At 44.7% G+C, this 215,623-nt stretch overlaps 5 protein-coding genes and 1 long non-coding RNA gene across 9 annotated transcripts; 5 read left to right on the forward strand and 1 right to left on the reverse strand.

The window, feature by feature from the left end:
* Positions 1–9,390: 9,390 nt before the first annotated feature.
* Positions 9,391–15,440, forward strand: ngrn (neugrin, neurite outgrowth associated). The gene is made up of 3 exons (XM_059945934.1): positions 9,391–9,739; positions 11,620–11,730; positions 13,712–15,440. Exons 1-3 carry the CDS (start codon positions 9,555–9,557, stop codon positions 14,340–14,342), a joined length of 927 nt encoding a protein of 308 aa, XP_059801917.1. The 5' UTR covers positions 9,391–9,554; the 3' UTR covers positions 14,343–15,440.
* Positions 15,441–16,620: 1,180 nt separating this feature from the next.
* Positions 16,621–27,436, forward strand: hddc3 (HD domain containing 3). Its single transcript, XM_059945933.1, has 4 exons — positions 16,621–18,286; positions 25,305–25,360; positions 26,111–26,351; positions 27,082–27,436. The coding sequence occupies exons 1-4, from the start codon at positions 18,175–18,177 to the stop codon at positions 27,213–27,215; spliced, it is 543 nt and encodes a 180-aa protein (XP_059801916.1). The 5' UTR covers positions 16,621–18,174; the 3' UTR covers positions 27,216–27,436.
* On the reverse strand, positions 25,371–29,768 carry LOC132378779 (uncharacterized). Its single transcript, XR_009507176.1, has 3 exons — positions 29,632–29,768; positions 27,056–27,182; positions 25,371–25,928 (listed from the first exon to the last, which is right to left on the reverse strand). It is a non-coding gene; the product is annotated as an uncharacterized LOC132378779 (long non-coding RNA).
* On the forward strand, positions 29,671–82,952 carry vps33b (VPS33B late endosome and lysosome associated). The gene is made up of 23 exons (XM_059945927.1): positions 29,671–29,897; positions 30,376–30,456; positions 37,352–37,413; positions 39,580–39,629; positions 41,558–41,625; positions 50,747–50,792; positions 53,077–53,171; positions 53,751–53,855; positions 55,229–55,325; positions 56,913–56,990; positions 58,791–58,864; positions 60,362–60,448; positions 60,976–61,066; positions 62,390–62,464; positions 64,061–64,125; positions 65,660–65,714; positions 66,303–66,349; positions 69,794–69,926; positions 77,120–77,193; positions 77,776–77,877; positions 78,452–78,527; positions 79,909–80,025; positions 81,600–82,952. The coding sequence occupies exons 1-23, from the start codon at positions 29,808–29,810 to the stop codon at positions 81,677–81,679; spliced, it is 1,848 nt and encodes a 615-aa protein (XP_059801910.1). The 5' UTR covers positions 29,671–29,807; the 3' UTR covers positions 81,680–82,952.
* Positions 82,953–84,252: 1,300 nt separating this feature from the next.
* prc1b (protein regulator of cytokinesis 1b) lies at positions 84,253–109,097 on the forward strand. Of its 4 annotated transcripts, none has more exons than XM_059945928.1 (14): positions 84,253–84,539; positions 92,353–92,485; positions 93,107–93,229; positions 93,344–93,577; positions 94,142–94,312; positions 97,962–98,111; positions 98,507–98,654; positions 99,276–99,412; positions 99,842–99,937; positions 100,801–100,947; positions 101,332–101,442; positions 101,785–101,895; positions 102,781–102,969; positions 106,662–109,097. In XM_059945928.1, the coding sequence occupies exons 1-14, from the start codon at positions 84,526–84,528 to the stop codon at positions 106,737–106,739; spliced, it is 1,842 nt and encodes a 613-aa protein (XP_059801911.1). In that variant the 5' UTR covers positions 84,253–84,525; the 3' UTR covers positions 106,740–109,097. The 4 variants fall into 4 exon arrangements, with proteins under 4 accessions (XP_059801911.1, XP_059801912.1, XP_059801915.1 ...); XM_059945929.1 differs by having other exon boundaries at positions 102,781–102,933; XM_059945932.1 differs by having other exon boundaries at positions 102,781–102,892.
* A 13,002-nt stretch (positions 109,098–122,099) lies between these two features.
* On the forward strand, positions 122,100–215,266 carry LOC132379218 (stereocilin). The gene is made up of 28 exons (XM_059946928.1): positions 122,100–122,160; positions 129,433–130,482; positions 131,184–131,208; positions 132,145–133,915; positions 134,463–134,525; positions 138,828–138,953; positions 141,450–141,616; positions 145,579–145,759; positions 150,061–150,176; positions 150,998–151,130; positions 155,599–155,781; positions 157,169–157,207; positions 160,572–160,739; positions 164,036–164,176; positions 168,715–168,911; positions 169,235–169,358; positions 171,397–171,488; positions 174,390–174,525; positions 175,027–175,226; positions 180,528–180,618; positions 183,030–183,207; positions 184,051–184,220; positions 190,450–190,605; positions 202,561–202,703; positions 205,299–205,447; positions 208,233–208,330; positions 208,821–208,968; positions 215,045–215,266. Exons 1-28 carry the CDS (start codon positions 122,100–122,102, stop codon positions 215,119–215,121), a joined length of 6,183 nt encoding a protein of 2,060 aa, XP_059802911.1. The 3' UTR covers positions 215,122–215,266.
* The last annotated feature ends 357 nt before the right edge of the window (positions 215,267–215,623 follow it).

Below are 215,623 nucleotides of genomic sequence, written 5' to 3' on the forward strand. Positions count from 1 at the left end.
ATAGACGATAGACTAGGCATAGAATTAGAGTAAATAATATTATCCAGTAAACGAACTGTGAATCTCTGAAATACCTTAAAAAGAGAGAATAACATGACAGGTAAATAAAAATGAGATCACAAAAACTTCAGAAAAATGGGAAAAAAGAACCAAAAACCTGGTCACAAAATGGCCAAGAGAAGGAATGTTTGATGTAAGCTTGTGCGAAGAAATGGAGGCACTAATTAAAAATTACAAACTAAAAGATAAATCTAAGAGGGCAAAAAAGAGAACGAGAAATGGAAGTGCTAAAACTCTTCAGAACGGAGGGAGAAAGGCTGAGGAGGACAGGTAGAATATTGATTACAAGCGAGGAAGACACTAAGGTGCTGGAGAAACAGCCTGTTAGAGAGGAAGGTACAGTGAGAAACTGGCTTCAGCTCCATACCCGGATGCGAAAGAAACAGAAAAGCCCCCTCCCTATAATGAGGAAGGAACCCCTAAGCAGTGCCCCCTGCTGACGGGGACAGTAAACATGCAGGAAGAAGTACAAGTTTGGGATAATGAAAAAAAACAATATGAGAAGGAAAAAGGGGCGATATGGAAGGAGATACAGGCAGAAAGGATAAAGGTGGAACAGGCACAGAGAGAAATGGAAGAAGGGATTGAACAGATGAAATACTTGAGAGAGGAAAAGGAGTATGAGGAGGATCGGTACTATAGAAATAAACAGACTAGAAAAGAAGGTGACTCATTGGAGGAGCAAGAGTTAAGTGGAGAGAGAGAGGATGTGAGAATTTGTGGGGAAGAGGTAGGAGGCAGAAGCCCAGAAGAGCAGAAGGAGGCAGTAGGGGAGTGACTTGTGGAAGTAGAGAGAGAGCCAGATAAGTTACTGAGAGGGGATTGCCAGAGGAGATGCGAAAAATACTCCAGGGGCCAACCAAGTATTGAATCAGGACAGAAAGGAAGGACTCCGCAGGGAGACCGAAGGAAGAAGAGGACCCCGGAGACATTTGTGTGGGGGGCAGTAAAGACATACCCTGAGACAGATGGGGAGTCAGGTGAGGAGGAGAGCCAGGGCAGGTGGGAAGAATGAGGAAGAATGATGCCGTTGTTAGTAAAAGGATCAGGACAAGTGCAGTATATCCCTTGGGGATCCCAGGACCTAGAAGGGCTGAAAAACACTGCCCAATCTACATGAAGGAGCAGGGAAATGGATTAGAGCCTTTGAAGAAGAAACGGTGGGATGATTATTGGCTATGGGAGATTTGAAGGCACTATTGATAAGGTTGATGGGAACCTCCAAATTTAACGAACTAATGGAAATGGCTGGCATAGTAAACTCGAACGACCCAAGAACTGATGGAGACGGGTTTGACAGAGTGAGGCAGAGGGTATGGCAGGCCCTCAGGAAGCTTTATCCACCCAAAGTGGACCCCAAAGTCTTAAAGGGGGATCCACTGGGAGACACTGAAAACCCAGCAGCCTACGTAGAAAACCAGTTGAAAAGGTGGAGACTGGGGACTGAGCAAGAGGTGGAGAATAGCTTATTTATGACCTCACTGTTCCGACATAGCATTTTGGATGCAATGCTTCCGCAAGTAAAATCCAAACTGGAGGAAATGGTTGGGCTAACGTCAAAGACCCCACAAGAATTTAGAGACCACGTAGTCCATGCGGTTGAGAAATACCGGAAAGACAAACAAAGGTTGGCTGAGCGGCAGGAAAAGGTGCAAAGAAAGTTAATACAAATGCAGCTCGAAGAACTCAAAAAGAAGGAAAAAGAGAAAAACAAAAAGATGCTGCCAGCAACCACCGGTTCGAACACAGCCATCGAACTGGACAAAGCACTGCTATATGGAGGAACCAATCATACTGTAAGACAAGGGCTGGAAAACCCCATGCCAATTATCGTCTTTGGAGGAGTGTTCCCACAAATGCCCTATCAGGAACAGACTAAATTCAAACAGCCCAGATAGGACTGGAAGTCCCAAGGAGGGGACAGAGGAGCTATGGGCAGTGGGGACCAGTGAGGAGACAGGGGGAAAGAGAGGTAGAGAGATTGTGCTGGGGATGTAATCAGCCTGGTCACATGAGAAGAGATTGTCCGTTTACACTATGGCCTGTCACACACCAGCAGGAACCGATAAGAAGGGAACTAAAGTTTAACCAAGGACCAGCTCCCACAGGCCCAAGCGGACCTGTGAACCCCTATGCGAGGTATTAGGGGTGCCCCGAGAACTCGAGTGGGAAGGGACATTACCCAATGATAACAAGGGAGGCAGAAGAGGAACCCATTGTTCAGGTTATGTTAGAAGGGCAACTGACACCAATGATGATAGATACTGGAGCCACGTACACTTGTGTACAGCCACAGTATGCCCTTCACCTTCCCATGTCAGGAAAGTTTATTAAGACGGTAGGGTTCTCGGGGAAAACACAGTTGACACAGTGCACGGCTCCAGTGCGGTTGAGAATGGGAAATAAAGGAATTGTTTTGCTGGTGCTAGTATTTAAAGGAATTCTGATTAATTTGTTAGGCAGAGATGCTTTATTGAAACTGGAATTAAAACTAGAATGCACCAGAAATGGGCTGAGTGTGGAAAGAGCAGGGGCTCAATTGATAGTGCGAGAAGACAAGAAGGCTAATGTCTTTTGGATAGGAGACATCACAGATCAGATTCAGGAAACCTGGGAAAAATGGAAAAAGGGTGTGCAGGCTTTATTACCCAGGGATGTAATGCCCAAATCTGAGCTACATTGTACAGTGATTTTTGACAAGACTCAGAACAGGGAGTTAGAGGAGAGTTAGAGGAGTTAGAGGCACCTGGAGGTATGTACCCAACAGTACCTGGAAGGGGAGGCTGTGATAATTGGAAAGCAAGGGGCAGCTTTACAAGTTAAGTGGAACACCTTTTTAGAAAAATGGTACAGGATACCAGAGGCTGCGCCCCACGTAACATTGTTGGTAAACAAGGAATATCAGTCTAAAGACTTAGGACCCTTAGTTAAGAGTGCTGAAACCATAACAGTGTGGAGGAAAATCACGCCAGAGGTGTGGATATCAGAAGACAACAATTGCATTAAAATAGTGGTAAGTGTAGATATGTTAGGGACAGTGAGAGAGGTCGAAATAACTCCCCAACCACACCTGCCCTTGCTGGGAAAGGAAAGAGGCCAGCAGAAAGATAGAAGGTTAGATGAGTTGCCATCTATTCTGTGGTCACAGCATGACACGGACATAGGGAAAATAAAAACAGCTAATCCGGTGGAAATAAGGCTGAAAAGGGGAGCAATTCCACCCAGGAGACCACAATACCCTCTAAGACCAGAAGCAGAAGAGGGAATAGCATCGACAGTGCAAGGGTTGCTTGAAATAGGAGTGTTTAAAAGAACAAACAGTCCATGCAATACCCCGTTGCTGCCGGTCTTAAAAGCAGATAAATCTAAGTGGAGATTGGCGCATGATTTGCAAGCGGTAAATGATGTGGTAGAGGACCGGCCAGCGGTAGTCCCCAACCCACACACGCTTTTGACTAATGTTCCACCAGAAGCAAGTTACTTTTCAGTGATTGATTTGTGTTCGGCTTTCTTCAGCATTCCTCTAGCTGACCAGTGTCAGTATCTGTTTGCATTTACTTACAGAGGTGCTCAGTATACCTATACCAGAATGTCGCAAGGATTTAAACATTCACCACACGTTTTTAATCAGGTGTTGAAGGCAGACCTAGAGGGCATACCATTGGAAAGTACATTGTTACAGTATGTGGATGACCTGTTGATTTGCTCCCACAGTAAGGAACAGTGTGAGCAGGACACTATAACTCTGTTAGAGAAGCTGGCGCACGGACATAAAGTATCCAAAAAGAAACTGCAATTTTGCAAGCAGCAAGTGGAATACTTAGGCAGGGTAATATCCAAGGGAGTGAAGGCGATAGCACCAGATCAGATTGAGGCAATAACTAAGCCCCCAAACCCCAGATGACGTCGTTTTTGGGAATGGCAGGGTACGGCTCAGATTGGATAGAACATGCTGAGATTTTGGCACCTTTGAGAAAGATAATGAAAGAAGCAGTACTTACAAATTTGAAGAACGGCTTACAGTGGAATGGAGAGGCGGAGATAGCTTTCAACACTATTAAGCAGGAATTGGAGTCAGCACCAGCATTAGCTTTGCCTGACTACGAGAAGGTTTTTCATTTGTATGTATCCAACCGACAGGAGGGTTATGTCACAGCGGTTCTAACACAAGAGACAGGTACAGGAAAAGCAAAGCAGCCGATAGCATACTACAGTACGAGACTAGATGAGGTGGCTCAGGGGTATCCACCCTGTTTTCAGGGATTGGCGGCGTTGTATTATGCATATGGAAAGGCATCATCTGTAACCCTGGGCTATCCTGTGACTCTGTGCACACACCACAAAGTAGCAGAATTGCTGGAAAGAGGGAAATTTGTGCTGACGCCAGCCAGGATAGCAGTGTATCAGATGCTATTGACATTTCCAGATATAACTATACAGAGATGCACTACCAGTAATATAGCCGATTTTGTCCCTTTGGGCTATGAAGGAGAACCCCATGATTGTGTAGGGAAGATGATGGCATTTGCCAAATTGAGAGCAGATTTACGGTCAGAGCCACTAGACTCAGAGGATGCAGATAAAAAGGTTCTGTTCGTAGATGGCTCTTGTTATAGGGATTATGATGGAAATCATGCAGGGTTCTCAGTAGTGCAGCAGGATCAGTCGAGCTATAAGATTATTAGGATGGAGTCCTGTCCCCAACCGTGTTCCGCCCAACTAGCGGAAATTAAAGCCCTGACAGCTGCGTGTGAAATGATGGAAGATGAGAAAGTAGACATCTATACTGATTCGGCATATGCTCATGAAGTATGCCATTTGTTTGGGGCAGTGTGGGAGCAGACAGGTTTTTAAAAGAGTAATGGAGATCCCATACAACATTGTCAGCAAATTCCAGGCTTAATAAGCCATAATGAAACCTAAAGCATTGGCTATAGTAAAATGCCAAGCACATAAAAAGGGAAATGATGTAATATAAAAAGGGAAATCAAGCTGCGAACGAGGCAGCCAGAAAAGTGTCTGGGTGTACGTCAGCTGTCATTGCCCCCCAGGTAAGCCTAACTCCAGAACCTGAGGTAGAGGACCTGATTGAAATACAAGGTAAGGCAACTTTGGCAGAACAGACAATGTGGAGACGACAGGGGGCCAAGCAGAACCCGGAAGGCTTGTGGAGCACGGAAGACGGTTTGTTGGTAGAGCCCACCCTTCTACTGAGTGATGAAGAAAATAAAGAAGGATGGTTTTTGGTCACCTTATTTACAGGCTTCAGTGGACTTTGTCTTGTCACAGTGCAAGGTATGTGCACAGAATAATGTTCGAAAGGGAATTACAACCCCAATAGGTCACATTCCTGTACCTGAAGGACCATTTAAACATCTAGTGATCGATTACGTAGCCATGATAAAGACAGTGAGAGGGAAAAGATACATGCTGGTAGTAATTGATCGATTTAGCAGATAGGTGGAGGCAGTACCTTCGAGAGATCAAGGGGCAAAGACAGTGGTAAAATTTCTGACAAATGAAGTGATCCCAGGGTTTGGAATACCTACAGAAGTTAGCTCAATGGTTCAGCTTTTATCCAGAAAGTGGTCAAACTGGTACTACAGGCGCTGAGGATAAAGCAAAGATTTGGATGTGTATACTGTTAGGAAATCCCGTAACTGGATCACTTAACAGCAAAGATAGAGAGGTCCGCTTAAGTCTGATGGTACTATTTTTAAAAGTATTTATTGATAAAGGGCACAAAAATAAAATTAATGCAAACATACAGATAATATACGTTGTCAATACTAAATCTAAAGCGCGGGTATAATAACCAATAAGAAATAGCTCTATCGTTGTCTAGGGGATAATGTATTGTCCGATGGAAAGATAACAGTCACTATCAGTTCGTTCAAGCTGCAGCGTTGTTGGGTTTAAGAGCGATGCGGTTTAGACTTGCCCGGGTCTTTTGTGATGCCAATCCTTTGAGTCAGGGGAGCGGATTCCCCCGTTGGTAGCTACAAGCCGTTTTCCGTGGTTCCAGCCACCAGTTCCAGCAACAGAACTGAACGCACGTGGCCTCCTTCAGATGACTTCCTGCTGTTACGTGGTCGCTTAACGTTTCTTCTGGTGCGTCTGAGGGACTGTTCCTACAGACCCTCTTTTATCCTGACTCGCAGGGTCGTAGATGTCAGTCAGGTTGGGGGTGATGCAATCTCTCCCTCAACCAGCCCACTTTGCCTGAGGGCGTTCACGTAGCTAGTATCTCAATCCACAAATTTGTCTCCAAGAGACAATGGCCACGTCCTGTAGCTTTACATTGCCGGGGAAATGAGCCAGCCTGCACGTCTCCTTTCCCCTTTCCTGGGCCCCTTGACCCAACCCAACAGTGCCATTCTCACAATGGAGGGGGCTACGGACGTAACAATACCACCCTCAGTCGCAGGGCATGGTAGAGAGAATTACTGGAACCCCGAAAGCCAAACTAAACAAAATTTGTGCAGACACTAAACTTAATTGGGTCGATGCTTTACCGTTAGCATTGATGAGTTACCGCATGCAAACTAATCCAATGACATGCCTGACACCGCATGAGATGCTCACTGGGAAGCTATCATACCTGTGATAGGGGTAAGCAAAAATGTTGAATGGATAAACTATATATACTACAATCAACAGAGATTCATCAACTACACCGATGATGCACTGGAGGCCTTAGGGCAACAGCTAGATGCAACTAGCAGGATGGCGTGGCAAAACAGACAGGTACTGGATTGGCTTTTGGCAGAAAAAGGGTGTGTGTGTGTAATGTTTGGAGAACAATGCTGCACTTTCATACCGAACAATACTAGCCCAGAAGGTTCTTTCACCAGAGCAATGAATAAATTAAAGAATCTGTGGACGGAGGTCAAACAGAATGCAGGATTTGAACATCAGTTCTTTGATTGGTTGGAAAATAGACTTGGAGGATGGGGAGCATGGCTGACTAAAATAGCAATAACTGTCAGTATTATATTGTTGAGCTGTGCGCTTGTGCTGTGCTGTTTTCTTCCTTGTCTCAAATCTCTTGTAGTGCTGCAACCACTAAAAAATGTGTCGAATGTACGGTAGGTTTTTTCTCGGTTCGCAGTAATCTTGGAACTTTTTCTTCAACACTTCAGTTTTATCTCGCTCACCCTCTTAGAAGACAAACGTGTTGCAAACATTTATTGCCTCTGCTCCTGCTACATGCAGAAATGCAGCACATTGCACCTTCTCCGTCTTGTCATCTACGCCAGTAGCGGTGCAAAACAGCTCAAACTGCTGGAGCCATACCTTCCAATTCTCAGCAATATTACCTCGTAGGCTTAAACTCGACGGTGGCTGTAACTGTGACATCTTTTTATGCGTCTTCTCTTCCTTTCCTTTGCGCTTTCTACTGACACCATGTAGTATATTAAACACACACGTTTATTCACCAGACTTCCATTTTACAAACCCCCCGCGTTCTGACGTCATACGCACTCTGACCTACGAATACTCACATAATACCCACTGAACTGAGAAATCACATGGAAAAACAGTGCTGATGATGGTCTCAGCCTGAAATGTTGACTCTTTATTCCTCTCCATAGATGCTGCCTGACTTGCTCAGTTCCCCAGCATTTTGTGTGAGTGTTGCTCAAGATTTCCAGCATTTGCAGAATATTGTGTTTGGGGTTCTGTGCTCAGTGTAAATATTGTCAGCTAGCTGCCAAATGAACTTGAACTTGGGAGCAACATCCAATCTACTGGAGCAACTCAGCAGGTCAAGCAGCATCTGTGGGTGAAATATACCTGATGCAAGGGATTTTAATTCAAAACATCAACAATTCCTCCACTGCCACCCCCACAGATGCTGCACAGCCTGATGATTTCCCACAGCAGATTGTTGCTCCAGATTCCAGCATCTGCAGTCTATGCGTCTCTGGTTTAAACCTGGAGTGATCTCTTAATCAGCAGTGTTTAGGAAAGGGGTGACTTCCCGATAAATAAAACATCTCATCTTTGTTTCTGAACACGTTGACCAGAGCATTTGCTACAATGAAAGTCAGAATGGGTGGGTTGAGGGCAATCAGCCAGCTATCTGCTGATAAATGCAAATGTCTAATGGCAGCAGGCCAGTGTCTGTCTGTTGTTTAACTGCAACAACATTCCGCATTCATGCTTTTTTTTTGCCCTACTTATGTATCGCACGATCGGTATGGATGGCACACAAACAAAAGCTTTTTCCTGTATTGTTAATACATGTAACAATACCAAACAAGTCAGTAAGGGGATTTGGGTCAAATTGGACCCAAAAAAGTTGAGAGAAGGTATGAAATACTTCCCGCCAAAACTTTTCAATTGTAAGGCAAAACCAAAACATATTAATTAAAGAGGCATCAGCAGAGTTGCATTTATTACAAAGTGGAGAAACATTCAGGTAAAAACTGGAGAGCTTCTGTTTAGAAATGTAAGCTCTATGAACCACTTTAAATTGTAGAAGAGAATGATGAGCACAGAAAGATGATTTATTAACCCATTTAAGAATTTTATTCCATCTATCATCAGAAATCTCACAATTTAGGTCATCCTCCCAAGCTTTTTTTATTTTATTTAAAAAGTCTTGTCTAGATTCAATCAACAAGTTATAGATACCGGTAATAGAACCATTAACAAAAGGTTTTAAATTTAAAAGATCATCCAGTAAATTTTTATCTGGACCTTTAGGACTTTAAATACTCTTAACCTACAGGTTTTAGTTTTTACCTCTCTTTTAGCAAGAAGAGCAATCTTGCTTAAATGGAAGGAGTCTACCCCTCCTACTCATCTTCAATGGCTACGTGATATTATGTCGTATTTAAATTTAGAAAAGATCCGCTGCTCAGTCTTAAATTCGAAACAATCTTTTTATGATATCTGGGGACCTTTCCTAAATTACTTTTCCAATTTATAAAGTTTAACAGTGCACAGACTTTTATGTATATTTTTATCTTCACTTCTTATGTGAAAATGTTTTTTTTCTAATTATCCATTGTCATCCATCAGCTTTTTTCCTTGGTAGTTGGTAGGGGGTTGACTTTTTTATATATAAAAAATTTATTTTATGATGTATGACCTATCTTTAAATTTTTGATTACAGAGTGGTACACCTTTATGTGTTATGCTGTAACAATTTGATCAGTTTTATTACAATATATGAATGTACACAAGTTATGTTGAGATGTATCTATGTGTTGCATTCTGTAAATCTTTTTTTTCTGAATAAAAATATTGTAAAAAGAAAGAAAGAATACATGTAACAATAACAAACTGCGATCCCTCCCACCCCTAAATCCAGCTAATGAAGAGTGGCTACCTGGGGGACTAGAACCTCAGCCCGGTGGAGTGCCACGGCAGTGGAGCTGGGACCAATTGAGCAGCGGAACGAATGTGCTTGGAGATTTGTTTCCCTTCTCTCGGCGGCTCAGTTCGAGGATCGGACCAGACCCGGCCAGGGACCGCTGTTGGTCATGTTGGTCTGGGCTGCGGTCCGGTGCGGAGTCCGGGCGGGTGTCCCTGTTCCGATTGCCCGGCTCCGGCCCCGGCCCCAGGCGCAGTCTTCCCCCTTCCTGCGGGGTCTGGGGCCGAACCGGGCGTTTAACGACGGGGAAAGAGAGGCCGAGCCTGCGGAGCAGGAACTGGAGGAGTTAATCAGGTTACAGTTGTCCCCAGTGCTGAACCCACTAACTACCTAACTAACCCATAACCAAGTTTAAAAATATCTGCAACCATTGTTGACAGTAATTAATAGTTACTGATATGAACTAATGGTGCATCCACTAATTAACCAGTACAATTGACTAATTAATAAAAATAATAATTAATCATTGATTCTGATGTTTTGATGTCGTTGAAAGGAGAACATTTAAAGAAAAACTTAATCACTAATAAACTTTTCTCGGGATTCCAGCCGGGTACTCGAAAAGACTTTCTTCGTCATTTACGCCGGGAAAACACTAGATCGTTTTTCGAAAAGACTTATACTCCTGTTTTGATGTCAAAAATTAAGCAGTGTATTAGTCTCCGGGGTTTTTTACCTGTGCGTTCTGGATGTGGATGAACTGCAGACACGGTTAAGGGTCAGAGATATTGTTAAGGGGCAGGATCAGATGGATTCAGACTGTCCCCAAGAACTGCCGCCCCTTGAACGATTAACATTTTCTCCTTCTCTCTTGTATATGTGTGTATATTGCAGAGAACACTTTCCAACAACGTGGTTAATTGTTTGCTGTAGATTGCCCTGTATGTGGACTAAAAGGCAAAAGGAAAGAGAGGGGAGTTGATATGTGGGAGGGAGGGAATAAGTGACAGGGATATAGAGAGATGAATTGGATTATATGTTTGTTGTAGGAAGCCAGCAAGACCTAATGGCTCCAATTGTTTCTATTGGATTAAACTGTAGAATTGGTATTTTACTTGTAGTTTCTTTCTTATGTTTGATTTTTTTATATAATCACCTATATACATGTCATTGTTCAGTGAATTTTCCAGTAATCCTAGTATAGCTGTTTTTGTACTTCCCTGGAAGCTTCTTAAGTTTTGTTTTCTGTAGCAGGTGTCACCTCAGTTGATTCTGGCTATTTCATAGGTTAATTCATTGAGGCCTCTCTTGGTCAGGGTCGACCATGGATGTTGCGTCCTGGCTGTCTAGCTACGCAAGCCTGGCAGTAGGATATGGAGAGCAAGCTGTTGTCCATATCTCCATGCATCTGATGAACCCAGTGGAACAACAGTCTGGCACTAGCAGCATCATAGGCGTTGCCAGTCGGCATTGAACTCAATGTAGGACTGCCTGAGGGACTCCAGCTCCGGATTTTTCCCTCGGGGTTTACTCCCTAAGCCTTCCCTCGCGAGTGAGTATAGCTGCAAGGCAGCGGAGGTTTGAGAGTTTTCCTCCTCCTAGATGAGCTGCCAACCATGGTTGATGAGCCCCATGGGCCCGAAGCAACTGGTTTTAAGGTGCAAGTAACCCACCTTTGCCCCTCCTCCTGTCAGTCGAAATGGTTCTGCCAGGCTTAGTAGCTAAGCCACACGTGGAGGCCAGGAGATGGACTTGGTTGCCAGAGGCTATTTGAGGCGTACACCATTGGGAGCATTTAATAGGTCTTTTAAGCATTTAATAGAGCTTGTCACTATTACCACCCTCCTGGCTATAACAATCTTAAGGAACTGGTTAATTGTTATCACAAATTACTTGTGGTAATTTATACTATACTTCATGCATTGTAAAACAAATTTCATGACATACATCAGTGATAATAAGCCTGATTCTGACCTTTGAAGGGCAGTAATGCACCAGATATGGTTTTAATGACACTCTAGTAGTTTCAAGGTCATTCTCGGAGACTGGATTTAAACTCTTTCATAAACCCAATAGGCTCCTCTGAACTGCCAAAGTGTAAGCAGTGGTAACCATGTTAGGAGAATCATCCAAATGCATTCACTTAATTGCTTGTATAATTTATAACATTTGCAAAAGATGTGTAAGTGTACCTTTGAAAATATCACGCTGAGCATTTCTCCCTCAACTTGCAGGGCTGAGAAGAATAAACAGAAAGCTATAAAATTCCGCCGGATTCAGGCGGAGTTTGGGAGTCGTGGAGCTCCGCCGAGAACTCTAACGACAGAAGCCCTGCAGCAAATCAGGTAAAACATGACTTGGCCAGTGCCTCTCAGTCAGGTTCTTGGATCTGGTGCAAATGAAAAGAGGTTAGGTTTATTTGTCACATATCCATCGAAACATACAATGAAACACATCATTTGTGTCAACAACCAGCACAAAGGATTTGTGTATGGTACGCGCAGTATGGTAGCCTAGCAGTGTGACGCTAAAGTAAGTACGTGTTTGGCACAGCATTGTGGGCCGAAGGGCCTGTATTGTGCTGTAGGTTTTCTATGCTATGGGCTTGGGTTCATTTCCTGCCGCTGTCTGTGAGGAGTTTGTACCTTCTCCCTATGACTGCACAGTTTCCTCTGGGTGCTCTGGTTTCCTCCCCATTCCAAAGATGTACAGGTTAGCAGGACAATTGGTCACATGGGTGTAACTGGGCAGCATAGGCTCGCTGGGCTGGAAGGGCCTGTCACTGAGCTATATCTCCAAATAAATAAATAAGTGGTCCGGGCAGTCTGCAAGTGTTGGCCATACTCCCAGCACCAACACACTAGTCCTAACCTGCACGTATTGGAATATGGGAGGAAAGCAGAGCACCTGGAGGTAACCCACACAGTCACAAGGAAAACATACTAACCCATTACAGACAGTGGCGGAAATCATCGGGGTCGCTAGTGCTGTGCTAACTGTGACTTGGCCAGTGTCTCTCAGTCAGATCTTCAGAAAAGTGCAAGTGATATTTTGAGGCTTATTGACTAAGGTGAGGAAATATCCTGCTTGTTATTTTAGTGCATTATGTCTGATCAATTTTGAGGGGTTTTTTTTTAGGTCTAAATGGAAAGGACTAACTAATGGAGAGAGGAAAACAGTAAAGATTTGCAAGGAGAATGGCTAGGTTCAATTCTGACCTCAGGTGCTGTCCGTGTGGAGTTTGCAGGTTCTCCCTGTGACTCAGTGGGTTTTCCCCAGGCCCCATAACCCATCAACTTGTGAGTTGGTGGGGTAATTGGTTGCTGTAGATTGTCCCATTATATGGATTAAAAGGCAATAGGAAAGAGAGGGGAGTTGATGGGTATGTGAGAGGGAATAAGTGACGGGGATACAGAGAGATGTTTGTTGCCAGCAAGACTCAATGGCTGCAATCTCCCCCTTTTGTGTGGTAGTAAGTGGGAAGAATGGGCAGTAATAGAACGTTGCTGATGATACATCTGCCCTCTTAATCAATCCCTACCACTTAATCCCTTTATTTACACGAGACCATTCAATCCATCGTGTTCATGCTTGCTCCCAGCACAGCTGTCCATTGTCCCGTTCCTACTGTCCCTACTGCCTTTCATGTGCCTATCAACTCCTCTCATTCTTTTTGCCACTTGTTTAGGGGTTAATTTACAGCAAGAAATTAATCTACCTCTAACATGCCTTCAGGATGTGGAGGAAACCAAAGCACCTGTGGAAAATCCTTGCAGTCACGGGGATAACCTGCAGCACAGTGCACAGAAGATCACGTTTGAACTGTGGCTGCTGGAGGGAACAGCCCTGCCTGCCACATTACCACAGGGTCCCATATTGGTTTTTTACTCACCAGGTAACAGAGGCAGCAGACGGCATGTTAGCGTAGCGGTTAGTGCAGTTGCTTTATAGCATCAATGATCAGGGTTCGGTTCCCACTGCTGTCTACAAGGAGTTTGTATGTTCTCCCCATGACTGTGAGGGTTTCTTCCAGATGCTCTGGTTTCCTCACACATTTCAAAGGTGTACGGTTAAAATTAGTAAGTTGTAAGCATGTTATGTTGGTGCCACTTGCATGGCATGGCAACACTTGCAGGCTGCCCCCAGCAAATCCTCAGGCTGTGTTGGTCGTTGACAGAATTAACACATTTTGATGTATATGACAAATACAGCTAATATTTTATAATCTTTACCAGTGTGATTAACCGATGGACTGATTCTCATGCATGCTGTCTGTGAACAGTGTTAGTTTTCAGCCAGTGTAGATTACCTTCTGATGTATTTCAGGTTTTTGAAGGCGAGGTTTCCAGAGGAGTGGACTGTGTCTCAGCTGGCCGAGGGGTTCTCGGTGAGCGAGGATGTTATCCGTAGAATACTGAGGAGCAAGTTTATCCCTTCGCCGGAAAGAAGAATGAAACAAGATGCAAAAGTAGCAGCAGCGATGCTGCCCCTCTCTCACAGAACAGAACAACCCCCTGTCAGGTTACCGGGCCCATCAGACCCAGGCAGATCCAAACTAGTCACGGATCAGCCACCTGTGCCCAGACTCTCTCAGGGGGCAGTCACACTTCCCGTACTCCCTGACACCAGAACCAGGGAGGAGGAGGTGGGAGAAAGCAAACCCATTCAGCAGAGATTTAGTACAGACATTGCTGGTCAGGGTGTAATGAAGGTCAAAACGCAGAGGAAGGAAGCTGCTAGCAAGGAGAGGTACGGGTGCGAGAAAACCAGTGACACATCTGATGTGGAGCAGCTTCCAGCTGGTGGAATCGTGGATGAAGAATTGGAGAAATTCACAGCTGGAAGGCGGGAAAATCAAATGAACATTATACAGAGGGGCCGTGAATTTTATGACCAGGAAGGCAATTTCCTTTACAGAATTGATGAGCACCTGACTAATCCCAAACAGGAATCCTGACTTGTGCACTTGGTGTGCATCTGAAAGGGAAAGACCTGCCTGCCCATGGGGGTGTTCCCAAGTGGTTTACGACCAGTCGTGTGATTTTTAACAATCATGCTGTTCTGTAGGAAACAAAGCCACCAATCTGCATTCAGCAAGATCCCACCGCAGCAGCAGCATGGTAATAAGCAGGTTATTTGTTAGTGATATTGTGTAAGGGGTAGAATTTCTGGACTCCAATGAAAACCTCTGTGGGATTATAACGATGGAGCTTTATTTAAGTCTCATTAGACTGTGGGCCATAGACGTTTGGACCCACGGCAGCCTTGATTTGGAGGTAGGAGTTCTAATGCACAAAGGAATCATCGAGTGACTGCTGTTTCTTCCTGATTTCCCCACCTGAGCAGCTGTCCACTTGATTGTGACCAACTCCATAGTCGTGTTGAACGGACAGCTATTTTGTCACAGGTGTCTGGTCAGGACAGACCCAATCCGAAGGGTGGCCTCCAACGGGATGAAACTGTGGGGTCAGCCTTTTTCTGGGAATGACTGCACTGATTAAGATGGTGGGAGTTTGAACTGGCAATGCAACAAATATGCTGGGTATAAGGTGTGGAGACTGGGTAATGATATTGTGTGCTGTTTTCATTGCGAATAACTGCTTCACCCTGCACGCACCTGTAAACAAGATCATCTGCAATAAAAGTCCTTGAAATGTTTCTGCTAATGTTCTCTGGTGAGTGTAATAAACTGAAATGAAAACCAATTCTTTATAAGCATGGGCTCATATTGAACAGGTTCCGTCAGAGTCTGTAGTGAAAAAAAGTTGTACTATCTTGTCCAGTTCTCCGAAGTAGGCAGGTCCACAGACTGCCAGAGCAAACTGAAAGATACATGGAGTTGGTGTTCGAAATACCAGGCGATTTATTAAAAACTGGTGTGCAGCAGGAGGCCAGTCAAACCTGATCAACTTTAGTATGAATTTGGTACAGCTTTTACATTCTCAATTGACAAATAAAATTACATTTTGATAACAATGTGGCTACAGGAAGACTTAATTCAGTAATGGACTAGATCCTGATTGCAGAATAAAATGATTGTCTACAAATCTAACAGTAAATCCAGTTTTCTCATAGAATGGGTGCACTTTATTACAAAATTAACAAGCCCCCCCCCCCCCCCCCCGAGCCTTGGAAGCCATCACTGCCACATTCCATGCCTATATCTCCAGGCTTTATCTGCAGTTCCCTGTTACCACATTAGCACAACTCACATTTACTGGTTACTAACCCTCACTATTCTTTCCTCTACAACAGGCTCCCACACTTCCTGCATTTTTTGTGTCTTGGATGGGATGGCATGAGCCTGCAACTGCAGTTTGGATATTTGCTCCTAATCAGTGCAGATGGGGGCAAGTCAGTCCTGTGACCTCCATATTGGTATTCTCCTGGGTCTGGTCCAAGACAAGTTTCTGTTCCGGTCCAGGTGTCCCTGGAGAGGGAGAAGGTGGGCTCATTGGATTCCTTCCATGCCCAATGCACTTGGATAGTTGGGTTAGCATAAACAATAAAAAAAAGATTCTACAGATGAAATTACAGAGCAACACACACAAAATGCTGGAGGAACTCAGCAAGTCAGGCAGTATCTATGGAGAGGAATTAACAATTGATATTTCAGGCCAAGACCCTCCATTTTGTGGAATATGCATTCAAGATGGCAATGGCACTTGCAGTAGTTGAACAGGATGGTTGAGTTGGAACAGGGACACTAGGATGTCGGATATTCAGTTTATGGAGTGCAGAATGAGTGAGGGTAACCAGGAATGTGCTGGAGCTGCCAGGTTTGCAGTAAATGAGGTGCGGGCTGTGTTGGGGTTGTCAGTATTAATGTTAGTATGCTTTTTGTGTTATGCATTGACATATGGAGTATCTTTGCAGGTACAAAATAGCAGATTCAAGTTGCTTGGGAGCAGTACATTGCATAACAGTTAACACAAGACTTTACAGCACTAGAGATCACCAATCAGGGTTCCATTGCCGCTAATGTCTGTAAGGAGTTTGTACACTCTTCCCCTGACCAGGTTGGTTTCCTCCCAGAGCTCCGGTTTCCTCCCAAATTCCAAATGTAATTCTTGGTTCGGCTAGCTGCTTAATTTAGGGGAGGACAACCCTCGGCCTGGCCAAACTTAAGAAATCTTGTTTGGGTGGATGCTGTGCAATGTGTCCCATTACAAATTAATACCATGAAATAACAAACAGTACACAATATGATTAAATGATTGAGCTTTATAACTCTTAATTTGACTATATGGTTAGTAAAGAAACAAAAAAAGGGCCCGTTCTCATGAAACAGTCTAATGAGCAATGTTGGAGCTCACGGATCAGTCCACTGGTTTCCTGTCGACCTCCTCAGAGCGTAGCCGACTCTTGGACCCTCGCTCCAAGTCCACTCCGTCAGGCAGTCCACTAACTCTCAATTTGCATCTTCTCATCTCTCCCCGGCAAAAGACCGCAAAATCCTGCCGCCCAGACCCACAAGAAAGAACAACATCTGTCTCATTGGATAGCCCACATTCCAAAGTCCTGTTGTCTCTAGTCATAACCCAAACACTGCTACTACAGAGAAACCATTACATTAGCAATGAAACCTTACAGTGCGTTACATAAAGATGTACAGTCAAGATCAGAGTTGTGGGCATCCTATTTTGGCGCAGGAAGCATGGCAACATTTGCAAGCTGCCTTCAGCACAATCCTCACTGATAAGATTTGAGGCAAACAATGCATTTCACTGTATGTTTCAATGTACATATGATAAAGCTAACCTTTAATGCTGGCCTGGCATTCAGCAAGTCCATTCCTAATCTGGTTTTGGCCACAACTCAATTTTCCTGCCTGCTTCTGTAACTCACCAAAAGAATAAACACAACATGCTGGGAATCTGGAGTGCCACACAAAATGCTGGAGGAACTCAGCAGGGCAGGACTTGATGAAGGGTCTTGCCCCTCTCCATAGATGCTGCATGACCTGTTGAATTCCTCCAGCATTTTGTGTGTGTCACTCTGAAACAGAGAATGTGGGAGATCCTCAGCAGGTCAGACAACATAAATGGATAGAGATAAAATTTTAGGTTGACTTTTCATCTGAACTAGAAAGTCAGAAATGTTTAAGTTGTAGAGGATCAGAGAGAACAATGGGAATTCATCTATGAGGGTTCTTGAAATGTTAATATCCTTTCTCTCCAAAGACACTACCTGCTCTGCAGAATGGAGCATCTGCATCTTTTGAACTAACCACCCCGGTTTCTCAGCTCTTTGGAGAATCGCAGTGATTCACGACCCTCACAGCAGAACTATCACCACATCCACGTTTTGAGTAGCTGAAACCTTACTCTAAAATTTTCAAGTTTATAGTCACGGGCACACAGGCGCTAGGTATAAATGCCAATGAAAAGTACCTTCTCGCCGCAAATTAAGCACAATGTACATGGCAAAATGAACGATTTAAAATCATAATATGGACTAAGTTGCCAGCTACACCCGCGGGGAACATCGGCCTGTTTCAGAAACATTATTTAGCACGGAAACAGGCCAGCAGCCCAAACGGTCCATGTTAACCCGTCCTGTTATGTTTAAACAGAACCACTCTTCTAATCGGTGAGTATTTGTCTTTGCGACTGCCCAATTTGCCATCTCCCACAAATGCCCTAGCAGACGCTGAATTGGCCGGTGTGCCGGTTAGGGAACAGAATGGAAATGCCCCGAAACGCTGGTACGGGAGTGACCCTGTGATTCCCCGCACCGGATATCGGATACCACCAGCTCTCTGCTCCTCCCCTGATGCTGGGCTCGACATGGCCTCGGACGTACATCGAATCCTCGATGCCGCCGATTTCGCAGCGAGAAAACACAGAAAACAGCGGCGCAAAGACCCGGAACAAACTCCATACATCAATCACCCCCTGGGTAAGGAAAGCGGGGCGGGTTCTGGCCCTTTGCAGACTCGCCGCCCTCGGCCAATCCCTAGTCGCCGTTCACTCACCGTGGCTACAATTCATTTCCTCTTCCCCAAACGTAGAGGAGGCCCCCGTCCTGAGCTGTGTACTTGTTCAAATTTTCGTTTAAATGTAATTGTACCTGCTTCAACCACTTCCTCTGGCAGCTCATTCCAGATTCTCACCACGCAACACCTAATAAAAAATTTTAAAAACAATAAAAGGTGGACTTTGGGTCCCATTTAACAATTTCTCCTTTAACTTTTAACCCTGTGCCATCTAGTTTTAGACTCCCCTACCAGGGATAAACACAGCAATCCTTCACCGTATCTACTCCCGTCATGATTTTAAAAACCTCTAAAGTTATCCCCCAGCTTACAACGCTCCAAGGAAAAATAGTCTCAGCCTAGGGAAATTGCTGGAGAAAATTCTTAGGGAGAGGATAGGTGAGCATTTGGAAACCCATAGTTTAATTAGGGAGAGCCAGCATGGCAGGTCGTGCCTTACCAACTTGATTGAGTTTTTTGTTAAGGCAACAAGAGAGATTACCTAGCCCTTGCTTCCCTAACTTTGGGGAAAAGTTTGTGTGCATTTATCCTGTTTATATCTCTCATAATTGTACGCACTTGAGATCACCTCTCAGTCTCCTATGCTCCAAGCAATAAAGTCATAGCTGTCCCAATCTCTCCTTTGACCTAATTCCCCAAGACTTGGCAACATCCGTGTAGGTATTTTCTGCATTCTTTCCAGCTTAATGGCATCTTTCCTATAGCGGGGTGACCAAAACTGAACACAAGCCTCACTAACATCTTGAACACTTGCACTATAACATCCTAACTTCTCTACTCAGTGTCCTGACCAATGAAGAACAGTGTGCCAAAAATAGCGGGTAGTGAAGTTTCTCTAGAAATATCCTTTTTTCTTCTTAAAAATAATGAACTGGGAACTGAAAAGATAAAGAGGGGTTCCGTATAAACAGTGTAGCCTTTCCACATTATTATTCTTCGAAGAGGACCTTGAACCTATAACCCTTGCTTCAAGAGGTTAGCACCAGTGACCTACTTTAGAAGAGCTGTTGTTGTCTTAAGAGATGCAGTAAAGTTGTGCAGATCCCAGAGACAGTGAAAGCCAGGTGATCTATTTTGGCCACAGGGGTGATAAGCTGAGGGGCTCTCAGCAGTAACTCCTGCTAGAGAGGGAGCTTAACATGTCTGGTTCAAGCACCTTTACAGCATTGGGCTAGAACTGTGATAGCTCTCCTGGTTGGAAAAAAAACAATTATTGCTAGCTCTTTAGACTCCAGCTGTCAGAGTGACAATTGGAGGGAAATTCCCAGAAAATACATGTGATTGTGAAATGATACACAAACTTTTTCTATCAGGAAGTTTTGATGAAGGGTTTTGGCCCAAAATGTCAACTGTTTTTTCCTTGTCATAGATGCTGCTGGACTTGCTGTGTGTTACTCTGGATTTCTGGCATCTGCAGAATATCTTGTGTTTAAGGGATTGTGAGTTTTTGTAACTCCCTATTTCAAAAGGCAATGGAAACAGAGTCTTTACATAATTTTAAGACTGAGGTAGATACCTGGTGTGGAAAATTACTGAAGGTAGGTGGAATTCAGTGCTGATGTTAGTCAGATCAGCCATGATCTTATTAAATGGTGGAGCAGGTTTGAAGGACCAGTTGTATTTTGGAATAAGTTTGGAGCTGCAGCAGATGAGATGGAGACTTGCTGAAGTGGTATGCAGTTAAATTTTCCCTACTGTATAGATTAGAGATAAAGGTTAGCTTTGTTTGCCACATGTACACAGAAACTTACAGTGAAATGTGTCATTTATGTCAATGACCAACACAGTCTGAGGATGAGCTGGAGTCATGTAAGTGTCACCATGTTTCCTGTGCCAACATAGTGAGACCACAATTTTTAACCCTTACCAATCCATATGTGGGAGGAAATACACGCAATCACTAGCAGAACGTAGAAACTCCTTACATTGAGCAGCAGAATCTTTCAGCTGGTGCTGTAAAGCATTAGCACTATGTTAACCACCACACTACTGTGCTGCCAACACATTTGTTATATACTGTACATACAGAATGTTTACTTCAAGCAGTGAGATGTTAGCCCAGGCAGCGAGGTGTTAGCCCAGGCAGTGAGGTGTTAGCCCAGGCAGTGAGGTGTTAGCCCAGGCAGTGCAGGTCCCTTAGACAGACATGCTCATTTAGCTCATGAAATGAATCCCAGCTCACTGAAAAACTTCTCCAATCAAAGGATTTCAAAGTACATTTAACCATATAACAATCACAGCACGGAAACAGGCCATCTTGGCCCTCCTAGTCCGTGCCGAACCCTTAATCTCACCTAGTCCCACCTACCCGCACTCAGCCCATAACCCTCCACTCCTTTCCTGTCCATATACCTATCCAATTTTACCTTAAATGACACAACTGAACTGGCCTCTACTACTTCTACAGGAAGCTCATTCCACACAGCTATCACTCTTTGAGTAAAGAAATACCCCCTCGTGTTTCCCTTAAACTTCTGCCCCCTAACTCTCAAATCATGTCCTCTAGTTTGAATCTCCCCTACTCTCAATGGAAACAGCCTGTTCACGTCAACTCTATCTATCCCTCTCAAAATTTTAAATACCTCGATCAAATCCCCCCTCAACCTTCTACGCTCCAATGAATAGAGACCTAACTTGTTCAATCTTTCTCTGTAACTTAATTGCTGAAACCCAGGTAACATCCTAGTAAATCGTCTCTGCACTCTCTCTAATTTATTGATATCTTTCCTATAATTTGGTGACCAGAACTGCACACAATATTCCAAATTTGGCCTTACCAATGCCTTGTACAACTTTAGCATTACATCCCAACTTCTGTACTCAATGCTTTGATTTATAAAGGCCAGCGTTCCAAAAGCCCTCTTCACCACCCTATCTACATGAGACTCCACTTTCAGGGAACTATGCCCAGTTATTCCTAGATCTCTCTGTTCCTCTGCATTCCTCAATGCCCTACCATTTACTCTGTATGTTCTATTTGGATTATTCCTGCCAAAATGTAGAACCTCACACTTCTCAGCATTAAACTCCATCTGCCAACGTTCAGCCCATTCTTCTAACCGGCATAAATCTCCCTGCAAGCTTTGAAAATCCACCTCATTATCCACAACACCTCCTACCTTGAATTGTCTAAGGTGTGGGAAACAAGTAAGGAAGTTATGGAACCTATGACAATTAAAGAGGTGGAGGTACTGGCACTTTTAAGAAATTTAAAAGTGGATAAGTCTCCGGGTCCTGACAGGATATTCCCCAGGACCTTGAGGGAAGTTTGTGTAGAAATAGCAGGAGCTCTGACGGAGATCTTTAATATGTCATTAGAAACGGGGATTGTGCCGGAGGATTGGCGTATTGCTCATGTGGTTCCATTGTTTAAAAAGGGTTCTAGAAGGAAGCCTAGCAATTATAGACCTGTCAGTTTGACATCATCCAATTTACCACCCCATCATCCAGATCATTTAAGTATATTACAAACAACATTGGGCCCAAAACAGATCCCTGAGGCACCCCGCTAGTCACCGGCCTCCATCCCGATAAACAATTATCCACCACTACTCTCTGGCATCTCCCATCTAGCCACTGTTGAATCCATTTTATTACTCCAGCATTAATACCTAACGACTGAACCTTCTTAACTAACCTTCCATGTGGAACTTTGTCAAAGGCTTTGCTGAAGTCCATATAGACTACATCCACTGCCTTACCCTCGTCAAATTCCTCGTAACTTCTTCAAAAAATTCAATAAGGTTTGTCAAACATGATCTTCCACGCACAAATCCATGCTGGCTACTTCTAATCAGATCCCGTCTATCCAGATAATTATAAATACTATCTCTAAGAATACTTTCCATTAATTTACCCACCACTGATGTCAAACTGACAGGTCTATAATTGCTAGGCTTCCTTCTAGAACCCTTTTTAAACAATGGAACCACATGAGCAATACGCCAATCCTCCGGCACAATCCCCGTTTCTAATGACATATTAAAGATCTCTGTCAGAGCTCCTGCTATTTCTACACAAACTTCCCTCAAGGTCCTGGGGAATATCCTGTCAGGACCCGGAGATTTATCCACTTTTAAATTTCTTAAAAGTGCCAGTACCTCCACCTCTTTTATTGTCATAGGTTCCATAACTTCCTTACTTGTTTCCCACACCTTAGACAATTCAATATCCTTCTCCTTAGTGAATACCGAAGAGAAGAAATCATTCAAAATCTCTCCCATCTCCTTCGGTTCCACACATAGCTGACCACTCTGATTCTCTAAGGGGCCAATTTTATCCCTCACTATCCTCTTGCTTTTAATATAACTGTAGAAACCTTTCGGATTTACTTTCACCTTATTTGCCAAACCAACCTCGTATCTTCTTTTAGCTTTTCTAATCTCTTTCTTAAGATTCCTTTTACATTCTTTATATTCCTCGAGCAATTCCTTTACTCCATGCTGCCTATATCTATTGTAGACATCCCTCTTTTTCTGAACCAAATTTCTAATATCCCTTGAAAACCATGGTGCTCTCTAACCTTTCCTTTCACCCTAACAGGAACATAAAGATTCTGTACCCTCATAATTTCACCCTTAAATGACCTCCATTTCTCTATTACATCCTTCCCATAAAACAACTTGACCCAATCCACTCTCTCTAAATCCCTTTGCATCCCCTCAAAGTTAGCCTTTCTCCAATCAAAAATCTCAACTCTAGGTCCAGTCCTGTCCTTCTCCATAATTATATTGAAGCTAATGCTATTGTGATCACTGGACCCGAAGTGCTCCCCAACACATACATCTGTCAGCTGACCTATCACATTCCCTAACAGGAGATCCAACACTGCCCCATCTCTAGTCGGTACTTCTATGTATTGTTGCAAAAAACTATCCTGCACACATTTCACAAACACTAAACCATCCAGCCCTTTTACAGAATGAGCTTCCCAGTCTACGTGTGGAAAATTAAAATCTCCCACAATCACCACCTTGTGTTTACTACAAATATCTGCTATCTCCTTACACATTTGCTCTTCCAACTCACGCGCCCCATTAGGTGGCCTATAATACACTCCTATCAGCGTTACTGCACCTTTCCCATTCTTCAATTCCACCCAAATGGCCTCCCTAGAGGAGCTCTCTAATCTATCCTTCCAAAGCACCGCCATAAGATTTCCTCGGACAAGCAATGCAACACCTCCTCCTCTGGCCCCTCCTACTCTATCACACCTGAAGCAACTAAATCCAGGAATATTTAGTTGCCAATCACACCCTTCCTGCAACCATGTTTCACTAATAGCTACAACATCATAATTCCAGGTATCAATCATTTATTATCAAAGAATGTATAAATCATACGATTTCAAGTGTAACCCCCTGGGTCGCCTCAGGCTCGCTCAGCTCGTTCTCGTCTAGGGGGAGCAGCCTTCGGTCCCGCCAAACTGGGTAACCAGCTGGTGTGGATGCTGTGTGATGTCCCCGCCTCGCCCAAAAACAGACAGTACACCATATGCGATTAAATGAGTACAATTTATAAAGGTTACTATAACTAAGTGCTTAATAACGATACAGTATATATGAAGAGAAAATTAAAGAAAAGGCGCCAAACTTATCAAAGTCCAAACCACTTCGTGCACAGCCGTTGGAGCTCAATTACTGAAGTCTTCTGGCCACCATTCGATCCCCTCCGAACTCCTCGACTCGCAGCTCAGGACCCTCCGAACTCCTTGACTCTCCAAACAGCTCAGGACCCTCCGAGTGGTCAACCAAGCACATCTAGCTTCATCCCCCACCTCCTCCTCGGAGAATCTCCCGGCCTCGGACCCCCCTTTGGGGTCCGATCCTCGCCCAGCTTAGAGCATTCCGTCCTCTCTCTCGACCCCCTCGCGCCGATCTCCCCAAAAGCCCGTCAACAAAAGCTTACAGACTCAGAAGAAAGAACATTAATCCCCATTTGGTTTACAAAGGAATACCATTCTCGTTATCAGTAAATTAACATTCCTGCTAGTTAACAAAAGGAAACCCTTTCCCAACAGTAACAAAGAAAAAAAACCCTTTACACAAGATTTGTTTGCTTACAGGCAGCCACAAAGCCCTCCATATTTGCAATTCTTTCTCCTTCACACATCCAGACTGATCATGTCAAAGATTCGGCATGCCATCTAAAACTTCGACAAAGTTCTATGGATATGTGGTGGAGAGTATATTGTCTGGGTGCACCACAGCCTGGTAGTAGAAGCACCAATACCCTTGTATGGAAAAGTTTACCAACAGTAATGGATACAGTCCAGTCCATCATGGGTAAAGCCCTCCCCACCATGCATCCACCATCAAGAAACCCCACTATTCAGGCCATGCACTCTTTCTGCTGCCATCAGGAAGAAGGTCCAGGAGCCTCCGGACCCACGCCACCAGGTTCAGGAATATATATTACCCTTCAACCATTAGGCTCTTGAACCAGAGGGTATAACTTCACTCACCCCAACACTGAACTGTTCCCACAACCTATGTTCTCACTTTCAATGACTCTCCACCTTGTTATCTTGATATTTATTGCTAATTTTTAAAATTATTTCTTTTTTACTTTTTATATTTACAGAATGTTGTCTTTTACTCATTGGTTGTTTGTTTGTTTCATTGATCCTTTGTGTTCCTTGTATTTACTGTAAATGCCCACAAGAGAATGAATGTCAGAGTTGTGTATGGTGAAATATATGTACTTTGATAATAAATTTACTTTGAATTTTGGATTTTTGAATGATCCTTGCTTCCATTGCTCTTTCTGAGTCCTAACCCACAATCTCAGTGTACTTCACAACTGCATGTTGAATAGAAGATGTCTTCTACAATGATACTTTAACATTTTTATACCCTTCTCATTGTAATTTGAATGCCTGCCAGTGAGATTGCTGAGATTTATTTTTATATCTGTTTAAAGGTGTTTCCCGAATCCTGTCACATGAAGCTGGAGTTACAGATGTGGTCATCTTGCAGGTAAATGTATTGCAGGTGTTTTTTTACTCCCACTGAGCCCATCTTGGCTGCTTAAAGAATTTTGGAAGACTGTTGTCCAGCATTGACAAACAGCTCCCCTTATAAATTACAGAGACATTTTGGCAGAGTAACAGGCCATTCACTCCAGAAGTCTCTGCTGTGCACTTGCAAGTTGTGCCTCACACAAACTTCCCCTCTGAGCCTAAAGATTTGTGATTATCCTGATAGAAACTACTTTATGTATTTCAAGCTGCTGAATTGTTTGGTAACATTTTATTGTAAGACTCAATCCTGGGAAGTTACAGTCAATCGTATCACAATCGTCTCTAACTTCAGTATCATGATATAGTAGCAGTTGGTGTAGCACAGTTACAGCGCCAGCGACCCAGGATCAACTCAGCTGCTGCTTGTAAGGAGTTTGTATGTTCTCTCCATGACCACATGGGATTCCTCTGGGTGCTTTGGTTTCCTCCCACATTCCAAAATGTACGGATTAGGAGGATCAGGCGGGTGTAATTGGGTGATGTGGGCTCATTGGGCCGAAAAGGCCTGTTACTTTGCTGTATCTCTAAATAAAATAAAAATAATGCAAGACATTACAGGATAAATAAATGACAGTGCTTGAAGCAATGAACCTCTCATCAGAGCTGAATGTGTCACCAACCATGCGTTAACCGGGTTGGGACGGGGTTGCCTGTCATTGACTGAAGATAATTCAGCTGGCAGGACCTTCTTGTGCTCTTTCTCAAGGCGGCACTTCTCCATGACACTGTTGAGGATACTGACACCACACTTGAGGAGATCGAGGAGCAGTTTGGAGAGAAGGTTCGGAGTATCGTTGCTGAGGTGACGGATGATAAATCACTTCCGAAGGCGGCACGGAAGAAGCTTCAGATCCAGCATGCACCTCACTGCAGCCGTGAAGCCAAGCTGGTGAAACTGGCGGACAAACTGTACAATCTGCGGGATCTCAAACGCTGCACACCCAAAGGTCAGTGCCATTCTAACTCCGACACGGTCTGGGTATAAGTCTGGATCACTGTCTCTGAGCATGTCTCAAATGAGGCCACTCTCAGTTTGGAGGACCAACACCTCATATTCCATCTGGGTAGCGTCCAACCTCACAGCATGAACATTGATTTCTCTAACTTCCAGCAATTTCTCCCCCATCCTCCTTTTTCCACTCCCCATTCCGGCTCCCCTCTTAGCCCTTCTCCTCACCTGCCCATCAACTCTGGTTCCTTTTCTCCCATGTGCCACTCTCCTTTCCTATCAGTCCTCTTCTTCAGTCCTTTACCTCTTTCACCCATCAGCTTCCAGGCTCTCATTTCAACCCCTCCCCATGCACCTACCTTCCCCCTTGCCTGGTCTCATTTATCACCTTCTAGCTTGTACTCCATTCCAGCCCCCACCTTCTTATTCTTCCCCCTTCTTTTCCAGTCCCAGTGAAGGATCTTGGCCCGAAACATCGACTGTTTATTCCTCTCCATAGATGCTGCCTCACCTGCTGAATTCCTCCAGCATTTTGTGTGTGTGTTGCTCTGGAATCTCTTGTGTTTAAGCAAAACAGGTTGGATTTGTCCACAGAAGTGTCCCTGCAGCAAAATGTCTAACACAAAGCAGTGTGATAATATGGCAGGGGGCCATTCTGAAAGGAATGGATTGTACCAGAGGGTTAAGGAACCTCTATCTCACCTGACTTCTGTTGAATCATCATTCAGGGTGGACAGAGGAAAGAGTTGAAGAATATTTCACCTGGGCTTCCAAAGTAGTTGCTGGACTCCGAGGAACCAGTCAAGCCTTAGAAAACAGCTTGGATGCACTGTTCAAAGAAAGAAACATTTTTACTCGGTAATGGGCCCTGCTGTCTTTTTCAGTGAACATACAATAAGGATTGTTAACTGTAAGATGAACAAATTAAAATATCTATCTTGTCCTGAGGTAAAACTAAATATTGAGGAATGTGCATGGTCTCAATTTTTCTTCCTGATGTTTGTCCTTAGACTGAGTAAACTGGTACTGTGAATTCTTCTCTGCTAAAATCTATTTGAAATAAATGTTGGTTATTTAGTTTGACTCACTGAGTTGTGTCGTTTCACTGAAATGATTCTTCATGATTTGACTGTAAAGAGTGAATAAGTGGACCCTCTTAAAAGTTTATCTTTCATTTTTCACCATCAAAGATCTCGGTAGGTAGGTGTTATTTGACTGGAGGGCTTTTCAGAAACAATTTCTGTAAAGCTTTAAAACCTCTCCAGGTTTGATCTTCCTGTGGTAAACTACGTATACCTGTCTGGACTGCTGACTGACTGCTCCTGTGGCTCCTCCCGCAGACCCCCGTATAAAGGCGATTGGAGGCACTGCTCCTCCCTCAGTCTCCAGGATGTTGTGTGGTGGTCTCTTGCAGCTAATAAAAACCTATTGTTCACCTCCCGTCTCCAAGAGTTATTGATGGTGCATCACTTCCACACAGTCAATTTTCACACATAAAAAATCAAAACACTGAAGTTTCTTAACAGTTTTTTTTTGCTTTATGTGGAATGCGTTGTCTGCTTACACCCACATACAGTTGGCTGTGCTTCCTGATGCTCCTGTCTGCCCAGATGACATAGATTGGTGGAATGTAGTTCAACAAGGTTAGAGTGGTAGTTATCATCTTTGTCAACTTTGGCAAGGTGCCACGTGGTAGGTTAGATCATGTGGGATAAAAATTAGCTTGGCGGTGAGAGTTAGAGTGGTGGGGAAGGACTGTGCTACAGACTGGAGATCTGTGAGCAGTAGTGTGTTGTAGGAACTGGTGATGGGCCCACTGTTGTTTGTCATCCACATTAATGATTTGATTGGAAATGTAGCTGACATGGTTAGTAAGTTTTGCAGATGACACCAAAATTGGTGTTATAGTGAAGAAGGTTTGCTAAGATTCCAACAGGATATAGATCAATTATGAAAATGGGCTAAGGAAGAGCAGATGTCCTTCTTTTCTGAGGCTGACTCTCCAACAATTGGAAATAAATAGATTTACAGTGCAAATTAATAAAATCATTCTAGGCATTCTTAGAGTAGGTTACATGGTTGGCACAACATTGTGGGCTGAAGAGCCTGTAATGTGCTGTAGATTTCTAAGTTCTATGTGCATTGGAACATTAACTGTGTGTACGTGTCTGTTTCTCTCTCTCTCTTGCCTCAGTTGCTGCCGCGCCCACTCAGCTTTTTGGCATTTTCAAATTTTATGATTTCCAGCATCTGCAGTTTTTCTGAGAAATGTTGGTGACAGGGTGGAAAAAAATCAGTAAAATTAAAGATCTGGATTCTATGGCATCATTCCCACCCCCTTTTAGACATAACAAAGCCTTTACATCCAATTAAGTAGTTCTAACATGTAATCACTGACATGTGGGAACCTTAGAGATTAATTCAATTCTTGTGAAGAATTAACTGAAATGACAAGGTTTCAGGGTGATTTGAGAGATAAATACTGGCAGTTCACACAGATATCTCTGTGAGAGATTAATTGGAAGTGTTGACTGTGCTCCTCTTTTGCAGTTGCTGCCTGACCTGTTGAGCATTTCCAGTGGGGTTTTTTCAGAGTTCCAGTACTTGCAACACACACAAAATGCTGGAGGAACTCAGCAAGTCAGGAAGCATCTATGGAGGGAAATGGGTCAGTCGATGTTTTGGGCCAAAGCTTTCTTAATGATTGGAGGAGGAAAACTTTCCTTAGGGAAGGCAGACCTTGAAGAGTCTTTGCATTTGAGCAGCAAAACTCCTGTCCAGTGCTGATGAAGGGTCTAAATCTGACATGTTGACTGTCAATTTGCTGTCATAGATGCTGCCTGACCTGCTGAGTTCAAGAGTGCATGGTAACATTGTGGTTTGCATAATGCTTTGCTGTGCCAGCAACTCATGTCCAATTACCACCACTGTCTGTAAGGAGTTTGTACTTTCCTCTTGTGACTGTGTGGGCTTACTCTGAGTGCTCTGGTTTCCTCACATTACAAAGATATATGAGTTAAGGTTAGTACATTGAGGGCATGCTACGCTGGCGACACTTGCAGGCTGCCCCCAGCACATCCCAGGCATGAGTTGGGCGTTGATGCAATGACACGTTTCAACCTACATGTGACATATGCAGCGAATCTCTTCTCGTTCTCCAGCATTGTGTGTGTGTTGCTCAGGAGTTTCGGATTTGCAGTTTTTTGCTCAAAACCTGAATGTACTGCGTTCAGTGGTGGCGTGGTAATTTTGTTCCTCCTCCACAGAGGCTGCCTGACCTGCTGAATGTGAAGGGTGGCTTTGACGGCGGGAGAGCAATCACTGAAGATGAGGCTGAGCACCAGGTGAACGTGCAGCGGGAGCAGTCCTTTACACCGGGCCTAGGAGAAGCCTGTTGCTAGGAGATGGGCGGCCGGAAGCGACTGCCGTTACCCGGAAGCGCTTTTGCGGAAAGATGGCGAGCCGCCGCGATGCCCCAGACCTGCCGAACTTTGACTTCTTGAAACGTCTCGCCCGGGACCAGTTGGTCTACTTGTTGGAGCAGGTGGGTGGAGGGGAGAGGGCAGCCGTCTCAGTGGCCTCGTCCGGTCATCTGATTAAGTGTATCAGGAGAGGGGGAGTGTTGACGGGCAAAGGAGGGAGAGTGACAGGTACCAATCGGTCTGCGGTTAACGGAGGAGAGGTGTAACGGTGCGAGACGGGGTGATGGGAGAGAGTGGCAGTTTGGGGAAGCCGGGGATGACGCGTTGGTGTAATGGAGGGAAATGGATGAAGGGAGATTAACGTGGGATGTAGATTACGGGGCATTACGGCAGCGAGATGGGCGAAGGGCTTGGTGATTGAAGGGAGATGGGTTGACTGGGAAAGAAAGGCGGGCTGGTGTAATGAAGGGAGGGAGAGTAACGGGTACTGATTTGAGCAGACTCATGAAATCGTTCACAGAGATAGAACTTTGGTTTCTTTGTCTGAATATCTGAATCACTCAGTGAGTTTCTTTTCTCATGGGATCTGCTTACTGTCAGTTACCGGGAAAGAAGGATTTGTTCATTGAATCTGATCTGATGAGCCCACTGGACCGGATTGCAAATGTCTCCATCCTGAAGGTAGGATGAAATCAAGTCTGAGACCCATCTGTCATCTCTGTAAAAGAACATTGTTTGTGACTATGACGCCATTCCTTTCATGACCCATTACAACCAATTGCACCATCGTCTTCCCCTGGGATCCATCTATTTCAGCTTCATATCTTCTCCATTCCTCTCCACCATTGCTATGCATTTGGCTGCCTCCAGTACACCACTGGGACAATAATCTTTCCCTCTGTTGCTCTGTTGTCTGAGCTGGTCACCTGGTAAGTTGTGTATTAAAGACTGAAAGCATCCAGTGTAATGACAGCATGGAACAAATAGATCATCTGGTAATTGAATCCTCAGAAACATGTAGATATTACTGCTTAACATTTGCCTCCCCATCAACAGTTACAATTTATTTATTTAGTTAGAACTGTGCGGAACGAGCACTTCTGGCCCAATGATCAGCACTGTTCAGCAACCCACTTATTTAACCCAAGCCTAATCACAGGAGAATTTACAATGACCAGTTAACCTACTAATCGGCCAGTGGTGTAGTAGCATCTGCACTGGATTTTGAGGCGAGTGGTCCCAGGTTTGAATCCGGTCAGCTCCTTGAACGCTTTCCATCCCTGCTGGGTTGAGTGTCAAGCTGGCAACTTGGCCTTGTAAAAACAGACAAAATTGCTAAAGAAATGGCAAAGTTGTTGCCCGATGCGCCACAAGGCACAGAAAAGGACAACAATTAACTTACTAACTGGTATGATTTTGGACTGTGGGAGGAAACCTTAGTACTTGGAGGAAAACGACAGGGTTCTCAGGGAGAACATACAAACCCCCTACAGGACACATTGGAATTGAACTCCGAACTCTGACGCTCGAGTTGTAATAGCTTTACACTAACCACTACTCTTCCATGGCTAATCCATGGTAAGAGACATATTGAGTGCTGCTGACCTGACAAGGTGCTAGCTGAATGCACAAATTGATTTGTTGGTTTGATTTAATTTTTCAGACATCAGAAAATGTCTGTGATCATTGTTGAATCATTCCTTGCGTTTATTTCCAGGGTTTTCTAAAAGCAAAATATCATAGGTGCTGAAAATGTCAAATAAAATCAAAGTGTTAGAATTACTCAATGTTTTAGAGTGTTACGTACCTCGTAACTGGGTGTCTGACCAGCAGAGGAAGAAGAATCCGTTGGAGTCTGGTGGTACTATATTCAAAAGTGTTTATTAGTAAAATAAGCAAATCAATACCAATAATGCAAATATATAGATAACGCACATTAGCAATAATAAACCTAAAAGTGTGGGTATAATAATAAGCAATAATAAACAAGCTCTATCGATGTCTAGGGGATAATGAATTGTCAAAGAAAAGTATAAAGTTCAGTTCAGTTCACGCGTGCTGAGGTAGAAATGGTTGTTGTGTTGTAATCGTTGGAGAGAGAGAGAGAGAGAGAGCAAGCGAGATGTAACAGCTACAGTCAGGCAAACCTTCCTTTGCGTTCTTGATCCGTCGTGTTGTTGTGGCCATTCAGTTATGATCCCTCTGTCCTTCAGCTAGACCATTCTTCTGTGGTGGACTCGTCACTCTGGCATGAGTGGACACACACACAAGTCCCCACCAGCCCTGCTTTAACACTGTGAGTTTAACTGACCGGTCTCCAATGCCCCACACCTTCCCGTGGGTTCCAACACTCAATCAGTGTCCACTAGCGTGTCTCCTGGTGTGTCTGAAGGGTGTCTCTCCAGACCTGACTTTTATCCCTACTCACAGGGTCTCAGCTATCAATCAATTTTGAATGGCTGTGTCCATCAAACCAGCCCACTCTGGCTGTCCACTGAGGAATGTTAATGAACAGAATGGTATAAGATAAATAACCCTCTCAGAAGTCATAATACGGTGAATCAACAAGACTCTCTCCCCTCTCGTATCTGTAGCAGATGTTCTTGCATGTTTCCTCCTCATCTCTCTCTCTCTCATGAGCAGCATAGCAACAGTAATGGTTTGTGATTCTCCTGGGGGAGGGGGGAATATGGGCAACTCTGCACCCTTCTGCCCATCAGAGCTATTCATCCTTCATAACAAGAGGCAGAAAGAATTAATGTTTCAGGATGATGCTTTTTCATTTGATCTGGGTAAGACCATTTGACCTAGGAGTAGAATTAGACCATTTGGCCAATCGAGTCTGCTCTGCCATTCCATCATGGCTGATTTATTATCCCTCTCAACTCCATTCTTCTGCCTTTTCCCTGTAGCCTTTGATGTCCTGATTAACCAAGAACCTGTTGGCCTCTGCTTTAAAGATACTCAGTGACTTAACCTGCTCAGCTGTCTGTGGCAAAGAATTTTGCAGATTCACCACCCTCTGCCTAAAGAATTTTTCCCTCATTTCTGTTCTAAATGGACATTCTTCCATTCTGAGGCTATGCTCTCTGGTCTTAAACACCCCACTATAGGAGACATCAGGAGACATCGTCTCCACATGCACTCTGTCCGGACCTTTCAATAGAGATTCCCCCCCCCCCCCCCCCGACTTTTCTAATGTTCCTGTGAGTACAGGCACAGAGCCATCAAATGCTCCTCATTCAATAACCCTTACTTTCCTGGGATATCTGTTCCTACATGTTATTCCTGAGATAATTCTCGAGAACCTCCTCTGGACTCTCCAATATTAGCACATCCTTGCTTAGATAAAGTGCTCAAAGCTTCACAGTACTCCAAGTGTGGTCTGAGTAATGCCTTATAAAGCTTCAGCATTATATCCTTCCTTTTGTATTCTAGTCCTTTAGAAAAGAATACTAACATTGCATTTTCTTTCCTTACCACCAGCTTAACCTACAAATTAACAATTAGGGAATCCTACATGATAGCTCCCAAGTCCCTCTGCCCCTCTGATTTTTAAATTTTCTTCCCGTTAATAAAGTAATCCATGCCTTTGTTCCTTCTACCAAAGTGCATGACCATGCAAACTTGGCCACAAAAGCCATCAATTCCTTCATCCAAATCATTGACGTACAACGTGAAAAGAAGTAGTCCCAACACTGAGTTGTTCAGCACATCACTAGTGACTGGCAGCCAACCAGAAAAGGCCGTTCATTCCCACTCTTTGCCTCCTGTCCATCAGCCAATCCTCCAATCAAGCTAATATCTTTCCTGTAATACCATGGGCTCTTATCTTGTCACAGGCCTTCTGAAAATCTAAAAAAAATCCAAATGAGTCTCCTCTATCCTGCCTGTTATTTCCTCAAAGAATTCCAACAGATCTGTAAGGCAAGATGTCCCCTTTAGAAAACCATGCTGACCTTGGCCTATTTTATCATGTGCCTTTATGTACCTCAAAACCTCATCCTTAATAATAGACTCCAACATCTTTCCAATCACTGAAGTCAGACTAACAGGCCTATAATTTTCTTTCTCATGCTCCCCCCACTTTAAGAAGTGGAGTGGCATTTGCAGTTTACCAGTCCTTAGGAACAATTCCAGAATCTAGTGATTCTCGAAAGATCATTACTAATGCCTCCACAATCTCTTCAGCTACCCCTTTCAGAACACTGGGGTGCAGTACATCTGGTTCAGATTAGTCAGTCTATTTGCTTCAGACTATTCAGCTTCCCTAGCACTTTCTCTTTAGTAATAACAGTGGTACGCATTTCTGTCCCCTGACCCTGTTGCATTTCTGGCGTTCTGCTGTTGTCTTCCACAGTGAAGGCTAATGTAAAGTACTTATTTAATTCGCCTGCCATTTTTAGTTCCCCATTGCTCCATTATCATTTTCCAGCAGTCTGATATCCACTGTCATCTCTCTTTTATTCCTTGTATATCAGAAAAAAAACTTTTTGTATCTTCTTTTATATAATTGGCTAGCTTACCTTTTTATTTCATCTTTTCTCTCTTTAAGGTTTTTTAGTTGCCTTCTTTTGGTTTTTAAAAGCTCCCCAATCCTCTACCTTTCCACTAATTTTTGCTATATTATATGCCCTTTCTTTTGCTTTTATGCTGTCTTTGACTTCCCTAGTCAGGCTTGGTTGCTCCATAGTCCATTTAGGATACTTCTACATCTTTAGGATGTATCTCTCCTGCACCTTCTGAATTCACCCCAGGAACACCAGCCATTGTTGTTCTGCCATCATCCCTGCCAATTTCCCCTTCCAATCAACTTTGGCCAGCTCCTCTCTCATGCCTCTGTAATTTCCTTTACTCCACTGTAAACCTGACTTCAGCTTCTCCCTCTCAAATTGCAGTGTGAATTCTATCTAAGGGTTCCTTTACCTTAAGCTTCCTAATCAAATCTGGATCATTATTTAATACACAATCTAGAATTGCTCAAACACAAACTGCTCTAAAAAGCCATCATGTAGACCTTCTTCAAATGCCATCTCTTGGCATCCAGCTCTAGTTTGGATTTTCCCAATCTATCTGCGCAGTGAAATCCCCCATGATTATCATTATATTGCCTTTTATACGTGACTTCTCTATCTCTTGTTTTAACTTGTACATCAAGTGCTGGCTACTGGTCAGGGGCCTATATATTATAACTTCCAGCTTTTTACCCTTGTAGTTTGTTAATTCTACCCACAAGGATTCTACATCTTCCGAATCTTACTCACTTTCCGAGGATTTGATTTCATTTTTTACCAGCAGAGCTAATCCACCCCCTCTACTTATTTGCCTGACTTTTTGATACAATGTGTGTTCTTCCCAGTTACGATCTTCTTTAAGCCACAAATCAACGACGCCCGCAATATCTTTCGTGCCAATCTCTAGCTGTGCTACAAAAATCATCTACCTTATTCTAAAAGGAATTAAAAATGTTTTAAGTGGGGGAGGACAGAAAGGAGTAAAAAGGAAGGTGTAGTTAGAAGAGTGTGTGTGAATGATACAAGTGATTTAATGCCAATGAAAGAGGGAGCAATATGTGGTGAATAAAAGAGCATTGATTTCTCTAACTTCCATGAATTTCTCTGCCCTCTCCCATCTCTTTTTCCATTTTCCATTCCTGCTCCTTTTCTCACTCCTTTCCTCACTCCTTCCCTGCCCATAACCTCACTTTAGTGCCACTTCTTCCCTTTCTCCCACCAACCACTCTTCTATCAAACTGCTCCTTCTTCAGCCGTTTGCCTTTTGCACCTATCACCTCCCAGCTTCTTTCTTTATTTCCACCCACTTTCACCTTCACCTGATTTCATCTATTAACTTGCCAGCTTGTACAACCCCACCACATTACTCTGGCTCTGCCCCCTTCCTTTCCAGTGCTGATGAAGGGTCTCGACCTGAAATGTTAACACTTATTCCCTCTCCATAGATGCTGCCTGACTTACTGAGCTCCTCCAGCATTGTGTGTGTTGCTGAGGTGTGTGGGAGGAGGCGCGAATAAGAAGATGAATACAGTTCAAAGTGAATGGGAGGAAAAAGCCTGCACGCTGGTGAATTATGATACAAGACTGGAGTAATGATATCTGCAGATTCATAAACATGAGATTCTGCAAATGCTGGAAATCCAGAGCAACACACACAGAATGCTGGAGGAACTCAGAAGGTAATCTGGGGACCACAGTGTTAGCTGTGGTAATAGTATTACAGCTTAGGGCATTTTGGAGTTCAGTTCATGTGCTGTTCTGTAAGGAGGCTCTCTGCGTCCTTGCTATGGAATGCTTAGGTGTTCCCAGATGCTCCGGTTTCCTCCCATAGTCCAAAGACATACTGCACAGGCTAACTGGGTCATTGTAATTGTCCGGTTAGAGTTAACGGGGTTGTGTTGCAGGAGTGGTGTGCTGTGTCTCTAAATAAATAAATAACCTTAGGTCAGGCAGCATCCATGGAAATGGGTAAACAGTCGATGTTTTGAGCTGAGACCCTTCATCAAGGCTGAAAAGGAAGGGGGAATATATCAGAATAAAAAAGTGAGAGGAGGGGAAGGGGAACAAGCTAGAGGGTGATTGGTGAAGCCAGGTGGGTGGGGGAGGGGGTGAAGTAAGAAGCTGGGAGGTGATGGGTGGGAAAGGTGAAGGGCTGGAGAAGAAAGAATCTGTTAGTGGACCATGGGAGAGGGGGAAGGAGGAGGGGCACAAAGGGGAGTTGATAGGTGGGTGAGGAGAAGAGGTAAAGAGGCCAGAGTGGGAAATAACAGAAAGGAGGGGGGAAAAATTACTGGTACAAATTAATATTTGTAACATCAGGTTGGAGGCTATCTAGACGGAATATCAGTTGTTGCTCCTTCATCCTGAGAGTGCCCTCCTCATGGCAGAAGAGGAGGCCATGTCGGAACTGGAATGGGCATTGGAATTGAAATGGTCGACCACTGGGAAATTCCTCCTTTTATGGATGGAGCAGAGGTGCTCCACAAAGCAATCCCCCAATTTATGTCAGGACTCAGCGATATCTGGAGTGGTGGGGTTTAGCATTGAGTCTCAGGGACTGTAATGACCCAGTTAGAAGATGAGGTGCTGTTTCTCGAGTTCTTTTCAAAACATTTAGGTAGCTAAAGACAGAATGGCTGATGCCTTGATGGCAGAATGTTCATCAAGGACCCTCAGCATCCAGGTCATGCTCTCTTCTTCACTGCTGCCACAGGAAGCAGGTACAGGAGCCTCAGGACCCACACCAGCAGCTTCAGGAACAGTTAGTACTCTTGAACCAGAGGGGATAACTTCACTCACCCCATCACTGAACTGTTCCCAAAACCTATGGACTCACTTTCAAGAACTCTTCATCTCATGTTCTCAATATTTATTGCTTATCTATTTATTGTTAATATTTTCTTTTTGTATTTGCTTGGATGCAGTCTTTCATTGATTCTATTGTGTTTCTTGTGTTTACTGTGAATGCCCACAAGACAATGAATCTCAGGGTTGTATACGGTGGCATATATGCACTTTGATAATAAACTTACTTGGAACTTTACGGTTTTTCTGTTTTGCAGCAACACGATGTGGAGAAGCTGTACAAACTGGAAAATAAGGTGGTTCAGGCAGTCAGTGACCAGTGAGTACTGGGTCAGTAGGAGGTGGACGGGGTAGTTGGGAAGGGGATGGTGAAGGGGTGGCTGTCAGTGATGAGACAATGCCTTTCACTTCTCCCTAATGATGTGAAATTGATCAACAGTGAAGCTTCACAGCAAATGTTCTTTCAGGGACTCGCTTCCAAAGAATGGCAGATGCAGTTTAACACAGATAAAGGGCGTTACGGTGGTGTAGTGGTTAGCATGACACTATTACAGCTCTGGGAGTCGGGGTTCAGAATTCAACACTCTGTAATTCCCTGTGAACGTGTGGCTTTCCTCCGGGTGTTCCGGTTTCCTCCCACAGTCCAAAAGGGATACTGGTTATTAGATTAATTGGTCATTGTAAATTCTCCCGTGATTAAGCTGAGGTTAAATCGGCGGGTTGCCATTGGTGCAACTCAAAGACCTGAAAGAGCCTGTTGTGTGCTGTATCTGTAAATAAATAATTGTGAGGTGTTGTATTTTGGGAAATTAAAACAGGACAGGAATTGCACTGTAAGTGGTAGGACCCTAGAGAGGTAGAACTGAGAGACCAAGTGCATAGTTCCCTGAAAGTGGCCATTCAGGTAGATAGAGTGCTGGACGACTCACTTGATTATGGCCATAGATAGTGTGTCCTGTTACAACTGTACAGGTTCTTGGTGAAACCATGCTCGGAGTATTTTGCGCAGTTCTGGTTTCCCAGCTGTAGGAAGGATGTAATTTAGCTGGAAAGAGTGCCGAAAAGATTTCAAGAGGATGTTTCTGGGAGTGGAGGGCCTGAGTTATAAGGAGTGGCTGGATAGGCTGGGACTTTTTTCCCTGGAGTTGAAAGAGGCTGAGGGGTGACTGTATAGAGGTTTATAAAATCATGAGGGGAGTAGATAAGGTGAAAGATCAGTCTTTTTCCTGGGATAGGCGAGTCTAAAACTAGTGGGCAAAAGTTTAAGCTTAGAGGGGAAAAGTTGAAAAGGTCATTTGAAGAACTTATTTTCACATAGAGGTGATGGGTGTATGGAACAAGTTGCCAGAGGAAGCGGTGGAGGTGGGTGCAGTTACAATTAGACATTTTGATAAATTACAGGGAAGGAAAGTAGTGGGTAGGCTGCAGGATGGGGTGCAAGCTGATGTTTGGCTCCATTTTGCTGATTAAAGCTCCTATCGTTCGACAATTAAAGGGAGATTCAAGCATCAAAGCGAAAGCAGAGGGGGAATGCCAGCTGCCTGTCTTTTGATTGGTTGCTCTGTACTGGAGAGGGGGGAGCCTGCTGCTACGCCTGGAGAGTGTGCCCAGGTTTTTTTCTGTGTTTTGGATGTGGACTTTGGACTGTAGGCTCTATTTTTCAGTCTTATAGTTTTTATATTCTGTGTTTTTTGTACTTTTGTGTGGGGAGGGGTATTTGCAGGTCAGTGTGCCTGCTTCATTTTTGTTTTTTTTTCGGGAGGAGAGATTTGGGAGTTGATGTGCCTTGATCTGTTATTGCTTGTTTTCTCTTGCTGGGAAGGTGGGATTTGGAGTTGCTGATTGTGCTGCCTTTCTTTTCTTTCTTGGTTTCATGGCTACCCAGAGAATTGAAGAATTTCAGAGTTGTATGCTTTTTTTAAATTAGTTTTTTTATACATTTTACAGATTAAAAAACCCCAAATCACAAGGAGGAACATTAATACAGTGCAAAATTAAGCCTACAATGACAATATGATACAGAGAAAGAGAATTTAAAAAAAAAGCACCTACATTGAAGTCAAGTAAACTTAGTGACCTCCCCAAGCCCCACAACACAAAAAAAAACTCCAGACCAACCACAACACAATATAGAGAATATAAATCAGGACAATCAAACTCCCAGACTGTGAATACACTTAGCAACAGAGGATAGTGATGCCTACTACCAGAAAAAAAAAGGAGCTGAAAGCAAGGGACCGAAAAGAAAAAAAACCCTAATCAAGAGGAAGGTTATGAAAGAGTTGTATGCTTTGATAATAAATGAAACTTTAAACCTTGTGAGACCTGGGCCAAATGCAAGCAAATGGGAGTAGCTCAGGTTGACATCTTGGTCAGCATGGATGCGCTAGACCAAAGGACCTGTTTTGTTTAACATACTACATAACTCTGTCGCTCAAATCCTGAATGTTTAATTAATATATTGTATCCACCTTTTCTTTTGCAGATTATGTTTTCTTGTCCGTCCTCGGATTTCCAGTGTAAAGCATATAGCAGGTAAGATTGTTCAGAAGTGCTGATCAAAATAAACATGAAATAGGTTTGGAACATCTCATGTTTCAGTCTGTGCTCTGGCCCTTGTATACCAATCTTGCTTAACCGTAAGTCATAGGGGCAGAATCATACCATTCAGCTCATTGAGTTTGCTTCAGCATTCTCCTGTTTTCTCCCCATAACCTTTGATGTCCCTACTAACCAAGAACCCATTAACCTCCGCGTTAAGTATACCGAATGACTTGGCCTCCACAGCAGTCTTTGGTAATGAATTCTACAGATTCACCACCATTTGTCTGAAGATATTCCTCCTCATCTCTGTTGTAAAGGAGTGTCCCTCTATTCCAAGGGTTCTGAACCTGGGGTCCACCAACCCCTTAATGGTATTGATCCATGGCATACAAAAAAGGTTGGGAACGTTTGCTCTATTCTGAGGCTGTGTCCTCTGGTCCAGATACCTGGTTGTGCTCCTATGTCATATCACCCTCCGCTTCGGATATAACCAATGACAACATCCGTGGCAATGAATTCCCCAGATTCATCACCCTCTGGCTAAAGAAATTCTTTCTTATCTCTGTTCTAAAGGGATGTATTTTTACAACAGTGTCTCATTCTTGGAGCTAAGTGGCGATGCAGTGCTGTTCTGAGGAGATTAGGTTTCCTTCCACAGGCGGCAGAAAAGCGCCTGACAGGTTTGATGGACCTTTGAGCTAGGGAGCTCACGTGGAGGATGAGTTTTGATTCTATATCTAGCCAGAGGGAGGAGCCGTGTGCGTGTGCAGCACACCAAGCAATTGCTGTGGTCACTGTACCTGTTGCATTCATTCTGTTAGGTTGCTGGAATACTTGTCAGCATTTGTAAAGAAAACAGAGGAAAGCCAAAATGAAACAAATTAAGAAGGCATACTGTTATACAGAATTGTACATGGTTCTCTAGCCTAGCGAAAAAAACAAAAGGACTTTCCACCTATCACCATCACAGAACCTTTGCAGTGGACTGTTTTTGAAAAGAAGTCCCTGTTTCATTGAAAAGGAGAGGAGTTGCGTTTCCACAGCAACTTTCACAGGTTACATCTCACATTGTTTCACAGTGAATTAGTTCTGCTTGGTTGTAAAGTCAGGATTACAGCTTCCTCAATGGCTACACCTGACAATTCTGTTCTTATTGATGCAACATATAAAACATACTATCTGGCTGTATAATGGCCTGTTATGGCAACTGCTCTGCGTATAACTGCAAGAAACTGCAGAGAGTTGTGGACACAGTTCAGCACATAAAATAAACCACCTTCCCTCTCTGGATTTTGTCTACACTTCTTGTTGCTTCAGTAAAACAGCCAGCATAATCATAGACCACACCCACTCCATACATTGTCTCTTCCCCCCTTTCCCTTCAGGCAGAGATTACAAATCCTGAAAGCATGTACCACAAGGCTCAAGGACAGCTTTTACCCCACTGTTATCAGACTCTTGAACTGACTTCTTATGCAATAAGATGACTGTTGGCCTCACAATCTACGTCATTATGTTCTTGCACTTTGTTTACACTTTCTCTCTGTAGCTGTTGGAATTTATTCTACGTGTTTTACCTTGTTCTACCTCAGTGCACTGATCTGTATGAACAGTGTGCAAGACAAGCTTTTCACTGTATCTTGTTATATGTGGCAATAATAAAACAATACCAATATCAATAGCAAATTTTAATGATTGTTCATGAAATTATCCCCAAGCAAGAGGTAGGGGAAACTGCATTCACCAGAGTGTGTGGCCAACTTTAATGGAAGTCTCATCTTATGAGTAATTAATTAACAGACCAGAAAAATCCAATTGTATTGCAAGCTTTTTCTTTGCTTTTGGTTATATTTTTTTTTAGTCTGATTACAGCATTGGTGAATGTTAACAGAGTAAAAAATATGTATTTTTCCTTTCAGAGATTGTCAAAGTAGATAAAGCGGATAGCAGGTTGCGCAAATACAAGATCATCTTCACTCCTCAGAAGGTGAGCAGGCAGCACCTTAATTGTGTTGGGTTAAGAGGGTCTGATGAGAGGGGTTCTCATTGAAACCTATCAAATAGTGAAAGGCCGAGATAGAGTGGACATGGAGAGGATGTTTGCAATAGTGGGGGTGTCTAAGACTAAGAGGCACAGCCTTAGAATAGAAGACTGTCCCTTTAGAGAACAGAGATGAGGTGGAGTTTCTTTAGTGGCTGGTGAATCTGTGGAATTCATTGCCATAGATGGTGCTGGAGGCCAAGTCATTGGGTATATTTAAAGCAGAAACTGATAAGTTCTTGATTAGTAAGGGTGTCAAAGGTTACTGTGAGAAGGCAGGAGAATGGAATTTAGAGGGTTAATAAATCAGCTATGTTGGAATGGCAGAGCAGACCCGATGGGCTGAATGGCCTAATACTGCTCCTGTGTTTTATGGTGTTGTGGTCTATTATGTCTCAATAGGGAAACAAATTTATGTTTAGGAGCTGAAGTAGGCCATTTGGCCCATCAAATCTGCCCTGCCATTCAATCATGGTCTGATCCAATTCTTCCAGTCATCCCCACTCTCCTGATTTCTCCCCATACCCTTTGATACCCTGGCTAATCAAGAACCTATCTTAAACCTATCTCTGCCTTAAATGCACCCAATGACTTGGCCTCCACAGCCGCTTGTGGCAACAAATTCCACAGATTTACCACCCTCTGACTAAAGTAATTTCTCTGCATCTCTGTTCTAAATGGACGTCCTTCAATCTTGAAGTCGTGCCCCCTTGTCCTAGACTCCCTTACCATGGGAAACAACTTTGCCAAATCTAATCTGTTCAGGCCTTTTAACACTCGGAATGTTTCAATGAGATTCTCCTGAATTCTCATTCTCCTGAACTCCAGGGAGTACATCCCAAGAGATGCCAGACGTTCCTCATACAGTAAACCTTTCATTCCTGGAATCATTCTCGTGAATCTTCTGAACCCTCTCCAATGTCAGTATATCCTTTCTAAAATAAGGAACCCAAAACAGCACTCAATACTCCGTGTGGTCTCATTTGTGCCTTATAGAACCTCAACATCATATCCCTGCTCTTATATTCTGTACCTCTACAAATGAATGCCAACATTGCATTCACCTTCTTCACCACCGACTCAACCTGGAGGTTAACCTTTAGGGTATCTTGCACATGGACTGCCAAATCCCTTTGCGTCTCTGCATTTTGAATTTTCTCTCTTATCTAAATAGTAGTCTGCCCATTTATTTCTCCTGGTTTATGCATGACCATACACTTTCCAACATAGTATTTCATTTGCCACTTCTTTGCCCATTCTTCTAAATTATCCAAGTCTCTCTGCAGGCTCTCTGTTTCCTCAACACTACCCGCTCTTCCACCTATCTTTGTGTCATCGGCAAATCAGCCACAAATCTATTAATCCCATAGTCCAAATCATTGACATACATTGTAAAAAGCAGCAGTCCCAACACAGACCCCTGTGGAACTCCACTGGTGAATGGCAGCCAGCCAGAATAGGATCCTTTTATTCCCACTTAATGTTTTCTGCCAATCAGCCAATGTTCCACCCATGCTAGTAACTCCCCTGTAATTGTATGAGTTCTTATCTTGCTAAGCAGCTTCATGTGCAGCACCTTGTCAAAGGCCTTTTGAAAATCCAAGTACACCACGTCTACTGCATCTGCTTTGTCTACCCTGTTTATAATTTTCTCAAAAAATTGCAGTAGGTCAGTAAGGCAGGATTTTCCTTTCCTTTCCTGGTCTTGTCATGTGCCTCCAGGTACACCGTAATCTCATCTCTTAACAATCAATTTCAACAACCTTCCAACCACTGATGTCAGGCTAATGTCGTGGTTTTTCATGCCCCACAAACAACCAGGAGACGCAGAAGATTCTTCAAGAAGTATTAAACTTTAATTTGCAAATCAAAGATGAGACAGTCAGTGAGCTAGTCGCTGATTGCCCACCGATCCTTGTACATAGCATGTTTTATAGCAATCTCCTGGTTTAGTTGCATTAGCATATCCAATTGGTCTATAGGTGCGTATCCCAAGTACATCCGCCACTATTGTTTCTACCCATTGACTTAATCATGTTCTAATCTACATCTCTTAGCTACCTCTCATTAACACACCATTGTCTTCTACATTCTTAAGATTTCATTCTCCTACTAAATTGGGTACATGCATAGCAAATAGCAATCTCAGACTACATAATCCATATCTCTTAGCTTCCTCTTATTAACACACCATTGTCTTCTACATTCTTAAGATTTCATTCTCTAGCAATATAAAGCAAGTTGCAACTTTTATACTCCAATACTAACAGGTCTATAGTTTCCTTTCTGCTGTCTCTCACCCTTCTTAAATAGTGGAGTAACATTTGCAATTTTCCAATCATCCAGTACAATGCCAGAATCTATCAACTCTTGAAAGATCATTGTTAATGCCTCCACAATCTTTCCATCTACTTCCTTCAGAACTCGAGGGTGCATTCCATCAGGTCCAGGAGATTTATCCACCCTCAGACCATTAAGCTTCCTGAGCACCTTCTCAGTTGTAGTTTTCACTGCACATTCTTCACTTCCCTGACACTCTTGAATATCCGGTATACTGTGGATGTCTTCCACTGTGAAGACCGGTGCCAAATATGCATTCAGTTCCTCTGCCATCTCTGCGTCTCTCATTACAATATCTCCAGTGTCAATTTCTACTGATTCTATACATACCCTTAACTCTCGTTTATCCTTTATATACTTAAAAAAGCTTTTAGTATATTCTTTGATATTAATCACCAGCTTCCTTTCATAATTCATCTTTTCCTTCCTAATGTCCTTCTCAGTTTCCTTCTGCAAGTTTTTAAAAGCTTCCCAATCTTCTATCTTCCTGCTAGCTTTGGCTTCCTTGTATGCCCTCTCTTTTGCTTTTACTTTGGCTATGACTTGTCAGCCACGGTAATATCCTTCTTCCATTGGAAAATTTCTTCTTATTTGGAATATATACTGACTGGGGATGAAGTTAAACTCCCAGCAGGTGCTGATTTCCCAGAACAGGCATTTTGAAAACATTTTAGTGGTACCTTACAGGATTCCCCCCCCCCCCCCCCACCAAAATACAATTTATAACTAATGGAACAGCCATTGTGATCTGGCCAATTTTAACAGCAAGAAGGTCTTGATAACATCAGTGAAAACTTAATTGGAACATTAATGGAAACCTGAAAAAAAAATGAATGTAAAGCCAAAAGGTTTGTTTGCTCCTTGTGTACCCTGTGCTCTTCTACAAGGAAACTGCAGCCAGCTGCTTGGTAAAAAAAAGCTTAAAATAGTGTGTTTTAAATGTTAGACTCGTGTTGAAATGTTTCTGTGGGGCATGTAGCAAGAAAAACACAACTGTGACCTTATTGAATCAGAATGAGGTTTAGCATCACTGGCATATGTCATGAAATTTGTTGATTTGCAGCAGCGGTACATTGCAATACATAATGCAAAATACCTTAAGTTGCAGTAAGAAATATATATTTAAATTAAATAAGTAGTGCAAAAAGAAAGGAAAATAGTGAGGTAATGTACAGACCAACAGTGGTTGTATCATTGGCAAATTTATGGTTGGTGCCTGTGCCTCGCTCAAGACTTCCTTAACAACCCTGTGATGATGATCAGAATGACTTCATTTTGTGATCTTGATTGAGGAAATTATATTGAACGTTCCTGGAATATGGTCATGCCGTTTCTTACATCCAAAATATATGTCAGTCTGGCTCAATACTCATCTGAAAGGTAGCATCCTTCAGTATTGGCCTGGAACCTTCTGCTTAACTCTGTGAAGCAAAACATGAACCCACAATCTACTGACTCAGGAGCTGGGATTTCTGCTGGTGGAATGAACTGTAAAATATGAAAACTACATTCCAGTCAGGGTTAGAGTTTGCTCATGATGCTCCTGTGATCAAGTAAGTACCAGGGGTTTGGTCTCTAAACTCATGTGTCAAGTTGCCAATTTAAAGCTGAGGCTTTATAAGGCATTAGTTAGACCACACTTGGAGTATTCTGAGCAGGCTTGAGACCCTTATCTAAACAATGTTGTGCTGGAATTGTGTGAGTATGCACAGAAAATCCACAGCCACCTTTGTGACACCAGGGACAAGGCATACAAATCATAAGCGATTACAAGTCCACCCTGCACGTCAATGACAGCGACACCTCCCTTCCTGAAAGGCTGACTGCTTTTTGTGCACGATTTGACCTATTTGAATGATGTAACATCGAGGGAAGCCCTCTCTGCTCTTGAGGAACAGGCACCCTGTCTGGCCGCAACCGAGTTGAGGAGGACCCTAGCCACGGTGAACTCGTGCAAAACTGCAGGGCCAGACAACATATCTGGTCAGGTGCTGAGGGACTGTGTGGCCCAGCTAACAGAGGTCTTAACGGACATCTCTGAAACAGTTCAGTAATTCTGCAGGCTTCAAGGTAGTGGCTTCAAGGCTTCATTCTGGTGCCCAAGAGAGCAACGGTAACTGGGCTAAATGATTATCATCCAGTGGCACTGACTTCAACAATCATGAACTGCTTTGGCCAGTTGGTAATGGATCGTATAAAATCCCTCTTTCCAGCTCCATTGGACCCTTTCCAGTTCACCTACCACTCAAACCAGTGCACTGATGATGCATAGCCTCGGCCCACCACTCCATCCTGTCCCACCTAGAAAATGATGCCTTGTGCGCCAGGATGTTGTTCATCAACTTCAGCTCAGCATTTAACACGATCATCCCTCAGTGACTAGTAGGCAAACTGTTCTCATTGGGACTCCAACACCCCTCTCTCTAACTGGAACTTGGACATTTTGTTGGAAAGACCCCAGTCAGCCTGAATTGGCAGCAACATCTCAAACTCCATCATGCAGAGCAGTGCAGTTCACGCTGCTGACTCACGAATGCACTGCCAGATCCTTTTCAAAATGCATCATCAATTACTACAGTGGTTGAGTTGCGACACCAGGGACAAGGCATACAAATCATAAGCGATGGTGACAATGGTGAGTTGCCAAGAGTCTTGTCAAATGGTGCCAGAACACCAACAACATGAGTCTCAACTTGACCTAGACAAAAGAGACGATTATGGATGCAGGTTGACCACTCTATTGCACATCAATGGCTCTGCCATGGAGCAAGTGAAGAGCACTAATTTCCTTGGTGTGCATATAATGGACGAGTTAACCTAGACCCACACCTCCTCACTAGTCAAGAAGACACAGCAGCATCTAAACTTTCTGAGCAGATTGAGAAGAGCAAGGCTCCCTGCCCCATTCCAACAACTTTTCTATATGCGCACTACCAGGACTGTTCTGAATGGCTGCATCACGTTGTACAGAAGATGCAAAGTATCGGCCCACAAAACCCTACAGAAGACAATAAAAACCACCAAGAGGATCAGTAGGAGTCTCCCTTTCCCCTGTTTGTGACATTTACCAGGAGCATTGCAGACAAAGGGTGCAAAGCATTGTTGAGGATCCCTACCACCCATCCCACTGTCATCAGGAAGGAAGTACAGGAGCATCAGGACTGGGACTGTCAGATTGGGTAACAGCTTCTTCCCTCAGGCTGTGAGACTAATGAATACCTTGCCTCCACTGAGGTCTCGTCGCTAGGGCAGCAAATTGCTTACTGTGCTGCACTTTACTACATGCATTTTGAATAATATTTTTTATTAACCTATTTATAGTGTTACTCTTTGATTTTTGTGCTGTGTGTGAAGTATGTTGTAAAGGTGCACAGTGGTCTGCAGGAACATTGTTTCGTTTGGTTGTATATATGTACAGTCAGATGACAAACTTAAACTTGATGATCCCAGGAATGAATGGGTTAACCTATGAGGAGCATTTGATGGCCCTGGGTCTCTACTTGCCCATTTTTAAGAATGAGGGGAGATCTCATTGTAACCTACTTAACATTGAAATGCTTATCAAGTGGACGTGGAGAGGATGTTCAAGATTCAAATACATTTATTATCAAAGAGTGCGTAAATTATATAATCTTGAGACTTGTTTGCTGACAGGTAGCCACAGAACAAGAAACCTGAAAGAACCAATTAAAAAATAAAAATAAAAGACCAACACTCAATGTGCAAGAGAAAGAAGATAAAAAGCATGTCATGCAAACAATTGAGGCGAACGACAGCATTCTGAACTAACAGTGAGTCCTCAGATCCGAACTGTGGAGCAGCCTGGAGGAGGCCCAAAGCCTCGTTATCAGTTCACCATATTAGCAGGCATGGAGCATAGCAGCCGGGGCTGTCTTCATAGCCTCAGTGCCGTGGAGATGACCATCGCAGACAATGAGCAAAATCAGCTCTTGTTCCAACTGCCGCTCTGTCTTTTCGGTCTACCTGGGCCAACATTGAAATTGACTCAACAATGAAACAACAAAAGGCTCTGTGCCCTGGAGAAAGGAGCGTAGATCGCGGAAAGCAAGCAAAATCAGCTCTCGTTCCAATCTGGACTGAGGTTTAAATTGTTTAAATAGTGCATTCATTGTACCTTGCACTAGGACCCAGGCACTGCGGCTGTGCATTGTTTCCTAAAGTGGGGGTGGCGGGTGTCCTATGAACAGAGGGTCTCGGATGTCCCTTTAGAACAGTGATGAAAGGAATTTCTTTAGCCAGATGTTGGTGAATCAGTAAAATTTATAGCCACAGACAGAAATGGAGGTCAAGTCATTGGGTATATTTAAAGCAGAGGTTTATATGTTCTTGATTAGTCAAGGTGTCAAGTGTTATGTGGAGAAGGTAGGAGATTGGGGTTGAAAGGGAAAATAAATCAGCCATGATCAAATAATGGAGCAGATGGGCTGAATGGCTTAATTCTTATCCTATGTCTTATGGGAGATTTAATTAGTGTTTGCAGTCTGAGTGACACTACCTGATTGTAAGGAGTATAGTTCAGGAGAAACTGAGCCACATTCAGCTCGTCTAAGGTTTGTAAAGGAACTGACCTCAAATGAAATGATGACTCAATCATTCCACTCTGCTCCGCTTTCTTCTGAGTGGTGTTAGCCCTGTCTATAGTCACTGACCTGTTAGCATCATTAATCTGTATGAGTCCCAGTGAGTGAAACCAAGGGCACTCTTACAAGTTCCAGACAATGGACCTTTGCTGCTGTAGGAAGGCTTGGACTGTGTGGTCATATTCCCAGACATCCCTGCTGAGTGTTCCATGTTTGTCTGGGGATCAGGTAACCCCTGGTGAGTACCTTCATTGTGATGGTGATGATCTGAACGGGGCCCATAGCCATCCTTTGAGTCAGTTTAACCTGCCGGTATAAGCAGTAATTTCTCCAGGAAAATGCACTGAGTTGAGGACAGTCACACAAATTGAATGCTGTAATCTAATTTCATTCACCTCAGAATTTGGTCATCAGGATTGATTGGCCATTGTCATCTTCACTCGTATCAGGCAGCCAAAACCTATGTAGTAAATACTGTTATATAACCATATAACAATAACAGCACGAAAACAGGCCATCTTGGCCCTTCTAGTCCGTGCAGAATGCTTACTCTCACCTAATCCCACTGGCCCGCACTCAGCCCATAACCCTCCATTCCTTTCCTGTCCATATACCTATCCAATTTTGCTTTAAGTGACAATACCGAACCTGCCTCTACCACTTCTACTGGAAACTCATTCCATACATTCCCCCTCATATTACCCTTAAACTTTTGCCCCCCAAGTCTCAACTCATGTCCTCTTGTTTGAATCTCCCCTACTCTGAATGGGAAAAGCCTAAACACGTCAACTCTATCTATCCCCCTCATAATTTTAAATACCTCTATCAAGTCCCCTCTCAGCCTTCTACGCTCCAAAGAATAAAGACCTAACTTGTTCAATCTTTCCCTGTAACTTAGGTGCTGAAACCCAGGTAACATTCTAGTAAATCTTCTCTGTACTCTCTCTATTTTGTTGACATCCTTCCTATAATTCGGTGACCAGAACTGTACACAATACTCCAAATTCGGCCTTACCAATGCCTTGTACAGTTTTAACATTACATCCCAACTCCTATATTCAATACTCTGATTTATAAAGGCCTTTTTTTTTCATTTTTAATCTTTTTTTATTGATTTCCAAATAAAGAATATACAAATCGGAAGAGGAGTTTAACAAGTAGATAATATAAAAGGTATATAAAAGATTGAAAATGAAATGAAAGGCCAACATATCAAAAGCTTTCTTCACCACCCTATCCACATGAGATTCCACCTTCAGGGAACTATGCACCATTATTCCTAGATCACTCTGTTCTACTGCATTCTTCAATGCCCTACCATTTACCATGTATGAATATTCTTCAACCACGCTAGGGTTTTGGAAACAGCAGTCACCAGGTCTATAATCTTCATCAGCCAAGGTCAAGGGCTGCAGCTTGTTAAGCACAGTCATTATTTTGGGAGAATACTCCACTAGACGATGGAGTTCAAAGCGACAGTGTGTTGGTATTCAATAGGTGCATTCAACAGGTCAGAGAAATGTATACCAATACATCCTGAAATTCTTTTCCTTCGCAAACATCCACGAAAACAGAGGAGTGCCCTTATTCAAGTGGTAGCTAGGAAATGTCCGTCAATAGCCACATCTTGATAAGCAATATCTGACAGTATGGTGTCCAGTCTGTGAAACTCATGCACCTGGCAATGACACAAGCCTCTCCAGTATCAAGGGCATCTTCAAAAGGTGATGCCTCAAAAAGGTAGCATCTATCATTAAGGACCCTCATCATCTGGGACATTTCTGGGATACCTACTGTCTGGGAGTAGGTACAAGGGCTTGGAAACATACTCAACATTTTAGAAACAGCTTCTTACCCTGCTCCATCAGGTTTCTAAACAGTCCATGAACACTACCTCATCTTGCTCGCTTTTTCCATTACTTGTGAATATTGTAATTCATTGTATATTTTGTGTATTACACTGTACAGTACTATTATTATGGTTTGTGTACCTCATACATACTTTGATAATAAGTGTACTTTGAACTTGAAAACAACAAATTTCATGACAAGTGTCAGTGATGACGAATTTGATTTTGATAATATGGTAATAGAAATATATTGTAACCTATGTAAATATTTTTCAGTTCTATATGTGTGAGACAGTACTGGAGGAGGAGGGAATCTTTGGAGGTAAGACTAGTTGCTTCTGTAAAATTGCACTGTCTGTTTTCTTGGCCAGGTGGCAGTACTGGGAAAGAAATGTTTGGGTTCCAGTTCTGTTTAAAGTAAGCACTAAATTTCATGCTGTACTGAGGAGGCGCTATCTTGCTGAGGACACGTTAAACCAAGACCAAGTCTGGTTGTCCTTGTGTTTCAGTTATTAATGACAGATAACCCAGATGAAGTCATTCAATTGAGCCAGAGCTGACAATAAACTATAACGTATGTACTTTATGATCACTATGATCTTGCACTTTATTGTTTACCACTTTGCACTTTTTTGGTAGCTTTTACACTTTATTTCTTATGGTTACCGTTTTAACTTATTTTAGCTCAGTACATTGGGCCATGATTTGATCTATATAAACAGTTGATCTATATAAACATGACAAGCAAGTGGTCTTGGTAGAATTGCAATATTAAAACAATACCAACAGATGTCAGCATTTCTACTTTAAATTCCTTTAATGCATCCTCTCCAGTGGGAAGATGGAGGTGCCTCCTGTATTTATAAGGTGGCCACTGAGTGTATCTTTGTGTCTTGTGCTGCTGTAACCTGTCCATTTCAAAGTTCGATGTGTGTTCAGAGATGCTCTTTTGCTCAACACTGTTGTAACACATGCTTATTTGAGTTACTGTTACCTTCCTATCAGCTTTAGCCAGTTTGGCCATTCTCCTTTGATCTCTCTCATTAATGAGGCATTTTTTTCCACAGAACTACTCACTCACTTTCTGTTTGTTGCACCATTCTCTGTAAACTAGACATTGTTGTACATGAAAATGACAGGAGGTCGGCAGTTTCTGAGAGATTCAAACCACCCCATCTGGCACCAACAATCATTCCATGATCAAAGTCACTTATATCACATTTCTTCCCCATTCTGATGTTTGGTCTGAACAACAATTGAACCTCTTGATCATATCTGCATGCTTTTTATGCATTGAGTTGCTACCACATGATTGGCTGATTAAATATTTAGATTAACAAGTAGTTGTACAGGCGCACCTAATAAAGTGGCCACTGAATGTAGCTCTTTGGCTATGGCAGATTCTGATTTAAGGACTAAATCTGCAACTTGAACATTATGGTCTGAATTGTATCTGCTGCCCCTGCCCTGTCATTTGGTTTTACTGGACCACTACATTTGGTTTTGATTTGTTTGCAAAACTATGGAAAGTTGACCATTCAAGGGTGAAATTCAAGAAAAGATCTAGCTCAGAAACTAGGAAACAATCAAAAGGAGAGGTGTGGGCTGTATGGGGTAAGTTTTATTCACACAAAGATTTGGTGGGTACCTAGAGTGTGCTGCAATGGGTTGTCATGGAGGCAAATACAATAGAGATGTTTAAAGGGTGTTGGATAGATACAGGAATCTGGAGAGAATGGATGGTATAGGCAGATGTACAGTGATTCCACTTAAATGGGATGTTGTTTAATTGGGGCAGCCATATAGTGGATCAGCTCGCAATTCTCTTTGGTTTCTGTTGGACACTGTGCCATTTAATTGAGGCAGGAGACTGTTGGCGAACAATTTCTAACTAGCATCAGACACATGCATTTGCGTGGCTGTTAGACACTACATCATGCTTTGAGTAATCAGTTTTTAACTAGTGTCACTTGCGTGTGTTTGCGTTCAAAAAGCAATGATTTTTGTCACTGATAGTTGGTGAGAAGTAAGCAGTAAAACAATTCAGAACTATTTTCCTCACTGCTGTTTCAAGCGTTCCGACTTAGGGATGCCAGAAGTGGCTGGGAGTGAAAATGAAGTGATTTCAATGCTTCAGCAGTTAGGAAATACAGAAAATTTGAAGGTATCAACAATCATCTTGAATGTTACAATGAAAATGAAGATTCATAGGAAGCATTTGTGCAAAGTATTATGTGAAGGTAGCCCATTATCTGCACTATGTGTGTGCTGATTTTGTTCATGTACTGTCACAGCACATTAATTCCTTTATCAATACTATCAGGAACTAACACAGAGTTTTATAGTACGTAGAGATATTGGTAATGTTCTAATTTATTCTGTGTTTAATTTAAACACATAAGTTGTTACTCGTTAAGCGGTAGCTTCTCATTTTATTCCAATTAGCAGGAACTCATTGAATTACTTTCGGCATTCATTCATTACTAGGTTAATTAGGTCGACACAGCATCGTGAAGAGCCTGTTTCTGTGCTGGACTGTTCTATGTTTTATTCTATAGTTGGTGTTTTTTAAGCATTTTGAAATCATTTTATGACGTGCTTTGTAGATGTGACATGTGACGAGTGGTCCTTTCACCTACTCCCCCTGGATGATGACATCATAAGCATGGAGTTGCCTGAGTACTTCCGTGACTATTTTTTGGTGAGTGGTGTGCTTTATGTTCTTGCCATTCCTACAGACTCCTGTGTTCTCCTTGCCTAGAGCTCTTCAGGCAGCGAACTGACCTGAGGTGCTTCATTTGCGTGCTCTCAAACTGCCTGAGGTGGGTAAGGCAGGTGGAGGTAGGCTTCCAGCAGCATCTTAAGGAGGAGTGCTAAACCTATTTTGTTTGGTCTGCCCAGTTGTGATGGGTTATTAAATGACTGTAATACACTCAGTGGCCACTGTATTTACCTAATAAAGTGGCCACTGGGTTTACGTTTGTGATCTTCTGCTGCTGTAGCATGTGCTTGGGTAGGCTGCAAGTCTCACCATGCTTCCAGTGCCAACATAGCATGCCCACAACTTGCTAACCCTAACAGGTATGTCTTTGGAATGGGGGAAGAAACCCATGTAGTCATGGGGAGACCGTATAGACTTTAGCAGAAGTTGAACCCCATTCACCATCACTGGTTCGGTAGTGTTATGCTCACTGCTGTACCACCATATGTCATGTTCTAGGATGTTATTGAGGTTCGGGCTCAGGCTGATGCAGAACCTGACCACTGTGTTTGCCCTCAGGAAGGTGACCACCGCTGGATATATACCGTGGCGAAGGCTTTGCACATACTGCACTCTCTGTTTGGACCATTCTCCAAGACCTACGGGATTGGCCGCTGTGCAAAGGTAATAGAACATGAAATTAGAATGAAAGTGGATCAACCCTAGAAATTTTATACAAGGGATATCATAAGACAAGCAGATAGAATACCATATGTCCGTTCATTTAGTAAACATTGTAACTTGTGCTAGTGAAGTTGATGGGCACTTACTCAGTGTTGTTTGCTACAGATGTTGGTCTCTTAGGATTCAGGTCTCAGACCTAAGCAACATCTAATCCCGTGACATCAGAATTAACCAGGATTTAGGTGTCAATTTAAATTATGTATTCAAGCCAAGTGGGCCATGAAGTTTCTGCCTTCTGATTATCAGTTGACAACATTAAATGCAGTTCTTTTGCCAGTGTAATCTGTCCTGCACAAGGACTTTTGATGATGACAAGGATTCTATATGCAATGAGGTTTCAGGAACTCTGTTCAGATTCTAGTGTGCATTGATTCACACATATATTATGTTTTAAGTCAATTGGGGGCTTGAAGGTTATCTAGAAAATGGACATTTGCAGTATGTATTTCAGACAGAGTGTAGAGGGAGATTTATTTTGCAGCTAACCTGTGTTGTCCTGCTCTCGCCCTCTTTGGAAGCTTTCGAGAGGGTGCGGAGGAGACCTACCAGGATGCTGCCCGGATTAGAGAGCATGTCTTATGAAGACAGACTGAGCGAACCAGGGCTTTTCTCTGTGGAGCGAAGGAGGATGAGAGGTGGCTTAATAGAGGTGACTTACAACAAGATAACAGCCATAGATATAGTGGACAGCCAGAGATTTTTTCACGGTGTGGAAACGGCTAATACGAGGGGGCAAAATTTTAAAATGATTGGAAGGAAGTATGGGGGAATATTAGAATTGTTTTTTGCATAAAGAGAGCTAGGTGTGTGGAACACCATGCAGGGATGGTGGTAGAGGCAGATATATTAGGGACATTTATCCTCGATAAGCACAAGGATGATAGAAAAATGGAGGACTGACAGATTGACCTTAGAGTAGGTTATAAGGTTGGCACCACATTGTGGGCCGAAGGGTCTATACTATGCTAAAGTGTTCAATGTTCCAGGATGAAGGGAATTTCAAACAATTTTTAACCTGTTGTGGCAATATTTTGGGACAGTGTAGAGGGTGTTTCTCTCCCTTGTATACACTGCATTTAGAATTCTTCTTCTCTTTCCACTATTTGTATTTGTGCTGTCACTCTCTCTTGTGATTTCACGTCTTGGTTCCTCGTTCACTGTCACCTCTTATTCTCTTTCTCCCTCTCCTTTTCCTTCTCTCTCTTCTCATTGAGTTCTCTAATTTGCTCTTTCTTTCCTTACAAGTACGGTTTCTCATTATGCCCTTCGTACTTCTGCCCTGTTTTCATACCCACCTGTTCTCTTTCGTTTAGATGACCTACCAGTTGTGGAAAGAAATTGTGGAGGAGACTGAGGGTGAACCAAAACCACAGCAGGCCAGCATTGGCCGAGTTTTCTTCATTGACCGAGGTGCAACAGCATTAAGTACAGAAAGTGATGACTTCCGTTAGAATCACAGCAGACCAAAACCCTTGCACTCCGCTGCAGCTTAAAAGTCACTAATGAATCACAAATATCTGGTGAATCTTTAGTATGTAATGCTCATGTTCACCAGTGATTAGGTGGATCTGTGCTTGGCCTGTAAAGAGTGTCCCTCCCACTCTCATAGTATCAGCATAGACTTGCCCATCCGCCTGTTGGGTGTTGTGTCTTCTCTACCTTATACGTAGGTTGAAGCACTAGAGACAAGCCAGGAAGCGGAACTCTCCTGCTTTGGGCCATGTCTGAATCAGTATCAGGTTTATTATCACTGCCATATGTCATGAAATTTGTTATGTTTGTGGCTGTAATACATAAAATTAAGTACATGTTACAATAAGAAATGTATAAATAAGTAGTAGCGCAAAAATAGTGAGGTAACATTAATGGTTTCCCAGGCCGTTCGGAAACCTGATGGTGGAGGGGAAGAAGCACTGAGTGTGTGTCTTCAAGCTCCTGTGCCTCCTCCCTGACTGTAGTATTGAGAAGAGGGCATGACTTGGGTGGTGGGGGTCGTGAATGATGGATGTCACCTTTTTGAAGATGTCATCTGTTCAGCCTCTGCGACTCATAGGGACTGTAAGTGTGCCTCTATCAAATATACCCAGGTTAAAGGTACTTTTGAGCCCCCAATTGGTCTAATCATTCATCTCCACATACATCCTAACACTGTAGACTGAATATTGTGGTCTTTTGCCAGAATCAGTGATAAACAACGCATCACCCAAAGAAAAGCTGACTGATTTCTACCCATCACAGCCAAGGGCATCAGAAATGGAAGCGGGATAGGCTATCTGGCCACAGACACTCTAGTGCCAGGTGATGATGTTTTCTGCTTCCATTTTCCCCCATGGATGCTAATGACAGTTGTGATATTACATACTGTCTTTCTGAACAAAATCACGTGTGTCTGTAGTCTTGGGATCACTCCTCACAAGTGAGTGCAGATGCTGGAATCTGGAGCAACAAGCTGCTGGTGGAGCTTGGCAGGTTGAGCAACACCACCTGTGTGTGGCAAGGGAATTGTTGATGTTTCATGATGAAATATGATGCAGAGTTTGACCTTAAACATTGACATTTCCTCCCCCACAGATGCTGCTCAACCACTGGGTTCCTCCAGCAGATTGTTTATTACTGCTTACCATGTTAGTCAGTAAACCCACCATACTGCCAGTATAATGGAATTAGCAGTGACAGCATGGTAGCTTAATGCTATTGCAACACCAAAGACCTGGGTTCAATCCCTGCCAAGTCTGTAGGAGTTTGTAGTTTCTCCTCTCGATGGCTTGGTTTCCTCCGGGTGCTCCAGTTTCTCCCCATAGTTAATTGGTCATTGTAAATTGTGCTGTGACTAGCTTAGATTAATTAAATCAGGGGATTGCTGAGCAGTGAGGCTCAAAGGGCCAATGGGCCTAATTCATACTGTATCTCAATAGATAAATAAGATTGTCTGGAAATTTCATTTCCCGTTATTACCTGGTCAGGTTTCACATTCAGACACATGTGCTTTCTCTGCAGATGTGGATTACGTTACCACCATGTGTTCGCAAGTTGTGTATGAGGGACTTGTGGATGATGTATTCCGAATCAAATGCGGTGGGTGACTTTCCCCTGTACTGTGTATTATGTTCCATTGCCAGCTGTGAGCTCGCGACATATGGGAAGGCTGTTCCCTTTCCTCGCGGAATTGAGAGTGAACAATGGTGGGCAAAGAAGGATTGAGTAGGCCACGTGTTAGAGACTGAACCTTAATACTTGTGAAAGGTGTGCAGCCACCTTTTAGAGTCCAAGACATCAACTGGATAAATTACATGGAAATACATAGACTCAGCTGCCACTTTATTAGGTACACCTGTACACTATTAATGCAAATATCTAATCTGCCAATCCTTTGGCAGCAACTCAATGCATAAAAGCATGTGGACAAGGTCAAGGGGTTCACTTGTTGTTCAAACCAAATGTCAGAATGGGGAAGAAATTTGACCTAAGTGACTAATTGGCCATGCAATGATTGTTGGTGTCAGACTGGGTGGTTTGAGTATTTTAGAAACTGCTGATCATCTGGAATTTGCATGCACAGTAGTCTCTAGCATTTACAGAGAATGGTGCAAAACAAAAAACATCCAGTGAGCGGCAGTTGTGTGGGCGAAAACTCCTTGTTAGTGAGAGAGGTCAGAGGAGAATGGCTAGACTGGCTCAAACTGACAGTAACCCAAATAACCTCACATTACAACAGTGGTGTACAGCACACCACAAATATACTTGTATTGACCACTTTATTAGGTACAGGAGGAGCCTAATAAAGTGGTCACTGAATGTACATGTACATGACAGGAGAGGACCAAGAAACTGATGATAAATGGCCATAGAGACGTGATGTACTTCAGTTTGCCTCTGAGTTTCACCATTGTTGAAGATATCCCATCAGGAATTGTAAATGTTTCCCAGATGTTTTGACTCATTGTCACACAGGGTGGTGTAGGACTGGGCCATTAGGCATACGGACAATCATGTCTTTTTTTCAGTTAAATTATGAGCAAATAATAAGATTTAGTGATGTTAGGTGGAGAATTAAAATGAGTCAGAATATTATGGTTGAGTGGGCAGGTTGGGCCTCAGTTTAAGATTGAGCCCAAAAGATGATGCCTCAGAAGTCAAACCATCTCTGTTAGATTAGGGTGTGGAATTGTAATCATTCTTGTAATTTAACTTCCGTATGCTTGCTTATAGTTTTTTTGTATAATCACCTATTTATGTGTAATTGTTAAGTAAATTTTCCAGTAATTGTGGTCTAGCAGATTCTGTATTTTTTTTAGAAGCTTCTCAGTTTTTTTGTTGCAGGTGTCTCACAACTTATTTTTTAGGTTAATTGTTGTCACTGGAATCTGGTTATCTCTACTCAGAGTATGAGATAACCACGACTGCTTTTTCTTTGTTTTTGTCTTTGTTCGTTCTTTGCTCTTGTAACACTTAATAACGTGCTGTAACCAGCCACTTTATGCCTCATTCATGCCTTCTGAAGAACTTCCAAATGCAAATCACTATATCCAACATCTTTGACTGAAAGTTGTTTTTGAATGCTACCCACTGAACTGGTGTTGCGGAATGGGGTATTAAACTTTGCTGTTCTGACACTCACAAATGAAGACAGTGATATGGATGAACAGAGAGTTGTATCATGGCCTAGGTCAGTGTTTCCCTGGACAGACATAGGTAGAATGCCAGGTGAATGAATGGAATTAATTTCAGATTGTCGTGTTGGTAGACTCTCAGACTGGATAGGAACATGAGGAGTCCCACTTTTCACCATGCTGTCTCACAGTGTCTTAAACTACAGGTCTAGAAAGCAAATCTGCCTTCTCTAACAAATGAACTGGAATCTTTGATGAATTTCAGGGAGTGTGGACTTTGGCTCTGACGTAACATCTTCAGATAAAAGTGTGAAACTGTTACTGAACTCTCAGGATAAGGTGAGAGAAACCTTTAAATGGTCATGAAGCTAATACAATCACTTCAAACTGCATTACAAACTAAGTATTTGATGGAGAAGTAATAGCTGTTTAACCTCTACACCTGACTGAAAAATAGTCCTGTTTTTGTATGCAAGGAGTAAGAACTAAATTGAGTATAATCATGTTAGTAACGGTACATGCTGGGCAGCTTACAGTGTGGGAGCTACAAACCAGGCCTGCCGACTTGGAGTGGATGTTTCAAGTTGATGCGTATTCAGCCCATGCCCAAAAGAGAGTGCTTCCTGCACATAGGCGACCCTGTTGATTCACCATACAATTAATTGGCCACATGCACACTCGCCACTTTCCCGCAATTGATCTGATACAGTACAAATCTAATACCACTGAAACTGTTGGATTTGTCACCCTTCCTCGTGTTTCCTTTCACCAGAGAAATGTCCAAAATACAACCTGGCAACTCTGTCTTATTCTGATTTATTGCTTGTTTGATTAAGTTCTGTCAGTGCCGATGTTCAGGAAGGAATGCTATTAGAGGTGTCACATCACTGAGAAAGTTCTGATTCTTCGGTATCAGTAACTTTTGGCATTTCATGGAATACTCCCCGGTAGCTCTAGAAGATAGAACAAAAAAAACAAGGTGCTGCACAAACTCAGCAGATCAGGCAACATATGTGCAGGAGATCTCACTTCATTCCACCACCTGGCTTCACCAATCATCTTCTAGCTTGTACTCCAGCACCCTCCCCCCCCCCCCCCACACCATTCTTGCTTTTCCCCTTTCCTTTCCAGTCCTGATGAAGGGTCTCAGCCTGAAACATCGATTGCCTATTCATTTCCATAGATGCTGCCTGACCTGCTGATTTCCTCCAGCATTTTGTGTGTATTGCTCTGGATTACTCAGATCCTTCATCTGGACTCTGGACTGCTCCAGACACTAGGATTACTTTTAACCACTCAATGTCACATTTTTATTTTTGCTTTTTTTAAACTTGAGTTTAATGTTTTGGGCTGGTCAAGTTACAGTTTAGGGTTTTGCCCTGCAGAAGTTATATTTTGACAAAACTGAGCAGAGCTGATGTCTGCTTACCTCTAGTTATGTTGGTTAAAATTGATATTAAACCAGTCCTAAAGGAGTAATCACTAAGTGTGCAAGAGAAGTTAAGGGGAATGCCATGGATAGATGTTACAATGAGGATTGTGTTTTCTCAAGAATTATACTGTTCCCAAGAACCTTTTTTGGGCCAACACCTTTAATTTTTTCATTCAGCACATCTTGTTCCTTCTCCTGAAACATGCTAGATCATCTCTTGTATCCACTTCTACCCTCTGCTTTGGCAGAGTCCCTAAAAACTGAGACCTTTTGAGTGAACAAGTTTGGGTCTTGTGATTGTTAGGCGATTGAAATGTGTTTCTTTTTTTTAAAACTTTATCACGTATTTTCAAATCTCAGCAAGAAGTTAAATCTTTTATTTACACTTGTTGCTGGTTTTCCAGGTTTTCCAAGAGATTCGGAATGAACACTTCTCTAACGTGTTTGGGTTCTTGAGTCAGAAAGCAAGAAGGCTCCAAAAGCAATACGATGTGAGTATCAGTGGAGGAGAGTGGGAGGAACCTTTTGCATTTATGAACAGTATTTTGTTAGCAATTAAAGGTGTTCCTATTGAAACAAATGCACTGAAGGTCTGCATTAATACCTCTTTGAAGATAAGTTAATAACTTTTACCAGCATCTTCCCAAATTCAGAGCGGAGTAGAGCTGGCAGCGGGATTCTTGGCCTCCACTGAGATAACATTTAGTAACTTAAGCAGAGGGTGGAAATTTACGATTCCTTGTCAAGTGACTCTTGTTAGGATGAATGAGAAAGACACAGCCAGTATTTATTTAGAGATGCAGCACAGTCACAGGCTCTTCTGGCTCAATGAGCCCACATCACCCAATTACACTCATCTGACCAATTAACCTGCTAAGCTGTACATATTTGAGCACCATGCGGTCAGGGAGAGAATGAAGAAAGAAAAAGCCCCTTCAGAAGTTACAGTGAAAATCTGGGAAAAGGAAAGGAGGGCATAGTCAGGGTGTGAATGAGCTTGGTTTGTTGTTCCACACAGAAACGCCAAGGGATGGACATTAAACAAATGAAGGACTTTGTGTCTCAAGAACTGAAGAGTTTGAAGCAGGAGCATCGATTACTGAGTCTTCGTAAGTACCTAAGGTCAGCCATCTTGTGATACACAGGGGCACTGTATTTTGTGGTTAATTGCTCGTGTCAGGATCTACACTGACTGAGAAAGTATCTCATTGTCAGAAGTGTAACCTTGGGCTGAGTGAGCAAAGACTATAACATTAGTCTATGGTGATAATATTATAGCCAGGTAATCTCACCTGGATTAGGCACCACTGTCTTTGAAAAACACACACATCATATATTACATTCCATATTCTTTCACATTTTATTTTGAGCTGCTGTTTCTAACCAGTTGTTCATTTTGAATCTCTCCGAAACACTGTACAGCCAACAACAGGTGTAAATAAAAGATTCAGTTTCTTTCTCGCCGAGATTTGAAAATGTGATAAATTTAGAAACAAACATTCAGCTCATTGCCCCAGACTTGTCCGGCCAAAAGGTCGCAGCTTTTGGAGACGTTGCCAGAACAGAGGGTAGAAATGGATGCAAGAGTTGATCTAGTGAGTTTCAGGAGTATGGTCAAGAAGATACGGTGAATTAATTGAAGGTGCTGGCAAAAAAAAGGTTTCTGGGACCAGCACCATTCATGGAAAAAAAAACACTGCTCCTCCACAATCAGTGGTGTAATTACCAAGGCTCATTGATAGTGGAATTACTCAGTCTTCACCTTCTGTCTCTTAATACATTCCGTCCTTCCCCCTTCTCCTTTTATAGATGCAAAGCATCACAGCCTCTTATGGAAACACTGATGCCCAGGAATGGAAAAAGCTGCAGAAAGTGGTGGACACAGTCTAATCCATCCCTGGCAAAGCCCTCCCCAGCACTGAGCACATTAACATTGAGAGCTGCCACAAAGAAAACAGCATCCATCATCAAAGACCCTAGGCCAGGCTCTCTTCTCACTGGGCAGGAGGTACTGAAGCCTTCGATCCTGTGCCACAAGGTTCAGAAGCAGTTGTTACCTTACAACCATCAGGCTCCATTCTGAACTACTTTTAAGACCAACAGGCTCACTTTCAACGACCCTTTACAATTCATGTTCAGTATTATTTTCATTTTTACTGTTCGTCTCCTTTTGTACATTTGTTTGTCAGTCTGTGTATAGTTTCTGTAAAATTCTATTGTTTATTTTCTATGTATGCCTGCAAGAAAATTAATTTCAAGGTAGTATAGGGTAACATATAATAATAAATTTATAATAACAACTTTAATAATAAATTTACTTTGAACTTTGAACCTTTCCAGTATCCCCTAAGAAAAAACCAACTGGGTTTGGTTTATAATTAAAGTGTTAATAAACTCTGCTGTTTAAAACCCCTTGTTCCTTTCCCTCTCAGATATTGGAGCCTGTGAGTCGATCATGAAGAAGAAAACAAAGCAGGACTTTCAGGAGTTGCTGAAGTCTGAGCACGGTACAATTGAAAGAGAGGAGCTTCGTGTTTATTGCGGCCAATCCTTTTGAAGGCCCAGGGTCCAGAAGGGTGATGCACAGTGGGAGGGAAGTTGGGTTGGTGAAGAAACAGTGACAACTGACTCCAAGCTGGGACTTAGAAAGCCTGTAGCTATAAAAACATAGAACAGTACAGTGCAGTCTAGGTCTTCGGTCCACAATGTTGTGCTGACCCTTTCAGATCACTTTAACCCTTCCCTTCTATATAGCCCTCCATTTTTCATTCATCCATGTGCTTATCTAAGGGTTTCATAAATATCCCTAATGTAACTGCCTCGACCACAACCTGTGGCAGGGCATTCCACACATCCACCATTCTCTGTGTAAAGTAAAAAACTTACCTTTGAGATCCCCATCTATACTTTCCTCACATCACCTTAAAAATATTAGCTTTGGGAAAAGTCTTTGGCTATCTACTCTTTCCACACCTCTTGTCTTGTACACCTCTAACAAGCCACCACTCATTTTCTTTGTCCCAGAGAGAAAAGCCCTAGTTCACTCAAGCTATCCTCATAGACATTCTCTCTAATCCTGGAAGCATCTTGGTAAACTTCCTCTGCACTCTCTCTGAAGCTTCCATATCCTTCCTATAATGAAATGACCAGAACAGAAAATAATACTCCGTGCGTGGTCTACCCAGGGTTTTATAGAACTGCAACATTACTTCGTGAGTCTTGAATTTAATCCTCCAACTAATGAAGATCAACATGCCATACCCTTTCTTAACAACTCTATCAACTTGTGCTGCAACTTTGAGGGATCTGTGGACGTGGACCCCAGGATCCCTCTGTGGGACCAGAAGCTGAGAGCTTCCGCAGTTGGAGCTTCCTGGGAAGAATGGGCTTAAGGAGGTGGTGCAGTATCTGCACAACTTCCAGAAGAGGTCACTCTACTGAAGCACTTCGTGAAAACCTGATTGCAAAGGGAAAAATTTGGATTTGGAAAGAATCTACAAGAACTTGTTTGTATCAGAATTTACAGATGTATGAAAGAAACTTTACAGTGATAACTGTTTTCTCAAAAGCACAAGATATTCTGCAGATGCTGGAGATCTTGAGCAGCACGCTCAAAATGGTGAAGGAACTTGGCAAGTCAGGCAGAATCCATGGAGGGGAATAAACAGTCAACTTTTTGGGCCCAGACCCTTCAACATGACTGTCAACATTGTGGGCCAAGCCCCTTCATCAGGATAGGTAAATCCTGATAAATGGTCTTGGCCAGAAATGTCAATGGTTTATTCCTCTCCATGGAGTCTGCCTGACTTGCTGATTTCCTCCAGCATTTTGTGCATGCTGCTCTGAATGTTTTCTGCCCAAGACTATCAGCATTTATTGTCAGGGGTGTCTCATTTCAGAGGGATGGGGCAATAAATTCGGACTTTGTCAGTAATACCCAGACCACAAAGATGAAGAAAAAGTTAATGTTTTTGGTCATGTTGTATTGCTTGGAAATCATATCTGAACACATGTTCCAAAGGCTAATTTGAGTTTTATTCACTTATCAAATGTTGTTTGTTTGCCATTAGTACTCAGTTTATTGACTAACTTCTCCTCCTCAGCACTGTTGGAAGGATTCGGGATCAGAGAGAGCACCAGCTGCATTGAAGAGCACATTAACAGGCAGGTACGTGTACCCAGTGTATGTGATTTGGGATGACTTCAGCACACAGTGTAGGCAAGTAGCAGTTCAGCAGCTGAGGTCTGCCTGTTGCACAGCTCAGGAACTACTGAGTCGCAGCCAGGCTAGGCACCGCTGCGACTCGAACCGTTCTGTTTCAATCACTTGGAAGTTCAGAAGGAATACTGGATTGAGTTACGCTGATAAAACAGATCGGGAAGTATGCTTGATTAGTAGGAAGTTTTCTGTTACAGCCATAAATAAATTGGAAAAGACATCAGATTAAGCAGAAACTAGTACTGGGCATGTTGTTTCACAATTGGGCTGAGGTAAATCTAAACTGCCTCAGATATACCCTGATGGTAAAGACTCAGTTAAGAGTAGGTATCTCATTCTCTGAAGCTTAATTAGTTTTTTCACGAGAGCATAGCTGATGAGTTGTAACCTGCGCTCTGTATTCCCATCTACCCTCTTTCATGAGTCTGCTTGCTTGTCTTGTCAAGAATTTATCAATCCCTGCCTTAAAAATATGCCTTTTGGAGGAAAAACCGTTCTGGAAATTCTTAACCTACCAAGAGAGAGAAAATCGCCTTACTTAAATAATCATATGGACTAATTTAGGGACTATTAGTTATTGTCATTTCAGTTAAGACTTATCTTTTGAAGGTTTGCTAAGACTTTAGCAGTTTGGTGAATAAGATCAGAATTGGGTTTATTGGCACTGACATATGTTGTGAAATTTGTTATTTTGTGGCAGAAGGACAGTGCAATATGTTCAAAAAATTACAAGTTGCACTAAGAAATATACTAAAAAAATAAACAAGTCACGTAAAAATAGAACAAAGAGTGAGGTAGTGTTCATGGAGTATTCAGAAATCTGATGGAAGAAGCTGTTCCTAAAACATTGAATGTGTATCTTCAGCCTCCTGTCCCTGTTCCTTTATGGTAGCAAAGAGAAGAGTACGTCCTGGATGGTGAAGGTCCTCAATGATAGATGCCACTTCCTTGAAGTACCACCTCTTGAAGATGTAGATCATTGATTCACTGCTGGTGTATTAGGTGTGGGCTGGAGTCTTGTACTCCGTTGTTACTGCCCAAGTACCAACAGAATTGGCTTATAATAATGAGGAAAATAAGATTGGGTTCCCATTCCTGCTGGTCAGTGTCCTCCTGCGCATAAGAAGAGACTAAAGTCAGGCTGTAATTTTTATCAGCCAATAGAGAAATACAGTGCAGAGAGAGCCATTCGAGCGATCACATCCATGCTGATCTTTGTGGCCATCAACACCATTCTCAGTTACTTGTGTTAGGTCCATGCTCGTAAGTGTCTGTTCAAATGTCTCTTAAATAGTGACTGAAAAGATCTCACATCAGAGGGACTTCAGCAAATACACCTTTGTCTGGATGTTAGAGAAAAGGAAACCCTCTAGCAGAGAATGACAGACTTCCACTGCAGGCATTTTGCATCGTAAAGCCTGTGTGCTAATATTTCCCATAAACAGCCCATTTGTTTCTACTCTCTCCTGACTTGATTTTTCAGATTTCTCCCCTTGAGAGTCTTCGGCTGATGTGTCTGCTTTCACTAACAGAAAGTGGTGAGTCAGAAACCTTCGTAAATCATTCCATGAGTGGGGATGCAATGCGGTAAAGTGCATATGGTTCCTAAGGCTGTCATAGCTGTGGAGGTGGGGGGGGGGGGGGGTTATAGTGGGGACAAGCTCCCACTGACTATTAAATTATTAAATGCCCTCAATGGCGTGAATCTCAAATAGCCTCTGACAGCCAAGTCTAGCTCCTGACCTTCCCATGTTTATTAGTTACTAAGCCCAGTGGAACAGTTTCTACTGACAGGAGAAGGGGGCAAAGGTGGGTTACTGGCACTTTAAAACCAGTCGTTCTGGGCAGATCGGCCTTGTCAGCTGTGGTGGTCAGCTCATCTAGGAGAAGAAAATCTCTGATCTTGAGGCTATATCTACAGCCAGTTTCTCCCTTTTCCTTTAGAATACTGAACACAACCTTTAAATTCTCTGTGATTACAGACGTGGATCTTGTCAGATTAGTTTTTCTTTCAAGTATTATCAGTTCACTGCAGAGGTTTGCTAAGTGTTACCATACAGAGTAAGGATTTCAGTATTGTCAGTTCTGCTCTGATCACTGTCTTGTGTATTTGTATTTTCCACCAGGTCTGATTTCTAAAGATTATCGATCATTGAAAACACAATATCTGCAGGTTAGTAAAAGAAAAGATTACTGCTACAGGAACACTTCTGGGTGGGACATCTGGGATGATTGGCAGCATTGGGAGGTTTATGGTGGGATTGTCCCTGCGATCCTACCACTCACGTGTTTGTGGATTGAGTGTGAAATGTTAGCCAGAGAAAACTGAGGCCACTAGCCTTTCCTTGATCATTTTAGGATCATTTATTTCTTTATTGAGGTACAGTGCAGAGTAGACACTTCAGGCCCTTTGAGCTAGCAACCCCCAATTTAACCCTAGCCTAATCATGGGACAATTGACCATGACCAAACAACCTATTAACCCATATGTCCTTGGAATGTGGGAAGAAACTAGAGCACCTGGAGAAAACCCATGCATTCCAAGGGGGAAATGTAAGGAATCCTTACAGATGATGTCAGAATTGAACTCCAAACTCCGACAGCCCAGGCTGTAATAGCATTATGCTAACCGCTACGCTACCGTGGAACTCAGGTTTAAACTGGATAAAACCAATTAGAGTAAATGTGATGGTGTGGCAGGGAGAGGGAGAGACACTGTGTGTGCGTGCGTGCGTGTGTGTGTGTGTGTGTGTGTGTGTGTGTGCGCACGCTAGTGGAAGGAGAGACTGAGGAAGGGATTTTAACAGGGAGGAAGTGATGGCAAGGGGCATTAGGAAGGGGTGAGGAAAAAGTGCAGAGAAAGGAAAGAATGAGGAAGAGTTTTAGAAAGCAGATGAAATTTGGGAGAATGTGGTGTGAAGAGAATGAGAAGAATGACAGAGGAAGAGCTGGGATACCTCAGATACCCCACAGACACTATCTCTGGAGTACATTTGCCTTTCCTAAGAGTGATGATGGGCCGATGCCCCTCATTGATGTGCTGGGAGTTCAACTGGGAAAAGTGTGAAATGATACGCTTTGGAAGTGATTCCTGAAATTCCCACAAGTTGATAGAGTGGTTAAGAAGGCGTATGGGGTGTTGGCCTTCATTAGTCGGGGAGAGCCACGAGGTAATATTGCAGCTCTATAAAACTCCCGTTAGACCACACTAAAAATATTGTGTTCAGCTCTCATTGCCTCATTATTGGAAGGATGTGGAAGCTTTAGATAGGGTTGTAGACCAGGATGCTGTCTGGATTAGGAAGTGTATCTTATAAGGAGTCCACCGAGATGTAACACTGAGCATCATAGGAAGTCATTCCTGCCTGTGGCCTTCAAACTTTACGACTCCTCCCTCTAAGGGTCAGACACCCTGAGCCAATAGGCTGGTCCTGGACATATTTCCACTTGGCATGATTAACTTATTTTTATTTAATTATTTATGGTTTTATATTGCTATATTTCTTCACTATTCTTGGTTGGTGCAGCTGTAATGAAACCCAATTTCCCTTGGGATCAATAAAGTATGTCTGTCTGTCTGAAAGGTTGAGTGAGCTAGGGCTTTTCTCTTAGGAGTGAAGCAGGACAGGAGGTGATTTGAAAAGAGGCATTGCCTGAATGAACTCCACCATGAATGGTCCCAAGCCAGGTTGCGACATAAGGGGGGTTGGGTGTGGAGCTAGCAAACCCATTCCGTAAAAAAAAACACAGCTACAGAAACACCAACAGAAGCTCCAAAGACCTCAGCCCTTGTAGAGGAAAGGTCATCACCTAGGAGACATAGGAGGTCATGTGGTGAAGTGGAAGCCACAACCTTCTATTGGCCTAGGACAGACTCTGGCGAGCTGCTGTCAGTGGCCTATGTCCCAGTAGAAGTAATGGTTTTAAGAAGAAGATGACAGGATGGACATTTTTCCCCAGGGTGGAAATGGCTAATACTAGAGGGCATGATTTTAAGATTGAAGGAAAGTGTAGGAAGGAATGTTAAAGATGGGTTTCTTATAGAGAGAGTGGGGGTGGTGGCATATACATTAAGAACATTTAAGAGACTTGTAGATAGGCGGGTGGAGGGCTACATGGAAGGGAAGTATTAGATTGATCTTAGAGTAGACTAAAAGGCTGGCACAACATTTTGGGCTGAAGGGCCTATATTTTGCTGTAATGTTCCAGTGCTGTGCGATAGTGCTGTAGAATCATATTTAGATGACCAGGCTGGTGCAATGCTGAAATTACAGTTGTCAAAACTTTCATTTATATTATGGAGTTGCATACTTAACCCTTATCACCCCTGCTGAGGTATAGGCCGCAGACTGTGGCTCACCAGAGTCCTCAGTCCCAGTCCAATTTTTCAGGTTGTCCAGATGTAGCCCATCTTCTTGGTGTACCCTTCCTATCCCAGGGACGAGATCTTTGGAGCTTTTGCTGGTTTTTATGGAAGGGTGGAGGTAAATCCATGTGGAACTGGTGATGATGCTATTAACGGGACACCACAGAAGACTCAACAGGCACCTCCAGTCATTTAATTGATATGGTAAATGTTAGATGAAATTGACACCCAGAAGCTGAGATACATGGCAGTGAAGTTGACATCGTGATCTGATACACAATCCAGCTTTAGTGTGATTGGAGCAAACGGCGAGTCACTGTACAGCTGACCTTGGCTTTCCATCCATTATTGATCAGTGTGACATGCTGGAAATGTGCACCGCGTTATCCACGTCCTCACATAACATTATGAAACTTTTATTTATTTAGAGAAAGAGCGCAGTACAGGCCCTTCTGGCCTTCCAAACTGCGCCACTCAACAACCCCCCCCCCCCCCTATTTTACCCTAGCTTAATCACAGGACATTTACTATGACTGATTGATATAACTAACAATTAATATAATACAAGCTTTCTTACAGAAAACGTCAGAACTGAACTCCGAACTCTGGCGGCCCAAGCTGTAATAGTGAGCACTAACCACTACACTACTGTGGCGCTCTGATTTCATAAGTTGGCCTGTCATGAGTGGATTATAATGGGAACTTTAAGGACCTGACGTCTGGTTTACTCTGTCAGTAGTAACCACTTAATCCAGTTGTAGAATGTTATAATATTGACACAAAACTTTAGCAGGCCCATTGACGAGTTTACCTTCGCTGCAGGTTTTGTTACTGATTAAGGTAATCTAATCTAACGGCTGTTTGGATTTGACTGGTCACTTCGGGCGGCACATTAGGGTGGTAGTTGGCTTAATGCTTTACTGCACTGACTGTAAGATCGGGGTTCAATTTCCCCTGCTGTTTGTAAGAAGCTTGTACGTTCTCCCCATGCCTGTGTGGGTTTCCTCCGGGTACTCCAGTTTCCCCCCACATTCCAAAGACATATGGTTAGGGTTAGTGAGTTGTGGGCATGCCATGTTGGCATCAGAAGCATGGTGACACTTGTGGACTGAGTCCAGCACGTCCTTGGGTTGTGTTGGTCATTGAGGTAAACCATACCTTTCATTGTATGTTTTGATGTTCACGTAACAAACAAAGTTAATCTCTTAATCAGTGTTATTTGTTGTTCTCTTCTGTAACGTGTATCCCCAGAGTTATGGATACGAACACCTCCTGACATTTGCCAACCTGAAACAAATAGGATTGCTGACAGAGCAGCAAGCTGGAGAAACACTGACGGCGATGGAGAGCACCATGGGGAAGCTGGTGACGGACAAAGCAGTGGGTAAGCAGCTAATGAGAACCGAATAGTCATCTCAGATCTCAGGTTCATTCAGTAACCTGAAGTGTGAGAAATTCTGAGTTTTATTTTCTCCCAAGCTGGGTAGGGATTTGGAGAGAAGAAATTTGAAGGTAATTGTTTAAATAACCAGTGGGGAGTTGTAGAATACTTTTTATCTCTGTGAGAGATGTGGGAGTGGAGCTCACAGCCTGAGTGGGTAGTGGAGGTGGAAAGTGTCATCAGAAACAGAATCAGGTTTAATGTTATTGACATATGTTATGAAAATTGTTGTTTTGTGGCAGCAGTACAGTGTAATACATAAAAAATCTATAAATTACAATAAGAAATATAACCATAAAATTAATAACTAGTGCAAAAAGAGAGCAAAAAAGATGAGACTAGTATCCAGGGTTTGGCTCATGGTCCATTCAGAAGGAATTAGCCTAGTGAATCTCTTTTGGATGGCCTCCAATGCAGTTTATCTTGTGCTCCAGGTGTGGCTTCATCAATATCCTGAACAATTACATTAATGCTTCCCATGTTGTGTCCTTGAGCAAGGCACTTAACAACACATTGCTCTGCGACAACACCGGTGCCAAGCTGCTTGGGTCCTAGTGCCCTTCCTTTGGACAACTTTGGTGGCGTGGAGAGGGGAAGGCTTGCGACTGCCAGTCTCCCATACAACCTTGCCCAGACTTGCGCTCTGGAAACCTTCCAAGGGGCAGATCCATGGTCTCACGAGACTAACAGATGCCTATAACTGTTAGTAGAACATCATTTCTAGTCCTTTCCCTGTAGTTAGTGCCGATATGCACCGTGAAAACTGGATCCTCCCCCAATTGCATAAACATGAGTCCTTAACTCTGGCACTGTGCAGACAGACATCATAGTCCTTGGCACTCTGCCTTTGCTACAGAGGACAGCCTGTTTCCCCAGCTGAGCCACTTCCTGCAAATACTGCATTACTCTTCCCTATGTATTTCCTTATATTGGGAGGTCAGTGGTGGTAAGGATGGGCAGCTTCAAGTTCTTGGGCGTCAACGTCTCACAGGATCTATCCTGGGCCCATTAAATTTATGCAGGCTTGAAGAAGGCATGACAATGGCTTTACTTCATTTGGAGTTTGAAGAGGTTTGGTATGTTACTGAAGACTCCATCAAATTTCTACAGATGTACCATGGAGAGCATTCTGACAGGCTGTATCACTGCCTAGTATGGAGGGGCCACTGCACAGGATTGAAAGAGTCTGCAGAGTGTAGGAGACTCAGCCAGCTACACGATGGGCACTCGCTCCCCTCCACGTGTTCAAAAGGCAATGCCGCAAGAAGGCACCATCCATCATTAAGGTCCCTCATCACCCTCTCATGCCCTCTTTTCATTACTGCCATCAGGAGCTTGAAGATGCGCATGTCACATTTTTGGAACAGCTTCTTTCCCCCTGCTGTTGGATTTCTGAACAGTCCATGAACCCATGAATGCTACTGTTACGAACCCCATAACTGGGTCACTTACCAGCAAAGATGGAGAGGTCCGTTGAAGTCTGATGATACTATTTTTAACAGTATTTATTAGTAAAAATACACAAAAATAATATCAATGCAAATATACAGATAATATACGTCGTCAATACTAAATCTAAAAGTGCAGGTATAATAATAATCAATAAGAAATAAGCTCTATCGTTGTCTAGGGGATAATGTATTGTCCAATGGAAATATAAAGTTCACTCAGTTCATGCAGGCTGCAGCCTTTGGGGACCGCTGGTTTGCAATGGGTGGAGAGAGAGAGAGATTTAGGAGAAAAACTTGCCGATTTTCCTTTTATGATTTCGATCCGTTGGAGTTTCGTTGGTGTGGTCGTTCACTTGTGGCCTCTCCTTTAGCTAAACTGTTCTTCCGTGATGAGCCTGCCACCCTGGCAAGGGAGAACACACACGAGCTCTCACCGGCTGTCACTATTAAATGCTGTCACGGGACCTCTAGCATTTCTCCTGGTGCGTCTAAAAGGGGTTGTTCCCCAGACCCTCTTTTATCCTTACTCACGGGGTCTCAGATGTCAGTCAGGTTGGGAAGATGCAATCCCTCAACCAGACCACTTTGGTTGTCCCCTGAGGGTTTTCAATGAATAGTACAGTACTCAATACACAATTCTGTCTCCAAGAGACAATGACCATTATCAGTGGCTCCATTTCGCTGAGGCCAGGACACATTCCAAACCCTGTGTATTCTGCGTGTCTCTCTCTCATTTCCTGGGTCCCAGACCCGAATTAATAGCGATCTTGTGATTCTCAAAAAGGAGGGGGCGACTTTGTACCCTTCAGCCCCTCAGAGTTGTGTCACATTCGTAACACCCCCTTCATGCTATTAGTTTTCAGTTTAAAATCTGTAAGCGATCCCTCTTTGTCCAAACTGCATTTCAAATTCTGCCTCTTCACAACCCACTCTTGAATAACAATAGCGCGTGGGGCACCTTTACATTCCAAATCAACCTGTAATTGATTCGCAGGCATGTTACCAACCCATTGTCCCTGCAGCCTGGTTACTGCTTCTGACATCAATCCAGACTTTAAATTTTCTTCATTCAATTTAGGAACTACACTTTTCCCTTTCCCTTCAATAATAAGATTCACATCACCATCTTTTGTCTCCTCACTAACTTTTAACACACCTTTGAAAACAAACAACTGGGAATTCTTACTTCCCACTAGTACCAAGTTTAACCCTTTCTTCACTGAACCAAGTCCATCTGACACACAAGGATTGCATTCCTTTTTAACTGAATCAAATACCTCGGACTTTTTCTGAGTTCCGTTACTAGGTTCAGTACCATGTGTATCCACATGTTGGACACACTCAAATGGGACATCTGCCTCTTCCAGGCTTTCAATACCCGTACCCTTTTCAAATTCTAAGTTCCCCTGATCCTCCCAGTTACTCTCTGGGCAACATCCTTCCGGAGTAAACTCAACCCTGCGGGCTGAAACAATCTCATCTGCCAACCCAGCAGACTTCTTCAAGGTAATGGCATCCTTTTCATCTAGGACTGCCCTCATTTCATTATCGGGAACACCTTTAGAATTTTCAACTTCTTCAAACAGTTCTGTCAAACCAGACAGATCATCCATGTCCAACCCTGGACCTTCTAACAGCCTTATCTGTTTCTCATTTTTACTCCGTGCCTCTATAAATTTCCTCCTGGCTAAGGGCAGGTCTACCTCCTCTCCCTTACTCTCTTTCACCTCCCTATTCTCCGTTTTACCACCCTCTAACCCCTCTTGGTACAGGGTCGGTAAAAACGTTTCAGCCAAATCGATACTGGCTGGATTTAAACTGGTCTCATTCTTAGCTGCCTTTCTCGACATGCTGCGAGTGGTCGCACATGCGGGATAGATCTTGGAACCTAGGGGCGGGTCCTCAACACTTACAGGCTGGCTCGGCAGCTCCATGGCAGACCAAACTTCACCACCAGCTAAATCGTTACCAAGAAGGATGTCTACGTCAGTTCTCGGAAATTCTGATCGCAGCCCTATTTCAACTGGTCCAGATATCAGCTCACAATTTATAATGATCCTTTGCAAAGGCACCGCTTCTGTCCCTTTTCCTATGCCTCTCAAAGCTACCTCTCCAGTCTCGAGACCAAAATCTAGCACTGTACTGCGAATCAATGACAGCTCAGCTCCAGTGTCTCTCCAGATCCGCACTGGAACTGGTGTATCTCCCTCTTTCACAGATACGGTTCCTTCTGAAATACATTTCTCAGGCCCCTCTTGTATTCTGTCTACCTGGGGCTTTCTCATCGATTTACTGATCACCACTGTCAGAAACACACTGAGTCTCAGCAATTTGCAGAACGGTAAACTTTATTTTTCGAGTCTGCAGAGTCGGACCCAACCAGCTCCTGCTAGATTGAGTGCCGAATTACACTTTGCACAGTTTTTTATACCCTACATTCTTCTTTAATCTCATTACAAAATTACAAATGTGATTACCCCTTTGGCCCACTTATCAGCCTCAGCGCATTAACACCGTTATTGTTCAACCGTTAAGCATGTCTTCCCGTTACCCGTATCGCTTCTTTAATCAGCAAGCTATTGTTTCATCCTGATTTTGCAAATTGGTTTATACGTTGCCCTGCAAGTTGCTTTGCACGTTCTTTCTGTGTCAGCACATTCTAAATGGACTCCTTAAGAATCATTTCTCTCAACCACAATACATCCTGTAGGGACTGCTGCTTTCCCTTTTCCTGTCTCCTTCCTTGGAGCAAAGCACTTAGATGCAATATGACCCACCTTTCCACAATTAAAACAGGTCAAGCCAGGACCTCTCCTGCTGTCTTGCCTTTCCTCCTCATTAATTTTACCACTAGCTCCCGGCGGGATCTCTGCCTCAGCCAGTGGGCTTTCTCTACCGTTCCCACGGTCTTTCTGGTAACTCTTATTCGAGGAAAACTTTGTCTTGTGGGTTAGGGCATATTCATCTGCGAACCTAGCAAATTCGGATATGGACTTATTCGGCTTCTCGTTCAAATACATCCGGATATCATCCGAAACACAACCTTTAAATTCCTCAATCAGAATTAACTCCCTGAGATGCCAAAAATCTTCTTCTGCTGCACACCAACGATCCAAGAGCACACCCTTCTCATAGGCAAACTCTGCATACGTCTGATTCCACCTTTTCTTTAAATTTCTAAACTTCTGTCTATAGGCCTCAGGTACCAATTTGTAGGTCCGAAGAATGGCCTCCTTTACTTGCTTATAATTCTCAGACTCCTCCTCCTCCATGGACAACGCCACATATGCCCTTTGTGCCTTCCCTTTTAACACACTTTGTAACAATGCCACCCACTGATCTTTGTAATAATGCCACCCACTGATCTTTGGGCCACTTCTGACTCACTGCCACCTTTTCAAAATGCAAGAAATAACTATCAACATCCGTCTCCTCGAACGGAGGTACTAACCTAAACTCCCTACTAACATTAAACCGCTCCTCTCGGTCTGACCCTTGATCTCTTCGCTCTTGCCTTAACTTCTCCAGATCCATCTCATGTTGCCTCTGTTTTTCCTTCTCTGTTTGGTTCTCAGTTCTTTCCCTCTCCTTTTCAGCTCTTTCCTTCTTTTCAGCTGCTTCCAGCTGTTTTAACTTAATTTCATGCTCCCTCTGCTTCTCAGCTCTTTCCTGCTGTTTTTCCTTTTCAGCTGCTTCCAGCTGCTTTAACTTAATTTCCAACTTTAATTTCTCCAACTCTAACTGAGCCGTCCCACTAGCTGGTGCCTTTTCAGGGATATTTTCCAATACCTCAGCCGAAAACACATTCTTCAGAATATAATACTGAGTTATGGCCCTCCGCACCTCCCGTTTTTTCATTGACAACCTTACCTCTGCGAGGTTTAGTCCTTTTGCAATATTTATCAAGTCCAACTTTGTGGTAACCTCTAGCGCCTCCAGAGTCGGGTTTTCTATGAATTCGTCTACATCCATCTTTGCTGGTTTCCTGTCTGGTTACCCGCACACTCAGATCCAAGTTTGGACTTAAAAGCCCGATTTACTGGCCCTCCAATTTGGTATCAAATCTCGAGACGAGGCCCCACGTTGTTACGAACCCCGTAACTGGGTCACTTACCAGCAAAGATAGAGAGGTCCGTTGAAATCTGATGATACTATTTTTAACAGTATTTATTAGTAAAAATACACAAAAATAATATCAATGCAAATATACAGATAATATACATCGTCAATACTAAATCTAAAAGTGCGGGTATAATAATAATCAATAAGAAATAAGCTCTATCGTTGTCTAGGGGATAATGTATTGTCCAATGGAAATATAAAGTTCACTCAGTTCATGCAGGCTGCAGCCTTTGGGGACCGCTGTGTTTGCAATGGGTGGAGAGAGAGAGATATTTGGGAGAAAAACTTGCCAATTTTCCTTTTACGATTTCGATCCGTCAGAGTCTCGTTGGTGTGGCCATTCACTTGTGGCCTCTCCTTTAGCTAAACCGCTCTTCTGTGATGAGCCCGCCACCCTGGCAAGGGAGGACGCACATGAGCCCCCACCGGCTGTCGCTATTAAATGCTGTCACGGGATCTCTAGCGCTTCTCCTGGTGCATCTAAAGAGGTTGTTCCCCAGACCCTCTTTTATCCTTACTCACGGGGTCTCAGATGTCAATCAGGTTGGGATGATGCAATCCCTCAACCAGACCACTCTGGTTGTCCCCTGAGGGTTTTCAATGAATAGTACAGTACTCAATACACAATTCCGTCTCCAAGAGACAATAGCCGTTATCAGTGGCTCCGTTTCGCTGAGGCCAGGACACATTCCAAACCCTGTGTATTCTGCGTGTCTCTCTCTCATTTCCTGGGTCCCAGACCCGAATTAATAGCGATCTTGCGATTCTCAAAAAGGAGGGGGCGACTTTGTACCCTTCAGCCCCTCAGAGTTGCGTCACATTCGTAACACTACCTTATTATTCCCCTTTTGCACTTCTTAAAAATTGTAACTTTCAGTTATTTTTTTTAATGACCTGCACTGTACTGCTGCCACTTTTCACAACATACAGTACGTCAGTGATAATAAACCTGTTCTGATTATGATTCTGAAATTCAAGAAAACATGCACTTCCACACAGCTTTGCCCTGACACACATCCGTAGCCATGAATACCGAGATAAGCACACACATGGTAATGACATGCATGGGCAGTTGCACACTGTTAGGTTTTATAACTCCAGAAACTAATCAAAAGAAAGACATAACTGCCAGGAATAACGAGTCTACTTCATTTTACTTTAGTGAGGTGTGCACGTATGAGGCGGTGGTGTGATAACGTATGCCATTCACATACTTCTCACATATAACTCATAATGACGCGTGTAAACAAAGAATGTTTAATTAAACAATATATTTTATTACTCAAATATTACTGAAATATTAGATACACATCTGTGCTACACTGTCTTGATGGTCATATTTCAGTGATAAACCCGATTCTGATACTTTCACTTGTTTCACTGGTGATGTTCTGCCTGGACTATGCTGAGCTGTGCTTGACACCAGCGTGATAGACTTTACTGGTATCTGAGCACGTTCACGGAATCTCTAGTACTGAGCAGCCACAGAAACCTGTTTATTACCAGGCGTACCTGCATTGTGATTTTATATAATTAAGTAATATTAATTGTTTTAATTTTCAGGGAAGTTGACTGATGCCTTCTCATCTCTGGCCAGGAAGAGTCATTTCAGAGCCTTGAGCAAGCGACTAAACCTGGTAAGGATCCAGACAAATGGTCTGCTGATTTGGGATGATGTTTAAAAGGAGATGTGCCAAACAGAGTGGATGGGTCCTGTTCAAACTTGTTGAACAAAGTGTTGCTTTACCTCAGTGACCCTTTGCTGGGGCTGAATGGAGGTTGCTGAGCATTCTTCGTTGACTGCAGCTGAGTACACATCTAAAGATACCTAAAATGAAAGAGTGGATAGAGTACAGCTGCACAGAAACAGGTGCTTCAGCCCATCAAATTCATGCCAAACTATTATTCTACCTAGTCCCATTGACCCGCACCCAGAACATAGCCCTCCTTACCCGTCCCATTTTCATTGGTTTAATGTGATGGGTGGTTTGCAAATGTTCTGATTTTCTTTTTAGTACTTGGATATTGTAAACCTGTCCAAACTCAATCTGCAATAGTGTGGAAATTAATTGCATCTAGAAGCATACTAATTTTTTTAAGTATATATTTTTTGGCCCCTAATGTTCAGGTAATTGTGGTAAGATACATTCCATCCATCTCTGCACCTCGATGTATTTTCTGTATTAGAGCTTTTGGTGTCACCTCCCATCTCTTGACAGATACCCCGCACAGAGGAGGAATATGATTTGAAAGTGCCACGGGACATGGCCTATGTATTTAGTGGTGCATACATTCCACTGAGCTGTAAGATCATAGAACAGGTAAGTTGTGAACAATCTGGCTTTGCAGCCCATACCTAAATAGTGAAGGGAATAAACCTGTCCAATATTGTATGTGGAAGGCTAATCCTGAAATAATGCCCTATTTAACTGATTCATACAAGGCTGTATTTGAAATGTACTTCTTTGATTTAATCTGTTAGTGTGTATCTCTGAGTGTGGAGTACCGCATAGGACTACCACTTCGTAGATGCTCCTGGCTCACTTTGGATTCCCAGTACTTCTAGCTCTGGTTTACCATTATCATTGTTCTAACTGACCTACTCTAAACTAACCACACCTTTTTGTTCCCCATTTGCATTGCCCCTTTCTCCAGCTCCCTATATCCTTGTCCATCGTCAAAAAGGCACAATCTTCTTCTCAGCTTGTGTTTAATCATGCTCTCCACATATCTAATACTTCAAAGGTACTTTCCCTTCTCTCTGTTCATAGTGTTCCACCGGACAGTCTGCTGTGATATGTGAATGCATGGTGCTCTCCCCTCCCCTCTCTCTCTCTCTCTCTCTCTCTCTCTCACTAGACCCAGGTTCAGCACAGCATAATTTTGTGTTGTCAGGTGCTGGAACGTGACAGCTGGGCAGGAATGGAAGAAGTGTCGCGTTTATTAAACAGCAGTGAATTTGTCACCATTGGTAAGTGTTTGATAGATCTGGACAGTGGGCTGTCTCTAGAATGCGTCATGCTCTTGATACGGTTTCTGCCCATTATCTTGTAGAACTAGTAGGGTACACATTGAGGGCATTAGCGCCCACCTCGCAACTCCTCTCTGACTTTGAAATACAAGAGATTCTGCAGATGCTGGGAATCTTGAACAACTCACTCAAAATGCTGGAGCAACTCAGCAGGTCAAGCAGCATGAATGTTTATTTCCCTCCATAGAGGATGCTGCCTGACCTGCTGAGATCATCCAGCATCTTGTGTGTGTCGCTTTCTGACTCTTTACACTTTATATACTGTATGGGTAGCTCTTGTAGATGGCAGAATTGGACTTGGTTGGTGTCTCCAATTAATTATATATTTATTTACTTATTTATTATTATTTGTTGTTGTATTTGCACAGTGTGTCTTCTTTTGCACATTGGCTGCTTGTAAGTCTTTGTGTGTAGTTTTCCATGGATTCTATTGTATTTCTGTGAATACCTGCAAGAAAATGAACTTGGCATTCGGTGACATATACATATATTGATAATAAATTTGCGTTGAAGTTTGAAGTACAGTACAGCTTTCTGCTAGGGTTCACACATGGTTCCAAACTATATCCATGACAGCTATAGTTTCTTGGACGCTTGTGTTTATGTTGGCGGATTTATTTCTCTTGAGAAGATGGTGGAGAAATGTTGCGGTTTGGGCCATTGTGTATTCTTGAACTAAATGTGTTCTTGGGATGTTGGGAAGGGAGCTAGTGGTCAGGCATTACTGAAGTGAAATAAAGAACTACCAGTCCCCAAAAAAATTGGTTGAGACACAAGAGATGCTAGAAATCATGGGCAACAGAGACAAAATGCTGGAAGAACTTCACAAGTCTGGCCACATCAATGGAGAGAAGTGAACAGTCGACATTTTGGCCTGAAATGTTGACTGTTTATTCCCCCCCATTGATGCTGTTTACCTCTTGAGTTCCTTCAGCACTTTATGTGTGTTGCAGTGGAAATGGTGAAGTTACTGGAGCTACATCTGTGGAAATTAAGTTCAATAAATATGGAATAAAAAGCTAATCACAGCACTGGTGACCATGAAAATACTGCAGGTTTGTTAAAAATCTCATTCTCTTGGTTGTTAATGCAGAGGATGCATTTCACTGTATGTTCAATGTACATGTGATAAATAGATGAATCTGAGAATCTGCCAACCTTTTCTGGCCTTTTGTAACTCCAGACACTCAGCAACATGGCTGTCTGACGAAGACAACAATCCCCTGGGCAGCTTCATCAAAACCTCGCACACATGATGGACATTATGTGTCCTGATCTTACGTTGTGGTCTCTGATGTTCTGTTCTTGTCTCTTTCTCCAGAAAGAACCGATGACGCAACATCCAGCAGCAGTGCACAGCGGGTCATTCTCGTGCTTTTTCTGGGAGGCTGCACCTTCTCAGAAATCGCTGCACTGAGGTTCCTGGGCAAAGAGAAAGGTAATGAGAGTTGCAATTACTCTTTTGGAGGAACTCAGCAAATCAGTGGGTGTCTGGAGGCAAAGGAGTAGCTGACATTATGGGCCAGGCCCTGCATCAAAATGCAAAATGTTAACTATTCCTTTGCCACCTGACCTGCTGAGTCCCTCCAGAAACTTGCTTTTTTGACAAGAGTTAGCTTGGGTCAGCAAATAGATATCTTTCCCCACTTCTGAGTGAGAAGCTGTGGTTTAAATGATATATGATAGAGGCAGTATACTTCTGTAATAGTGAATTATAAGGGTTGCGGAAAGCGATTAGCTTTGTTTGTCACATACACATCAAAACATACAGTGAGATGCATTGTTTGCATCAACATCCATCATAGTCTGAGGATGTGCTGTGGGCAGCCTACAAGTGTCATCACACTTTTGATGTCAGCATAGTCTTTTGAATGTCCCCATGTGGTCACGGAGGGAGTGTACAAACTCTTAAAGACAGCAAGGGGAATTGAGCCTGCATCTCACACACTGTAATAGCTGCTACGTTGACCTGGATTGTCATCAGAGCCACTGGTACTGTGCGCCTCCTGGTACACTGTAGGGGAGTGTAAGACCCACAAGGAACCTGTGCTGTTAGAAGCTGCCAGATTCAGTGTCTGGTCTGCACTGAATCTGTCTTGCCCAGAACAGAAGGGTGGCTGATACAATTGGTTAATTCCAGTTCCAGAAGGAAAACATGAATTAATGTAATTCCTAGGAAAAAACACATATGCCCTGAGGGAAACATACCATGTTGCATTGCTGTGATTGGGAACGTTCTGCCTGATAGGCCGATGGAAACAGATTCAGCAGGGACTTTCAGTGAATAATTTCTAAAACAAAGTCACACAAGATTAGATGCTTGAGATAATTTGGTTAGCTCCTCAAAAGGTCAGCGTGTGTATGATACCTGGTGGGTAGGGGTGGAGCTGGAGAGGATTCACCCATTCCCACTCCTATTTATATATAGTGAGGGTACCTCAGACTTTTGCACAGGACTGTATATAGTCGTGAAATTTGTTGTTTTGCAGCAGCAATACAGTGCAATACAAAAAAATTACTATACATTACAGTAAGAAATATAAAGAAGTAGTGCAAAAACTGACCTAGTGTCATGGGTTCCTGGAGCATTTAGAAATCTGATGGTAGAGAGAAAGAAGCTGTGCTTAAACCGAATGTGGATTTTCAGGCTCCTGTACTTGCTCCATGATGGTAGCAATGAGAAGAGATTGGTGAGGGTCCCTTCTTGAGGAATTGCCTTTTGAAGAGGGTGGGGAGACTATGCTGGAGCTGGCTGAGTTTACAACTCTCTGCAGCTTTTTCTAATCCTGTGCATTGGGGCTGCCATACTGGGTGATGACTGTCAGAATGCTCTCTCCAGTGCATTTGTAGAATGGCCAATCACGAGGCAAGAACCAGTGGACAATCTGCATGTATGGAACTGTGCTATAATGCAACTCAGTGGTTTGACTTAGAGTCAGAAAAGGAAATTAAAATGATATTTTATGCGAATATTTGACTTTAACTGAACATTTTCTTGTTTATCTTATACAGGATATAAGTTTGTTTTTGTTACCACGGCAATCACAAACAGTTTTCGGATGCTGGAATCTCTGTTGGAAACACACGTGTAAAAATGCGTCAGCCATTTCCAAGCAAGGCCTCGGTGAAGGAAATGTGCAGAGGATGGTGGGGGAGGGGTGGGTTGATGAGACTGCTTAAAACTAGTAATAAATGCAAAAGCAAAATCTCCCTTGACCCCTTCTTAAGTCAGCTGGATGGAGTCTTGGCAGTGAAAGTCAAGTTCTGAAGGAACCTTGGACATGGCCCAAGTATCTCCATCTTGGCTACCCTCTTGGTGCCTATAAGTTGGATACACAGTGTGAGTAAAGAGCTCAGTTTACTTATCTCCAATTCTTTAATAGGTAGGCAGAAGAATTTATGAATGCAACTTCTGTTTCAGGGAGCGCACGATATAGAGTGATAAACAAGGTGCAATTACCTGGGCAGAAGCCTTGAAAGAACTGGATTTGAATAGCAGCAAACAGAAACATGAGGAAATAGGAACTGGCCTCTCAAAGTGGCTCAGTCATTCACTAAGTCTGTGGCTGAATTGCCTGATCCCAGAATCTGTGACTGCCCTATAGACGATTGGGACAAACTTTAGGATCAGCTTAAGTTTGGAGATCAGAAACATAAACACCTCTTTATTTAGCACCTGAAGTCTTCATTTACAATGAAGTGTTGCTGGGGATTATTCCTTTGGAAAATGATGTAGATCAGTTTGGGCACAAGAAGCTGCAACAGATCCTCACCAGCTAATCTGGTTTTGATGAAATGATGTTTGAGGGATAAATGTCTGCTTGACACTGGGTGATATCCCTGCTTTTCACTTTGAATAGTGGTGGAGTAGGGCTGCTTCACTAAATCTTTGATCACAGAGGTGATATCAAAACCTAATACAACAAATCATTCATTTTGATGCCAAGTGTAATTTATTTGATTTCAGAAAAATGTGCCAGAATATTTTACAGTAATATGTGGTGTGGAGAGAGGAGAAATGATAGAGAAAAGTAATTTGTTTCATCTGAACCAAGGTCTTCAGTGAAACAGTCTGTTGTAAGTCCATTTTCCTGCCCCACTGTACTTATTCATTCCTCCTCTTAAAATCAAAGTGTACAACAATATGAAATGTTAGATGTACCAGTTACCTATTCTGAATCAAACTCTAGCAGTTACAATAAGATGTGTGATCTCAGCACAACCAACAGGAATCATTGTCATGTTTCTGAGGACTTTTGTCTGTAGAGTGCTAGCTTTAAAACTATGAAATCACACTTTGCACTGATCTAAACTATTTTATGTACGCAATGTGACAATAAAGAAAAAATGTTTTATTATGCTTGATAGAGGCTGACATCTGAAATTCATTTCTCCAAAAGCTGGTTTAATTGAGGCCCTTTCCTTAGTGATTTAATGTCTCAGAAAGGCGTCATCTGGAGCACTCCGTCAGTGTGGCTCAGTGGAACTTCAAGGCAATCACACCACTAGTTGAGTTGATGAAGACTGTCCCCCCTCCACGTTATTGAGAAATGGCTGGTGTCTGCTGCCTCACTACTCAAGCACAACTCATATCTTTAGGCAACTCAATTTTGATGGATTTTCCATCAGCAAGTTTAAGGATGTGCCTGTCAAACTCCAGAAGGTAACATCAAATGTTAATCACAATTTCACATTTTCTTTATTATGAAATATTATGAAAATATTGAATATACTCATCTTAGGCAAAGGCTGACTTTGCCAAGAAAACTGGCTAAATCACCCAGAATTTTCAAGAATCAATTATTAGTATTTGCTCTAGTACAGTGGGCTGAATCCCATGTGAAATATTTAAATATTTATCACCCCCCTGCTCTTGCTCCACCCCTTTTCCTACCGGCTATCAGCACTAATGAAGGGTCTTGTCCCAAAACGTCAACTGAACTCATTTCTGTCGATACTGGCTCGCCTACTGAGTTCCTCCAGCATTTTGTGTGTGTTGATCTGTGACATTTAACTATTTCCTCTTTGGATGCTGCTTGACCTCCTCCAACGTCATGCTCTTTTAAAAATTCAAACCTACCTTTTTCCAATTACTTATGATTTCAACTCTCCTTTGTTTTACACCACTACTTAAATATATTACATCTTTTGCTCAAAATATTATTCTGCGATTGTTTATAATATTCTTTCTGGAAGATAGAATAAAGTTATGTCCCAAACAATGAAGTTTCTGGTGCTTAGCTTCTATCTGTACCTTACAGGGTTACCTTGTGCCTTTACCCCTACAGTGTGAAATCATAACCCCAAACAGCTTAAAAGTAAAATCGAAGCAGAAAATGCTGGAAATCAGCTTGTATCTGTGGGAAGAAAAACAGAGGCAACGTATTTTTTTACTTTAGATATCCAACATTTTCCCCCCAGTTTAAGAATAGACCTTTCCTGTTAAAAATAACAAATCTTATTTGAAAGGTAGAACCCAAGGAAGCGCATTTTCGAAAGACGGAATAAATGAAACAGATACAGAGATTAATCACGACCAAAATGAATGGGAGGAGGCGCATGCGCCTACCGTGGTAGCAACGAGTTGGCATCAGATGAAGTCATCTGCCCTGACGTCACGGGGACATAGCCAATAAGAAGGCTGCGTCAGTTGACCGTTGGAAAATTTGAACTGGAATAGAAGCAACGGCTGAAACGGTTTGAGAGCTGCGTGTGAACGGGCAGTGGTGTCGGTGATTGAGAGCCGCGAGGGCGAAGCCGGACACTGACGGAGACCGGGGCCGGACAGCGAGAGCCGCGAGGGCGAAGCCGGACACTGACGGAGACCGGGGCCGGACAGCGAGAGCCGCGAGTGACCGGGCACCGGCGGGAGAGGTCAGATACCGATACAGGCCAGAGAACGGCGACAAAACATTGATCGAGGCCGGAGAGCCGGAAAATGGTGAGAAGAAGGTAAGTGGAGGCTCGATTCCCGATTCTCTTACCCTGCGGGCTTCCCGGGATGAAGCCACCGTTGCCCCAGTAACCGAGCGTGAAGCGGCCGCGGCCCCTGGGTCAGTATTGCTGCCTTTGCACTGTTTAATCACCCCTCTGAATGGTCGGACGAGAAACTGACCTAAAGATCAAACTGGGTGTGTTATTCCAGCCAGTCGATGGCCCGGACTAGAATTCCAGAATAGGGCGTTGACTCTCTTGCAGCTTTGTATGATACTAGACAACGGGGTGACCCGTTGGGGCACCCTTTGAGAGAAGGGTAGTGCAGTCTGATGTGACCAGAGGGAACATTGAATTTTCCTGAAAGCTATTGGTATCGCTTTGCTTTGGAAATTGAAGAAGAAAACCGCAGTTTATTAAAGAACAACGATAGCTCCTCGTTTAATGAAGGACACTTTTGATGGCAACATTTCTGGTTGATCTGCCACCTTGTGCCTCTTGTTATCATTCTGGAGACGAGCAGACTTTCATCCCCCGTCACTTCATCTCTTCTGCTGTTTGTTGTGTGTCTCTGACGTGCATTTCTCAGTTCGTTTGTCTCTTCCTCTCTCCTCCTCCAATGTCTGTTGTCATTCTGGAGACGGGCATGCCTCTCCTCTGTCTCTTCTTTCATTTTTTTAATTGATTTTTTTAATGCATTTCTACAAACCAACAGCAAAATGAGAATTTATATAGTGCAAAATAAACATATCAAAAATATAATTCACAACAATAAGAAAATAGCACCCAGAATAAAATCATATAAAGTTAGTATCCTCCCCTCCCACCCACTGGAAGCCAGTGTTAATTTTGTGTAAAAAAAAATATATATTTTTTTAAAAATTCAACCCCCCCAAACTGTAAATATAGTTTTTTAAAAAAATTCCTACTATGAAAACTATAATGTAAGTTCCATCAAAAAGAAACCATAAAACTTAGAAGAGATAAAAGCTGAAAGTAAGGGATTAAGAAGAATAAACTTAATCTAAAGAGCTGTGAAAATAATCAAGAAAAGGTCCCCACACCTTTTGAAATTTTATGTCTGAGTTGAGAAGTGAGTAATAAATTTTTTCAGGATCTAAACAGGACAGAATGTCATTAAGCCATTGAGCATGGGCTGGGTGGGGCAAATCTCTCCACTTAAGGAGAACTAAGTGTCTCTCCAAAAGAGATGCAAAAGATAATGTTCAGCATTTCGTCGGACTCAAATGCATATCTACCTCACCCAAGGTACCAAAAAGGGCAATCAGAGGATTAGGTTCTAAGTAGCAATTAAGAATATGGGATAAGGAAGATAAAGAATGGTAGGGTGAAGGAACCATGGGTGACAAGTGAAGTGGAAAATCTAGTCAGGTGGAAGAAGGCAGCATACATGAGGTTTAGGAAGCAAGGATCAGATGGGTCTATTGAGGAATTTAGGGTAGCAAGAAAAGAGTTTAAGAAGGGGCTGAGAAGAGCAAGAAGGGGGCATGAGAAGGCCTTGGTGAGTAGGGTAAAGGAAAACCCCAAGGCATTCTTCAATTATGTGAAGAACAAAAGGATGACAGGAGTGAAGGTAGGACCGATTAGAGATAAAAGTGGGAAGATGTGCCTGGAGGCTGTGGAAGTGAGTGAGGTTCGCAATGAATACTTCTCTGTTATTCACCTCTGAGAGGGAACTTGATGACTGTGAGGACAATATGAGTGAGGTTGATGTTCTGGAGGATGTTGATATTAAGGGAGAGGAGGTGTTGGAGTTGTTAAAATACATTAGGACAGATAAGTTCCTGGAGCCTGATGGAATATTCCCCAGGCTGCTCCATGAGGCAAGGGAAGAGACTGCCGAACCTCTGGCTAGGATCTTTATGTCCTCGTTGTCCATGGGAATACCGTTGTACCGGAGGATTGGAGGAAGGTGAATGTTGTCCCCTTGTTCAAAAAATGTAGTAGGGTTAGTCCAGGTAATTATAGACCAGTGAGCCTTACGTCGGTGGTGGGAAAGCTGTTGGAAAAGATTCTTAGAGATAGGATCTATGGGCATTTGGAGAATTATGGTCTGATCAGGGACAGTTAGCATGGCTTTGTGAAGGGCAGATCGAGCCTAACAAGCCTGATAGAGTTCTTTGAGGAGGTGACCAGGCATATAGATGAGGGTAGTGCAGTGGATGTGATCTACATCGATTTTAGTAAGGCATTTGACAAGGTTCCACACAGTAGGCTTATTCAGAAATTCAGAAGGCATGGGATCCAGGAAGATTTAGCCAGGTCGATTTAGAATTGGCTTGCCTGCAGAAGGCAGAGGGTCATGGTGGAGGGAGTACATTCTGATTGGAGGGTTGTGACTAGTGGTGTCCCACAAGAATCTGTTCTGGGACCTCTACTTTTTGTGATTTTTATTAACGACCTGGATGTGGGGGTAGAAGGGTGGGTTGGCAAGTTTGCAGACGACACAAAGGTTAGTGGTGTTGTCGATAGTGTAGAGGATTGTCAAAGACTGCAAAGAGACATTGATAGGATGCAGAAGTGGGCTGAGAAGTGACAGATGGAGTTCAACCCGGAAAAGTGTGAGGTGGTACACTTTGGAAGGACAAACTCCAAGGCAGAGTACAAAGTAAATGGCAGGATACTTGGTAGTGTGGAGGAGCAGAGGGATCTTGGGGTACATGTCCACAAATCCCTGAAAGTTGGCTCACAGGTAGATAGGGTAGTTAAGAAAGCTTATGGGGTGTTAACTTTCATAAGTCGAGGTATAGAGTTTAAGAGTCGCGAGGTAATGATGCAGCTCTATAAAACTCTGGTTAGGCCACAGTTGGAGTACTGTGTCCAGTTCTGGTCACCTCACTATAGGAAGGATGTGGAAGCATTGGAAAGGGTATAGAGGAGATTTACCAGGACGCTGCCTGGTTTAGAGAGTATGGATTATGATCAGAGATTAAGGGAGCTAGGGCTTTACTCTTTGGAGAGAAGGAGGATGAGAGGAGACATGATAGAGGTGTACAAGATATTAAGAGGAATAGACAGAGTGGACAGCCAGCGCCTCTTCCCCAGGGCACCACTGCTCAGTACAAGAGGACATGGCTTTAAGGTAAGGGGAGGGAAGTTCAAGGGAGATACTAGAGGAAGGTTTTTCACTCAGAGTGGTTGGTGCGTGGAATGCACTGCCTGAGTCAGTGGTGGGGGCAGATACACTAGTGAAGTTTAAGAGACTACTAGACAGATACATAGAGGAATTTAAGGTGGGGGGTTATACGGGAGGCAGGGTTTGAGGGTTGGCACAACATTGTGGGCTGAAGGGCCTGTAATGTGCTGTACTATTCTATATACTAAAGATGACAAATATCTTTAATATTTTAAGCAAGATTACTCTTTTTATTTCCATCTTTTACAGTTTCAAAATAACAAAAAAGGAAAAGGGCCCAAAGCAAAAGTTTTTGGCACCCTGTATGGTCAGTACTTAGTAACAGCCCCTTTGGCAAGTATCACAACTTGTAAACACTTTCTGTAGCCAGCTAAGAGTCTTCCAGTCCTTGTTTGTGGGATTTTCGCCCATTCTTCCTAGCAAAAGGCTTCTAGTTCTGTGAGATTCTTGGACTGTCTTGTATGCATTGCTCTTTTGAGGTCTATCCACAGATTTTTGATGATGTTTAGGTCAGGGGACAGTGAGGGCCATGGCAAAACCTTCAGCTTGCGCCTCTTGAGGTAGTCCATTGTGGATTTTGAGATGTGTTTAGGATCATTTTACTAGCTGGCTGGTGGCATAGTGGCATCAGCGCCAAAGTTCGGAGCAAAGGCTCCTGAGTTCAAATCTAGCTGGCTCCCTTGCACGCTTTCCATCTGTGCTGGGTTGAGTGTCGAGCTAGCAACTCAGCTTTGTAAAAACAAGAAAGCCTGCTAAAAAAAAACAGTCAGACGGCGTCCCAATGTCTCTGCTCAGAGTTAAGGGCTTTCTTCTTTTGGATCATTATCCTGTAGTAGAAGCCATCTTCTCTCCATCTTCAGCTTTTTTTTAATATACAGATGGTGTGCTGTTTGCTTCTAGAATTTGCTGGTATTTAACTGAATTCATTTTTCTCTCTACCAGTGAAATGTTCCCCGTGCCACTGGCTGCAACATAAGCCAAAAGCATGATCGATCCAGTCCTATGCTTAACATTGGAGAGGTGTTCTTTTCATGGAATTCTGCACCCTTTTTTCTCCAAACGTACCTTTGCTTATTGCGGCCAAGAAGTTCTATTTTAACTTCATCAGTCTACAGGACTTGTTTCCAAAATGCATCAGGCTTGTTTAGACGTTCCTTTGCAAACTTCTGACGCCGAATTTTGTGGTGAGGACACAGAAAAGGTTTTCTTCTGATGACTCTTCCATGAAGGTCATATTTGTGCAGGTGTCGCGGCATAGTAGAACAGTGCATCACCACTCCAGAGTCTGCGAAATCTTCCTGAAGGTCTTTTGCAGTCAATCGGGGGATTTGATTTGCCTTTCTAGCAATCCTTCAAGCCGTTATCTCGGAAAGTTTTCTTGGTCTTCCAGACCTCAACATGACATCCACCAATCCTGTTAACTGCCACTTCTTAATTATATTACAAACTGAAGAAACAGCTACCTGAAAATGCTTTGCTATCTTCTTATAGTCTTCTTCTGCTTTGTATAACCATTTAATAATCACAGCACGGAAACAGGCCATCACAGCCCTCCTAGTCCGTGCCGAACTCTTAATCTCACCTAGTCCCACCTACCCGCACTCAGCCCAAAACCCTCCACTCCTTTCCTGTCCATATACCTATCCAATTTTACCTTAAATGACACAACTGAACTGGCCTCTACTACTACTACAGGAAGCTCATTCCAATCAGCTATTACTCTCTGAGTAAAGAAATATCCCCTCGTGTTTCCCTTAAACTTCTGCCCCCTAACTCTCAAATCATGTCCTCTCGTTTGAATCTCCCCTACTCTCAATGGAGACAGTCTATTCACGTTAACTCTATCTATCCCTCTCAAAATTTTAAATACCTCGATCAAATCCCCCCTCAACCTTCTATGCTCCAATGAATAGAGACCTAACTTGTTCAACCTTTCTCTGTAACTTAAGTGCTGAAACCCAGGTAACATCCTAGTAAATCGTCTCTACACTCTCTAATTTATTGATATCTTTCCTATAATTCGGTGACCAGAACTGCACACAATATTCCAAATTTGGCCTTACCAATGCCTTGTACAATTTTAACATTACATCTCAACTTCTGTACTCAATGCTCTGATTTATAAAGGCCAGCGTTCCAAAAGCCTTCTTCACCACCCTATCTACATGAGACTCCACCTTCAGGGAACTATGCACTGTTATTCCTAGATCTCTCTGTTCCACTGCATTCCTCAATGCCCTACCATTTACCCTGTATGTTCTATTTGGATTATTCCTGCCAAAATGTAGAACCTCACACTTCTCAGCATTAAACTCCATCTGCCAACGTTCAGCCCATTCTTATAACTGGCATAAATCTCCCTGCAAGCTTTGAAAACCCACCTCATTATCCACAACACCTCCTACCTTAGTATCATCGGCATACTTACTAATCCAATTTACCACCCCATCATCCAGATCATTTATGTATATTACAAACAACATTGGGCCCAAAACAGATCCCTGAGGCACCCCGCTAGTCACCGGCCTCCATCCCGATAAACAATTATCCACCACTACTCTCTGGCATCTCCCATCTAGCCACTGTTGAATCCATTTTGTTACTCCAGCATTAATACCTAACGACTGAACCTTCTTAACTAACCTTCCATGTGGAACTTGGTCAAAGGCCTTGCTGCAGTCCATATAGACTACATCCACTGTCTTACCCTCGTCAACATTCCTTGTAACTTCTTCAAAAAATTCAATAAGGTTTGTCAACCATGACCTTCCATGCTGGCTACTCCTAATCAGATCCTGTCTATCCAGATAATTATAAATACTATCTCTAAGAATACTTTCCATTAATTTACCCACCACTGATGTCAAACTGACAGGTCTATAATTGCTAGGCTTACTTCTAGAACCCTTTTTAAACAATGGAACCACATGAGCAATACGCCAATCCTCCGGCACAATCCCCGTTTCTAATGACATCTGAAAGATCTCCGTCAGAGCTCCTGCTATCTCTACACTAATTTCCCTCAAGGTCCTGGGGAATATCCTGGCAGGACCTGACATCATTTGTGGGCATCATTTATTTTAATTTTCAGCATGCTCGGCAACTGCTTAGAAGAGCCCATGGCTGCTGATTGTTGGGACAAGGTTTGAGGAGTCAGGGTATTTATAAAGCTTTGAAATTTGCATCACTTGGCCTTTCCTAATGATGACTGTGAACAAGCCATAACCCTAACAAGCTAATTAAGGTCTGAGACCTTGGTAAAAGGTAGCTGAGAGCTCAAATCTCTTGGGGTGCCCAAACTTTTGCATGGGGCTCCGTTCCTTTTTCTCACTCTATAATTGTACAAAACAAAAATAATACACTAATCTTGCTTAAAATGTTGAAAAGAATGTTTCATCTTTAACTTTATGACTTTTGGAGATCATTTCATCTTTTACTCACTTAACTATTCACAGTAATAGAAATGTTGACCAGGGGTGCCCAAACTTTTGCCTGCCACTGTATATCCCTCTGCAGACTCTCCACATCCTCTGTACAATTTGCTTTTCCACTCAGTTTAATGTAAATCAGCAAATTTTGCTGCACTACCACTCAGTCCCCTCTTCCAAATTATCAGTGTTGCTCTGTTTTTCCCTTATCTTCAGCCCCTTTCCCACTATGACCCCTCCCATTCCAAGTCTGTCAACCATGATATTCCAAGGACAGAGGCTTGGTTTATTTCTTATAGGGGTATGTAGGGGTTCACTGGTAACAGCAGCATTTATTGTACACCCCTAAAAGCTCCTCCCATGATACCGCCCTGCTCTATTTCAGAAGTTCTTTCTTTCTCACAGAAAGATGGAATGGTTATCTCACATTAAGAAGCTATTTGTTCCGCTGTGCTCATAATAGCTCTCTAGCAGAGCAAATTTCCAGTTCCAACTCTTGGTCATATTTCCATAGTCTAGCAGATTTTTCTACACTGTCTAAACAATCATCCTGTGAAAACCACAATAAAACCTGCCTCCACCAATGTATTTTATTCTGTCCTGATGTATCAAAATGACAAGCTGTGTCGTGGCTGGCATCCCTGTCAATAGTGCAATAATGTGGACCAAAAGAAGCAAAAACCATAGTTAGCAAACATCAGAAAGCATTGATACATAATAAACTCAACATCAATGCCACTTTTATGCCATACATGACACCTCATCAAAAGCCATCTGTAAATGTTCATGATAGAACTGCCTTATACTCATCAGCTCTATCAGCCTTCAATTCCTAATTCTGAATCTGCAGGTATTTTAAAAATAATTAAATTTTGATGGTGTTTTCTACAATTGTGACAAATTCTTGGTCCAATTTGAGTAAATTCAACAATGCTGAACTTTTTTGAATGCTTTCTCTGGTTTCCCAGTGGCTATTCCATCCCTGAGCTTTGAAGCTGCTTCATTGGCAGCACGCAGTGAAATAATGGGAATGTGATGGGCCTTTTTTAACTTTAGTCCTGTACTCAGAAATATGAGAAATTTGTGGGATTTTTAACTGTGTAATCTGATCAGGTTGTTTGTGGAATTGTTTTCTGGTCTGAACTGAGCTATGGCCGAAATTCCAAGTCCACTTGTTAATATTTTGTGCATATCATGCATTCATTGTGTTCTCATCACAAATGAAACATTTCAACTCTTTTTACAGTGATGCACTGGCCACAGAGTCGGTCACCTGTCTCAATGCTGCACTTGCCCATCTTCGAAATATCTGGGAAGAAATTGGAATTCCAGAAGATCAAAGACTGCAGAGAACAGAAGTTGTTAAGAAGCATATTAAAGTAAGTAGCATATTGGTATTGGGAGTAAAAAAATCTTTGTAATTTGCAGTGTATTTTCATGAATAGCAAGTTTTATGCGATAACATATAGTGCCGAGGCTGCCATGATCTGGACTGCCTGTTATTTTTTGCATGTGTAGGGCATGGCACCTCATCCTTCCAGTGACATAGTAATAGACCACAGGGCTGCATACTGCATTTTAAACTATTTTGTTAATATGTGCTGAATAACCAGCTATATTAAATATTGCCTTGCCGTGCCAGTGACAAGATAAGTGCGCTTTTGTTATAAATAGTTTGAAATTCACTTGGTGTTGCGCACTCTCTGATCTAGCTGGATTCTGGTCATGATGGACAAATTGCCCTTCCGTTTGCAGAATTTTTTAAAAATATATAAATCAGTCAATATGGATTTAACTTTTAAATCTTTTAAGGTGAATTGGCTGCACATTTTGACATCTTTATATAAAAGAAATAGACGTAATGGAAATAAAATAGTACATCCTCTATGTCAGTATTTATGTATCTTTTGGAGTGCCTTGGTTGATTTTAATTACAGTATGTATAAACTAGTACCAAAATCTTTTCAAGAGAAATCTGTTTGTCTCCTGTTTTCATACAGGGGCTACTGGATATGATGATTGCAGAGGAGGAAAATCTAAGGCAGCGGCTGAAAAAGAGCATTGAAGTGTGCCAGAAAGAGCTCCATGCAGTGTGTCAGGAGCTCAGTTTGGCTGTATGTCAGGTAAGTGCTAAAAGTCATCCCCCTCATCTTTTTGAAGATCTGGAGGGAGAAATAAGATTTTGTTGTTTTTTTTTTACCCACCTAAGTAACAGTTTAAACTTGTATTTGCGACAGCCAGAAGAAGATTGCACAATGTTGCAGCTGGAAAAAGATCTGAGGACACGTTTGGAGGTTCTCTTAAAAGAGAAAAAAGAGAGAATGGCAAAATTAAAATCCCTTAAAGAACAAGATGAGGAGCTTTGTGATATTCTCTGTACTGCAAGTTATTCCATTGACATTGATGCTGTTCCCAGTATTGAACAGCTGGATGCATTTTGTGCGCACATTGCTTCACTTAATGAAGAAAAGGTAAAAAATATTTTGAGATATTACAGCAGGAATCCATATCCATATTGTCTATTAATATTTTAACCAATGCATACTTGGGTGTTTTGTGCCAGACATCCTTATGATCTATAATAGTTGAAATCTCCATGTTTGAGAGTTTGTTCAATTGTTTAGCTTTCTTGATGCATGTCTAAGCATTATTCCTGACTTCTTCCACAAACTAGTTGAATATGGAATACTCAGCGTAGTATGTTCTGAAAATCTGTTCTCCATAAAAGTACCATTGATGTTGAGCTAATTTTAAGTTTTATATGTTCACTAACCAACTAGATTTTTTTTTTTGAAAGGTATAAAGCTGGGTAAATTAGGCTGATTCATTTCTGAAATGGCTTGATTCAAGGTAGAGCTCACCTAAGAGGCTTAGTTGGGCTATCTACATTCCTGCAATAAGAATAAGAAGTGTTTAATCTGTCATAGAAATCACTAACATATTGGGTATAATTTTAACTTGTGTTTTGTACATGTACTGTTTGTGTTACCCAGAACTGCTGAATTCCCTAATAGTTGTTTTGGTTTTAATTTTAGGAACGCAGAAGGGCTGATTTTGTGGCAACTAAGAAAAAAATAATCTTGTGCATGGATGAACTTGATCAGCTGCCTGACACTAGCTTTGAGAGAGATATTGTGTGTGAGGATGAGGATGCATTCTGTCTGTCTAATGAGAATATTATTGGTCTGAAAACATTACTTCAACAGGTGTGTAAATGCACGCAACAACTTGTATTGCTGATCTCATTATCTTGGACCATTTCAGAGTTCTTAAATATTCATTTATTCATTTATTAAATTTTTAGAAAATTACAAAGAAAAAATGTAATGATAAAATAGTAAGGGAGAGAAAAAATAATATTAACCCTCCCCCCCTCCCCTTAACCCTCTCTTCTCCTCTCCCCCCCCCCCCCCTTAACCCTTGTCTAAAGAAAGAAAGAAGAGAAAGATTGCCTGGATATCAGAGGATTCCCACATGCTCCATGGAGTTCAAAATAATTTTAATTTTTATTTTTACTTTCCCCAATTACTTTATAATTTTATCTTCAAAGGACCTATGTATTTAATCCTATCTTTTGTAGGTATGGGAGCCAAATTTTCAAAAATATATCATATTCACTTCTTAGATTGTATGTAATTTTTTCAAGTGGAATACAACTATATATTTTATTATGCCAATGATCCATAGTTAAATATAAATCAGATTTCCAAGTAACTGCGATAACTTTTGGCTACTGCCAATGCAATTTTTATAAATTTTTCGGATACTTATTCAATTTAAGTTTCGGTATCGTCCCTTTAATGTCTTCTAATAAAATTATATTGGACTATGTGGGAATTGTACTCCAGTAATTTGTTCCAATAAAAGTCTTAGATTTATCCAAAATGATTGAATTTTAAAACAAGGCTAAGTAGAATGTAAAAAAGTACCAATTTCTTGATTACATCGAAAACATTGGTCAGACATATTTGAATTTAATCTATTTATTTTCTGTGGTGTTATATATAATTGATGTAAAAAATTATATTGCACTAATCTAAGTTGAACATTTATTGTATTTATCATACTATCAGAACATAATCTTGACCAGCTTTTTCCATCAATTTTAATATTCAAATCAGATTCCCATTTTTGTCTTGATTTATGAATTCCTGATTTAATTGTCTGTTTTTGAATCAAATTGTACATGCAGGATGTAAGTTTTTAAATTTTTCCTTTTTGAATTATTATTTCTATTTTACTAGGTTTTGGCATCAACATTGTTTGACCCAGCTTTTCTCGTAAATAAGCCTTTAATTGAAAATAACAGAAAAGAGTGTTGTTTGATATTTTATATTTATTTTTTAATTGATCAAACGACATTAATATATACCTCCTTCAAAACAATCACCTATATATTTAATCCCCTTTTGGAACCAATTATGTAAAAGTTTATTATCCATTGTAAAAGGAATAAGCCTATTTTGAATTAAAATTCTTTTTGCTAATAAAGATTTCTTTATCTCATTGTCCATATTTACCTTATTCCATAAATCAATCAAGTGTCTTAAGATAGGAGATTCTTTTTTTTCCTGTATCCATTTGGATTCCCATTCATATATAAAATCTTCTGGTATGTTTTCTCCTATCTTATCAAATTCTATTCTAATCCATGCCGGTTTTTCTTCATCAGAAAAAGATGCAATAAATCTAAGTTGATTTGCTTTATAATAATTCTTAAAATTTGGAAGTTGTAACCTTCCTAAATCAAATTTACATGTCAATTTTTCCAATGATATTCTTGACATCTTTTCTTTCCAAAGAAATTTCCTTACATATTTATTCAGTTCTTGAAAAAACTTCTGAGGTAATTGTATTGGTAATGTTTGGAATAAATATTGCAATCTAGGAAATATATTCATTTATAAAGCATTAACTCTACCTATTAATGTTATTGGTAACATCATCCATTTACCAAGATCCTCTTTTTTTTTTAATAATGGCAAGTAATTTTGTTTATATAAATTTTTTACATCATTATCAACTCTAATACCTAAATATTTTATCCCATTTATTGACCATCGAAATTGAGTTACTAATTGACATTGATTATAATTTCCTTTGGTAAGGGGTAAAATTTCACTTTTATCCCAATTTACTTTATACCCTGATACTTTCCCATATTCTTCCAATCTAAAAGATAATCTTTGCAAAGATTGCAATGGGTTTGTTAAATAAATCAAAATATCATCAGCAAATAAATTAATCTTCTTCTTGATTAACTCTAAAGCCCCCAATGTCTGAATCTGTTCTAATTAATTCAGCTAATGGTTCTATTGCCAATACAAATAAAGCAGGTGATAATGGGCAGCCTTGTCTAGTTGACCTCGTTAAGCAAAATGGTGTTGAAATCTGACTATTTGTAACTACTTTAGCTTGAGGATTAGTATTTAAGGTTTTAATCCATTGTATAAAAGATTTTCCTAACTCATATTTTTCCAATACCTTAAATAAAAAAACCCATTCCAATCTATCAAATGCTTTTTCTGCATCCAAAGCAACTGCCACACTCATTTCCTCTCTTTTTTGTGCCAAATGAATTATACTAAGTAACCGGGTTATGTTATCCATTGATTGTCTGTTTTTAATAAAACCTGTTTGATCCATATGTATTAATTTTGGTAAATATTTAGATATTCTATTAAATAAAATATTTGTTATTATTTTATAATCTGTATTCAACAAAGAAATAGGCCTATATGATGTTGGTTTTAAAGGATCTCTTATCTTTTTTTGGCAATACAGTTATGATCGCTGTTAAAAAAGATTGTGGGAATTTATGCATTCTTTCCACTTGATATATTAATTCCATAAAAGGAGGAATTAATAAATCTTTAATTTTTTATAAAATTCAGGAGGAAAACCATCTTCTCCTGGGGATTTATTACTCTGAAGTGATCCTAAAGCTTCTTCAACCTCTTAATGTAAAGGGCATATCTAATCCTTTCTGTTCTTCCAAATTTAATTTTGGAAGGGTTATTTGTGATAAAAAATTTATCTATCTCAGCAATCTTATTTTGTGATTCTGATTGATATAGTTCAGTATAAAAATTTTTAAAAGTTTTTTAAACAGAAATATTATGAATTAGGTGAAAGATCACATAAGATTCTTGCTTGGCAGCTGAAAACAGAATAGGCTTCTAAAACAATAAATGCAATTAGAACAAGTGCAAATAAGGTTACTTATAAACCTTTAGAAATTAATGAAACTTAAAAAAAAAATTATACTGAACTATATCAATATGTTTTTAAACTGTATTTTTAGAACAATATGATAGCTGTGTTTCACTGAGAGGGATATATTATTATTCCACAGAGAACTGGTAACTCTTTGAATTGTGCTGCTGGATCTGTTTAGGCTACTTAACATTGGAAATAATTAAACTGCTTTTTACCTTGACCCACTAGTGAAATGTACTAACCTCTTTTCGTATCCAGCTAATGTTAGGAAGCTTTCTTTGGATTCATTGTTTCCATAAAGTTGTTGCAACTCTATGGAACGTGATTGGCTGCCTGAACAGTTTTCCTGGAGCATTTCTGATGTATATCATAGTTCAGTCTATGTTTGAAAAGATTTGTAATTTTCCAAGCGATGCTTTCGGAAATAACAAGTTTTTTTAAAATTTATTACTTTTAAAACACTGTGATTAACATTTGGGATCTGTAGGTAATTTTCTTAAACTGAAATGTTGTACTGCTTCTTTAACTTGAAGTTCCATGTCAATCCTTTAAGAATGTAAATTAAATGAATAGCTTTTGTGAGCTGGTCTGGTTGGTAGGAAAACTTCAGTAATTCTGAAGCATATTTGTTTTTAGCTGGAGATGAAGAGAACTCGGAATGAAGCAAAATGCTCGGAGTTGAGAAGTCAAATAATTAACCTGTGGGACTGGTTGAAAATTTCTGATGAAGAACGTAATGCTTTTGCCGTAAACATGGTTGGATCCAGGGCTAAAACAATGCAAACAGTAAGTACATTTGCTGTTAAATGTTGAGGATAATGGTACTTGGCATTGTTAATAATATTTTCAGGTTGGGTGGGGGGTAGATGAGTGCTTAAGTGTAAAGTTGAAGGCCTTAATTCACCTGAGGCATTAGATATCCTAAAGCTACTATGAGCTCTAAACGTGTACTAATATTTCATTATCATAATGCTATTAGTTAACAAAATTGATATTAGGTGTTGCCAATGTGGAGTCTAATTTCCTAATCATTGGATTTCTTGGCCAAACGTGTAAGTTGTTGTGTTTCTTTTTGAAAGAATTAGCACTGAATTATTTTTCATACCAATCCACACTTTGTAGTGGAGTTAAGATGCACTTCTTGGAAAGCCACTGGGAAAATATTGATTGTTGTGATTCAGTTGCAGACAGAGTTGGAACGTCTTGAAGTCCTGAAATTACAAAACATGAAAAATGTGATTGAAGCTGTCCGACAAGAGCTGGTGTCCTACTGGGATAAATGTTTCTTCAGCTCTGAACAGCGACAAGCATTTGCTCCATATTATGAAGGTTCAACTTTTAATTTAAACATTTTACTGCTAAAGAATTTTTCTACTATACTGTGACTGCACTCCGAATTGTAGACTTTGGGTGATGGGTGTCAGACAACTTTAGTAACGGGGAATACAAATGGAGCATCCTATACTACTTGTTTATAATGCAACTTTATGCAGCAAATAGTTGGTATTTTAATTTATTTATTGTCCATTATACCACTGGTGTTTAGGGTAGCAGTGAAGGTTCTCCTCTGTCTGCCCTTGGCCATATAGAAAGAATCTTCAATGCTGTTTACGTGACAACCAGTAGAATGGTGGACCACTCTTACTCAGGTGTCTATCTGTTGGGTATGGGTGACCCTACCAAGAGCCAAAGCACAAGCCCCTGACTTCAGCCAACATAGCTCTCTGGGTCATTGAGGCAAAAAGGCCTCCAAACCATATGACAGATTGTAGTCCTCTTGGAAGGAACTGCTGGTATCCTGAATGTTACTCCAAATGATAATTGTTTTGATTCATTTTTGTTAAAACTATAATTTTGAAGTGTAGCATTTTTTTGAAGAAGCTTTGAGACTGATTTTAGTTTGTTGTACGGTATTACTTGTTAAAATGTTCTTTTTGCTTCTCTCAAAAGAGGATTACACCGAAGACTTATTGCAGCTTCATAACTTGGAGTTGAATCGATTGAAGCAGTATTATCAAGCACATCAGCAACTATTTGAGGGTGTCTGGAAGTGGGAAGAAAATTGGCAGCTTTACTTGGGTTTTGAGGTGAGCAGCAAGAATTTCCTGTAAAAACAGTTAATTGTTCAGTGGAATACAGTATTGTTGAAATGCTCTTTGCAATCAGCATTGAAAAATACTGTCATGAAATCATAAGGTAGAGGAGCAGAATTAGGCAATTTGACCTATTGAGTCTGCTCTGCTATTCAACTGTAGTTGATTTTATTTATCCTTTCGACCTCATTTTCTTATCATCTGGTAATCTTTGGCACCCTTATTAACCAAGAAATTAACTTCTACTTTAAATATTATCAATGACAGTCCCTAAGTTATTAATCTTAAGACATTATTACCAATGTTGTGGAAAAAAATTCTTTATAAAGTGCACTACTACCTGTAGAGCACCTGTTTGGTTAGCTAGGTTGAAAGCAATTTTATTAAAGTAAACAATAACATTTTAGAATATTTTGCTTACAGAAAAAGGCATCGGACCCAAACCGGTTCACCAACCGAGGAGGCAACCTTTTAAAAGAGGAGAAGCAGAGAACCAAGCTGTACAAGATGCTGCCTAAAGTATGTATTTACCCTGAACAATTGCAATCCACAATTCAAGTGTGAATTTAATAGTGAAGATGGGCAAAGTGGCATCAGCAGAGCCGCCTGTACATTATGTGCAAAAGCAGGGGTAGCTGAAATGACATGCTGAGATGCCTCGACCGTTCTACTGTCATTAAATCACAATGGAATAGCAGATAAAATTCAGTATTTTGACACTGTTTTCTCAATGACTGTAAGCTTTACAAATGAATAAGCCAGTGAGCCTTGCTGACCATCTCAAGCCTATTCTACCATTTAATTGGGTAATTGATTTGTACCTCATCTGTTTACCTAGCTTTTGAATTTTCTATTCTTGATGCCATTAACAATTAAAAATAACCGTTGGCTTTAAATGTTCTGTTGAAACTACATTTTTTTGATGGAGGAGTTGTATACTTATACATTTTCAATGGGAAAGGTTTCCTTGTTTTCATCTTGCTTTTCTGATGGTGTTCTCTTGTACGGAAATTTAAACCTGTTCTAAGGAAACTTAAATGCTTGAATCAGATCTCCCTCTAGTCCTCCTGATGGTATCCGACCCAGGATATATTTAATTGAAGCATAACTTTTAAACGTTGCACTCCAGTTCCTGGTCTATGAGCCACATTTCCTTTCAATATTTTCATACGTGCAGGAGCTTTAAGGTGCTTGTGCCTAATAATTAGCCCCTACAACAGTATCTTGCCATTAATAACAGATGTAATTTTGACCCATTTTGGATTTAGATTGGATATTTTGACAGTTTGAATTGAAGACAATTGGCAGACTCTTAAAGGATAGCTACATTCAATGTTTCACATCTTTCTGCAAAAGCACTAATAAATTGCTATATATTTCAGCTGGAAGAAGAGTTGAAAGTGCAGATCGAGGCCTGGGAGCATGAGCATTCTTCACAATTTTTGGTTAATGGACAAAATTTTATGGATTATGTATCAGAGCAATGGGAGCAACATAAATTGGAGAAAGAGCGAGAGAAACAAGAGCGGGTAAGGCTATGCTGTGGTCAAATTTTTGTAGTATCAACATTTGTGTGATTGAGACAGATTTATCTGTTTAAATCCCTACCATTGTTGGTATTGAGTCAATACTTGAGAGATTGGATAATGAGTTTTCTCTCTCCAAAAACCTAATGATGACTATATTGCACATTTAATTGCCTCTCCAATATTGCCTTACATTAGGTTGTCAATTGCAATCATTTTATTACATGAGGTCTAAAGTCTTTTTATCACTCATGAAACACTAGGTTCTAAAAATAATGTAATCTGTATGTTCTAGGAAGCTCTTGTATGCCATAAGACAAATATGATGTATCAAAACCCTCAACACGTTCCTGATTAGTGATTGATAGGGTTTTGTTTGTTCTGCAGCAACTGAAAAAGAATAGGATGATTGAAGAAGAAATGCTGTATGGCAGTGCACCAAAAACTCCAAGCAAGCGAAGGGTTAATCCAGCCACTACACCAGGGAAGTTACGGAAGGTAATAGCTCTGAATATGCACACAACTGATAATAAGTACAGATCATTTTCAGCTTTAGGAATATTTCCTTAACCCACAGTGATTGTTCATATGAAAATATTAACTACAGTTTGCTAACCTTAAGGCAATGTTTATTTTTATTTCATGATATCCATTGTCATTATTAATTATGTGCTGTGGTCTCTATTGTGCTAATTTAAAATTGGTACACATTCATTGTAATATTGCTATTAATAATTCCACATTTCTCTTGAGCTTCGGTTCTGCTATTGATACTAAAATCTAGATGTGCTTTTGACTTGATAGTCCCTGTGTTAATATCCTTTCCTGCTTTTGTCTTAGCTAAATGGTACATCGATTGCTAGTGCCACACCCAACAGCACCTTTCGCTCCGCTATTGGCAGTAGTATCTGTTTCTCACCAATCTCCCGACCCCCACTGTCTGGACGCAAGGTCAGTCACCAGCCTGCATGCTTTGTTTATCTGGCAAATTTATTTGATGCCTGAGCTATTAGTTTTACAGTTTTAAAGAACAAATGTCTTCTACGCTAACAATATACCATGAAATTTTAAATCGGCGTGCATCAATTGTATAAGTTCTGGCATTTCAAACAGCTGCTACTCTCTACCTTGGGTTAAGATGCATTGATCTTAGCATCTGTTCAACAAAGAAACAAGAATGTGGTTTTACTCTAGATTTGTGGGGCTGTGTTGGAAGAGATTTTGAAGCTATATTCTAGATATTATAACAAGCAAACCGCACTTTATTTACTTGTTTATTTAGACAAGAGTTGACTAGGGCATTTAGTCCTTCAAGCCACGTTGTCTAGCAGTCCCCTAATTTAATCCTAATCTAATCATGAGGAACTTATAATGTCTGATTAACCTGTCACCAGTATGTCTTTGGACTGTGGGAGGATACCGCAGTACCCAGAGGCAATCCATGCAGTCACAAGGGGAATATGGAACTCTTTGCAGGGCACCAGTGGGAAGGAATGTATTGTGCAGTGCATTTTTTTTCTAGATTCTGTGTTAGGCCTTTGTGTAGCAGTTGCAATGTACAAGAGATGATTAACTCCAGCTTGTACATTGAATTATCGACTTGAAAAGGTACTATTTATTCTGTTCAATGCTTCACCCTGTTGTGTTAACTCAATACTTTTTCCAACAGAGCCCAAGATTAGATGGTAATATAGGATTATACTTTTTGCTGGTTTAAGTAGAGCATAAAAATGTCAAAAGGCCATAACTCTTGCTTTTCTAGTAACAACACCCAGAATCAAAGCGATTCCTTGTTATTACTGTTAGACTTAATTCTCTTTCCTGTTTCTTCTTCAGCCAGGGCAATCTGTGCGCACACCAGGATATTCTGCTAAAAAACTCACACGCCAAGGTTTCAATGAAAGAAACAAAGAGAATATTTCTCATTTAAGTGCAGCAGCAGTGAGTGGTGCGTCCATCAGCTTCTCCACGCAACGGAATAATCTCAGCGTAAATTCAGTTGCCACCACTTATTCTGAGTTTGCGGTAATTTCAACTTTTGCAGTCATCTACCAATCACTGTGGTAACCTGGTGCTGGAGGTTGGGGAACTTGAAGCAGAGGTGGGGGGGAAGGTGGTTACAGAAATTACTCTTCATAATGAAAAGCAGTCAGTAAGTATTAGGTCGGAGTTGATAATTCAGCTTGCTTCCTTTACTACTACACAGCTCTAGCTTCTGACCTCTGAGGCTTTGATATTTGCATTGACAGCATGTTCTTGGGATGTAAATAAGCTAGAAGATTTTACCTTTAGCTGAGGTTCAACCACTCACCCTTGTTTACAATCTAATTCCAGTTCTTACGTAGAACGAGGCCTTTATCTTTGTTAAAATTCTTTTCTTGTAATTTTATTTCATTGGCTTTCTTTTATCACACACTGCATTCATATTGGCCATAGGATTAACTTTGATGGCACAAAATGACTGTGCCATGCCACTGGCCATTGGGACTCCCCGGTAAAAGAAACCATTGAAACAGTTGACAGTTTGTCATTGAAGTGTCAGCTATAATCGATATCTGTACCCAGCTGGAAGCTCATGAGGAGTTTATTTGTCATCTACACAGGGAAGACATTAGATCCTTTTCCCATTTGTTTCTTTTCAATACTATGGTCTTGTTTAAACCCTGCCCAACAATTTCCCATTTCTGTTCATGTTTACTAGCATAGTTGGTGTCTAATAATTTGCAGATGGTAGCAAAAAAAAGTTCATCCTCCATTTACTCCAGGAGGCCTAATATTTGTTGTGTTTCTAGTTTGATTCAAATCCATTCTAGAAACCGGCACTGTTACACCTTGGTGGTGTGGTCCACAAAGAGGATTTCTGAATTCTGTCTAAAATATAAACCAGATTTTTGATTGGAAAATTTACATCTGAAAAGTTGGTTGATATACTTCTACACAACTTTCCTCTGCTCTCCAATTTTAAGGTGTAGTGGTGTGGTGTTTGTGGTTCCTGGCTGTGTGCTGCCATTCTGCTGTACTGGTGGTCATGGCATATGTAGAATTGCCTTGTGTATTTGTGTTGTGTGTGTGTGTGCGCGCGCTTAATTGTATTGCATTACCAATCCTACCCAGTAAAAACCCTAATGTGTTCTTGTGTACTTCCTACAGTGGATACTTGTGGGAAGCAAATATTGATTGCCTAGAGCCTTGGGCAATGTACGTTTAGGCTGCTGGGAATCTAGTCTACTTTCTGCTCCAGCATTACCTCCAGATTCTGTACTGCCTTCTGAAAATGTGGCTCTGAAGGTGTAGATCAAATTCTAATTGGCAATTGTAAAATGTTGCACCATATTGGTAACGTGTGAAGAATACACATTAATGTAATCTAATATGCCCTGTTTAGAAGTGCAGATCATGAATAAAATCACTTGCTTTCTCACAGGTGATTTGATTATTCTTTTCTCCCCTAAATGTAGTTTAGATGTTGGAACTAATAATTTATCCAAAACTATTCAAAATTGTGCACTCTGGGTGGTAAAGATTATCAAAGACACCTTACTCACCTTGCATGACTTTGATTTTTGTATAGGGAATTATTAGAGCTATGATTAAACAGACTAACGGCTTCATTTTCCACTTCACTGCTTAACTTTTTCTGGTTGTCTCATTCTGTGCTCTGAGAATGTTCATGTCAGCAACAATTTTCTGGTGTTAATTAAATGGGCTGACAAATTTGGTCAGGAGAATTGTAATTTCTATACCAGCGATTGGTAGATGGTCCTGCTTTAATGATTGGTGTGAATATTATGCTTAATATTTGGGTAAAAGTGCACTTGCAAAAATCCAGCTTTTCTCTGGAGATACTTTTGTGAACCCAGCAAAGCAAATGGCTGAGGAAGTAAAGGACTGTAGCAGTTCATGAAATTGCCTGAAGCCCTGTTCCACCAGGTTATCTGACAACAGAATAGAATTTGTTCTAAGTCTCATGAATGGTCGGTCCCCTAGTATGATAAGATGTACATGTAAAAATAATACTCCAATTGGAATGTTTCAGTGAAGTATTTGAAGCTGAAAGGTTAGCTAATTTGGGATTCTAGGAAATTCCAAATTTCTATTACCTTTGGAAAATTATTTATTCTTAAATGGCCTTGCTCTGATTCTAAGACCCCTTGATTTAGATTCCCTGGCTGCAGAAATACCATTTCTCTTCTGTCCTGTCAAATTTTTATTTAAAATCTATCAATCCAATCACCCTCAACATTCTAGTAATAACTTTTTTAGTGAACGTCCCTGTATTTTAACTCAAGTTTGTAGTGAAGCTCTCCTGTAAAAGCACCCAAGATGAACTGTAATTGTTCTAATTTTTTCTTCTTCAAATCAACAATGTTTAAGTGATTGGGTGGGTGGAGGGCAGTTTTCTGGGATTATATAAATGAAATCTTTTTATTCTTAGTTAAATGGAATTTGTAATATTGGATTTGCAAGTTATAATTAATTACATCCCCCCCTCATCAAGTGTGAATATTTTTGATTCTATTGCTGAAAGATAGAACTTCCATTTCTTAAGACAAAGAAAAAATCTTACTTCACACTTCTCATTGATGTTCCATTTGGATCTATGATCTTCCCTTCTCCATTTTTAAATTTTGCACTCTCTATTGTTCAGTAATTTGAATGTTAAATTTGAAATAATTTCTTAAAATATTTGAACCAGTCAAAACATTATTTGTCTTTTTATACAGTGGATTCTGATTAACTGGGACAATTCAGAACCAGTACATTTTGGTTACCCCACTTAACCAAAGTTTCACGGAAATATATGTAACAAAAAGATACTCTACTGTTTCACTCGTAACAAGTTATGTATTTAAATGAAATACAGAATAAATTGGAACACTACCAATGCCACTACAGGACTATAAGACTCTATTAGTTCCCAATAGTTATCAGTGGAGGAATTCATTCAGTGTTTGCTGCCATGATTGACTGTAAACAAAATCAGCGCAGTAATGGACTGACCATTGTATCTCCAGATCTTTATTTGTATTGTAACATTCAAGATGATTGGCATTGCTGTCAAATTCTTCGTAGTTCCTAAGTTGGAGTTTTGAAATTTTCACTCCTGACTGTTTCTGGCTTTAGTGCTTGAAATACAGTCTTAAATTGGCTTGCTGCTTATTTCTTGACACCTATCAGTGACAAAAATCACTCCTTTTTGAACACAAAAGGATACAATTGATGTTTTTAAAAACTCTCTGCTCTAAACACTGTGTAGTGTCTAATGGCCATACAATGAACACAACTGAGGCTAGTTAGAAACTGTTCGTTTCTACTTAAGCAGCACAGTGTCCCAAATAAGCAAACATAATTCCAGCTTCTTTATCAATTAGATTTTGTTCTTTAAGAGTTGTCCCAAATAAGCAGCTGTCCCAATTAACTGATGGTCCAACTAACTGGAATCCACTGTATTGACATGTATGCCTATTGACAGAGCTTGATGGTTACCTCAAGCCACAGCTCAAAGAGCATGCCATTTAGTTTCTGATGTAGATATTGGCATCATACACCTCAGATTCCCATTTCTACTTTTTGGGTATTTAAAGTTATGTAATTCCTAACGTGTTCAGGTCAAAGCTCTGAATATTGGGCAAAGTTTCTTCTGATTCATCGGAAAAATTTGATTGTCATATTTTAAAGGGCATTCTTGATCTTATTTTTGTTTTCTTGTTTTCCAGCGAGAGCTTTCAAAAGTTTCCAAGTCTAATTGTCAGTCCCGAATTCTCAATTCTACGACCACCAAAATCCAGACTTGAACTAGCCATGAGAAACTGGAGAGGGCCACAACCGTGGAGAGTGCACAAAATGAACGTTACAGTAGAGCTGTCGTTTGCTCTTTATTACTTTAAACTGTAAATTGAGATGTGTGAAAAATACCACAGGTGAACAGGGAGTGGAAAATGTTATCTTGTCTATGCCATTGGAGTTGTCTCCGGCATTGAGCATGGCTTCAAAGTTCACTAGGGAGAAAATATTTTTGTATGCAAAGAAATTTGAGAAATATCTTGAATAGTCTCAACCAGTGAAAATGAAGTTATTATGCGATTCTTTCTGAGCTATCTTTTGGTGAGGGGAGGAAGAACTGTTATAAATTTGGTTTTCTCTCAAGATCATCTAGTGTAGCTTATTTTAAATTTTGGCAAGCTATTTTACATGACAGCATCTGGATGACAACTTGTGTTTCAAGAGGATCAAGAGTTAAAGTTAAAACACTTGATCCTCTGATCTAATCTATTTGAGACTTCAAAGAGTTTGCGAACAGTCGAACTGATTGCTAGGTTTATGCTAAAAGATCCCAAAATTGTGATACTAAATTTGGTAATTTCAGTCTATGTGGGGAAAACTGAAGTGTATTTAGCAATAACCGTCTGTATAATTAGGTTCAGCTTTTCTTCTTATCAGTGTTAGCAAGGGATGAAAGCGTGTAGTTGAATGGTAACTAGATTAGATTAAATCCAATTTATTTTACATTGGCTTGGGAGGCATAAAGTTAGTTTAAGGAAGGCCATGTATGGATATTATGTCTTAACCAACCTGTGGTTCACTGTGGTTATATTTTTCATATGATCTTGTGGCTTTAATAATACTTTAATCATATCCAGTTTTAAACAATTTTATTTCTGAACATTTAAATTGTGTGATTCTCTAAGCTAATCATGAATTTTGCACCTTTTTTGACTTTTTCCTTATTTATTCTTGTAATGGCCATCTCTTACTGTTAAAGTTAAGCAAATGTCATAACATGGTTATGAGCAGTGAGAGGAGCCTTTAAACACTAACTTTTATATTGTAGTGTGCCTTAGAAAAATTGTTAATTGCTACTGGTAGACTAATCTTTATGTCTGAACTGGCACAATGCTTGTCTCATTCTGTTCATGGCTGAAGGTACGCTTTTATTCCACCTTGGGATCAAAATTAGCAATCCAAAATCAGGCTTTAAGCTTGAATTAAGTTGGAAAAATAGAAGGAGATTCGTGCATTTGGTTTTTTTTCTTTGTTGAAAACAATCTGCCATTTTAAAATGGTGGAGAAAGAAAGGATGTGTAAAATGTAGCTTTTTTTAAAAAAGTATATAGTTGTTCCTTTTTGAACTTCTGTAGTGTCCCATCAGATTAGGTCTAATGAATTTTTAGACCTTGCCATGGAACTACCTGTTTTCTCATCTGACATTCAGGTAGTATGTGGAAATACCACTCACACTTTTTGTCAGTGGAAGTGTTTGAGCATATGAGGAAAATCTATTTCTTGCGGTGTTGGCCAAACTGGCTAAGGGATCTGACCTGATGTGGCTAGGATTATTTTTAAAGTCAAGTTTGCTTTTAAACTAATCAGTATTAACTTAAAATATGAAATTTGCCAATCTGACTTGAGTTCCAAATTTAAAGTATTTCAGAGCTGCTGATTGGTTGCAAGGGTACTAGGCTGTCAGTTACTAAGCTGTCAAAGTACTACAGAAGAGAACACAAATTCATCAGCAAAGAAGTGGCATACTTAAGTATTCTTCTGCCTTCTTTCCCCGTTGATATTGCTATAGAGAAAAGTGAGAGCCCTGGCAATTTTAAGCATTTTTGCTTCATTATTTAAACCTAGAAATAATTGTACAGTCAGAGCTTCTAGACAAATTAAGGTTTTATGATTTGTGATCCAGTATCTGCCATCTACAAACTGTCTTTCTCCTTTATAATATTGGCAGACTATGGGACTTCATAAATGTTCAAATTTTCCTTCCAGCAATTAGGAGGTTAATATATTGAGCACTATCTCTTATAGTAAAAAATTATAAATCTTTTTGTAAACTTTATGGAAATCTGGTTATGGTTGTGTATCAGCTGAAACTCCGCAGTTTGTACTGAGTTTCAGTCAATGATGCTAGGAATCACCTTCGCCTTCAATGTTCTGAGCTACTCTGATATCAATTAGAAATTCTCCGGTTAATCAGTGTAATGTGTACTTGCTGAGCACCTTGCATCCAAACCTGAGGAAAGGCATTCGAGGTACTGTGGCGTTGAGGTGCACAAAGTCTGTAATTGATAACATTTTACACTGAAATGTTAGTCTTCCTACCACTGTTTAAATTGTACAGTGTTGTGTAATAAATAGGCAAAGTAATCCTTATTGACTACTCATTTATTCTGCAACATGTATCAACTGTTCTTATGCCTGTAATGATTTTGATTGATACATAGGAATTGGTTTGACAACTTTGTGTGGGCTTGTGTAACAACTGCTACAAGGGCAACACTAACAATTGAACTCCAGTTGAAATATGACTCCAGGAACATAGTGTACTACACCCAATCTGTATATTTTATTGTAATCATTTATGGTTGCAAAGGTGCAGGGTATTTGCAGGTACAAGAAATTCTGATGCTGTTGGAAATCTTGAGCAGCACACAATGCTGGGGGAGCTCAGGAAGTTGGGCAGCATGTATGGAGGGAAATAAATAATTGTTTTGGGTCAAGCCATGTCATGAACCACCCCTTTCCAAAGTGGCTGCAGAAAACAAGCTTATACTAGGATTGTGTATTAAGATTCTTTGCTGGCTTTTTTTTCTCCCAATGTTATAGTACCTGCTTTTTCACTTTTTAAAGAAAATAGTGTAAAGAATGCACAGATGGAATGAAAGGTGTAATAGAGTACTCAAGACCTGGGGCAACTTTATGCACAATATTTATAATTTATCATGAATCACTGCAAAATGAAAGGTCTACTAATGTTGTACTATGTACATGTTAATTTGAATTATCCTGACTTTCATAAAAGATATTGCATAGTCCAGCTCTATATCATGATTGGGTTGCCTTATTTAGATCATAAAGCGATAGGAACAGAATTGGGCCATTTGGCCCATTGAGTTTGTTCCGCCTTTCCATCATAGCTGATTTAATTATTCCTCTCAAAGCAATCTCCTGCCTTCTCCCCATTATCTTTAACATCCTTACTAATCAAGAATCAAGTCAACCTCAGCTTTAAATATATTTAATGACTTGTCCTCCAAAGCTGACAGTGGAAATGAATACCACATACTTACTATGTTCTGGCTAAAGAAATTTCTCATCTGTTCTAAAACCATGTCCTTGTACTCTAGGCTGAGCTTTCTGGTCCAAGACTCCCCAGCTATAGGAAACATATTCTCCATGTCCACTCTATCTAGGCCTTTCAATATTCAGTGGGTTGAACCAAGGCTGGATGACTGACTTGATTGCCAACACAATTTCACTACTTCCTAATACTTACAGGAACTCATCCTTACTCTCACCATCCCTAACTTTTGCCATGGCTTCCCCAGTACTGTAAATTATAGGAGCAGAATTTAGGCCATTTCATCATGGCTGATCCAATCTTCCTCTTAGCTCCAATCTCTTCCCTTCTCCCTGTATCCCTTCATGACCTGACCAATTAAGAATCTATCACCCTCTGCTTTAAATGTAACATGACCATTTGTCCCTCTTCAGGGTTTTTGCAGTAGCTCCAAGACATGCATTACTTTTGTACCAGATGCTACCTTTGCAACATACTTTGTCTTCTTACCCCACAGAAATATTTGCAATTGAATCCCCATGAAGTATATTAGGTATACCTCATTATTGCAAATATCTAATTTGCCAATCATGTAGAAGCAACTCAATGCATAAAAGTATGAAGACATGGTCAAGAGGTTCAGAATGGGGAAGAAATGTGATCTAAGAGACTTTGACCATGGAATAAGTTTTTTTTTTAGCCAGATAGGTTTGAGTGTCTCAAACTGCTGATCTTCTGAGATTTGCGTACACACAAGTCTCTGGAATTTACAGAGAATGGTGTTTTTTTTAAAACAAAACATCCAATGAGTGGGAGTTCTGTGGGTGAAAATGCCTTGTTAAAGAGAAGCCAGAGGAGAATGAGGAGACTGGTTTCAAGCTGACAAGAGGGGGAAAATAACAAAAATAACCAATTGTTACACCAGTGGTGTGCAGAAGAGCATCGCTGAACATATGTTGTCCCTTGAAGTGGATGAAACAAAAGACCACAAACTTGCAGGATTGCACTCAGCTGCTTCTTTATTAGATACTTCCTGGACTTACTAAATTGGACACTGAATGTAGTTCTCCCAACCTCTTCCTCCCCTGTTGTGAAGCAGGTCCCTCCATGGTGCCAATAACTTGTATGTTGTTGCTTTTCCCTGGAAATCTACTGCATTTGTGTCTTTTCTCACCCACGCCCAACAGATTTCAAGGTGATGTACCTGTTTGCAAATGAGATGAACTAACACAAGCTGGCAACTCAGCCTTATGGGGTGACCACCTTGCTAAGCAGCTCCGGCTCCATGATACCAGTAGTTGAAGGTGGACATAAAATGTAGAACGACACAGCCCATTGGCCCATGAGGTTAATCCTACTTTATAATCTACCCTTACGATCATTGTCACCCTCTTGATAGCCCTCTATTTTTCTATCATCCATGTACCTAATGATTTTAAATGTTCCTAATATATCTGCTTCAACCACAATCCTGGCATTTCTTTCCACACACCCACCATCTCTATAAAATACTTAATACTTATGATAACCTCCATATACTTCAATTACCTTAAAATTATGCCCCTCATTTGATTTCCGTCCTGGGAAAAAGTCACTAGCTGTCCATTCTATCCATACCTTTTATCATCTTGTACACCTCTATCACATCACCTATCATCCTCCTTTGTTCCAGAGAGAAAAGTCCTAGCTTGCTCAGCATATTCTCATAAGACTCAAGTTTCCACTCCTCTGTCAAACTAGCCTAAGTTATACCCAATGGCTCAGCAAACCTGCCCACAAGGATATTGGTTGCTCCTTTGTTCAGTGTCCCTTTTGTATATTTTTCCCAAGGTTAGTTATGCACACAGTATTCCAGGAGGTGACCCTATTCCTGTCGTGGTTCACCTACTTTCCAATGGTCATTTGAAATGGATAATGAACACTGGTAGTATCAGCAATATCCGTATGTGCAGTACTATTGATAATGCAGAATAATAAAGCCTTGTTATGTCATTCAATAATGTGAAAGTGTTTTTGGCATAGTGGAATGTCAATTTGCCAACATTGAAGTCGTCATGGTATCTGAGGCTGCTTTCACTGGACTGGCTAATGAATCAAGCTGGTTTTGGTTTCTTCTCTTGTCTCTCAAAGCCAAAGAGCTTTGCAGACTGACTGGTTCCCATTGCATTATTTATACAGTAATAAGTACTCTGCATTGTATCTGAAACGTACTGGTCTAGGCTGATAATGGATTGGAGTTTGGAAGCTCTTTACGTGCTATGTTCTCAGATTCCAGACCCAATTTAATGATTAAATGCGACGTTTGAATGAGTGTCTTTTGAACTCTATGATGGACTGGCTGCACTGATTAATTTGTCTTTGTCTACTGGACCTGTACGTATCTGGCTCAGAGTTTTCAGTTTCAGTTTGTTTAATTATCCACACTGACTGTGGGGAATGCCACGTGGATGGCTGGCTTCAGAGAAAACTCATCAGTGAAAGAGGGCTAAAGTAATGCTATAGGTCAGAAGTTCCTAAATCATTTAGTGTGCCTGTTCAACGTCATTATATTTCTTTGTTCTAGACCCAATGGAGAAGAGGGAGAAGCACAGAAGTTTCATGTCTGTGAACTGGGGAAGCCATGGCAAAAGTTAGGGATGGTGAGAGTAAGGATGAGTTCCTGTAAGTATTAGGAAGTAGTGAAATTGTGTTCTCCCGACCTTGCTGTAAAAAGAAAAGTGTGTGAAATGTCTCAGAGTTTAATTCGGTCCACAGAGCATATATATTTAAGCTGAGTTCATTGGAATCTGCAGGTAGGTAAGCGGGTGAAATGATGAAGCACTGGAATAACTAGTTAGTAACATGTACCAAGTGCTGGAGGGACTTAGCAGTTCAGGCAGCATCTATGGCAATGAGTAAATGATAGATGATTTGGGCTGAAACCTTTAATCAGAACTGGAAATGAAGGAGGAAGATGCCAGAATAAAAAGGGGAAGAGAGGAAGGAAGATAGCTAGAAAGTGATAGGTAAAGCCAGGTGGGTGGGAAATGTAAAGGGTCGGAATAGCAAGGAATCAGATGGGCAAGGAGAGTGGACCATGGGAGAAAGGGAATGGGGGCACCGGGGGAGGTGATGGGCAGTGAGGAGAGGTAGAGGATGGATTGTGGAATAGAAGAGCAAGGGGGGAGTCTAATACCCGGTAAGGGAATTCATTACCATTGGACAAGAACAAGTGGTTGTGCAGAATTTCTGTTTGATAGGTTGTAAGATCCCACATGAAGGTACAGACATTACTAGAGTACCCTAATGGAGAGTTAACAACACACAGAGTAAGGTAAAAGGTAAAAATATGATGTCAATTTTAAAAGCTTGATTAGAATAATTGTTAGTAATTTCACCCCAGGATGTCTGTGGAAATCTGACCTCCCTGTGGTTGATGGAAACTTGTGTGAAAGAAGCTGTGAACTGCAGTCAGGAGGAGAGAGAGAGAGGTTCATTCAAATGAAGATTATTGTACTGGACGTTACCAGGTAATGAAACAAGACCTTGATGAATTCTTCTCTTGCCTGTCTGCTTTTATTAGTGAGCTTCCAACAATTTTATATTAGGACAAGTTTAAGAGATGGAGAAAAGAATAAAGCTGATGTGTTGAATAAAGACTGTAGGTTAAAGTTGCACTTTGTTATTGTTATTGTCACGTATTGTTATACGTGAGAGTTGCGCCGATTTAGTGCAAGCAATAGTTCAAATCTTGTTGCTAATGGCTGACACTACAATTTCAATCCAGAAGTGATGCCACATCCTCTGAAGTTGAGCCTTATTTTTCTGTCATTACCACATTCAACAACTCTTTAAAATATTCTTACAGTTTTCAAGAAAAGTGTTTGAAAACTATAGGTAAAATGTTCAAGGGTACAACATAATGAGTTTTAGTCTCCTAATTCCATTCTGAAAATAGTTTAGGATGCAGCAAAATTTGGTTGTAGATTTTTTATAACACAGATGTTGATCTTTTTCTATCTCTAATCCTAAACTTGTGTGAACCTTTGCTCACACCTTGTCCTGTCAACCCAGTACCCAGGTACCCTCAGTATTCCTTTTTGCAAAATTTATTTCTTTTGGTATTGTATAATAATTTTATATCTTTGCACTTACTGCTGCCACAAAACTTCTGAAAACTGCAGTGTCTGAAAAGCATTAGGATAGATAAGTTACTGAGGCCAGACAGGTTACACCCCAGGTTACTTGGGAAGTAATTACTGAGTGTTAACAATGACCTTTTCATCCTCCCTGGCTACAAGTGTTGTATCAGAGGAATGGAGGATGGCAAATGTTGTATTGTTCAAAAAAGATCATGGGAGTGATCCAAATGATATAATTTTGCTAATGAGGACTCTTGGGGACAAGATTTCTGAGCATTTGGTGAAGAATAGTCTTATTATGGATATTCTGCATGGCTATGTGAAGGGCAGACCATGCCTCATGAGCACACTGAGCTTTTCAAGGAGGTAACAAAGCAAATTAAAGGTAGATCAGTGGACATGGTGTATATGTACAAGGTTCCCCATGGTAGGCTCATCCTACCTTGGGGCATGAATGTCATGGACACTTGGATATATAGATTCAGAATTGGTTTGCCCACAGAAGGCAGATGGTGATAATAGATAAAGTATTTTGCCTGGAGGTCAGAGACCAGTGGTGTTCCAAAAGGGATCTGTTCTGAGACCTTTGCTCTATGGATTTTTATAAATGACTCAGATGAGGAAGTGGAGGAGTGGATTAGTAAATTTGCAGATGACATGAAGGTTGGAGGTGTTGTGGATAATGTAGAAGGTTGTCTATGGGATGCAGAACTGGATGGAGAAGTGGTGATAGAGTTCAATCTGGTGAAGTGTGAAGCGTTGCACTCTGGACGGTCAAGCTTGAAGGCCGAGGACAAGGTTAATAGATTCTTCGCAGCATGAAGGAACAGGTGGATCTGAGGCCCAAGAACTTGTATCTCTCTAAACTGTCATGCAAGTTGATTGGGTTGTTAAGAAAGTGTATTGAGTGTTGGCCTTCATTAGTTAGTTCAAGAGTCATGAGGTAATATTGTAGCTCTATATAACTCTGCTTAGACCACAGATGAAGTTTTGTGTACAGTTCTGGTTGCTTCATTATAGGAAGGGTCTGAGAGGATGCAGAGGATATTTATCAAGATGCTGCTTGGATTTGCGAGCATATCATATGAGGATAGGTTGAGTGAGATAGGGCCTTTCTCTTTGGAGAGAAGGAAGATAAGAGGTAACTTAATGTAGAGGTATATAAGATTAAGAAGTGTGCACAGAGTGGCTTTTTTACAGGGCAGCAATGGCCAATACCTGAGCACTTTGACAAACTTACAAACAATAATGGATAAGGCCCAGTCCATCATGGGCATATCTACACAAAGCATTATCACAGGAAAGGAACATCAATCATTTGGGACCCCCGCTACTCAGGACAAGCTCCCTTCTCACTACTGCCATCAGGAAGAAGGTACAGGAGCCTCAAGAGTCACACCTCCCAGATTCAGGAACTCCCCTCAACCATCAGGCTCTTGAACCAAAGGGTTCAACTTTACTCACCTCACCACTGACTTGTTTCTGCAACCAATGGACTCACTTTCAAGGAAATTTCATCTCATGTTCTTGATATTTATGGCTTATTTATTTATTACTATTATTTATTTCAATTTGTAGTTGCACAGTTTGTTGTCTTAAAGTGGATGAGCTTGAGGCTCAGTTGGAAATTGGCAGGTATGATGTTGAAGGAGTAACAGAGACATGGCTGCAAGAAGACCAGGGCTGGGAAATTAATATTCAAAGGTATACGTCCTATTGAAAGGACAGACAGGTGGGCAGAGGTGGCTCTGTTGGTGAGGAATGAAATTCAGTCCCTTGCGAGGGGTGACATAGAATCAGGAGATGTAGAGTCAGTATGGATAGAACTGAGAAATTGTAAGGGCAAAAAGACGCTAATGGGAGTGATCTACAGGCCCCCAAATAGTAGCCTGGATACAGGGTGTAAGATGAATCAAGAGTTAAAATTGGCATGTCGCAAAGGTAATGCTACGGTTGTTATGGGGGATTTCAACATGCAGGTAGACTGGGAAAATCAGGTTGCTTCTGGACCCCAAGAAAGGGAGTTTGTGGAGTGCCTCCGAGATGGATTCTTAGAGCAGCTTGTACTGGAGCCTACTAGGGAGAAGGCAATTCTGGATCTAGTGTGGTAATGAACCGGATTTGATGAGGGAACTCAAGGTAAAGGAGCCACTAGGAGGTAGTGATCAGTATTACAGTTGAACAAAGGTGCCATGAGGGAGGAGCTGGCCAAAGTTGACTGGAAGGGATGACAGTGGAACAACAATGGCAAGTATTTCTGAGAATAGGACAGAAGGTGCAGGATCAGTTCATTCCAAAGAGGAAGAAAGATTCTAAGGGGAGTAGGGGGTGACTGTGGCTAACAAGGAAAGTCAAGGACAGTATAAAAATAAAAGAGAAGAAGTATAACATAGCAAAGGTGAGCAGGAAGCCAGAGGACTGGGAAACTTTTAAAGAGCAACAGAAGATTACTAAAAAGGCAATATGGGGAGAAAAGATGAGGTACGAGGGTAAGCTAGCCAAGATTATAAAGGAGGATAGTAAAAGCTTCTTTAGGTATGTGAAGAGGAAAAAGTTAGCTAAGACCAAAGTTGGGCCCTTGAAGACAGAAACAGGTGAATTTATTATGGGGAACAAGGAAATGGCAGATGAGTTGAACAGGTACTTTGGATCTGTCTTCACTAGGGAAGACACAAACAATCTCCCAGATGTAATGGTGGCCAGAGGACCTAGGGTAATGGAGGAACTGAAGGAAATTCACATTAGGCAGAAAATGGTGTTGGGTAGATTGACGGGACTGAAGGCTGATAAATCCCCAGGGCCTGATGGTCAGGAGGTGGCTCTAGAAATCGTGGATGCCTTGGTAATCATTTTACAATGTTCTATAGATTCAGGATCAGTTCCTGTGGATTGGAGGGTAGCTAATGTTATCCCACTTTTTAAGAAAGGAGGGAGAGAGAAAACAGGGAATTATAGACCAGGTAGCCTGACATCAGTGGTGGGGAAGATGCTGGAGTCAATTATAAAAGTTGAAATAGCGGCACATTTGGATAGCAGTAACAGGAGCGGACCAAGTCAGCATGGATTTACGAAGGGGAAATCATGCTTCACTAACCTTCTGGAATTTTTTAAGGATGTAACTATGAAAATGGACAAGGGAGATCCAGTGGATATGTACCTGGACTTTCAGAAAGCCTTTAATGTCCCACATAGGAGATTAGTGGGCAAAATTAGAGCACATGATATTGGGGGTAGGGTACTGACATGGATAGAAAATTGGTTGGCAGACAGGAAACAAAGAGTAGGGATTAACGGGTCCCTTTCAGAATGGCAGGCAGTGACTAGTGGGGTACCGCAAGGCTAGGTGATGGGACCACAGCTATTTACAATATACATTAATGATTTAGATGAAGGGATTAAAAGTAACATTAGCAAATTTGCAGATGACACAAAGCTGGGTGGCAGTGTGAAATTTGAGGAGGATGTTATGAGAATGCAGGGCGACTTGGACAGGTTGGGTGAGTGGGCATTTGCATGCCAGATGTAGTTTAATATGGATAAATGTGAGGTTATCCACTTTAGTGGCAAGAACAGGAAGGCAGATTACTATCTGCATGGTGTCAAGTTAGGAAAAGGGGAAGTACAACAAGATCTAGGTGTCCTTGTTCATCAGTCACTGAAAGTAATTATGCAGGTACAGCAGGTAGTGAAGAAAGCAAATGGTGTGTTGGCCTTCATAACCAGGGGAGTTGAGTATAGGAGCAAAGAGGCCCTTCCTCAGTTGTACAGGGCCCTGGTGAGACCACACCTGGAGTATTGTGTTCGGTTTTGGTCTTCAAATTTGAGGAAGGACATTCTTGCTATTTAGGTGAGTGCAGCGTAGGTTCATGACGTTAATTCCTGGGATGGCAGGACTGGAATACGTTGAAAGATTGTAGTGACTGGGCTTGTATACACTGGAATTTAGAAGTATGAGAGGGGATCTGATTGAAATATATAAGATTATTAAGGGATTGGACACGCTAGAGGCACGAAACATGTTCCTGATGTTGGGGGAGTCCAGAACCAGAGGCCACAGTTTAAGAATAAGGTGTAGGCCATTTAGAACAGAGTTGAGGAAAAACTTTTTCACCCAGAGAGTTGTGGATCTATGGAATGCTCTGCCTCAGAAGGCAGTGGAGGCCAATTCTCTGGATGCTTTCAAGAAAGAGTTAGATAGAGCTCTTAAAGATAGCGGAGTCAAGGGATATGAGGAGAAGGCAGGAGCGGGGTACTGATTGTGGATGATCAGCAATGAATGGTAGTGCTGGCTTGAAGGGCCGAATGGCCTACTCCTGCACCTACTGTCTGTTGTCATTTGCAGACTGGTTGAATGCTCAAGTTGGTGTGGTCTTTCATTGATTCTATTATGGTTATTATCTTATTATGGATTCATTGATCATGCCCACAAGAAAATGAATCTCAGAATTGTATATGGTGGCATATGTGCTTTGATAATAAATTTACTTTGGATTGGAAGCTCAGGGGAGAGGTCAGAGGTAGAAATTTTGTACACAGTAGTGGATGTCTGGAACCCATTGCCCAAAAGGTAGTGGAGTCTGATGCATTAGGGACATTTAAGACACTTTGATAAGCACATGGATGTCGAAAAAAAAAGGAGTGTTTTTGGCTTTCTAGGAGGGAATGGTTAGATTGATCATGAAGTAGTGTACATTGGTCGACACAATGAAGGATTCACACTATGCTATGTTGCTCTAGGTTCTAAAACAACAAATTTCACATCAGTTAAGTGGTTCTGATTATTCTGGGTCTCATTTGATTTTAGAATTAGAGGAATCTGTTTTCATATCCACACATGGTCTTGCCAAATCCAGCTCCTGGCCTTCATGTGTGGCTTAGCTACTAAGCCTGGCAGGTCCATTTCTACTGACAGGAGGAGGGCCAAAGGCGGGTATTGACTCCTTAAAACCAGGCAAATAGGGCTTGTCAGCCATGGTTGGCAGCTCATCTAAGAGAAGGGAAACTCTGATTTCAGACCACTGCTACCCTGCGGCTACACCCATCCGTGGGAGGGGGGGGGGGGGCTTCAGGAGTAAATCCCGAGGAAAAATCTGGAGTTGAAGCCTCTAAGTAGTGTCAGTCTCTGTCATTCCTTTGGGATACATCAGCTGCTTGGAGAGTGGGAGCCTGCTGCATGGGCAACAGCTTGCTCTCCATATCATTCTCCCCTGGCTTGACAGCTTGGATGCATCATCTATAGTCAACCTGAACCAATGGAGGGCCAGACCATATCAGTTCATGGCAGAAAGCTTTTTGTTACAGTGAGATGAAAGAAATTGTACCAGGGAATAAGGAAATAGAAGAAAAATTATATGAACATTTTGTGTTTCATCACAGAAGAAGGCACTGTAAACATTCTAGAAATAATGAACAGGGGATACAAATTTCAAGCTTGAAGAAATTGGTTTAAAGCCATACAACAAAGCTCAATAATCCAACCTTAAGAGATTCTGCAGATGCTGGAAATCCAGAGCAACACACCCAAAATGCTGGAGGAACACAGCACGTTAGGCAGCATCTTGGAGAGGAATAAGCAGTTGATATGTCATTAGTGTTAATAACCAGATGTTCTGGTGCCAAGATTGTGTGCTCACTTGACAATTATTTGAACAATGCACACCCAACAAATTGGCATGTTCATCAGTAACTTCATACATGATATACAGGCACAACATTCATCTCGGCCCAACACATCAACTGTTTATTCCCCTCCATAGATGTTGAGTTCTTGCAGTGTTTCTGTGTATTGCTTAATAATCCAAAGGACTCGGACTTTGGTGCTGCACTGGCAGCTTTTCAGGATCTTTCAGTAGCAGGTGTCATGCCTATTTTATAGGTTAATTGTTATCACTGGAATTTTTATTTATCTCGACAGTTTTTCCTTTCTTTTGTGTTTTCTCAGCTCCCTATTTTTCGTTTCTAATTTTTGTAACGTAATAAAATAGCCATAAGGATCAAGATCTCCATTCTCAATTTCCGAAAAACGAAAGTATCAGGATCCAATACTACTTCCCTTACTTATTACTTCCTTGCATCAGAGTGTTACACATAAGGTTAACCTAAGATGACTCCTTTCTCTTGTGGTTGCACTGGTGTCTCAGGAGAATCAGACCGACCCCGATCCCCTACAGCATCTGAAAGTTTAGGGAGGTTGTTATGCCAGATCTCCTCCTCAGAGAGATCTGCTATAACAGGTGTAGGGCTCTCAGTACCAGTAACTGTGATGTTAACTGTTCAGGCTAACACAATGGCTTCTCTGTAATGTTATTTAATGCTGTAATGGGTTTCTGTATCTGGAATGTTTGGGTTATGACTGCAGATAAGAGGGGGAGCTAATCAATGGAGGATTGTTACGCTATCTTGTATGTGTGAGCTGAGCGGGAGTTCGCGGTCTTTTTTGGGAGGCGAGCGAGGAGGACGGATGTGTGAGGAGCGGACAGCGGTTCCAGGGCGGCGGATACTGGACATCAGAGGTTCGGACGGTGGCCGAAGGCTTGGAAAGTCGTTGTGGATGGAACCCGAGGCGTGAGCTCCAACGTATTAAAATATTATGTGCACAAAGTGATAAATTTACTGATTTGGCACCTTTAGGTCATCTGTTTCTACTAACCTATTACTAAGAAATAACTATAAAGTTGCAATTATTTACTCTCCTTTGGTGTATTGTCTGGTATTTGTGTTGCGAGTGTGTACTGGGGGGCATTACACCGTATTTACACCGACGTATCGCACTATTGGCGGGGCAACGGCAGTTCACCCTAGGTGAACGGGGGTAAATTGGGGGCACAGATGCTACACAGGATTCAGATTTATCACTAGTGAATCGGTACATAGGTAAAATGCGTCTTTTGTGTTAATTACAGCATGTTCTAGTGCCGTGATGGTGTGGCCACATGACAATTATTTTAGCAACAAATTGGCATGCTCATCAGTAATTTCATACATGATATCCAGGTACAACATTCATGCCATGTTAATGAGGGAATGTCACAAAGTTAGTACTTCACACCTGAGATTAAACTTTAAAGATGAGCTTTATTTGTTGTATGTACGTGGAATCATGCAGGAAAATGCATTGTTTTGTCTCAATGGCTAACATGGTCCAAGGATGTCCTGGGGGCAGCCTGCAAGTGTCACTACACTTATGATACAATCTAGTATGCCCACAACTTATTAACCCTAACCTGTCTGTCTACGGAATGTGGGAGGAAACCAGAGCACCCAGAGGAAACCCACACACTCACAGGGAGAACGTACAAGTTCCTTACAGACAGTGGCAGGAATTGAACATCTTACAGCTGGCATTGTTCCCTCTAAACTGCATGGGTGTGTGACTGTGCGGTAACTGAAATGCTCCCGTGCACAAGGCCCTTGTTGCCGTGCAGTTAGGACTTCCTAAACATTTAAAGGGCCATGTAAAGATTCCCTGCTCAGTGCAATGGTTGGTCCACGCTGTGTAAATAGGGGGAAAGTTGGTTGTTACACTATGTTGGTGTTGTCCTACCAAGGACCAAGTTACGAAAGCACTTGTGAACAGGCTGAAGGTATTTACAAATGTGAATGGCCAGAACTGGAGACGTGCAGTTTATGGGGCATGACAGGATTAAATAGTAGAGAATTTAAGGGAATGAGATCGCTCCAGACAATCCCTGACCCTGTCTGGTTCTTCAATGTGTGACCAAAGAGCAACCATTTGAAGACTGTGGCAAGTGCTAAATAAAATAATGAGGGTTCCGATTTGCCTGTTTAAATGGAGGCCTTGAATTTGATGTTGGAAGCATTTTGATCAAGGAGGTGGATGATCATGTTGGCAGTGTCTCTGTGTTTCTGCATAGGTGTTGGACAGGCGGTCACAGCAGTGAGAGTCGTGGTTGTGGACCTGAGACCTGAAGGCCAGATTTCCCTGCGGGGAGAGCTCCCTTCCCCCTGAAGCAATGGCATTTCCCTTGACCCTTGTGCTGACCTTCCTGCTGCTGGCGTCCACTCACAGCACAGGTAAGAGTAAACAGTTCAACTTCTCAGTTCTGTACTCTAGAACAGAAGGCTGAGGGGCAAGCATCTTAAACTTTAAAATAAAGTCTCATCCCTGGACATCAATATGAGAAAGTCACCAGGAAACCAATAAGTTCGTTTAATTGTCATTCAACCTTGCACAGGTATACAGTTAAACGAAACAGCATTCCTCTGGGGCCAAGGTGTAGAACACGGTACATACTGCACAGTCACACACATATAGTTACCATCCAGTGCAGTCACTACATGAATAATGTTAACTCAAGCCCCTGAGTGGCATGGTCCAAATTGTCTTTTCCATGGACGCTGTCTGGCTTGCTGAGTTCATCCAGAATTTTATAACCATATAACAATTACAGCAAGGAAAAAGGCCATCTTGGCCCTTCTAGTCCATGCCGAATGCTTACTCTCACCTAGTCCCACTGACCCACACTCAGCCCATAACCCTCCATTCCTTTCCTGGCCATATACCTTTCCAATTTTACTTTAAATGACAATACCGAACCTGGCTCTACCACTTCTACTGGAAGCTCGTTCCACACAGCTACCACTCTCTGAGTAAAGAAATTCCCCCCTCATCTTACCCTTAAACTTTTGCCCCCTAACTCTCAACTCATGTCCTCTTGTTTGAATCTCCCCTACTCTCAATGGAAAAAGCCTAAACACGTCAACTCTATCTATCCCCTTCATAATTTTAAATACCTCTATCGTCCCCCCCAACCTTCTACGCTCCAAAGAATAAAGACCTAACTTGTTCAACCTTTCCCTGCAACTTAGGTGCTGAAACCCAGGTAACATTCTAGTAAATCTTCTCTGTACTCTCTCTATTTTGTTGACATCCTTCCTATAATTCAGTGACCAGAACTGTACACGATACTCCAAATTCGGCCTTACCAATGCCTTGTACAATTTTAACATTGCATCCCAACTCCTATACTCAGTGCTCTGATTTATAAAGGCCAGCATACCAAAAACTTCCTTCACCACCCTATCCACATGAGATTCCACCTTCAGGGAATGATACACCATTATTCCTAGATCACTCTGTTCTACTGCATTGCTCAATGCCTTACCATTTACCATGTATGTCCTATTTTGATTAGTCCTACCAAAATGTAGCACCTCACACTTATTGGCATTAAACTCCATCTGCCATCTTCCAGCCCACTCTTCTAACTGGCCTAAATCTGCAAGCTTTGAAAACCTACTTCATTATCCACAACACCACCTATCTTAGTGTCATCTGCATACTGACTAATTTACCACCCCATCATCCAGATCATTAATGTATATGACAAACAACATTGGACCCAGTACAGATCCCTGAGGAACACCACTAGTCACCGGCCTCCAACCTGACAAACAATTATCTATCGCTACTCTCTGGCATCTCCCATCTAGCCACTGTTGAATCCATTTTACTACTTGTGTAGTAAGTGTCAATATTAACGACTGAACCTTTCTAACTAACCTTCCATGTGGAACCTTGTCAAAGGCCTTACTGAAGTCCATATTGACAACATCCACTGCTTTACCCTCGTCAACTTTCCTAGTAACCTCTTCAAAAATTTCAATAAGATTTGTCAAACATGACCTTTCACGCACAAAATCATGTTGACTGTTCCTAATCAGACTCTGTCTATCCATATAATTATATATGCCATCTCTAAGAATACTTTCCATTAATGTACCCACCATTGACATCAAACTGTCAGGCCGATAATTGCTAGGTTTACTCTTAGAACCCTTTTTAAACAATGGAACCACATGAGCAATATGCCAATCCTCTGGCACCATCCCTGTCTCTAATGACATTTGAAATATTTCTGTCAGAGCCCCTGCTATTTCTACACTAACTTCCCTTAAGGTCGTAGGGAATATCCTGTCAGGATCCGGAGATTTATCCACTTTTATATTCCTTAAAAGCACCAGTTCTTCCTACTCTTTAATCATCATAGTTTCCTTAACTTCCCTACTTGTTTCCCTTACCTTACACAATTCAATATCCTTCTCCTTAGTGAATATTGAAGAAAAGAAATTGTTCAAAATCTCTCCCATCTCTTTCGGCTCCACACATAGCTGTCCAAAGCTATAGTGTCCATAGCTGTTGTGTGTGATGCTTTGGATTTCCAGAGTCTGCAGACTTTCTCGTGTTTATGGCCTGAAGATTGACAGTTTGGCATGAAGTGTGAGGTGCTTGTACAATGTTACTGTCACTATTTGTTATAATACAGCAAGCAGTCGTATAAATATGTGAAACAGCAGCAATAACAGATGAAAAGTGACCAGTGCAGGGTGAGAGTGCGTCCGTGAGTGGGGGACAGGGCATTCACAGGGCGTACATGTGTGTTGGGGGGCAGCAGGGTGTTAAGAAGTCTAACGGCCTGGGGAAGAAGCTGTTACCCAGCCTGACAGCCCTGGCTTGGAATTTGTTCCCACAGAGGGTGGTTTTGGGTGAATAGTAAACAAATGAGAGAGGAGTTGAAAGATTTAAATGAGGAAAGACAGGACAAGTTGGGAGTGAAGCAGATATGCTGATGTGGACCAGGTGGATTGAACAGACTGCTTCTGTGCTTCGTATCTGTGAGAGCAGAAGTAAATAGGGTCAGTAGTGTACTGCTCAGCCACTTGTGTCTTAACCATCATTCAGTACAATGCCCTCTGTGCCAATTCCCCACTGTCCTTGATATCAAGCATTGAGGTACAGCAGGTCCATAGTTCACTGAAACTGGCTACGCAACTGGATAAGGCAGTAAAGAAGGTATACGTCATGCTTGTCTTCATCGGTAGGTGATCTGAGTATCAGAGTAAGGAAGTTGTGCTGTGGCCATATGAAAGATTAGCCAGACCGCATGTGGAGTACCATGTTAATTTCTGGTTTCCCTGTTATCGAAAGGATATGTGAAAAGGAGAAGGATGTCACCTGCCTGCATTAGAGCTATAAGGAGAATCTGGACCAACCCTGGCTGTTCTCCTTAGAATGGAAGCTTAGGGGGAACCAGATAGAGGTTTTGAGGCATAAAATCTTTTAATGTCTTTCTAATCAGAGTCCGAATCTTTTCCGGCAGGGTAGAAGTGTCAAACACCAGAGGTCATGTTTCTCAAGTTAGAGGGAGAGGGTTAATGGTCAAGATGGCACCTGTGTACAATGCTCCTTTGGTCGACGTCTGCAAAGATCATGAGAACATATTTTTCATTTATTCTATGTATTTTACATTTGTTTCACATCTTGAGTGTAATTCTGGAACTGTTAGAGCATGCGTTTTGCTGTTTGGAGATCGTTTGGGTGCACGATCTGATGTTTGACCCCATTTCACTAATTAAAGCAACGAAGGTGATTGAAACATCAAGGCAAGTTTGGAAATCGCTTGGGTGTTCCAGCAGTCTGCGGCCTCCAAGAGGATTCCAGGAGGCAGAGGCAGTGTCTGCAAACCTTGTAACAGGCAGGCTGGGATGCAAACCAATCTTTGGCTCCATTTCACTGACTGAAGTGACAAGGGAGACTGAGGCATCGAAGTGAGCGGAGAGGGTGAGCGCTGGCTGCTTGCCAATAGATCTGTTACTCTGTAACAGAGAGGGGAGAGGCTGCTGTTGTGCCCAGAGAGTGTTGCCCAGGTTTTTTCTGCATTTTGGATGTGGACTTTGGAGTACAGACTCTTTCTTTCAGTCTTACAGTATTTATATTCTGTGCTTTATCGCCCAATCTACTCGTTCTTTTTTTTTTGTGAGGAGGAGGGCTTTGAGAGTCGATGTTCCTGATCCATTTTGTTCATTTGGTTTTTTTTGTGTGTGGGAGGAGGGATTTGGGGGTCAATAGGTCTGTTCCATTTTGATCTTTTTCTTTCACGAGGAGGTGGGATTTTGGGGGTTGATGATTATGCTGCCTTTCTTTTCCATCTTGGCTTCGTGGAGAATTGAAGAATTTTGGAGTTGTATAATTTGATAATAAACTTTTGAAGTTCATTTACACAGAGTTTTAGGTTTCTGGAGTGGGCTACCGGGGCAGCAGTGGAATTAGAGTTTAAGGGGCTTTTAGATAGATGAATGGATGGATATGAACTGGAGGGTACATAGGAGGAGGGTATTTCGTCTAAAGCAGCATCAGGATTGGAACAGCATTGTTTTCATGTTATATGTCACTGACTTGGATGAGAGAATTCAGGGCTTTATCTGCAAACTGGGCCACAATACAAAGATAGGTGGGAAAGAACTACACTGAACACCACTGGGCTCTGGTTTGATGTTTGATAAGTTATCTGTGTCCGCTCACTTTTTGCCTGTTTGTGCAATTAGTTTTTTTTGCACATTGGGCGTTTGATTTTTTGTTTGAGCAGGTTCCATGGTGTTTTATGTTTTGTGGCTGCCTGCAGGAGGACAAATCTCAGAGTTATATTTTATACAGATACTTTGATAATAGATGTTCATTGAATATTTGGAAGTGGAGTGTCTGCAGAAGGTCTTGGACAGATTAGGAGAACGGGTAAAGAAGTGGCTAATGGAATACAGTGCAGGGAAGTGCATGGTCATGCACTTTGATAGAAGTGGGGAGGAAATTTAAAAATCAGAGGTACAAAGGGACTTGGGAGTCCTAGTGCAGGATTCCTTAAAGGTTAACTTACAGGTTGAGTTGGAAGGCAATGTTGGCATTGCAATTCAAGAGGACTAGAATGCAAGAGCAACAATGAGATTCTGAGAATGCATGAGGCACTTGGAGCATGGTGAGCAGTTTGGGGCCCCTTATCTAAGTAAAGACAATCTGGCATTGGAGAGGGTCCAGAGAAGGTTAATGAGCAACGTTCCTTTTAATTTTCTTCACAGCTCAGACGTTGCTCAGAGCAGGAAATGTTTACATGGCCTGAAAACTGCATGGCACCTTAATAAAACATTATGTAAAAGGAAAATCTGGCTGCGTGGCAACAAAGGCTATGTACCTGGGAGCATTTCAGTTGGTGCGTAGCTGTGCATCTGCACAGCTTAGAGTGAACAGTGTTCACAAGAATGATTCCAGGAATGAAAGGGTTAACATATGAAGAGTGTTTGACGACTCTGAGCTGGTACTCACTATAATTTAGAAGAATGAGTGGGGACCTCATTGAAACCGAACAAGTTTTTAAAGGCCTAGACAGTGGATTTGGAGAGGGTATTTTCTCTTGGAAGAGGGGTCATCTACTTAAAACACAGATGAGAAAGAATTCCTTTAGCCAGAGGGTGGTGAATTTGTGGAATTCATTGTCACAGATGGCAGTGGAGGCCAGGTCATTGAGTATATTTAAAGCCAGGTTATTGATTAGTCAGGGAGAAGGCAGGAGAATGGAGTTGAAAGGGATAACTATTCAGCCATGATGAAATGGCAGAGCAGACTCAATGGGCCATGTGGCCTAATTCTGCTCCTATGTGGACTGACTGGCCAGTCCAGTGCTGTACTTCTCTATATCGAATATACTCAATGATCAGATCAATAATTCAGATTGAGGGGAAGTAGTGATTCCAAGGTGCCATAGATAATGTCACTGCTCTTCGAATAGCTGCCAAAAGGTATCCACCTGAGAGAGCAGACCAGCGATTCAGCATCTGATCATGAGGCTATGAGGCACTTCCACGGTGCCGCCCAGTTAGTGCCACCCGCAGTCCTGGACTTGGATCCAGGAATGGGCCAGGAAATGTGACCTCTTGCAGAGGGAAGTGTTGACTTTTGAGGGAGGCCCCAAGATCGAAGCCCCCCAACTCAGTTGGGCAGGTAAGGTCTCCTGGTTGCTTGTTTGATTATTCTGACCAAGGGAAAGATTACTCATGTATGGTAAAGGAGTTTGCAGAACCCAATTTGAGATATATGGAATATTGTGTGTACAGTACAGAAACAGATCATTCAGCCCTTTGTAGCCATGCCAACCTTTTTTTGCCCATCTACACTCATCCCATTTGCCCAGATTGGTTCATGCCTATTTAAGCATCTTCTAAAATGCGTCTTAAATGGAGTAATCATATCTGGGTGTACCACCTTCTCCGATAACCAGTTCCAGATATCAACAGCACACGATACTAAAGCCCATTGGCTACCAGCAGTAGCTCACCAGAGACCTGGGCCAGAGTTGTCTCCAGTTGTAGCTCATCTTCTTGGTGTATCCTTTGTCCCTTAGGGATGAGGGCTTTGGAGCTCCTGTTGGTGTTTCTGTAGTACTGGGATTTTGCAGGATGCGGATGCTAGCCCCTTGTCCAAACCTTCTCCTTTCACAGATGGACTTGAGTCTGTCCACCGGTGGGGTTAACAACATCCTGTGCCTATGTAAAAAAAACAAAAACAAACCAAAAATCTCTTCAAATTTCCTTTAAAACTTTTCCCTCTCACCTCTACCTTGCTATTGTGAAAGCCCCACCACTTGGTGGGAGTGTTGAAAGATTGGACTATTTATCCTGCCTTTGCTCCAAGGAAAATAAGTCCAGCTTTACAAATCTCTCTCCATACCTAAAGTCCTCCATTCCTGGTGTAATTCATTTGCACTCCCTCCTGTCTCGCCCTCCCCCTGTGCAGTCAGCCTTTCTTTAGAGTAGTAACCAGTTTAGTACTAATACACCAAGTGCTGTCCAATTAGTGTTTTGTAAAATTGCAAAACTTTAGCCCAACCTATGAAATCCATCATTCCACATGGAGTTAGTGGCTACTTTATTAGATACACCTGTACATCTGCTTGTTAATGCAAACATATAATCAACCAATCATATGGCAGCAACTCAATGCATGAAAACATACAGATATGGTCACCAGCTCAGTTGTTGTTCAGACCAAACCTCAGAATGGGGAAGAAATGTCGTCTAGGTGACTTTCACGTGGAATGTCTGTTGTTGTCAGATGGAGTGGTTTGAGGATTGCAGAAACTGCAGTTTTCCTGGTAATTTTAAGCACAACAGTCTCTAGAGTTCACAGAGAAACAAAAAACCATCCAGTGAGTGGCTGTTCTGTGGGTGAAAACTCCTCGTTAATGAGAGAGGTCAGAGGAGAATGGCCAGATTTACAAGTTGGCTGGAAGGTGATAGTAACTCAAGTAACCAGAAGAGTGTCTCGGAATGCACTAGTTGAACCTTGAAATGGATGGGCTACAGCAGCAGAAGACCATGGGTGGCTATTTTATTAGATACAGGAGGTAGGTCATAAAGTCGCCACTGAGCCCTTTGTCAAATTCAGAATGGCTGGGCAACTGGGAGCTGAGATTAGCACCGACGATCGTGTCCGCTAAATGTTGATGCTTGATTTAATAGGTAATGGGAGTAATCGGTACGTGGCGCTGTTAAAGGATGTTGCACACTTATTAGAAGGAGAAATGGACCCAATCCCTGCCCCTGCAAGATCAGGCTCCAAAGATTCCGAAAGGATTCGGACTGTAATCTCCAGTTTGATGGGCGGACTCAGAACTTTCAGTGCTCTACCTCAACGGAACGTGGCCTCTTTTCTTAATAAACGTGCACTGGACAGTAAACGACTCTCTGCCTTTCTCTACAACATCTCCCTGTATCTGCAAAGCAACAATCCTCAGTATCCGGCGTCAGAAGACTTCACACCGAACACGCTGGATCCCGAAGAGGTGGAGAATGGGCCTCCGCCCAGAGCCACGCTGGAACTGAGGGACCTCTTTGTTTCTTTGCGGGCCAGCCAGGACCTGGACAATCTCATTGAACTTGTGCAGAGCATCCTCGACTTACTGACCAACCGCCATCTGCTCAGGTGGATTTTTCAGACGGACAACCGGGAGGTTCTGGCTGGACTGATTGAAACTCTTACCCAGACGTTATACAGCGGGACTTTCGCACAAGCCAAAGCCCGTATTCAGGAGTTAATCTGCTCCTTAATCGGAGAGAGAGTTTGCAGCATTAATGTAGGGTGGCTTGAAAATCTAGGCAAGCTCCTCAACTGGAAAAACTGGAAATCAGTGGTGAACTTCCAGCCTCCCGGCAATGACCAATTCCGACCATGGAATGAGCCTCAAGCGTCCGGGAGCGACAGGAATCCTGCTAACGTGGTGGAGAACGCTAGCACTGTGCAGAGCCTTCTGCAGATCCTCTCCAAACCCAGTGGGAGGAGAGGCGGTGCCGAGGGTGCACCCCTGCTGAATCGAGCCCGGCACACCTGGGCGGAGGACGCCTTGTGGGGTGGGCTGCAAGAGCTGAGGCAGAGTATTTTGCGCAAGGTCGGGACCTCCATCTACACGAATTTCAAGAGGAAGGTAGCACGGATGACGGCCTCCCTGGTAAATGAGGTTTCATCCGTTATCGGAATCCCGCAATCAGGTCAAAATGGGAAGTGTTCTCCAGGTAGGTGGCGTTCATAGTGGGGAGGAGGCTGAACAGTAAGTGGGACTGTCTCCCCTTGCCAGAGACACTGCCCTGATGCAGGGTTTTAACCCAAAACATCAAAAACTCTCCATACTCACCCCTAGCTTGTCCCGCTGACTTCAGCACATTGTTTGTTGCTCCGCATCCCTGAAACTGATGTCTCTGTTTGGCTCTCTACAACAGGAACTGTGCCCTTTTTAAAAGCCCTTACTGTGATGATCCACTGCCATTTCAGCTCCGCTGCCTCGCGGCTGCACCCGCCCGTGTCGAAGGCTTTGGGTGTAAACCGCGAGGAGAAATCCGGAGCTGGGGTCCCTGAGGCAGTCCCACGTTGAGTTTAGCGCTGGCTGCTGTTCCAAGCGGCGCCGCCTGCATGGGAAATGGGTTGCTCTCCATATTGCACAACCCTATGGACACAACATCCATGGTCAACCCCGACCAACAAACAGCCTCAATTTATCATTTCTTGTTTATCGTCTTTTCTTTCTGACTATGACACCTCATTCCTTTATTCATGTAGTGAACATACAAACTTGCCGACAGAGGACCTCCGGACTCCGACACCCCCGAGCTGTACCAGGGTTGTACTGACGCCGGCGCTACTGATGCGTTCCGCGTGTATCATGCCTTCAGCCAGTCGGGCTGTATTTTAAATGTGTTTTTTTCTTCTTCTCTTGTAGGGAACTTACGGCAACTCCTCTTATGGTAAGTGTATCATTCTCCATGATCAGTCCAGATGCTCTCTGTGCATTTGATGATTCCGAACACGAAGTGACAGGGGCCAGCCTGCAGCCTCGAGCCTCGCCAGCGGCCAGGACACCTTCAAGGGCGATGCATCACCCAGGACGTGCCCTCTTCTCACTCCTACCATCAGGAAGGAGTTCACAGAAGCCTGAGGACACACGCCATGTTTCGGGAACAGCTTTCCCCCTCTGCCATCAGCATTCTAAATGAACCCACGAACCGCACTGTTTTCCTTCCTCTTTGCAATGCTTATTTAATGTCGTAGTTTTTATGTGTATTTGTTGTAATTTATGGTTTTTAAGTTATGTATTGCAATATACTGCCGCTTCACAACGTTTGCAGGTGATATTAAACATGATACTGATACAGCCCTGTTCCACTGTCAAACAAGGTCTGGGATTCTATCCCCTCTTGTCCTCACCCACTACTGACTGGTATCTCCCATTCCTGTGGTGAGATGCTTCAGCAAGTGACACCCAGGCACCGTGGTGCAGTGCGTGGAGCCGCTGACACCTGCCCACCGGAGGCGCAACGATCGGCAGGCCCGACCACATCCCCGCAGGCGGGTCTGAGCATGGGTGTTTTCTGGGGGAGGGGTTGGTTTTCTCAGGGCATGCAGTGGTCGGTCACCGAGAATCGCTGACGGGGAGAGTTCGGAGATTAGCGGCCGAGACAGGAAGTTGGAGAAAGACGGGCCGAGTGGTCCGTTCCACTCCACTTGGCGGAATTTAATGTTTTGGTTGTTGTTTGGCCGTGTGTGGTATGCTGGTGAGTGGAGATCTCCCCCAGACCCGAGAACGAACTCTCCGGTTTATCACCCCCATCGAACTCGTCCTTTGGAGATTATCCACCCCACCCCTCCACTCACTCACTGTTCCATTCCTGTTTCCCGTCCAGGGGCATCAAGAACAATATCTCCTGGGACACGTCCATCCTGGGATTCAGCTCCCCAGGGATTTTGAAGGCGACTCCCTTCCTCTCCTGTGGGCGAGGGAACAAAGGGCCGAGAAAGCCGCGCCAAGTGTCCAGCAGGTCGGAGCAGGTGGCCGCAGCCGGCGGGGGCACCCCTTCGAACATCGGCAGTCTGGAAACCGTTTGCAATGACCCCAGCCCCAGGCTTCCAGGGGTGTCCAACTTCACCGCCTACCTCTACTGCAACCTCTTCAACCGGAGCGGCGGCTACAGCCGGCCGCCACCCGACCTCCGCTCCGCCTGCTCAGACGCCGCCTGGTATCTGTCGGTGGTGGAGGAGGATCTGTACTGGGCACAGCTCTGCAGATTGTTCTACCCATCCGAGTTCGCTTCCAGCGTCTGCAACGAAGGGTCCCTTCGGAGCGCTCAGGATCTCGGCCGAGCCTGGCTTCTGCCCCTCTGCTCGGGGTTGCAGGGGGGTTCCGGGAATGCCAACCTCTCCGCCGGTCCTTGCCACCGGGAGCCCGACGGCCAGCCTGAATATTTGCGGCAGTGCGTGCCCCCAGAGTCTCTGCAGAAACTCTGCTCTAACCACAGCTGGTGGCGCGGAGAGAGCGCAACGCGGTTTCTGGTTGACCTTTGCAGCCAGTTGAGCGGGTCGAGGTGGCTGGGGTTTAATCCGGCTTCTCTCGCCCAATTCTGCTCGCGAGTGAAGCTCAGGGAAGAACTGAACGTGAACGAGACTTGGATGGACCAAGTATGCTGGTGGCTGTCCGCCGTCTCCCCGGGAGCGCACGGTGGAGGTGCCAACTGCGCACGGATGTTGGAGTATTGGGGCGCCCTGGACAACGCTGAAGACTGCACCTTCGGGTACGTCAAACTACTCTGCTCCAACGATACTGCTGGGGGCGTCTCGTCCAAACTGATCTGTGCAGCTTTGTCCCCTGCCGTGGAGAAGTCAGCTGACCTATCCCGCGCCTGCACTCGTCCATTTGAGCTGTCCAACGTCACGGGCTGGGATTTGCACCAGTGCATCCTTGCAAATGCCACCGCTCACGTCCACAATCTCTGCACCAATGGCACGTCCCGGGAACTGGGGGCCAGCAGTAGCTTCTGTCGGCAGCTTCACCAAGCGAGGAGGGCGCTGGATATCGTGTTGGCTGGAGATGGGCCCTTGGCCTGCGATTATAACTCATGGTCTCTCGACACGTTCTCGGATGGCGTCCTCGTTGCGAGGTGCCGAGATCTGGACGCCGATGGCTTCAAGAAGACTGTTTGCCGAAACTCCACGGTATATCAATGGATCTCACAGGAACAACCCTGGATTGTAGATTACTGCTCGGAGCCCGCTGCCCCGGGAAGGGATGAGTGTTTTTCCCGGTTTTGGCTCGATCTTCTCCCTGAGCCTTTGAGCATCAACACGACTCAACTGTGTGAGAACCCGGCGGCCTTCCTGAAAGATCTACTGAATGAGTTCAACAATTGCGATGACCAAACCTTCGACTGGATTTCAGGCGCCAACTACATTCTTCGAGTCTTCCACTATCTCCTGGGGCCTCCCGCGCTCGATCACACCGAAGAGGAGGTCCAAGAGGTCTTGAGCGAAGCCATTCTCCTTTCCAGCCTTTTGGATAATTCTTCTTTCTGGATTGCCTTCAACCCCAATGCGTCAGTCAGCATCTTGCAGACTGTGGACAATTTTCTGAAGGAGGAAACAGACGCAGCTCTCAAAAAGGACCTTCTCAATTGTTTCAGTGTAAGTGTTGCCCGAGCGAAGTGTACAAACTAGCGACTCTTTTCACTCCGGCCCGTGTGCGGTAAGAAGAATGATCCCTGGCTCTCTGTTCCCTGCGTGTCCCTCTCTGTACACTCATAACCACCCCACCCCCATACACACAATCACAGAGAGATAACCCTCGCCTACGGTCGGTCAGTCCAGGACAGGCCTTCAATGTCCAGCGCTCTTATAGACAATGGGTCTCTGACTTTCCCAATGGGTTTCAGACTCAGACCTGTGTTCCTCTTAAACAAGGTCACTTTCACGTTCCTGACCCCGTCGCTCATCCCTCCCGCACTTACTGACGGACATGAGTTTCAGTTTGGGTAGCAACATATACCCCTCTTTCTGGTATTCCTTTATCTAATCGCCTCCACTCCGTTTCCCCTTTGATTTATTTCCCCCTGCCAAATCTCTGTGATATGTAGCGACTAATTTGCACACAGCAAGGTCCCACATCGTCTTGACCATGGCTAGGGTAACAGAAAGAAATGTTAATCTAACCTCAGCTGCTTTGTCTCCTCAGCCGGTGCTCTGGGATCTGTTACAGAATGAGAACGAGTCACCAGCTCTGCGAGTCCTTTTTCAGGTACCAGAATATTTCAAACCCGAAGTGTTGCAGTATTTTAGAATTCAGATGATGGGCGAGTACTGTCTGACGTAGGCAGCGCTGAATCATGCCTGATTGAAGCTGGGAGTTTACACATTGTATTGAACGGACAGGCAGAAAGGCAAACGGGTGGTGTTGCTCTGTTGGTTTAAAAAAAAATATCAAATCATTAGAAAGGGGTGACATAGGGTCAGAAGGTGTTGAATCATTATGCATAGAGCTAGGAAACCGCAGCAGTAAGGATGTGGTCTGCAAATTATAGTGCGAGATAGAAAACGCAGTGTTACAATAGTCAAGGGGGATTTCAATATGACGCTAGATTGGCAAAATTAGGTTGGTGCTGGATTCCAAGATGAGGAATTTCTAGAACGCCTGTGAGGTGGATTTTGACAGCAGTTCCTGGCTGAGCCCTCCAGAGGATCTGCTATTCTGGATTGGGTGTTGTGCAATGAACCAGAATTGATTAGCGAGCTTAAGGTAAAAGAATGTGGGAATCTCATTGAAACCTACCGAATGTTGAAAGGACTAGATAGGGTGGATGTGGAGAGGATGTTTCCTGTGGTGAGGCAACTAGAGAGCACAACCTCAAAATTGAGGGGTGACCTTTTACAGCAGAGGTAAGGAGGGATATTTTTAGCCGGAGAATAGTGAATCTGTGGAATGCTCTGCCACAGACTGTGGTGGAGGCCAAGTCCATAGGTAGATTTAAGATGGAAGTTGGTTGTTTCCTGATTGGTCAGGCCACCAAAGGATATGGGGAGAAGGCAGGTGTATGGGGATGAGTGGGATCCCGGATCAGCCTTAATGGAATGGAGCAGACTCGGGCTGAATGGCCTTATTTTGCTCCTATGTCTTATGGTTTAATCCTTAGGGGCAAGTGATTGTAATACTGAATTCACACTGAAATTTGAGAAGGGGAAGCTAAAGTCAGATGAATCAGTATTACAGTGGAGTAAAGGGAATTACAGAGGCATGAGAGAGGAGCTGGCCAGAATTGATTTGAAAGGAACACTGACAGGGAAGACAGCAGAGCAGCAATGGCTGGAATTTCTGGAAGCAATTTGGAAGGCACAGGATAAATTCATCCCAAAGAGGAAGAAGACACAACCATGGATAACAAGAGAAGTCAAAGCCAACATCAAAACCAAAGAAAGGGCATATGGAGCAAAAATTAGTGGAAAGTTGGGGGATTGGGAAGCTTTTAGAAACCAAAAGAAGGCAACAAAAAAGTAAGTTAAAAATGGAATATGAAAGTAAGCTAGCCAATAATATTAAAGATTATATCAAAAGTTTCTTCAGATACATAAAGTGTAAAAGAGGTGAGAGCAGATATCAAAATTGAATAGGTATTTTGCATCAGTCTTCTGTGAAACAAACTAGCTGTAGTGTTCTCGCTCAGGTGTAAGAGAACTCTGAACTAAACACTGAGGTCAATGAAAACAGGATCGCAGTAAGGTTAACCGTTTACTGTTCACTCTTCCACATTAACGTATGGTGAAAACTGTTGATAAAACAATACAAAATGTATACAGTATTTGTTTCCTTCTTGATATCACATTTACATCGTAAATTCTTGCAAAAGTAAAACTACAACTACGTTACATTAAAGTGCAGCATACAGTCAGAATCTGCCTACGCCATTGACTGCTTTAAATACACTTCAACACAAAGTATCCACAACTCTTTAACTAACGAAAGGATAAACCTTATCAACCATCATTACTTTTAACAGAATCAGCGTTAACATTTTTAATTCAACATATCGATTATCTCATGAACTTACGGTGTTGCTTCACTGATGTTTCTAGTGCGTAGAAAGAAAACTTTTCTTGTGCTGATCCTGCACATGTGAGCCCCCTCCTTCCCATTTCTCCAAACTGGTATTTTCCCATAAGATGCGGCGAAACCGGGTGTGACATGTGCAATGGCATGCCGCGATATATCACAGACAATGAATTTACTTTAAACAATCTTAACTTTAACTAGAAAATGATAACAAATGAATTACTAAAGCAAAAATATAATAAACTAAACAAATGCCATAAAGGCAACAGACTAGCAATTTGGCGGAAGTTCTTGATGTCAGGGGTCATGAAGTGTGTGAAGTTACCATACTAGAGAGAAGGTCCTTGGGGAACTGAAAAATCTGAAGGCCGTTAAGTCACTGGACATCCAAGAGTTCAGGAAAAGGTGGCTGAAGAGATTGTGGAGGCATTAGTAATGATCTTTCAAACATTACGAGACTCTGGAATGGTTCCGGAAGACTGGAAAGTTGCAAATGTCGCTCCACTCTTCAAGAAGGGAGAGAGGCAGAAGAAAGGAAACTATAGGCCAGTTAGGCTAACCTCAGTTGTTGGGAAGATGTTGGAGTTGATTATTAAGGATGAAGTGGAGACGCATGTTAAAATAAGCCATAGAGAGCATGGTTTCCTTAAGGGAAAATCTTGCTTGACAAATCTGTTGGAATTCTTTGAGGGAATAACAAGTGGGATAGACAAAGGAGAATCAATGGATGTTGTGTACTTGGATTTTCAGATGGCCTTTGGCAAGGTGTGTCATATGAGGCTGCTTAACAAGCTAGAAGCCCATGGTATTACAGGAAAGATTCCAGCATGGATAAAGCAGTGGCTGATTGGCAGGAGACAGAATGGGAATAAAGGGAGCCTTTTCTGGTTGGCTGCTGGTGACTAGTGGTGTTCGGTGTTGTGACTGATTCTTTTTACATTATATGCCAATGAGTTGGATGATGGAATTTGATAGCTCTATTTCAAAGTTTGCAGACAATATGAAGATAGGTGGAGGGGCAGGTAGTTTTGAGGAATTAGAGAGGCTACAGTAGGACAGACAGGCTAGAATAGGTAAAGAAAAGGCAGATGCGATACAGTGTCGGGAAGTGTATGGTCATGCACTCTGGTGGAAGAAATGAAAGAGTTGTCTATTTTCTAAATGGAGAGAAAATGCAAAAAAACTGAGGTGTAAAGGGACTTGGGAGTTCTTGTGCCGGATTCCCTGAAGGTTAATTTGTAGGTTGAGCCTGTGGTGAAGAAGGCAAATGCAATGTTAGCATTCATTTCAAGAGGACTGGAATATAAAAGCAAGGATGTAATATTGAAACTTTATAAAGCACTATTGAGGCCTTACTTGGAGTATTGAGAGCAGTTTTGGGCCCCTTATCTTAGAACAAATTTGCTGAAACTGGAGAGAGTTCGAAGGAGGTTCACAAAAATGATTCCAGGATTGAATGGCTTGTCATATGAAGAGTGTTTGATGGCTCTGGGCCTGTATTCACTGGAATTCAGAAGAATGAAGGGTGAGACCTCATTGAAACCTATCAAATGGTGAAAGGCCTTAATAGAGTGGATATGGAGAGGATGTTTCTTATGGTGGGGGAGTCTAAGACCAGAGGACACAGCTTTGAAATAGAGGGACATCCTTTTAGAACAGAAATGAGGAATTTCTTTAGCCGGAGAGTGGTGAATCAATGGAATTTGTTACCACAGGCAGCTATGGAGGCCAAGTCTTTATGTATTTTTAAGGCAGAGGTTGATAGGTTCTTGATTAGTCGGGGCATGAAAGGATACGGGGAGAAGGCAGGAGAATGGGGCTGAGAGGAAAATTGGATCAGCCATGATGAAATGTTGGAGCAGACTCGATGGGCCAAATGGCCTAATTCTGCACCTGTATCTTATGGCCTTATAAACCTGGTTTTTTCACAACCTGCCTTCATGTTTATCAGTTGGAATCCTTTTCCCACCTTTGTTCAATATCGGCTAGGACACTGTGGGATGGGACATGTGAAAGCTTTAGATAATGACAGTGACATTACTTATGCCCAACTGCAAAGACCACGGTTCCAGCTTAATGCCTCATCATGTCTATGTCAATGCCGTAACTAACAACAGGGTTGAGCCCACAAACCTTTGGTCTTTCCGGCTTAATGAGCCTGCGCTGCCCAATTACACCCATGTGACCAACAAATCTACTAACCCGCTCGTCTTTGGAATGCGAGAGAAAATCGGGGCACGTGGAGGGAACCCAGTCACGGGGAGAATGTGCAAACTTCTTGCAGAGACTGGCGGGAATTGAGGCTGGGTTGCTGGTTCTGTAAGAGTGTTACACTAAACGTTACGTTACCATGCGCCTCTGCTGGGCCCGTGGAGGGAGGGTGGTACAACACCCTTCAAGTGTGGGAGAACTCCGTGTGTGGGAACGGAGCGTTGCTGGAGCAGCTTGGCCTGCAGATGCAATGACGGATTCTTTTCTTGGTCTTCTTCCTTCCAGGAGTACCTGCACATGCCCCAGGAGAATTTCCAGAAGCTGCTTATGTCAGCCGAAAGTGACGCTGTCAAGAAGCTGCTCTCCTACATGCACAGGACGTGGCATCAGTTTCAGGTGGGCACCGAGTGGGCATGCATGAATTACCCGATGGGCTTACATTAGATTGAAGATTCAGATTTGTTTATCACTTTACGTACAGTGGTACGTACAGTGAAGGTGTCGTTTGCATTAACAACCAATGCTCTCGAGGATGTTGTGGGGGCAGCTCACAAGCGGTGGCACATTCTGGCGCCAGCATAGTGTGCCCGCTACGCTCGGCAGAGCAAAACAACAACAGCAAAGTGAGCCCCGTTTCGCCCTCCCTCCCACGCACACACAGTCACGGGCAACCCTCCAACCCCGTCCTGAATCCTTACTGGGGAGAGAATGCTTAACCAGGCCCACAGAGAAGCAGTGCAGAGAGCTCCTGAAACTAACCTGATGATCAATGACACCACAGATAATAAAAGTTAACATTATTTACTTGAGGATCAGATGGGAACTGGGAACAAGTGGCAAGCAGCTTTAGTGATTTTATTGGTCTTACACTTTCACTCATCACCCATAACTTCAGCTAGTAGAATTATTAACGCTACCCAGTTCTGGAGTTTGGATTTTCACATCTAAGACGAGATGTACTTGCCACTGAGGGAGCTCAGTGAAGCTTACGCAGTTGATTTCTGGGATGGTGGGTCTATCACATGAAGTGAGATCGTGTCTACCGGTCTGTTTTCAGTGACGTGGTGGAGAAGAATGAGAGGGGGATCTCGCTGGAAAAGTACAGAGTTCGGACAGGCCCGATTGGATAACCCTTGCTTGGGTGGAGGGAGGAGGAAATTAGAATGAGGAGTGATGGTCTCGGGATAGGTTGTAGGACTGAGGTGAATAAATTCTTCACCCAGAGGGTGATGAGCCTATGGATTCTCTGCCACAGAAGGTGGTAATGATCAGAAGGAAATGGGGAGATTTCTGGACACAAAACAGTAAAAGGGCCTCAGGGGAGCATGAATATATTATTGAGGGATATCAGTCATGATTGAACTGAATGACACAGCAGAGCTGAAGAGCTAAATGGCCACCTCATGTTCCAATTTATGTTTCTATGATATGGTACCCCAGACTTCCAGCAAGGGATTGACGAAGAGACTTGAGTCGTAAAGTATCACAGTAGCAAACAGGCCATTCAGCCCATCTAATCCACATTGACTATCACAGAGGAACAGGCCATTCAGCCCATCTTGTCCACATTTAGTTGTGCCTGCCTCTAGCATCTCATTCCGCATGCCCACTACTGTCAAGTGCTACCTTTCAGATCCTCTTTAAAATTTTCCCTGTTCACTTTAAACTTTGGCCCTCTAATTTTAGACTCTTCAACCATTCTTCTTATCTATGTCCCCCTTGATTTTCTATCCCCCTAAAAGGTTACCTCTCAGCCTGCAGGGGGAAAAATTCCACTGTAGCTTCTCCTTATGTCATCAAAATTGAAGACCATGGATAAGAGGGATGATAGCACTATCGTTGAGGTGTCCCAGTAACACAACGGTTACAGCTCTATTGTAACGGTATCCGTAACGGTAGCACTATTACAGCTTGGAGCGTCGGAGTTCATTTACGGCGCCGCCCGTGAGAAGTTTGTACATCCTCCCCACGAATACATGGGCTTCCTCCCAATTCCAAAGAGCAGTGGTTAGTAAGTTAATTGGTCATTGTAAACTGACTAGGCAAGGGTTAAACGGGTGGGTGGCTGGGCGGTGTGGCCTGTTCCACACTGTATCTCGAAATGAAAACAAGGTAACTTGTCTGAAGAGTTGACACTGATCCTCGGAATAGAGGGAAGCAGTGGGTGGAGCTCCTCAGGGTCACGGCTTCTGTTCATGCTCGTGGACTTGGATGTACAGATTTAAGGAAAAGTTGAAGATTTACTTTATTCGTCAAATGCACTCGGAAACGTACGGGGAAAGGCGCCTTTTGTGCCCACGACCAACACAGTCCGAGGGTGTGGTGGGCAAACGTCATCATGTTTCCAGCGGCAACTTATGCCCACAACTTGATAACCCTGAGCTGTACGTCTTTGTCCTGTGAGATGATATTGGAGCAGCCCGAGGAAACCCACGTGGCCACGGGGAGAATGTAGGAACTCCCTACACACAGCGGTGGGAACTGAACACCCCCACCCCTAGCGCTGTAAAGCATTACACTGCCACGCCACCACGAAACTCCTCCTCATCTCTGTTCTGAATGGGCGTCCCTCTATTTTGAGGCTGTGCCCTCTGGTCCTGGACTCCCCCACCAAAGTGTCCTGATGAATTAGTGGTCAGGAAACTGTTCGCATTGGTGAGTGTCGGGGTCCCAAATTCATGCCAGGGGAGCAGGTTGTAAATCAGAGGGAGTGGGATGTGTCAGGAGGTGGGGGTTGTCAGGTATGTGGATGGGAACGGCCTCCTGTCAGTATGTAACTAGTGGGAATCTGTTGCGATAAGAGTCAGTACGAGCTGGACACAGATCTGGTTCTTCATCTTCCCCTCACGATATTCCCATGTCTTCTCTCTGCAGCCTCCATCATTGTAGCCATCTTGCCCCCTGTAGGTTTCCTGGCGCGATGAGCCGGCTCTGGAAACTCTCACCGCTTCCTTTCTGCACAAGTTTCCGCGGGTGACGCCCGAACTCTTCGTGGATCTGTCGCAGTTCATCCCTTTCATGACAGTCTCTGATATCCAGGGATTCCCGGTCTCGCTGCTCCTGAACGACAGCGTGTGAGTTCACCACCCGCTCTGCACCGGCACGGTCCGCGGTTTGACTCGCTGCGCCTCTTCACTGAATGGGCTCCTGGCGGTGAGGCAGTGTCCCTCTTGCCTCACACTTCCACAGCTGGGCCTGCGCTCCAGTGTGGCGCTGAGGGTGTGCTCCATGGTGGGAGGATGTGGTATCGGGGCACATCCCGGTAGGAGAGTGGTGTACGCACCGCGCCGCTGGATGGTGGGGTTGGGGCTGCTGGGGAAGTCCCACGTGGGGAGAGGCTGGTGTTGGGGGCACTGGGGGGAGTCCCGCTCACTGTGCAGTGGGAGGGTGGGTTGGGGGCTGGGAGAGTCTCGTGAGGGGGAGGGTTGGGACTTGTAGGTACCCAACACATCACAAACCCAAAAGGGGTGGGGAGGTACCATGAACATGACCCCAGGGGCCCAGTGGGACAAGGAAGAGAATCAGATGGGTCTGGGATAACTGGAGGACACAAATTAGGAGGTGATTTTGCTGATGGCCAGAGGGGACCAGATGGTGGGACAGGAGCATCTTGTTGGGTTGTGGCTCCAGCTGGAGTTATGTATCCCAGTCTCGATTCCACATCTGGGACTGTGAGGGACATATCCCGGAGTTCCACATCTGGGACTGTGTGGGACGTATCCCGGAGTTCCACATCTGGGACTGTGAGGGACGTATCCCGGAGTTCCACATCTGGGACTGTGAGGGACGTATCCCGGAGTTCCACATCTGGGACTGTGTGGGACGTATCCCGGAGTTCCACATCTGGGACTGTGAGGGACGTATCCCGGAGTTCCACATCTGGGACTCTGAGGGACATATCCCAGAGTTCCACGTCTGGGTCTGAGGGACCTATTCCAGTCAGAGTTCCACATCTGGGACTGTGAGGGACCAATTCCAGTCAGAATTTCACATCTGGGAATGAGGGACCTATTCCAGTCCGTGTTCCGCATCTGGGACTGAGGGACCTATTCCAGTCAGTTCCACATCTGGGACTGCGAGGGACCAATTCCAGTCAGAATTTCACATCTGGGACTGAGGGTCTATTCCAGTCCGTGTTCCACATCTGGGACTGAGGGACCTATTCTAGTCAGAGTTCCACATCTGGGTCTGAGGGACCTATTCCAATCAGAGTTCCACAACTGGGACTGAGGGACCTATTCCAGCCCGTGTTCCACATCTGGGACTGAGGGACCTATTCCAGTCAGAGATCCACATCTGGAACTGAGGGACCTATTCCAGAGATCCACATCTGGGACTGCGAGGGACCTATTCCAGAGATCCACATCTGGGACTGCGAGGGACCTATTCCATTCAGAGATCCACATCTGGGACTGAGGGACCTATTCCAGTCAGAGTTCCACATCTGGGACTGAGGGACCTATTCCATTCAGAGTTCCACATCTGGGACTGAGGGACCTATTCCATTCAGAGTTCCACATCTGGGACTGAGGGACCTATTCCAGTCCGTGTTCCACATCTGGGACTGAGGGACCTATTCCAGTCCGTGTTACACATCTGGGACTGCGGGACCTATTCCAGCGTGTTACACATCTGGGACTGCGGGACCTATTCCAGTTATAGTTCCACATCTTTGACTGAAGGACCTTTTCCAGTCATAGTTCCACATCTGGGACTGAAGGACCTATTCCAGTCAGAGATCCACAACTGGGAGTGCGGGACCTATTCCAGTCATAGTTCCACATCTGGGACTGAAGGACCTATTCCAGTCAGAGATCCACATCTGGGACTGCGAGGGACTTATTCCAGTCAGAGTTCCACATCTGGGACTGAGGGACCTGTTCCAGCCCGTGTTACACATCTGGGACTGAGGGACCTATTCCAGTCAGAGTTCCACATCTGGGACTGAGGAACCTATTCCAGCCCGTGTTCCACATCTGGGACTGAGGGACCTATTCCAGTCATAGTTCCACATCTGGGACTGAGGGACCTATTCCAGCCCGTGTTCCACATCTGGGACTGCGAGGGACCAATTCCAGCCCGTGTTACACATCTGGGACTGAGGGACCTATTCCAGAGATCCACATCTGGGACTGCGAGGGACCTATTCCATTCAGAGTTCCACATCTGGGACTGAGGGACCTATTCCATTCAGAGTTCCACATCTGGGACTGAGGGACCTATTCCATTCAGAGTTCCACATCTGGGACTGCGAGGGACCAATTCCAGTCAGAGTTCCACATCTGGGACTATTCCAGTCCGTGTTCCACATCTGGGACTGAGGGACTATTCCAGTCCGTGTTCCACATCTGGGACTGAGGGACCTATTCCAGTCAGAGTTCCACATCTGGGACTGAAGGACCTATTCCAGTCAGAGTTCCACATCTGGGACTGAAGGACCTATTCCAGTCAGAGTTCCACATCTGGGACTGAGGGACCTATTCCAGTCAGAGTTCCACATCTGGGACTGAAGGACCTATTCCAGTCAGAGTTCCACATCTGGGACTGTGGAACCTATTCCAGTCAGAGTTCCACATCTGGGACTGAGGGACCTATCCCAGTCAGAGTTCCACATCTGGGACTGAGGGACCTATTTCAGAGATCCACATCTGGGACTGCGAGGGACCTATTCCAGTCAGAGTTCCACATCTGAGAGTGAGGGACCTATTCCAGTCAGAGTTCCACATCTGAGAGTGAGGGACCTATTCCAGTCAGTTCCACATCTGAGAGTGAGGGACCTATTCCATTCAGAGATCCACATCTGGGACTGAGGGACCTATTCCATTCAGAGTTCCACATCTGGGACTGAGGAACCTATTCCATTCAGAGTTCCACATCTGGGACTGCGAGGGACCTATTCCAGAGATCCACATCTGGGACTGAGGGACTATTCCAGTCCATGTTCCACATCTGGGACTGAGGGATCTATTCCAGTCAGTTCCACATCTGGGACTGAGGGACCTATTCCAGTCATAGTTCCACATCTGGGATCGAGGGACCTATTCCAGTCAGAGATCCACATCTGGGACTGAGGGACCTATTCCAGTCAGAGTTCCACATCTGGGACTGAGGAACCTATTCCAGCCCGTGTTCCACATCTGGGACTGCGGGACCTATTCCAGCCTGTGTTCCACATCTGGGACTGAGGGACCTATTCCAGTCAGAGTTCCACATCTGGGACTGAAGGACCTATTCCAGTCAGAGTTCCACATCTGGGACTGAAGGACCTATTCCAGTCAGAGTTCCACATCTGGGACTGAGGGACCTATTCCAGTCCGTGTTCCACATCTGGGACTGAGGAACCTATTCCAGCCCGTGTTCCACATCTGGGACTGAGGGACCTATTCCAGTCAGAGATCCACATCTGGGACTGCGAGGGACCTATTCCAGTCAGAGATCCACATCTGGGACTGCGAGGGATGTATCCCAGAGTTCCACATCTGGGACCATGAGGGATATTTTCCAGTCAGAGATCCATATCTGGGACTGTGGATATGTATCGCAGTCGTGGTTCGATATCTGAAAGGATGAAAGGCGATTGTTGTTAACATTCATCTGGAGTAACATCTTTGGTGGAGATAGGAATGATCTGCTCACCTGGAGCAATGGACATAAATTGCTGAAGGAACTCAGCAGGAAATAATTCCTTTCCACCATTCCATCATGGCACATTCTGCAGATTTTCACCTGACGCCCTGACTAATCAAGAATCCATTAAACTCCACTTTAAAAATACCCAGTGGTTTGTTCTCCACAGCCGTCTGTGTGCGTTCTGAAGTGGGCTCCTGCGGGTGTGGGGTTTGTCGTGGTTCTCACAGGTGGGGGGGTGTTCATGCTTCACCCCCACTCCCCCCGCCTCCCGCTGGAGTTGGTCTCCGTAATCAGTGCTGCCTATCGCTGGGATGGTGGATGACAGCTAGGATGACACGGTGATGTGTGGGGAGGGGACGGGCGCGATGGGAGTTCACCTCCACCCTCCGCTGATCTGTCCTTGCAGGCTGGCCGCCATCCAGGACCACAGTGTGGAAATGAAAGCCGGTCAGAAGGCTGCCTTTGCCAGGAGGGTGCTGAGCACCTTTGGACAGGTGGGCTCCTGGCCCCCAAGCCTCCTGAGGTCAGTCTGGGCACTCCTTCCCTACCTGCCCACCGGTCAATTCCAGCAGCTGACGGCCAGACAGGTGAGGGAGGGGAGTGGGAATAGGGGTGGTGGGGCAAAAGGAGTAGTCAGGTAGGGAGAGGGATTGGGAGGGGAGTTGGAGAATGTGGAAGTGGGGATGGTGGGTGAGGGGATTGGTGATGGGAAAGAGGAGGATGGCCTTTGGTGTTTATTGGCAAGCAGGGCTGGAGTGAAGAGGTCCACCCATGTCTCCAGCTCTGGGTGTGAAGTGCAGGCTGACATATCTTACATCAAATGTCAATGGATGGACATCAGGAACTGGGATGCACCCCAGGATAACAGGACAATTATTGTCCCCTTCCTTCCTCCCACCTCTGCACTCGCATGGTCGCGTAGTTCAGAGTTCAATTCCAGCATCCTCTGTATGGAATTTGTACGTCTATGCCTTGAGCTGTGGTGCTTCCTCTGGGGGCTCCAGTTCCCTCCCACAGTCCAAAGACACACCGGCTAGCAGGTTAATTGGTCATTGTAAATTCCTGTGATTAGGCTTGGGTTAAATCGGGTTGCTGGGTAGCACAGCTTGTAGGCCCAGAAGGGCCTGTCCCCCGATGTATCCCTCAGTAACTAAATAAATAAATCAATGCTTCCTCCCCCCCCGCACTCACTGTTGCCAGGGAGATGGGCTGCACTCTGCCCCCCCCACTCACCGTTGCCAGGGAGATGGGCTGCCCTCCACCCCCCCACTCACCGTTGCCAGGGAGATGGGCTGCCCTCCGCCCCCCCCCACACTCACCGTTGCCAGGGAGATAGGCTGCCCTCCGCCCCCCCACTCACCGTTGCCAGGGAGATGGGCTGCCCTCCGCCCCCCCACTCACCGTTGCCAGGGAGATGGGCTGCCCTCTGCCCCCCCCACACTCACCATTGCCAGGGAGATGGGCTGCCATCCACCCCCCCCCCCACACTCACCATTGCCAGGGAGATGGGCTGCCCTCCGCCCCCCCCCACACTCACTGTTGCCAGGGAGATGGGCTGCCATCCGCCCCCCCCACACTCACCGTTGCCAGGGAGATGGGCTGCCCTCCGCCCCCCCACTCACCGTTGCCAGGGAGATGGGCTGCCCTCCGCCCCCCCCCACACTCACCGTTGCCAGGGAGATGGGCTGCCATCCGCCCCCCCCCACACTCACCATTGCCAGGGAGATGGGCTGCCCTCCGCCCCCCCCCCCACACTCACCGTTGCCAGGGAGATGGGCTGCCATCCGCCCCCCCCACTCACCATTGCCAGGGAGATCGGCTGCCCTCCGCCCCCCCCACACTCACCGTTGCCAGGGAGATGGGCTGCCATCCGCCCCCCCCCCACACTCACCATTGCCAGGGAGATGGGCTGCCCTCCGCCCCCCCCCCCACACTCACCGTTGCCAGGGAGATCGGCTGCCCCCCGCACCCCCCCACACACACCGTTGCCAGGGAGATGGGCTGCCCTCCGCCCACCCCACATTCACCGTTGCCAGGGAGATGGGCTGCCCTCCGCCCCCCCACTCACCGTTGCCAGGGAGATGGGCTGCCCTCCACCCCCCCCACACTCACCGTTGCCAGGGAGATGGGCTGCCATCCGCCCCCCCCCACACTCACCGTTGCCAGGGAGATGGGCTGCCCTCCGCCCCCCCACTCACCGTTGCCAGGGAGATGGGCTGCCCTCCGCCCCCCCCACACTCACCGTTGCCAGGGAGATGGGCTGCCATCCGCCCCCCCCCACACTCACCATTGCCAGGGAGATGGGCTGCCCTCCGCCCCCCCCCCACACTCACCGTTGCCAGGGAGATGGGCTGCCCTCCGCCCCCCCACTCACCATTGCCAGGGAGATCGGCTGCCCTCCGCCCCCCCCCCACACTCACCGTTGCCAGGGAGATGGGCTGCCCTCCGCCCACCCCACATTCACTGTTGCCAGGGAGATGGGCTGCCCTCCGCCCCCCCACTCACCGTTGCCAGGGAGATGGGCTGCCCTCCACCCCCCCCACACTCACCGTTGCCAGGGAGATGGGCTGCCATCCGCCCCCCCCCCCCACACTCACCGTTGCCAGGGAGATGGGCTGCCCTCCGCCCCCCCACTCACCGTTGCCAGGGAGATGGGCTGCCCTCCGCCCCCCCCACACTCACCGTTGCCAGGGAGATGGGCTGCCATCCGCCCCCCCCCACACTCACCATTGCCAGGGAGATGGGCTGCCCTCCGCCCCCCCCCCCACACTCACCGTTGCCAGGGAGATGGGCTGCCCTCCGCCCCCCCACTCACCATTGCCAGGGAGATCGGCTGCCCTCCGCCCCCCCCCCACACTCACCGTTGCCAGGGAGATGGGCTGCCCTCCGCCCCCCCACTCACCGTTGCCAGGGAGATGGGCTGCCCTCCGCCCCCTCCACACTCACCGTTGCCAGGGAGATGGGCTGCCCTCCGCCCCCCCACTCACTGTTGCCAGGGAGATGGGCTGCCCCCTGCACCCCCCACGCTCACCGTTGCCAGGGAGATGGGCTGCCCTCCGCACCCCCCCACACTCACCGTTGCCAGGGAGATGGGCTGCCCTCCGCCCACCCCACATTCACCGTTGCCAGGGAGATGGGCTGCCCTCCGCCCCCCCACTCACCGTTGCCAGGGAGATGGGCTGCCCTCCACCCCCCCCCCACACTCACCGTTGCCAGGGAGATCGGCTGCCCCCCGCACCCCCCCACACACACCGTTGCCAGGGAGATGGGCTGCCCTCCGCCCACCCCACATTCACCGTTGCCAGGGAGATGGGCTGCCCTCCGCCCCCCCACTCACCGTTGCCAGGGAGATGGGCTGCCCTCCGCCCCCCCCACACTCACCGTTGCCAGGGAGATGGGCTGCCATCCGCCCCCCCCCACACTCACCATTGCCAGGGAGATGGGCTGCCCTCCGCCCCCCCCCCCACACTCACCGTTGCCAGGGAGATGGGCTGCCCTCCGCCCCCCCACTCACCATTGCCAGGGAGATCGGCTGCCCTCCGCCCCCCCCCCACACTCACCGTTGCCAGGGAGATGGGCTGCCCTCCGCCCACCCCACATTCACTGTTGCCAGGGAGATGGGCTGCCCTCCGCCCCCCCACTCACCGTTGCCAGGGAGATGGGCTGCCCTCCACCCCCCCCACACTCACCGTTGCCAGGGAGATGGGCTGCCATCCGCCCCCCCCCCCCACACTCACCGTTGCCAGGGAGATGGGCTGCCCTCCGCCCCCCCACTCACCGTTGCCAGGGAGATGGGCTGCCCTCCGCCCCCCCCACACTCACCGTTGCCAGGGAGATGGGCTGCCATCCGCCCCCCCCCACACTCACCATTGCCAGGGAGATGGGCTGCCCTCCGCCCCCCCCCCCACACTCACCGTTGCCAGGGAGATGGGCTGCCCTCCGCCCCCCCACTCACCATTGCCAGGGAGATCGGCTGCCCTCCGCCCCCCCCCCCCACACTCACCGTTGCCAGGGAGATGGGCTGCCCTCCGCCCCCCCACTCACCGTTGCCAGGGAGATGGGCTGCCCTCCGCCCCCTCCACACTCACCGTTGCCAGGGAGATGGGCTGCCCTCCGCCCCCCCACTCACTGTTGCCAGGGAGATGGGCTGCCCCCTGCACCCCCCACGCTCACCGTTGCCAGGGAGATGGGCTGCCCTCCGCACCCCCCCACACTCACCGTTGCCAGGGAGATGGGCTGCCCTCCACCCCCCCACACTCACCGTTGCCAGGGAGTTGGGCTGCCCCCCGCACCCCCCACACTCACCGTTGCCAGGGAGATGGGCTGCCCCCCGCACCCCCCCACACTCACCGTTGCCAGGGAGATGGGCTGCCCTCCACCCCCCCCCCCACACTCACCGCTGCCAGGGAGATGGGCTGCCCTCCGCCCCCCCCACACTCACCGTTGCCAGGGAGATGGGCTGCCCTCCACCCCCCCCCCCACACTCACCATTGCCAGGGAGATGGGCTGCCCTCCATCCCCCCCCCCACACTCACCGCTGCCAGGGAGATGGGCTGCCCTCCGCTCTGGCCTGAACGGGGAGCACTGAGGTAGGGTGAGGCTTGGCAGCTCCCCGACAGGAGGGGAGGGGCGGTGCGAGGTCTTTTCCGGAGAAAGGGTAGTGAGGGCTGATGTGTGTTAGGGAGGGTATGAGAGGCAGGGGAAGGTGGGTGTGAAGCAGGGCTGACGTCTCAGAGGGTGGGCAGGAGGGGGTGTCTCCTGGGGTATACTGAGGTGTGGGAGGTGGACGGGGGGGGGGAGGAGGGAGGGTGTGAGGCTGTGCCCGGGCAGGTGGAGTTGGGGGAACGGGATCTCCAGGTTCTCGCTGCCTGTCCCCCTCCTGTTCCAGCTGTCTTCGGTGAGTGATCTACTGGGGAACAGCAGCCTGGATCTACCCCGGGCCCGACACGTACTCCGCACCATCATCAACTTCAGCCGGAGCCTGTCCAGCGGCCAGCTTGAGAGGTAGTTCTTCCCGGAACCAACGTCCACTTGGATTCGATCTCTCTTTTCGTCCATGGAGATGTTCACAGTGACCTCCTGTCTTTCGACCCCTCTGCCTCACCCTGGGGGAGGGGTGGTGGGTGGGGAAAAGCTCCAGGAGGCTGCTTTCACCCTCAGGTCCTCCTGGCGCAACCTTCACGTGACCCGTTAACCTGCTGACCTGTAGCTATCTGGTATGCGGGGGGAAACCAGGGCAGTCGTACCTACAGACAGAGGTGGATTTGAACCTGGCTCCCCGCTGCTGTAGTGGTGTTTAGACAGCTGCTACACAGCAGATCCAGGGAGGGTGAGATGAATTTTCCACCTATCACCTCCCAGCTTCTTGCTTCATCCCTCTTCTCCCACACCCCCACTCCTGGCTTCCCCTATCACCTGCCAGTTTGTACTCCTCCCACTTCCTTATTCTGGCTTCTTCCCCCTTCCTTTCCAGTCCTGATGAAGGATCTCAGCCCGAAATGTCAACTGTTTATTCCTCTTCCTAGATGTTGCCTAACCTGCTGAGTTCCTCCAGCTTTTTGTGTGTCTCCATTTTCAAATCCTTCCTTTGCTTCAGCTTCACCATCTCAAATCTGCCAACGTTCCTCTGCATTTCCTGCTTGTCTTCTTGTGTTAGAGGTTCCATGCTTTGCAGTGCTGAATCGGTGTTCATGGTGGGTTCTGCTCTTTGAGCTGGATGCTGTATCTCTACCTAGAGGTGCTACCAGACCCTCTCCCCGGCAGGAAGCTTCTCCAAGGCTGCAGGAACAAGCCCGGAAGCCATTCAATTCCCATTCCTTTTCCAGGCTCGGTCGATTGGTTTGCTTCGCCAGACAGTCAGACCTTCAGATGCTACTTGTTGCCCAGCCCCAGGCAGACGTGGTCTCCAACGCGCTCTTGGATTGCATCAGTGATGGCACCATTGATCCCAGCAGTGGGGTGAGTTCCCCAGCAGATCCTCAGCACCAGCATTATCCTGATCGGAGTAGTGGGGCATCATTGCAGAACATTGTGGAATGGATTTACAGAAGAGCTTTCTAGAAGATTATCAAAGTCTATGCAGCATGTCAACTAGCTTGTAAACCAGGTTGGAAAAAGGCAGATAGAACTTAATGTGGATAAGTGTGAGGTGTTGCACTTTGAGAGGACAAACCATGGTAGGACTTGCACAGTGAGTAGTAAGGCACTGGGGTGTGCGGTAGAACAGAGGGACCTGGGAATACAGATCCCAGAAAGTAGCATTGCAGGTAGATAGGGGCAGAAAAAGTTTTTGGCACATTGGCCTTCATAAATCAAGGCCCTGAGAACAGGAGTTGTGATGTTACGTTGAAGCTGTATAGGACATTAGTGAGGCCTGATTTGGAGTGGGGTCACCTGCCTACCGGAAAGCTGTAAATGAGACTGAAAGAGTGCAGAGCAATGTTACCAGGACCTGAGGATCTGAGTTGTAGGGAAAGGTTGAACAGGCTAGGAGCTCAGGAAAATGAGAGGAGAAATGATAGAAATTACACAATTGAGGGGCATAGATAGGCTTTTTTCTTTGAGGTTGAGTGAATCTAGTCTAACCCTCAGGCTCACCCAGCTCGTGTTCGTCTAGGAGAAACAGCCAAACTGGGGAATCACCTTTGTGTGGATGCTGTGTAATGTACCCTCAGTTACAAACCCACAACACAAAATATCAGACAGTACACCATATGCAGTTAAATGATTGAACTTTATGAATTTTAATCTGAATATAGAGTTAGTAATGAAAATTAAAAAAGGGCCCAATTCAAGTCAAAAGTTCACGTTGGAGCTCACTCAGTAGTCATTCTTCCACCATCGGTCTCCTCCGACCATCGCCGATCCCAGTCCACTCCGTCTGGTGGTCTACCAGCTCTCGCCACACACGTCTTCCCCCTTCATCTCTCCTCAACAGAAGACCACACAAAAAAACATCTTTCCAGATTCACAAGACACAGCAACAATCTCTTACTGGCTAACATGCATCCTGTTAAAGCCAGTCATAACCCAAACATTGCTGCTACAGAGAAACTGTTACCTCAGCAGTGAACGCCATTACACAGTGATCCCAGGGCTCAGACCAGCCCCAAAGGGACTGAAGGCTCCTGGTGTAGAGTCTTGATTTGAAACGCATCTCACACCTTCTGCCTCTATAGATACTGCCTGACCCTCTGGTCCTTTCACTGTTCTGTTCCAAGGAAGCCATTACATTAGCAGTGAAACCTTACTGTGTGTTACACTAGAACTGGAGGTCATAGGTTTAGGGTGAAAGGTGAAATATTTAAGGGAACCTGGGGGTGGTGGGGAGGGGGGTGAAGTGCAGGATATCTTCTTCACTCAGGGTGACGTGAGTGTGGAACTAGCTGGCAGTGAATGTGATGGCTGTAGGTTTGATTTGAACATTTAAGAGTAGTTTGGATAGGTACACGGATGCAGGGGGAATGGAGGGCTATGTTCTAGGTGTGGGTTGAACAGTACTAGGCAGAAGACCAGGTTGGCATTGACTAGATGGACTGAATGGCCTGTTTATGTACTGCAGTGTTCTATTACTCAATAGCACCAGAGATTCTGCAGGTGCTCTACACACAAAATGCTAAAGGAACTCAGGCAATACTTACAGAGAGAGATACAGTTGATATTGTTTCAGACTGAAACCCTTTGTCAGGTGTGGAGAATTCTTCCGGAATATTTCTTCACCCCCACCCCAATGGCATTTGGCTTTTTTGCTTTTCATAGGATCTTAGAGCACCACAGCCCTTTGGCCCAACGAGACCATTGTGTGCATCCACCTAGTCCCAGTTTACTGCATTTGGCCCATATTTCTATAAATCTTTCCAAATGTTTGTGTTTTGTTTTCAGCCTGTGTACCCAAGAGAAAGGTGTCAAGATAGTAAGCTGTCCTTGATGGGCTGAATGGCCATTCCTTGGCCAATGGTTGCACTTGGTTACAGTGAAGCTTGGTTCGAGGCTGAGTATTAAGTTCCTTCCCCTCGTCTGTGCCCCAGAGCTCAGGCCAGCCCCAAAGGGACTGAAGGCCTCTGGTGCAGAATCTTGATTTGAAATGCATCTCACACCTTCTGCCTCTGCAGATGCTGCCTGACCCTCTGGTCCTTTCACTGTTCTGTTCCTAATGGTGTTACTCTCCCAGCAAAGAGTGGAGAGCTGGTGTTCATTGAAGTAAAAGATTAAGGTTGCTTAGTCTAGCATTAATGTCAAGAAGTATGTCCTCATTCGCAAGGGAGAGGCAGTGGTGAGGTGGGTGTACTGCAGAAATCTGAAATTCTCTTCCCAAAGATCTCAAAACACTGAGTTCAAGAGCCATGGGGTGATGTTTGCAGCTCTTTTAAAAAAAAACAAAAAAAACTCCAACTAGACCGTATTCAACAGTTCAAAGTACATTTATTATCGAAGTACATATATGTCACCACATACAACCCTGAGATTCACTGTCTGGCAGGCAAACTCCGTAAATCCAAGAACCATCATAGAATCAATGAAAGACTGCATCCAACAGGGCAAGCAACCAGTGTGCAAAAGAAAAAAAGAAGTAATAAATAATTAAACAATAAATATTGGGAAGAGTTCTTGAAAGTGAGTTCATAAGTTGTGGGAACAGTTCATGATGGGGCAAGTGAAATTGAGCAAAGTTGTCCCCACTGATTCAAGGGCCTGATGATAACTGTTCCAGAACCTGGTAGTGCGAGTCCTGAAGCTCCTGTACCAACAGCGGCGAGGAGAGAGCATGGCCTGGGTGGTGGGGGTCCTAAATGGTGGCCGCTGCTTTTGTGTGGCTGTGCTCTGAGTAAATGTGTTCAATGGTGGGGAGGGCTTTACCCATGAGGACTTCATCTGTGATCCATTACCCTCTGTGCGATTTTCCGTTCAAGGGCATTGGTGTTTCCATATCTGGATACTGTGTTCACCATAGAGAGGATGTGGAAGCTTTAGAGAGGGTGCAGAGGAGATTTACCAGGGTTGGAGGGCATGCTTCATAAGGACATGAGCAAGGTAGGGCTTTTCTCTTTGGAGTGGAGGAGGATGAAAAGAGACTTGATAAAGGTGTACAAAATGATGAGGTGTAGATTGAGTGGACAGCCAGAAACCTTTTCCCAGGGCAGAAATGGCTAATATGAGAGGGCATAATTTTAAGGTGATTGTAGGGGGCTATGTAAGAGGTAAGGATTTTGCACAGAGAGGGGTGGGGATGTGGAAGATGCTGCCGGAGATGGTGGTAGAGGCTTTTAAGAAACTCTTAGATATAGAATGGATGATAAAACCGTGGAGGGCTATGCGTGACGGAAGGGCTAGATTGAAGTGAGAGTAGTTAAAAAGTCGGCATGACATGTAGGCCAAAGGACCCATCCTGTGCTGTACTCTAATGTTCTGTGTTCGAAACACTGAAGTTTGAGGACCAAGGCACTTTTGTTGAGCAATGGCACTGAGGAACAAGGGATGGTAAGCACAAACAAGATTGGGTTGGCCCATGTCACGTATTGATGTGAAAACATTGCTCCAAAGGGCTGAATGGCCTCTGTTCCCAAATCCCTCTGCATTATCTCACTAGATTTCATGTTAGCTGTCCGCTCAATGTCTAGTTACTGTGCAGAGAACCTGAGGGTGAGGGAGCGAATTCTCTGCCAGGTATTGGAAAGGCTCAAGTTCATGTTTCATGTCATGCAGATGTATACCACCAAATGCAACAATGTTTCTCTGGACCAGGGTGCATAACACTGTACATCTAGCTCACACACATAAAGTGATGTCACCACAAATAAATTAGCAAATGACAAGGTGCATTTACAGCACAAGTTTAAAAAGTAAACAGTATAACGCTACCGGCGCGTCACGTGATGAGACCTGGGTGGTAGCAGAGAGTTCAGTAGTCTCACGTTCTGGGGAAAGAAACTTTCCCATCCTAACAGTTCTTGTCCTAATGCAACGTTATCTCCTGCCTGAAGGTAGAGGTCAAAGATATTGTTGGACAGACAGGAGAGATCATTGACAACAGAAATGTGTGCAAACCACGTGTGTGTCCTTTCTAAAGGCAGCCACACTGGCTAGATGTTGGAAGTTAATCTCTGGGAGAAAGTGGCAGGGTGGATGCTGGTAGTCACTGTCCCAGGTCAGCCGAGGACTGGTCACAGATGTTGAGTAGGTTCAGGATGATCCATGGAGTTCTGGTTACTGAAACCAGAGAGGGATGTAGGGAGCAGGTGGGAAATCGGATGAGGCAAAGATCTTACTGGGTGGGAGTGTTCTGTGGAGGCGGCTGTGGCCTGAGGCTCCTATTCGACACTTCCCTATGTTGGAGTTTCTGCCTTCATTCTGGGGTGAAGGTCATGGACTCGGAGGAGTGGGTCTGCTGGATGTGTGACCTGTCCCTGCTGTTTTCTCTTGCATTTAGACTGCCCACCTTTTGGTGACCCACCTGCGGGGTCAGAACGTGAGTGTACTAACCCACCAGGACCGGGTAGCCCTGGGTGGGATCCTACCTGTTCTCGGCATGGCTTTTCTTCAAAACCTGTCCGCCCACCAAAGGTTAGCTGTCATCTCCGGACTTGACCCTGCATCAATCACTGCTGCCCAGGTCAGTTCCTTGCTCTGTCCATTGTGTGTGTGTATGTGTGTGTATGTATGTCTGTATTCCACAGTATTCCAGATTGGGGGGGGGGGGTCAGGATTTACAGGGAGAATGCCCCTGATTTTCACCTACTGAGGTCTTGGTGCTTGAGAGAGGAAATGAGGTTCAACATCTCAACTGAAGTGAAGGGAGGTTCGATGGCTCAGCAGTTGGTGCTAATGTTGGAGACCTGGGTTTGATCCTGACATCGGATGCTGTCTATGTGGAGTTTGAACATTCTCCGTCTGACTTGCACTCTAAGCATGTCCAGGTTGGGAGCTTAATTAGTCATCATAAGACATAGGATCAGAATTAGGCCATTCAGCCCATCAAATTTGCTCCACCATTCCTTTATAGTGAATTTATTATCCCTCCCAACTCCATTCTCCTGCCTTCTCCCCGTGACCTTTGACACCCTTACTAATGAAGAACCTGTTAACCTCTGCTTTAAATACACTCAATGACTTGGCTGTCACAGCTGTTGGTGGCAATGAACTCCACACATTGCTCACCTTCCACCTAAAGAAATTCCTCTGCCTAGTGTAGGTGAATTTCAAAAACAACTCTTTTGGTGACCCACCTGTGGAGTCAGAACATGAGTGCACCAACCTATCAGGACTGGGACACCCTCGGTGAGATCCTACCTGTTCTTGATGTGACTTCTGTTCAGAACCTGTCCGCTCACCAAAGGTTAGCCGTCATCTCCGGACTTGACTCCGAGGTGAAATTGACAGGCATGGGTGTGAAATGATATTCTGGAGCAGGAGTGGGATTAATGGCTTTGCTCCTGAGGGGACAGTATGGATCTGACAGGCTAAATGGCTTCTTTCTGTGTAGACATAAGTACAAGACAGATGGCTGATGGCTTAGCACTCCCTCCATTGCTTGCTGACAGATGGCTGGACAATTTGTCTTTGGTCATCTGGGTCATCAGCCACCATTGGAGGTGAGGGACGGTGGTGGGAGGTAAATCCAGACTTCTGGTTCTGTAAAAGCTTTTTGTTAATCACCATGCTAACCTACAAACGGGCTGCACTCTGTAAAGAGGAGGGAAGGTTCTTCAGTTCCAAACAGATCGTCACTATTTTGTGTCTGTGAGTGTGTGTTTGTGCGTGTGTGTGCGGATGTGACACTTCCAGGTGATGAAATAAACCACATTACACCCATCCCATTCCCCATGAGAAAAAGCGCGGGCAGTTGTATCTGCAGCTCTGCCACCTTGTGGAGATGGGAGGAAGGATGGGGAACCCAGTGACCAAGTTCAGCAGACATCAAATTAAACTTGGTGGTGGGTAACGAGGTTAGTGACTCGGTCCTTAATAAGATTATTTTTACTTTTTCAAACTGTTTGTAGGCTGATCAGCTTGTGACGGAGATTATTCAGGATAGTAACGTAAGTATCCAGCTATTCTGATTTTTAAACAGAAAAGCAACATTTCATTCTCATATCTGTTGGGATTGGTGCAGTCCAACAGGGCACTTGATAACCTGGTGTCTCACAGAGGGCAGCTCCTTCTTTACCATCCATTTCACACTCCCAGGGTCAGACAGTGAGTGAGGCTCCTTCACTTCACCATCCCATCATACACTCCCGGGGTCAGATACAGAGTGAAGCTCCCTCTCCACACCGTCACATCACACACTCCCAGGGTCAGACACAGAGTGAATCTCCCTCCACACCGTCCCATCACACACTCCCGGGGTCAGACACAGAGTGAAGCTCCCTCTCCACTCCATCCCATCATACAATCACAGGGTCAAACACAGAGTGTAGCTCCCTCTCTACACCATCACATCACACACTCCCGGGGTCAAACACAGTGAAGCTCCCTCTCCACACCATCCCATCATACACTCCTGGGGTCAAACACAGAGTGAAGCTCCCTCTCTACTCCATCACATCACACACTCCCGGGGTCAGATACAGAGTGAAGCTCTCATCACACAATCCCATAGTCAGGTACAGAGTGAAGCTTAGACAATAGGTGCAGAAGTAGACCATTCGGCCCCTCGAGTCTGCACCGCCATTCTGAGATCATGGCTGATCATTCACTATCAATACCCAGTCCCTGCCTTGTCCCCATATCCCTTGATTCCCCTATCCATCAGATATCTATCTAGCTCCTTCTTGAAAGCATCCAGAGAATTGGCCTCCACCGTCTTCCGAGGCAGTGCATTCCACACCTCCACAACTCTCTGGGAGAAGAAGCTCTTCCTCAACTCTGTTTTAAATAACTGACCTCTTATTCTCAATCCATGCCCTCTGGTACTGGACTCTCCCAAAAGCTGGAACATATTTCCTGCCTCAATCCTATCAAATCCTTTAATTATCTTAAATGTTTCAATCAGATCCCCTCTCAATCTCCTCAATTCCAGTGTGTACAAGCCCAATCTCTCCAATCTCTCTGCGTAAGACAGCCCTGCCATCCCAGGAATCAACCTAGTGAATCTACACTGCACTTCCTCAATTGCCAGAATGTCCTTCCTTAAACCTGGAGACCAAAACTGTACACAATATTACAGGTGTGGTCTCACCAGGGCCCTGTACAAATGCAAAAGGACATCCTTGCTCTTGTACTCAATTCCCCTTGTAATAAAGGCCAACATTCCATTTGCCCTCTTCACTGCCTGTTGCACTTGCTCATTCACCTTCATTGACTGATGAACTAGGACTCCTAGGTCTCTTTGCATTTCTCCCTTGCCTAACTCTACACCGTTCAGACAATACTCTGCCCTCTTGTTCCTGCTTCCAAAGTGGATAACTTCACATTTATTCACATTGAATGACATCTGCCAAGTATCTGCCCACTCACCCAGCCTATCCAAGTCTCCTTGTATTCTCCTAACGACCTCTTCGCATGTCACACTGCCACCCAGTTTAGTATCGTCAGCAAACTTGCTGATATAGTTTTCAATGCCCTCATCTAAATCATTGACATAAATCGTAAAGAGCTGTGGTCCCAATACAGAGCCCTGTGGTACCCCACTAGTCACCTCCAGCCAGTCCGAGAAACACCCATTCACTGCTACCCTTTGCTTTCTATCTGCCAACCAGTTTTCTATCCATGTTGAAACCCTGCCCCCAATGCCATGAGCTCTGATTTTACTCACCAATCTCCTATGTGGCACCTTATCGAATGCCTTCTGAAAATCTAGGTACACAACATCCACTGGCTTACCCTCATCTAACATCCTTGTTACACCCTCAAAAAACTCCAACAGATTAGTCAAGCATGATTTGCCCTTGGTAAATCCATGCTGGCTCGGCCTAATCCTATTACTGCCATCAAGATGTGCCACTATTTCGTCCTTAATAATGGACTCAAGCATTTTCCCCACGACTGACGTTAGGCTAACAGGGCGATAGTTCTCCGTTTTCTCCTTCCCTCCCTTCTTGAAAAGTGGGATAACATTAGCCACTCTCCAATCTTCAGGAACTGATCCTGAATCTAAGGAACATCGGAAAATGATTACCAATGCATCCACAATTTCCTGAGCCACCTCCTTTAGAACCCTCGGATGCAGACCATCCGGACCCGGGGATTTATTAGCCTTCAGTCCTACCAGTCTACTCATCACAGTTTCTTTCCTAATGTCAATCTGTCTCAATTCCTCTGATATCTTATGACCCTGGCCCATCCATACATCTGGGAGATTGCTTGTGTCCTCCCTGGTGAAGACAGATCTAAAGTACGCATTAAATTCTGTTGCCATTTCCCTGTTTCCCATAACAATTTCTCCCAATTCATTCTTCAAGGGGCCAACATTGTTCTTAACTATCTTCTTACTCTTCACATAGCTAAAAAAACTTTTGCTATCCCCTTTTATATTCCTGGCTAGACTGAGCTCATACCTGATTTTTTCTCTCTGTATTGCTTTTTTAGTTAAGATCTGCTGTTCCTTAAAACTTTCCCAATCATCTGTATTCCCACTCATCTTAGCCCTGTCATACTTCTTTTTCTTTAATGCAATACAATCTCTGACTTCCTTTGTCAACCACTGTGGCCCCTTCTCCCTCTTTGAATCCTTCCTTCTCATTGGAATGAACTGCTTCTTTTACACCATCCCATCATACACTCACGGGGTCAAACACAGAGTGAAGCTCTCTCTCCACACCATCCCATCACACACTGCCAAGGTCAGGTACAGAGTGAAGCTCCCATCACGCAATCCCAAGGTCAGACACAGAATGAAGCTCCCATCACACAATCCCATGGTCAGATACAGAGTGAAGCTTCTTTTACACCATCCCATCGAACACTCCAGGGGTCAGATGCAGAACCAAGCTTGCTCTATACTGTCCCGTCACACAATCCTGAGGTCAGACAGAATGAAGCTCACTCTACACCGTCTCATCACATATTTTTGAGGTTAGATATTGAGTGATGCTTTCTCCACACTGTCCCACCACACATGCTAAAAGAGGAATACCACGAGTTAGATACAAAGTTTTGAAGGTAATTGAATGAAACCTGCATTGGTGAATCATCCCTTCATGCATGCTATCTAGCCTGACATTTTTTGATTTTACTTTGACACTCTACTGTTCACTTTAATTCTGAATATTAACAGCAATTCGGGAAGAGACGTAGATAGCAGTCAGGGTGAAGCTGACCTACAAATGTTCAGGAAGGGGTGGAGGATGTAATCTTGAGAACGCACCAGCTTATTGCAAGGGTAAAAGGAGATAGTAGACGTGTCTTTTGATGTTATGTACTGAAAGTTGTGTGATACTTGGACCTTGTTGAACATTCTAGGTGTCCGTGGATGCCCTCTGCCACCTTGGACAACTGCTGCCTGGCTTGAGTCCATCTGCCCTGCAGCGCCTTCCAGCCCGGGTTTTGGCCAGAGCCTGCGCCTGCTTCCACCCTTTCCTGATTCAGCTCTCTTCCGCCCAGAAAGCTGTGATTCTGGACGCTCTCCGGGTAGGACTATCTGCAAACTCATCCCAATAGCACAGGGGGAGGTCAGGGGTCCTGCTTGCCTCATTGATCAAGATGCAAAGTGTTGGTGATTGAGAATCGCCGTCTCTATTCAACAGCCTTGGAGTCGTCCCAGGGCTAACCTCCCTCAGCTGAGTCAGCCTAAATCATCGACACACCCTACTCTGTGTTTGGATCAATACTGTTTGGGGAATTGTGTGATGGGACGGTGTGGAGGGAGCTTCTCTCTGTATCTGACCCTGGGTGTGTGTGATAGGACGGTGTGGAGGGAGCTTCACTCTGTGTCTGACCCCAGGAGTGTGTGATGGGACGGTGTGGAGGGAGCTTCACTCTGTGTCTCACACAGGGAGAGTGTGATGTGATGGTGTGGAGGGAGCTTCACTCTGTGTCTGACATGGGGAGTGTGTGATGGGATGGTGTAGAGGGAGCTTCACTCTGTGTCTGACCCCGGGAGTGTGTGATGGGAAGGTGTGGAGGGAGCTTCACTCTGTGTCTGACCACAGGAATGTGTGATGGGACAGTGTGGTGGGAGTTTCACTCTGTGTCTGACCCCAGGAGTGTGTGATGGGACGGTGTGGAGGGAGCTTCACTCTGTGTCTGACCCCGGGAGTGTGTGATGGGACGGTGTGGAGGGAGATTCACTCTGTGTCTGACCCCGGAAGTGTGTGATGTGACGGTGGAGAGGGAGCTTCACTCTGTGTCTGACCCTGGGAGTGTGTGATGGGACAGTGTGGTGGGAGCTTCACTCTGTGTCTCACACGGGGAGAGTGTGATGTGATGGTGTGGAGGGAGTTTCACTCTGTGTCTGACACGGGGACTGTGTGATGGGATGGTGTGGAGGGAGTTCCACTCTGTGTCTGACCCCGGGAGTGTGTGATGTGATGGTGTGGAGGGAGTTTCACTCTGTGTCTGACATGGGGAGTGTGTGACTGACTCCCTCCATCTCTGGATCTTTTCCTCGTACTCTGTCAAGTGCTGAGTGTCGAAACTCCTCGCACAAAACTGGACCCTCCCATGAACGTTGCACAGAGAGATCCCAGTGTGGTTCCTGAGCCCCCCATTGTGGTCACAAGCATTCTCGCTTTCTCTGTCTGGATCCTCTCTCAGCTGTGGATGTCAATCAAAGGGATAGTTGCCTATAACCTGCACGTCGTGTTATTATGCTGTTACTCTCAATAGAGAGGTGGCACGGCAGCTTAGGGGTTAATTTAACACCATTACTGCACCAATGACCTGGTCTCATTCCTGCCACTGTCTGTAACCCTGTGGGTTTCCTCCCGGTGCTCCAGTTTCCTCCTAGATGTACCGGTTAGTATTTTAATTGGTCACATGGGTGTAATTGGGTCTTTTGGGTCTGGAAGACCTGTTTCCATGCCTTTATATCATCGAACACTGGTGTAACTCTGCAATTGATGGTCCCAAGCCCAGCTAAAAAAGGGTTGGACATGGGGCCAGCAATCCCATCTCATAAAAACACTGCTACAAAGACCTCATTCCTGTGAAAGGAAGGAGACACCAGGGCTACACCTGGGAAAGGCAGGACAGAGCACTCCAGTGAGCTGCTGCCGGCAGCCCGTGCCCCAGTACGAATGATGAGCTGCAGAGGAAGCAGCCATTACGTGCATATCTCTAGCAAAAGATTTGTCCTAACTACAGTTTGCATCCGATCTTTGCCCCACTCATTTCCCCTCTTCTGTATCTGTTTGCTTTCCTGCTCCCCCCCCCCCGACTCCCCCCACTCTTCACTTTTCTCTCTGGCTCTCGTGGGATTTAAAAGCAACAGTCTTTGCACACAGCCCTCACTCAGACACTTCTCAGCTAACGAATGCACCGAGAAAGGGACGTTCTTTGTAGCATGGGACCAAAGGCGTTGGTACAACAGTACTTGACATGGGCACTGAAGGCTCTTGCCTGGTCTTGCCCTGCCTGTCTCAAAGGACCAGAACCATCCATATATTTGCCACCTCCATGGGTATATTGGTTCCTTTAGTTTTGGGGACTTCACTTTTTGGGCTTTTTATTATTTCCTGATTGTAACATTTATAATGTCTCTGCTGCAAATACCGAAATGTTTATGGACAGGCAGAGATAGAGGAGCTGGTCAGAATCTTTTCTCTCCCAAATGGAGGGGCATCTAAGCAAGCATAGGGTGAGTGGAGGGCATTTAAGGGGGATCAGAGGAGTAAATATACTCAGTGGCCACTTTGTTAAGTAAATCTGGTTGAGAATTCTGAACAGTTCTGGGCCCCTCATCTTAGAAGAGATGTGCTGCCATTGGAGAGGGTCCAGAGGAGGCTCACAAGGATGATTCCAGGAATGGAAGGGTAATCATGCGTGGAACATTTGATGGCTTTGGGTCTGTACTCGCTGGAATTTAGAAGGATGGTGGTATGGGGGGGCTGATCTCATTGAAGAGTAGATGTGGAAAGGATGTTTCCTGTGGTGGGAGAATCTAGGACAAGAGGACACAGCCTCAGGATAGATGGGCATCCTTTCAAAACAGAGATGTGGAGAAATCTCTTTAGCCAGAGGGTGGTGAATTTGTGGAATTTGTTACCACAGCTGTGGAGGCCAAGTTGTTGGGTGTATTTAAGGCAGAACTTGATAGGTTTTTGATTGGACACAGCATCGTAGGTTACGGGGAAAAGACCGGGAAGTGGGGCTGAGGAGGGATAAAGGATCAGCCATGTTTGAATGGCGGAGCAGATTCGATGGGCCAAATGGCCTAATTCTACTCTTGTGTCTTATATTCTTAATGCAAGCACCTATTCGGCTAATCATGTGGCAGCAACTCAATGCTTAAAAGCATGCAGACATTGTCAAGTGGCTCAGTTGTTGTTCAAGCCAAACATCAGAATGGGGAAGAAATGTGATCTGAGTGACTTTGAGCGTAGAATGATTGTTGGTGCCAGACAGGGTAGTTTGAGTATCTCAGACAAGTGTGCACCCTCTGCATCTGCAGCATATAGAATATATTAAAAATAAACTTAAGCAGAGCTTGAGAGAGATTAAGTTTCATTTGTCACACTACCATTGTTTAGTGTGGTGAGGGGTGGTTAATGCAATGGCCAGCCTCTGTGCATGATGAGATTGTTCCCCATCTACAGTTATTTCCATAGTATGTGAAAATATTCTCAGGGAAATTGGGGGGAACTTCAGGGATCTGGTAAACAATACAAAGGGAATGAGGTTATAAATTCCACCCACAGGGACATACTTTCCATCTTGCTGGTGACAGGTACGACACCCCAATGATGATACCGTTTGACTCTCTGCAGATGGAAGGCGATGACAGGAGGCAGCTCACCCGGTTTGGCTGTCTGATTCCATTCGTTCCCTTGAAGGACCTGATCTTTGACCCTGAGGACTTTCTGGGAAACGACAGCCTCCTCAGGGAGTGGAAGTGGTCACTGCAGCAGGTGGGTGGGGTTTACACGGTGCTGTGTAGGAACTCTTTGCTTTCGGCTCTCGTCATCCCCACGCTTTGTACTCTGAAACACCAGCTCTCTATCAGTCCCCTAATTAAGGGATTTTGATCCCCCAGCGTATCGTCGGACTGTTGGTCATTGATGCAAATGATCCATTTCACTGTATGTTTCGATGTACGTGTGATGAACCTCAATCTAATTGGCCTGTATTTCTGAATCTAATTACTATAATGAAGACTTTAACAGTCAGATAGGCAAGACGCTCACTCACTGTTTTCGTAACAGCTTCTTCGACTCCACCATCATATTTCTGAATGGAGCATGAACACTACCTCACTATTGTGCTCTTTTTCAACTACTTTATTTTTCATATTCCTTATTGTAAGTTACAAGTTATTTTTAGATATTGAACTGTAAAGCAATAAATTTCATGACCTGTATCATTGGGATCTCTTCTGGGGAAGATACGGCCTGTACAAAAGGGATGGGTTACCCCTGAACCCTAGGCAGACCAATATCCTTGTGGGCAGGTTTACTAGAGTTGTTCAGGAGGGTTTCACAGGGGAATGGGAACTGGAGTGATGGTGCTGAGGATGAGGTTGTTGGTTTGCAGTGAGACTGTCAGCAAAGAGTGGCTAATGATCGGACAAAATTGCAGTCAGCAAGCTGAGTTACAATGTAAAAGGTGAGTAAATAGAGTTCAGCCCGGGGAAGTGTGAGGTGGTTCACTTTGGAAGGACAAACTCCAAGGCAGAGTACAAAGTAAATGGCAGGATACTTGGTAGTGTGGAGGAGCAGAGGGATCTGGGGTTACATGTCCACAGATCCCTGAAAGTTGCCTCACAGGTGGATAGGGTAGTTAAGAAAGCTTATGGGGTGTTAGCTTTGATAAGTTGAGGGATAGAGTTTAAGAGTTGCGAAGTAATGATGCAGCTCCTTAAAACTCTGGTTCGGCCACACTTGGAGTACTGCGTCCAGTTCTGGTCGTCTTACTATAGGAAGGATGTGGAAGCATTGGAAAGGGTACAGAGGAGATTTACCAGGATGCTGCCTGGTTTAGAGAGTATGCATTATCAGAGATGATCAGAGATTAAGAGAGCTAGGGCTTTACTCTTTGGAAAGGAGGAGGTTGAGAGGAGACATGATAGAGGTGTACAAGATATTAAGAGGAATAGACAGAGTGGACAGCCAGCGCCTCTTCCCTAGGGCACCACTGTTCAGTACAAGAGGACATACCTTTAGGGTAAGGGGTGGGAAGTTCAAGGGGGATATTAGAGGAAGGTTTTTCACTGAGAGAGTGGTTGATGTGTGGAATGCACTGCCTGAGTCAATGGTGGAGGCAGATACACTAGTGAAATTTAAGAGACTACTAGACAGGTATGTGGAGGAATTTAAGGTGGGGGGGGGGTTATATGGGAGGCAGGGTTTAAGGGTCGGCACAACATTGTGGGCTGAAGGGCCTGTGCTGTGTTATTCTATGTTATTAAAATGGAGAAGGGTGAATACAGGACTGAAGGTGTGACATTTGAATGCATGCAGTATATGGAATAAGGTAGATGATCTTGTAGCACAGTACAGATTGGCATGTATGATGTAGTGGGTATCAATGAGTCGTGGTTGAAAGATTATAGCTGGGAGGATACATGTTGTATTGATAGGATAGGGAAGAAGGCAGAGGAGGTGGCATGGCTCTGTTGTTAAAAAATGAAATCAAATCATTAGAAAGAGGTGCCATATGGTTGGAAAGTGTTGAATCATTGTGGGGAGAGCTAAGGAACTGCAAAGGTTAAAAGCCCTGATCGGGAGTTATATACTGACTCCCAAGCAGTAGCAAAGGTGGGGTCTACAAATTACAATGGGAGATAGAAAACACATGTCAAAAGGGCAATATTACAATAGTCACGGGGGATTTCAATATGCAGGTAGATTGGGAAAATCAGGCTGGTGCTGGATCGCAAGAAGGGAAATTTCTAGAATGCCTGCGAGGTGGCTTTTTACAGCAGCTCATGGCTAAGCCCACTAGGGGATCTTCTGGATTGGGTGTTGTGCAAGGAATCGGAATTGATGAGAGAGCTTAAGGTAGAGGAGCACTCAGGCGTAAGTGATCATAATGTGATAGAATTCACCCTGCAATTTGAGGAGGAGAAGTTAAAGTCGGATATATTGGTATTACAGTGGAGTAGAGGGAATTACAGAGGCACGCAGGAGGAGTTGGCCAAACTGAATTTGGAAAAGAACACTGACAGGGCTGACAGCAGAACTGGAATGGTCCGAATATCTGGGAGCAATTCTGAAGGCACAGGATATATACATCACAAAGAGGAAAAAGTATTCGGAAGGCAGGATGACACAACCATGGCTGAAAAGAAAAGTCAAAGTCAACATAAAATCTAAAGAGAGGGTGTATAATAGAGCAAAAATAGTGTGAAGTTAGAGGATTGGGAAGCTTTTCAAAACCATCAGAAGGCAACTAAAAAACAGTCATAAAGGTGGAAAAGATGGAATACGAAGGATTCCATTCCCACCCTTGCCCCCGTCTCCCATCCCCACACTGGTCTCCTGCCCCCCTCCTCCATTTCCAACCCCTTTCTCTGCCCAGGAGGGAGGCACTGGTGGAGCTCAGTATACTGGGTTATGTCATCAATACTCTAACCCCACCATTGCTTTTGTTACTACAGCAGAGTTGGATGGGCTGGGAGAGGGGTTTTAGGGATGTTGCCCATGATTGGTCTGTATTTCCGAATCTTATCACTGCATTTAAAAGGCACTCAGACAGGGAAATCATTTAAGACCAGAAGGCGGAGTGGCAGAATTAGGCCAGTCACCCTCTGGAGACCGCTAGTCCATTCGGTCATTGCTGATCTCAGTCCTGCCTTCTTGCTATAACACTCGACAGTCTTACTAATCAGGAACCTATCGTCCTCCGTTTTAAATGTCCCCAATGATTGGGCCTCTTCAGCCGCACATTCACCATCATCTGGCTAAAGCAATTCCTCCTCATCTCTGATCTAAAGAGAAATCCTTGTGTTAAGTGGAATAAGTGCTACACCTGCCCTCACACTTCCTCCCTCACCACCATTCAGGGCCCCAGACAGTCCTTCCAGGTGAGGTGACACTTCACCTGTGAGTCGGCTGGTGTGGTATACTGCGTCCGGTGCTCCCGGTGTGGCTTTTTATATATTGATGAGACCCGACACAGACTGGGAGACCGTTTCTCTGAACACCTACGCTCGGTCTGCCAGAGAAAGCAAGATCTCCCAGTGGCCACACATTTTAATTCCACGTCCCATTCCCATTCTAATATGTCTATCCATGGCTTCCTCTACTGCAAGATGAAGCCACACTCAGGTTGGAGGAACAACACCTTATATACTGGCTGGGTAGCCTCCAACCTGATGGCATGAACATTGACTTCTCTAACTTCCGTTAATGCCCCTCCTCACCCCATCCTTGACATTTTTAGTTTTTCTCCCCCCTTCCTTTTTTTCTCTCTCTCTCTGCCCATCACTCTGCCTGTTCTCTATCTCCCTCTGGTGCTCCCCTTCCTCTTTCTTTCTCCTTAGGCCTCCCGTCCCATGATCCTTGCCCTTCTCCAGCTCTGTATCCCTTTTGCCAATCACCTTTCCAGCTCTCAGCTTCACCCCATCCCCTCTGGTCTTCTATCTTTTCGCATTTTCCCCTCCCCCACCTACTTTCAAATCTCACTATCTTTCCTTTCAGTTAGCCCTGACGAAGGGTCTTGGCCCGAAACGTCGACAGCGCTTCTCCCTATAGATGTTGCCTGGCCTGCTGCGTTCCACCAGCATTTTGTGTGTGTTGCTTGAATTTCCAGCATCTGCAGATTTCCTCGTGTTAGACATCCTTGTGTCCTGAGGCTGTGCCACCTGGCCCGAGACCTTTCTGCTATTGGGGACATCTTTTCCACATCCACTCTATCTAGGCCTTTCAATATGGGCCTAAAGCAAGCAAATAGGATTGATGTAGGCGGACTGTATTGTAACCATGGAGGTGATCATGTTCTGTGCTGGACGAATCTGTCCCTCAGTCCTTTTTCTCTCCTGGAGTCTTGTCACTGGGTGTACATAGAGAGTGTCTGCTGCAATGTCTAAAGCAGTGGAAATATGCATAGGCTGGTTGGAGGAAACCCCTTGTGAGAGCGTATTGTCTCTTCATTATAAAACTTACTCCTTTCTATCTTAGGCCCAGTTTATTTTCAAGAAACTTCGGGATGTGTCCAACGTAACAACCAGTTCCCTTCTGTGAGTATAAATGAAAGTGCATTGGTGGGGAGGGATTACAAACATTTGGGGTTACTGATGGCATGAACATTGATTTTTTTCCTTCTGGTAATTTTTTTCTCTCCCCGATCTCTCTCTTCTGTTCCCTCCTCTGGCCTCTTACCTCTTCTCCTCACCTACCTATCACCTCCCCTGCTGCCTCTGCTTCTTCCCTTTCTCCCATGGTCCGCAGTCCGCTCCCGTCAGATTCCTTCTTCTCCAGTCTTTCCTTTCCCACCCACCCCCTCCTAGCTTGTTGTCCTACCCCACCCTCACCTTTTTATTCTGGCACCTTTCCCCTTCTTTTCCAGTCCTGATGAAGAGTCGTGGCCCAAAATGTCTTCTGTTTATTCATCTCCAATGACACTGGCTTGCTGTGTTCCTCCAGCATTTTGTGTGTGTTGCTCTGGATTTCCAGCATCTGCAGACTCTCTTGTTGATGATTTCAGGTTACTACGCTTTTCCACTGGGTGGGTTTTGTGGGATGGGGTGCGTGGTGCTGGGGAGAAGTTGCAGTTTGTTCTAGCAGGGACCTGGCTCTGTTACAATCACGGGAACTGGGGAGACCTCAGCTGGATCTTGGTTGAAGGTTTGATTGGGCAGAAAACACCTGACAGTGCACATTCCAAAGTAATTTTATTTCTCAAAGTGGAAGTGTGCCACCTAAGTCTGGATAGCTTGAAGGGGCAAGTCTCATTTCATGCAGTTGTTGGCTGTGCTGGGTGCCCATTGTTAACTGGTTCTGTGAGTTAACACTGTTTTCCTCCACCAGGTCTTTGGGGAATGTGGCCAGAGGGGCAGATTGTGAAGCTCTCCGGCAGCAAGCCGCAGATTCCGAATTCTTGGCCGCAGTTGTGCTTCTCAGTCAGCTACACGGTGGAATCAGGCAGTCTCTGGTACAGTTAAAGACCTGAACATAACCAATTGCTTCACCCCGTGTTGTGTAAACAATGAGCCCATTGGCAGTCTCTGGTACAGTTAAAGACCTGAACATAACCAATCGCTTCACCCCGTGTTGTGTAAACAATGAGCCCATTGGTTCAGCAGCTTAGACCAGCCAATAGGCAAACGGGAGTCCAAACAATGTCAGAGTGCTAATTCTGAATCAGCCCATCGGTCTCACTGGTGTTCACGGCAGTCAGATTACCTTAATCTCTATTGCTATAAAGTTAAGCTTATTGTCTTCTGGGACTAGGCAGAAAAATGGTTCGGCACAGCCAAGAAGGGCCAAAGGGCCTTTTTCTGTGCTGTGATGTCCTATGGTTCCCAGGTAGTGAACCTGTTACTGTTACGCACTGTTAGTGTTGTGACCGGCATGGTAACATAACGTTTGGCAGAATGCGCCAGTGATCGAGGTTCAATTTTGCCTGTATATTCTCCCCGTCACCACTTGGGTTTCCTCCCACCTCCCAAAGGCATACAGGTCAGTGTTAATTAGTGGGTGTAATTGGGTAGAGTGGGTTCGTTGGATTGGAAGGTTACTGTGTTGATGAATCAGGGGTTGTGTTGGGGCCTGACCTAATCCCTCCCTGAGAGGCATTAGTAACCACAAGAACAGACATTCTGTGTTCACAAATAGGGAGAATAAAGATCAGCTTTATCTGTTGCACGTTCAGTGAAACGCACCATTTTGGGTCATTTGGAGGATGTGCTGGGCTCAGCCCACAAGACTCACCAGGCATCCAGTGTCGATATAACGTGCCCACAGCTCACTACCTGTGATCTTTGTCTTTGGAATGGATTAGGAAACCGGAACACCCAGAGGAACATCACACAGCCACGAGAAGAATCTGCAAACTTCTCACAGTCAGCAGTGAGAATCAAGCCCTGCTTGTTCATTATCAGTCTTGAGACTAAATAAGGAAGGTTGGTGACTGGGAGGCGCCAATGCAGAGCTGTTGGCCAAGGAAGCAGAGTATTAGCAAAATCATCTGGAGAAAAAAGAATGACAGTTTATATAGCCCTTTCTGTATCCTTTAAAACAAATCCCAAGATGGTTTACAACCACTTAATAGATTTAGAGAAGTTCTCTCAAACATAGGAAATACAATAGACTATCTTTGGATAACCGGTCCCATGTCTGATAATGAGTAAATCATCTGGTTCTGTCAGGTTGTTTGAGAGTTAAATATTACCCCAGGCATTGAACAGCCATCTCCTCTTAAAAACAACTTCTTAGGAACAGTTACATTCACCTGACAGAGCAGGTAGACCATCATTTAATGATCCACAGTGCAGTGCCCCGCTGGCACCACACCCAGGCTGCCGAAACTCTGGAGTAAATCCAGAACTTGTTGCATCGGAGACATGAGAAGGAACCCTGGGGCAGAGAGAAAACGCTTGTTATCCAGTAGAAATGACGAATAAGCATGCTTCTCATTCAATTAAAAAGCTGGAGGTACGCTTCATGTTAGCCAGCATCGAGGGAGGGGAGTCAACCCTTCATCAGATCTGAGCCTCGACCCGAAATGTTGACTGTTTATTCCTCTCCATTGACGCTGTCTGACCTGCTGCGTTCCTCCAGCATTTTGTGAGTGTTGCTCAAGATTTCCAGCGGCTCAAGGATCAACTTTGTTTGCTGTATGCATTTACATGTATTAGGAATTTGCCGTGGTAAATTGGCACGACATACAACGATATTAATCGATTACAGGTTTACATAAGATATAAAGTAGAGGTTAAAGTAAAGGTTGATTTGAAATAAAATAAATACCAGCATGTATTTACCGTCATTATGAGAAGTGATTTAAAGTGTCTGTTGTGCGTTGAAGGGGGTGGGGGGGTAATAGAGGGGTGTGTGGGGAGGGGGTCTGCAGTTTCTCATCCCGATCACTGAGTGCTGGGGCCAGTGTGTCTCTCTGTCCTCTCCTTTCCTGCCTACCCCTCTCCCCTCTACTCTCTGTGTAACCAGACATCCTGCTCCCTCTGTTACAGCACAAGTGCATTATCAGGGAACTCAGACGGTGGCCCAGAAGATTCCAGAACAACGTCCTGCTGATGGGCCCAGAGGTCGTGGCTGAATTACCGTGAGTTTCTGCATTGTTTACCACCCTGTCTCCTCCACAGTCTGTCACATCACCTCTGACGGGCCTCCCTACCCCTGGTGTGGGCTCCAGAGTACCTCGTTCTCCTTTAAATTCATTCTGTTAGTGCGACGGCGCCAACTTCTATTGTCCATCTTTAGGTGAACAACGTTGGTCATCTGGAATCACACACAGACCATTTGGGGTAAAGACAGCCGACTTTCTCCAAAGGACGTCCATGACCCAGGTGGTCTTTAACAATCTAGAGCAGCGCACACAAAGTGCTGGAGGAACTCGGCAAGTCAGGCAGCATTTGTGAAGAGGAATAAACAGTCGACCTTCTGAAGAGTCTTGGCCTAAAATGTCAACTGTTTTTTCACTTCCATCGATGCTGCCTGACCTGCTGAGCTCCTCCAGCATTGTGTGTGCATTGCTCTGGGTTTCCAGCGCCTGCAGAATCTCTCGTGTTTATTGCCAGTCCTTCGTACTCCGTCACTTTCGTTTCAAGGATCAACTTTATTCACCGTACACATTTACATAGATTAGGAATTTACAGTGACATGCAACAAAAAACAACATTCAGCCGTAATACAGAATTACATAAAAATAAAGTTGGAGATTAAAGCAAGGATTTAGATAAAATGTTGTTAAATACGTAAATACCAGCATGCACTTACAATGTAAACAGCATTATAAAAATGGTTTGGAAGTGTTTTCAGTGCAATGCAATGATGTGGGAGGGTGTGGGGGTGTTAACTAGAATGGTTGATCAGATAACTGCCTGGGGGAAGAAGCTTTTAAAATGGCATGACGTTTATTTTTGTTTTAATATCCCTATAGTGTTTTCCAGAAAGGAGCTTTTGGAAAATGCAGTTTGCAGGGTGGGTAGTGTCCACAAAGGTTTTCCTGCCCGCTTCTTTATCCTGGACACACATACTGCGGTGATTGTAGACTGCAGCCAATGAGCTTTTGCTGATCAGATAGTCCACTGTCGTTTCCCACCCTCACTGGTAGTGCTGCCTTTGTGTGTACCCTTTCCCCTTTACTGTCCACCTCCGTGTGATGACCTTGGTCATTGTGACTCAGCCGACATCAATAGCCCGTTGTGAAGTGTCTCAGCAGTCGTCCCGTGCAAATTTGCTGTTGAATTTCATCAGCCCCCGTGGCCTGTAGAACTGCCGGGGCCATTTACGCAAACCCTTTGGCAGTGTTTCTGGATCGGCCAGCTTGTGTTTAATTGTTGAGCCTGGATTGTGCTCCTTCAGTTTCACACACTTTTCCACACCCCCACCCTTGTATTCACCCTCTCTCAACACCCATGTCTTTATGAAGCGATTACCTCCCAGGAAGCAGGAATAATAACAAAAACACTAAATGCTGGACAGGCCAGGCTGCAGTTTTTGTGGTGAGAGTCAGGCTGGGAGCTTCTGTCAAAATTTACACAAGAAAACACTCCTTGGACACCTGAGTGTGAAAACAGTGCAATTGTGTAGCACCTGGAGGTGCTCGAAAGTGCTGTGCTGTGACAGAGTTGTCACCATTCAGAATCAGATTTATTATCACTGACTTGTATGACGTGAATTCTTTTGGTTTGTAGTGGCAGTACAGCGCAAAAACATAAACCTATTACAAATGGCAAAAGCTGCCATAATGAAGAGTTGTTCAAGAACTATTCAGAAATCTGGTGGAGGGGGCAAAACTGTTCCTAAATTGCTGAGTGTGAGTCTTCTGGCTCCTGTACCTCTTCCCTGATGTAGTAACGAGAAGAGGGTTGTCCTGGATGGTGAGGGTCCTGCCTTCTTGAAACATGGCCTGTTGAAGATGTCCCCAGTGATTGGGAGGATGACGTAGGAAAACCAGCAGGCACCCTGTGAACAGCAGTGCAGGAATGAATGGGTAACACTTTAGTTATGTGATTGAGACCAGAACTCTGAGGAGGACCTCCCTGCTTTCCTGGAAGTTAAATCCATAGGGTCTTTTCAGCCCTCTTATCATCACTGCCATCAGGAAGGAGGTACAGCAGCCTGAAGACACACAATTAATATTTTAGGGACAGTGTCCACCCTTTGCTATCAGATTCCCGAATAGCCTACGCACACTACCTCAACGTTTCCAGTAAGCTGGAGGCGTGCTAGTGGCTTCTACGAGGCCAGCCGAAGATGTTGGAACTGGATGGTGCGGATGGTGTTGCTGTCTGTAACAGAATCAGTGCATGAAGGTGGTGTACAGTAACAGTGAATGACCGTCATGGTCACTTGTGATCGCAAAATCCTGTTGGGCATCGTTGATGTGGAATGCTGCAAATATGATTTGCTGATTTATTGGTGGGTGGCAGGGGAGCTGTGTGACCTCGGTCATAGGGAGGACTAAGCCTCGAGCTCGTGGTGGCGCCCAGGAGAGCAGCGTTGGAGACCGTACACTCCACTGGAGTGCCGGGGACAGTGTGGCGCACCGTCCAAATTAGAGTCAACGATCCGCTTTCCCCCCCCACCAGTGTTCACTTGGCAGAAAACAAGCCGTATTGTGTCCAAATGCAAACTGCTGCATTATTTACTGACTCAGGGTCTTGGACTATATATTTTTGTGCGACTGCATTTTACTGCTGTCCTGTGTGTGCTATATGTGCTTTGTGCTGTGTCTGACTGCAGGTTTTATTTTGTATCTTGGCCCTGAAGGAGCACTGTTTTGTCTGGCTGGAATTCAAGGATGGTTGGATGTCAGTTAAACTTGAACTTGAAGATTTTGGCTCTCGTGTTGCACTATTTATTTACTTTTTATTTATTCTTATTGTAATTAACAGTAATTTTCTGTATTGCATTGTACTGCTGCTACAAAGTAACAAATTTCACAACGTATGTCAGTGATATTACACCTAATTCTGATTCTCTTTCTTTGTGCTTTCAGTCTGAAGATCCTGAACAGTCTTCCCAATGATTCAGTGAGGACCATCCTACGTCAATTGACAAGACACCCCTTGCATTTGCTGGACCTGCTGCCCCACAAACGCAGTTACTTGGCAGAGAGAGCCCTCCATCTCCTGGTAGGTTTCTCACCACCCTAAGCTGATTCACCCCTTTATTCCCCTTCTCCACCCTCTCCTCACCTGAGGGGGTAAATTTTAAAAGGAACCTAGGGACAACTTTATTACTCATAGGGTAATGGGAACGTGGAAAGAGTTGGGTACAACTACAAAGCTGAAAAATCATTTGGGTATGTTCATGGATGGGGAGGGGTTAGTGGGATGTGGGCCAAATGCAGGCGAATGGGACTGGCTCAGGTAGACAACTTGGATAGCATGGACAAGTTGGGCTGAAGGGCCTGTATGACTCGATGCATGTCATCTGCTGTTTGTTACGTTCTTGTTATGAGAGTGTTTGCGTGCCGTGTGTGTGTTCTGTGTCAAGTGGGTGAAACCAGTGTGTGCGTGAACAGAGTCTGTGTACAGAAAATGTCCGTGGGCTGTGTTGGGCCTGGGTTTAACCTATCTACTACAGCTGAGAACTTGAACTGTTGATGAAGTTGACTGTGTTCTTGTTGACAGGGAGTTGGAGCTGAGGATGAAATTTCCGGAGAGGTTCTGGACAGCCTGGGACCTCTTGTCATCTTCATTGAAGAAGAGAAGGTCAAACACATCGACCGGCCGGACCTGCTACTTCGCCTGGATGAGGTCAAAAGTTACTGCATCCCTGAGCAAAATAGGAAGTCATTTGGTTGGCTGTTGACCAAACAGGATGTGCTGGGGTAGGCTTACGAGCAAGGTGTGAACACCTCCTCCCCACCCACCACCTCCCTGTCCCAATCCATTGCATCCGACGGACACAGATGCTGGAAATCTGGATCAACACGTACACATTCTTCATTCCATGGAGTACTGTCTTCTCCAATCAGATTTCTCCTTCCTCAGCCCTTTGCCTTCCCCACCAATCAGCTTCCACATTCCCACTTTATTCTCTTCTCCCTCTCCCACACCCACCTCCCTTCTCTTTGTTGTGTGTGTGTGTGTGTGTGTAGTTTTTCAATGATTCCATTCCATTTCTCTGTTCCACTGTGAATGCAGACAAGTTAAATCTCAAGGTTGTATAAGACAACATACTGTATATTTTGGCAATTAATTGCAGTGGGACCCTCTGCAATTTGCCTGTGGCCACAATAGGTTTATGGCAGAAACAATCTCAATGGCTCCTCATGTGGCCTTAGATCACCTGGACAATACAAACTCCTGACAGGATGCTGTTCGATGACTATAGCTTACTGTTCAACACCATTATTCCCACAGTCCTGATTGAAAAGCTGCAGAATCTGGGCCTCTGTACCTTCCTCTGCAATCGGATCCTCGATTTTCTAACCAGAAGACCACAAGCTCTGTGGATTGATGATAATATCTCCTTCTTGCTGACGATCAACACCAACGCACCTCAGGGGTGTGTGTTTAGCCTGCTGCTCTACTCTCTGTACACTCATGGTTGTGTGGCTAGGCACAGCTCAAATGCCATCTATGTTTGCTGATGATACAACCATTGTTGGTAGAATCTTAGATGGAGACAAGAGAGCATGCAGGAGCGGGATATACCAGCTGGTAGAGTGGTGTCACAGCAACAACCTGGCACTCAGCGTCAGCAAGATGAAAGAGCTGATTGTGGACTTCAGGAAGGGTAAGACAAGGAAACACAAACCAGAGGTGGAGAGAGCGAGTGATTTCAAGATCTCTGAGGATCTAACCTGGTCCCAAAATATCAATACAGTTATAAAGAAGGAAAGACGGTGGCTATATTTCATTAGGAATTTGAAGAGGTTTGGTTTGTCACCCAAAACACTTGAAAACCTCTATAGATTTATGATAGAGCGCATTCTGACAGGATGCATCACTGTCTGGGATGGGGTGGGGTGGGGTGAGCATTCTGACAGGCTGCATTACAGTCTGGGATGGGGTGGGGTGGGGTGAGCATTCTGACAGGCTGCATTACTGTCTGGGATGGGGTGGGGGTGGGGTGAGCATTCTGACAGGCTGCATTACTGTCTGGGATGGGGTGGGGGTGGGGTGAGCATTCTGACAGGCTGCATCACTGTCTGGGATGGGGTGGGGGTGGGGTGAGCATTCTGACAGGCTGCATCACTGTCTGGGATGGGGTGGGGTGGGGTGAGCATTCTGACAGGCTGCATCACTGTCTGGGACGGGCTGGGGGTGGGGTGAGCATTCTGACAGGCTGCATCACTGTCTGGGATGGGGTGGGGGTGGGGTGAGCATTCTGACAGGCTGCATCACTGTCTGGGATGGGGTGGGGTGGGGGTGGGGTGAGCATTCTGACAGGCTGCATCACTGTCTGGGGTGGGGTGGGGTGAGCATTCTGACAGGCTGCATCACTGTCTGGGATGGGGTGGGGTGGGGTGAGCATTCTGACAGGCTGCATTACTGTCTGGGATGGGGTGGGGGTGGGGTGAGCATTCTGACAGGCTGCATCACTGTCTGGGATGGGGTGGGGGTGGGGTGCCACTGCACAGGACTGAAAGAAGCAACAGGAAGTTGTAAAATTAATCATCTCCATCTTGGATACTAGCCTCCGTAGTATCCAAGATATCTTCAAGCAGCGATACCTCAGGAAGGCGGCATCTATTACTGAGGACCTCAATCACCCTTTTCTCACTGTTACCATCAGGAAGGAGGTACAGAAGACTGAAGGCACACACTCAGTGATTCAGGAACAGCTTCTTCCCCTCTGCCATCCAATTCCTAAATGGACATTGAACCCTTGGACACTACCTCACTTTTTTCGATATAATATTTCTGTTTTTGCACTATTTTTAATTTAACTATTTAATGTACATATACTCACTGTAACTGGTTTATCTTTCTATACTATCATGTATTGCATTGAACTGCTGCTGCTAAGTTAACAAATTTCACCACACATGCGGGTGATAATAAACCTGATTCTGATTCTAAATTTAGTTTTGAGCTTTGAACTCTGCCTCACCTGCATTCACCTGTTTGTACTCCTCTCTTTCCCTGATCATTTTATTTCTGGTCTCTGCCTCTTTCCTTTCAAGATTAAAGATTGTTTAATGCCGTTTCTTGTACACAAGTGTAGAGGGGAACAAAATAATGGATCCAGTGCTGCACACAAAAAAACATAGAGAAGGAGCACAGTAGCAAAAGAATACACAATAAATACGAACGCATCAGATTGCTTGTATACTTAGGTTGATTGTATGTCTATGAAGTGACACTAGACCAGTCCTGAAAAAGGGTCTCAGGCCAAAACGCTGACTGTTCATTCTGCCTGACCTGCTGAGTTCCCCCATGTCCTGTGTGTGTTGATGCTACTTGAAGGAATCCTCTCACAACTGAATCGCCTGAGTAACTCATGTTCACAGAGCTGTACGCCAGTGTCTGTTAAAATAAATTTACAGTAATAAAATCCAGGAAAGATCACACCAAACTGGCCATTCAACCAGAGTGCAAGAGACAACAAACTGCAAATGCAAATATTATAATAATAGTTAAATAAGCAATAAATTTCAAGAACATGAGGCGAAGAGTCCTTGAAAGTGAACCCACAGGCTGTGGGAACATTTCAATGATGGGGCGGGTGAAACTATCCCCTTTGGTTGAAGAGCCTGATGGTTGAGGGGCAGTAACTGTTCCTGGACTAGCCGGTGTGAGTCCTGGGGCTTCTGTAGCACCTTCCTGATGGCAGCAGTGAGAAGAGAGCATGTCCTGGATGGTGATGGTCCCTGATAATGTATGTTGCTCTCCTGTGACAACACCTTGTGCACAATGGTGGGGAGGACTTCACTCATGATGGTCTGGGTCATTTCCATGACTATTGTAGGGTTTTCTGTTTAAGAGCATTGATGTTTCCATACCAGGCTGTGATGCAGCCAGTCATTATACTCTCCACTACACATCCATAGAAGCTTGACAAAGTTTTAAATGTCATGCCAAAACTCTACGAACTCCTAAGTAAGTAGAGGCACTAATGTGCTGGGCCCAGGACAGGTCTTCTGAAATACCATGGAGTTTAAGTTTTCTGTCCTTTTCCATCTCTGATTCTCTAATGAGAACTGGCATATGGACATCTGGTTTTCTCCTCCTGAACTCAGTAATCAGTCCCACTCAGCCAGATTTTCAATCTCCCTCCTATATGCTGATTCATCACCACCTTCAGCCAGTGACACTGGCGTCATCAGCAAACTTGAATACGGCATTGGAGCTGTGCTTAGCCACGCAGTCATGAGTGTAAAGCGAGTAGAGCAGGGGACTAAGTACACATCCCTGTGGTGCAGCTGTGCTGATAGAGAGAGTGAGGGAGATGTTGTTGCCAATCCAACCTGTCTGTGAGGAAATCGAGGATCCAATTGCACAAGAAGATACTGAGGCCATGGACTTGAAGCTTATTGATTAGTTTTGAGCGGATGATGGTGTTGAATGCTGAGCTGTAGTTGATAAAGAGCATCCTGATGTGTGCATCTTTGCTGTCCAGAGGTACTGAGGTTGAGTGAAGAGCCAATGAGATGACGTCTGCTGTGGACCTGTTGCTCTGATGGGAAAATTGGAGTGGATACAAATCGCTTCTCAGGCAGGAGTTGATATGTGTCATCGTCAAACTCTCAAAACACTTCATCACTGAGGATGTAAGTGCTACTGGATGGCGGTCAGTGAGAGATCACCATGATCTTCTTGGGCACCTCCGTAATTGAAGCTTTCTTGAAGTAGGTGAGTACCTCAGACTGCCAAAGCAAGTGGTTAAAGATTTCAGTGGAAACTCCGGTCTTTCGTACTTGGCTTGGTAACCCGTCTGGGCGAGATGCTCAGCCTCAGAGACTGAAATCACCGAGTCGTCAGGGGCTGGGCGAGTTTCTGATGGTTCCTCAGTGTTTTGAGGTTGGACGTGTTGTGCTTTTGGAGATGCTGTTCTGCACATCACATTTGTAACGCACGGTTATCTGAGTGACTGCCACCTCCTGTCGGCTTGAGCCAGTCTCCTCTCTCATTAACGAGGTGTTTTTGCTCACTGAACAGTGGATGTTTTTTGGTTTTTTTTGCACCATTCTCTGCAAATTCTAGAGACTGTTGAGCGTGAAAATTCCAGGAAATCAGCAGTTTCGGAGATACTCAAACTATCCAGTCTGGCACCAACAATCATTCCACAGTCAATGTCACTTAGATCTCATTTTTTCCCCATTCTGATGTTTGGTCTGAAAACCATGTCTGCGTGTATTGAGCTGCTGTCACATGACTGGCTGAGTAGATACTTGCATTAATGAGCAGGTGGCCACTGAGCGTATGTCACTGTAATCTACCTTGTGATTCACTTTATTGCAGGCACTTGCAGGAAAATAAGAAAATAAAATAGAATTTATGAAAAACTATACATAAGCAAAGGTGGAAAAACAGCCAATTTGCAATAGAAGAGAAACTGTGCAAATGAAAATACATAAATAATACTGAGAACAGGAGTTGTGGAGTCCTTGAAAGTGGGAATTATCAGGATGATCATCATTGTGATGAGTGAAGTTATCAACGCAGGTTCAGGGCCCTGGTGGTTGTGGAACCTCCTGCCCGATGGTAGTAGTGAAAAGAGACCCTGGCCTGGAGGGTGGGGGTTCCGATGATGGATGCTGCTTTCTTTTGGCAACACTCCTTGTAAATGTGCTCAATTATTAGTAAGGAAACAATCTGCATTTCTGTGGCTGTTTTAGCGTGACAGGACAGCCCAAGGTGCTTCACATGAGTAAAAGCACCTAGTATTTTCAGTAAACTAACTAAATTGTACACTGAACTGCACATGATATTCGGGCATTTGACCCGCTAAAGAGCAAGGTGATCTTAACGGAGAAGAGGCATGAGACGCAAGCACTAGGGAGGGAGTGCTAGAGACAACTGACAGAGTAATTACAAGCAGTGATGAAATTACATTTGGGGATGAATGCGAGGTGAGGATTGGAGGGGAGATGATGTAGGGCTGGAGGAGAGTGTAAGGAGGTGAGATCATGGATAGATTTGTCTAATGAAATGTGAATTTTGTTTCATTTATTCTACAGGGATACTTCAGGCTGGAGTGTACAGCAGATAGAATACATAGGTAGACTTGTCTTCACCCTTCCACCTGAGGATATACACAGGCTGCCAAAGGTAGGGATGAAGGAGAGGGAAAAAGGACATCTTGAGGAAGCCCTATAAATTACACTCAGTTGTAAAGGAGTGGAACCCATTCTGATCTTCTGCTGCTGTAGAAGGCCGACGTTGTGCTTTCAGAGATACTCTATAGCACACCACTGTTGTAGCATGTGGTTGGGTTACTGTTGCCTTCCTATCAGCTTGAACTAGTCTGGCCGGTTGTGCATGGAAGTCCCCGGAGATCAGCAGCTTCTCAGATACTCAAACCACCCCGTCTGGCACCAACAATCATTCTACACTCAAAAATCACTTAAATCACATTTCCTCCCCATTCTACTGTTTGGTCTGAACAACAACTGAACCTCTTCACCATGTCTGCATGCTTTTATACATTGAGTTGCTGTCACATGATAGGCTGATTAGATATTTGCATTAATGAGCAGATGTACCTAATAAAGTGGGCACTGAGTTCATTTCTGTATTAGTATTAGACATACAGTAAACTCCACCAACTTAATCATTTGTTCCTCTATTTTGATTAGCAACGCATGCATTTAAGGATCCTTGTCCCTGCTTTTAACCCTTCACTGGTCTTGTGTTGTGCCCCACCCTATTGCTGTAATCTCCTCCAGTTCCCCAGCCCTCTGAGGCTTGCTGTAGCTCATTCCATCTTCCCAGTGTCCCATTAGCTGCTTTCATCCCTGGGAATTCCCATAGTTCCATCCCTAAAGCCCTTCAATTCTCTCCTTAGCCGCTCTTATAAACACAAAAAAAAACCACACAGGAATAGTAGACCATGACCCTTCAAACCTATTCCAATGGCTTGTGCCTCTGACAGCCAAGTCTAACTCATGGCCTTCACGTGTGGCTTAGCTACTAAACCCAGCTGCCTACACTGGCCTCAATCCTTCTTTTGTGCTAAATCCTCAATTCCCTGATCTGAAGGAATGCCTCTGTTGGTCAGGGTTGACCATGAATGTTGTGTCTTAGCTGTCAGTAGAGTCAGCTCCAGATTTTCCATCGGGGTTTACCTCCCTATGAGTTGGAATAGCTGCAAGGCAGGGGAGATTTGAGATCCTAGCTTTCCTTCTCCTTGATGAGCTGCCAAACTTGGCTAATGAGTCTCATCTGCCTGAAAAGCTTGTTTAAGGTGTCAGTAACCTGGCTTTGCTCCTTCTGTCAGTAGAAACAGTTCCACTGGGTTAAGTAGCTTAGCCACCTGTGAAGGCCAGGAGCTGTACGATTGTCAGAGGCACATGCCATTGGGAACAATTAACAGGTAGTGGGGGCTTGTCTTCACTACTCCTTTCACCCCCTTCCCCAACTATGACATCTTTAAGCAACCTCCCCAATCTATCTCTTCTTTAAATACCCTGCTCATCCAGCCTCCTGGGAGAAGAAATGGTTACACAGCCCCATCTATCTCTCCTTTAAATAACCACTCATCCAGCCTCCTGGGAGAAGAAATGGTTACACAGCCCCATCTATCTCTTCTTTAAATACCCACTCATCCAGCCTCCTGGGAGAAGAAGTGGTTACACAGCCCCGTCTATCTCTCCTTTAAATACCGGCTCATCCAGCCTCCTGGGAGAAGAAATGGTTACACAGCCCCATCTATCTCCTCTTTAAATACCCGCTCATCCAGCCCCATCTTCCACTAATGGAAATATTTCTACGTCTGCCCACATGGCTTCTTAAGACCCAATGTTTTGAAAAGATCTCTACTTATTCATTTCAACTTTGGACAGCACAGATCTACCTTTTAGCTGAATGTGATGGGACAACCCTGTCATCCCAGGAATTCACCTGGTGAACCTCTTCTGGTCTGGGGCAGAGGTTGACAGTGATGAACGGGGTTGGTGAGATGGAGTGAGGGTAAAGGGTGGGTCAGGGGTAAAGGGGAGAGATAGGGGCAGGGTAAAATGGGTATTAACAGGTAGTGTAGGGGGTAAAGGCAGTGTTTGTGGTGGGGTAGGGGTTTAACGTACATGTGGTTGAGGAGTGCAGAGACATTTAGAGGTGGAGGTGATCTGGGGGGAATAGTGTAAAGGGTGAGGTGCAAGGGACTGGGCATAGATGGATAGTAGAGGGGTAGAGAGAAAGTGGAGGGGTGGTTGTGGGGGGTGTTAGCGGTGTGGCTAAAGTCTGGGTTTGGGAGAAACCTCTTTGCCACCACACCCTCTCCAAAGTCAGTTCTTCTGGAGATTCTGGTGGAGGTATCAGAGATAGCTGTGGGCTGTGTGCTGGCAGAAGGGATTAGCTGCCACTGTGGGAAAAGTTGTCAGGCCACCATGTCACTGAGCTCTCTGTAACAGTTCAGAATTTTACCGGTGTGTTCCTGAGGTTGTGCTGGGGTCTACAGTAGTGGCGGGTCAGGACAGGATCTTGTATTGCTTCCTCTCATTTCCCTACCGTGCCCCTGGTAGGTGGTGCTGACCCCTGAGACGGTGGAGATGGTGCTGAGCAGCGAGCGACGCTGGGGGCTGAGCCTGGTGGGCAGGCTGTGCCGGGGGCAGCAGAGTCTCTCGGACCGCACCGCCCTCCTCAGCAAGAAGCAGAGCCTGGCAGTGAACGCCGTCAAGAGCATCGTGAAGAGGCGGAGAGGTCAGCCTGGGTACCCCTGCACCAGCAGTGGGGTCGGGGATTGGGGTGTGAGTAACAGGGCTGGCCCTTCTACAGTGATCTCCAGTGCTTAGCATCTGGTCTGAAGTCTGGTTGAAGTGTGCTGGCCCATCAAATATGACGTGGATGTCGGGGAACAAGGTTACACTTCTAGCCTATCCCTAAGTGGGACAGTGGGCCGAACCACATCCGCCACCAGATATGGTCCATATGAAAGTTCCCCATGAGGCTGTTCGGAATGTCTATATTTCCTTATGCCGTTCAGCCCATCTGAAATGCTGGCTCACTGACTATCCCATTCCTCGGCAAATTTTCTGTGGCTCCCACCTCCCCCACAACCGCCTGTCCCCCCATCGGCTGCCCCCTGCTCTCACACTGTTGACTGCCACTCTCTTCCACCCCCCTCCCCTGTCAGCTGCCCCCGTCAGCTGTCCTCCCCCACCCCCCCCACCATTGGCTACTCCCCATCTTTGGCTGCCCTCCCCTCCTGTCTGTCAGCTGCTTCGATCCCATTAAGTGCCTCCCCCAATTCCCATCAATTCTCCTCCACCCTCTATTCCTATCAACCACCCCTCCCCCATCCCCAATTCTTCCATTTGCCTACTCGAGGGTCAAGTAGGAGCAGCCCATTGGCTGGGCAGCACTTTGAGGGTGGGGGTGGGGTGGGGGGTAAGGGTGTCGGAGTCAGGATTCGGAGCCAGGGATAGTGAATGACTGGCAGTATATTTCCAAGTTGGGGTGGGATGGGGCTCTGTGGTCATAACCCCTGCACCCACTGCCCTGGTCCTTTGCAATGGCAGGACTGTTTCCTTTGCTTGCACCTAGAGGGCGTCCCTGACTGCATTGACATCAAAGCAACGTTCCCTGCTGCTTGGAGCACTGGCCAGCTCACCGGGATGAAGGAAAGCGAGTTTGCTGACTGTTTGGAAGTTCTCACCGGCGACCCGGACCTGTCTGCGGAGCAGCGGAGGATACTGGTGACCAAGGCCAAGAACGTGAGTCTGCGTGTCACCCAGAGCAGGACCGGTGTTTGTTAGAGGACAGGGGTTCTCTGTTTTCCGGTGGCTGGTGGATTGTGGGGGTCACTAAGGTTGTCATAGCCAGAGGGTTGTGGGTCTATGTGGTCTATGTCTCAAATAGCCTCTGACAACCATGTCCAGCTCCTGAACTTCACGTGTGGCTTAGTGACCAAGTCCGGTGGAACCACTTCAACTGACAGGAGAAGAGGCCAAGGCAAGTTACCGGTGCTTTAAAACCAGTCGCTCTGGGCGGGTGGGGCTCATCAAGAGCAGAAGGAAAACTCTGATGTCAAATCTCTGCTGCCTTGCAGCTAAACCCACTCATGGGGTAGGCTTTGGGAGTAAACCCTGAGGAAAAATCTGGAGCTGGAGTCCCTTTGTTGAGATCGACACTGGCTGGCAACTCCTGCGAAGCCGCTGGTGCCAAACTGTATCGGTCTTTGCCTTTCCTTTGGATTCATCACCTGCTGCATGGACAATGGCCCACTCTCCATATCGTGCTGCCCTGGCTTGCCTACAACATCCAGGACACAACATTCGTGGTTGACTTTCACTGGTGTATTGTGGAAGGTGGGGCAGAGGAAGGATGATGAGTTGTTCTCTGGTAGGGGAAGAGTTGGGTGGGTTGAATCAGGGTGAGGGGGCAGCGGTGATAAGTTGGGAACTGGGGTTGTGAGTGGGGATGAGCTGAGCAAAAGCCAGGATAAAGAAGGGAGTGAGGTGGGATGATGAGTGATGGACAGGGAGACAGGCTCAGTAGCGTAAGAGAGTGGTTGAGGTGCGGGATGTGAGCTATTTATTTTATTTATTTAGAGATACAGTGTGGAAAAGGCACTTTCAACCCTTTGAGCCGCACTGCCCAGCAGCCCACTGATTTAACCCTAACCTAATCACGGGACAATTTTCAATGGTACGTCTTTGGACTGTGGGAGAAAACCAGAGCACCCGGAGGATACCCACGTGCACACGGGAAGGATTGTGCAAACTTGCTTGAATTGAACTCTGAACTGTGGTTCCCCGAGCTGGAATGGTGTTTCATTAACCAACTACGCTACAGTGGTGCCCCATAATCGTGTTGGAGGAGAGAGACGGGGCGGGCATCTGAGGCCCCCATTGGTCGGGGGTGACCGTGGATGTTACGTCCTAGCTGTCTAGATTGTTGGTGCAGAGTGCCAGTGCACAAGCCAGGACGGTATGATATGGAGAGCAAGCTGTTGTCCATTCAGCAGAATTCTCCACTCCATGCAGTTGATGAATGCAAAGGAACAGAGACTGATACAGTTTGGTAGCAGGGGCATCGCAGGAGCTGCCAGGCAGTGGAGGTTTGAGATCAGAGTTTACCTTCTAGATGAGTGTCAACCACGGCTGATGAGCCCCATCTGTCTGGGGGTGGGGATTGGGTGTCAGGTATCTAGACTCACATCGTTTGAAAATGTGGGGTCCACAGTCCCACTCTATCCTTCTCCCACAATAGGCAAGTTTATTCCTATCTTTAATATGTCATTAATTGTAAGCTCCACCAAATCAGGAATTCAAATATTCCTCTGGATCTATCCTGCTTTGTTTTAATCCAAACCCAGTTCTTCCCGATCATAGCAATTTACAATTAGGGTTTTTTGGTCATGAGCCATTGAAACTTACAGTGAAATGCGTTGTTTGTGTCAACAACCGACACAGTCTGAGGATGTGCTCTGGGAAGCTTGCAAGCATTACTGTCCATCTGTGCCAAGATAACCTCCCCACAATTTATTAACCCTAAGATGGGAGGAAAGTGGGGTACCCAGAGGAAGCATGTAGTCATAGGGAGAATGTATACACTGCTCATAGACGGAGACAGGATTGAACCCAGATCGCTGGTGTCCCCTCTCTGATCCCACTTGATCAGCTTCTTCCCCCTGCCCCCATCTTAATGAATTCTAGGCCAGACATGTCATCAACTGGTCTGTGCGACCTCTGCTCCATGCTCATTTCGTTACCTTGGGGTCTTCACCCCAGACTCTAGGACCTTTCTTCCATCCCAAATTCCTGATCCAGTTGGACCTCTCCCTCTGGTTTCTTAGCCTCAGTAGATCTGTTGACCACCCTGATGTTTCCTGTCCCCTCGTGTGCTCTGATCTACCCCCCTCTGAAACCTGAAGCTGTCCACTCACGACGGGCAAAATGCTGGAAATGGTAGATCGTGTGTTTCCTGCACTCTCAGGACTCAAACATTTCTTTGCTTGAGCTGCCAGTTGCCACCCTGCTCTCACTTTCACAGAGTCATCACTGGTTCTTCCCTTCCCTTCCTCGATCCCCCAATCTTCATCTCAGGGATAGACTAGCCTCAAATATCTAGTACGAACCCACAGTCACCCACGACCATCTCAGCTCTTTATCACACCCAGTCTCTCGTAAGAATTCCACTCCATTCTCCTGATTCCTCCATCTCCATCATTCTTGCTCTGTTGATGAGTCTTCCCATGCAGGTGCCTCTTTCTTTCTTCCTGAACCACGACTTTCCTCTACATCATCTCTAATAAAGTCTTTGACCGAATGGTGAGTTCCACAGCCTCAGGGAACTTGCTCTTTCTTTTCTGCCTGGGTCAGAATGCTTCAGGTTACTGTGTAATGTCCGATGAATGGGATTAATGTGGATGTGAGGGTCAGCCACAGCGTGCTGGGCTGAAGGGCCTGTTTCAGTGCTGTGTGACTCCAGTGAGGATGTCTGGTCTGACGGATGATCAGGTGGACATATTTTCAAGCTAACGTTGAGCATTGCAACAGACCCAAGAAGCAAAGCTGGTTCCCCCGGGAGCAGAGAAGGTTTGATGCAATGGTTCCAGATCATGGTCGTAGAGTAAAGATGGTAGCCCTGGTAAGCCTAATGTTACTACAGTTCCAGAGATTGGCAATCCACATTTAATTCCCACCACTGTCTCTAACGAGGTTGTTCCTTCTCCCTGTGACCACGTGTGATTCATCCGACATTCCAAAGAAGTGCAGATTAAGGTTAGTAGATGTGGGCATGCTGCCAGAAGCCTGGCGACATATGCGGGCAGCCCTCAGCATATCCTCACAGATCTGACTTGATGTAAATGACACATTTCACTGTATGTTTCAAAGGATCTTGGGCCAAGATCTTTAATCTGGACTGGAATGGAAGAGGGCTAATTCCTTTCCATTGATGCTACCTGGCCTGCTAAGTTTCTCCAGCATTTTGTGTGTGTTGCTCTGGATGGTCAGCATCTGCAGGATCTCTTGTGTTTGTAGTAACGTGCAGTTGTCTGTAGCAGAATCTCAGGCAAATTCCTCTCCCAAGGCGTCAGGCGAGCTGTGATGGGCAGAATGGTCTCTTTTGGCATTGTAGGATTCAGTGATTCTGTAAAGAGTGAGAATAATTGGGACAAAGGTGTTGGTGCAGACTGATCGAAGTTCAAGGTAAATTTACTATCGAAGTATTTGTATGTCACCGTATACTATCTAGAGACTTCCCTTGCTGCATGTGCAGGAAAATAAAGAAACACAACAGAATTTATGGAAAGCTATACATAAACGCAGAACCAATGTGCAAGTGAAGACAAATTTTGCTAATTTAAAAAAATGTGCTAAGAACATGAGCCGTAGATTGTAGAATGTGTTCGGAGTTGAGGCGAGTGAAGCTATCCACCCTGGTTCAGGAGCTGATGTTTGTAGGGTAATAATGGTTCCTGAACCTGCTGGGGGCTTTTATGCCTCCTACCTGATGACAGTAGTGAGACAGATGGTGGGTGGATACTTTCTTTTGGCAGAGGTCCCTGTAAATGTCCTCAGTGGTGGGGAGGGCTATTAATAGGGCAACAATAATTTGCATTTCTTTGTGAGCGAAGCTATCCATGCTGGTTCAGGAGCCTGATGGTTGTAGGTACATGGTGGTGGAACAGAGCCATAATTGTCCAGAACCCATTTCCCAGATCATCCATATTCCCTCCTGAGCATGCAGAACCTGGATTAGCTCTGGAGCCTGAGCTGTGACTGGGTCTGTGAGACTTCATTGGCCCGTGTTTCATTCAGCTTCTGCAAAACAGACGATGAACGCTGACTTCTCTAAACGACAGGAAGCAATTTGCTTCAATTAGCTGCTTATCATTGGCGATGTTATCTGCAGTGATCATCAGGAATTCTGGATGTGCACAGGCACGAGTAGCCACATAGGAACGTCCTTATTTATTTAACGATACATCACAGTAATGGGCCCAACAAGCTCAGAGTCCTGTCCTCAATCCAATTGAAAATTTGTGGCTGGACATGAGAAGGGCTGTTCAATCACAATCCCTTTGCAATCTGACAGAGCTTGAGCAGTTTTGTAAAGAATGGGGAAAGCTGATAGAGACCTATCCACACGGACTCAAGCCTGTAATTGCTGTCAAAGGTGTCAATCTACTAAATACAGACTTGAAGGGGGGGGGGAAGAATAGTAATTATGCAATTAATTATTTTGTGTTTAATAATAATAATATATTTAGACCAATTAGAAAATTGTTTTCACTTTGACATGAAAGAGTCTTTTCTGTTGATCAATGTCAAAACAGCCAAATTAAATCCGTTGTGATTGAATGTTATAAAACAATAAAACATGAAAAATTCCAAGGAGGGTGAATGCTTTTTATAGGATCTGTATATACACGGCTGTACTCAGTTACTTGTACATTGTGTTTTATATTTATTATTAATTTTTATGCTTATTGTGTCTTTTTTATGCTACATTCGATCCTGAGTAACAATAATTTCATTTTCCTTTACGCTTGTTTACTGAAGAAAGACAATAAACAATCTTGAGTCTTTCGGTCTCGCCTAAGAATGATACTCTTGCGATAAGAAAGCGTGCAGTGAAGGTTCACCAGATCAGTTTCCAGAAATACCCTTGGGGGAGAGGCCGAGCAGATTAAGTTATGCTGTCTTGAATTTAGAAAACTGAGAGGTGTGAACTGCACAAAATTCGTGGAGAATTTTGATGCAGGGATGACGTTTCCCGAGAAGCAATGGTCAAAGTCTCAAAATAGTGGTATAGACATTCAGGACAGAGATGAGAAGGAATTTCTTGACCCAGTCTTTAAAGTTCTCCACCCAGGAGAGCAACGGAGGTTCAGTTTATCCAAGGCATATATTCCGGTTTAAGATGGCACTAGTGAAACAGAGACCACAGAAACAACTTGACTAACTACTATTTTAATCTGACTTTTTTTCTGGAAACCAATCACTGCAATCAATAGCCTGCATCTTCCCTTCAGGGTTGAGCTTTTGACCCGGCATTTAGCAGTGTGAACTGGAGTTTGGAAGGTGCAGAACGGGTGTGGTGTGTGTATGGGCTGAATCAAGGCTGCAGGGCCCTGGCCTGAGACCGGGAACAAGCCAATGTCTAGCCATTCCCGAGCAGACTTGGAGCAGAATCAGGCGAGGCAGTCGAGGTGGCAGGGCCCTGGCCTGAGAGCGGGGAACGAGACAATGTCTAGCCATTTCCGAGCAGACTTGGAGCTGAATCAGGCGAGGCAGAGTTGAGGCAACAGGGCCCTGGCCTGAGAGCGGGGAATGAGCCAATGTCTAGCCATTCCCGAGCCGACTTGGAGCTGAATCAGGCGAGGCATAGTCGAGGTGACACGGCCCGGCCTGAGAGTGAACGGTGGCTGTTGTTTGGCTAGTTTAAGCGCCAGGCCAGATTGAAAAGTTTGGGGAGTCAGGGCCAGAGGCAAAGGACGGGTTTGTGTTCAGCTCACTGTCTGGTGAGCTTTACTCATCTTTGCACTGAACAGAGGCTGTGGCCTGCAACTAATAGTCTCCTGGATCAGTTGTGATTGTGGATTCACTTTTGTAAACTTCATTCTGAATGTTATTCTGAACTTTTATTGTTTGCATGATTTGTTTTCTGTTTTGTGCATTTTGAGTGTTTGACAATCTTTTAAAATGGGTTTCTTTGTTTTATGGCTGCCTATAAGGAGATGAAGCTCAAGTTGATTATATCATAAATACTTTGATAATAAATGTACTTTGAACTTTGTGATTTTTAGATCATAAAGTTTATTGTCATTTAATCATGCACCTATAGTGGTGGAATTGGATAAAATCCCCAGGCAGTTGGAAGAGCATCTGGGATGTCATGAGGGAGATGCTTGTGTGAAGAGGTCTTGCATAAATGCTGGAGTTGATGGATTTGGGATTCTCTTATTACCTTCTCTCTGTTATCTGTTACTAGTTGTACGGGCCAGTGAGATCAATGAAACGCTGGCAGGTTCTGCAGCTGGGTAGAGCTGTCACCCAGCTCAGCGGCCGAGACCTACAGTCCCTGGACCTGCTGGACCTGGGTATTCTCTCATTCCTGGGAGAGATGGATGAATGGAGTGCGAAACAGGTAACGCTTGGCCTTCTTCCTCTGTGTGTATCTTCCGTTTAATCTCCTCTCAAGAATGTAGGTTGACCTCAAAGGACATTTTGGTCTCATCTACTGCCTTTGGGCCAGACGTGTACATGGTTTTGTTTCACGATGAGGCTTGGGAACTGGCAGGCTTGCCTTGCAGTTCCTTCATCCCTGGCATAGGCGACGACTGGATCTGCTCAGCAGACTAGTGATAACTGTGGAATCTCTAAGCATTGGGAATTGTGCCTGATGACTACCTGGTCAGGGAGGTGGGGTTCCCGAAGGGGTGCAATCAAGATGTGTGAACCTGTGCATATTCAGTTCAATGGTGCCCGATCCCTAGTAGATGTTAAAGACGCCCACACCAGCTTCATGTTGAGAGAGGAGGTGTAGGCGCAGGAATTGCACCTGTCGTGCTTACAAGGGTAAGTGCCAGGAAGGAGATCAGTAAACATGGACCAGTGCACATTGATAGTGATCACCAGAGAAATTGCAGAGTAGGGGAGGTGTGGGGAAGTCGATTGTGGTTGCTGCCCTAATCTGCATCTCTTCCATTTCCTGCATGGCTGCCCTCACTCCATCTTCCTGCAGCCATAAGAGGGATAGGGTTCTCCTAGTCCTTAGCAACCACTCCACAAGCTCTGTATCGTTCTGTGTAACTTCTGTCTCCAACGGGATCCTATGGACAAGCGCATCCTTTTCTTACACGTCCTCGCCACTTTCTGTAAGGATCGCTCTCTATGTGACTCCCTCACCACTGATCTCCCCCCTGGCACTTAACTCTGCGAGTGTGACAAATACTACACCTGCCCCTACGCCTCCTCCCTCACCGCCATCCAGGGGCGCAAGCAGTCCTCCCAGGTGAGGCGACACTTCACCTGTGAGTCTGTCAGGCTCCTCTACATCGACATCGATTGGGGGTCTGCTTTGTTCAGCTCCTTTGCTCTGTCTGCCTCAGATGGCAACATCGCCCACAGGCTACCCGTTTCAATTTGACTTCCTGTTCCCATTCTGACATCTGTCCGTTGCCTCCTCGACTGCCATGATGAGGCCAAACTCGGGCTGGCCTCAGGTTGAAGCAACACCTCATATTCATAAGACCATAAGATATAGAAGCAGAATTAAGCCATTTGGCCCATCAAGTCTGCTCTACCATTTCATCACGAATGATCCAATTTTCCTCTCAGCCCTAATCTCTTGCCTTCTCCCTATATCCTTCATGACCTGACTGATGCACCATCAATAACTCACACTGAGACATAAGGCGAGATATCGGCTTTTATTGACTGGAAGAAGGAACCAGGAGTGAGTGTCCATCATACAATGTCCTGGAGACTGAGGCCGAGCGTCAGGCCTCAGGTCGCCTTTATACAGGGGCCTGTGGGAGGAGCCACAGGAGCAGTCAGCAGGGGGCGTGTCCAGACAGGCACATAGTTCACCACACTGACCAATCAACAACCTGTCAGCTTCTGCCTTAAATATACATCTGGGTAGACTCCAACCTGATGACATGTGTGTTGATTTTTCCAACTTCTGATATTTTCGCCCCCTTTCCCTTTTAAATTTTATCTAGCGGTACGGCTCAGAGTTGGCCCTTCCGCCCCAGCAACCCCTGACAATCCTGATTTAACCCTAACCTAACCATGGGACAATATGCAATATGCAATGATCAATGGCGGGAAGCGGCCTGGTCGAGGGAAGTGCCTGGTGTGAAAAGTGCTAGTCTTTGGCTCAAGAGTCTTCGGCGAGGAAACTAAGCCAGGCTCAATTGCAGAGGGTGAAGACATGACCGCTGAGCTGATTCAGTGTGCTACGTGCATGATGTGGGAGGTCAGGGACACTGATGGTGCCCCCGGCTGCTACAGCTGTGGAAAGTGTGTCCAGATTCAGCTTCTGAAGGAGCATGTTGCAGCACTGAAGAAAGAACTGGATGACCTCAGGTTTATCTGCGAAAACGAGGGTTTTCTGGACAGGACCTACAGTGAGGTCGTTACACTGAGGATACTGGAAGAGAGAAAGGGGGCGACGATGAGGAAGGAAAGGATGCTTGAAGTACAGGAGACCCCAGGGGATGTACCTCCCGTAAACAGGTTCACCCTCTTGGAAGCTGTCAGGACAGAAGATACTGCCAGTCTGAGAGGCGGACAGGTCTGCGAGCTGAAAATTGGTGCAGAAGCAGAGCCGAGGAGTCAGACATCAGGAAGAGCCGTAGTAGTAGGGGACTCCATTGTGAGAGGTACAAAAAGGTGTTTCTGCGGCAACAGGCGAGATTTAAGGATGGTGTGTTGCCTCCCTGGTGCTAGGATCCAGGACATCACGGACCGATTGCAGGGAATCCTCAAGGGTGAAGGTGAACAGCCGGAAGTGGTAGTGCCTGTCAGCACAAATGACATCGGCAAGAAGAGGAAGGACATTCTGCAGTGGGACTTCAGAACTCGGAAGAAGGCTGAAAAGCAGGACTTCCAGGGTGGTTATCTCTGGTTTGCTTCCAGTTCCTCATGCTGGAGAGGGCAGGAACAGGGAGATAATGGATCTGAATGTGTGGCTGAGGAACTGGTGCAGGAAGCAAGGATTTACATTCTTGGACCACTGGGATCTGTGTTGGGGTAGGGATGAGTTGTGCAAAGGGGACGGGTTGCACCTTAATAGGCGGGGGACCAGCATTCTGGCAGACAGGTTTGCCACTGCAACACGGATGTGTTTAAACTAAGTAGTGGGGGGAGGGAGGGGATGAACTGGAAATATAAGGATGGAGTTAAAAGGAAAGTGAAAATAAGAAAAGTTAAAAAGGACAACAGAACTAATGGAGTAGAAAGCTCAAGAAGAGATCATACAGTATGGCCAAGTGAAATAGGAATTAATATGAAAGGAGAGGGGAGTACCGAATTAAAAGTATTATATATGAATGCACAAAGTATAAGGAATAAGGTAGATGAGCTTGAGGCTCAGTTGGAAATTGGCAAGTATGATGTTGTGGGAATAACTGAGACATGGCTTCAAGCGGACAGGGCCTGGGAAATGAATATTCAAGGATATACATCTTATCGAAAGGACAGACTGACTGGCATTCAAGAGAGAGTTAGGTAGAGCTCTTATAGATAGCGGGGGTCAAGGGATATGAGGAGAGGGCAGGAACGGGGTACTGATTGTGTATGATCAGCCATGATCACAGTGAATAGTGGCGCTGGCTAGAAGGGCCGAATGGCCTACTCCTGCACCTATATTGTCTATTGATCAGTTAACCTACCCAGTATGCCTTTGTACTGGGGGAGGAAACCGGATTACTGGGGAAAACCCACACATTCCATGCGAGGACATACAGACTCCTTGCAACGAATGCAGGAATTGGACGCCATACTCCGACTAACTGCTTTGTTACTGTGGTACCAGTTTTACATTCCTTATTCTGGTTACCCTCTTACTCCTTCGCTTCTCTCCAACCTGTCACCTTGTGGTAAACTATGTATATCTGTCTGGACTTGCCCCTCGGCTGACTGCTCCTGCGGCTCCTCCCACAGACCCCTGTATAAAGGCGATTGGGGCACTGCTCCTCCCTCAGTCTCCGAGATGCCGTGCTCCCTTTTGCTGCTAATAAAAGCCTATCGTTCACCTCCCGTCTCCGAGAGTTATTGATGGTGCATCACACCTCCCTCTGGTCCCCTTCCTCCTTCCCTTTCTCCATGGTCCACTGTCCGATCAGATTCCTCCTTTATCAGCCCTTTATCTCTTCCACCTATCCCCTCCCAGCTTCTTACTTCAACCTCGCCATCTCTTTTTCCACTCCCCACTCTAGCTCTTCTCTAGCCCTGTCTTCTCCTGACCTCCCATCATTTCCCTCTGCCGCCCCTCCTCATTCCCTTCCTCCCATAGTCTACTCCCCTCTCCTATCAGATTCATTGTTCTTCAACTCTTTGCCTTTTTCACCCATCACCTCTCAGCTTCTCACTTCATCCCCACCCCGCTCCCACACCCATGCACCTTCCCCCTCTCCTGTTCTCACCTATCACCTGCCACCTTGTACTCCTTCTCCTAATCCCACCTTCTTATTCTGGCTTCTGCCTCACTCTGTTCCAGTCCTGATGAAGGGCCTGTCCTGGAAGCATTGACTATTTATTCCCCTCCATAGATGCTGCCTGGCCTGCTGAGTTCCTTCAATACTGAGAGTGTTAATCTCAAGATTTCCAACAGCTGCAGAATCCTTTCTGTTAAAGATCATGCAGTACTGTTTTAAGAAAGCACAAGGGATCCTGGGTAACACTTCTGCCTCAGACAATTTGTTTAAAATGCTGCAACCATTCATTTTGTAGGAGTTTGATTTGTGTGAATGTGGTTACATTACAACAGTGATTACTCTGACTGTTGTGTTGTATTCCCAACAGGTCCTGGCCCCGTTCTACTTTTGCAAATTGCTAATAAATTGTTCATTGTTGTTCGTAGGAGCTCACTGTGCACAGATGATTGTGCACACAACCAGTCATCATGCATTTCAAAGTTAATTAATAATATTTAAAATGCTTGGAGACATTTGTAACTGATGAGGCTTCTGCTCAGAAACAAGCCCATTTTCTGTTGCCTGTGACTCCAGAGAAGGAATTGGATGGGATTCAATTATTCATTCATAATTCAGTTATTGGCTCTCAGTAGAAGTGTTGGGAATGGATCATATGGTTGATTGAGAATTATATGTTGACAAGATTATTGACACAACTCAAGATTCAAGGTTTTTTAAAAATTGTCATTCTTCAGTAGGTGAGTGTAAAGAGGAGTAATATACGACATAAACAGAATTAGGCCATTCAGCCCATCGAGTCTTCTCTGCCATTCAATCATGGCTGATCCTTTTTTTAAAAAAAAATCTCCTCCTCGACCCCAGTTCCCAGCTTTCTGCCCGTAATCTTTGATGCCATGTCCAATCAAGAACCTATCAATCTCTGCCGTAAATACACCCAACGACCTGGCCTCCACGGCTGTATGTGGCAACAAATTCCACTAATTCACCACCCTTTGGCTAAAGAAATTTCTCCACATCTCTGTTTTGAAAGGGCTCCCCTCTATCCTGAGGCTGTGCCCTCTTGTCCTAGACTCTCCCACCATGGGAAACATCCTTTCCACATCTACTCTGTCTAGGCCTTTCAACATTCGAAAGGTTTCAATGAGATCTCCCCTCATCCTTCTGCATTCCAATGAGTACAGACCCAGAGCCATCAAACATCCCTCGTATGATAACCCTTTCATTCCTGGAATCATCCTTGTGAACCTCCTCCGGACCCTCTCCAATGCCAGCACATCTTTTCTAAGATAAGAGGCCCAAAACTGTTCAGAATACTCAAAGAGAGGCCTCACCAGTGCCTTGTAGCGCCTCAGCATCACATCCTTGCTCTTGTATTCTCGACCTCTTGAAATGAATGCCAACATGGCATTTGTCTTCCTCACCACCGACTCAACCTGCAAGTTAACTTTCAGGGTGTTCTGCACAAGGACTCCCAAGTCCCTCTGCATCTCAGATTCCTGGATTTTCTCCCTGTTTAGAAAACAGTCCATACATTTATTTCTACGACCAAAGTGCATGACCGTGCATTTTCTAATATTGTATTTCATTTGCCGCTTTCTTGCTCATTCTCCTAATCTGTCTACCAGCAAACCCCGACCTGTGATACCAGCGGCATGGAGGCGCCGGGTGTTCGACACGCTGCACGACCTGGCCCACCTGTCCATCAGGCTGGTAGTGGACAGATGTGTCTGGCATGGTTTGCACAAACAGGTCGGACACTGGGCCAGGACCTGCGTACACTGCCAGACCGCCGAAGTCCAGCGGCACGTGCAGGAAGGCTCCCCTCCAGCAGTTCCAGCCGACGCACAGGAGGTTCCAACACATCCACGTGGACATCGTCGGCCCCCTGCCAGTCTCCCGGGGTGCCAGGTATATCTTTACCATGGTAGACAGGTTCACCAGATGGCCGGAAGCCGTACCACTCGCAGGCACGTCCACTGAGTCCTGCGCCAGGATACTGATTGCCAACTGGATCGCCAGGTTCGGCCTCCCAATGGACATCACCTCTGACAGAGGGGCGCAGTTCATGTCTGGTTTGTGGACAGCACTGGCGCAGCTCCTGGGCACCCAGCTGCATCACACCACAGCGTACCAGCCCCAGTCCAACAGTTTGGTAGAGCGATTCCACCTGTATCTCAAGTCGGCCCTGATGGCGCGCCGCCTCGGAGGCCCCAGCTGGACAGATGAGCTTCCCTGGGTCCTACTGGGCATCCGCACAGCCCCCAAGGAGGATATGGGCACCTCGGTGGAATTGGTCTATGGTGTCCCCTGACGGTCCCGGGCAAGTTCGTACCAGAGGCCTGAGGTTCAGCAGAAACTCCAGCAGCAGTACTAACGAGGCTGCGGGACAAGGTAGGGACCCTGGCACCGGTCCCGACCTCCAGGCATGGTCCCACGCCATCCTTCACACCTAAAGACCTCTGAGACTGTGGGTATGTTTTTATTTGCAAGGGCATGCACAGGTCACCTCTACAGCGGCCATATGAGGGGCCCTTCAAGCTGATCAAGAATCAAGAGATTTTTACAGTGGACCGCCTCAAACCGGCACACTTGGACATTGAGCAACCAGTGAGAGTACCCGCACCGTGCTGGCAAGGCCGGACACCCAGGCAAGCCACACAGACTGGGGGCTCCACTCCCCCGATGGACGTTTCTCGGGGGGGGGGGTGTGGTAGTCCACACACACAGGACTCGAACCGCCATTGGGAGCCGCAGGCAGATGCGTGGCCTGTTCGGGGCGGATCTTCTGGGGATGGTCTGACGTCACGTCCGCCCCACTGGTCGCAGGGACCCATGGGAGGGGAGATTTGAGCATGCGAGTTTGTCATTCTGAGTTCAGCTCTCTCTGCCTCCTTGTGTTCCTTTCGTAGCGCGTTGCACGTGACTACAAGAGTCCAAAGGAGGTTCACAAAAATGATTCCAGGGTTGAAATGGCTTGTCATCTGAAGAGTGTTTGATGGCTCTGGGCCCTACTCAATGGAATTCAGAAGAATGAGGAGTGACATTGAAACCTATCGAGTGTTGAATGGCCTTGAGAGAGTGGATGTGGAGAGGATGCCTCCTATGGTGGGAGAGTCTTAAGACCTGAGGAGACAAACTCAGAAAAGAAGGGTATCCTTTTAGAATGGAGATGAGGAGGAATTTCTTCAGCTAGAGAGTGGTTAATCTGTGGAATCATTACCACAGGTGGCTGGGGAGGCCAAGTCTTTATGTATATTTAAGGCAGAGATTGATAGATTCTTGATTAGTCAGGGTATGAAGGAATACAGGGAGGAGGTAGGAGATTGGGGTTGAGCGGAAAGTGGATCAGCCATGATGAAATATGGAGCAGACTTGATGGGCCAAATGGCCTAATTCTGCTCCTATATCTTATGGTCTGGTATATGTAACCATATACAACCCTGAGATTCATTTTCCTGCAGCCATTCCCAACACATCTATGGACTAGTAACTACAACAGAATTAATGGAAGATCAACCAGAGTGCAGAACACAGCAGACTGTGCAAATGCAAGTATAAATGAACAACAATAAATAAAGAGAACATGAGATAAAGAGTCCTTAAAGTGAGATGATTGGTTGTGGGAACATTTCAATGATAGGGCAAGTGAATTTAGTTACCCTCTTTTATTCAAGAACCTGATGGTTGAGGGGTAACAACTGTTCTTTAACCTGGTGATGTGAGTCCTGAGGCTCTTGTGCCTTCTAGTGAGAAAAGAGCATGGCCTGGGTGGTGAGGGTCTTTGATGATGGATGCTTTCCTACGACAGTGTTTCATGTAGGTGTGCTCAAGGATTGGGAGTACTTTTGTAATATTTTCCATTCAAAGACAGTGCTGTGATGCAGCCAGTTCTGTATCCTCCACTGCATTTGTGTAGAAGCTTGTCAGTTTTAGATCTCATGCCGAATCTCTGCAGATTCATAAAGAAGCAGAGGCACTGCTGTACTTCCTTTGCACTTATGTGCTGGGTGCAGGACAAGTCCTCTGAAACAGTAAAGCCCAGGAATTAGAAGTTGCTAAACCTCTCCACTTCTGATCCTCTGATTGCTCAAGTTGAGTGAGAGGCTGTTATTGTGACACCACTCAGCCAAATTTTCAGTCCCCCTCCTGTATGCTGATTTATCACATAGAAACATAGAAAATAAGTGCAGGAGTGGGCCATTTGGACCTTCGAGCCTGCACCGCCATTCAGTATGATCATGGCTGATCATCCAACTCAGAACCCTGTACCTGCTTTCTCTCCATACCCCCTGATCCCTTTCCCCACAAGGGCCATTTCTAACTTCATCTTAAATATAGCCAATGAACTGGCCTCAACTGTTTCCTGTGGCAGAGAATTCCACAGATTCACCACTCTCTGTGAGAAGAAGTTTTTCCTCATCTTGGTCCTAAAAGGCTTCCCCTTTATCCTTAAACTGTGACCCCTTGTTCTGGACTTCCCCAACATCGGAAACAATCTTTCTGCATCTAGCCTGTCCAATCCCTTTAGAATTTTATACGTTTCAATAAGATCCCCCCTCAATCTTCTGAATTCCACCTTTGGTTTGGTGTCATTAAGAAACGTAGATGGTGCTGGAGCTGTGCTTAGCCACGCAGTCATAGGTGTAAAGTGAGTCGAGCAGGGGACTAAGCACAGGGCTCTGTGGTGCACCTGTATTGATGGAGATTGTGGAGGATATTTTTCTGCCTTTGATGTCTTTAGTAATCAAGAACCCATCAACCTCCACTTTAAATATCTGCGGCAAAGAATTCCACAGATTGCCACCTGTAGGACAAAGAAATTCCTCTTCATCTCTGTTCTAAATGGACGTCTGTCTATCCTGAGGCTGTGCCCCATGGTCCTAGACTCCCCCACTAGTGAACTCTCCACGTTCACTCTGTCCAGGCCTTTCAATAAATGATTGTTACAAGAAAAAAAACAAAAAAACCTCACAATAAATAAAAATATAAAAGCAATCCTATCAATCACAGTAACTGTAGCATACGCAGACTGATTGTGTGTACATGAAGTGAGCTGTAGGTAGCGGTGAAGGGGTTGTGGGTGAGTTCAGAGGTGGAGGTGTTGATCAGCCACATTCAGGAGAGGATGGCGTCTCAATCACTCTTCACCTTCCTGGGCTCACATCTGAACTATAATCCACATGGCACAGCTGGGTGAAGGGTTCAGATAAAGATTAGTTTTGTTGTCACATATATATTGAATCATCCAGTGGCGTGCATGTGCTGGGGGCAACCTGCAAGAGCTTCCAGCACCAACAAAGTACGTCCATAAATTACCAACCCCAATCCCAACCCATCGGGAATGTGGGAGGAAACTGGGGCTCCCGGTGGAAATCCACCCAGTCTCGGGGAGAACAACAAACAGTGAAAGACCAACCCAGTGGGACAGACACCAACCAGTGCAAATAAAGGAAAGAAAAATAACAATAATAAATAAATAAGCTATATATATTGAGAACGTGGGATGAAGAGTCCTCGAAAGTGAGTCCATATAGGTTGTGGGAACATTTCAGTGATGGGGTGAGTGAAGACTGATTGAAGTGAAGTTCACTCTGAGTGAAGAGTGAAGACCCTCTGAGAATAATAACTGATTCTGAGGCTCCTGTACCACCTCCCTGATGGAAGAGAGAACGGCCTGGGTGGTGGGGGCCCCTGATGTTGGATGCTGCTTTCCTGTGATAGTGCTCTATGTAGATGTACTCAAGAGTGGGGAGGGCTTTACCTGTGACGGACTGGGCCATATCCACTCGATTTAGTGGGCTTTTCTGTTCAAGGGCATTGGCATTTCACTATCAGGCTGTGATGCAACGTGTCAATATACTCTCTGCCACACATCTTAGAAGTTAGTCAAAGTTTTAGGTGCCATGCCATGAAGAAGTAGAGGTACTGTTGTGCTTTCTTTGTAATGGCACTTAGGAGCTGGACCCAGGACAGATCCTCTGAAATTATAACACTGATGAATTTAAAGTTGCTGACCCTTTCCATCTCTGATCCCCTGATGAGGACTGGCTCACGGAACTTCGCTTTCCCCCTCTTGGAGTCTATTGCTCCTTGGTGTGCTGGCATTGAGTAAGAGGAGCACTCAGCCAGATTTTCAATCTGTCTCCTAAGTGCTGACTCATCACCGCCTCTGATTCAGCCCACAACAGTGGTGTTATCAGTAAATTTGAATGTGGCATTGGAGCTGTGCCCCACCTCACAGTCATAAGTGTAAAGTGAGTAGAGCCCAGGGGGTGAAGCTCACAGCCTTGCAGTGCACCTGTGCCGATGGAGACTGGGGGGAAGGTGTTGCTGGCACTCCAAACTACTGGGGCCTGCTGGAGAGGAAATTGAGGATCTATTTGTGTAAGGATGTATTGAGGCCTAGGTCTTGAAGCTTATTGATTAGTTTTGAGCGGATGATGGTATTGAATGCTGAGCTGTAGTTGATAAAGAGCATCCTGGTGTGTGCATCTTTGCTGTCCAGATGTTCCAGGGTTGAGTGAAGAGCCAGTGTAACGGCATCTGCTGTTGACTTGTGACTGTAGAGCATAGGTGTCAAACTCAAGGCCTGCGGGCCATATCCGGCCTGGCGTACAATTATATCCGGCCCGCGAGATCATTTTAGATAGATCTATTATTTTAATTACTAATGGCCCGGCGATATGAAGCCTATGATTGTAAGTTAATACCAATCATAAAAATAATGCTTGCTCAGCAGTCTTCTTCATAAGAAACGAAATTTGTGAAGTGAAACACTTTGTAGTTATAGCAGAGACTGAGACACATGAGAACAGGCTGAAAAAACGGAGGCAATGAAAGCTGCATTCGCACGCGCCCGACTGATCCGGCCCGCATGAAGCTGCATTTTGCTCAATCCGGCCCATGACCTAAAATGAGTTTGACACCCCTGCTGTAGAGAAATTGGAGTGGATCCAAGTCGCTGCTCAGGCAGGGGTTGACATGCTTCATAAACAACCTCTGAAAGCACTTCATCACAGTGGACGTCAGTGCTACTGGATGGTAGTCATGGAGGAAAATTACCATGTTCTTTGGTACTGCGGGGTGGGTGGGGGGGACGTACCTCTGTGGACTGGGTCTTTAGTAACTTGGCCAAGTGATCTGTCCGGACTGGATATTTTCTGTGGGTTCACCCTCCTGAAAGATGCTCTTACACTGGCCTCAGAGACCGAAATCACAGGGTCACCATAGCCATGAGTATTTGTGAAGTTGCTTCCATGTTTTGATAGTCAAAGTGAGCATAGAAGGCATCGAGCTTACCTTGTTGTCACCTGCGTCACTTGGTTTCACTTTGTAGGAGGTGATAGTATTCAACCCCTGCCACAGTTGTTGAGCTTCCTTCAGTGATTCAAGTTTGGCCTGGAACTGCTATCGTATGTGAGATGGCTTTCTGGAGGCCGTACCTGGACTGCTTGGTTGCCATAGCTAAATGCCTCTGATGTGGCCCTCAACAGGTTGTGGCTTCCGGCTGAATCCCCTTACAAACTCTTTGCAGTGACGGAATTGAACATGGGTCAGCGGTGCTGTAGTTAACGTTACGCTAACTGCTATGACCATAAAACCATAACACACAGAGCAGAATTAGGCTATTCAGCCCCTCAAGTCTGCTCTGCCATTTGATGATGGCTGATTTACTACACCTCTTGACCCCATTCTCCTGCCTTCTCCCCATAACCTTTGACACCTGTGCTAATCAAGAACCTATCAACCTTTACTTTAAATGTACACAAACTGCGCTGTCGCTTTAGTGCACCTCCTGAAAGAGGAAATGCTCATTGATGGTGTATTGTCATCCTCACCTGAATCATAACCACCCTCCTCGCTTGTCCCCTCCGTTACCTGATGTGACTCTGTCCACCCTCTCTAACACCCACATTGTATTCCAATGTGTCTTGTAGAGGAGGATCGCGTTTGGCAGCTTCCTGTCACGGGCCGGATGGCAAGTTACGAACCTCAATGCCACGACGCTGGTAGCCTTGGGCCACTTCATCTGTGGAATGTCAGTCTCCGAGCTGGAAAGGATCCGGCCCAAAGAATTCTGGTCAGTAACAAAGGAGGGGTCTCTGACATGTTCCCTCCCCTCCAAGCTGGAAATCATTTTCTGCTCATTTTAACTGTCATGTTTTTGGCTATGAGTCTTTGTCTTTGGTTGTTCTCCGCCCTTGTCCCTCCCAGGATCTCCACGGTCTGTACCTGGGCTGAATACCAGCAACAGCAGTGTTCCAGGGACTCCAGCCTAGTCGGGTGGGAGTCCAGTTCAGACAATACTTGGGCAGCCTGGTAGCATAATGATTAGCACAACACTTGATAACGCTGGTGGTCAGTGATTGGCGTTCAATTCCCCTCACTATCTGTAAGGAGTCTGTAAACCACCCCCCCACCCCCAACTGCGTGAGATTCCATTTTCCTCCCACATTAATTTGTAGACATGCTATGTTGGCACTGAAAGCGTGGTGACATTTGCAGGCTGTCCCAGCACATCTCCGCTGATTAGATTAATTTGATGCAAATGACACATTTCACTGTACATTTTGATGTACTTGTGACAATAGAGATGATCTTAAAATAGACAGAGCTGATGAATCACTCATTTCTACAACGATAAGGGACCAGGTAGTTCAGTATGTTTGTCTTGACCCTGCACAGGTGAAAGATTCAGGAGTTTCCATTGGCCACCATTGACTGGGTGCTCTGTGTCCACGCTGTGGTGAACTACGTGTGCCTGTCTGGACATGCCCTTGCTGACTGCTCCTGTGGCTCCTCCCACAGACCCCTGTATAAAGGCGATCTGAAGCCTATGCTCTCTCTCTGTCTCCAGGACGTAGTATGATGGTCACTCACTCCTGATTCCTTCTTCCAGTCAATAAAAGCCGATATCTCGCCTTACGTCTCAGTGTGAGTTATTGATGGTGCATCACACGCGATCCCTGTTCCTAACTTTCACGGTTGGATAATACTGGGGCAGCACAGTGACACATCTCATAGAGCTGCAGAGACGCAGGTTTGACCCTAACCCCAGCTTCTTGTTATTGTGTGGGATTCCCCTGGTTGCTCTGCGCCCCAGGCTGGGCCTCATGCTGCCTGTTAGCGCCACCCAGGGGAGGAAGTGCTGGAGGCTGTGTGGGAGAGAGCAGAGACGTGGCAGGCATGCTGGGTTGGGGGCTGCCCCCTGAAAGCTGGCTCTCCTGTCAGTGCTGTCTCGCTCCCTGGATTGCCTTCAGCTGCGGGAGATGAGGAACTGCTGCGTGCTTGTTCCTGCAGGAACATGGCTCCATGGCAACATCGGTCTTCAGGCCGTGCCACTCGGGGATTAGTGCTAATATTACTTGGTGACTGTACCTGCTATTGTAACTATATGTGCAGTGTACTGTGACTATATGTACTGTATTTTGCACCTGGGGACGCTGTTTCATTTAGCTGTATACATGCATATAGTTAAATTAAACTTAAACTACTTCCCGCATCCCAAAGAGGTGCAGGATGATAGGGTAATTGGTCACCATGAATTGACCCTTGCGTGAAGGTGAGTGGTAGAATCTGAGGGACTGCTGATAAGAACGTGGAAAGAAAAAAAATGCGATTAACGTAGGATCTGTGTAAACGAGTGATTGACAATCAGCATGGACTTGATGGGCTGAAGGGCCTGTTTCTGTTCTCTATGATTCTGCTGAAGGTCTGTGAGGAATTTCTGCTGCGGGATTTTTGCTTGTTTAATCAGTGCTGTTCCGGCCTGTGAGGGTGTGATGTCTGTCTACATCTGACCACTGCTGTGAGTGTGTGGTGTACACGTAGTGTTCTGAGAGTGAAACTGTTCAGTTTTCCTGAAAATCTGTGCATCAAATTCGGTAAAAATATGAACAGTCAGAAGCAGTTACTGGCAAAGCGCAAACAAAATGCTGGAGGGACTCAGCATTCTCGGAGGGAAATGGACAGTTGAGGTTTCGGGCTGAGACCCTTCATCAGGACTGGAAAGGAAGGAGAAAATAAAGAGGGAGGAGGAGGAGGAAGAGCTCAAGCTTGGCGGGTGATAGGTGAATGCCGGTGAGAAGGAAAAGGCAGTTGGGGATTTGACTGGAAAAAGGGAATGGTGTAAGGAGCTGGCAGGTGATAGGTGGAGAAGGCAACGAGCAAAAGGAGGAGGAATCTGGTAGATGAAGACATGGGCCGTGGAATTAAGGGAAGGAAGCAGGAACCAGAGGGAAGAATGTGAAGGTGATGGTGCGGTCTTCTCCAATCAGATTCCTCTTTCAGCCTTCCCCCATCTATCACTTCCTATCCTCTCACATCAGCCCCCTTTCACCCTCCTCCTCCTACCACTGCCTTCCCTCTCTCACCGTGACTCTCCTATCATCTACTGCACCAGCGGTGCTCTTCTCTCTCCCTGTTATTCTGGTTTTTGTCCCCATCTTTTCTGAGAATGAAGGGTCTCAGCTCAAAAAATCGACTATTCCTTCCCCTCCACATATGCTGCCTGGCCCTCTGAGCTCCTCCAGAATTCTGTGTGCGCTCTTCCAGATTTTCAGCATCTGCAGAACCATGTGTGTCTCCAGTTTTTGGCAGAGTGTTTGTTCAATGGGTTTAACCGAGCTGTACCTGGACCGGCCCCTCTCGACTGTGGAACCTCTTCTCTTTGCAGTAAAGCCGTGTTGTTCATTGGCAACTTGAAGCTGAGATGTTCTGAAAGCCAGTTTGAAGCTCTAGCCAGACTGACCACTCGCTCTGAGGCCTTTGGGCCAGTTAACAAGTGGGGGCCCGAAATCTTCACTGAAATTGGCTCCATTGCAGGTAAAACGAGGCTATTTCTTGTGTTGCTGATGGGAGTGGAGCCACAGAACCACAAGCCAGTATATAGCATCACAACTGTTCTGTTTGTGCCATTATTTATTTATCTATCTACTTATTACTTTTTAAAACTTACTTAGAAATACAGTCCGGAACAGGCCCTCTGGCCATTCAAGCTGTTCTGCCCAGCAACCCCCGATTTAACACTAGCCTAATCATGGGACAATTTACAATGAACAATTAACCTACTAACCAGTACACCTTCGGTATGTGGGAGGAAACCGGAGCACCCGGAAGGAATCCACACACTCCCTGGGGAGAACGACAGAGGACGCTGGGATTGAACTCTGAACTCTGATGCCCTGAGCTGTAATAGCATTGTGCTAAGTATCGAGGTGCCCTGCCGGTCCTGCTGGGCACATCTAGTACCCCTGTTACAGCTCCCGGGAGTAACATCACTAGGCACAGAGAGATTTAGTCATAGGTCACTACAGCACAGAAACAGGTCCTTTGGCCCATCTAGTCCGTGCCAAGCCGTACTCTGTCAAGTCCCAGCGACCTGCACCTGGACGATTGTCCTTCATACCTCTCCCATCCGTGTACTTGTGTAAACTTCTCTTAAATGCTGCAGTCAGACCCGCATCCACCATTTCAGTTGGCAGCCCACTTCATACTCACTCTGCTCTTTGAGTGAAGAAATTCCCCCTCAATAGTTCCCCTTTTCATCCTTAACCCATGACCTCTAGTTCCAGTTACACTCACTCTCAGTGTTAAAAGCCTATTCGCATTTACCCCATCGATAACCCTGATCATTCTGTGTACCGCTATCAAATCTGCCCTCATTGTTCTGTTCTTCAGGAATAAAGTGCTCACCTGTTCCGCCTTTCCCTGTTGCCCAGTTCCGGCAGATCCTGTTCTGCCTTGGGGTGAGACAATGCAGAGGGACCTTTACTGTGCACGACCTGTCTCTAGGGAGTAAGTGGGGGGGAGTGCCTGGCTATGTAGTTGGGACAGACATTGGGTGTTACTGAGGGAGTGATTGCGTCTGAATGTGGTGGCACCAATACAGTGGCCTTTGGGGTTTACAGTGAGAGCCGCACAGTTGTACGGGTCTCTGAAGGTCAGTGAGATTTTCCTGTTGAAGTGCAGCTTATCACACACATTCCTGATGGCTCCTCAACTGGTTCCTAACCCGCTCAGCCAGTTTGGAGGATGGCTTTCCATCCTTTTCCTGGTGATGGAAGCAACCAGTCACAGCAGAGCCTTTCTTTACAGGTAATGATTAGTAGTTTGTGGGCATGAAACATAGAGACGCTAGTGGACTGCTCCCAGCACGTCCTCGGACGGTGTTGGTCATTGATGCAAATGACATATTTCATTGTATGTTTTGATGTACGTGGGACAGGTAGAGCTAATCTTTAAATCTCTTTAGTTTTGCAGTCTGCAGGGAATGGATGAAGATTTAGAGTGCAGGGTAAAATGTGTGAGAGAGGGGTTAAATGAAAGTATAGGGACGAGGGGCTGAATGGCCTACAGAGTTGTTCCAGCCTTTACAGATGGCTGTGGAGGCCAAGTCATTAGGTATATTTACAGTGGACATGGAGAGGATGTTTCCTATAGAGGGAAAGTCTGGGACCAGAGGGCACAGCCTCAAAATACAAAGACATTCCTTTAGAACAGAGATGAGGGGTAACTCCTTCAGCCAGAGATGCTGGAGAATCTGTGGAATTCGTTGCCACAGAAGGCTGTGGAGTCCAAGTCACTGGGTATATTTAATGCTGAGGTTGATAGGTTCTTGTTTAGTTGTAGTGTCAAAGGTTACAGTAGGAAGGTGAGTGACTGGGCTTGAGAGGGAAAATAAATCAGCCATTCTGTAATGGTGGCACAGACTCAATGGGCCAAATGGCCGAATTCTGCCTCTGTCTTGTGGAAAGCACCAGGCAGAGCCTGGACACCTGTAGTGTCAGCACACAGAGCTGCGTAAGGTTTGTCGGTGCTGCAGGGTCACTTCTCAAAGAAATCAGCAGCCTGGCGGGCGTGATAGACGACACTCCCGCAGAGCGCTTCACAGTCAGTGCTTAGTGTAACTACGACACCAGCAACTCCACCACGTGGATATCCTCCGGGTGCTCCGCGCATTAGGGTGTTAGCAGAGTAATGTACGGATATATTCCTTTCAGAGCAAAGACTTTTCCCACTTAGAATTATGGGGGGAGGGGTCTCTCTCTACCTCCCTCCCTAACCCCTACCGCTCACCCTCCCCACTAACCTCACCCTACCAATCCCTTTACCCCCAACCCCCACCCCAACCTCTACTGCCTCCTGCCCTACCCACCCCAACCTCTATGCCTACCGACGTCCCCCCGCCCCCTACCGCCAACTCCCCCTCTACTACCAACACCCTCACCTCCACCTCCCCCTTCTTTCCCCTCTCCCCCCCCCTCAGTTAAAGTCATCTCCCGTATGTGTGGTGGAATTGATATGTAGTTGTGCACAGACACAACAAGCAGGTTAATCAGTCAGGTGGGCGTAATGGGCGCCTGGGCTTGTTGGGACGGAAGGGGTTGTTACTGTGCTGAATCTCTAAATAAAATAAAAGCACTCTACTGCCCCTGTGTAGTCACCTCTGGGTGGTATATTTTACACAGTAACCCCCCCCCCCCCAAACTGAGCACAGTGGAAGGGTGGGTGCTTTGGCTGTGAAGCTCTTGGTTTATACTTTGACGTGCATTGGTCAAACCTTTGCCCATCAGACAGGTTCAGCTGACCGGCTTTTCTCTCTCGGCAGCGGGGTTGACCGACATGGCCCTGTCGTCACTGATTGCGCAGCAGATTGAGGGGCTCACACCTACCGCCATTGCCCTCATTCCCCCCGATAAATTCGCGGTGAGTTTTCCCACGTGGTAAACTGATATTCTCAGTAGAAATAACTTTGGTTACAAAAGTTAAGTGGGCTTGTGTTTCATGACATCAAGCTGTTTCCCAACTAAAGAGGTTAGGGTTAGTAAGTTGTGGGCAGGTTATATTGACACTGGAAGTGTGTGGGCTGTTTGTTTGTGGGCTGTGGTCAATTTGTGGGCTGTCCCCAGTACAGTCCTCAGACTGTGTTAGCTGTGGACACAAAAGATGCATGTTTTGATGTGCATGTGACAAATAAAGCTCATTTTTAGTTGCTCCCTGATGGGGATGGATGAAGATTTAGTGTGTGGGGTAAAATGCATGCAAAGGGGTTTGATGAAAGAGCAGGGAGGAGGGGCTGTCTGGCCTCGAATTCCACTATGTCTGAAGACCCCCGACTCTGATTGTGGATTGGAATGGGGGCTGTGGTTCCTGCTGGGTGCTCTTTAACCCTCTGCTGTCTTTCTCTCCGTGGCAGGTGGTGTTCAGCGCCGACCAGCTGTCCTGCTTCAGCAGTGTCCAAGCCTCTGCTGTGACCGGCGGGCAGTACGAGAGGCTGAGCGCCGAGCAGCGGCGGGTGGTCAGCGGAGCGCAGTATGACGGCGAGCTCCACCAGGAGCAGAGGGGTCGGTGTGCTCAAACCATTCACAGACAACCGCCAACCCTGTTTATTGCCCCTCCCTAGTTGCCCTTGAGAACGACAGGGGGAGTCACTGCAGTCCTTCCGGTGAAGGTGCTGTTGGGAGTGGGAGTTCCCGGGTTTGGACACAGCAGCCTGGGAGGAAAGGTCAATGTCGAGGAAGCAAGGAGACTATAGGGCTGAGACTATCAGAACAACGGGCAAAGAAGTGGCAGATGGAATACAGTGCAGGGAAGTGTATGGTCATGCCCTTTGGTAGAAAGAATAGATTATTTTCAAAATGGGGAGAAAATTCAAAAATCAGAGATGGAACATAGAAATCTACAGCATATTTCAGGCCCTTTGGCCCACAATGTTGTGCTGACCATGTAACCCACTCTAGAAGCTGCCTAGAATTTCCCCAGTGTATAACCCTCTACTTTTCTAAGCTCCATGTACCTACTTTAAGAGTCTCTTAAAAGGTCGGATGTGGAAGGACCTGGACAGATTAGGAGAATGGGCAAGAAAGTGGCAAATGAAATACAATATTGGAAAATGCACGGTCATGCACTTTGGTCGTAGAAATAAATGTATGGACTGTTTTCTAAACAGGGAGAAAATCCAGGAATCTGAGATGCGGAGGGACTTGGGAGTCCTTGTGCAGAACATCCTGAAGGTTAACTTGCAGGTTGAGTCGGTGGTGAGGAAGACAAATGCCATGTTAGCATTCATTTCAAGAGGTTGAGAACACAAGAGCAAGGATGTGATGCTGAGGCGCTACAAGGCACTGGTGAGGCCTCTCTTTGAGTACTCTGAACAGTTTTGGGCCTCTTATCTTAGAAAAGATGTGCTGGCATTGGAGAGGGTCCGGAGGAGGTTCACAAGGATGATTCCAGGAATGAAAGGGTTATCATACGAGGGATGTTTGATGGCTCTGGGTCTGTACTCATTGGAATGCAGAAGGATGAGGGGAGATCTCATTGAAACCTTTCGAATGTTGAAAGGCCTAGACAGAGTAGATGTGGAAAGGATGTTTCCCGTGGTGGGAGAGTCTAGGACAAGAGGGCACAGCCTCAGGATAGAGGGGTGCCCTTTCAAAACAGAGATGTGGAGAAATTTCTTTAGCCAAAGGGTGGTGAATTAGTGGAATTTGTTGCCACATACAGCCGTGGAGGCCAGGTCGTTGGGTGCATTTAAGGCAGAGATTGATAGGTTCTTGATTGGACATGGCATCAAAGGTTACGGGCAGAAAGCCGGGAACTGGGGTTGAGGAGGAGATTTTTTTAAAAGAAAGGATCAGCCATGATTGAATGGCAGAGCAGACTCGATGGGCCAGATGGCCTAATTCTGCTCCTATGTCTTATGAACCCTATTGCATACACCTCTACAACCTTAACTGGCAGTGCATTCCATGCACCCACCACTTACTGTGTGGAAAATCTTACCCCTGACATCCCCTTGGTACCTACTGCCAAGCACATGTTAGCCTTGAGAAAAAAAACTCTGACTATCCACACGATCAATGTCTCTCATCATCTTGTACACCTCTATCAAGTCACCTCTCATCCTCCATAGATCCAAGGAGAAAAGGCCACATTCACTCAACCTATTCTCATAAGGCATGCTCCCCAATCCAGGCAACGTCCTTGTAAATCTCCTCTGCACTCTCTCTATAGTATCCACATCTTTCCCGTAGTGAGGTGACCAGAACTGAACACAGTACTCCAAGTGGGGTGTGATCAAGGTCTTGTAGCACCACCTCATGGCTCTTGAACTCAATCCCATGGTTAATGAATGCTGACACACCATACGCCTTCTTAACAACACTCTCCTATTGATGTCCCGCTGTAACCTCTGACAACCCTCCAGACTATCCACAGCACCCCCAACCTTTGTGTCATCAGCAAACTTACTAACCCATCCCTCCACTTCCTCATCCAGGTCATTTATAAAACTCACAAAGTGGAGGGATCTCAGAATAGATCTCTGTGGAACACCACTGGTCACCGACCTCCATGCAGAATATGACCCCTCTACAACCACTCTTTGCCTTCTGTGATCAAGCCAGTTCTGGATCCACAAAGCAAGGTCTCCTCGGATCCCATGCCTTAATACTTTCTGAAGGAGCCTTACGTGGGAAACCTTATCAAATGCTTTACTGAAATCCATATACACTGCATCCACTGCTAACGTCTGGCTCTATTTGTCACATGGACATCATACATACAGCGAAATGCATCATCCGTGTCAAATCAAATCAGTGAGGATTGTGCTGGGCAGCCCACAAGTATTCAAATCACAAACAAGAGAAAATCTACAGACGCTGGAAATCCAATCAACACACACAAAATGCTGGAGGAACTCAGCAGGCCAGGCAGCAAAAAAGTAGTCAACATTTTGGGTCAAGATCCTTTGGTAGGACTCCTTGAAGGGTCTTGGCCCGAGATGTCAGCTGTACTTTCTTCCATAGATGCTGCCTGGCCTGCTGAGTTCGTCCAGCATCTTGTGTGTGCAGCCCACAAGTATTCCACACTTCTGGTTGCAACGTAGCATGTCCATAACTTAATAACCCTAAGTGTATATCTTTGGCATTTGGGGGGAAACCCATGTGGCCTCAAGGAGAATGTGCAGACTCCCTACAGGCAGTGCCAGGAATTGAACTGCAATTGGTGATTGCTGACACTGTAATTAGCATTACCCTCATTGCACTGATACCGCAGCCCACCCCTCCCCACTGAGGTGGTAAAATAAGACAAAAGAAATAAAAAGAGCTATCTGTCCAGCCAAGCGGATCAGTAAGATTGGGGCCAGTTCCGCATCTCCTCCGTTTTCCTGCAAGCGGATCAGTAAGATTGGGGCCAGTTCCGCATCTCCTCCGTTTTCCTGCAAGCGGATCAGTAAGATTGGGGCCAGTTCCGCATCTCCTCCGTTTTCCTGCAAGCGGATCAGTAAGATTGGGGCCAGTTCCGCATCTCCTCCGTTTTCCTGCAAGCGGATCATTAAGATTGGGGCCAGTTCCGCATCTCCTCCGTTTTCCTGCAAGCGGATCAGTAAGATTGGGGCCAGTTCCGCATCTCCTCCGTTTTCCTGCAAGCGGATCAGTAAGATTGGGGCCAGTTCCGCATCTCCTCCGTTTTCCTGCAAGGTTCCCTTATAAATGTACGTTGGTTTATTATAGTCACACATACCAAAGTACAGTGAAACATTTCTGCATGCAAACTCCACAGATCATTTTAACACATCTGTACATTGAGGTGGTACAAGGGAGAACAATAACAGAATGCAGAGTGAAGTTCCACAACTACAGTGAGGATGCAGTGTAGGTAGACATGAAAGTGCAAGACCATTGTGAGACTGAGTCCACCTTATTGTATGATGAAACCATTCGACAGTCTAATAACTGTAGGATAGAAACTGTCTTTGAGTGTGTGGTACGTGCTTTCAGACTTTTGTATCTTCTGTCTGATGGGAGGAGTGGAGAAGAGAGAATGTCCAGGATGGGTGGGGTCTTTGATTACACTGTCTGCTTTACTGAGGCAGTGAGGAGTATAGGCAGAGTGACGGAGGGGAGGCTGGTTTTTCTGATGTGCTGAGCTGTGTTCACAACTTTGCAGTTTCTTGCAGTTACAGGCAGAGCAGTTGCATAACAAGCTGTGATGTATCTGGATAGGATACTTTCCATGATTAAAAATTAGAGAGGGTCAAAGGGGATATGCTGAATATCTTTTGCCTCGAGGAAATGAGTTAGTGAGCTCTCTTGGACATGGCATTTACATGGATATCCCAATTCACAGAAAACTGTCAATTACAGCTGGGGCTATACTCAACAACTGGGGGCAGACAGTTTCATAAATTTGCAATCCTCTGAGTTAAGAAGCCCATTTTCATCCCTGCCTCCAAGTACCAATGCATTATTGCAGGTGGAGCAGCTGCTCTGTTGCAGTTCCTGTAACCGGGGTTCCATCCTGACCTGTGAATTTTCAGTGTCCTCCTTGTGATTTTAGAGTGCAGAGGATGCTGCCTGGATGAGAGAGCGTGCTTTATGAGGATGAGTTGAGTGAGCTAGGGTTTTTCTCTTTGGAGTGCAGGAGGATGAGAGGCGAATTGGTAGAGATGTACAAGATGATTAGAGGCACAGATCGAGTCGACAGCCAGAGACCTTTTCGTCATCGTTAGGTCGCATCTGGAATTTCCAGTTGGCGGGTGATTTCCCTCCACGCTGCTCTGACATATTGGGAAATCTGTACTCGGCAGGTTACAGCAGTGGTCTGCCTTTGCCTTCTGCCAGGTGAGTTTGAAGAAATCACCAGCTCTTGCAGTGGAGGACCAGGACATCAAAGTGACTTGTGCTCTTGGCACTCCATGAACGCCTGCTGGCCTGCCTTCTTGACCATTGGACCATTAATCGGTCTCCTCTGCTCAATCTGCCAGGGCTAGACCTCACACGCTGGGACAGACAGATCCCCTACCTCACAGAGGGTCGAAGACCTGTCGGCTACCCTCACCTGGTTTGGCCCGTCTGCTGAGACGGTTTACCGGGGTGTGGCCGCTGCGTGTGTTACAGCTACTCGGAGCCACAGGGGAGAGCTGAGCGCCAGGTGGGGGCCAAAGGTGGACGAGCTGCCCTAAAAAAGGGCACAGCAGGCCCCCCACCGGGGGTGCTACCCCTCCGTAGACATCCCATAGACTTTTACCAGGGCAGAAATCACTAATATGAGAGACTATAACCTTAAGGTGACTGGAGGAAAGCACAAGGGGTGATGTCAGAGGTAGTTTTTGTTTATGGAGAGAGTGGTGGGTGTGTGGAACGTGCTGCTGGTGATGGTGGTACAGGCAGAGATATTAGGGACACAAGAGATTCCAAGGCATATGGATGAAAGAAAAAATGGAGGGTTATGTAGAGGGAAAAGTTAAAATGATTTTTGAGTAGGTTAAAGGGTCAGCACATCACTGTGGGCTAAAAAACCTGAACTGGGTTGTACTGTTCTATGACTGCATGAGTTCCAGTTTCCTTCTATATCCAAAAGGCATGTTGGCTGGTGGGTTAACCAGCCATTGCAAGTCACTGCTGGGAAATCCAACAGGGTGAGAGAGGGTTGGTTGTAGAAATATAGATTAATATAACATAGGAACAGGCGCTTTGGCTCACTTCATCCATACTGACAGAATGCCCAGTTACCCTGTAAATCTTTCTTATCATGGACAGTACCTATCCAAATGTCTTAAAGATAATTGTACTGACCGCTACCCTGACCTTTGTCCATATACCCACCACTGCTCCTCAGGTTCCTTTTAAATCTTTCTGCTCTCACTTAAACCCGTGCCCTCAGGTTTATGATGCCCTTTCCCTGTGGAAATATGTGAAGCAATGAGCTCGTTCTGAAAGCTGGTAAAGTCTTGATGGGCTGAATAGCCTCCATCATCATATGAAGTGAAGTATCCTGAGTTTCAGATTCTCCAGCCTGAGTCACACTCCAGGCTGGTTCTGTGGCTGATCAGCCTCCAAACCCATAGCATGAATATTGATTTCTCCAACTTCTGGTAATTTCTCACACCTTTCCTCCTCCTTCTCTTTCTATTCCCCATTCTGCATCTCCTCTTACCCCTTTATTTCTCCTCACCTGCCCATCTCTTCCCCCTGGTGCCCCTTCTCCTTCCTTTTCTTCCATTGTTCACTCTCCTCTCCCATCAAATCCCTTTTTCAGCTCTTTACCTCTTCCAACCATCCCATCCCATCCCAGCCTCTTACTTCATTACCCCCTCCCCACCCATCCACCTTCCCCCTCAACTGGTCTCACCCATCACCTACCAGCTTGTATCCATCCCCTTCCCCACCTTCTTATTCTGGCTTCCTTCCCAGTCCTGAAGAAGGGTTTTGGCCCAAAGCATTGACTGTTTATTCCCCTCTATAGATGCTGCCTGACCCACTGAGTTCCTCCTGCAGTTTGTGTGCGTTTTCTGGTTTCTCAGCATCTGCAGAAGCTCTTGTGTTTATGATAGAGTGGCTTTTTTTTTACACGAGAGGAAAGATTTGGAAACAGATTTAATTTATAATTAAATCCTATTTCTCTTTAAATTTGCAGGTAAGAACACTTCACCCTTATCAGCCTCATTCAGATTTGCTGTCCTCTACCTATGTCTCACAGTGACCTGTACCTGAAAGTGGCTGGCTGCTGGAATGGGTTCATGCTAGATTTGGATTCTGAGTTTTTAAATATTTGTACTAAATCATGAATTTTAAAAAATGGGCTGGTATCCTTTTGGTTGGTTTTCTACTTCGGAATAATCTGATGCAGCAAATTAAAATTCCGGCACTTAAATTAATATCCTGTTTATTCTCAGCGGATGTCATTGGAATGTGTTGTTTGTTCCTCGGAAGAATTCCTGCTTGTATTTCTAATATCTGGGGCCTGATAACTCTCTAGGTTGCTGCTTTTGCAGCTGATGGACTTTGTGTGTGTGAGAGAGTGAGTGAGTGAAAGTAAGAATATATATTGTACGGCAAGTATGTGAAAAGTTGTGCCCATATTTGGGAATATTTTAATTGTTTTTGAATAAACCTGGAAGGGACTTGACAACACCAGAGCCTGGCATTTGTGCACTGCCTCAGGGACGTAAATCAGCTGGGGTCCAAAGGCGAGACATTTAAGACATGACAGTGA

Source organism: Hypanus sabinus, chromosome 21, assembly GCF_030144855.1.
Source record: "Hypanus sabinus isolate sHypSab1 chromosome 21, sHypSab1.hap1, whole genome shotgun sequence".
In the NCBI taxonomy this organism is placed as follows: domain Eukaryota; kingdom Metazoa; phylum Chordata; class Chondrichthyes; order Myliobatiformes; family Dasyatidae; genus Hypanus; species Hypanus sabinus.

Bases quoted from the DNA above. Each gene is read 5' to 3' on its own strand.
- prc1b (XM_059945928.1), top strand. The intron at 99,413-99,841 runs GTGAGCAGCAAG...TTTTGCTTACAG, and splicing joins AGCTTTACTTGGGTTTTGAG to AAAAAGGCATCGGACCCAAA. The intron at 99,938-100,800 runs GTATGTATTTAC...TATATATTTCAG, and splicing joins TGTACAAGATGCTGCCTAAA to CTGGAAGAAGAGTTGAAAGT.
- ngrn (XM_059945934.1), top strand. From the start codon at position 9,555: ATGTTGGTCTGGGCTGCGGTCCGGTGCGGAGTCCGGGCGGGTGTCCCT. The intron at 9,740-11,619 runs GTTACAGTTGTC...CTCAACTTGCAG, and splicing joins GAACTGGAGGAGTTAATCAG to GGCTGAGAAGAATAAACAGA. The intron at 11,731-13,711 runs GTAAAACATGAC...GATGTATTTCAG, and splicing joins GAAGCCCTGCAGCAAATCAG to GTTTTTGAAGGCGAGGTTTC.
- hddc3 (XM_059945933.1), top strand. From the start codon at position 18,175: ATGGCCTCGGACGTACATCGAATCCTCGATGCCGCCGATTTCGCAGCG. The intron at 25,361-26,110 runs GTAAATGTATTG...CTCTTTCTCAAG, and splicing joins CAGATGTGGTCATCTTGCAG to GCGGCACTTCTCCATGACAC. The intron at 26,352-27,081 runs GTCAGTGCCATT...ATCATCATTCAG, and splicing joins CAAACGCTGCACACCCAAAG to GGTGGACAGAGGAAAGAGTT.
- vps33b (XM_059945927.1), top strand. From the start codon at position 29,808: ATGGCGAGCCGCCGCGATGCCCCAGACCTGCCGAACTTTGACTTCTTG. The intron at 53,172-53,750 runs GTGAGTGGTGTG...GTTTGCCCTCAG, and splicing joins ACTTCCGTGACTATTTTTTG to GAAGGTGACCACCGCTGGAT. The intron at 56,991-58,790 runs GTGGGTGACTTT...GATGAATTTCAG, and splicing joins TGTATTCCGAATCAAATGCG to GGAGTGTGGACTTTGGCTCT.
- LOC132379218 (XM_059946928.1), top strand. From the start codon at position 122,100: ATGGCATTTCCCTTGACCCTTGTGCTGACCTTCCTGCTGCTGGCGTCC. The intron at 180,619-183,029 runs GTAGGGATGAAG...TGCCCCTGGTAG, and splicing joins ATATACACAGGCTGCCAAAG to GTGGTGCTGACCCCTGAGAC. The intron at 208,331-208,820 runs GTGAGTTTTCCC...TCTCCGTGGCAG, and splicing joins TTCCCCCCGATAAATTCGCG to GTGGTGTTCAGCGCCGACCA.